Below are 288,358 nucleotides of genomic sequence, written 5' to 3'. Positions count from 1 at the left end.
ATTTAAATATTCATAATTAACCTAAACCTAATATTTTTTTTGTACTCAATGTATGAAAAAAGTTTCCATCTTTGTCACTAACTTTTTGTATCGCTCTATCGAAGAGGTCTCTGCTTCACATTTTTCCTCCTGAGATGCATACTTCCGATCTAGTTCGGCCATTTCTTTTTCTAGTTCCCTCCGTCGGTCAACAATTTCATCCATTTGGCAGTTCATGTTAACCAACGTGGCCTCACTAGATCGGAAAGCATGTTCTGCTTCCCTGCACCTCTGTAGGAAAGTGTTCATCTTTTCACTCACCTCTCCGATAGGCTGTGGCACTAGCACTTGTGGCACCAACACTTGGGGATTCGCCGGTATTGCTAGCAGCGGTGAAAACGGCACCGCCGACGAGGTCAATACGACGCACTCCGGAGAAGGCGCCCTCGGTGTTTCCACTGCTGCTGCTGTGGGCAGCTTAGAGGGTCTTAAGCTCTTACAAGCGGTCGGCCAACTACCTGCATAAGAATAGTCCTATTGCAAGTAACTCGGTACTTTTCAATAGGACCAAGCCTTGCTGCAGGTTATCGACAGACCTTCTTCACAACCCTGTCCTCCTCCTCGAATAAGTCAGGGCTGAAAGATCGCCCCCTATCACTCGAAGTTGCTGCCTTCTCCTGATGTACCATCGGCATGATTAATGACACAGCATTGATCACCTCCTGAGTGTTGGATGCCATTCTGAAAATGTAAAATAATACAAAGTTAGTTGATATAAAAAAATAACATTGTTTACTTACTCAAAATTCTGGTTGTTCACTGGACTGGACTGGGCTGGACTGAAGTGAAGTGTTCTCGATGACTTGAGTCGTTGTACTGAATGTTGAGGAGTGCTCTCCTTGGGGTATAGGCATGCATGCGCGAGTGGTGGGAATGTGGTGGCGGCGCGCACGCGCAATGGGGGTGGGGGCGTGCATGCGCGAATGTTGGGAGTTGAGGGTGGGGCGGTGGGTGGGGTCCCCCCCGGGGGAGCGCTGCGTGCTCCGTGCGACTGTCGTGCTGCGCGCTTCGCGCGCGCGGCTTCACGAAGTCACCATGTTCGTTCAATCAATACGTCATCTGTTGGTTTTGGTTCTATTATTCTAACATTTGGAATAATGTCCAGTCCTGGATACCGTAGTCCACCTGATGATTTGAGTTTATGTTTTTTCTCCAAAACTACAACTCTCTAATCCAAAGCGTCATATTTTTTCATTGTAGAGGCTGTTATGTCAGAAATTTTTATTTCTACATCACTTTTAAGATTATCATATTTACGAGTAAAAGTTATCCGAGCCTCTGCAATTTTATCGTCGAATGCTTGACGTGCATGGCGAGCAACATTACCTATTGTGGATTGTATTGCAGCTTGTAGGGCTAGAAGTATGACCACCTTTGTTCCATTAATTTCCCCCTCAAGATATGATACAGTTACACAATCACTCTTGTCAATTGGTTCGCTTGTATTTTTCAATATTTTCATTTGCATGTCATAATGACCATCTTTTGTTAATTTGAATCCATTCCCGGGAGGACCTCGTATGACATTACCACCCCATTTCCTTTTTCTACCAAACTCATCGATTGTTTTAGACACTGTGCACTCTACGATGATTATTTTCAAACTGATATTTATTTCATTTACATTATGCTATATACTTTGCAGTAATTGGTTAGGAAAATGGAAATAATACAAATGAATTTTTTTATCATTTTTATATTCATCAAAGTAATACATATACATACACAATACATTGATATCACATTACAGTTTGCTATACATTGTTATGTTGCTATGTTGTTATTTATTTATGAATATATACATGAACATCAATATTGAATTTTCCGGTTTTAAAGACATTGAATGGAATTTCAATTATTGATCTCGGCAGACAATACATTGATTAGTTGATCAAGTGGACTCTCCTGAGTTTGTGATTGTTGAATAATATTAGTTATCCACCGAATGTTATCATTCGGATCGTTTTGATAAAATTCAATATCATTATGACCCCAAGGAAGAGTGTGGGTAGTATTCGGAATGATAAATCGTTTATCGTCGTGGTATAATAATGCAACTTTATTTTTCAATTCAGTATACATATCATGCAACACGCTTCTAAACGAATTTAACTTTCTGAATATCATACCACCATGTTCCACGATTTTTTGGTAATCTTCATGCCAATTCATTTTTTATAACCGATCGTTTCACCTCTTTAGCTTTCTTAAATTCACCATCAACAGATTTCACATAATACGCTTTTGCACCTGTACCATAAAAGCTCATGATTGGATCATTCGGAAATTCGTCTTTGAAGTTACCCAAGATTGAACTTGTTACTGGAATATTGAATTGGTTAACTGTACTGTAATTGGATGTTTCAAACCTACTTATGTTAGTTTTCATAAATTCATAAAAAATTTCTGTATTTACTTTCAGAATAAGCGAATCAGTATCTGTGTAAAGTAAAGAGACATTTTCACCAAAGTGTTGTTTGATACATCCATAGAAAAAGTCGTACATGATTGTTTTAGATAATTCTAATATATAAAATTCCAAATATAATGGAGTGAAGGTGCTGCACCGGTTCTGGCTCATTCCTTATGGAGATTAACATGGGAAAACAGCTAAGGTTCATTCTGTAATTTTTGATTCCTTTCAAGGTCACGCGTACGGCAGAGAATCGAGCAGCGTTATCGCGGTTTGGAAGATAACAATTCGAGCGCGTTTGAAATGAGAACAAATACAGGGTATTAAAAAAACATGGCGGCAATGTAACGGGCATTGAGTGGAGTATACAGGGGTGCGTCAAAATATATAATTTAAGGAACATGACAGTTTAACGGGACTGTTATAGTTCAATGCGCGATCCCTCGATGTGTGTACAGGGTGTCTCAAAATACATCATTTGAGAAAAAAAAACAAAGTGGCGGACATTGAGCGAAATATACAGGGAGCGCCAAAATACATCATTTAAAAAACATGGCAATTTAACGGGGCTCTATCGTTTAAACGTATAATTCCTCAATGTATACAGGGTGTCTCATTCAAGAAAGAAACATGCCAGGGGGCGTTTTAATGTGCGATCCCTATGAAAAAAGTTTGAAAATGGGGCAATGGGGGGGTATTCAGCAATGACATTTCAAAATATGTCACATGCGTTTTTCGTTTTTGTGTTAGTGACGTCAATGTATTGCCAACGTAATAGAAAAAAACATGACTATCATATAGGGTGTCTCATCGTTCAAGAAAAAACATGTACGGGGTGTCTCGAATACGTCAGCGTGGAAAATAACGGTGTAATAATGAATCGGATTGAAAAAAAAACATGGCCACGGGCGTTGAAGAAAACAACATCGTTTAGGAAAAAAACATGTACGTACGTCGGCGTGAAAAATAATGGTATAATAATAATAATGAATGAAAAATCGAATTCAAGAAAAAAACATGACGTCAATGTGTATAGGGTGTCTCAAAATACGTCATTTAAAAAACATGACGGTTTAACGAGGCTCTATGGTTTTGACGTGTGATTTTTCAATGTATAGAGGGTGTCTCATTTTGGAAAAAAACATGCCAGATGGAGGTGGCCTAACGTTTTAGTGTGCGATCCCAATGGGAAACGTTTGAAAATGGGGCAATGGGAGGTATTCAGCAATGACATTTCAAAATACGTCAGATGCGTTTTTTCGTGTTAGTTGGGAAATGGGGGAGTGGGCGTTAAAGAAAAAAACATCGCTGCCATACAGGGCGTCTCATCGTTTAGGGAAAAAACATGTCCAGGGTGTCCCAAATATGTCAGCGTGGAAAATAATGGCATAATAATAATAATGAACGAAAAATCGGATTGAAGAAATAAAAAAAACATGGCCACGGGCATTAAAGAAAAAAACATAACTGCCAACGTAATAGAAAAAACATGGCTGTCATACAGGGTGGGCTCATCGAAAATAGGCTATAGGAGTTCTAAAACTTTTCTTATGGAGATTTACATGGGAAAACGGCTAAGGTTCATTCTGGCGTTTTTGGTCCCTTTCAAGGTCACGCGTACGGCAGAGAATCGAGCAGCGTTATAGCGGTTTGAAAGATAACTTGGAATGAGAACAAATAGGTATACAGGGTATTGAAGAAAAAACATGTACAAGGTGTCTCAATACGTCAGCGTGAAAAATGATGATATAATAATAATAATGATTGAAAAATTGGATTAAAGAAAAAAACATGGCCACGGGCGTTAAAGAAAAAAACATGGTTGTCAACGTAATAGAAAAAAACACGGCTGTCATACAGGGTGTCTCATCGTTTGAGAAAAAAAAAACAAGTACAGGGTGTCTCAAATACGTCAGCGTGAAAAATAATGGTATAATAATAATAAAGAACGTAAAATCGGATTGAAGAGAAAAAAACATCGCAGAGGGGCTTTCAGTGCAGCGTTGAAGAAAAAAAAACATTAGAACAATGTGTACAGGGTGTCTCATTTAAGAAAAAACATGGCAGTTTGAGGGGGACTTTATCGTTTTGACGTGTGATTCTTCAATGTGTACAGGATGTCTCATTTAAGAAAAAACATGTTGAATTAATGGGGCTCTATCGTTTTAGCGTGCGATCCCAATGGGAAACGTTTGAAAATGGGAGGCAATGAGGGTATTTTTCAAATACATTTCAAAATACGTCACATGCGTTTTTTCGTTTTTGTGTTAGTGACATCAATGTATACAGGGTGTCTCAAATTACGTCGGTGTTGTTGAATTATAAAAATAATGGTATAATAATAATAATGAATGAAGAATCGGATTGAAAAAAAAATAGTTACCAGCGTTGAAGAAAAAACATGGTTGCCATCGAGACAAACAGGGTGTCTCATCGTTTAAGAAAATAAAAAACATGACATCAATGTGTACACGATGTCCCAAAATGCGTCATTGGAAAACATTACAGTTTAACGATGCTCTATTGTTCTAGCATGCGATTCTTCAATGTCTACAGGGTGTCTCAAAATACGTCATTTGAGGAACAGGACAGTTAAACGAGGCTCTATCGTTTTGACGTGTGATTCTTTAATGTTTACAGAGTGTCTTATTCAAGAAAAAACATAGCAATTCAGCGGGGCTTTATTGTTTTAACGTGTGATTCTTCAGTGTGTACAGGATGTCTCAAATACGTCATTTAAGGAAACATGACAGTTCAACGGGGTTCAATCGTTTTGACGTGCGATTCTTCAATATGTACAGGATGTCTCAAAATACGCCATTTAATTAAAAAACCTCGTTTCTGGCTCAAAATCCAATGCTTCTCCTCATGGAGCTTAAGTTTAGTCATTTTAAGACCTCGTCGAACCTTGTGGAATACCCAACTCGAGGTAGATGTGACGTGTGTAAGAGTTATATGATGCAATATATATTTCGATCATCACGCACGCTAAATGAAAGGAGAAGAAATGTAGAATTTATCGACAGAGAAAAAACAAAGATTGCGGTCAGATGGGCTCTAAGCCACATTTTTGTTAACCAAGTTAGCATCATCAGGAGGAGTTAACCAGATAAAGGTAAACATAACAGAAAAATTCATATAGGGTGTCGTTTGAGAAAGAAATGTGGTAACGAGGATCTAGGAGGATATAATGCGATAAAATGTTCAGTTTTGTCTCGAAAAATGCATTGAAAATTTTGCAAAATTTCGATGCGTTAAAATAGACAGTTTTGTCATTTGAATTGCATCGAAAAAAATGCATTTTTAAAATCCTCATTTCTTCTAAGAGCCCATATGATTTGCACTGTATCGCGCCACGGAAAATGAGGCAAAAATTACATGGGAATCGCTTCAAAAAAATGTCAAAAATTTAGCGCGATAAAACGTTCATTTATGCCGCGATTATCGCATAAAATATTTAGAAAATTTCGATGCGTTGAAACAGTCAATTCAGGAACTCCAATCGTTTCGAAAAAACGTTATTTTTGCCACACATTTTCCAAACAAATAACGCATGACAGAAAGATTGAAAATCGTGTATGGTATGAACTAGAACCGATTTTTCGGTTCCAATCAATTTTCGTCTGAAAATACAGACTATCAGCCAATAAAATTCACCTCAAAACTACTATGCAAATTTAGTATTCGAAATTTCGAAATCATTTCCTTCATATCATTATTTAGGATGTTTCGCTAATCAAAATTTTATGCACATCAACTGCTTTCAAATAACGCATTTTTTATTGTTACATTTTTTCAAAAAATAGGAAACAGAACCTGAATTTCTGTGGACGTGTTATTAAGAGAAAAGGTTCTTATGATATAGAGCAAGGAATTCATGTCAAGTTCATTGCGTTGAAAATACTTTTGTGACAATACCTGATAGTGACTAAAACAATGCATAATACGTGTATACAGAGTGGCTTAGTGCTTCAAAATACGTCTCAAACAAATAACGCATAACAGAAAGATCAAAAATCGTTTATGATATGAACTAGAACCGATTTTTCTGATAGAATAAAATATTATTTATTTTTTGTTGATAGAAGATCAAATCGATGATGTATTTTTCGTCAACACTATGACATTATATTTCCATTTTTACTTTACTTTTATATTCAAACCATCGATTGATAGCATATTATTTGTAATGAAATCGTATTTCATCATTCGACGACTTGGAAAATTGAAATATTGAGTGGTACGTCTTTTTATAGGTTTCGTCTGAAAATTGATTGGAAATCAGATCGTTATTTAGGATGTTTCTAATCAAAATTTTATGCACATCAACTGCTTCCAAAAAATGCTACATATTTTCAAAAAATAGGAATATCGTCTGACAGAAAGGTAGTATACTGTTTGTAGTAGAAACAGAACTTGAATTTTTTTGGACGTGCTATTAAGAGAAAAAAGGAAGGAATTAATTTATGTCAAGTTCATTACGTTGAAAATACTTTTGTGACAATACCTGATATTGAATAAAACAATGCATAATACGCGTATACAGAGTGACTTAGTGTTTCAAAATACGATGATATAATAAATGCGATATTATTATTAATATTACAAAGTAGAAACAATTTTCCTGAAAAATTTGAAAATGAAAACTTACCTTGTATCGCAATGTTCATTCATTATTATAAACTCTCGTATAAGGTTGATGAAAAACAACTCATATACATAAAATATATTCGAAATAAAGAAATATGTTTGTATGTCAATTAATATTGAATAGGAGTGCCTAACGTGGGATCCAACATGTCAGAATGACACTTGTCTTTGTTAACGAAGTTACTATTATCAGGAGAAGTCAACTAGGTGTAGATAAAAAGAGCAGAAAAATTCATGTAGGATGTCGTTAAAGAAAAAAATAAATGATGATCACCTGACATTTGTAATTTATTTTGTAATAGAAATGTCTTTAAAAGTAGGGAAAAATGAAATATTTCGAACCATTCAAATTTAAATCGGTAGAAGAAGGCTTCATGATATAGAGCGAGGAATATAGATCAAATTCATCATTAAACGGCTTGGAAAAAAGAAATATTGAGTTGTAGATATTTTGATAGTATCTTGATAGGTTATCAATCAATATTTGAAAGTTAATGAAAAAATAATCACTTACGAAGAATTATTTGTGTTTTCCATAATCTGCAATAAAAAAGAATACAATGTTAAAATACGTATGATATTAGTGAAAAAGTAGCATTCTCAAATAAAAATCTTTCATCAAGATTTTAAAAATGAAGATTCGAAGGATAGAAGGTATATAAAATCTAAGGTTACCACATGTCGCTTTTTTTAGTGAGAAGTTTACCATTTAAGGGGTGTCTTAACTACATAAAATTGTATAGATTTGTGGGGTGACTCATTTTCATCAGACAACACAAAGATCGCCTTCCAAACTAATGGAAACTTTGTCAAATGAATTTTTTTTCATTAGAATAGATTGATGATTGTTGATGTATTCGACATATACAACCAATTCGTTAGAAAGCTATGTGTGTGTGTGTGTGTGTGGGCGCGCGCGTGCGCGCGTACGTGCGTGCGTGCATGTGCGTGCGCGTGCGTGTGTGTGTGCGTATGTGTGTGCGTGTGTGTGCGTGTGTGTGTGTGTGTGTGTGTGTGTGTGTGTGTGTGTGTGTGTGTGTGTGGGTGGGTGGGTGTGCGTGTGCGTAAAAACAGCTGATTTTTTCATTTTGAATCATGAAAATAGTTGATTTATAAAAATCGTATTGTATGGAGACGTTGTCACGCTGAAATTGACGATTTACTCAAAATGTCATATTTTTCCGATATCAATACATTTGAGTGATCGTTCAAATCAAAACTCGAATCTTTTACAGATAATACTTTTGTGAAAGCCGAATTGACCTTGTAGGGTTCGATTCCAACAATTTCGAAAGCAAAAGATATCGAAACGTTTCAACTAAGTTGCGGCCGAGTGCTTCATGTTTTTTCTGTAACCCCATGCTGGCGTCATTACCATCTCGCCCACACATACTCACAACTACCATACATAAAAATGAAAAATGACTTGGGAATTCAGTATTGTTTCAAAATGTTGTGGTGGGCACTCATATTTTTTCCGTAGCTCACTACTTGTGAAAATGTGACGAATAAAGAAGAAATGTTGCAGTATCTATTTCGATTACGACTATGACTAGTTTTCAAGAGAAATATAATCTTCCCATAGATGGTACATTGAATTCAGATACTCTGAATTTGATTCAAAGACCGAGATGTGTAGTCGCTGAAAACGCTTTCACGATTCAAGGTAAACATATATCACAAAACATATATCAAATGGTCTTTTCCTCAAACATCTACCAAAATGTGGCTTGATGCTGAAAAAGCATTCAGTTTATGGGAGGATATTTCTAATTCAAAATTCAAGTATGTTCGTTTGACGAATACCGAAAAACCTGATATAACTATATCAGTGGTAAAAAGAAGACATTTATTTCGCCGAGACTGCATGGGTAATGGAATGTGTCAATCTGAATTTGATGGTCCCGGGAGAATTTTAGCTCATGTTACCCACCTTCGAATGATGCATGTTCAGAAATTCATTTAGACAAGGACGAATCGTGGAATGTTGATGGGAACGGAGGTACGAATTTTCTCATGACCCTAACTCACGAAATTGGGCATGTACTTGGATTGGGGCAAAGCAGTCAAGAAACTTCCATTATGTTTCCTTGGAACCAACAAAAAACAATTCAATTAGGAAGAGATGACGAATTATATGGTCGACGTTATACCACTACAGTAAAAACAACTCAGCGTTCTACTTTAAGAAAAAAAACTTTAACGACGAATACTCCCCAAATAACGAAAAAAACATCAACGACAAATACTCCCCAAATAACGAAGAAAACATCCAACACCCTTGAGACTGAAATAAAAAACCTTTGGAAGATAACGATTCGAGCGCGTTTGGAATGAGAACAAATACAGGGTATTAAAGAAAAAACATGGTTGCCAGCGTTAAAGAAAAAAAAACATGGCGGCAATGTAACGGGCATTGAGTCGAGTATACAAGGGTTCGTCAAAATATATAATTTAAGGAACATGATAGTTTAACGGGACTGTTATATTTCAATGCGCGATCCCTCGATGTGTGTACAGGGTGTATCAAAATACATCAATTAAGAAAAAAAAAACATGGTGGCGGACATTGAGCGGAATATACAGGGTGCGCCAAAATACATAATTTAAGGAACATGGCAGTTTAACGGGGCTCTATCGTTTTATCGTATGATTCTTCAATGTATACAGGGTGTCTCATTCGAAAAAGAAACATGCCAGGGGGCGATCCCAATGAGAAACGTTGGAAAATGGGATAATACGGGTATTTTGCAATGACATTTTAAAATACGTCACAAGCGTTTTTTCGTGTTAGTTGGGAAATGGGGGGGGGGGGGGAGTGAGGGTAAAGAAAATACGTGGGAAGGCAATATTTGTCATCTTAATCGATAAAAACATGGCTGCCATACCGGATGTCTCATCGTTTAAGAAAAAAAAAACATGTACAGGGTGTCTCAAATACGTCAGCGTGGAAAATAACGGTATAATAGTAATGATGAATGAAAAAATCGGATTGAAGAAAAAACATGACCACAGACATTAAAGAAAAAAACATGGTTGTCATACAGGGCGTCTCATCATTTAAGAAAAAAAACATGTACGGGGTGTTTCAAATACGTCAGCGTGAAAAATAATAGTATAATAATAATAATAATAATGAATGTAAAATCGTTTTACAGAAAAAAAAATGGCCACGGGCGTTAAAGAAAACAGCATGGTTGTCAACGTAACAAAAAAAAAACATGACTGCCATACAGGGTGTCTCATCGTTTAGAAAAAAACATGTACGTTGGCGCGAAAAATAATGGTATAATAATAATAATGAATGAAAAATCGGATTGAAGAAAAAAACATGACGTCACTATGTACAGGGTGTCTCAAAATACGTCATTTGAAAAAAAAGTTCAACGAGGCTCTATGGTTTTGACGTGTGATTCTTCAATATGTACAGGGTGTCTCATTTAGGAAAAAAAAGCATGCCTGGTGGGGGGGTCTAACGTTTTAGCGTGCGATCCCAATGGGAAACGTTGGAAAATGGGGGCAATGGGGGTATTCAGCAATGACATTTCAAAATACGTCAGATGTGTTTTTTCGTGTTAGTTGGGAAATGGGGGAAAACATGTACGGGGTGACTAAAATACGTCAGCGTGGAAAATAATGATATAATAATAATAATGAACGAAAAATTGGATCAAAGAAAAAAACATGACGGCAATGTGTACAGGGTGTCTCAAAATGTGTCATTAAAAACATGATAGTTAAACGATGCTCTATCGTTTTGGCTTGTGATTCTTCAATGTGCACAGGGTGTCTCATCGTTTGAGAAAAAAACATGTACGGGGTGTCTCAAAATACATCAACGTGAAAAATAATGGTATAATAATGATAATGAATAAAAAATCGGATTAAAGAAAAGAACATGAGGTCAATGTGTACAGGGTGTCTCAAAATGCGTCATTAAATACATGACAGTTTAACGAGGTTCTATCGTTTTGGCGTGTGATTCTTCAATGTGTACAGGATGTTTCATCGTTTGAGAAAAAAACATGTACGAGGTGTCTCAAATACGTCAGCGTGGAAAACAACGGTATAATATTAATAATGAACGAAAAATTGGAAAAAAGAAAAAAACATGGCTGCCATACACGGTGTTTCATCGTTTAGGAAAAAAACATGTGTCTCAAAATACGTCGGCGTGAAAAATAATGGTATAATAATAATGAATGAAAAAATTGAATGATAAATTACACGTACCTACTGAAATATGATAAAGAAAATAAAAGATCTAGTAATTCGAGTATCATTCAGAATTTTCCCACTTGACATTGTCAGCCAAAATTTTTATCAACTGTCATTTATTAATGTTTTTCTATCTGTTTTTGAACCATTTTATATTTTATTCTCACGTTAGTAAGTTCTCCATATTTATATATTTTTTACAAGATACAGTGTGACCCATTTAAAATGGAACCACCCCTGTAGAATGTGCATTTTTCAATCAATCTCAATTTTTTTTTATTGATATATTAAGCATGAAAAACTGTATCTTGACACTAACTTTCACAATTTTACTTTCATTTCCAAGGCACTCTATGGTTTTTTTTGTTTGTCAAAAACGGCAAAAGTTTATTAGGCAATTTTTGTTTTCAAATTTGACTACACCACTGGATTCGTAGTCGTTATAAATCAAAACTGTCAAATTTTCATTAAAAAATATTTGTTAACAACGAAGTTACAACAACTTCAATTTTGTAAACAAAGTATTTGTTTGTAATTTTTATTCAGATTATAGACATATTTGAGATCTGACAACACTGTCATCACCAAGTAGAACACCAGTAAATTTGTACAGTGGAAATCCGAAATCAACAGCTCAATGCGTTCTACAGTTATAACTCCTGAAAATATGGTAATGTGAGAGATTTGTGGTGCAAGCGTTTTGTAATAAAAATCTGACTACGCCACTGGATTTGTGGATAATATTCCCTTAAAATCATTCATTTGAGTGTAGGTTACGAGAAGTGAAAATTAAAATAAAAATTGAATAATTGAATAACAGAAAATTAAAAGTTCATTTTCAAGTTACGCAGTAGTAGACCAAGTTCAGAATCTCATGTCATGGGATCTCCCAATTGCGCTTTTACCAAATCTTGATAGAATCTTGAAGTATTAATGGTCATACTTGTAAGCTTTTTGGAAGTTTCCCAATAATAAATAATAGTACTTTTGTAACAGCGCACCTGGAAAATCACATTTTATGAGATTCTGAACTTACTCTACCTTCTTCTATAGCTGATGAAAACAAAATGTATACAAACAAGTTTCAAAGTATTTATTCAACAATTAATTGCCATTAAGAAAAAACTGATACTAAAATAAACATTGATTTAAAACTAAACATTCAAATTTTTGTGGCTTCTACCAAACCTCCATTAAGTTCAATACATTTATCGTATCTCTTCCGAATATTGTTTACACTATTTCTTATTTGTTGAACTGTAATTTCGGCACAAGCTTGTCGTATCCTTTGCATGAGTTCAGCTCGATTCGTTGGTCTTCTTCTGTATACTTTTTGTGTCAGAATACCCCACAGAAAAAAGTCTAATATTGTTAGATCAGGCGATCTAGGTGGCCATTCAATTGAGTCACTACCTCGTCCTATCCAATGATTTGGAAACTGGTTATTTAGCCACTCTTTAACAATCCTCGAATTGTGCACGGAACAGCCGTCGAGCTGAAAATATAAATTTACTTGTTCCGCAAGAGGCATTTCATCTATTTCGTCCGATAATTGGTTATTTAGAAATTCCAAAAAATTTTGCCCGTTTATGTTTCCATCAAAAAAATATGGACCTATTATTCTATTTTGTACTATACCACACCAAACGTTAACTTTTTCGGAATATTGACTTTTACAATTTATGATCCAGTGCGGATTTTCCGTAGCCCAATACCGAGCATTTTGCGATGAAACTACCCCATTGGTGCTGAAAGAAGCTTCATCACTAAACATTATGCAGTTCAAAAAATTTCTTGTATTCAGGTACTCGCCTTGTGCCCACAAACAAAATTCCATACGTTTCACTTCATCACCTGCCTTTAAAGAGTGAAGAAATTTAGGTTTAAATGCTCTCATTTTGTTTTGTTTAAGACATCGTCGAATAGTCTCTCTCGGTAAGTTTAAATCCAAACTGGCGACTCGTAAACTTCTGTTTGGGTGGTTTCTAAAATAATCTAAAACAGCACCTTCGTTTAAATTTCTTCTTCGGTGATTATTTTTTAAAGTATGTTTGCTGACTGCACCGGTCTTTAAATGTTTTGTTAATTTTACTGACGGTGCTTCTGTCAATGGGAAGTCGATTTGGATGTCTGTGATTAAATATCCTAGCTGCTTCTCTTTAACTATGATAATTGTCTCCAGAAATTCTCACAATTTCAATTCTTTCTTCTAATGATAATTGCAAAGCCATTATTAAATGCACGTAACTAACAACTATTATTTTATTTATGATTAACTGTCAAAATCACAGCCTACTGTTGATTTATTATAAAACCTTTGCATAATGAGTTCAGCTTCCTCAAATTATTGATATCTCCTCTAAAAGATTGTTTTAGCTGAGTTATGAAGAATTTCCAAGAAAAAATTTTTGTCCTGCTCTCTGTTTTATTATTGAATAAATGATTTCCATGCTTCAAATCAATTTGATTTTAGCGGCTATGCGGAAGAATGTACTAAGTACTGCATAACTTGAAAATGAATTTTTAATTTTCTGTTATTCTAGAATACACTTCTCGTAACCTACATTCAAATGAATGATTTTAAGGGAATATTATCCACAAATCCAGTGGCGTAGTCAGATTTTTATTACAAAACGCTTGCACCACAAATCTCTCACATTACCATATTTTCAGGAGTTATAACTGTAGAACGCATTGAGCTGTTGATTTCGGATTTCCACTGTACAAATTTACTGGTGTTCTACTTGGTGATGACAGTGTTGTCAGATCTCAAATATGTCTATAATCTGAATAAAGATTACAAACAAATACTTTGTTTCCAAAATTGAAGTTGTTGTAACTTCGTTGTTAACAAATATTTTTCAATGAAAATTTGACAGTTTTGATTTATAACGACTACGAATCCAGTGGTGTAGTCAAATTTGAAAACAAAAATTGCCTAATAAACTTTTGCCGTTTTTGACAAACAAAAAAAACCATAGAGTGCCTTGGAAATGAAACTAAAATTGTGAAAGTTAGTGTCAAGATACAGTTTTTCATGCTTAATATTTCAATAAAAAAAAATTGAGATTGATTGAAAAATGCACATTCTACAGGGGTGGTTCCATTTTAAATGGGTCACACTGTATATAATCTTATTATTGTAGTTGTCCTGACGAAGGTGTGAAATATACCGAAAGCTTGACATATAACAAAGAGTGTTCTTTGTAACAGCCCAGCTATTGACTGCAACCTCACGAATTAAATCGATTTATATATATATATATATATATATATATATATATATATATATATATATATATATATATATATATATATATATATATACATGCTAGAAAGATACAAAATCGTTTATGATATGAACTAGAATCGAATACGTTCATTTATGCCGCGATTATCGCATGAAAAATTTCAAATTTCAATCGCTTTGAAAAAACGCTATATTTGCTACATATTTTCTGAATAAAAAAAATATATGAACGCGTATACGTCTCGAACAAATAACGCATGACAGAAAGATCAAAAATCGTTTATGATATGAACTGAAACCGATTTTTCTGATAGAATAAGTATAGAATAACGAATGCGCTGGTAGGTCAGTCATATAAAAATCAATTTCAATTTCGTCATCGCTTCCTAATTGAATTGGTTTTTGTTGATACCAAGGAAACATAATGGAAGATTTTTCGCCGCTATGTCTCAATCTAAGCAAAATTTCGAAATTGGAATTTGAAATTGGAAACTTTCGAAGCAGTTGCATAATTTACATATTCAAAACAGAGTGCTCGATCGAAACGTGCCTCAAACGGAATATCCGCTGCGAAGAATTCAACCTCACAGCGTAGATTATGTCGCTACCAATGCTGATAATAAATTTCATGCTTTTAACTGAAATAATAAATAACGTTTTGTATGTGAATGTACCAAAGGGCGCAAAATTCATGGCAATATGTGTGAAGCCCAATAATTTAGATCATGGATGCAATAGAATACAATGAAAATTAATAAGTGCAACATTCGTCAATGACGAACAGTGGGACAGTTTTTGCAATCAAAATTTCAAAGAATTCTTACTGCCTTCAAATATAAACTGAGGCTGATATTCCAAGATATATTCCAAGATCTTCGAGAAGTGGAAACAGAAAGTGTTGAATATGTTCCAGAACTCGCAAGGATAACGAAAAAAAAGTCACAAATGGAATTTGGCCTTTATAGAATTTTCATTATAGTATCTAGAATATTAGCATGCATTTGAGTAGCACTGTATAATTATGAAATTTATTGAATATTCACGATGTGTTAACGAGGCTCTATCGTTTCAACGTGCGATCCCCTTCGTTTAAAGTGTGACTTATATGAAGCGTACAATCATTTTGTCATTAATGGTGTATCGGTAATCGAGGTGCCTTTGATCATCGATTCAACTTCAGAAAATACAAGGACAGCCTGTCGTTTGTCATTTATGATGTTTCAACGCCTGTTTGAAAGTCACATTATTAAATTTCACAAAAATTTAATGCGTTGAACCGATTATTTTCATTATAACATTTTAGACGCGTGACAGAAAGACATTGAACCGTTTAAGATAGTCGGTTGATCGTAGGGATTTGTGATTTTATTTCCCTGTAAAATATAGTAACCCAGAATCGAAATTTTTTCAAACAATAAGACATTGGTGAAATCAACGGTAATGTTTTTGTGTTCTTTTAAATGTTTTTCTTTATTGAATCGAAATTTATCAACTGTGGGACATCGTAGTTTATGCATATGCTTCTTTTTATCCTGCAAAGAATACAAAAATCTCGTTCTCCAGTATATCCATTATGTTTGGATATTTGATAAGCTCAAAATAGCGCCTTTGGTCAGTTAGCAATCTCAGGAGATGCCTAATATCAAAAAATCTCGAATGTGTGTAAACATAACAGAGAAAATTTACAGGATGAACAACCGTTTCAACGTACGATTTCAATCAGGAATGTATACCAACTGTGTGCTATCCCAATGAGAAACGTATACACGATGCCTCAAAATACATCGTTCACGAAAAACATTAGGGACGTCATTGGACTGAGGAAACTTTGTTATTTTTTAGAGATACAGAGATGTGTGTGAGTACTGTCACCTCACAATTTCACTGGAGAACATGAAAATATATTCAACGAATTTGAAGAAGTCAACATTATTTGAGTAATGAATGATTCAATATGAAGTGTATTTTATTTGATAATATAATGAACATCAATATTTTCCCAAGAATATAACGCGCCCATTTTGAACACTTCAATAACCCATATATTTCCATATGTGCCAAATTATCACATTAATCACTCAAAAAATACATGAAAATATAACTCGATGAGAAGTACATTTTTCTACGTAATTGAAAAACAAAAATAATACTTGACGGAAAAGCAATAAGCCGTTAATAATAGTCGGTTGATCGTAGGGAAATTGTGATGTCATTCGACGTCAGCGAGTGATAGAGAGAAACAAACATAGCGGCTTCGTTAATAATTGTTGAATTGTGAGAGATGCTCAATTTATTGAGAAAGAAAACAAAACCAAGATTATGATGTGCCAAGATAGCGTCTTCAATAATAATTTATTGGAATTGTCATACAGCGCGTACTGAGACGAAGGAATTTTGAAATCATTTCAGCAATATGATGCCACACAAAGTTCGGCAAATTTCACGCGTTAACGTTATGTGAAGATTTGTTTTCATTCAGATCGATTTTCATTAATTTTCAGTTTTCTTTTTTATTCTAATGAATTTTTCAACATTATATAATCAAATTTACGTCATGTGAATGATCTGAAATGAAACATGGTCCCTTTTCCGATTGCATAATGATATAATTTTTTGTGTTGTTACATAAGTATTCATTGATTACATTATGTACAATATTATTGCGAAATAGTAATTCATTCATAAATAGATTTATTTTCAATCAGGAGTTCTTTGAGCTGGTGCAAAAGTCCAGGGCTGGAACACCAATTAAATTCCAATTGAATTGTCCAGCTTCCACTATTTTTCGAGTGAACTAAGTCATTGTATTTATAGTAGGAGTAACTGAAGGCGAATTTTGTGCAGTGCGTGAGTAACTTTTTTTCATATTCCTACAAACATATACGTATCTTTCGTTCCTGCTTGTTTTGTTTGATTGCTTGCGATGGCTTCGTCATCATCATCAACATCATCAAGTTTTACACCGGTACTGTTGCGTACAGTCAGTAAGTCTGTCTATTCACCAAGAGAGAAGACTATTGTTTTGAACGTTCACGATGCTCTGGTTTCTCAGAATCCCACAAACACTGTTCAGAACATAATCAAGAGTTGTGCCAACATGACGGGCGTAGGGGAGTCAACAATATATAGGTTCCTATCAGAAAGAAAAAAAAAAGGTATAGCTAACCCAAATACAAACGAATACTTAAAGAGGGGGAGAAAACCTATTGAAATTGATGAATTTGCCAAAAATGGTATTCGAAGGAAAATTCACGAATTTTTATACAAAAAAGAAATACCCAACTTAAACAAAATTTTACAAGAAGTTAGAGACGACCCGGATTTGCCTCATGTCGGACGAACCAAATTGTGGCAAGTTTTAAAAGAATTAAATTTCCGGTGGGAGAAATCAGACCGAAAATCACTTTTGATTGACCGGGAAGAGATAATATGTTGGAGAAGAAAGTATCTAAGATCTATACGAAAATTTCGGGCTGAAGGAAGGCCAATTTACTATCAGGACGAAACGTGGGTAAACGCAGGTCATACTCTCACAAAAATTTGGACAGCTCCAGGCAAGCCTTTATGTAAGGTTGGTCTACTGGTATTTCCCCACCCTCTGGTAAAGGCAGTAGATTAATAGTTTCTCACATTGGCAGTGAAAAAGGATTTGCTAAGCATGGTTTGTTGGAATTTGAATCCAAAAGCACAAAAGACTATCACGAGGAGATGACAGCTGATGTTTTCGAAGAGTATTTTGAGCAGATGATTGAACATATACCACCACACTCAATTATAGTATTAGATAATGCACCTTATCATTCACGACTAGTTGAAAGACTTCCAACGACTGCGTGGAAGAAACAGGATATCATTGACTGGCTGCGGAATAAGTCCCTGCCTTACGAAGATGGAATGGTTAAAGCAGAACTTTTAAAAATTGCCCGGCAACACAAATCTAAGTTCAAGAAATACGTAGTTGACAAAATGGCGGAAAGACGAAATATCACAGTCCTTAGATTTCCACCCTACTACTGCGAATTAAATCCAATTGAACTCATTGGGCACAAATGAAAAGCTATGTGGCTAGAAAAAATACGTCATATAAAATACATGCTGTACGTGAATTGTTATATGAGCCTTTACAACATATTACAGAACAGAGAAAATTTACAGGATGAACAACCGTTTCAACGTACGATTTCAATCAGGAATGTATACCAACTGTGTGCTATCCCAATGAGAAACGTATACACGATGCCTCAAAATACATCGTTCACGAAAAACATTAGGGACGTCATTGGACTGAGGAAACTTTGTTATTTTTTAGAGATACAGAGATGTGTGTGAGTACTGTCACCTCACAATTTCACTGGAGAACATGAAAATATATTCAACGAATTTGAAGAAGTCAACATTATTTGAGTAATGAATGATTCAATATGAAGTGTATTTTATTTGATAATATAATGAACATCAATATTTTCCCAAGAATATAACGCGCCCATTTTGAACACTTCAATAACCCATATATTTCCATATGTGCCAAATTATCACATTAATCACTCAAAAAATACATGAAAATATAACTCGATGAGAAGTACATTTTTCTACGTAATTGAAAAACAAAAATAATACTTGACGGAAAAGCAATAAGCCGTTAATAATAGTCGGTTGATCGTAGGGAAATTGTGATGTCATTCGACGTCAGCGAGTGATAGAGAGAAACAAACATAGCGGCTTCGTTAATAATTGTTGAATTGTGAGAGATGCTCAATTTATTGAGAAAGAAAACAAAACCAAGATTATGATGTGCCAAGATAGCGTCTTCAATAATAATTTATTGGAATTGTCATACAGCGCGTACTGAGACGAAGGAATTTTGAAATCATTTCAGCAATATGATGCCACACAAAGTTCGGCAAATTTCACGCGTTAACGTTATGTGAAGATTTGTTTTCATTCAGATCGATTTTCATTAATTTTCAGTTTTCTTTTTTATTCTAATGAATTTTTCAACATTATATAATCAAATTTACGTCATGTGAATGATCTGAAATGAAACATGGTCCCTTTTCCGATTGCATAATGATATAATTTTTTGTGTTGTTACATAAGTATTCATTGATTACATTATGTACAATATTATTGCGAAATAGTAATTTATTCATAAATAGATTTATTTTCAATCAGGAGTTCTTTGAGCTGGTGCAAAAGTCCAGGGCTGGAACACCAATTAAATTCCAATTGAATTGTCCAGCTTCCACTATTTTCGAGTGAACTAAGTCATTGTATTTATAGTAGGATTAACTGAAGGCTTTTTCAGCATGAAGCAACATTTTGGCAGATGCTTGCGGAAAAGACCATTTATATTTTTTTTGTTCCATTTATCCCGAATCGTGAAAGCATTTTCAGCGATTACACATCTTGGTCTTTGAATCAAACTCAGAGTATCTGAATTCAGTGTACCATCCACGGAAATATTATATTTCTCTTGAAAACTATACATAGTCGATTCAAAATCTACGAGAGAATTATTGTTATGGATGTGCCCATATCGAAATATATTCTACATTGTTTCTTCTTTGGTTACATTTTCACAAGTAGTGAGGTAAGAAAAAATATGAGTACTCACCACAACATTTTGAAAAAATACTGAATTCACAAGTCATTCTTCATTTTCATATATATGATCCTTGTGAGTATGTCGGTATTAGGTAGCCGGGCGGTTCGACGTGGGTGTTTTGTTCACTCAGTCAATCGGCCGATGTGTGAGTCGTTGGTTCAAACCGCAGGCTGAACGCTCGATTTTCACTTGCTATCGTCCAACCCGTGTTAGGAATCACACGTTAAAAGGTAAGTCCTCGTTAATCCTTAGCTCGCACAACCTCTGAGGGGTGTCGTTCGTAGGGTTAGCTTCGTAGCTGGTTAACGAAAAAAAAACATATTTCAAGCATGTTAAAACATGTGTGGGCAAGATGGTAATGACGCCAGCATGGGCGTAACAGAAAAAAAATTACGACCTCAACTGCAACTTAGTTAATAATGATCTGCAAACGGAATAATATTGAAATAATAATGACTAGGGGTCAAAAAATCATTTACACCAAACTGTACTGTATCATAGGACTAAATCTCCATGGTTTCGAGAATACAATATCCCAACTCTACGACTTTTTCAATCTCCTCAATCACCCAGGTCCCGGTTAATGCCCGTTCATCATCAGAATGTTGATACTTATGAGAGCTGAAGTTTTCACCCTGTTATGCCACCGAAAATGAACAATTAATACATTAATTGTTCTTTGTCGAACATAACAGGAATCACACGTTAGGAATCACACGTTAGTGTGATTCCTAACACGGGTTGGACGACAGCAAGTGAAAATCGAGCGTTCAGCCTGCGGCTTGAACCAACGACTCACACATCGGCCGATTGACTGAGTGAACAAAACACCCACGTCGAACCGCCCGGCTACCTAATACCGACATACTCACAAGGATCATATATATGAAAATGAAGAATGACTTGTGAATTCAGTATTTTTTCAAAATGTTGTGGTGAGTACTCATATTTTTTCTTACCTCACTACTTGTGAAAATGTAACCAAAGAAGAAACAATGTAGAATATATTTCGATATGGGCACATCCATAACAATAATTCTCTCGTAGATTTTGAATCGACTATGTATAGTTTTCAAGAGAAATATAATATTTCCGTGGATGGTACACTGAATTCAGATACTCTGAGTTTGATTCAAAGACCAAGATGTGTAATCGCTGAAAATGCTTTCACGATTCGGGATGAATGGTCTTTTCCGCAAGCATCTGCCAAAATGTTGCTTCATGCTGAAAAAACCTTCAGTTACTCCTACTATAAATACAATGACTTAGTTCACTCGAAAAATAGTGGAAGCTGGACAATTCAATTGGAATTTAATTGGTGTTCCAGCCCTGGACTTTTGCACCAGCTCAAAGAACTCCTGATTGAAAATAAATCTATTTATGAATAAATTACTATTTCGCAATAATATTGTACATAATGTAATCAATGAATACTTATGTAACAACACAAAAAATTATATCATTATGCAATCGGAAAAGGGACCATGTTTCATTTCAGATCATTCACATGACGTAAATTTGATTATATAATGTTGAAAAATTCATTAGAATAAAAAAGAAAACTGAAAATTAATGAAAATCGATCTGAATGAAAACAAATCTTCACATAACGTTAACGCGTGAAATTTGCCGAACTTTGTGTGGCATCATATTGCTGAAATGATTTCAAAATTCCTTCGTCTCAGTACGCGCTGTATGACAATTCCAATAAATTATTATTGAAGACGCTATCTTGGCACATCATAATCTTGGTTTTGTTTTCTTTCTCAATAAATTGAGCATCTCTCACAATTCAACAATTATTAACGAAGCCGCTATGTTTGTTTCTCTCTATCACTCGCTGACGTCGAATGACATCACAATTTCCCTACGATCAACCGACTATCATTAACGGCTTATTGCTTTTCCGTCAAGTATTATTTTTGTTTTTCAATTACATAGAAAAATGTACTTCTCATCGAGTTATATTTTTATGTATTTTTTGAGTGATTAATGTGATAATTTGGCACATATGGAAATATATGGGTTATTGAAGTGTTCAAAATGGGCGCGTTATATTCTTGGGAAAATATTGATGTTCATTATATTATCAAATAAAATACACTTCATATTGAATCATTCATTACTCAAATAATGTTGACTTCTTCAAATTCGTTGAATATATTTTCATGTTCTCCAGTGAAATTGTGAGGTGACAGTACTCACACACATCTCTGTATCTCTAAAAAATAACAAAGTTTCCTCAGTCCAATGACGTCCCTAATGTTTTTCGTGAACGATGTATTTTGAGGCATCGTGTATACGTTTCTCATTGGGATAGCACACAGTTGGTATACATTCCTGATTGAAATCGTACGTTGAAACGGTTGTTCATCCTGTAAATTTTCTCTGTTATGTTTACACACATTCGAGATTTTTTGATATTAGGCATCTCCTGAGATTGCTAACTGACCAAAGGCGCTATCTTGAGCTTATCAAATATCCAAACATAATGGATATACTGGAGAACGAGATTTTTGAATTCTTTGCAGGATAAAAAGAAGCATATGCATAAACTACGATGTCCCACAGTTGATAAATTTCGATTCAATAAAGAAAAACATTTAAAAGAACACAAAAACATTACCGTTGATTTCACCAATGTCTTATTGTTTGAAAAAATTTCGATTCTGGATTACTATATTTTACATGGAAATAAAATCACAAATCCCTACGATCAACCGACTATCTTAAACGGTTTAATGTCTTTCTGTCACGCAAGATTTTTTGATATTGGGCATCTCCTGAGATTGCTAACTGACCAAAGGCGCTATTTTGAGCTTATCAAATATCCAAACATAATGGATATACTGGAGAACGAGATTTTTGAATTCTTTGCAGGATAAAAAGAAGCATATGCGTAAACTACGATGTCCCACAGTTGATAAATTTCGATTCAATAAAGGAAAACATTTCAAAGAACACAAAAACATTACCGTTGATTTCACCAATGTCTTATTGTTTGAAAAAATTTCGATTCTGGGTTACTATATTTTACAGGGAAATAAAATCACAAATCCCTACGATTAACCGACTATCTTAAACGGTTTAATGTCTTTCTGTCACGCGTCTAAAATGTTATAATGAAAATAATCGGTTCAACGCATTAAATTTTTGTGAAATTCATTAATGTGACTTTCAAACACGCGTTGAGACATCATAAATGACAAACGACAGGCTGTCCTTGTATTTTCTCAAGTTGAATCGATGATCAAAGCCACCTCGATTACCGATACACCATTAATGACAAAATGATTGTATGCTTCATATAAGTCACACTTTTAACGAAGGGGATCGCACGTTGAAACGATAGAGCCTCGTTAACACATCGTGAATATTCAATAAATTTCATAATTATACAGTGCTACTCAAATGCATGCTAATATTCTAGATACTATAATGAAAATTCTATAAAGGCCAAATTCCATTTGTGACTTCTTTTTCGTTATCCTTGCGAGTTCTGGAACATATTCAACACTTTCTGTTTCCACTTCTCGAAGATCTTGGAATATATCTTGGAATATCAGTCTCAGTTTATATTTGAAGGCAGTAAGTATTCTTTGAAATTTTGATTGCAAAAACTGTCCCACTGTTCGTCATTGACGAATGTTGCACTTATTAATTTTCATTGTATTCTATTGCATCCATGATCTAAATTATTGGGCTTCACACATATTGCCATGAATTTTGCGCCCTTTGGTACGTTCACATACAAAACGTTATTTATTATTTCAGTTAAAAGCATGAAATTTATTATCAGCATTGGTAGCGACATAATCTACGCTGTGAGGTTGAATTCTTCGCAGCGGATATCTCGTTTGAGGCACGTTTCGATCGAGCACTCTGTTTTGAATATGTAAATTATGCAACTGCTTCGGAAGTTTCCAATTTCAAATTCCAATTTCGAAATTTTGCTTAGATCGAGACATAGCGGCGAAAAATCTTCCATTATGTTTCCTTGGTATCAACAAAAACCAATTCAATTAGGAAGCGATGACGAAATTGCAATTGATTTTTATATGACTGACGTACCAGCGCATTCGTTATTCTATACTTATTCTATCAGAAAAATCGGTTTTAGTTCATATCATAAACGATTTTTGATCTTTCTGTCATGCGTTATTTGTTCGAGACGTATACGCGTTCATATATTTTTTTTTATTCGGAAAATATGTAGCAAATATAGCGTTTTTTCAAAGCGATTGGAGTGCCTGAACGCATTGAAATGTGAAATTTTTCATGCAATAATCGCGACATAAATGAACGTATTCGATTCTAGTTCATATCATAAACGATTTTGTATCTTTCTAGCATGCGTTATTTGTTTGATACTCATTTTGAATCATTAAGTTACTGTGTATATATATATATATATATATATATATATATATATATATATGCGTTCACAATTTTTTTGTTTGGAAAATGTGTGGCAGAAATAACGTTTTTTCGAGGCGATTGGAGTGCATACAATTTTGATTAGCGAAACATCCTGAATAATTATTTGAAGGAAATGATTTCGATATTTTTAATACTAAATTTGCATAGAAATTTTGAGATGAATTTTATTGGCTGATAGTCTGTATTTTCAGACGAAAATTGATTGGAACCGAAAAATCGGTTCTAGTTCATATCATAAACGATATTCGATCTTTCTGTCATGCGTTATTTGTTTGAGACGTATTTTGAAGCACTTAGTCTTTCTGTATACGCGTTTATATATATTTTTTTGTTCAGAAAATATGTAGCAAATATAGCGTTTTTTCAAAGCGATTGGAGTGCCTGAACGCATTGAAATGTGAAATTTTTCATGCGATAATCGCGGCATAAATGAATGTATTCGGTTCTACAGTCCGTTCATAATTTGTCGATAGCACAAAATGAGGGCCCAAGTCATAAAACGGTCGTAAAACTCGTAAAATCATAGGCGGAGGTTCCTGAGGTGTTTATTCATTAAATATAAAGCTTCAGTTTATATTCGAAACTTGCTTGAAAGGGTGAAGTTGTTACGAACGAAAATAATTTTTGGTTCAGTACATTTTTTCATCGCATTTACTTTACGGCTCGTTGGTGTTTCGGCGTCTACGGCAGTAATTAACGTCTCTAATATTTATTTTGCGAATTTTGTGCAGTGCGTGAGTAACTTTTTTTCATATTCCTACAAACATATACGTATCTTTCGTTCCTGCTTGTTTTGTTTGATTGCTTGCGATGGCTTCGTCATCATCATCAACATCATCAAGTTTTACACCGGTACTGTTGCGTACAGTCAGTAAGTCTGTCTATTCACCAAGAGAGAAGACTATTGTTTTGAACGTTCACGATGCTCTGGTTTCTCAGAATCCCACAAACACTGTTCAGAACATAATCAAGAGTTGTGCCAACATGACGGGCGTAGGGGAGTCAACAATATATAGGTTCCTATCAGAAAGAAAAAAAAAAGGTATAGCTAACCCAAATACAAACGAATACTTAAAGAGGGGGAGAAAACCTATTGAAATTGATGAATTTGCCAAAAATGGTATTCGAAGGAAAATTCACGAATTTTTATACAAAAAAGAAATACCCAACTTAAACAAAATTTTACAAGAAGTTAGAGACGACCCGGATTTGCCTCATGTCGGACGAACCAAATTGTGGCAAGTTTTAAAAGAATTAAATTTCCGGTGGGAGAAATCAGACCGAAAATCACTTTTGATTGACCGGGAAGAGATAATATGTTGGAGAAGAAAGTATCTAAGATCTATACGAAAATTTCGGGCTGAAGGAAGGCCAATTTACTATCAGGACGAAACGTGGGTAAACGCAGGTCATACTCTCACAAAAATTTGGACAGCTCCAGGCAAGCCTTTATGTAAGGTTGGTCTACTGGTATTTCCCCACCCTCTGGTAAAGGCAGTAGATTAATAGTTTCTCACATTGGCAGTGAAAAAGGATTTGCTAAGCATGGTTTGTTGGAATTTGAATCCAAAAGCACAAAAGACTATCACGAGGAGATGACAGCTGATGTTTTCGAAGAGTATTTTGAGCAGATGATTGAACATATACCACCACACTCAATTATAGTATTAGATAATGCACCTTATCATTCACGACTAGTTGAAAGACTTCCAACGACTGCGTGGAAGAAACAGGATATCATTGACTGGCTGCGGAATAAGTCCCTGCCTTACGAAGATGGAATGGTTAAAGCAGAACTTTTAAAAATTGCCCGGCAACACAAATCTAAGTTCAAGAAATACGTAGTTGACAAAATGGCGGAAAGACGAAATATCACAGTCCTTAGATTTCCACCCTACTACTGCGAATTAAATCCAATTGAACTCATTTGGGCACAAATGAAAAGCTATGTGGCTAGAAAAAATACGTCATATAAAATACATGCTGTACGTGAATTGTTATATGAGCCTTTACAACATATTACAGAACAAAATTGGCGAGATGCAGTAAGATATGCAATAGAAGAAGAACAAAAAATGTGGGATCTTGACAATATAATTGATGCGACTGTAGAGACACAACCGCTAATTATTAACCTGCAAGACGACTCGGATTCCGAAGATGATCCTGTTTATTTTGAATTTTAATAGTTTTGTAAGTAATCGTAGTTTATATCATTTAAAAATAGGTATTAATTAAATAAATGTATCTTTTACAAATTGCAAGTAACTTATTATTTTTGAATGAAATAAAGAAATTTTTTTAAAATAAAAATACAGTTTACAGTACCTACAGTTTAAGAATGTTAATATATTTATTTATTTAAAGTAACTAATGTTTTAATCATATACTCTACGACACTGGTCACTCATTTCCACTCAAAATACCTACATAATCGGATTAAAAGTTTTATAGCTGTATTGTATTCCTTCAGATACAAGGTGGGTTAGTCGAAAACATCTTAAACTGCCAGTTTTAGTTTGGTTTTTGTTATTATATCATATTAGCTGTCCTCTCTGTATTTCAGTTCTCTAATGAGGGTGAAACTTGCAGTGAGCTATCAATAAATTATGAACGGACTATAGTTAATATCATAAACGATTTTGTATCTTTCTATCATGCGTTATTTGTTTGATACTTATTTTGAAGCATTAAGTTACTGTGTATATGCGTTTACAATTTTTTTGTTTGGAAAATGTGTGGCAGAAATAACATTTTTTCGAAGCGATTGGAGTGCCTGAATTGATTGTTTCAACGCATTGAAATTTTGCGAAATATTTCATGCGATAATCACGACATAAATGAACGTTTTATCGCGCTGAATTTTTGACATTTTTTTGAAGCGATTCTCATGTCATTTTTGCATCATTATCCGTGACGCGATACAATGCAAATCATATGGGTTTTTCGAAGAAATGAGGGTTTTGAAAATGCATTTTTTTCGATGCGATTCAAATGACAAAACTGTCTCATTTATTGCATCGAAATTTTGCGAAATTTTCAATGCGTTTTCGAGACAAAACTGAACGTTTTATCGCATTATATCCTCCTAGATCCTCGTTACCACATTCCTTTCTCAAACGACATCCTATATACATTTTTCTGTTATGTTTACGTTTATCTGGTTAACTCCTCCTGAATCTTTGTTTTTTCTCTGTCGATGTATTCTGCATTTCTTCTTTTTCCATTTGACGCGCTGTACATGACGCTGCTACTATTATTAACGAAAATTTGGTTTAGTGCCCTTTTGACTGCAATCTTTGTTTTTTCTCTACTCCACGCTGACTTCATATACACTTCTTCCTCATATAAACATATATATTGCGTCGTATAACTCTCACACACGTCACATCTACCTCGAGTTGGGTATTCCACAAGGTTTCGCTACGAGGTCTGAAAATGACTAAACTCAAGCTCCATAAGAAACAGCATTGGATTTTGAGCCAGAAACGAATTTTTTTATTAAATGACGTATTTTGAGGCATTCTGTTGAACTGTCATGTTTTCCTAAATGACGTATTTGAGACACACTGAAGAATCACACGGTAAAACAATAGAGCCCCGTTGAACTATCCTGTTCCTTGAATGACGCATTTTGGGGCATCCCGTACACATTGAAGAATCGCATGCTGAAACAATAGAGACCCGTTAAACTGTCATAATTTTTCTTGAATGAGACATCCTGTACATATTGAAGAATCGCACGTCAAAATGATAGAACCCCGTTGAACCGTCATGTTCCTTAAATGATATATTTTGAGACACTCTGTACACTTTTGAGAATCACACGTTAAAGCGATAGAGCCCCGTTAAACTGTCATGTTTTTCAATGACGCATTTTGGGACATCCTGTACACATGGACGTCATGTTTTTTTAAACGATGAGACACCCTGTATATTTCGATGGCAACCATGTTTTCTCTTTGACGCTGGTAGTAATGTTTTTTTCTTCAATCCGATTTTTCATTCATTATTTTTATAATTCAACAACGCCGATGTATTTTGAGACACCCTGTATACATTGACGTCACTAACACAAAAAAAAAAAAAAAAAAAAAAAAAAAAACGCCTGTGACGTATTTTGAAATGTCATTACTGAATACCCCCATTGCCCCATTTTCTAACGTTACCCATTGGGATCGCACGCTAAAACGTTAGGCCCCTTTGACTTGTTTTTTCCTGAATGAGACACCCTGTACACATTGAAGAATCACACGTTGAAACGATAGAGCCCTGTTAAACTGTCATGTTTATTTAATGACACATTTTGACACACCCTGTACACATTGACGTCATGTTTTTTTTTTTCTTGAATCCGATTTTTCATTCATTATTATTATTATATCATAATTTTTCACGTCGACGTACACCCTACCCTGTACATGTTTTTTCCTAAACAATGAAACACCCTGTATGGCAGCCATGTATTTTTCTTCAATCCGATTTTTTGTTCATTATTATTATTATACCGTTATTCTCCACGCTGACGTATTTGAGACACCTCGTACATGTTTTTTTTTCAAACGATGAGACACCCTGTACACATTGAAGAATCACACGCCAAAACGATAGAGCCTCGTTAAACTGTCATGTTTTTAATGACGCATTTTGAGACACCCTGTACATGTTTTTTTATCCCAAACGATGAGACACCCTGTATGGCAGCCATGTTTTTTTCTTTAATCCAATTTTTAGTTCATTATTAATATTATACCGTTATTTTCTACGCCGACGTATTTGAGACACCTCGTACATGTTTATTTCTCAAACGATGAAACATCCTGTACACATTGAAGAATCACACGCCAAAACGATAGAACCTCGTTAAACTGTCATGTTTTCAATGACGCATTTTGAGACATCCTGTAAACATTGACGTCATGTTTCTTCTTTAATCCGATTTTTCATTCATTATTATTATACCATTATTTTTCACGCCGACGTATTTTGAGACATCTGTACATGTTTTTTTCCTAAACGATGAAACACCGTGTATGGCAGCCATGTTTTTTTCTTTAATCCAATTTTTCGTTCATTATTAATATTATACCGTTATTTTCCACGCTGACGTATTTGAGACACCTCGTACATGTTTTTTTCTCAAACGATGAAACATCCTGTACACATTGAAGAATCACACGCCAAAACGATAGAACCTCGTTAAACTGTCATGTATTTAATGACGCATTTTGAGACACCCTGTACACATTGACGTCATGTTCTTTTCTTTAATCCGATTTTTTATTCATTATCATTATTATACCATTATTTTTCACGTCGATGTATTTTGAGACACCCCGTACATGTTTTTTTCTCAAATGATGAGACACCCTGTACACATTGAAGAATCACAAGCCAAAACGATAGAGCATCGTTAAACTGTCATGTTTTCAATGACACATTTTGAGACACCCTGTACACATTGCCGTCATGTTTTTTTCTTTGATCCAATTTTTCGTTCATTATTATTATTATATCATTATTTTCCACATCCAATTCGAGTAACATCCGATATAAATGTGATATTCCAAACTAATAGTGGAAAAGGTTACATACTGTATGACAATAAATCATACGTTGAATTTTTTGAAACACCTGGTGTAATAACAACCAGAGGACGGATTTCCGATATATTTCCGGGAATTCCAGGAGATATCACAGGTGCTTTTCGATACATTCATGGACACATGTATTTTTTTAGAAAGTACACCTATTATAAATACAATGAATTCACTCGAAAAATAAGTGAAGCTGGACAATTCAATTGGAATTTATTCGGTGTTCCATGCCCTGCAGAAGGACTTTTGCACCAGCTAAAAGAACTCCTGAAGAAAATTAAATCTATTGATCAATAAATGACTATTTCGCAATAATATTTTACTTAATGTAATCAATAAATACTTATGCAAAATACCAACATGTGAAATTATCGTTATCACTAATTAATTGAAAGTCTGAAACGGGAAATTCAATTTGATGGGAGGCGAAAATTACGGAAAACGATATATTTCGTATTGAAACAAAATGAAATTTTTCGTTTGCACGCACAATTTTGACTAAAAGTTTTTACGGTAAACGAGATATTTCGTATTGAAAGAAAATCACTTCGAAAATTTCGTGAATAAAACAAGACAAATTTCCTACTTACATTTGATTATTGAAAATGTTGCACACACACAAACGCAACAGGAACACAATTAATACTGCTATGGTAATCGCCTCCCCCAACTTGTTTAAATAATCTAGCGTGATAACAAAAAAAACATTCGAGAACAAAAATCAGCTGTTTTTACGCTCACACATACAGCTTTCTAACGAATTGGTTATATATTTCGAATACATCAACAATCATCTATTCTAATGAAAAAAAAACCATTTGACAAAGTAATAAAGTGTTTCCATTAGTTTGGAAGGCGATATTTGTGTTGTCTAATGAAAATGAGTCATCCCACAAATCTATACAATTTTATGTAGTTAAGACACCCCTTAAATGGTAAACTTTTCACTAAAAAAAGCAACATGTGGTAACCTTAGATTTTATATACCTTCTATCCTTCGAATCTTAATTTTCAAAATCTTGATAAAAGATTTTTATTTAAGAATGCTACTTTTTCACTAATATCATACAAATTTTAACATTGTATTATTTTTTATTGCAGATTATGGAAAACACGAATAATTCTTCGTTAGTGATAATTTTTTCATTAACTTTCAGATATTGATCAATCATTGCTTTTCAGAAATGAGAAGGTGTATTATTCGCTGGGGGAAGAAGAAGAATATCATTCATCTACGTCATTAATGACGTAATGGTGTAATTAAGGTGACCTTGAGGGTAGGTGTGTGAATGCACGGGTCAGGGTTTATCATGTGAGTGTCTGTGTACAAACATACGTCTGCATACTTCAAAGATCCTCCAAGTAATGAATGTTCCATCGGTGTGAGCCCACCAAGTTAGTAGTGGTGTGACGTCACAGCAGCAGCAACCGTTCAATGGCAGGAGAGCGAGATGTGCACTCCACGGCGTGTGGCTGTGTAATGCATATTCATCAGTGTGTCCTTACCTCTCTCGATGCCGTCCACCACCACTGGACACCACACCCTTCAACCCCCACCACTGGACACCCCCACCACTGGACCATGATCTCACATGACGTCACGTAGGGTGAATTAGGGTGACCTTGAACGACATGTCCGACTCATGCCTCCCCCACCACTATGACGTCATTAATGACGTAATGGTGTAATTAGGGTGACCTTGAATGACATGTCCAACTCATGCCTCCCCATACCACTATGACGTCACGTGGGGTGAATGACCTAGACCGACTCATGCCTCCCCCCACCACTATGACGTCATTAACGACGTAATGGTGTAATTGCATATTCATCGGTGTGCCCTCTCTCTGATCGAATTCACTCGAACAAAAATATGTTCACTACTATCAATTTTAATCTTGAAATAGTTAGGTAGGTATTTATCTATCCAAAGACACGAACACAAATGCGGCCTTGACCTTTGAAGTGATTCACTACTTAAATAAAAACTAACGCAGTTTCAATTTTGCGTTAGTCCCAAAAATATTGAATTGAATTGTATGATTCAGAGGGCAAATATAATGCTCATGAAATGTGTCTTTTTTAAAACATTGAAATGGGCACTGAAAGATTGACATATGCTGAACTCTCAAGATACTACATGGTAATGTTACATGTAATTTTTTCCAACTTCACAATATTATATTTTAAAAGTTGTATTCTTGATAATTTAAAAAATGATAGCACGAGCTTTAATTGAGTCGGATTCATTTCCCACGTTACTCAAAATATTTTCTTAATAAGGGTTGAAATGGTTATTTTATCAAAAAAATATATACAATTTGAAAGAATATGCTACCCATGATTGTGATTATACCAATTTTCGCACTCTAAAATTCAATCAAGACACGTTTCAGTACACGGTAACTTCATCAGTTTTACTGGTAACTGTAACGATCAGTATACTCATAATTTGAAAGAATTCAATATAATTTCATTATAAAGTATCAATATTTAACTGTATTGAAAAACTACGCTATTTAAATTTTTCAAACATTTTTGGATGTTTCATATTCTGGACTTCGATGTTTAAAGAAGATAACTGTTTACAGAGAAAAAATAATTCTACTAGTAAATAATAATGTCACTTATTCGATTTTTCAAGGACAAAACGCGAGCACTATAGGAAAATCTCTAAGGCGCTCTAAGAGCGGTGCCTGTGCGAAAGTAGCGATTCACATTGTATTTGAATCGCTGGAGATTAAATCCATTTGAAAAGACGTTCCAAGGAAGTGTATTCCACGTAGACGCTGTTCTTCAAATAAAAAAGTTATTGCGTGAAGTTCGAGTTATGCTGAGTTGAACTTAACAACGATAAGCAGCCACAGTCCGTCGCGTATTTCTGATACGTACCGGTCTTGGTGGAATCGAATGTGCCAAGTCATTCGAACACCTTCCGCGAAAGTTTCTGTAAAAGGGAAACAAATCTCCAACCTTTCTTCGATGTTCCAGACTATCAAGGCTGCGAGTGATGTTCATGTCTCCAATCAGGTGGAGCTCCATACATGAGAATATTACTTCAAAGAAAGTCTGATCTGAGCATTATAAAGCATTAAAAGTTGATGAGGTGTGTACAGTTTTCTGGTTCGGAACAGTGTTCCAAGCCTTTGAGAAGCAGCCTTTGCAATTCCAGCAATATGATTCTGCCAAGACATGTTGGTGTCCATTTTAACCCCCAACAATGTCATCGAAACAGAAAGCGGAATTGACTGTCCTGATATTATTATATCCGGCTCGAAAACATGTATCTTTTTGGAGAAAACCGATGCCTGAGATTTCATGGCATTGAATTGAACCTGGTTACTTTTACTCCAATTCAATTCCACCTCTAGATTCACATCAAGATTTGCAACCCCTTGCTGCCGATGAAGATATGTTTTCGCAGCCGATGTTTTGGAATCCAAATGAAATTACGAGACAAGTATGCTGTCGTCAGTGAAGCAATATATTGGATTCTTGTTTTTTTTTCGATAAGTTGTTGATAAACAATAAAAATAGGGTTGGAGACAATACGCATCCCTGGTGAAGGAAGTATTCAGAGGTATCCATCGGCGGCCACTTGCAGAGAAGCTGGAGAGCCATACACAAAAATGACCTTCTATTTATTTTGTGAAAATTCATATTGAATATAGGATGTATCCTACATTGAATAATAATTGAAATAATTATGGAAAAAAATATAACTGAATACCAAAAATATTTGGGTTAATTTCTATTCATATGAAAAAAATATCATGAAAAGACAAAGACTATCGGCAACTGTTCAACATCTCCTTCTATCATATTGATTTCTGATCTTCATTCATGAAAATATCTATTCTGATCTATTTCATTCTCTTTCGTTCAACACGTCTATCAGAAATCCATGATGACAATAATTTGAATAAGTCTGCTAGCCTCTGATCCCTTTTGGCTTTATCGAGTGCCAGGCAAAGTCAGCATTTTGGTTGTTAGAAACACAAGGGAATATTTAGCCAGCGGTGTTACCAAAAATATATTTTCGGGAATTAAACATCTGAATTTCAAAAGGAATCGGGTGATAGTTTTTGTTGTACTTTTGGGTATGGAGAAGAAGTAGTTCGGTTTCAGAAAAAGAAAGTCAACGATGTAATTAATCTAATTCGTAACGGAAGGTAGACCTTCAACAATATAAAATGGTCATTGATTGGTCTTGTTCGGAAAAAAATTGTAAAGGATTATGTGGAGAAAGATAACATTCGACAGAAAAATATAAGTTGGGTGGAGGAGAGAAAAGTTATAGAAGACGTGTGAACATGATCTTCAATCGTCGATTTTGATACGTCAACTATCAGTTTTAATGCGTCACTTGTTAGTTCTGGTGCTTGAATTCTTCCTCAAAATGTAACAAAATGGGAAAAACGTGATGTTGCGGGTCAAAAATTCACAACGAACTTTCTCATGAATTGTAGCAAACTCACCCTGTATTTCGGATAGGTAGTACCTCTCTCTCTCGATGCGGCGATTTCTATGACGTAACGCATGGCCCTACCATCGATCTCGATGGTGACGCGCAGGCGGCGAGGACTGTGGTATTTAAGAAGCGGACGAGTGTTGGTTATGTCAGTTTACACAAAGTGAGTTAGTGAGAACATATCATAGAAAATGTAAATCTTTTACTCGTAGTGATAACCTTCGTCGTCATCTGCTCCAGAGTTGCCAAGGATGTCCATCGGTGAATCGAGTGAGATTAGATGACATTGCAACACCTATGTACACATGTGATTGTTGTAAGTCTGCAACATAAGAATAATGCATGTGTACAATTGAGTGATGGTGTTCAAATTATAAAGAGTGCCTTCAAGCTTTGGATTGCTACATACAGGGTGCAGAGTTCCATTGTTTCCACCGATTACATGTTATTCTTTAATGAAATCAGGCAGAAAGTTATTGAATTATTGGATTCAGCCATCAGGGTTCACAAAATCATCAAAGTGAATATGGAAGTATTTGGGAGTTATATTTTGCAAACGCAAGACCTAAAGGAAACCAAATCATTCAACTCTCAGAATAGAATAGTTGACCAATCTACTGATTTGAATTCCTCATTTGATGGATTTCGAAATGGAATTATCGCTCAAACTACAGAATTCCAGGAACGTGATTCAGGTAAGCATTTCTACCAAGTCAAATGAATGTATCAGTAATTTTGATTTGTATTTAAGATTGGACTTTTGAAAAAATCATGTTCCTGGAGGTGAATATCAATAAATACAGCCCGCTCAGTGGATGTTCATATGTGAAGCTACCTGAATGTATCTAGCGTAGGAAGGCCGTGGTTAATGTCAGAAGTTTCATCATATCCACATTCCAATACTGTCATAGATGTAACAGGTATGAATTTTCCGGTAAATTTGAAGGATATTGTGAAATTTGAGAACAAGAATGATATTTCAGTTAATGTGTACGGTTCAGAAAGTAAATTCGGGAAGGGTAAAATAATGTATGAAATAATTGGACCATCACGTTACTCCCAGAGAAGACTTAGGAGACATGTCAATTTGTTATTTATCACAGATGATTTCGGTAATAGTCATTATTGTTGGATCAAAGATCTTTCAAGATTAGTTTCAAGTCAACTATCGGCCCATGAACATAAGAAATATTTTTGTGATGGATGTTTATTATATTTTTCTAATGAGCAATTACTATTACGTCATAAAATAAATGATTGTAATTACTTGAGTACTACAACACCATCAACCAATTTCAAAGTCAATAAGTATGGGAAAATGGTTCCTGAAAATAAACTAACGTTTGAAAACTTTGAGAAACAAATGAAGGTACCATTTGTAGTGTATGCCGATTTTGAATCAGTACTCAAGCCGATTCAAACCACTGAGCCAGATCCTGAATACTCGTACTCGATCAAGACATTCAAACATGAGCCTTATTTATTTGCTTATTTGATTAAATGTTCATACAATGATGTTTTGTCAAAATTTGTATCGTATAGAGGTGTGGATACAGCCCAGACATTTGTCAGCAAAATTGAAGATGATTTGAAAAATATTTATGAAAATCATCTCAGGTTCCCTATTCCTATGGAAACACAAACTCCTGAGGAAGAGGAACAGTTTGCTTCTGCCACAAATTGTGGCGTTTGCTCTAAACAATTCAATGATGGTGAAGTTAAAGTGAGGGATCATTGTCATCTCACAGGAAAAAAAGGTCCCCTGCTGCTCATTCATCATGTAATTTGAATTTTAAATTACCAAATTTCATTCCTATAATTTTTCACAATCTGAGTGGATATGATTGTCACTTATTCATAAAGGAATTGTATAAAAACAAAGATCAAGTGGATGTCATCCCACAAACTAATGAGAAATATATATCTTTCACCAAACATCTCTTTACACACTCCTATACGGATAAAGATGGTAGGGTGAAGAAGAATTATTTGAAAATGAGATTCATTGATAGTTTCAGATTCATGCCTAGTTCTTTGGAGAATTTAGGTGCAAATTTAACATCTGATTAGTGTATCGAGATGCGCAAACATTTCCCACAAATTGAAAATTTCAATTTAATGAGAAAGAAAGGTGTATTTCGCTATAGTTTTGTTGATGACATCGACAAACTGAATCATCCGAGACTTCCAAACAAAAATCAATTTTATGATAAACTCAATTGTGAACATATATCAGATAATGATTATGGGAGAGCCCAACTTGTATGGAATTTGTTCAAATGTCAGAATTTGGGTGAATACTCTGATTTATATTTGAAATCAGATGTGTTACTATTATGTGACATTTTTTGAAAACTCTAGAAATATATCTGTTGATAAATATAAATTGGATCCGGCACAATACTTCACCGCACCCGGATTATCGTGGGATGCCATGTTGAAATAAACGAATATTGAATTGGAATTACTAACTGACATTGATATGGTTCACTTCTTCCAAAAAGGTATTCGTGGTGGAATCAGTCAATGTAGTGAAAGGAAACATAAAGCAAAAAATAAATTTTTACCAAATTATAATCCAAATGAACCATCTTCATTCATTTCATACTTGGATGCAACAAATCTATATGGTCACAGCATGTTACAACCATTACCAACAGGTGAATTTTCATGGTTAACACCTCATGAAATTCTCAATCTTGATATAATGAATCTGGATGTTGATAGTCCTTATGGATATGTATTGGAAGTGGTTATACATCATCCCCAAGAACTTCACGATAAACATTCCGATTTTCCATTCTTAGTTGAACGTTTGATACCACCATATGCAAAATCTAAAGTTCCCAAATTAATTCCAAATTTAAACGATAAAATCTGTTTAAAATCTGTTGTTCACTATAGAAACTTACAGCAAGCTGTCAATCATGGTTTGATAGTGATGAACACACAAAGAGTATTGAGGTTCAAGCAATCATGTTGGATGAAGCCCTATATAGATTTGAATACTGAAATGCGTAATCGGTCTGATAACAAATCTGAAAAAGATTTCTATAAATCATTGAATAATGCAGTCTATGGAAAAACAATGGAAAACGTAGACAATAGAATTGATGTTAGACTCATTACACATTGGGAAAATATAAAAAGAACTATAGGTGCAGTTGTCTCATTTCGCGACCAAATTTTAAAAAATGTTCAATTTTTACAGAAAATTTTGTTGCCATTCAATTGACTAGAGTAAAAGTTCATTATGATAAACCACTGTATTTAGGATTTTCCATTCTGGAATTATCCAAAACAGGTATGTATGATTTTTTCTATAGAGTTATCAAACAACAGTTTGGAGAAGATGCGTCCTTACTATACACTGATACCGGCTCCCTTATTCTAAAAGTAAATACAGACAATTTCTATGAATTTATCAAAAATAATATAAATAAGTTCGATACATCTAATTATAAAATAGAAAACCAATTCAATATTCCAGTGACAAAGTCAGTTCTAGGTAATTTCAAGGATGAATTTCCAAATGATCCAATAATCAGCTTTTACGGTACAGGTGCTAAAGCGTATTATGTGAAATCTGTTGATGGTGAAATGAAGAAGGCCAAAGGCATCAAACGATCTGTTATAAAGAATAAATTGACATGTGAAGACTATGAAAAAATTATCGAAGAGGGAGGTATGATATTCAGGAAGATGAACTCATTCAGAAGCGTATTGCATGATATTTACACTGAATTGAAAAATAAAGTCCCATTATCATATCACGACGACAAAAGATTCATCATTCCGAATACCACTCGAACTCTTCCATGGGGTCAAAGCGATATAGAGTTTTATCGAAATGATCCTAATGACAACATTCGTTGGGTGTCTGAAATCGTTCATTCTTTTTCTCAAGAGAGCGCCTTAGACCAACTAATTAATTTGTTGACTGTTGAGATGAATAACTGAATCATCGTTCGAAGTGTTGTTGCTTTTTCCTTCAAACCGGAACATTCATTATTTGTGGTTATTGCATATATATTATATATATATATATATATATATATATATATCTTCAGATATTGTGGCCTCATCTCAAAACGCATCCCTAAGGCCGCACCTAGAAATGCATGATCTAGCATAAGTTCACTTCGTATATATTGATTTATGTATTATTTCATGAGGTGTGGTCACTTTGTTTATCCTGTGAACAAACATTCATTTATACATTTCTTGTTCACTTTCTCTACATTAGGGATTCATTTCACAATACTATTATTAGTGCCTCGAATTTATACATATTATGCGAAATGCCCACCTTAAGGACTCATACTGGACATTATAGCTTCGGACAGTGTTGCCACTGTTTTTCACTTTATCGAACTTCGTAGTTTTAGGGTTTTCTTTGAAGTGAATCGTTCAGTTATTTGTAACAAAGTTTAAAATAGCAGAAAAGTTCTCCAGAGGCTACAAAATTATGATGAAAGCCAGAGTTTCTGATGGTGAGTTAATTTGGAATGTTAATAATTAGAATGTTGATAAACTTTATAACCTCACTCAATTTGAATGCCTAACACATAGGGGACAAATGAAAACGTAATAGCTATTACCAGGACGTGCGCTAAAATTTTATAAAAACGCAGAAATCCGTCATATTTGCATCAAAGCGGAACATTCTTGTTTTTCTATATGAGAGTCAAGTATACACCTAAATATTTCACAATTCTTGCGGCATATTGTCTGAAGACCCATGTTATGTTCCAGATACTTTACTCAGGTAGAGAAGTAGATATTTCAGAAGGTATAGTCAGGAAAAACTTTCAATGTGAAAATGATATTAATTACAGTTCTATTATAGATTTAGAGTCTACATGAAATTCTCTAGATCTGCGTTATATTGAAAACTGGCTATCGTGTTTCGGAAATTTTTAAAATCTAATATGAAAAACGCATTTGAAGATAATTTTTCAAATTAATATATTTCTCATTTGTATTATTATTATTTTGTTTCTGTTATGGGACTTATATTGAACGATTAATGGTTCCAATTCATAAATTTTTCATAGTGTGTTCCCCTTTTTTAAATGGATTTCATATCTTTTCATGATTATATCGCAATCAATATTTCAAATGATGATCACTGTTGATTATACTTCCTGACCTAAAATTCATAGTTTTCATAGAAATGAATGTTTTAATATTTCAATTCTATAGCATTGGATAATGTGATTTGAATTGCTGAACATAACGCAAAAAAAATTAAGTGAATTTTCAACAGAAAAATTCCTGGTTTAGTACTTAAATAAACAAAATATGTTAAAAAAATATGTTTGAAATATGTTTTTTCCGTTAACCAGCTATCGCACCCCTATGAGCGACAACCCTCAAAAGTCGAAATTTTTGCGAGCTAGGAGTAATGAAGTGTGATTCCTAACACAAACTTATTAAAAAACTAATGAAAATGTAGTACTTTCAATTTGAGACATTTAAGGCACCCCAAAAAAAACTTCTCGTGTCTTGCTGCTCGTATGGGATCAGCTTTTAACTATTGAAAGCATTTCGCAACCGTTCCGTATGATCCTCTCTCATTTCTCCTTGCCATGAAATTGAATTGTTGAAACATTTATATGAAATCTATGCATATTTATTCATTTGAGGTAGGTATGGGAAATATAATCGAAAGTTACTATCATTTCGAATGATGATTTTGATATAATAATAAAAAGGTATGAGTTGCATAATGTTTGAATATCAATTTGGATTTATATTCGTTCGGTATAAAACCTTTCCTGGAAGACAGAAACAAAACATAACATAATTTTTTATATTTAGTATTTCCTAAACTGTGTGAGATAAGTGTTAAAATTGAAAAGTGTATGACAGAACCCAATTTTGTGATGAAACGTAGTTTATTCTATTAGGAATCACACGTTAAAAGGTAAGACCCCGTTAATTCTTAGCTCGCATGAGTTTCGACTTCTGAGGGTTGTCGTTTGTAGGGGTGCGACAGCTTATTAACGGAAAACCAGATTCCAAACAGAGATACTCAAAGTTCGCATCTATTTTGAATAAAATAGCGAAATTTCACTCAAAATCATTTCCATACTACAAAATTTTCGCATATATCGACGCCTGACACGTGACATGTGTTTCGCTATACAATGTACTATACAATGCTTGAGAAAGTTATAGTGAAAATCGTACAATATTAATTAGTTTTAATATGGATTTTCATCAAATATCGGCTAGTTCTATCCAATTAATAATTAATAATACTAATACAATTTTCCTAAATCATAAAATTTATGTAAAAAAATAAATAATTGACGGCAATCGAGAATTTCTAACAATCGACTGAACAAATTACAGTAACTTCGATAATCGAATGAAAATTCTATTTTTACCTGAAATATCACGGTTGAGATAGAATCTTTCTTTTAGTTCCTTCAGATTGAATTTTCATTCATATAATTTCTCATATACCAACCACGTAATAGATTCCTAGAGTGAAAATATTTTAAATTTAGCAAATTACCTAATACCAGGTCTGAAAAAGTTCAATGACTTTTGATGCGATACGAAAAGAGTCGTGGAACCCAAAAAGCATATCGTAATGTATTCGAATGTGAAGATGCGTTAAAAAAGTATTTTACTGTTAACCCTCACGAACGATAACCCTCAGAAGTTGAAACTTATGCAAGCTATAGATCAACAGGGTCTTACCTTTAACGTGCGATTCCTGACACGGAAAAATTAAACAAAAAAATTAAATGGAAATATGACGAAGTTACAAATGGTCTCCCATTTCATCAAAAAATCAGCGGGGCCCTGCGCTTTTTTAAAATTTTGACACATTTCTTAATGAAGGCTCCTTTATGTTTTTATTTGGCTAATCTGCATTTAAAATTTTGGTTTTGTTGCAGATGAAAAACATTCTGTAGAACCACAAAGATATGGAAAAGTAGGTATAATATTTAGTTCATAGAATCACTTATGTAATGAGAAGGGGCATTATGAAGAATTTGAGAGTATAATCACTGTGTCAGAACGCCTGTTATTGAAAAAATTGAAGCGTGTAGTCATAAAGGGAAAAAGAGGTAGAGGAGTCCCTGTACTTTTTAGTGATGATGTACAAAAATATATTCAGTTGATGGTTGAAATTCGACCCACTGTGGTTCCACAAGAGAATGTATTTCTGTTTACTGAGGCAAACATCAAAACTGAAACCAGCGGTTATAAAGTCATAAAGAAACATGCCCGATTAAGTGGAGCAAAAAATCCGAATTCAATAACTGCGACACGTCTCAGAAAACATTTGACCACACTAATGCAGATCTTCAACATGACAGATGGTGATATTGAACAGTTAGCTACATTCATGGGACACACATCTGGAAGTCACAGGGGCTCATATAGACTTCCTGATGACATCTATCGAACAGCAAAACTTTCTAAACTTCTTTTGTTGATAGATAAACTTCTTTTGTTGAGGTGAGATCAAAAAATATGAAGGTAAAAGCTTAGACGAGATCGACTTGGATATGAAAGAAAATTTAATTAATGAAAATGATGACAGCAAAATGTTGTCTGAAGGAAAGCTTGGCAATGATGATTTTCAAAAAAGTTTTGAAAAAGATCAAGTTGTAAAGGACGGTGCTAGTTCAAAGAGAGCATCAGAGAAGAAAACAGTTACAAATAGGAGAAAAAGAATCCTAATTCCTTGGACTGAAACACAGAGAATATTGGCAAAACAATTTTTTAGAAACCATATCGAAAATTCAAAACCTCCATAGCGATATGAGTGTGAGGAACTAATTGAAAAACACCCCAAAACTTTTGAAGACAAAACTTGGGTAAAAATAAAAGTATTTATTCAAAATGACTATATGAAGAAGAAACGATGTTTAAAATTCAAATATCTTGCATCTTTTTGTTTTTGAATGAAATAATTATATTTTGTACGTTCTCCATAAGTGATTTTATTTTGTACCTTCTCTATAATAAATGAGTTTGAATAATCACAAGTGTATCTTTTCTTCTAAGAATACCCTTATCATATTATGTCCTCTGTAGATTACTGATTGGAAACTTCTTCGTCTAATGGGTACTAAAAATTGTTTTTGAGATTTAATTATTCCACATGGCAATTATAAATCATTACTGTTCTTCAGCTTAACAGAATCAATGCTACTTATTGAATAATAACTACAGTGAGAGGTAAAATTATGGAATAAATTAATTTTTTTTAAAACAGGTGAATTTGGAGACAAACTCCGAAACAGGTCGATTTTTAATTTCAAATCATGACATTTTGGCATATATATAGTGACGTTGTCGATGATTTCTTCAATAAGAATAGGGGTGGTATGACAGCTCATGTGAAAAGTTATATAATTCTCTATTCAGTGACCTAAACATCAACAGAGTGGAAAAAAATTATTTAATTCCTGAATTAAATTAATTTACACAAGAAGTAAATATGAAGGATTAATTTATTGCATGAAATAAATAAATAATGACTCCATTAACTGAAACACAAATAATCAAAATATTAGTTATGGTCAGTAGATAAGGAACAATAGAGTTATCCGCAAGATTTACAGATCTTAGACCACTCACTTTTTCCTATGAGTTTACTTGAAATCGAAAGTTTACATCGATTGCCCACAAAATTCACAAGATTTAAAAATATAATTACAATAAAACTCCAATGTTCAAGATGAATATCGTTATCGGTTCAATTACCTACTGCCAAAAGGCAGGTGAGTGACAATTTTAATATTCAATTTAGGGACAAAGCAATTTTTATTAATCGAATAAACTTTTTTTTGTTTTCTCACAGTAGTAATATGTATTTTATATTAAATGCATCACATACATAAATTGTGTAAATTAATTGAATTCAAAAAACATATTAGTTTTGGCCTACCTAAATATGTAACGATGTACCTATCACTGAATCGAGATTTGCATGACCTTTCATTTGAGCTATCACACGAACTCTCTTCTTATTTATAAAAAATCGTCATCACGCCCAGGTGGATAACGTCACTGGTATGATATGTATGCCAAAAAATCATGATTTTAAACTAAAAATCGACGTGGTCCGAGATTTGTTTCCAAAATCGTTTATTTCCGAAATCATTATTCCATTATTATGCCCCTAGTATATTTTATTTGAAAATATTCCTGAAATTAAAATCCCACAAATCTCAGATTTCACTCTTGGTTATCAATGATTTTATCAACATACACCTACAAATTTTACAGGTATTATAAGAAAAACAAGAGAAAAATAGAAGTTGGATCCTATGTTATACAGATAAGGTATTCAAAATGTGCTTTTCTGAGGAACATTTCTAGATTATTCTCAAAAACATTGCAAGGTATTGTGGATAGAAATTCTTTAATTAATTTTTTTTCCAAAATCTGAAACATGATTTTACCAGATTTTATTATTTTCATTTCAGTTACTGATGCACAAAACCCTACATATGAACAAACCAGTTTTATGAATGTCTAATGTAGAAAGAACAAACCTATATTAAAATCAATTCAAACGCACACTATTACAATTTCTCGTGCTGAATCCAGTGAATAAATATTCTGCAACGTTGCCAATTCATTGAGCCGTTAATGTGCTCAAAATGAATAAAATATACACTCGATGTATATGATAGGTACGCCACGAGCGGCAGAACGCTAAACTAAAATATATACATTTGATTAAGAAACTAATATTATGGACTCAGTTACAGTTTTCTTCTTCGCTCATTTACAGGCGTAAGAGATGAAATCTTGTAGATGTCTGTACTTGAATATCATCAGAACTCACAAGAGGGAAGAAAGGTCGGGTATGACATTGAATAGTCAAGGTGTTCCGATATATATATATATATATATATATATATATATATATATATATATATATATATATATATGCATTACTTTTACCAAGTTTCACTTCTTCGATTGACGACTTGTTTATTTTGTGGAAATTCATGTTCACTGAGGATACACTAAAAACACACTTTTGTCTATTTTCCACTATATTTCTTTGTTGACCGGTTTCGGCTATTACACCATTTTCAAAACTGATTACATTTGAATCTGAGTAATTTATACCTATGTTGCTTATTCTATCATAAATGATTTGATATACCTGATTATCGGTACCTGCGTTTCATATACCTGTAAAATCCATGAACATAACAAAGCTTTTGACTGTGTAAATCATGGAATACTGCTAAAAAAGCTTCACCGCTATGGGATAAGAGACAAGGGTTTGTCGTGGTTCCAGTCGTACCTTATCGATCGACAACAATATGTGAAAACCAGCTCTGTTTCTAGTATACAGGGAGTGAAAACAGGAGTACCCCAAGGCTCAGTCTTGGGGCCATTACTATTCCTGATATACATAAATGACTTGACCAGCCTTAACATAGCTGGCTCTTTCACGCTTTTCGCAGATGACACCACAGTATTATGGCACAACAAAAACGAGAGAGATCTTCATAACTCTATTTCTAGTGATCTCGAGCAAATAAAAAATTGGTTTGGAGCAAATCTTCTGTCTTTGAATTTGAAAAAAACAAACATCCTGACTTTTAAGTGCTCTCTACCGGAATTGAGGCTGGGAAACGATGCTATTGTCAAAAACTACACAAAATTCTTAGGCATGAACATCGATCAGGAGCTAAGATTTGAGGAACATGTAAGAGCACTAAACAACAAACTCTCCTCTGGTTGCTATGCGTTAAGAATAATCTCAAATGAGCTAGGTTACCACGCAGCTAAAAATGCTTATTATTCCATGATTGACTCTCATTTGAGGTATGGAATATCATTCTGGGGTGTATGCTGCAAACAGCTTATGAACTCGGTGTTTGTATTGCAAAAACGAGCAATCAGAAATATGTGCGGTAAGAAATGGAATGAACCGTGCAGACCCCTTTTCATAAAAAACGAAATTTTAACTGTATTTTCCTTATTAATTCTATAAACGTCTTATCTGGTACATAAAAATAAAAGTTCCTTCCAAAATGAAAAAAGTCACTGTACTAGACAAGCACATCATCTCAAGTTGCCCATTCCAACATCCACCCTAGTTAAAGATTCTATTGCGTTCACGGGAATAAAAATATATAATAAGCTGCCAGCTACCCTGACTAATAGTGTGAATCAAGCGAAATTCAGGAGGGACTTGAAGGTTATCCTAGCAAGGAAAGGGTATTACTCGGTTGAAGAGTTTTTTGAGGATCGTCTAGAGTTTTGAGGAGTGTTTTTTTTTATTGCCTCATTCATCGTTTTTTTATATTATTATATACATTCCCAACTAACTGCTATATTTTAACTTTTATTTATCATATGATAATTTCACAAAAAACCGTTTTCAATTAACAGTCTCACTCTATGTGAAGTTATTTTAGTTGTATAAATCTTAGATTTTAAGCCCTAATTTGTTTATCTACAAGATTGTTCAATCTTTCAGATAATAAATGTATATCTCTCTCTAATATCATGTAGGTTCTGGGATCTGGATTATAGGTTCAGGAGAGGACTATTATTTAAATCAAGTTGTTCGTTGAGAACAATAGAATTGGGATTTTTCTTTGACCTGTTTATTTCCATAGATTCCAACAGATTCATCATTTTCCCTACACATCCTACACACATGCGAAAAAGGAAAATGATGAATCTGTTGGAATCTATGGAAATAAACAGGTCGAAGAAAAATCCCAATTCTATTGTCCTCAACGAAAAACTTGATTTAAATAATAGTTCTCTCCTGAACCTATAATCCAGATCCCAAAACCTACATTATATTGAAAGCTTTGTTATGTTCATGGATTTTACAGGTATATGAAACGCAGGTACCGGGTATCAGGTATATCAGGTATATCAAATCATTCATGATAGAATAAGCAACATAGGTATAAATTACTCAGATTTAAATGTAATCAGTTAGTTTTGAAAATGGTGTAATAGCCGAAACCGGTCAACAATAAAGAAATATAGTGGAAAATAGACAAAAGTGTATTTTTTAGTGTATCATCAGTTTTACCACGTTACTTTGATGAATATAAAAATGATAAAAATTTTATTTGTTTTATTTCTATTTTCCTAACTAATTACTGTAAAGTATATAACAGAATGTGAATGAACGAAATATCAGTTTGAAAAGAATCATCGTAGAGTGCACAATATCTAAAACAATAGATAAGTTTGGTAGAAAAAGAAAATGGTTTGGTAATGTCATTCGAGGTCCTCCCGGGAATGGATTTAAATTAACAAAAGATGGTCATTATGACATGCAAAGAAAAATATTGAAAAATACAAGCGAACCAATTGACAAGAGTGATTGTGTGACTGTATCATATCTTGAGGGGGAAATTAATGGAACAAAAAAGGTCATACTTCTAGCCCTACAAGCTGCAATACAATCCACAATTGGTAATGTTGCTCGCGATGCACGTCAAGCATTCGACGATAAAATTGCAGAGGCTCGGATAACTTTGGGTCGTAAATATGATAATCTTAAAAGTGAAGTAGAAATAAAAATGTCTGACATAACAGCAGTGTACAATGAAAAAATATGACGCTTTGGAACAGAGAGTTGTAGTTTTGGAGAAAAAACATAAACTCAGGTCATCAGGTGGACTCGGGTATCCAGAACTGGACATTAATCCAAATGTTAGAATAATAGAACCAAAACCAACAGATGACGTATTAATTGAACGAACATGGTGAAGGTGCAGGGAAGTTGAACTTGCTTCCCGATCTAGTGTAGTCGAGTTGACTATCATTTCCCGCCAACAGGCTGAAATTGCTAGCCAACGAAGCAAACTAGAAAAACAAATGGCCGAACTAGATCGGAAGCAAACATCTTTGGAGGAAAGGCGAAAAGTAGTGACCTCTCCGATAGAGCGATTTAAAAAATTAAAAACAATATCGGAAACATTTTTTGTAGATGAATTGTAATTGTAAATAAAAGATTAGTTTTAGGTCAGTTAGGAATATTTAATTATGGTAGTTTTGGGTTTATATTTGTAATTTTAGGAAAAAAATTAAAAAAAGAAGTGAAATGGAGGGTGAACGTGTACATTGTTTTGGTACACATTGAACAATGCGATGGTTGGGGCATTGTTCTTCACTTCGTCTCATTATTATTATTTTTTATTTCAATTCCAAGCTCTTCTAGACAAATACATCAAAACAATTTTTGTTTTCTCTAATCACTTGCAAATAATCTCTTGAGAAGAAAATAAAAAAAAGACATGTTTCATAATGAAATCAACAAGTATAATTTCATATAATTCATATTGTATTTTATCCATTCAATTATCTCTTTCATTGAATATAGCTTATATCATTTTGCAATTCATCCCCACTTCATTCCCACTCCTCCCCCACTCCCTTTCGAAAAGTATAAAGTAGGAATTATCTGATGGAATATTCAGTTGATCAGCTACCTTCAAGATGGAACCAGATTCAACTACTGAGCCATATTGTGTCCCGGAGCCTCAGACACCTTACTATATGTCCATCCAACAACTTTTCGTTCACTCCACGACGGCATCTCACTGGAGTGAGTATGATGACATACCGCATGATTATCGACTGCAGGTGCACCATGTTACCAGAACAGACGAAGCGGACCTTTCTGATGGTGACTATCCGGATCCTAACGATTGGCGGGATCCCGATTGGGATGACCCACTGCCCGGAGACACTGATGACAATGACGATGAGTCCGAGGAAGTCGAGAATAGACCTCTACCATCCCCAATCCTCATCGAGGATAGTCCTCCACCATCCTCCATCCTGATTGATGAAATTCTCAATTTAGATGACGATAAGTAATCGTTTCCTCTTTTCTCCCACCCTTTCCTTTCCTTTCCTTCCACGGAGTACACACTTTTCGGTTGGTGTACACGAGGCACTGCGAGGCTGGGGCAGTGTCTTCCTCCCTCTCCCTTATTAGTTTTTTTTATAATAATCACTCAGAGTTTCTCATAATAATCACTCAGAGTTTCATGAAGATTGTCATTCTTGGTGCTTTCGAATTTCAAACACTGAATTGTTCTACAATTACACTTCACCCCCCCCATTTAATTTTCCCAATATAAATATAGCATCAATCCCAGTTCTACATCATTCTTCCACAATGTCGAGTGCTGATTCCACCACCGAACCGATGAGTGTACCAGAGTATTCTATGTCGAGTACAGGACCCATCCAGGTACATGAAATAGATTCAACGTCCGATCATTTCAGTGCAACTTTCGCACAATCTCTGCAACGCATCTATGATCTTCCTGATGATTTCCCGGGACGTATAGAAGAAGGTATGCAAGAGGAAATAGATGCAGAGTTAGAGATGGGTGTTGACTACTTAGACGATCTAGATGATTATACGGACGATGTCATTAGTATATCATCTGATTCAGATGATTATGAGGACGACATCATTAGTATATCATCAGATACAGATGATTCAGATGACGACACCATCATCATTGTTTCTGATGATGAGGAGCGTTAGTCCATACCATTGCATGGATTAATAAAAAAAACAGCCCTTTTCAGGGCTACAATTGAAGACTGAAACAAAAACAGCTCTTTTCAGAGCTATCATTATACTTTCAAACAGAAACAGGTTCATACCATTGTTAACATCAGGTTAACATTATAGTCTCAAACATTATAACCCTCTTCAGAACTACAATTGAAGACTGAAACAAAAACAGCTCTTTTCAGAGCTATCATTATACTTTCAGATAGAAACAGGTTCATACCATTGTTAACATTAGGTTAACATAATAGTCTCAAACAAAATGTACGTGAAAGTACTATCATCCCACTCTGTAGTACTCATCATATATATATATATATATATATATATATATATATATATATATATATATATATATATATATATATATATTCAATGATTGACAAATTGCCAACTTCAACTTTCAGTTGAAGTAGTACTCAACATATGCACAGATATTCAATGACTAACAAATTCCCAACTTCGACTTTTTTTAGTCAATGTCACATAATCTGTGAATTCTACTACTACTGTTTGTGTGAATAATGTTTTTTTGACCAATAGGTCCACGGTTAATCTGTCACAGGTTTGACATTATTGCATATTATGCATGTCGACACTCGGGTGAAGTTTGCCTCTCGCAAGCATCGCAAAAATTCTGTCTTAATTCCATCATAGAAATGTTGTTGTGTATGTTGATATGATACCACCCTCCATTGTTGTTTCTAATGGAGTAAAAATGAAAACAACACCAACATAACTTTTTGATGTTGTCATCAATCGTTCGGATCTGCACAAGCGCGTCCATCACGCAGTATAAATCCATGGGATCTTCTAATGTGTCGGTGATGTTGAGCAATCGGATACCAATTCTCAAAGCACCATCACCTTCAGATGAATCAGCTACAACCCCTTCATCATCGCTTTCACCATACACGACCATCTCAAGCTCCAGCATGTCACCATCTTCGTCGCTTTCGTTAGCCTCGTTATCATGTTCATCGCTTTCGTACCCTCATTTTCATCTTCGTTGACTCGGTGAGGGTGATGAACAATTCAGAGGAAACCTCAACGCAGAATAAAAAAATCAGGTTGTTCGTAATAAAAGTGCCTGACGAAGTGACAGAAAAAAACATTACAACTTATATGAGTAAATACACCAATTGCACGGACATCTATATCAAAAAACTCAATACATCGCCCGTTAGGATCAATAACCAAGCTTTCATGACTGGTGTAGACCCCAATTTAGAACAACAAGTTTATGAACCAAGCTTTTGGCCGAAAAACATACACTTCAACCGTTTTGACTTCAGAAAGGGTCAACGCTTTCTGGACAGCCATCAAGCATCCAAGCCACATCCAAAACCATGCCTCATTTCTGAATCCAAAACATTGAAACATAATTTCCAGTTAATGCATATAAACACAATAAACAAACAACAATAAAAATCAATTGGCGCCTCGGGGCGACTTCATTGATTCCAGTGGCGCATTTGCTTTTTCAGCTGCAGGAAAACCTGGAAAAACATGCAGCACCACATCATCTGAAGATCTTGATCTAACAATGTCCTCTCTCTTATAAAACAAAATGTAGGGTGTCTCCAGAGGCTCCAATAAATTCAATGCATCGCCAGAACACTTCGTGACACGACTATCGCCAAACTTAAACCAGTCCGTTTCTTCATTGACCTAGGCGTAATAATGACCAAATTCAACGCCAGAACCACAGTGAACAATGACTGCATGCATATTATAATAATGGTCTGCTAGGTTGAAATGTTCTATTTCGAACCTTCCAAAGAGTTTCTTGCTTTCGTTAGAGGTTGAGTTTTGTTTAAAAATCATCAGTGTTATTATTAGATCGACTGGAGCCTCAGCTATACTTGTTTCCTTATAACAGTCAGTTAGTTTGGCGCATGTTTCACAATACAGTCGATCATCACCTGTTAAAAATTCCATTTTCAGATGATTTAACAATGAGCTTTGCACGGACTGGTTATTAGTCGTATTAGGAAAAGCTAGATGAAGTTTCAGGAATTCACATCAGTTTTCGGAGCTTTTTGAATATTTACCACCAAGTAAACAAGTGAGTATTTTTTCAGCAAAAGATTCACAAACACAAGACGAGATGGGCTGTACGAAATCATTCAGTCCAGAGCGGTCAGGAGTATTGATTTTGCTATTGTTTTGCTCACGATGAGTATTCAACAAGAACCCCAAGAATTCGGAACAATCCTCTTGTTGTCCTAACGAGTATCTAGTGGACTTCAAAGACTCCAGGAAATCGGTTGGAGGAAAAGATGATACCTTCTTACGAAACTGCAGCAGCATGAACAGGTGTTTGAGTTTGATGAATAAGTAGGAAACATGCCCGTTCTCGTTCATCATTAAAACTTCGTTCTTGAAATTCTTCGTCATGAACAACACTTGTAAAATGCTATTCATGTAGCAAGTGTTTCCTGAATCATCCAATCCAATTTTCTTCTCTAGATTTTCAGGACAACTATCTACTGATTCGTAGGGAAGAACATGTTCCACAGAATCTCCATAAGAACCATTTCTCAAGTTGCGATCGATCCTTCCAAATGAAGAAGGGTTTCGTAGAGGGATCGATTCGGCTCTTGCTTCATGAAGCTCTTCCACTGAAAGGGAACCAGTTCTACGAGGACTGCAACTCATTTTTTGGGGGCAAGAATGACCTAAGTCCACTGACCTCTTGAATTATTTTTTTCTCCTAATAAACCAAGTTTTATTTGTGTAACTGAACACTGGATGTGTGACAAAAAGAATAGCGGGTTATGAACTATTTTCCAGCTTCAGTTGGTCTCAGCTTGAACAATCTCAGTGCCACAAACATTGTAAGAACTTATCGTACTTGATGGATGTATCCATAGAAGTCAATTTCGAGTGTACTCTCCTAGAAGTGAACAAAGAATTGTGCGTTTGTTTGAAGGTAGTTGACAATGTATGGTGGTGCATTTCACTAGTTCGGACTTCCATTGTCTAATATGATATAAATTGATTTGAAATACCTGACTGGTATTTCAAATCACCTGACCCAGTTATCACCTGAAGACGATTGTAGATACTAACAATCGAAACGTCGTGAGGTAACTTGGTTTGTAATCTTTTGATTTTTAATTTTCATTTTTTGTTAATAATTTTCTATTTTCATCTTGTGTTGATAGTTTATTTTTTTGATTTTTTGGTTGTTGCTTGTATTTTATTTCATTGTAATTTGAGTTTTTTTGCTTAATATAATTGTTATTTTTTCAGCTGATCTTTTTTAATTTTTTACAGATTCTTTCAGTTATTTCAAATCAATTTATATCATACTAGTTGTTGCCCGCGGCTTCGCCCGCGTAGAATTTGATAGTTGTAGTACTGATTAGTACTAAGTTGCTGTATCGCTAATGTTTTGACAGAATCAGAATCAACGAACCTAGGCATGCGCGGAGTTATAGAACAGTGCTTTCAAAAAATTGTTCTACAGCACGATCTAGTGTTGAGTTACAGAAAAATTGATAGCCTAAAAACCTTCTTTATGGAAAATTATTTATACATGTCAAGTTTCATCACGCCATCTCAATGTAGTAATAAGGTCCAGTTAGCTCGCAAAAAGAATGTTTTCATTGTATAAATAAATTCTTTTTTATATGTTATTGTATAAACAACAACATACAAAATTATGATTATAAAATCATAATTTAAGGTGTGTACATGTGGAAAATTTGTCAGTCATGTCTATGATATTAACTCTAACAAGTCGTTCTTCGATGCTTTCCATCGATTTCCATCCGCCCATTCGATTGGATTCTGTTTCAGAATACACTTTAGCTTTGCTCAGTTTCTATTCGTACAACAGTATAACAAATACTGAAGGCACAAAATTCTATTATTATGAAAACGGTGAAACAACTAAGAAGAAATTTATCGATATTCTATTGGAATATACGAAATTGGTGAGTGAATAGAACTGGTCGATACGTGATGAAAATCCATATTAAGAAGTAATAAATATAGTTTATTGTATGATTTTCACTATAAAATGGTTTTATAAAAACCGCGACACGTGTTTCGCTATACAATAGCTTCTTTAAGCATAAACTGAGAGTTACTTCTAAATTACATCCATTTTATACTCTAACATACTCTATATACTCTAAAATTACTTAGGTAGATGATTAGGTACTAGGTTAGAGTATAAAATGGTTGTAATTTAGAAGTAACTCTCAGTTTATGCTTGAAGAAGCTATTGTATAGCGAAACACGTGTCGCGGTTTTTGTAAAATCCTTTTTTAGTGAAAATCATACAATAAACTATATTGATTAGTTTTTGAAATTGGTGATATCGAAGCTTTAATAAGCCAATATATTTTGCTTAAAGCATACAAGAAAATCCCAAGGAATGTTTCTATTTGAATTCAAATAATGATACTCTGAAAAGCGAAACATTTTGCAAATAGGGTTTCAGTCTTCTCTCCTCAAACCCAACGTAAATTATGCATCCGATTTACCTGTGGATATCATTTAAGTACTTTCCAAACACATAGATAGCATTACGTTTAGAATCTTCTATAACGACACCGTCTCGTACGATATACGAATTTGCTATTAATGTTGATCCCGTTTAAGCGATTGACGAAAAGCCAAATCATCCTATTTATCTACCCATTACTCATACAAACGAAATAAACAAAACGTTACACTGCGAGTGCTCGACCAACATTCTAGGCTCATTGATTTCATAAATGAAAAAATAATTATTCGTTTGGAATTAAAGCGAAAGTATGGTGTTTACTATCTATTAGAATAACTCATTACCATACTCACCATCAGTCTTCACCAAGATCTCAATTAATGCCAACAACTACTGTCAGCGAAAAATAAATTATTTTTGCAATATGTGGGTTATCGTGTTGTCCAATCAAGTGTTAAGAGGTAAACCTCGTTGGTCCTTAGCTCGCACAAGTTTCGACTTCTGAGGGTTGTTGTTCGTAGGGGTGCGACAGCTGGTTAACGAAAAACATATTTCAAACAGAATTGGATGCCTATGATGCTTCATGTTAGACATATTAGACAATGAAAGTCCGAACTAGTGAAATGCAAAGAATTGTGTATTGTCAAAATCTATCGAAGCTCATCCAATGATGCAGATCCAGAGTTACTCATTGATAACCTAAATCACATCTTAAACTTTATATTAGATAAGTATGCAAACTCTGTAATCTGTATGGATTTCAATATAGATTTTATGGGAGATAGTTACTATAAAAACCTTTTTTTGATGTATTCGAAATGTTCAACTTGAATTTACTCTATTACGAACCAACAATTATAAGTAGAAATGGAAAACATTTAACCGTCAGTGGGCTTGATTACGTTATAAGTAACATAGAAAATTCATCCTGTGAATTCTTTGACTTAGGAATATCCGACCACTCTACCCAAATATTGAGTTGGTTCGTTACGAACGGAAATAAATTGAAAATTCTGCTCAAGCTCAATGCATGAATTCAAAACGTTATATACAAAAAAGAAACAAAGATATTACACGATGGTAATGTTGAAATCGTATTAGATAACTTTTCATCTCACTTCAACCGGTGTTTTGAGATAGCTTTCCCAAAGCAAGAAATTTAATTAGAAAAAAAATACATCAATTCCATTTTCAGTAGTCCTTAAAAACACTTGAACAACATGAAGTTCAACTTGAGCCACACTGATATTTTAGCATCAGAAGCACAAAATTCCTTGGTATGGAGCTGGACTACAAATTAACCTTCAACAACCAAACTGATAATATTGAAAGGGTTATATTTTTAGGAGTGACTAATTTTTTGGGAAAGGAAGTTTTTGGCTTTCTACTACTACTACTCATGAGATAGAATTGATACTAGTTAACAATATTTCGCATAGACGAAGATTTCATACGTGCAGTTGAGCCGTGTTGACATTAATGTAAGTACAGTTTCAATAATTTAAGCACGTGTGTCCAAATGTTAATTATTTTTTAAAGATGTATCTCTCTAAAGTAAATGAATGCAGTTTTTCAAAAATGAGGAAAACCATTAAATTAGTGGATTTACCGAAGGACCAGCTACAAGTGATACACAACATTGAAATTATACTTTACGGACTTGTTTTCAAATAATTTAGTGACAGAAAAATGCTTTTCGAAATAAGTCAAATTTAAAGGTTAGTAAATGTTGAATTTTAGTAATATTTGTACCACCATGGCTGAAGATATGGGTGTAGTCAGCAATGATATAATCACTATTTTTCAAACAGCACTTTTGGAAATTTTCAAATCATCTAGAGAACGTGAACATTGGTTGGCAATCAGACATAGAGTGACTAATAGGATAATTTTGAATACCACAATTACTATTATAAGAAGTGTATGAAAATAAATGTTATCATGGTTTCTAATAACAGAAAAAAATGGATTAAGACCACATCGAATTTCATAAGATGGTATGGGAAAAATCAACAGCAATTGGTGTCCATTCCAAGCAGCCATTTCTTATTGCTCCAACGCTCTATCTCTCTCTCTATGGCATTTAGAGTTTCATTATAATCTTCACTGTCGATATTTACACATTACTTCAATTTCACTACCGTAACCACAATCACGAGGCATTTTCAAACTGAATATCTGTCTGTTTCTGCATATGCCTTTATAGTTTCAAACCACGTGGTTAGTTCTGAATGGCGTTTGTTGACTGAAAAAAATATTTGTAATACCCCAATAGACTTTCGGACTGTGCTTGTTTTCCCCAAGATACTATACAAAATCAAAGTTTTCGATCCACGAGTTGTGTTTGTTATCCAACCCCAGCCATTTCATGAACATTTCCTTTCCCTTTCGTCTTAGTACCTTTTCGACGAGATAAATCTTAGGTTCACAGTTTTTTGTAATTCTTCTTCATAGAAAGCTCCTTCAATAGGTGTACCACGCATATCTTACAGCATGAAGATGACAGGGTCGGTAATGTTGACTTTGATCATTTTGAATAATTTCGTAGTCCGTAATCCAATAGGGTGTGAAGGGTGAATATATGTTTCAATTTTAAAATTCGTACAATATTCAATTTTCGCGGTCCAACAATCTTCAAGTACGAGGCAACAATACGAGGCATTGAGAATTTTCTTTTCATTGGACTTGTAGATTTGGGAGGGTTTGTAGCCCGTCTTGCTGTGACGTATATCATTGTAGGATCTAGTGATTAGGGGTAGTACGTCTATCCATTTGTATATACCATCTGAACTGAAATATTTGTGGAGCTTCTTTTTCAATGTTCCAATTACACGTTCGGCTATGGCAGCTTTCTTGACACTGTTAATTTAATGGTTTCCCTCATATATGAAAAACTCCATTCATTTACTTCAGAGAGTAGAAAATATTTGGACACACGTCCTTGAATAATTCAAACTGTACTGTACATTAATTTCCACACGGCTCGACTGCACGTATGAAATCTTCGTCTAGGTGGAATATTGTTAACTAGTGTCAACTCTAGCTCGTGAACAAAGCCCCAAGCAGGGAAGAAATGGAATTTCTAATCATTCACCTTTCCCAACGTAACTACACTACATATAGTAGGTTCTGGTAATTGTCTTCTATAAAACAACTACGCCCCCGCTTGTGGTTTTATCATGTGTTTGATCTCATTGTTTTGCTGAATAACAAAGTTCTCGTTAAAATATGGAATTTTAGAAATGTATACATAAAATTTTGAGGTATTGTGGCATAACTATTGATAATCGAAGCAATTGCATATTTGAGCATGATTTTTAATTTGGATCCACTTTTTTTATCAATTTAATATTGTCAAAAGTGAAGGTATTCTACTTCCTGTCAAAATTTATAATTTTTAACAATCCTACTATATATCTGAAAAAAATGTAAAAATCGATTCCTGCAATTCTGGAACCCTTAGTTACCAGATGGTATGTCTCTCATACCATGGAAATACGGCAAACCTGTGGTATGGGACTTTATTTGCGTTGACACGGTCGTGGCTTCCCATCTAGCCGAAAGTCTGCTGGAAGTGCAGCATTGTCTGGCGAAAAATCAAAAAAAAAAATACCAAAATCTTGGTAACACGTATCTGTTCCATACAGTAGCGGTTGAAACTTTTGGTGTTCATGGCTCGAAGTCTCTGTTATTTGTTCATGAACTCAAAAGGAGAATAGGCCAAGCAATGAAAGATTACCGTTTTATCTCTTTTTTGATAGAAATAATTAGTATTGCTAATCAACGTAGTAATGCTGCTTCGGTCCTTGGAACTATTCCTCCTTCACATAATTTTGATGAGATTATGCATTGCCTTCATCAAGTGATTGATCCACCTTCTTTTTTTTTTCGGTGCGGTCAATGGACTTAGGTCATTCTTGCCTCCCAAATATGAGCTGCAGTCCTCGTGGTTCTTTCTGGTTCCTTTTCAGTGGAAGAGCTTCATGAAGCAAGAGCCGAATCGATCTTTCTACGAAACCCTTCATCACTTGGAAGGATCGATTGCAGCTTGAGAAATGGTTCTTATGAAGATTATGTGTAACATGTTCTTCCTTACGAATCAGTAGAGAGTTGATCTGAAGAAAAAATCTGAGTAAAAATTAATTCAAGCCTTACAGACTTAGAGAAAGCGAAATAATTCAACAGAAAATGATATTTATAGGATTGCAACTACAAGGATGTTGGAATGAAATTTGTAATAACAATTTCTGCTTTTTAGAGTCGAATTTACAAATAATGATACAACATTATTTGTACATTTGCATCAGCTGTAGCTGATGCTGTCAACTTGTGTTCAATTGATTGCACAACATCGTTGCAAATCCTTCAACTTTTAATACAATCAAATCAAACATTTTTGGATTATCTAGGCAGATATAGCCAAGGATCAGTATCGTTCAATTATATCAATACTATCTATATACCTAAATGTCAATATTGTTTCCTAGAAGTAATATTGTATTATAACTAATTATTTATTCAAAATCTACCTGTTATACCAGATTCAATCATTCATCTATTGTTATTTGAAATATGTTGTAGAGTACTTTGATGTACCAGTAACCGTACCGTATAGCAAAACGCGTTTCAAATAAAATTAATTGTAAAAATTCTATAATTATTATCATGGATAGTAACGGGTCAGAGTATTCATAATTATATCAATTGAATAATCCTCTTATTCTTTGTGTGAACGGTGAAGGTTTAGAAACATTTACATTTTTTATTGAAAGAAATTAGGATTCTAATAAACACCCAGATATATATTTGAATGCAAAATTGGCAATGTCTGCGTCTCTGATTTGTCACATGAAAATAACTGTTAGTTATTTATTAGTTGTGGGCAGAAATATGCAAATTTTTTCGTCCACCCATTCATAAGATTTGTCGTTTAATTTTAGCTTGAAACACTGAAGGTGGACGATATGAATTTTCAATAATTTGAAAGGATGTATCGCGTGGTCTGAACTCCAAAAGCAGCTATCATGATATTCAATAGGTGTTCGATGTACCATACAGATGATAGTTAAAAATGCGAATGAAGAAGTCAGTTGTATATTACGAGTATACCAAGCGCATCCCAAAATACCATAACCTTGTCAACCGACTGTTGCGTCTTTGCACGCTTTGAAGTTGGTTCACCACGTGTAGTCCACTCAGATGACGATCGTTACGATTCTGATGTGAAATGATGGAGCCATGTTTCATCCATCGTCACATATCGTCGCAAAAATTCGTGTTTTTTAGACACTACTCAGAATCATCAATTCGTTGTTGTTTTTGTTCGATTGTAAGCTCCCGCGGCACCCACTTTGAACAGAACTTTCGCATACCCAAATATTCATGCACGATATACCCAACACGTTTTCTCGATGTCTTTAGAGCCTCAACTATCTCGGTCAACTTCACTTCGCGGTCATTCAAAATTATTTTGTGGATCCTTTTTGATATTTTCGTCATCGCCTTTATAGAGCGCCCACTGTGTGCATCATTCTTGGTGCTTATTTCACCTCATTTGAACTTAACAAACCATTTCTCAACGGTGATTTTTCTGGTACAAAGTCCGAATAAGGTTTATCAAGCCAAACCGTAGCTTCAACAATATTTTTCTGGTCGAAAAACAATGCTTCAATAACACACGAAATTCTTTTTTTATCCATTTTCTTCAAACTAACAAAATAGCTGTGAAATTCGTACATGTGTCTTTTGAAGGTAAGGGTTAGCTGAAAATCATATAGATTGAATACTAGTAGCGTCATTTGTGTGTTAGCCTACGAACTTTTCAACAATCTAGTACATGTGATGCATTGTTTGGAACCTTTAGTGTAGAAATGAATATTACTGGAGTTTTATCCCAACACCAAACAGTTATTTTAAACACATCGACACGTGGTTCGATTACCAAGTGATCACATTCAAGAGGAAGATGACTTCCTGTTGAAGATGGTCACTGGATGATCGAAACACCTATAGTTTGGTGTTGGGATAATAATCCAGTAATATATATATATATATATATATATATATATATATATATATATATATATATTACACCAAACTATAGGTGTTTCGATCATCCAGTGACCATCTTCAACAGGAAGTCATCTTCCTCTTGAATGTGATCACTTGGTAATCGAACCACGTGTCGATGTGTTTAAAATAACTGTTTGGTGTTGGGATAAAACTCCAGTAATATTCATTTCTACACTAAAGGTTCCAAACAATGCATCACATGTACTAGATTGTTGAAAAGTTCGTAGGCTAACACACAAATGACGCTACTAGTATTCAATCTATATGATTTTCAGCTAACCCTTACCTTCAAAAGACACATGTACGAATTTCACAGCTATTTTGTTAGTTTGAAGAAAATGGATAAAAAAAGAATTTCGTGTGTTATTGAAGCATTGTTTTTCGACCAGAAAAATATTGTTGAAGCTACGGTTTGGCTTGATAAACCTTATTCGGACTTTGTACCAGAAAAATCACCGTTGAGAAATGGTTTGTTAAGTTCAAATGAGGTGAAATAAGCACCAAGAATGATGCACACAGTGGGCGCTCTATAAAGGCGATGACGAAAATATCAAAAAGGATCCACAAAATAATTTTGAATGACCGCGAAGTGAAGTTGACCGAGATAGTTGAGGCTCTAAAGACATCGAGAAAACGTGTTGGGTATATCGTGCATGAATATTTGGGTATGCGAAAGTTCTGTTCAAAGTGGGTGCCGCGGGAGCTTACAATCGAACAAAAACAACAACGAATTGATGATTCTGAGTAGTGTCTAAAAAACACGAATTTTTGCGACGATATGTGACGATGGATGAAACATGGCTCCATCATTTCACATCAGAATCGTAACGATCGTCATCTGAGTAGACTACACGTGGTGAACCAACTTCAAAGCGTGCAAAGACGCAACAGTCGGTTGACAAGGTTATGGTATTTTGGGATGCGCTTGGTATACTCGTAATATACAACTGACTTCTTCATTCGCATTTTTAACTATCATCTGTATGGTACATCGAACACCTATTGAATATCATGATAGCTGCTTTTGGACTTCAGACCACGCGATACATCCTTTCAAATTATTGAAAATTCATATCGTCCACCTTCAGTGTTTCAAGCTAAAATTAAACGACAAATCTTATGAATGGGTGGACGAAAAAATTTGCATATTTCTGCCCACAACTAATAAATAACTAACAGTTATTTTCATGTGACAAATCAGAGACGCAGACATTGCCAATTTTGCATTCAAATATATATCTGGGTGTTTATTAGAATCCTAATTTCTTTCAATAAAAAATGTAAATGTTTCTAAACCTTCACCGTTCACACAAAGAATAAGAAGATTATTCAATTGATATAATTATGAATACTCTGACCCGTTACTATCCATGATAATAATTATAGAATTTTTACAATTAATTTTATTTGAAACGCGTTTTGCTATACGGTACCTTCATCGGTTACTGGTACATCAAAGTACTCTACAACATATTTCATATAACAATAGATGAATGATTGAATCTGGTATAACAGGTAGATTTTGAATAAATAATTAGTTATAATACAATATTACTTCTAGGAAACAATATTGACATTTAGGTATATAGATAGTATTGATATAATTGAACGATACTGATCCTTGGCTATATCTGCCTAGATAATCCAAAAATGTTTGATTTGATTGTATTAAAAGTTGAAGGATTTGCAACGATGTTGTGCAATCAATTGAACACAAGTTGACAGCATCAGCTACAGCTGATGCAAATGTACAAATAATGTTGTATCATTATTTGTAAATTCGACTCTAAAAAGCAGAAATTGTTATTACAAATTTCATTCCAACATCCTTGTAGTTGCAATCCTATAAATATCATTTTCTGTTGAATTATTTCGCTTTCTCTAAGTCTGTAAGGCTTGAATTAATTTTTACTCAGATTTTTTCTTCAGATCAACTCTCTACTGATTCGTAAGGAAGAACATGTTACACATAATCTTCATAAGAACCATTTCTCAAGCTGCAATCGATCCTTCCAAGTGATGAAGGGTTTCGTAGAAAGATCGATTCGGCTCTTGCTTCATGGAGCTCTTCCACTGAAAAGGAACTAGAAAGAACCACGAGGACTGCAGCTCATATTTGGGAGGCAAGAATGACCTAAGTCCATTGACCGCACCGAAAAAAAAAAGAAGGTGGATCAATCACTTGATGAAGGCAATGCATAATCTCATCAAAATTATGTGAAGGAGGAATAGTTCCAAGGACCGAAGCAGCATTACTACGTTGATTAGCAATACTAATTATTTCTATCAAAAAAGAGATAAAACGGTAATCTTTCATTGCTTGGCCTATTCTCCTTTTGAGTTCATGAACAAATAACAGAGACTTCGAGCCATGAACACCAAAAGTTTCAACCGCTACTGTATGGAACAGATACGTGTTACCAAGATTTTGGTATTTTTTTTTTTGATTTTTCGCCAGACAATGCTGCACTTCCAGCAGACTTTCGGCTAGATGGGAAGCCACGACCGTGTCAACGCAAATAAAGTCCCATACCACAGGTTTGCCGTATTTCCATGGTATGAGAGACATACCATCTGGTAACTAAGGGTTCCAGAATTGCAGGAATCGATTTTTACATTTTTTTCAGATATATAGTAGGATTGTTAAAAATTATAAATTTTGACAGGAAGTAGAATACCTTCACTTTTGACAATATTAAATTGATAAAAAAAGTGGATCCAAATTAAAAATCATGCTCAAATATGCAATTGCTTCGATTATCAATAGTTATGCCACAATACCTCAAAATTTTATGTATACATTTCCAAAATTCCATATTTTAACGAGAACTTTGTTATTCAGCAAAACAATGAGATCAAACACATGATAAAACCACGAGTCTGTAGGATAAATTTTAATATTTTCTTGGAAAAGATTCTGATGAATTTTCATAATTTGAAACTCGTCAATCTGTGCTCCAGTAGAACAGAAATTGTCTTCGAAAACCCTACTGTAAGAACTGGAATTTTTCGAGAAAAAAAGTATCCTCTTGGCTTATGGTTAATTGAATACAACATTCCTTGTGTTGAGAAGATCGCGAGTCTAATAACAAACAATTTCTTTTTGCTCAATAACTTTTGAGTAATTTAGAGTAGTCATTTCGGAAGTGAGATTGCAAAATGTTTTCATTTTGCTGAAATATTCATATTTTAGCTTGATAACAAGATAAAATCACAAATGGAATTCAGTGGAGGTTAATGTTGAAGTCATCAGATAGATAAAAAAATATTTTTTTTTGTAATGAGAGTTTTAATTAATATGTTGCTTGTGTTTAAATGATAATTCTTATTAACGATGTTATGGGGCTGCAAGCGAGTAAGCAACCATCCATGCTATCAGTTCTCATACCGGCTCTTCTGTGTAAGAATTTTTACAGATACTTATCTTGATGTTACCAAAGAGTGGCATTGGCAGCTAATATTTGGGCATCTAAATGGAAAGCGGAGGCAAGTATGCTGTGGTGAGTTAAGCAAAATATTGGATTTCTGGTCTTTTATGATGGTTTGTTGAAGAATATTGAATGGAAACACGTTTTACGAAATTTATCTAAGTCAGGTACAGGTGTTAGCACACCAAACTATCTGAGGGGTAAGCAAAAATACGTGTTATGTAGCTGTAATAACCAGTCATCGGAAATATTAATTCAAGATGTATAAACCTAGCCACTCGCGCCAGTGAAACGTCAGGAACAAATTCTAAAAATCCATGGCCTTCATACCCGAAGAATATTCATCTGGGACCATAACTCAGATGATATCAACGTTTTCATGAATTATTTGAACTCAAGAGAACCTACGATAACATCTACATTAGGAATGGAAGTTCATAATTAACTTCCTTTTCTTGATGTTATGATGAAAAAATCGATGAATACCCTTGATACGGGTGTTTAGCGAAAGAAAAATTATTCTAATATCTTCACTATGAATCTAATCACCACTCTAGCATCAATAAAGGTATAGTTAAATGTTTGTATGATAGAGCAAAGCCAGTCTGAAATTCATTTCATATAATGAAAGAGGAAATACTATCATCAAAACAGTTTTGAGGCAAAACGTATATTCGGAGCAGTTTGTGAGAAGAGCTCGCAATGAAATTAGTAAAAACAAAACACATCATATACAGATCCCACAATAACCACAAATTCAACAACGATAAATATACCTCACAATTAACGTCATACCTAATATTCCCGTGTGTGAGGAATTGAGATACATCCGTTGTAGGTATAATATAAGAACAACTTTTAGAACAACCAACACATTGAAATCTCTTTTTCAACGTATTCAGCCAAGCTAGCGTAAAAATACTCAATATATGGAAACTCATCATCAAGCGAAAAATGGCCAACTCCTGCCAAACGGTCATCTCCCACTAAACCAGTGAAGCGGAGAAAGTGAAAGTACTCGAATGACCTATAAATAGTCATTTCTCGGAGGAATCAGTCCAGTCATCACCCAAAGACACTTGTGGATACCAATAATCTAAATGTCTTGAAGTAACTTGGCTTGGAATCTCTTACTTTTTCGTCTTCGGCCAGTCATCACCCGAAGACGATTGTAGATACCAACAATCGAAACGTCGTGAACTAACGTGACTTGGAATCTCTACACTTTTTTTATTTTTATTATTTTCTTTTTTCATTCCTTTAATTTTTATTTATTCAATTATTATATTTTTACTTGTAGGTTATTTCACTATCATTTCATTTCAGGTTTATTGTTGCTTAATATAATTGTTATTTTCAACTATTCTTTTTTAATTATTCTTTTTAACTTGTTTCAGGGATTTAAAATCATTTTATATAGTAGACAATGGAAGTCCGAACTAGTGAAATTGTTATTCGACTAGTTCTCTGGAAATGGAAACGAAAGTTTTATAATGATTTTCAGGTTTGGAAAACAGAAAAAGAATGTTTTCCGAAACGTCGACCACTAAAGAAAGCTAACTAAGATGTGATTTTGATGCGCATTCAAAACCAAATAACACATAAGCGAAATATGACTTAAGTGGCCAAAGTCTTTTAACACGGAACGATTTTATGTTACTGACTCATCTTAGTTGGCGCGTACTATACCTATAAAATTTATGCAGTGAATTTTCGGATTGAACTTTTTAGTTTGACCTTTATTATACATCAGCAGATTCTCTATTTTTTTATCTTTGTTTATTTCTCAGATTGTGAAAGGTTATACACCCAAAAAACAGTAAGACGTACAGTAAGTAAGTAAGTAAGACAGTAAGACATATCTTCTGAAATTCATTTAGTTCTTTTCTCAGTTCTTAGACTACACGAATCATGCAGTTTTTCGCATGATTCAGTTAGTTTCTGTAGAAGGAGATAAGTTTGGATTCAAATTCGAATAGTAATTTATCATTCTAAGGAATTTTCAAAACCTTTTAAAATAACTAATAATGCGTAACAAAATATTTGATCTTGCATTAAAACACGAAACAATAAGCATATAATTTTATACTAATGGAGTTCCGCGCTCAGAATTTTATTTTTTTTCATACCCTACAACTGGCAAGTTTCCCATCGACAACAAACACCTTTATAATGAAATGTGAGGTTTAGATTTATGAGAAATAGAGGTATTTGTTTTGTTTTTAAACCAATCGGTTTCAACAACATGTTCAAATATACAAGGAGTTTCCTATTTCCAGGGTGGCAACAAAGATATAAATTGCATGATGTCGTTTTCAAAATCAAAAGTTTCCGGAGGTAAAATAGCTGTATCAGTTAATTTCCCAAGGACTTACCGACAAATCAGTTGTAGTCCAACATACACTCACTCATGCACCTACATCTTCGCGTTTGAAATGTCCCAAGTACTCAATGCAACTCCAAACTACTTGTCAAGATTATATAGGAAGGCGATAAACTTTCAAAATACAAAGAGAATTTCAACCGAGAGGAAGAGAAAATTACCATGAATAAAATTTGGCTATTTTGTCCCATTCAAAGTAGTCCCCCTCAGATATAATACACTTGAGTCAGCGTTTTTCCCAATCCTCGAAGCAGTTCTGATATGCACTTTTAGGTATGTCTTTGACCTTCTCAGCAATTCGGTTTTCATCTCCTCAATCGTCGCAAAAAGCCGTCCTTTCGTCGTCCTTCGAATTTGGGAACAGGGAAAAATTGCAGGGGGCCAAGTCTGGTGAATAAGTGATGACTGAGGTGTTGTTTTTGGTCTAAAAATTACGAGCAAGCAATGAAAAGTGCATTATCATGATGCAAAAGCCATGAATTATTTTTCTACAATACCGACGTTTTCTCCGTATTGTTTTCCGCAAGTGGCGCATAACTTCAAGATAATAATCTTTGTTGCCCATACACCCATGTGGCAAGAACTTCTGAGGTACTACGCAACGGTAATCGAAGAAAACAGTCAGCAAAACCCCGACATTTGATTGAACTTGGCGTGCTTTTTTGGTCTTGGCTCTCCTAGGCTCTTCCATTAGGACGATTGGACTTTGGTTTCGATGTTATAACAATACACTCATGATTTGTCACAAGATATGACTCTTTAAAATAAATCTCGATCTCCATTGACGTTATTCAACGATTCCTGAGCGATGCCCATGCGACGATTTTTTTGGTCAAAATTCAGCAACTTTGGGACGAATTTCACTGCCACATGCTCCTTACCACAAGCTCCTTCCGAAAGAATTCGACGATTCTCCAAAACAATTTTTTTCACTTTCTTAATATTTTCATCGGTTTTTGATGTGCTAGGGCGTTTAGGGCGAGCGTAGTCATTTACATATTATTTACCTTCTCTGAAAAGCTTGTAGCTACTACCATTTGTAAACATTTTTCTGACGCAGAGTAAAATCATCGTGTGTCACTGTCAACATTTCGAGTACTTTTGAGAAATTAATTCCATTTTTTAAATGAAATTTGATGCAAATTCATTGATTAATTTATATCGAAAACAGAAAATCGCTAAAAATCCTCTGACATGTGTCGAAGAAGTTGAGAAATAAATAATCTAGGAAATAAATGCTATAGGAATTACTGCAAATATCTTTGAATTTTTGTCAAGACGAAGGCAGATTTTGGCCTCCGAAACGTTTAGATTGTGGAAGGTAAAAAAACGTATTTTCTTTAAATGAAATGAATGAAAACACGCGCATCGAGAAAAATGTTACATTTTGGTTATTTGAGAGGGTTGTTTTTAGTTTGACTCATTAATCCCTAGTACAAATAACGGAATGGAACGGAATACGTTTTTTTTATGTAATTGATGACTTGTTTTTTGTGAAAATTCATGATCATTTTAATGGAATGAATGAACACACTTTTGTCTTATGTCCACTAGTTATTTTATTTTTACGACCGGTTTCGGGTTTTATCCCATTATTAAGTAAAAAAAAAACTAAAGTTAGATTAGTTAGTTATTTTATTTTCACGACCGGTTTCGGGTTTTATCCCATTATCAAGTAAAAAACCTAATGTTAGATTAGTTAGTTTTAATACTTGATAAAGGGATGAAACCTGAAACCGGTCCTAAAAATAAAATAACTAGTGGAAATTAGTAATCATGAATTTCCACAAAATAAACAACTCATCAATTATACAAAAAAAAAGGATTTCTATTTGTACTAGGGATGATTGAATTAAACTGAAAACACTCCTCTCAAATAACCAAAATGCAATCGATGCGCGTTTCATCATCCTAGATTTCGTCATCAGAAGACGATCTGAAATAGGGATAGTTATATATTTTTTTGGTTTTCACTTTCCCATCTTTATACGAAAAATTGTAAGAAACTTCCGGAGGAAGGAAAAAATCGAAATTAACTCTTTATTAAGATGTGTAGATTATGCATAGAAGTTACTTTTAGAAGCCCCTTGCATAAGGATGGAGAAGTGACAGCCAGAAAGCGTATTTTCTAAAAACTAATCTCTTCTTAAAATATACCCCTTTCAATGTTCTCTATGAAGATTCGTGTTTTTTTGACGGAAACTTGAATCGAAGTCTATCCTGTTTTGTGTTCACTTGTTTCGCAAAGTTTATTTGTTCTCTTTTCGAATACAAAATGAGACATTTCTAGTGTTCATATTCAAAGCAATGTATCCGGCATTGACCCATAACCATATAAGTCTTCGTATTTTAAACGGTTTATTCAAGTCAGCGACGTCTGACTTCTCTCACGTTGGCCCTGGCACAATGCACTTATTACATACATCAAATCAACAACTCCATAACGATCGTAAAAGCTAATCATTACATTTGTTGATTTCTTTGCAAGATGTTATCCCTGCGACTTATTATTACCAACTATTTCAAAACCATATTCATTATTAGTTGAAAGTATAGTAACTCTGCATCATGGCCGATCGTACAATCAGAAAGTTTATCACATTGCTAATATTTTTTTCAAAAAGATGTTGGTGACTATTACCCTAATATAAATGTATATATACAGATCAGAAAGAAATATTTTCCAGCCGGATAATAAACTGCGTTAAATTCTGCATTTCTGTAGAAGAGTTGAATACAAACAAGGAACAGTATTTTATGAAGAGTATCCATACAATATCTGTAAGCAATTTTTACAAATAACTGATATAGAATCTTATAACGGTTTTCTCTTAGCCCAAAAAAAGCCATTTCAGTTCAATTTAGTAAAGTAAGTAAATTTTTTGTGAAAAAGGCAAATCAAGAAATATTAACATACAGTTGAATAGTCGTCAGTGGATCGGAATACCAAAACATCTGTAGGGTAGGGAGAGTGAGTGTGAGCCCACAGCACTTAGGCCACATGTGACCCATTGTACATTCTCCCAAGGAGTTATCCTCTTATGTCATGGACGATGACCTAGGAGGACAGGATGGAAAGGAAAGGATGGATTCTGTCCTTTCCAGGAAGGTGGACAGGTCTCTGGGAGACATCTTTATATCGGCAGATGTAGGCAAAGATTTGCCGAACACACACTCTCTAATTGGCGATAACTCCGGACACTTGCATAGGACATGTCTGACAGTCCCATATTCCTGTTCACACATCCTGCATAAAGGTGTGTCCACTAGCCCCATATTATGGAGGTGTTTATTTAGTTGACAGTAGCCAGTCAGAAATCCTGGTCATCAAATATTTCTTCGACGCCAGCTTCTCGGGATCGCTCAGGGTGATCCTGGCAAGATTGCATCCTTTGATTCCATCTTATCTCTTCAGGAATTCAGCATGACTAAAGAGTCGGCAGTGCGACTACCTTTACTCCTGTCGTGCCGTGCCCTTTAACCCACCTCCGGATAACCGAGGCCTTGGCTAAATCTTAGTGGCACTCTAGTACTAGCCCTGAGGTAACACGTTGTCTGTTCAAGGCTAAGAGAGTTTGTCTTCTATCAGTGCAGATTGTTATGTTTTTGCCAGAAATTCCTTTCCTGGTTATTTCTTTTGTGACGATTGAGATACCATCCAGTTCTGTTTGGACCACGCTAGTATTGTTTCCCATTCACCAATTAATCCTTAGGCTTAGTGATCTGGAGTACACTCCACATCCTGAGCCTTATTCGGTTTTTGAGCCGTCTGTATATATGCGTATTGCATTAGTAGCATCTCACTCTGAGTTCTGATTTATTTGTATTTTGTAGGGTTTATTGAATACAAACCTGGGTTCAATTGCATCACTGGTTGCCTGCAGCAGAGGTTGCGCAGTAAGCGCTTCTCATCATAGGCCCGGGTCAATTGACCCATTCCTACTTCGAGGTTCACACCAGCCGTGCGCAATCGTAACATGGCCATTAGAGCAACCTCCTTAACGTACAGGTCAGACCCGTGGTTGCTGGGTAATTGTTGGAAAGGTTGTTTCATCAAACGTTCCCTCGATATCAATGATCTCTCGATTCTGCCAACCACATGGTGAAGAGCCGAATCAGTAGACCTTCCCGGAGTATATGCATGCTGATTTAGCCTCTCCATAGTTTTTAAGAAGAACGATGTGAGACTAATTGGTCGGAATGCTTTTGGTAAGGTGTAGTCCATCCCACCTGGTTTGGGTATAAATACTACTCGTACTTCTCTCCACCTGCTGAGACACAACCAGGTGCGGCATGAGAATATCCAGTCCCCATTGAAGTGGGGCTGGTCTTATACCGTCAGGTCCTGGTGATTTGAAGGGGGAAAAGCCCGATATGGCCCATCTTATCTTGTCCTCGTCGATTACTGCACTAGCAGATTGCCAGTCGCATTGTGAGGGTGTTGTTGGTACTTCTGAATATCAACATATAGTTGAACAGTCTTCAGTGAAGTGAAATACCAAAACATTGGCCATCGCAACTGAACTTTTATAACTCGCTGGATATACCCCAGATATACACAAAACAGCAACTAGGACTCTTCAAGATGATGCCATTGAGTTCATGCGAAGTTGACTTGGCAACTGACCACCATTGGGACCCTTATTGTCTTTTATATTGTGACTCGATCTTACATGATTTGAAAATCAATAACTATAATGGGATTACCCAAAAAGCAGGCAGCTTTGCAACGTTTGTACGAGGGTGGTCTGAAAAGTTTCTGACCTAACGAAGATACCTACAAGACATTTTTTCAGTTTTTTTTTTTCAACATAGTCTCCTATTTATTCCACACACTTCTTTCAGCGATGTTTCCATATCTGTAACCAAATTGTACTGAGCGTTTTTCTCTTTCTCTTCTCTTCATTTGACAAAAATCTCTGTTTTCGAGCGCAATTTTCAAATAAGGGAAAAAAAAGAAGTCGTTTGGGGCTAGATCTGGTGAGTGAAGCAGATGGTCAAGCAGTTCAAACCGTAATTCGCGAATTTTCGCTATGGCAACCGTAAGTTCTGCATCCAACTTTTTGAGTAATGATGCGTAGTATGCTCCTGTGATGGTTTTTTCTTTTTGAAAATAATCGATTGAAATAACTCCATGAGCATTCAAAAAAACCGTCCATTTTCCCAGCCGAAAAAACGGTTTTTGCTTTTTGATGGAGCCGGTTCTCCCTTTGCAGTCCACTGTTTGGACTGTATTTTTGTTTCGGATGTATAATGATGTATCCAAGTTTCATCTACAGTTATTAATCGGCACCAAAACTCAGATTTCGCCTGAACTACGCCAACAGAGCGTTGAAAATGTTCATTCGAACACGTTTTTGGTCTAACGTGAGTAAACGCGGCACCCAACAAACGGACAGCTTTCCCATGCCTGAATGTTGATTTAATTGTGACAAACATGTTCTTTTGATTTATTCATAACCTCTGAAAGTTTGGTGAGGAACTGTCAACAAATGAACAACGAAATTGACTAGCTTCAATTTACGAGTGCTGCTATCTTCATGTTGAGATCGGAAATTTTTATCCTCGTATACTGGATTTTGATGCACCCAATCTCAACCAATTGAGCTGGAATTTTGCATGTTTAATTTGGATGAGAAGGTTTGATTAGCTGGGTGATGCACGAGGTATCAAAAAATATTTGACATGTGCGTCGGATATATACGCTATAGCGTAAACTTTAGTATATTCGGTTTTGTCTGAAAGTAAAAGAATGCCAAGAATGCAAACATGCCGGTACATTGTCGTCTCAAGCGAGTGGCACTGCAATTCATACACAAAGTCACTAAGATATTTCTACACGCTATGCCGCTTGAGGACGCCGCTAACGAGCCACTAAAATAGTGAGTTCCCACAAACGACTTTAAAAAAGGTGGCTGACGCTGTTAATCATATTCGTTAAAGACAGTATTAATAGGCGTCGGACTGGGGATAATGTATTCAAATAATTCAATATTATTAAAAACAAACATATTTGAAGATTTTAATCGAATGCATAACCTAATGTTTATAACCCTAATAATGTCAACCAGTTTTTGAACTCAACGCGAAGATTCTGATGAATTGCTCGAACTGCAACTGTTGAAAACGAGAAAAAAATTTGAATGGGTCAATAAATGAACCAATTGCATCAATTATTCGGTTTATTCTCACCCTATTTGTCTTTTTGCATTTGAACTTACAATTACAAATCGGCAACAGAGAAATTGGGAAGTGAAGTATTGGTCAATTGGTCAATTGTAGTGTAGCGCGCGACAGTCGAAGATCTGTGAAAGCGGCTGGCCCTTAACGCTTGGCAGCTTTGTGGTGAAATCAACATTGTATTTAACATGGCGGTTGACATGGCAAGTTCACGTGTGTATGCATGGTGTATTGGTGTTATTATCAAAGTATAATTCTCTCATGTTTAGTTTACCATTTATAGTTCAGGGTTGTCCAATTTACAATACAGCGAATAGTTTACTTTTGCATCTTCAAACAGTAGAGTTGCATATTCAGTCCTTAAGAAAAGTAAGTAAAAGGCAATAGTATCGATAGTAAAGGCATGGTGCTCAACCTACTATACCTCATTTTAGGCCCGAGGAGAGTTGGTGTGTGGGATTTGTTGGTTTGACTAAGTACATGTTTAAACTAGAATGATTTCAGTTGTGTATCTTCAGTAAAGAAAAGTAAGTGAATGACATATCTTTTGTATCATTTGTTTTGATAATTTTCATAGCCCTTTTTCAAGATTGTATCAATATGCCAAAAAGGAAATGGAGTGGTACCTGGTACAGGAAGGTGCGCCACCTGAAAACGTAATGAGTATTTTTCAACGAGGGAATGCAAGTTGCTCACCAAGTCATAAAAAGTTGTAAATGTTCATGAGGAAGCTATGAAAAAAATATCTATTTGATTTTTATTTCAATTTTATTGTACCTCTTTCAAATAGTGATAATGAACAATAATATAGGTACATTTTGTTCCATTTATCAATATTGCTTGATGCATTGATGGACAAATATCATGAAAACTCCTCTGGTGAGCAAAGTTTGGATAACTTCAAGTAAGTGAAATCCATTGAAGATTCCATCATACCACTCATTTGAAATACTTCATCCGTGGGTTTATTTTTTGAAGGGAGAAAAACCTATACCTCCCTCATTTCTTCATGTAATACATTTTTTTCTTTTTCAATGAAATGTTATATTTATTATTTTTTAATTAGTGCTGATGAATTCACAGAGTTATTATTTTAGTATATTTTTCAGTATACATTTTTTTGAGAGTAGGAACATCCTAATTCAAATACATTTTTAATATTTGTAACATGACAATTTTCAGGAATATTTTGTTCAGTGAATTATTATTTCGAATTAGATTTTTAATATTGATAGAAACGTCAAATATCTCAGTCTGTATTGTTTTTGGAATATATTTGTTTATCAATATTATGTGTTTTATTACTTGTGTGGATCTTGCATCCAAATGCAATTATATATATATATATATATATATATATATATATATATATATATATATATATATATATGTTGCTCATCTTTACACTTGGCTGCACCGCACTGATGAGGCCAATAGCCAGAAACACGTGTCCGCGGTTTGCCCCCCTTTTTGGAGTGTTATGTCCACTATTTGTTACATTTTTTATTTGTGTCATACACACTCGATAAAATTTCTCTCTGTATTTATATCCTGGACCCGGATGTCACGCAGGTAGCTATAGCTGCCTACGTGGTCATGTTAGATGTAGCCTGGGAATTCTAGGTCTTTTAACTGGAACCACAAATGTGTGGTTGGCTCCTGTTGTTGACTCCGTGCGTATGTGCTGTATCTTGCTTTCGGCAAACAAGTGTTGCCCATCTTTACACTTGGCTGCACCGCGCTGAAGAGGTCAATAGCCAGAAACACGTGTCCGCGGTTTGCCTCCCTTTTTGGAGTGTAATGTCCACTATTTGTTACATTTTTGATTTGTATCATACACACTCGATAAAATCTCTCTCTGTATATACCGGGTGTCCCACATTTTATGTGACAGGCAATATCTGGTTTGTTGAAGGAGATACACAAAAATGTTTCATACAAAAGTTTTAGGAGTTTATGGGAGCTATATTTTGATATGATTTTTAAATATACAGGGTGTTTGGTGTAGGTGCTACAGATCAAAATTCCATTTTTTAAAATAGAACGCCCTGTATATCATTACATATTCAGATGCTACGTTAAATTCTGATATCACTTCATGTTTGGTTTTTGAAATTCGGTTACGGCGTTGTTGAGTTATTGCACTTTTCCTTAAATATAAAGTTTCAAAAAAACGTATTTACTCGTACACGAATCCAGTCTATATCTTTTATTAAATTGAACTAGACTACTACTGAATACAAACCATTATTCTCACCTCTACGATACGATATCGATATCAGTTGAATATAATATTGAAATTCTTGAGAATGTGACTAACTTGAGGGTGAATTGCTTTATATTGCACAATTTCATCAAGTAGCTTATGCTTGTTGATGCCATAGTAACAAATGTTGTTGAATTGTATCTACTTGTCAGTTCGATTCAGTGATTCTTTGCAAAACAGTAACTGTGTTCTTTGTGCGAAAACTCCAGTATGCCTTTCGCGTTTTGTCCAAGTGATTGCATTGATATGTTATTAATTTTTGGGGAATGTCAGAAAAACTGCCGTCAAGCACAACGTCTATACCAAGAACGTTTTCCAGACAGACCCATTCCGTCACGAATGACTTTTTCGAGAGTTGTAGAAAAATTGCGCACTGGGTCATTTCCTTCTACTATAAAGCATCGTCATCATACGAGATCTGTTTGAACTGAAGATTTAGAGATCAATGTGTTGGCTTATATTATTATTCATCCACATGTTTCTATCCGTACTCTTGCAGAAGAAGTCGGTGTGAGTAAATCTAATGTACAGAGAATTCTGAAAGAAAATAAATACCACCCATTCAAAATTCAGTTGGTACAAGGTTTGAAACCCACGGACTTTGAACGACGACTTGAATTCATTGCTTGTATTCAGGTAATATTACATGAAAGTCCTAACATATTCAGTCAAATTTTGTGGAGCGATGAATCGCGATTCCACAATAATGGAGTTGTGAATCGACATAACAGTCACTATTGGGGTATTAATGTATGGTGTGGATTGTTCAATGGCCGCATCATAGGACCTTACTTTTTCAATGAAAATCTCAATGGATTGCGATATTTACATTTTCTAGAAAATGATTTGATCCAGTTGATGGAAGATATTCCCATAGCAGAACGACAAGGAATTTGGTGGCAACAAGATGGTGCTCCTCCTCACAATTCACAGGTTGTTACTGAATATCTGGATAGAACGTACCCAAATAGATGGATTGGTAATAAGGGTCCAATTCGGTGGCCGGCTCGTTCCCCATATTTATCACCGCTTGATTTTTTCCTATGGGGTTATTTAAAAGATATTGTTTTCACTACTCCCCCTTTGAATGTGGATGATCTGAAACTGAAAATTCGACTCGCTAGTCGAATTTTCATTTTCAGTGCAGTGCAGTGCAGTGCAGTGCAGTGATATTACGCCTGATATTATAAGAGCGACTTGTACGAGAGAAGTGATTCGACGTTTCGAAGCCTGTATAATATCTAATGGGCATCACTTTGAACAATTTTTATGACTTATTTCTAGGTAACTACCATTCTTATGAAATGATTTATCAAGTTATATTATTTACATTATTATTAATTGAAGATTTGTTTTCGAATACACCTCTTTCAATTTCGCAATTGTTTCATATTCAAAATGATTCCTGACTGAATTCCACAACTCAAAATTGAAACCATTACTTCGAACACCCAAAATTTTGACTAATTTTCATGTGATCTGATGCAGAGAGAATAATTGTATGAGATATTTTTAAAAATAATAGTCGTTCTCAAGACTTTACATTTTAAGCAATAACTCAACAACGCCGTAACCGAATTTCAAAAACCAAACATGAAATGATATCAGAATTTAACGTAGCATCTGAATATGTAATGATATACAGGGCGTTCTATTTTACAAAATGGAATTTTGGTCTGTAGCACCTGCACCAACCACCCTGTATATTTAAAAATCATATCAAAATATAGCTCTCATGAACTCCTCAAACTTTTGTATGAAACATTTTTGTGTATCTCCTTCAACAAACCAGATATTGCCTGTCACATAAAATGTGGGACACCCGGTATAGTAGGTAATCTTAGCGACTGTAGAAATGTACAATAATTCAGGAAGATATATCAATTACTATTTCTTTCATAAAAATTCAGTTGAAATTAATTCAATATTCTGTTTGAAAAAAGAATAGAAAAATTAGTACACCCTTCCCTCAAGCAAAAAAATCTCAGACTTCTTAGAGACATATTGATTGGAAATTCTTATCCCAGAAAACTTCTCAATAAAATAATTTTCAATACTGGCAGTAATACAAATTCCGATGTAATCAACAGAAATGTATGTAATGATAGTGCACCTATCAATATTTCTCATAAATCTAGACCTAACCTTGGAAATTCATCTTCAAATATCATAAAAATTTTTCATAATGAAGGAAATATCAAAATCTACTAAAAAAATAATAAAATTATAAAGAATTCGAATACTAAATTGAAAGATAGAACGTATACTACACGTATAGGCTGAAACAACTGTCTACCGGTGGCTCATAAATTAAAATCCATATGGAAATGATCAAAATAGTACTTACTTATTCATCTTTTGATTTTCATGGAATTATTTCCCAGCAGCTTGACTGAATTAACCTTTCTCGATTTCATATCAATTCAAGAAACATGTGGATTCGTTTTCCGATGGTATTTCAAGTTAGCTTCCCAAATTTCTGCTACCGCAGTTGTCGGTTGATTGGTCGAACCACCAACACTGACATAAAAACTTGGCAAGTTGACTTGGGTGTCACATAAATAGGTGGTTCCACTTATGTCTCGCTTGCGTTTACGCAGTTATTTTTATTAAGTACTTTTCTTGGTTGTTCACATTTTGTCTTCAATCGAGGACTGCCTGCCCGGTACTGACGATGCCCAATAGGCTGAAACAGCTGTCTACCGGTGGCTCTTAAATTGAAATCAATACGGGAATGATAAAAAAAGTACTTATCTATTCATCTTTTGATTTTTATGGAATTATTTCCCAGCAGCTTGACTGCATTAACCTTTCTTGATTTCATATCAATTCAAAAAACATGTGGATTCATTTTCCGATGGCATTTCAGGTTAGCTTCCCAAATTTCTGCCACCGCATTTGTCGGTTGATTGGTCAAACCACCAACACAAACATAAAAACTTGGCAAGTTGACTTGGGTGTCACACCAATAGGTGGTTCCACTTACGTCTCGCTTGCGTTTACACAGTTATTTTCATTGAGTACTTTTCTTGGTTGTTCACATTTTGTATTCAATCGAGGACCGCCTGCCCGGTACTGACTATGCCCAATAGGCTGGAAATTACTCTGTTAGGTGTTCGAAAGTCGGTCGACCCTAATCGATCCGCTACCTACTATACTGGTAAAATGATGTTCGTTACCTGTTCGGAAGTAGAATGTCCTTACCCACTCACTACCTACTTTGAATATTGTTGTTGGATTTTACCTGAGTTCTTTTTCTCAGTTAACCTCTTCTTACCGTTAAGGTTTGAAATGTTAAATCTGAAGTTCTCACGGATATTTCTATCTTGTTCAATACTCACGAGTATTCAACAAGAACCCCAAGAATTCGGAACAATCCTCTTGTTGTCCTAACGAGTATCTAGTGGACTTCAAAGACTCCAGGAAATCGGTTGGAAGAAAAGATGATACATTCTTACGAAACTGCAGCTGCATGAACAGGTGTTTGAGTATGATGAATAAGTAGGAAACATTCCCGTTCTCGTTCATCATTAAAACCTCGTTCTTGAAATTCTTCGTCATGAACAACACTTGTAAAATGCTATTCATGTAGCAAGTGTTCCTAAATTATTAAATCCAATTTTCTCCTCTAGATTTTCAGAACAACTCTCTACTGATTCGTAAGGAAGAACATGTTACACATAATCTCCATAAGAACCATTTCTCAAGCTGCGATCGATCCTTCCAAGTGAAGAAGGGTTTCGTAGAGGGATCGATTCGACTCTTGCTTCATGAAGCTCTTCCACTGAAAGGGAACCTGAACTACGAGGACTGCAACTCATATTTTGGGGGGCAAGAATGACACCAAAGTCCATTGACCGCACTGAAAAAAAAGAAGGTGAATCAATCACTTGTGGATTAACCTTGATAGGTGACTGATGAATATCCAGCATTGCTTGGCCTATTCTCCTTTCGAGTTCATGGACGAATAACAGAGACTCCGGGCCATAAACACCAAAAGTTTTAACCGCTACTGGATGGAACAGATAGTTGTTACCAAGATTTTGGTATTTTTTCTTTTCAATTTCTCGCCAGACAATGCTGCAGTTCCAGCAGACTCGAACTTCCGGCTAGATGGGAAGCCGCGACCATGTCAACCCAAGTGAAGTCCCATACCACAGGTTTACCGTATTTTCATGGTATGAGAGACATACCATCTTGTCGTTTACCATCATCTCGAGTGGTACCTAAGGATTCCAGAATTGCAGGAACATCAGCTGACAACATAGCTCTTTTCAATATGTCGTTCACTTGGTGATGTCGAGATGTACGCCTTGCACTTCTCCTACAACTCAAACTATGTGTACCTTTCTCATCAACTATACTACCGCAAACACAAGTATGATGAACACAAATAGATGAACCCATCCTAAGTCCTACTGCTATTCTGAAAGATTCATCGTCTAATAGTGTTGCAAGAGATGCAACAGGTGGAGCATTCAGGCAAACACCCGATTCCTTGATCATTGCTGCTTCCAGTCGAGCTTTATCATATACACTTGTAGATTTCAGAAGTTTATCAGTTGTTATAGATTTATCATTGTTATGTGATTACACCCTGTATATCGTTTTTAGTTGACATTTGTTAGTAGTGATCAAGGTTGATGTGAAAATATGAGTTGTTGAAAAAAAAAGTAAAGTTTTTGAAAGACGTCTGACTTTTCTAAAAGAATATAAAATTTCGTTCTTCGACCCGGAATAAATAATAATTTGTAATTCAAAAACATATGGTCCTTCGAGCCGGATTAAATAATAATTTGTTATTCAAAAACATATGGTCCTTCGAGATATGCAAAGAAACAACACCATGGATAGCATGAATGCAAGCAAATCTGTTCAAAACCTGAGGTACAGTCAAAGATTGAAAGAAAAGAAAGAGAAGCTAGAGGCTAAATCTGATGTAGTCGTGACAGCAGTTGAAGGTCAAGGAGCAACCAGAAAATCTCCTTCCAAACTAAAAGGAAGCAGTAGGAGTAATCAAGCTTCAAGACTGAAGAAATTGGAAATCGAAACGGCAATAAAGAAGAAAACATTAGAAAAAGAGCTTATAGATCTAGAACTAGCCCTGAAAGTAGCAGAAATTGAAGAGAATAGTGATGAAAGTGAGTCAATGTCAATGCATCAGTCCCAAAAGCCTAACGTGGAAGATTGGATCGACGGTAAAACTCCATGGACAAACGGGCATGACGGTGATGATAAGCATTCGATATTTATGGTAAAAGAAGATGAATTGGTAAGAGATTCTCATTCTAAAAATAGTCCGGAAAAGTATTCTACCCCTTTCTTTCATAACAATATGTATCAAATGACTCTTCCTCAGATGACAAAAATATTAACAAGGCAATCTCTGCCACGAGAACTTCCCATTTTTGACGGAAATCCAAGTGAATGGCCCAATTTTATTTATCATTATAATAATTCTAACGCTATTTGTGGATTTTCAAACGAGGAAAATCAATCTAGACTACAGAAGTGCCTAAAAGGAAATGCCAAAAAAATTGTTCAATCCCTTTTAATAATGCCACAAAATGTTGACAAAGTTATTGATTTACTGAAAAATCGTTTTGGTCGGCCAGATCATATAATAATGATGTTGTTAGAGAAAATAAAGAAATTTCCACCCGTGAGAGAAGAAAAGCTTGAGTTATTCATAGAGTTTTGTGATGAAATCAAAAATTTTGTAGCTACTATAGAATCGCTCAATGAGGAAGAACATTTACATAATTCAATTCTAGTGAATGAAATAATGAGTAAATTACCAACCTCATATCAGCTATCATGGGTAGAACACCTTTCTAAGTTAGAAAAACCACGATTCAAACTAGTAGAATTAGGAAAGTGGCTTGATGAAAAGGCAAATGCGGCTAGTCAAATTCAAATTACAAAATATGACATTCAGGAAAATACGTCAAAATCAAAATATGTCAAAAAAGGAGTTACTTTAGCAACGAGCAAAAAATCTTGTATTTGCTGTAAGAAAAATGTACATCATCTTACAGAGTGTTCTGAATTCAAGTCAATGCCAGTAGATGGTAGGTGGTCAATAATAACGGAAAATAAGATATGCTTTTCTTGTTTGAGTTTTTATCATAATCTAAAGCAATGCAGAAAACGAAAGGTATGTGGAGTCCAACAATGTCCAAAGTTTCATCATAAGTGTAATAAATGTAATAAATGTATGTAATAACATAAAGACGTTCCTCAGACTATTAATGAAGCCAATAATGTTGATGACTCTGCCATTGTTGGAACAAATTCTCACGTTTTCAATAATAAATCCGTTCTACTGAAAATTTTACCGGTAGTTGTCACTTGTCGAAACAAAACAGCCGAAACTTATGCACTTTTGGATGACGCATCAACAATTTCTTTAATAGATGAAGAATTTGCAAATTATCTTGGTCTTGACGGTCCCATACAAAGTCTTTCTCTACAATGGACTAATGACGATTTGTTTCATCAACAAAATGATTCTAAAGTTGTTTCATTTACTATTAGTTCCAAAGACAATGGTCCCAATTTTCAGATGCGCCATGTACGAACAACGAAACTTTCTCTTCCCTCGCAGATAGTAGATTTCGATAAAATCAGGATGAAGTATCCATACATCCAGGACAAGATTTCACCGTTGAAAGATGCTCAACCCAGGATACTCATCGGACAAGATAATTGGCCACTTCTAGTCAACAGAAAACTCATTTCTGGACCATGGAATGGACCCGCCCTGAGCAAAACATTATTGGAATGGGTAATTCATGGAAATTTGGATGTCTCCAGTAGAAATGAACATATCGTCTGTCATATCAGTACCCACGATCTTCGAAATGAGAAGGATGATTTGGATATTCTACACGAAATGGTTAAAGAAAATTGGAAATTGGAAACTGTTCAAAGTATGTCTGATAAAGTTTTGTCGATTGAAGATAAGAGAGCACAGCATATTTTGGACACAACAATGAAACGAAGTGGAGAGAGATTTGAAACAGGACTTCTATGGAAAAAAGATAACATTGTTCTTCCTGAAAGCAGAACAAATGCGCTAAAAAGACTGAACTATATTGAACGAAAAATGGATAGAGATGAGAAGTACGGTGAAATATATTGCGAAAAAATTCAAGACATGGAGAAGAAAGGTTATATCAAGAAGTTGACAAAAAAAGAAGCAAATAATGTGAATGAGAAAACATGGTATTTGCCACATTTCGGGGTAACAAATGTAAACAAACCAAATAAATTAAGAATTGTCTTTGATGCTTCAGTCAGAAGTCACGGTGTGAGCCTCAATGATAATTTATTGACAGGTCCCGATTTGTATAACTCCATGAATGATATTCTGTTGAATTTTAGAATTAAAAAATATGCATTCACTGCTGATATAAAAGAAATGTTTTTGCAAGTTAAAGTAAGACCGGAAGATTGCTCTGCACAACGAATATTATGGCGAGGTAAAGATCGACGAATTGAACCTGATACATATGAAATTGTTGTCGTATTTTTTGGATCGACCTGTGGACCTTGCTTAGCCCAGAAGGCTAAAAACAGAAATGCCGAAGACTTCAGAGAAGAATTTCCAGAAGCAGCAACTGCCATCATACAACAACACTATATGGATGATTATTTGGGATCGGCAGACACACTCGAAGAGTCAATAAGTCTTATTAAGGATGTGATTCATGTACACAAAGCAGGAGGTTTTGTCATTTGTAACTGGATCACGAATCATGAAAAAATCAGCCAAAGTATTGATGTTTCACTCTTAGCTTCAGGTGGAAAGAATATGGAAAAGAATGGAGAATTCGTATTGGAAAGAATTTTAGGAGTTTTTTGGAATCCTCATGACGACACGTTCAGCTTTCAAACAAAATTTCAGAAAATTGACAGCGATATTTTGGAACACCTAAGACGACCTGTTGGAAAATCTTGAAAGTTTTGATGTCCATCTTTGATCCATTAGGATTTCTGGCAATTTTTTTAATTCAAGGGAAGATTTTACTACAGGACATCTGGAGAAGTCAAATTGGCTGGGATGATGAAATTTCAGATTGTATGGATGAAAAGTGGCAACTGTGGATTGCAGATTTGAAAACTATCCACGATTTCAAGATTCACAGACAATACTTCACTTTGGCTAGACAAAAAAGTGAGGATCAACTCCACATATTCTGCGATGCCTCTGAAAAATGTTACGCAGCTGTAGCCTACTTAAGAATTCAACAAGGAGAGAAAGTTGAGACAAGTTTTATCACTGCTAAGACACGAGTGGCACCTTTAAAACCCCTTTCCATTCCTAGGTTAGAGTTACAAGCTGCACTGATGGGAGCGCGCCTAGGACATTTCTTGAAGAAAACCTTAGACATGGAAATTTCAGCTATTTGGTACTGGAGCGACTCGAAAACGGTTTTGTATTGGATACGGTCTGAAGCTAGAAGATTCAAAGTTTTTGTTGCCCAGAGACTAGGAGAAATACAGGACTTGACGAATTCTTCAGAATGGAAATACATCAATTCCAAAGAAAATGTGGCTGATGAAGCTACGAAGAGATTGGAAAAAATTACGTTTAACGATAATAACCGGAGATGGATTACTGGAACAGATTTCTTAATATTATCACCAGATCAGTGGCCAAAAGAAAAAATGGAAAGGGAAGTAAATATTGATCATCTGGAAGAAAGACCTTGCGAATTTGTATTCTATCATTTCATTCAAGATAATCTCATAGTGCCTGTCCCGAATAGGTTCTCTGAATGGAAGAGATTGTTACGTGCTACAGCCTATGTCATTAGGTTTTATGAAATTATTAAGAATCACAGTAAATTCAAGTCCGAATTAACTGCAGAGGAAATTTGCAAAGCTGAAGTTCATCTTTTCAGTAAAATTCAGTTGGATTCATTCAATGAAGAGATGACATTTCTTAGAAATTAAATGCCCATCAGAAGTAAAAGTCGACTTTACACTCTTTCTTGTAGTTATTCTGAGGATGATGGACTCATACGGCTCAGTGGAAGACTGGACCAGTCAATTCAGTTGACCGACTCTGCAAAACGTCCTATAGTTTTAGATCATAACCACAGAATAACTAAACTTCTGATCCAACATTATCATGAAATGGTTCACCACCATGGTCAAGAAATGGTAGTGAATAATCTGCGAATGGGATTTTGGATATTAAGAATGAGGCAAGCGGTAAGAAGTGCTTGGAACAGCTGTCAACATTGTAAAAATCAAAGAGCTTTACCAAGAATCCCAATGATGGGACAACTACCCCCTTGCAGAATTGAACCCACAATCAGGGCCTTCATTAAAACAGGCGTTGACTATTTCGGACCTTTAGAAGTATCAGTCAAGAGGAGCCGAGAAAAAAGATATGGTGTTATTTTCACCTGTATGATCACTCGAGCTATTCATCTTGAAATAGCACATGATTTGAGTACGAATTCATTTATCAATGTACTTCGTCAGTTTGGATGTCGGAGAGGATTTCCTGAGGAATTATATAGTGATAATGGTGAAAACTTTATAGGAGCTGAAAAGGAAATATCTCAAGAACTGAAGAAGTTGAACCAGGATGAAATACTACGATTTTGTGCAATGAAAAAAATTAAATGGGTTTTAAATCCTCCTCTAGGACCTCACATGGAAGGATGTTGGGAACGACTTATTCAAAGTATAAAAAAGGTTTTAAAAGAAATTTTAAAATCAAAGTACTATCCAGAACATATTCTGAGAACTTTTTTGATTGAATGCGAAAATATTTTAAATTCTAGGCCTTTAACATATGTTTCGTTGGACTCTGAAGATACAGAGGCATTGACTCCTAATCACTTTCTCATCGGTCCGTCGTATGCTGCACTCTCCTGTACCGAAACCAGCGATAGGGATATGAATTTGATGTCCAGTTGGCGTGCTGCACAGAAATTATCTGATTTATTCTGGTTCAGATGGACAAAGGAGTATTTGCCAAGTTTGATCAGGAGATCAAAATGGCATGGTGATTCAAAATCTGTCAGTGTAGGAGATGTTGTTTTAATGGTAGATCCAAATGGACCCAGAAATATTTGGCAGAGAGGTATTATCAACGAAGTTTATTCTGCCAAAGATGGTAAAATCAGGATCGTCGATATGAAGAATAGTAGTGGCACGATTTTTCGACGACCAGTTTCAAGACTCATCGTTTTAGATGTTATAAAATAGTAGTAATTTGTTATTCAATTACTAAGGGGGAGAATGTTATAGATTTATCATTGTTATGTGATTACACCCTGTATATCGTTTTTAGTTGACATTTGTTAGTAGTGATCAAGGTTGATGTGAAAATATGAGTTGTTGAAAAAAAAAGTAAAGTTTTTGAAAGACGTCTGACTTTTCTAAAAGAATATAAAATTTCGTTCTTCGACCCGGAATAAATAGAATAAATAATAATTTGTAATTCAAAAACATCAGTTATAATATATTAGTTGCGGCATGCCAAAGTGATTCACCTTCAGTATGAAAAAAACGTCTTGGCTATTGAAAAATATGGAAGGAAGGATGGAATCGATAAGATCAGAAACACTATTGACTGATGACAGAAAAGCTGGTAAAGCTACGGAAGAAGCCGAACGTAGCCCTAGTCCGCCGAGGTTTACAGAAAGCGTTGCTTGAAGCCATGAATCATTATTGAAATGATTGTTTGTAACATATTCCGTCGTGTTGCGGAGTAAATTATCAAATTCGTCAAGCTCTAACTGACTTGACCAAGTGGAGGAACATCTGAGGGCGTACATGAGTTTTGGAATCGCCAAACAATTTTTCAAAAGAAAAATGCAATGTGTTTTGGAAGTTCATTCAATCTGGTGGTCAGCAATTTGAGTAATTCCCGTTTATCTCGAAGATGTTCTGAAAGTGAATCTTTAGAAAGAGGAGCACCCAGAAGACTCCATTTAGACTTTTCCAAAATTCTTATGCCAGGAGCCAATTTCAAAATGGTAGATTCGGAAATATTATTCGCAGTTGAAAGAGTAATCAACTCGCATTTTTCAAAATTTAGTTCAAGTCCAACATGTTTTGAATAATCAATGATTTTTTCTAAATCCTTTGAAACACTGTTTTCATCACCAGCGATTGAGCCATCGTCCAAATACCAACAATTAAATTCGGATGATAAGCTTCTAGTGAGTTTGTTGATGGTCAGACAAAAAAAGCAGGTCCTAAGGGATCACCTTGTTTAACACCTCTCTCAGACATAATCAAATGTTCACCAAAACTCAAATAAGAAGCTGATCTATAACACTGACTTGAGAAGGGATATAATCCTGGAAACGAATCTTCAACCTTACGAAGCATGATGTTTCTGTCAATCATGTTGAAGGCATTTTTGAAGTCTATTTTCAGGAAAATTTTTGAATCGGGATTTGGATGAAGATCAATATATCTACGAGCAGCATGAGCAGCAGCTTCACATCCACCTGCAGTACCGAAACCAAACTGTAGTGGACGTAACATCGATCCTAGTTCGTCTTTAATCCTCATACAACCAAGTTTAGCTACCAATCGACGATAAAAAGTACCGACGGCAATCGGTCTTACTCCTTCATATTTTTTCCGAAGAGCACACACTGAAGCGCCAAAAAGTATAGGACAAATTTCTGGAGAAACCCTTCCAGTAAAAATGAAGTTACATAATTTTATTGCAGAAGAAAGAAGTTTCTGTTCTGAATTTCTAGAGCTGTGACTAATGAGGTCTTGCATATGGCTAGGGCGGAAAGAATCTAAACTACCAACAGAACCAGAGTGGAAAGATTGAATTGCCACCGATACTTCATGTTCTGAAAATTGTAACACCGGAAACTCTGAAAAATCGTGTGGTGGTTGCGAATCCAGAGAATGTGTGAAGGAATCTGATCGAGGGTGTTTTGATCGGAGAACTGAAAGTGTGGATTCATCGTATTCGACTAACGTATATCACTCGAGCTCAAGATTCTGATAGCTGACCTAATGTCACATAATTAGATATATATATATATATATATATATATATATATATATATATATATATATATATATATATATATTATGTCCTTTTGTATATTACAGATATATTAATATATGTTACAAAAAGGATTTGAAGCTTCATAACTCTTGTTTATTATATGCGAGCGCTTTCGACAGCTGGTCGTGCTATCATCATCAAGGCTCTACTCAGCCTTGAGTAGAGTATAAATGAAGAATCTTAAACATTCATAATAATTGTTTTTTCATTTATATTTATTGCTGACACTTTCGGACGCTTCACGGATCCCGAACAACTAGCTTCCATGGTCCGTACCGGGTATTCAACGTTTGTTTGAAGGTGATTGACAATGTTTCGTGAGCAAGTGAAATTCATCACGAAACATTGTCAATCACCTTCAAACTAGCTTCCATGTTGTATAGCTTTTTATTCAACGTGCTCTCGAAGTGAACTGAAGAATATCACTAAGACTGAGACTTATCCATCTAGCATGGCCTTTAAACTCCTACAAAAAAATAATGTAATATTTTCTTGCTATGGAAAAAGTCAAAACGGTCCTATTGATGGGTGCAGTGTGTCTGTTGACGGTATGATTCAAAAGAATATCTATAACACCTTGAAAATACAATGTTTTTTCAATCCCCTTCAACTAAATACTTATTCGTTGGAGAATGTTTTGGTAACTACTAGATATATTTCCACATTTGTCGTAAATGATTTGTTATTTTGTTTGTCATGAATGAGATTTTTCAAGAATACATTTTGTATATGCATTTATTCAATTCGTTGAGCGTAAATGATTTGAATGAAGTACGCCTATGTCACTAATATAAATAGATATACTGCTGTAGTCTTTCTAATTTCAGAACAGACTATAGTTTGCGATAAAAAACATACAATCCAAAATGAAATTTCTAAATTTTCTTATGTTTCCATATTTATGGAATGAAATTTATAGATTTTGTTAGTATTACTCGAAAGTACTCTTCAATTTGTCACAATCCAACCGATTCTCTATCTCTTATGGTGAACAAGCAAACAATTCTTGAATAGCACTCTTTATAACATTCGAAACTTTAAATCATATAATTTAATACTGATATTAAATAATAAGAAAGAATTCGAAATGTTTCCATTTCTGTTTCATTATATTTTAATGCGTCATTTAAAATGTTAAAATAGATTTTTCGATAAAAATCCGTTTTATTGTTTGTTCTAATTCAATATTATCGTTTTAAGTTTCATTTTATACTCACAGTTTTTATCCTACCTATATTTATAATCGATTTTCAATATCACCAGGCAGTAGGAATTTGAATGTCAGCAATTTAAATCTCCAGCTACTTTTAAATATATTTCAGTAACAAATGTGTATTATTCATAATAAATATATGCCTACGAAGTAACACAAAACCTTCTATTATGAAAACATCAATAAGGTACGAGAAAATGTAGGAGTTTAGAAATATGTTTTACATATTTTATGATAATAAAAAAATCATTGATTAACAGCAACAAGCCATAAATAGTTCTATTTATTAGTAATTAGTTCTATTTATGCTTCTTCTCGATAGAATCAGCTTTAACTGCACTGAACTGGATGACGTGTATTTTTGCATTCAAAAGCGGGGTACCGTTGGTACATACATGTGGAGGTGTCTGGTCTACTACGACGGGATACCCACGAAGCTTCCCACCTTCATGGTCAATCGCAGACCGTCCAGTCGACCACCGGCGTTCGTGTAAATTGCACCTTATACGTGCTGCAAAAAAGTGAAACAACTAGGACCCTTGTTGTTATTTGTGTTGCTCGCGATACACTGAACCTTCCGTGAAGTTATCAGGTAATTAACATTTCTGATATAATAATGTTTTATAAATATTTCCTACCTCAACTAACGTCTTGAACCTTACCAAAAATTCTCATTATACGTATATTGTATTTTAAAATTTGAGCAAAGAAATGACCAACAGAAAAATCACGAATCTTTGTGAATTGGCTACCGCATAGAACAATAAACGGCTTCTCTATACATGTTTTTTAATATCTTGAGAGGCATAATGTTGTATAATCGAAAGATGAACGAGATGAATGAGCGAATAAACGTAGATTACTAAAAAAATAGTTGGTACAATAACACTTTGTCCTCTGTTACATTTTATTACCAACTATGTATGAAGAAGACACATACACAAAATAACCCTTTATTATAATGATACAGCATAGATCAGTATAATATCGGTATAGAATCAGCTGGAGATATATTCAAAAAATACTCAAATGGTTTATGCTAATAAACAAAAAATAAATTTTTTTGATACACGAGAAAAAATGTATGGTACAAGGAAGTGGAACTGATGATTTTATATTTGATCTATGTACAGGCCGGTATTTGAGCTCATCCCACTATTGCTATCTGGGAAACTGTAAGACCTGCAAGGTCAGTTAAATTGGACAAAAGTTTCCGATTTTGAGGAACTAGAATAATATCTTTTCAGGTCGCGAATATCCGTGGTTGTTTTTGAAATAGCTCTACCGCCTCCAATTCGCACGATATAAAAAAAGGCACAGGAACTTTCAATACTGTTCCATATTTGTTATAATCTGATATTCAATCTACAATGCGACGATTCGTTCATTAGATTTCATCATCAACTTTTTTTTTTTTAATACAGACTTTTCATCGATTTTGGTAGCTATGTACCTAATTCAATACATGTGTTACCGGACGTTTTCCTCATCATTATATGACCATACAATTCCTGATCAGCGTTACCTCTCAAATGAGAGGTACGTTACCTCTCAAAACTAGGAACTAATATTTTCTTGGTATAGAATTCAAAGCTATATATAAACTCTACTTATCGGAAGAACATGTGATATACTAAGTAAGGAAAAAAATATGTAAAATTACTCCTGACCATTTACGTCGTTTACGATATCTCTTCAAATATTTATCTATCGTTTTTCCCAACACATTATGTCAATTTTCCAACATTTGTGGAAAATTCGACAATATCACATTTGTCATCATCTGGCGATTATTTGTAAAGTGTTCGGAAGTCGTCTGACCCTACTTAGATGACTTCTTACTGTGCAGGTACAATGATGTACATGACTTCAAATCTAGATGTATTTTTCAATGCTGAACAACTATTCCAAATAACGTTTGTTTGAAGGTGATTGACAATGTTTCGTGATGAATTTCACTAGTTCGGACTTCCATTGTCTACTATGTAAAATGATTTGAAATCCCTGAAACAAGTAAAAAAGAATAATTAAAAAAGAATAGTTGAAAATAACAATTATATTAAGCAACAATAAACCTGAAATGAAATGATAGTGAAATAACCTACAAGTAGAAATATAATAATTGAATAAATAAAAATTAAAGGAATGAAAAAAGAAAATAATAAAAAAAATTAAAAAATGTAGAGATTCCAAGTCACGTTAGTTCACGACGTTTCGATTGTTGGTATCTACAATCGTCTTCGGGTGATGACTGGACTGATTCCTCCGAGAGATGACTATTTTATAGGTCGTTGAAATACTTTCACTTTCTCTACTTTCCATCATCATTGATGATGACGAAAAAATGACCAACTTCCGCCAAAACGGTCATCTCTCACGGAATCAGTGAAGCGGAAAAGGGAAAGTAGAGAAAGTGAAAGTATTTCAACGACCTATAAAATAGTCATCTCTCGGAGGAATCAGTCCAGTCATCACCCGAAGACGATTGTAGATACCAACAATCGAAACGTCGTGAACTAACGTGACTTGGAATCTCTACATTTTTTAATTTTTTTATTATTTTCTTTTTTCATTCCTTCAATTTTTATTTATTCAGTTATTATATTTCTACTTGTAGGTTATTTCACTATCATTTCATTTCAGGTTTATTGTTGCTTAATATAATTGTTATTTTCAACTATTCTTTTTTAATTATTCTTTTTTACTTGTTTCAGGGATTTCAAATCATTTTACATAGTAGACAATGGAAGTCCGAACTAGTGAAATTTATTCCAAATAACGTATCCGAGATTTTTCAAAATGAGAGTACTTTACTCTTGTCCCAAAATCAAATATTTGAAGGCTTCTCGTATATTACGTGTGTTTCACTGTATTTTCTTAGTGCATGTTTAGTTTTAAAGAATGCACAAAATTTTATCAAGAATAAATTTTTGTCGAAAAACCCTTAATAAATGAGTTCCCCATATGGTGCATATTCTGGTATTTTGGAGATGACACTATATATATATATATATATATATATATATATATATATATATATATATATATATATATATATATATATATATATGAAGGACAGTCTTTGCTGACTAGTTAAGAACAAAACTTGGGAATTATCTTTGGGTGATCAGTAGAAGTTATTCCAATATTTCGATAAAACGATAAAATTTATTATCATCTTCAGGGAAAAGCTACAAAATGTTTTTATGGTGGTGATACAATATGAAAATTATTGATATGAAAGGTCACAACTTACTGTTAGTGAGGTTGGCCGTGTCGAAAAGAAACAATTGAAACATGTCAATACAATAAACAAGTTATTAAATTAAAACAGGTAGACACCTCACTGGATACAAAGAATAATATTGAATTAAAATTTACTAAAAATCGTTATTGGTTTTAAAATTATGGAATTACCGGTAAAAGCCATGTGGTCTAAGAACAAAGAGAGAGGCACAAAACAACTGACAATGTCAGCTGTCATGTAATTCTATTTAAAAGGGGTGTTTGTTTGTAGATGATAAACTATGGAACATAAAGGGAACTATTCTGGTGCAAGTGTGATCAGAGACATCTGCTGTTCTGTAAGTTACTCAATGGAAAAACCCAAAAAATCAAATATGTTGATTGAATGACAAAATCCTCATTAGTCTTGAGGAAAACAAGTGAAGAAATTATTTAATGGAAGTAAAACCCTGCCATAGGGAGGTTGGAGTTTGTTAAGAGAAAATGTCAAAATGTTATGAAATTATATTAATGAAAAACCAGAATTATTGTTGGTTTGGAAATTATGTGGATTTTTATCAATGTCTAATAAAAAGGCATAGATTTCACTGAGGTGATCAATGTCTGATCTTTTATTAAGGCAATTATTGGATTGTAATATAAATGACATTTCCAAAAACAATCTTTTAGATGTGTTTCTTTCAGTTGATAAAATTTTAGTTGAATTATAGTCCATTTTATGACCTTCTTTGGTGACATGATTACTGAGAGCACATCTCTCAGGATATAATCTAGATACTATCACTTTTATGTGAACTGATTCCGTCTTTGAGTAATCTTGACGTTTGACCAATATATTCACTACCACAATTTGAACATGGAATGGAATAGATTAATTAAGATTGAAGGTTAATTGGAGTTTTATCTTTAAGTTCAGAAAATAATTTATTAATGGTGAAAATGGTTCTGAAAGCTATTCTTACGTTTGAATCTTTGAATATTCTGCATAACTTGGGTGTCATATCACTTATGTATGGTAAAGAAGAGAAAAGTATAGGAACTGGAGGCGGATCCTATATACAGAAAAGTATAAGTTTAAAGTTTAAAGTGGATATTGGACAGACCTCAAGACTTCTGAAAGGTCGAATTACCTCTCATAAAAGTGACTTCAGAAGAAAAGTTTTATCATGTGCATTATCAGAACATGTAAATTCATTGGACCACCAAATGAACAAAATTCCTACAAACGTTCTTTTCGAGAAATGATACATATAAATAAATAATCAAAATCTATGAATAAAAAAACTGACTTAAATAATCTCAGTCCAATTTATACTTATTTATTCAAATTAGATAATGATAGTCGAAGAAGATATAGTTATGCTGATTCATCCAGTATGTAACTGACTGATTGTAAAACATATTATTATTTTTATGTTATCAAAAAATAATTGTCATTTATTGATTCATATCAAAATTAACATTATTTTTCGTTCGATTTGCTGCTAATTTTTTATATTAATCTCATGTTGAGTAAGTTATATCTGTAACGTTTTGTACAAATATTTTTACAATCATCTTTTCAGTTGTCCTGAAGAAGGAAATGAACATTTCCGAAAGCTTGACAAACTAGCAAAGAGTTTTCATCCTTGACCTTGACTGCAACCTCATATATATATATATATATATATATATATGAAGGACAGTCTTTGTCCTTCATATATATATATATATATATATATAAGGTTAATGCAGTTAACTTACGCAGCTATATATATATATATATATATATATATATATATATATATATATATATATATAAAGGGTAATGCAGTTAACTTTTACGCAGCTATTTTCATCAAGTACTTTCTTGGTTTTTCTCATTTTGTCTTCAATCGAGGACCGCCTGCCCGGTACTGACGATGCCCAATAGGCTGAAACAGCTGTCTACCGGTGGCTCTTAAATTGAAATCAATATGGGAATGATCAAAAAGTACTTATCTATTTATATATATATATATATATATATATATATATATATATATATATATATATATATATATATATGTAGTGTCACCACTAAAGTGCGCACCATATGGAAAACTTTTTTTTCGAAAAGTTTCAATGAAGTTCAACTTCGGCACTTGTTTGTGCTTTAAATTTAACTTAAAATGATGCGGCCAACTGCAACCCACTGACGTTCAGTGTTTGTCATATTCAACTTTTTTTTTTTTTAAGTTTAATTTCTAGATCGAATTTAACAAAAAGTTACTTGAAAAAGTTGTGTCTGCCGCAATTTTATATCCATATGCCAAATTTTATGCAACTAGGATAACGTTAACGTTTTGCTTATTTTAAGAAACAAGTTCGGTTAATTGTCATCAATTCATGTATACATAACAAACTCATCATGGAGTTTAACTTTTCTGATACATTTTTACTTATACGGACATTTTTAGAGAGAAATTAAAAATGTGCTATGAAAATTTTAACATGACTGGTGCAAAGTTTCAATCACTTGGCTATTTTCTTAAACAAACGTCAGTACTTTCATTTTTGAAAAAGCAGACACAACTCAAAAACTGCAATAAGTATTAATGAAATTACTAGAGTTGAAATTACATTAAAATTTCAATATTCAGTATTTACAGATTATTTATAAACACTAACTAGGGCGGTAAGGATGCTTAATCACGTTGAATAAAATTTTTAAGTAGGTCTTGACAAACAAACTGCATGCTATGGTAGTGTCAAGTTGTTTATTTACTTGTCAAATTTTTAACACTTATTGTTGCAATAATGTTGTCTCTTCAGGAAAGAATAGAAATAGTTTCAGTATGTGGTGAGAATACACCATACCGGCAAGTAGCTAACATTTTTAACGAACGGCATCCAGGAAAAAATGTTCAACATACTACTGTGTCAAGGATGACGTCGAAATTCAGAGAAACAGGATCCGTAGCAATCAATTTAAGAAAAAGCACACTCCAAGTGAATATGATGAGGAGGCCCAACTTAACATTTGTTTAAAAGTTATTGAACACGGGCAAATGAGCATAACCGATATTATAAAAAATACCGATTACAAGAGAGAAAGTATTAGAAAAATTTTATTAAAGAATAAATTTTGGCTTACAAGCCAACATTTATCAACACATTAAAAGAACGAGATTTTGATGTCCGTTTGGGGTTTTCATTCTGGTTTCAAGGAGAGAGAGAAGGAAATGTAAAGTTTCCGTATAAAATTTTATGGACAGATGAGGCAACCTTCTCTTCAAATGGAACGGTAAGTTCTCAAAATTGCCGATGGTGGGCCCAAGAAAATCCCAATTTCACAGTTGAATGTGGTGATCAGTATTCCTTTAAAACTAATGTATGGTGTGGGATAGATCACCCGACTTGACGCCTTTAGACTTTTTCTTTTGGGGTTACCTGAAACAAAAAGTGTACCGAAGTAGACCATTTACTGACATACAATATCTGGAAAATACCATTCGCAAGTGCTGTGCAAATATAAATCCCCGATTTATTAAAAATGCAGTTACAGGTGTCAGTAGAAGTACCATAATTTGTGTTGAACGTGGAGGACGACATACTGAAATGTAGGCTATAAGTGTTTGACAACCTCATTTAGATCAATAAGTAATTTTTTGTACCCATTTATATTTTCTATAATAGGTATTATTGTTGTTTAAAATTTATAATGATAATAATAGTTCTATCGAAATTATTTGCATTTTTTTAGTCGCCTCTGCTTTTTCGAAATCAAAGGTTTGTTTAAGAAAATAGCCAAGTGATTGAAACTTTGCACCAGTCATATTAAAATTTTTATAGCAAATTTTTAATTTCTCTCTAAAAATGTCCGTATAAGTAAAAATGTATCAGAAAAGTTGAACTCCATGATGAGTTTATTATGTATACATGAATTGATGACAATTAACCGAACTTGTTTTTTAAAATAAAGGGGATATCTGTCAAAAATAAGCAAAACGTTAACTTTATCCCAGTTGTATAAAATTTGGCATATGGATATAAAATTGCCGTAGACACAACTTTTTCAAGTAACTTTTTGTTGAATTCGATCTAGAAATGCACTTTTTCAATTTTTTTCAAAAAAAAAAGTTGAATTTGACAAACACTGAACGTCAGTGGGTCGCAGTTGGCCGCATCATTTTAAGTTAAATTTAAAGCACAAACAAGTGCCGAAGTTAAACTTCATTGAGACTTTTCGAAAAAATAGTTTCCCATATGGTGCGCACTTTAATGGTGACACTATATATATATATATATATATATATATATATATATATATATATATATATATATATATATATATATATATATATATATAAGTGATTTTTGACTGTTAAATTTATGGATGTTTAAGTTTTCCCAAATGTCCATGCGGTTTCCCTTATTGACTTGTTTTGTGAGTTTTATGTACTCTGGTGGGGGAAAGTTATGTTTGTTTTGTATGGCGTGTGTTGCGAGGTTTGATTTATATACTATTGGGTTCATGTATGCCTTTTTGTGTGCATCGTACCTCTGGATCAGTTTTTTCTTGGTTTGGCCGATATAGAATTTGTTGCAGTCCGAGCATTGTATACTGTATATCCCGTTTTGGTTTTTGTCTTCTTCTTTTTCATAGCTGTTTATTTTTTGTGTTATTTTCGTGTTTGGCTTGTATGTGATGTTGATGTTCAATGGTTTGAAGATGTTTGTTAGTTTTTTGGTTTGGTGTCCTACGTACGTAAATGTTGTCCATCGTTGTGTTGTTTTGTCTGTTGGGTTGGCTGTCTAATTTATCTATTGTCTTTTCAGCGTATCCGTTTTCGTTCGCTATTTGGTAAATGATTTTCTGTTCTTTGTTCTGGGCTTCCTTGCTGAGTGGTATGATTTATATGATGTATATGATGTATATGATTTAACAATGTTTATTTTTTTCTTCATTTGAAGTCTCGTCCAATCTGTTAATGTTAACAGGAAAGAGACTCAATAAAATTTGAATTTGAATTTGATATAATATATAGGGTGTTCCATTCGAAATTTCCAAGTTGATGTCTGTTTCATGTAGATGTGGCAACATTTTGGTGACGAAAATATTTTCAAACCGTAGATCACAACCATTTACATCGGTAAGCGAAATTAAAAACTAATCTTTTTTGTTCTCTAGATACGTCTAATAGACCATCGAATATGGAATACCCTGTATATATTATTATATCATCAGGATTTGAAAAATATCACATATATGCAGCCTTATTAGTCAGATTTACCGAAAAATATGAAACGTGGTATTGGTTTGGACAGTCATCTTGAATTTATAAATACTTAATATAATTGGTGAGCAAATTACCTTATTACCAAATTACATTATATAAATATATCAGAATATTGAATATACCAGGGTTTATAATTAATTGAGTTTATAAAAGTTTAGTAAAATCTTAATTATTATCGAATCGAATTAGACGATAATATGTTGAAAGTCCAATTACTCAATATTGCAAGGAACACATACCTTACTTGAAGAAATATGTTGTCAATGGAATGACTCGAGAGAGGAACATAATTGTAGTCTCCTCCCTCCCTACCATTGAGAGCTAAACCCGATCGAGCTAATATGGGCTCAAATAAAAAACCAAGTGTCGAGGGAAAACGAGACTTTAAAAATGGATGAAAATAGGTGGCAATTCACCTAGATACTGCGATAGAAAATGTCACACACTAGTCATGGAAAAGGGGCATCAGACATACGATAAAAGAAGAAGATAACATGTGGGATCTCGACACTAGAATGGACATTGCAATTGAATCATTGATTATTACCTTGAACAATAGCGATCGCGATCGTTGCTTATAATTCGATGAGTTTTCTTCAGACGATAATAAATAATACAATACTGTAAGTAATTTTAAACTCTTTGCGGTGGTAGTGGTTTATGTGATTATTTTTTTACCATTATTTATGGAATTTCACAAAAAATCTCATGATAGACTTAGGGTCCATTTTATATAATTTAGATGCAAACTTTCGATAATCGACTCTTTTAATACTTTGGTGAAGTGCTGCAAATAATCGCATAAAATATATGACTGATCTAATTGTAAAAATTGTAATTTTGGTCTGAAAATTTGAATTCAAACCTTATTTTAGATTATAAACATCATTTATCATTTTACAAATCTTTGTGTAATAATGAAACTTTTCACGTTTTATTTCTTCACTTACACCTTGTACATCCGATCTCATAAGTATTTTTTTTATGTCAATCTCATTTCCAAAAGTTGCAATTTTTTTATAAGAATGACTTCTTGTCATAAAATTAAAAATAAAGATTTTTCTCCTCTTAGCAACTCCATCCGTGGACACATTGTATATATTTTTATATAATTGAAATAATTCAATTGTTATTTGTTAATATAGTTCACAAATACTACCAATAGGTACACTTGAAATTAATTTTTTCTTATCTGTTTTAGTATCATTTCCGTACGCCTCTGCAAGAGACAGATAGAGGCAAAAACGTCAAGTCATTTCTGAGAATTCAGTTTGTACTGTCTTGGAATTATAATAGATGTAGCTAAATTCATCATTAAGATAATCAATGATTTCCGAACATTATGAGCTTTTTTCCCACATTAGTGAAATGATAACTTGTTTTTTCGCTTCTCCAAATTGTTAACAAGGTAAAACATTTCTAACTAATATTTATTGAATTAAATATTCCCATTGGAAAGCTTGTAAAAAAATTCGCTTACTGCGTTCTTTACAAATTCGTGGAATAAGAAATAATTACTTTATTTAGTAATGAAACATTGAGCGCATGCAGCAGTAAACTGTAACGGAAACTGATTTAACATTATCTCAACAAGATCAAAATGAATTGAAGTGAATTCCGTGAAAGTATGTAATGCAAGGAATGCATTCAGTATTCAAATCCACAGGATGATGAACCGATCTGAAATATTAGTAACTGGAAAGAGACAAAAAAACAGAAACCGAATCACACATACAAACTTCAATTTCTATATTTCGGATGAATTGTATGACAGACTAATTACACAATTCTAAGATAGTTAAATTTGGAAGGTCGAACATTTCATGTATAAGTTGATGAAGTTTTATTCAAAACATTCCTCACATTTCAGATATGATATGAAGAATTCACAAATTTTTTGGGGGTCACATTGCCTTTCAATATTTGTCGGATAAAAGATTAGTGACTTTTAGTACTCAATGAATTTTGTGACAATTAGGAAGAAAGGCACCTGAAGCCACATAAATATGTGAAGTATTGAGTATTTCAAAAAAACAAAACTATATCTAGTAATAGCCACATTGATTTCACAAAAACGTTATTTGAAATTGAATCTCTGGAGAAACTGCAGCATCCGCCAAACATAATGAACTATGTTTGAAAAACTATCGACTTTTCCATATCACGCCTAATATTATTTTCGTCATTATATGAACAATATCAGAACCTGTTTTGAAACTTTTTGTCATATATTCGCGAGTTTCGTGGGTGTTATTTTGACATTTCGAATGATTAGGTTTCTTTCAAGATTTATACACTTTTGACAGCCCGACTGGAACCAAATCTGAGATAAATTGAACGCAAGGTAAAGAGGATTGGCTAATCAGGTTCCAATTGAGTTCCATAATCTTATAGGAATTCTGGGAACAGATACCTTCCATATACTTTTAGATTGATTTTTACTGTGGTTTTAGTGTCGATTCAAAATAATTATTGGTGAAATTTTCTTTCTAATAGGATTGAGCCGGTTACTAATCAGTTTCCTTTCGGATAGATCTTTTCACATCGTGGTTTTCGTAACTGACATGAATGACCTTATTCTACGTTTTTCCTTATATAGAGATTTTCATATGACATTTACGCTGCATACGCTTACTAAATACTAAACGAACAATCATATACTACACGTAGGAGAAAATCGTCCAATACGAATCCATCAGCGAGTGTAACGCTATTAAACATCACCCAAAAGTCTGCAAGTGATGTGGGAATGTCTGGTGTTACTTTCTCATCCGTTACATCAACTTTCGGATCTCTCATAATGAAACAATTTATCAGAGATAAGATAAATAAATGAAACAAAATACAAGTGGGAATACGTAAGAAGATGTTGGGACGAAGGTTCTTTTTCAGTGAATATCTAAAGTTTGTGAAAATATCTTACCTCGACTTCCCAAGTTCAATTTATCATAACTCACCATTATTGGAAGAAAAGCATTGGCTTTCTACTTTTCCATGTGGGAATCTTCCAAAGAACGGAAGGAAACGATCAATTAAAAAAAATGTGTAGATCATGCAAAAAAATAACTTTCAGATTCAAACTGGAAGAAAAGTCCTTTCGAAACAGCTACTTTCATATAAATATCCGATGTTTCGGATGTCCACCAACGAGGCCTCTTCAGCACCAAATCCGGATAACAATTTAATGAGTTTGATCTACTCATGTCATTATAACAGTACGTCATTACGTACTGAAAGGGGTATTGTATTTGCAACATGTTGGTTTACCAAAGTTGAATATGCTACGTGGTGATTTCGAGCTCTGGATGTAGGGCATGTCGCTAGAGGATATCATCCACCTGCTGCCAGTATGCTTACCACTTACTCTGACCATGATCAGTATATGAGATCACAGCACCTATCTATATTGATACCACGATCCTAAGAATGTTACAGTATCACCAACAACATTCCTACCAACATTACTACCGCTACCCTAACCAAAATTGAATAAATGCTGCCTTGCACCATACAAATCACCTCTCTAGAAAGCATTGAAGCAGTTGCTCGGAACTTGCTTTGGAAAACAACTGATTATATTAATTCTGAACTGTTCATTTCGAATTGTTCAATAAGTATCCCAGATAATGTTAATGAAGATAATATACGATAGAACGTGATTCGAAACAAAATAAGAACAAACAAAACAATAACGTACGTGATTCATTGTTAAAATTCATTTACATTTCCCACGTGAGTCGAGTCAGATAAAGAATATTCCTTTGTGTATTTGGGAGTTCTGGTATCGAAATAATTGGTTTTCATCAAACTTTCACTGCAACCTAAGAAATACAGATTTCTCAAATAATATTTGAAAATGAAACAAGCACTATTTTCACTTCCCATATAGTGTTTTTAGTCTATAGTGGAAAAATGTTCACTATGAATATATTTCAAAATATATAGTGATATGGATGTATCTTAAAGAAAGACAAAGATTAAAGCTATTTTCCTGTTTCATATGAAGTATATTGCCGACAAGATGGGGAGATTTCTAGAGAAACACACCGTGAAATCGATATTCAGTACAACAAAAACTATCATAGAGTCTAAGGTCAGCTTAAAACCCCAGAGGGCCCTCAGTAACACCTGAGGGTTACCGGAGCAATTGTAAGTGTGGATCAGTCTACATGGGAGCCACAAAGAGATATGGAAATACCCGGCCCTCTGAACACAAATTATCACCTGGGGCATACCGATAAATCAGCTGTAGCAGTATATGTACTTAGAGTAGGTACCCACGTTATTCCGTTTAAAGGGAGCCAAGTCCTCGATAAAACTCAGAGTTACTGTCCTAGATTATATAGGGAGGCGATAGAAATTCAGAAGCATATAAATAAGTTCAACCTAAAGGAAAAGAAAATCAATATTAATAAAATTTTGCTACGTGCACTTTGTTGCTCTCGTATCGATTCAACCAATAGGACTGAAACCACGCCCACCTTCAATGGAAACCCAAATCACAGTCTAGCAGAAGTCAATATTATGTATCTGCTTTGAGGCCAACCAGAATACTTCGTCCGTTTTCTCATCGCCTCACCGCAGTCATAGACCAAACGTCAGGCATAAAAACCTGCATACCACAGCTGACACGAACCTTGAAAATGTTGCATTTCAAATGAAGAAGAAATAAAAATATATCAGTTAATTTTACATCATTTCAATAGTCGTTGGGATGGGACTGGACCTTTCGGCCATCCAGCAACCTAACGAAATTGATCTATCCGTTTTTAATGAACGGTTATGTGTGGAATCTAACTTATCGGAATCCGAAAATAAATGTGCTTTCATTTAAAGTATTGAGACATAAGAAAAATTTTCATTTCAGAATAATAATGTTGTGACACAGAGGACGCTACAGGTAATTGTTTCAGCAGTCACCTGTGGTATTCCTCGCTAAATACGTACGATTCCGATAAACTTGTAGCTTCAGCTTCGAATTAACCTTACGCCTCACTGCGACGCTGAGGAACAGAAACGGAGGCTATAAGTCTTATTCACGCCTCTTGTTCGGTTCAACTAGATAGTATAATCCAGTCTCGAGCTGACATTATTATCATAATGGTCCAGTGGGAGCTGATATCTGATGGCGGGAGGTCACTACTTGCATACTTCAATATTCAATTCTGAAATGTTGAATTTGTCAGAAAAATGTTTACGCTGCGCTGGAGCTTGGCAGTTTTCACAATTCATGTTTCCTTTGTGAGAGTGTCTTGCACCGGAGTTCTTAATTCTAGCTTCAATATGACCCACATTTGACAAATGACATTTTAAACCAATGATTAGGCTATAATTAGATATCCCGGATCAGTCCGAAAAGATTTCACTAATATGCCAGATTTCACTGAAATTTTTTAGTTTCACACATTTATGAAAGAAAACTGTGACGTCGAATAGACTCTCATTTTTTGAAGTTTTAAGTGCTGTAATTCATATATAAAACAATTATGAGATATAACCTGTGAATAACCTGTGTTTGGGGAAAATTCCGAATTGGATGAGCGTTTATTTGGATCTTTAGTAACAGTGACACAGCATTTGAATAATATTTGATTTTAATTTGCTTTTAAGGAGCCTTGTTTTTTGGAGCATCCAGAGGAAAATGATATTTAACAAAATTGCCGTGTTGAATGAAGTCATTTCCACAACCTTAACTAGTAAAACTACTTATATAACCAGTTAAAAAATCACCATAGAAGAAGAGAATTAAAAATATTATTTTGCAACTCAATACTACTTTCAAAAATGTTTCACTCTATAATGGCGATCTCGAAAAATACAGCTTGTCTAGTCTAGGAAGAGACTTGCAAATTCTCACAACTTACGCTTTCCTTGACAATGTACGCAATAGACGATACATACCATGTAACCAAGCGCTCTCACTGTTTGGTAGGTAGGATGATCCTACCCACATCCAGTGGGTAGGATCATCCAAAATTCATAAAGTTTTTTCTATACTTGGCAAGCTGTATCTCAATTTTCATAAATATATTTGAAAAATATTGGAGAGTTACTTCTTAGAAAAATCGCAAAGAAACGTTATCATTAATGGTAGAAGGCAATTGATAACAATACAATATTTTCAATAAATTTTCTACATTACATATTGATTCAGTCCATTGAAAAACTAGAAAGTTATTTCTTTTTTGAAGACATTGCTTCATGTGATGAAGACTCTTAAATAGCAAAGCTGTTCAATTATATGTTTTTTTAGGCTGGACATTTCAGTAACTCTTAAGTTATCCCCAGCGAGAAAATTATTTAATAACAGTTTGTTTTATTGGTACCAGCCAGAGTTGTCAGGTTCTCGCCGCACGTTTATATGCGGCCATTTTTTACTATATATTTTCTGTTATTATAGGGTGGTAGTACTTCTTCAAATTATTATTGAAGACCACCATCAGCGAGGCCATCAGAGGGCGCTGGAGGGCGAGATGTCAAGATGATAACTCAACATTTAACAGCTATTAGAGTACTTATGATGCACTGTTTGGGACCTTCGGTGTAGTAATGAATATTACTGGAGTTTTTTCCCAACACCAAATCGTTATTTTTAACACCTCGAAACGTGTTTCGATCACCAAGTGATCATCTTCAAGCGGAAGATTAAACTCGGCTATTAGAGTGCCTGAAAGATGCGGTGATATTTGATTTTGGCTTGTTTTCGGAATTGTAAGTTCGTTTTGCGAGGTTTTGGCATATGAATTGGGGGTTAATAACATGTTTCCTTATTGCTCAGGACGTCTTTGATCAGTGAGTAGCTCGGATCACAAATTTCCAAATGAAAAACATATCCTTGCCAAATGGCTTTTCGGGTGCAACAAACACTTCACTCCGAATGATTACGATTTGATAAGACAATCATCTGAAAATTTAAAAAAATCAATGAAAACTTTAGTTAATGAAGTATGAAAAATAGGATCAGATGAAAAAGGAAACGTCATCGCAATATATCGGTTCTGGTGTTTTTGATATTTTCAACCTTCCATTGAAAAATTTTTGATTTTTAGTTCTCATAAATTTCAAAAATTGTAACACCTAAACTTTTTGCAATTTTTGGTTCAAACAGGAGTGGGGGAAACGTGTGACGTCATCAACACAGGATGGAATGAGTATCTTAGCAATTCAAGCGTGGAACTTGGCCCCCTTAGTACTCCGCCTCACCTATCGTCCCCCTTAGTACTCTGCCCATCGGCCCTTTGAGACTCTGCTCTTCAGGCCCCCTTGTCACGTGATCCTAATTGAAAAAAGTTTATAGTTATGAGAATCGAACCCAGGACGTCCGCGTGGTAAGCATTGTCCTTAGCATCTACACCATCGTAAGATAATGAGAGTAACTGCGAATGATGGGTGTTTACAGCGTAAGTTTTGTCGGGACCGAAATTACCTCATTTTATATACTTGACCACATTTTTTTGATTTCCGTAGAATGTCAGGGGAGTTGTAATCGTCATTATCATGTTGAAAATAGGACAATATACTTAGATTTGGAAGAGAAATAATATTTCATATAAAGATGTGTATATGTGTGTGAGAGAGAGAGAGAGAGAGAGAGAGAGAGAGAGAGAGAGACGCGTGTGACGTAATCGAGGCAAAGAGAGATGGAGATGGTATCGAGGTTTTACGTTTCTAGCACAGCAGGTGTTGTCGGTTGTAAAATAATTCGTTGTTCATGGGGCAATGTAGCATTGCCGGTTTTAAAATTAAGCGTGAACGACTCGATGAAAATTGAAAGCGCAAAAGTGATATATTTATAATAATGAATCAGATTTAAGAAAAATATAACAACCCAACAGTTCAACATGCGATCCCTCAATGTGTACGAGGTGTTTCAAAATACATAATTGAAAACAAACATGGCTTCGAAGTGTACATGGTGCGTCAAAATACATCATTTAAAAAAAACAATACATTTCCACGAGGCTGTGAGTTTTCAATGTGCGATATCTCAATGTATACAAGGTATCTCTAAATACATCATTGAAAACAAACATGCGTCGAAGTGTACAGGGTGCGTCAAAATACATCATTCAAAAAAAACATGTCGGTTTGAAATATGATGTCAATGTATAAACAGGGCGTTTCAAAATACATCATTAAAAAAACATGCCAGTTAACAGAAGTCTAGCGTTCCAACATGTCGGAAGAATACTAAGTCTCGTATCTTTATTAACCAAGTTAGCATCATCAGGAGAAGGAGGAGATGGCACCAAAGTTGTCGAGGAGTTATGTATTGTGGAGTTAACATTCGAAAATTGGGGAAGTGACCGTTTTACAAGCGTTTCGACCGTTTTGCGTGCGTTTTCGATCAGTTTGCGTGCGTCTTCGATCGTTTTGTGTGCATTTTCGACCGTTTTGCGTGCGTTTTCGACCGTTTTGCGTGCGTTTACTCGTTATCGTTTCATCGTTATTGTCGTAACCGTTTTTCGTGTTTCGTTATGATAGTCATTTATCACTTAACGCGTTTCGCTAACGAAGTAAGCATCGCCAGGAAATCACTAAAGTCCATGCTTTGTCGTATGAAAATTCATTTTGCGGATTTTCAGACTCCCAAACAGAACCTTGTGGAACACTCAGCGCCTAACTCCTGTTACAGAGTGGTGTCGGTCAGCCAATCAGAATGGATGAATCAAATATCGGTCGATTGATTGTGTTACATGAAATTGTGGTAAATAGTAATAAAACATTATAACTTTGGAAGTGACGTAGTCAGCGTGGGAGGTGGTGGCGTGGTAGAAAATGTGTGATGATTTGTGGAAATGAATGAGTTAATAAAATAAAATGGCGCAACTGTCAGGAAAGGCACTAAGTTATATATTCACTAATAATGATCGGATCGTCACGTACAGCACGTCAAATGAAAGGATAAGAAATGCAGAATTCATCGGAAATGAAAAAACAATGATGGCACAACATGTCAGAAGGGGACTAAGCCACATCTTCGTTAGTGATAGTTGAATCTCAACGTGCACCACATCAAATGAAAGAGAAACGAATGCAGAATTCATCGACAGAAAAAAAACAAAGACGACGTAACATGTCAGAAGTGCACTAACCTGCTTCTTCGTTAATAATATTTGGATCGTCATGTATAGCAAGTCAAATGGAAGGAAACGAATGCAGAACTCATCGATGAAGAAAAAACAAAGATGGCGCCATATGTCAGAAATGCACTAACCCGCGTCTTCGTTAATAATAGTCGCATCGTCACGTGCGGAATATCAAATGAAAGAAGATATCTTGAATTTATCAGAAAAGAAAAAACAAAGATTCAACCAAAAGGGCATCGAACCGTATCTTCGTTAATAATAGTCGGATCGTCGCTTTTGGCATGATTAATTCACTCAAGACTAAAATGGTTAGAAGATACCAACGGAGATCTTACGGTGACTATAAGTTCTGGTATGCCTTGTTAGGTATCGAATGATGCGTGCAATTTCGTTAATTCCAGCGACATGATTGTTCCAAGACATATTGGTGTTCATTCGAACCCCAACAAACTTATCGAAGCAGAAGGTGGAACTCCAAAAAATAGGAGACATAGTACACCAAGTCAGCGAAGAGCAGCATTTTTCTGCAGAAAAAGGTTTGAATTTCTTCAAATTTTCCAAATATCTGTAACAGAAAGACAAAACTCAGCAGCGGAATGCTTTTATCTACTAATGTTAAGTATATGTCGGTAGTGTGTAACGAAGTTTTCCAGTAAATTCACTGGTTGCGCCCTCTGGAGAATGTTCGTTACCATACACCTTGGATGGCAATATTTATTGTTTATCATTTCAAATCCGTTGAACAAAAGGGGTTTGGAAATAAAAAAAACAACGTTTTAACGCTTTGTAGACGTGTTTGATGCTCTATGGGTGATTTTTAACCAACATACATTATCCATATTTTCAATATGCATAGAGCATCAAACACGTCTACAAAGCGTTAAAACGTAGTTTTCTTTCTATTTCCAAACCCCTTGTATTCAACGGATTCGAAATGATAAACAATAAATGTTGCTATCTAAGGTGTATCGCAAAAAACATCCTCCAGAGGGCGCAATCAGTGAATTTAATGGTAAACTTCGTTACACACTACCGACACTTACTCAACATTAGTAGATAAACGCGTTCCGCAGCTGAGTTTTGTCTTTCTGTTACAGATATTTGAAAAATTTGAAGAAATTCAAACATTTCTTTGCAGAAAAATGCCGCTCTTCGCTGACTTGGTGTACTATATCTCCTATTTTTTGGGGTTTCACCTTCTGCTTCGATAAGTTTGTTGGAGTTCAAATGGACACCAGTATGTCAGTAGTTACCGTGAGATCTCCGTTGGTATCTTCTAACCATTTCAGTCTTGAGCGAATGAATCATGTCAAATGCAACGATCCGACTATTATTAACGAAGATTTCGTTCAGTACCCTTTTGGTTGCCTCTTTGTTTTCTCTTTGTTGATAAATTCAAGATATCTCCTTCCATTTGATATGCTGCACGTGACGATGCGACTATTATTAACGAAGACGCGGCTTAGTGCCTTCTGACATATGGCACCATATTTGTTTTTTCTTTGTCGATGAATCATGCAATTCTTTTTTTTTTCATTTGATATGCTGTACGTGACAATCCGAAGTTTTTTCATTGATTTTCTTTGCAATTCTTCCTATGCTGTTTCACATTAGGCGCTCGATATTATATTTTTTATAGTCTACAAATTATATCATTTGAAATGAGTAGGTACTCACATCGACCTGTTGTGACAAGTATAGCAAAAATAGGTTATGAGGTTCTTTTGGCTTCGTAAAATGATTAACTATGTTTTTTGATATCCAACCGAATCCATTGATGTCAAAATCATCGGAATCGGACGACCGGAAGTGGCCTGTTTTTCACGGATTCGAAACCTTCTCAACCTAATGAATCCAAAAATACCATATGTTTCAGTATACGATGATTTTTTCATCTTTTCGTCAACAAATTCTGCGTTTTGAATCAAACTTCTGCAATTGGATTACACTCGTAGTTGTTCATAACCCAAAAACTTTTTATTTCAAGTTTGTTCAATGATTTCCTTTGAATGTGCAATTCTTTCTATGCTATTTCACATTAGACGCTGTATATTATACTTTTCATAATCTACAAATGAAATCATTTGAAATGAGTACCCACATCGGTCTGTTGCGGCTAGTATAATGAAAATAGGTTATAAAGCCCTTTTGGCTTCGAAAAATAATCAATTATGTTTCATAACATGTAAACGAATTTCCACAAATCATCACACATTAGGTTTGTTCCAACACATCAAGAAACCGTTCTTGGAACGGTGACGCGCATGTGCAACAGCAAAAATGCGTTCCAAGCACGAGAGAACCGTTTAGTGAACGATAATTGTTTTGTTCCAACCCGATGTGGTATCGTTGTGGAACCAGTTCAAGAACGATGATTTCGGTACCTGACTGAAAGCAGGAATCAAGAGAACTGACTTGCGCAGTACATAAATATATCCATATCTAGATCTGTGTTAGTTGGCTTGATTTGTTGTTTATATTTGTTTTTAATTTTGTGAAAGCGAAATTATCTATATTTGTGCTATCTGTTCATATTATAAAAAAGGAGTGATAAGGAGATGGAGGACATTGTTGACTCTGATGAAACCAGTGGTAGTGACTTGGAACAGGAAATTATGATAAATGAAGAAAGAAATAAAAATGAAAATTATTTAGGTGAAAAATTGAATTTTTTCAACATCCCTTGTGCCACACGAGTAAAAATTAAAATTTATTTCAGAAGAGACAGTACATCAATACTCCCATGAAACCAGTCCCTATTATCACAGACAGATGGGTCAGTATGGAAATATATCGGCTTTACATCAGGTTTGTACGTCATATAGTTGATTAATACCTGTATAAAGAGATTTAATTTGGTTTTGTAAGTAACCTAAGTGAAGTTCTGTACGTTGTTCATTTTCAGGTGTTAATTTATTTATGGTATATAGGGCATCAAACCGCAAGTTTTCGAGATGTAGGTGATAAAATGGCCAAATGAAAACGAGAAACGTATTGCAGAAGAACATTTTAGAGATAATGGATATCCCAATGTAATAGGTGCTATAGATGGATGCCACATTAAAATAGATAGGCCTGCAACTGATCCAGACTCATATATAAACCGAAAGGGGTTTTATTCTCTACAGGTACTTACAGTTTATCTGTTTGTTCTTTAGGTAGAAATAAAAAATTTTAATGAGTTGTTTTTCAGCTACAGGCTGTTTGCGACCACCAAAGAAAAATAATAGACATATTTCTTGGATATCCTGGATCTGTACATGATAGTCGGGTATTCAGGAATTCCCCATTAAGTAGAAACTTGGAAGAAAAATGTGGCAGGTATTTTATATTAGGGGACAGTGGCTATCCCTTGCAAAATAACCTATTGACACCATACAAAGATAGAGGAAACTTGACCCGAAGGCAAATTAATTATAATGTCAAACTAGCAAAAAACAGATATGTTATTGAACATTGTTTTGGTATTTTAAAACAAAAGTTTCGACAACTGTATCATGTCAAATTGAGAAGTATACGGTTCATTACTCACTTCATAAGGGCAGCTTGTGTATTGCATAATATAGCAAGAGATGATGAGTTTCTTGTTAATGTTGATCCAGAAATGCCAAATATTAATGTTCATGTAGAAGAAGATCTAGTTGAAGATGATAAATTTGAAGTTGATGTGGGTGTTGCTGTAATTCGAGATAGGGTAGCTAATTCATTACTAATGTAATGTATACATGTTGTGTAAATGATATAATTTCCCATATAGGTAAAAAAAAATATATTTCTGACACAAACTATACAGTAATTTTTTTAATAAATATTGTAATTTCTAAAACAAAAATAAAACATATTCTTGAAACAAACAGTCTTTTTTTAACAGCTGACTAGTAAATAGGTAAACAAAACAAAAACAAATTCTATCACATGAAATAAATAAAGAAAATACATATAAAATTTAACTTGTATTAGTTATCAACAATGTTGCACTGGCATTTACATCTCCAATTTCTAAGGATTTCATTTCTCTCTGCAATTAACTTAAGTTTTTCCCTTTCAATCTCTAATTTTTGTTCATAATACATTTTCCTGTCCAGTCTTAAATTTTCTATATTTGTTAATCTTCTATTTTTTCTATGTTTGGTGTTTGTAACTGATGTTGTGGTTGGTTGTGGTAAAGGTACTTTAGGTGGTGTTTCACAAAGTTCAATACTATTTTCTATTTTTCTTTTGTGACTATTGTTTTCTTTTATTTCTTCTTCAGTATTGATTTTTTCATTTTCTTCTAAGGAATAATCCACTGTCTCACTGGATAATAGAACTTCTGGATTGATATTCTTTTTTTTTACCAAATATTTCTTCCATTTCAACTTGGTATTCAAAATATTTGCGACCTCTACCTAAATAGAAAAGAAAATGCATTTATATATGTATATACCGAGTAGAGGTATTGAGAAATCACATGTTGCAACACATTGTTATCAACTTAAATGGTTTATGTACAGAAAAACAACTATTGCTTACCAGTTTTATTCTGGTTGTCGACAAATTTTTTATAATTCCTTTCTAGGACTTTCCATCTGTTGTGACAATTGCTTGCTGTTACATTTATATTCAAATTATGCAGTTCATCAGCTATTCTCTGCCACATCATTTTTACATTTTTTATATCAAATGTACCTACTCGTTTTCTACATTTGGCATAGGAATCAATTAATAATTTAGTATTATTCACACTCCACTTGTACTCCGCAGTTGAATTGTGAATGGGGGTAGTGTCTGCTGCATTGGAAGTAGGTATATTTATGTTCGTCATACTTGGGACTAACACGTATTCTTGTAATTCTGAAAAAAATTCTTCAGTTTATCAACCTTTTTAGTAATAATACCAAAAAATACACCTATTGGTGTATTCTGTGATAATACAATATAATTTACCTCCTAATACAGTATTCATTGTTTCAGCTTAACCTTTTGGCTTTACCTTACAAACGTAAAAGTATGGTTATGTTTAATATGTTCCGTGATAATCATGATTGATTCCAATCAGTAACCAAACCGTTCCAACCATGATTTATTTTGGAACCGTTATTAGAACGGTAATAACTTGACGCCTGCGTAACAAATTTTGAGAACGATTTTGATAACGATTCTAGAACGATTACAATTTGTGTGTTGGAACAAACCTATTTTCTACCACGCTACCACCTCCCACGCTGACTACGTCACTTCCAAAGTTTTAATGTTTTATCACTATTATTATTATTATTATTATTCGATCCTCATTTTCTAGTTCAATTTCATCTAACACAATCAATCGAGCGATATTTGATTCCTCAATTCTGATTGGCTGACCGACACCACTCTAACAGAAGTTAGTCGCTGAGTATTCCACAAGGTTCTGTTCAGGAGTCTGAAAATTCGTAAAATGAATCTTCATATGACAAAGCATTGACTTCAGTCATTTCCTAATGATGCTTACTTGCTTAGCGGAATGCGTTAAATGATAAATGACTATCATATCGAAACACGAAAAACGGTTACGAAAATAACGATTTTTTTAGATTTTTCAAAACGGTCACCTTCCCCATTTTCGAATGTTAACTCCACAATACATAACTCCTTGACAACTTTGGTGTCATCTCCACCTTCTGCTGATGATGCTAACTTGGTTACCAAAGATAGGAGACTGAGTATCCTTTCGACATGTTGAAAACTTACAGTCTCGTGAAACTGTAATGTTTTTTCTTAAATGATGTATTTTGACGCACCCTGTACACTTCGACGCCATATTTGTTTTCAATGAAGTATTTTGAGAGTACACATTGAGGATCGCAGGTTGAACTGTTGGGTTTTTATATTTTTTCTTAAATCTGTTTAATTATTATAAACTGGCAACGCTACATTGCCCCATGAACAACGATTTCTTTTACAACCAACAACACCTGCTACGCTAGAAACGTAAAACTTCGATACCATCTCCATCAATCTTTGCCTCGATTACGTCACACGCGTGTCTCGCTCTTACACACACATACACATCTTTATATGAAATATTAATTCTTTCCCAAATCTAAGTATATTTTCCGGAGTCTCAAGGGGGCCGATGGGCAGAGTACTAAGGGGGCCGATAGGTGAGACGGAGTACTGAGGGGCCGAGTTCCACGCTTGAATCGCTACGATATTCATTCCATTCCATCCGTCACACGTTTCCCCCACTCCTGTTTGAACCAAAAATGGCAAAAAGTTCAGCTCATAAGAAAATACATAGGATTTTCAGCTCGGACCAAGCCTGCTCATCTACTGAAATTAGCTCTGACTAGGCTACAGTACTTGTCATATTACTTTCCGCCCTAGTATCGCTGATTTCAAACATCCCTTCTTTAAAAGATGCCTCAACTCCTCGTCAAATTTGAATAAATTTGTTTTATCCATAGTAAATAACGAAAAAAAACCACAAGAACTGACCTCACGCCCCTAGGTGCCCTCTCGCGGCAAAAATTTTTGTGGTTTCCGTTATTGACATATTTCTTTAAATTGCCCGTCAAAATCAAAAGTGACATACCTAAAATAGAATATTTTTCAAAATATAATGAAATCAACCAGAAAGAAACGAAAAATAATACCAAATAAACGTAAAATGAAGAAACCTAAGTATATTAAAGAAAAATCTCCATCACTGGACCCAATGAATTCGAAACACCCTTCAGTAACAAAAAATAGATACACCGTGAGAAGTTATGAGCAATGTCATGATAAATTTCTGACCTATGACCAAATAAAAGAATTTCTCATTAAAATGGCCACGAAATACCCATCTAAAATCGAATTACAAGTGATAGGTAACTCCACAGAAGGAAGACCTATTTATTTGGTTATCATTTCCGATGATTCATCCGATGATACTAAACTGGCAACACTTATTGAAGCGGGGTCTAATGGATGCGATTGGATGGCTATCTCAACTGCACTCTTTCTGATCGATTTCCTCACAAAAAATAACAGTTTGTCTAAAATTATGGATTATTTCATTTTACCATGTTCCAATCCAGACGCATATCATAAAACCATGAATATTACTAACTCTTCCAATCCAAATATACTGATGAATATAGCAAATAATTTTCCAGTCACTCTCGGATTATTCAGTACAAAGTTCATACAAACGGACGACTTTCTCAAAGCAATCAAGCTTTGGAAAGAAAATTTCCAATACAAGTTACCCGAGACTATGGCTCTCCTCAAGGTTATATCCAATTACCAATTTGCAGTCAAGTTACTCATTTCTTTACAAGAAAATGGCGAACAAATTGTATATCCATTTGGTATTTGCAGGGAAGAGGTTTTCGATGCAGAGGATTTGAAAAAAATTGCCAAATCAGGACAGATGATGATTAAAAGACGGTGTTTTCAAGTAGGATCTATTTATCAGTTGTGTGGTTTAACTTTTGGATCACTTGTGGATTATCTTAAGATTAGGCAGACGTCAATTAAATTCACTTACATTTTGCATCTCGGCAACAAAAAAGGTGACGCGGACCCCAAAAATATTTTGAGCTGTGGTGAAGATATACTGAACTGTATTAAAATAATGGCAAAAAATGTTTATATGTTTTACCATAAATCAGATAAAATGAACACAAATAATGAATAAATAAATTGTTTTGAATCCATCCTCCATCGTAAAGAGTATTTTTTTAAGAACAACAAGATATCACTTTTTCTTTGTGGGTTTGTTGAGTTTTCTCAATGGTTTTCTTGATTTGTTTTTCCAGTAGAATTCATTAAAACACTAACCCTAAAATATTTGCAAAATATCTTTTCGAAAGAACAAAGGGCTGTCTTTGAATATTGAAAGGAAATGAAATAAAAAATTAATTTTCTTCGATAGTCGTGGTTTGATTTTTATGTCTATTAAATAGATTACGTCTTCGTAAGAAAAATTGTCATTGCCATCACCTACTCAGAGTTTTTCTTATTTTTTTGTATCTTCGGCATCAACAACAATGGTCATTAGCTTCGTATTCTGGATAAGTTTGTATTAATAACTCCTCAAGCCACCTAGGGAGCATTGTGTCTATTCCCTGTTTTGTCAACCATGAATCTATCTTCAACTAGATTGGATACTGAAGGCTACGCTTTTGGACTTTGTTAAAATCCAAAATAAGAACGTTTTACGAACGAAGGGGTTGTTGGAGTTCATTTCAATAATATTTGCCAATAGAGGTTTTGTAAAATGGTCATTAGAATCAAGGGCCATGTAGCATGTATAGACACCGTGAACCAAGAGTGAATCATCATTTGGTATTTGTCTATATTTGTTCTGATATTTTTCGGCAAATGTGTATAATATTGACGTCCAGATTGGAATAGGCATGCAAAAAATTTATTTATAGAAAGTGAGATAAGATCAACTAGAAATAAAAATTGTTCCAGTAAATTTGTATTGAGTAGGCATAAACTATGTAATGGAAGTGAGGATACCACACTATGTCTATGAACACACTATGTCACATACTATTTCTATAAACTATATAATCTATGATCATTCTCTAATGACTGTTGTTGATTTCAAAATTCGGCAATGTGAATTTTGAAAAGTAAATATGTGTCTGTTTCTATGCTTATTTTTCAAAAGATCATATACACTAGTCGTTAGTCTTATGAAAGAATTCTCAACCATGATGTCTGGGAAAAATGACGGATCAGATATCTCACAAGGACAATCAAAAGACATTTGATAAAAAACCTTTGAAAGAGAAAGAAAAACAGCTGACAATGAATACGATAAGTTGCTGTTCTGAAATAAGTACCTTTGGCATGATGCCTTCTATGAGTTTTTGAAAAATATTTACAAAAACTGAAAATAGAAGAAACTCAATTTGCCCAATTTCTCCATTTCATCTATTTTGATTATTGACGGGTCCGAAAAACGCAGTGGAGTCCGTTAAAAATGTGTCAGATACATATTTGTATTTATAACTTCTAGGAACGCTCTTTTGTGTCGTCGAATTATGCGTCGGCGTAATACAAATTTCCCCGACACCTAAAAAACCACTGCAGCGTTGTGCGATCGCTTGACTACGGCTTAACGATTGGCTTACAAAAAAAATGTGAATTTGGAGAAAAGGGATGATGAAGGTACTGAAAATAAAAATGCTCTACGTCTAAGTAGGGTCTGTAGATTGTGTAATGCAAAAACTTGATGAATCATGATTTGCGTCCTTAGCAATAAATGATTCACCATTGAATTTTCAACTAGACATCGAATTATGAACTTTAATCCGTAATTGAATGGAATTAATCCAAAATCATGTAAAAATAATAATTCGTTTGAATTGCTAGTACAAAAACAGATTAAATATATTGCAATTTCTGTAGTTTATCATATTATCGATACATTCTTGGATTAGAAACATTGCCAGCCCTACCATAGGGCGAACGGAGCGGCCATTCAAGGCGCCAAGTCCAAGATGGCGCCTCAGTGGACAAGAAAGTTCACTTGTTATTAAATCATCATACCCTATTTACTTCGGACATCAAGGTTAGATCTGAAGATTGTCATCTGTAAGAGTCCAATTATTAAAGACAATTAATTATTCTTTCATTAGGAAGCTGTAGCATAACTCTAAACTATTTTTTTAAATCAGCACTGTGACATTAATTCTGATACAAATATCATAACAAGTAGTAGTTCCAAAGTTGATTATGGTTTTTATTCTCACAATGAATATCGACCTTTTTTTATTACATAATTCAGTTAATTACTTCATTATTGTTATTATTAGAAACGTGTAAGTTAACCCTAAAGAGTTTTGTTTGAAAGTGGTTGACAATGTTTCAAGGTGAATTTAACTAGTTCGTACTTCCAATTGTAAAACCACTACAAGAATAAATTTCACCTATCCTGAAGGATTCAAAACATTTTGTCGAATTACTAGAGGTAATCCAACTCACAGAACAAAATCAAATAATCAATTTCGACGTGGAAAGCCTTTTCACCAACGTTTCTGTCGAAAAAAGAATTCATATCATACAGAGAAACGTATCCGAAGACGAGGACCTGGAGATAGAAAGAAGTCACCTATAGAAGTGATCATGAAAATACTAGGATACTGTGTACCGATCTGCTATTTCCAACTGATGGACGAATTCTTTACGTAAGATGAGGGACTGCCAATGCAGCCGATGGGATCGTCACTTTCACCAGTTATAGCCAACATATAATATGTAAAGTGATTTGAAACTCTGGCCATTCAAAAAGTACACGAGAAGCCTCGAGTCTGGTTGAGATACGTTGGCGACACCTCCATAACATGGAACCATGGGAATTCAGAACTAAATAACATTCTGAAGCACATCAACAGCGTAAAACTTCGCACCACCTTCACAATAGATCAGGAGGTCCAAAACGAACTGCCATTTCAAGACGTGTTGGTGAAAAAAACCGGCACTAAGTGGAAAACATCTGTATACCGAAAACCCACTCACACGGGACAGTATCTGAATCACGAATCCAACCACCATATGTAATACAAAGGAAGATATGTGTGATTGATGACTTGTTTATTTTGTGATAATTCATGATCACTTTACTGAAATGAATAAACACACTTTTCTCTAATTTCCACTAGTTGATGATGGGGTTAAACCCGAAACCGTTGTCCAACGACGCCTTCAGCTGAGCTAACACAGAAATACGCAACATATAGAAACCTGCAATCAGGCGAAAAACGATCAACTTTCGCTAAACCGGTGAAGTGGAGAAAGGAAAGAGAGGATAGGTGAAAGCGCTGAAATTACCTATAAATAGTCATTACTTGGAGAAATAGCCCAGTCATCACCCAATGAAAACTGAAGTAACTTTGTTTGAAATCTTTTTTATTCCTTTTATTGTTTTTTTCATTATTTGCAAATTTTAATTTTCAATTGTTTCATCTCTTCCTAAACTGCGGTCATTTTCATCGCGATCATTTTATTTTATTTCATTTCACGTTTTTTTGCTAATATACAAGGTCCTGCAACAGTGGCGCGGTGTTCCATATCTCTATTTAGGAAACAGATAGGAATCTAAATTTCTGTAATATTACCTTATTACTCGAGTTCGACAAAATAAAAATATTGGCGGTCACACAGGGTGTTCAATTTATTCTGGGCGGATCCCAACTGTGTTTTCAAATGGTAACCTATATTTTTATCGTTTTTTTCAGTTTCTACATAGAAAATAAAAGACACTTTATGAATATCTTCACTTCGAAAATATTGACGGTTTTCGAGATATCTAGCATGACAGATTTTTTTTCCAATATTCGTCACTCATAAAATTTGAAATTATAAAGTTGTGCAAAGTCCTATTGAATTTTTTTTGGTCAGATATTCTACATTGGTAACTCTCTCAACCGATATATCTGAAATCTACCTGTGATATACAGGGTATGAAAAACCGCTTGCCACATATTGTAAATAAAAATTTGCAGAATCTTCCTTATTTCAAATGGAACATCCTGTATATTATTGATCCATAAGGAGCGCCAACGAAACCTCTACCAATTTCTTCGCCATAAACTCGATGAAAGTCTTTTCTCAAAGCGAAATCCATTTGACGACTGATAAGAATGTACGTAAGATATCTTGTTTCAATTTTGTAGGTACATTTTAGCGTGTCCTATAGTTTTTTTTTGTTTTTCTAAAACTGACAACTCTCTATTGTATCGCCATAATATCAATGATTTTTTTACTGTGAAATCCATATGTAACGGCTGTGATCGAGATATATGTTATGTTTATAACACATTTATTCTCTAAATAGAACACCGTGCAATTTCTTCATTTGATGCATAGTTTTTGTCCAAGCCTTTTCTTAAAATATCGGCCCATGCCTAAAATTACCTGTTGCTAGATAAACAAATTTTGAATTACACCGCAAAATGTACGTTCTTGAATAATTACAATAATTTCAATAATCTCGACATTTGTGCCATATTTTTTCGGTCTAAAACAATCTTCAACGAATAAAATAAAATTGAACGATTTGTTGAAACTGGATGTATCAATTATTCTAAACATGAGCGCATCAAGCCAGCTACTAATGAAGATAATGAATTGCGAGCTCTTATTGCTGTTGAAGAAGATCCTAGTAGGAGTCATCGAAAAATTGGTGAAATAATGGATATTAGTGAGAGATCAGTGCAACGCGTTTTGAAGAAACATCGCTTTCATCTATCACTATTGTATGCCGATTTTGAGAAAAGAATGAACTTTTGCAATTGGGCTATGGGAAAAATTCGTCGAAACGAATATTTTTTCAATAACATTTTATGGTCGGATGAATCGACATTTCATAAAAATGGATTTGTGAATCGACATAATTACCATTATTATTCGACAGAAAATCCCCACTTATTGAGACAGGTGGACTATCAACATAGGTGGTCGATAAATGTCTGGAAAGGCATCATTGGAGGATATGTAATTGGCCCATACTTTTTTCAGGGACATATGAATGGAACAATGTATGTGCACCTGCTCACTATTCGGCAGAAATGAGAGATCATCTAAATGAAGTATTCCCAATAAATGTATAGGACGGAATGGGCCTGTACGGTGGCCCGCTGGATCACCAGATTTAACAAAACTGGATTTTTTCTTATGGGGATACGTAAAAAATATGGTTGACGTCGAGCCACCGAGCCACCAGCTTCTTCCGAAAATATGCGACTTGGAATAACGAATACTTTTGAGAGCATTACATCAGCTGTCTTGCGCAGGATAGAACAGTCTTTCAAACATAGACTTCAGCTCTGCATTCAAGAAAATGGAAGACATGTTGAACATATTTCATAAAACTCTTCCTTTATTAGTTTTGTAGTTTGTCAGTTGACAAATTTAAATATCTAGAACTTAAGCCTTGAATTCATGAATATATACGATAATATGAAAAAAAAAATAGTAATATTCATAATGTTTTTTAATTTAATCTTGTTTGGTTTGGGATTTATGGGAAAAATTCTGCATCCAAGGAAAAAAATAATTTTCCATTTAGAAAAATGTGATAGGTACATACATTCATTTCGTAAAAAAATATTTGTTTGGACACGCTATAATGTACCAAATTGAAACTTTTGTATATTCTTATCAGTAGTCAGATGGACATCGAGTTTATGACGTAGAAATAGAAAGAACGACCATTTCCCGAAAAAAATGCTTTTTTAAGAAAAAATATTGAACCTAGCCATGGAGAATACTCAATAAAATTTGTAGAGGTTTTGTTGCCGCTCCTAATGGATCAATAATATACAGGATGTTCCATTTGAAATAAGGAAGATTCTGCAAATTTTTATTTACAATATGTGGCAAGCGGTTTTTCATACCCTGTATATCACAGATAGATTTCAGATATATCGTTTGAGAGAGTTACCAATGCAAAATATTTTACCAAAAAAACAATTCAATCGGACTTGGCACAACTTTATAATTTCAAATATTCTGAGTGACGAATATTGGAAAAAAAACCTGTCAATATTTTCGAAGTGAAGATATACATAAAGTGTCTTTTTTTTTCTATGTAGAAACCGAAAAAGCAATAAAAAATATAGGTTGCTATTAAAAAAATCACAGTTGGGATCCGCCCAGGAAAAATTGAACACCCTGTGTGACTGCCAATATTTTTATTTTGTCGAGCTCGTGTAATGAGGTAATATTATAGAAATTTTGTTTCCTATCTGTTTCCTAAATAGAGATATGGAACACCGCGCCACTGTTGCAGGACCCTGTATGTAAATGATATTTTAGCTATTAATTCTAATTTTATTCATTATTCCATAGAATTCGAATCATATTAGACAATGAATGTTAGGAATCACACGTTAAAAGGTAAGACCTCGTTAGTAAAAACCTAAAGAGTTTGTTTTTAGTTTGTATTACGTATTACTATAAGTATTGATTCCAAAATTGGTCATGCTTATTTCTCTCAATAATGAATAAATGTACCCTAAATCCTAAATAATTTTGGTTTTTCATCATATAATATATCAACTGTTCCTATATGTACGGTAAATGCAGTGCCACGAGGATGGCTGTTTTCACTTAACAAATTAAACATATACTCAGATCTTCTCAGTTCCGTGGACTATATTTGTATGTGCACGCACAACTGGTATAATGGGCATTGGGCAAGAAAGGGAGAAGCCCTTTAGATTAGATTAGAAACATGTTCGTGTGAAAATGAATAAGTTGAAACAAATTGATGTTTTCAATAATCACGATCGTATATACTCGTATATGAACAAAATCGAAATACTATTGTTTTGAATAAAAAAGATAGATACACGTTTAAAGATGAAACTGGAACAACTGGTGTAGAATACGAGTAAATCTAAAACAAGCACTGTTCGCAATTACCAGAACTACAATATTCCGTATCACTCATCCAGTTGGCGTTTTCAGAAGAAGTCTAGTTAGTGCTTGTTTGAGACAGATTCACTTGCTTAGGCTGTCTTGAAGAAAAATATCACATTGAATTAATCCCGATTCGCAAAGAATTTGAGTGAACCTTAGTTGATTCAGAAAAACGAAACATATTTTATTTGAAAAATTGGACTGGATTAATTAAATCTTCATTGTAAGAAAAAAATATGGTTCGTTACTTATCTACCTACATGAATCCAACTGATTTAAACCGTGCTATAAAGTATATTTTCAACTGCCTACTATCCATTGAACAGTCTCAGAAATGTTTGGTTCTTGTATTTTTCATTGTATTAAATGCCACAAATGGTTTGCGGAAAAATAAGATGGGTGAAACAAATGCAAAGTTTTGTACCTTTAGTAAACCATTCGAAATATTCTGTTTTTCTTTTAAGATTCCTTACTGGACTCGATTCCATTAGTGTTTCATATACGTTTTTAAAATATTTTTACTCAAAAGGATGACGATTTATTCGTAGATGATATAGTTGTGAGTTCGAAACCAGAATGAACACGATGAAGAGATGATCTCCTCAAGAAGGGTATGATATTTGATGGATGGTCAGACATACATACGAAAATTATTCAATGATTTGAAATTAAATAAAAATTTGTTGAGTTGCCAGTGTTGCAATTTTATGATAATAAACCAGTAGTAATCTCATTTGATGTAAAAGTCGCGCAAAAAATTGTTTTTAATTGGACAGAAATGTGTAAAAATTCAAATAATGTTGTTCAGAATTACAGAATGTATACAAATTCTAATGCATCATGAAAAACCAACAAAAATATATTTTATAATCGGGTGTGACTGGAGCAAGTCACAGAAATGATAAATTAATTCATTTTGGAATGTTTGTTTGAAAGTTTTACATGATTGAAATTTATAATTATTTTCTTCCACTGTTAGGTTTGCAGGGTTTTTTTTTATTTATGCACTAGTGATCTAGTGATGCCAGAATTCAATTCGTCCCAATTTCGAATAGTTTCCGTTTCGAAAGCGGATCATTTAAATGTGCTCTTTCCTTTGATTATATTTCAATTTATAATGTTGACTGACCTAATAGTAATTATTCCCAAAATTATTAAATACAAGTCTCATTATTCACTAAATGCCATTTTTCAAGTTTCAAATATTACAGAATTAGTTCTCTCAGAATAATATCAATTTTAGTATATATGTAAAAATATCAGATGGGAAATGAATATTATTGATATTATCTTTTATTAGTCATCATTAATCACTTGTGGTTAGTTTCTGTTTGTAAATAATGCTCTTAAATGGAAGAGATATGAATTGCAATACAAGAATGATGTCATGCGAACGTAGGTGTGATCGTCTGCAATGAACAAATTTATCGTGAAGGTGACAATGAGACTTTACGAATCAAAATAAATTATTTCAAGGATTTCTACTTATTAGCCTAAATTGTTAATTATAGCTTCATATTGAGATTTTGATTCAACTGAGCTTTTGTCTGTTATAGGATGTGACGTTAAAATTAAGTACTTAATATTCGGTCACCACTGAATTAAGTATCAATCAACAAGAGATCATAATCCGGTCAATAATTTCAAGAAGTATACTTATATAATTGAATAGAACTGGCCGATACTTGATGAAAATCCATATTTTGAAAAACTAATGAATAGAGTTAATTTATTCTATGATTTTCACTATAAGGGTTTTACAAAAACCGTGACACGTGTTTCAAGCATGCTTGAAGAAGCTATTGTATAGCGAAACACGTGTCGCGGTTTTTGTAAAACCCTTCAAGCATGCTTGAAGAAGCTATTATATAGCGAAACACGTGTCGCGGTTTTTGTAAAACCCTTATAGTGAAAATCATAGAATGAACTCTATTTATTAGTTTTTTAAAGTATACTTATTTCAAGAAGTATACTTAATACAATATCAATACAAATCTAATGTCAAAAATCCTCGCCAGATGTATAAATGAATAGTGTATTTTCAAGAGAACTTCTGTTTGGCACTAGCCAGATCAGTAACCCGGCGCGGATGAAGTTTTTTTGATGGAGCGCACCAGGAGAATGAGTCTACGATAATGATTCATTTTATGAAAGAGCTGAAAAGTGAAACGAATAAATACCTAGGTATTTGAACAATATAGAAATAAGGCGAAATCATTTCGTGTGGAATGAAAATCTATTTTCCAAACGAAAATTCGGAAGAATTTTCTGAACTGGTTTCTAAGTTTGGAATGGTGTTTTCAAATCAATTCACACAACCATTTGAAGAAATGCTATTCATACATTCACTGCTTTGAATTTTGCAGAAATTCTGTCCAATCTCATATAATTAAATCAACATTTTTCTCAGTATGAAGCTACTGAAGTGTAAATAGCACAGCTTCATTCATTTAAAAAAGCATGGCAATTAGTTCTTATTAGTTAGTTCTGAATAAATTTTCAAAATAGGTATTTTTCATTTTTCACAACTGATAAAAATATTAATTTCACTAGAACAAATTTTAAAAAAACGTGTGCGTCTCGGTACGCCTGACAGAAGTGATAACTTAAACTAATCTGAGTTGAACTATTTAATATTGAAATTGTTTTACCTGAGAAAAGCTTAGGTTATTACTCAAATTCTATGTTTATTGATACGACAATGTAAGGAAAGGTTATTTATCAATAAAATATTTTATTGATGATTTTGTATATGTACATGTATTATAGCTACCATAAGCCAATAGCCTTTGTAGGAGGATTAAATAATAATACTAATAATGGATTGAAGGGGTTATATTTTCAGGAGTGATTAATTTTATATGAAAGTAGCTGTTTCAGGAGGACTTTGTTTCAGTTTGTGTCTGAAAGTTACTTTTTTGCATGATCTACACATCCATGTATAGAGTTGCCTATTTTCGAATTGATTACTTCCTTCTTTTCTTTGGAAGATTCCCTCATCCCCTTTTTTTGTATCAAGATGGAGCAGTAGAAAGCCTAAAACTTTCTTTCCCGAAATTACTAATAATGTACACAAAATTAGTATCATCATTTCTAAAATAATATAACGTGCTTGCTGGTTAGAGGAAGTTTCGTGTAGGACCCTTTTAAACAAATAGTTACAATTTTTTTATCGACCCAAAACTTCAGGTTTCCAACTTCAAAACTAACAAAATTCAATACAATCTTTGAACCCTTATTTTTTCCCCATTGGGGGTGGACATTCCTGATTTACTTTCTTGATGCTTATTTACGCTGTACAAAGAACCTACCTGCATATTTCAATATTCTAGGTTCAGTAGTTCCGGCTGTACGTTAGCGGGCAATAGCTAGTAATTTATACAGGGTGTTCCTTAAACACATGCTAATATTTAAGGAGGTAATTCTTAGACCCATTTTAAGAAAAAAACTTCCTATGGACGTATGTCCTAAACGCCTTAACTTTTGAGATACAGGGTGGCAAAGTTTTCAAAAATAATCAGTTTTTTAATAATAACTGAGATAATTTTGTAGACATCTTTGGCATATTTGATACATATGTTCCATGCCTCAAGACGCATTTTCTGATGTACACAAATTTGTATTTTTTCAAACAGTGGCATCCCTACGGGTTTCGCATTGAATATTTTTGGGGAAAAAGTACTACGCCAATGCTTTCTTTTCAAAATAAAATCAGTTTTAAAATCCTCATTTATTTTTGAGAAAATTTGGTCTCCTGGTATTTCTTTGTCCGACGCATGATTTTCACTCAAAAAAATAAAAATCGACAGAAAGCAAATTAAGAAATTAGATCAATTCTAAAATGAATGAGAATCTGAAAATTGCTTCATAACGCATTACCAATTCCCTAATAATATTTGAAAACATAATCTGCAAAAAAATAAATTTTTCACAAAAACGAGTTTTATTTTATTTTGTGACAGTAAGTCTAAACGAATAGCATAAATTTGTTAATTAGTAATAATACCAAAACTGATTATAAAAATTGTTGGAAGTGGCCACCTGCACTTAGTATGCATGCTTCCGCCCTTCTACGCATGGAATTACGCACCCGTTCAAATATTCCCGGCGTATTTCGGATAGTTGCACACGAGGCAACTATTCGCTCTCTTAAATCTTCTGAAGTATTAACGGGAGTTTTAGACACAAGAGTTTTAAGGTGACCCCATAAAAAAAAATCTAAACTGTTGAGATCGGGGGATCTTGCTGGCCATTGCTGAGGTCCTCCGCGACCTATCCAACGATTAGGATAAACTGTATCTAAATGGTTTCGGACAATTACACTGAAATGAGCAGGGGCGCCATCGTGCATATTCGATTCCTTAACGTAAGTGGCATATCTTCCAATAACCCAGGTAAGTCTTCTTCGAGAAAGTGTAAATAAGAACGACCATCAAGGCGTCCTGGTAGAAAAAATGGGCCTATTAGATGATCACCTATAATTTCTGCCCATACATTAACCGAAAATTGGTGTTGGAAATGGGTTTCGGTTATTGCATGGGGATTTTCTTCAGCCCACACATGATTGTTATGGAAATTTTGAATGGCATTCCGAGAAAAATTTGCTTCGTCTGTGAACAAAATTTGTGTCTCAAACTGCGGATTTAGTGCAATACCACTGACTGAAGTTCACACGCTGTGGAAAATCTCTGGGGAGTAATGCCTGCACTCTTGAAATATGGTATGGGTATTACAAAAAATCAACCAAAATACGCCAAACGATTTGATGACAAATATCCAGAGTTCTAGCGATCTTCCTCGTACTCGTCTCAGGATGTACCTCAATTTCTTGCAGCACCGCTTTCTCAATTTCAGGAGTTCTTACTACACGAGGTCTACCTTCCGGAGTCCCTTTCTTGAAACTACCAGTTTTCCCAAGTCGACGATGAATATTTGAAAAGGTTCGGCTATCTGGTAAGGCACGATTAGGATATCTTTCCTGATAAATGCGCCTGGCTTCTGTTGCATTACCATCGGCAAGGCCATATACGTAATGCATTTCCGCCATTTCCGCATTCGTATAATTTACCATATTTACTGATATTCAGAAAAACAGCGGACTACCAAAATAACTTCAATAACACTTCAAAATCAATCAAAACGCGCTGTGACAGTTTTTAACACCAACACCTTACTTTAAACCAACATCAATATTAGCTACTGACGTTTGTACATACAGAGAATTCGTTTTTTATTGCTATGGTGGGTACGCTGTTTTTTCTGCTTTCAATCTTTAAAAGAAATCACATATCGACAAACTCCATATTTCCAAGAGGTGCAGTAAATAAATTCTGCTACACGTCATTTATTCCAGGATAACTAAATTTATGTTTTCAAAAATTATTAAGCGGTGCTGCGTTATGACGTAATTTTAATTGAGAACAGTGCATCTGACAACAAACAAATACCTTTTAGATACTCAATTATTTTGCAACAAATCTGATCTCTTAGTTTGCTTTCAGTCGATGCACCATACCGCATCAGATTTTTAAGGAATTTATCCTTAAGTAAAGCGATTTTTAATTTTTTGAGCGAAAACCATGCGTCGGACAAAGAAAACCCAGCAAATCAAATGTGCTCAAAAATGTATGGAGATTTTAAAAATAATTTTTTATTCAAGATAAAGCAGTGGCGTAGTATTTTTTTCGCCAAAAATATATATTTCAAAACTCGTACGTACGCCACTGGCAGAGAAAATTAAGAAAATTGTACATCAGAAAATGCACCTTGAGGCATGGAACATATGTACCAAATATGCCAAAGATGTCTACAAAATTATCTCAGTTATTATTAAAAAACTGATTATTTTTGAAAACTTTGCCACCCTGTATCTCAAAAGTTAAGGCGTTTAGGACATACGTCCATAGAACGTTTTTTCCTCAAAATGGGACTGAGAATTGCCTCCTTAAATATAAGCATGTGTTTAAGGAACACCCTGTATTTTCATTTTGAAAATACAGTAACTGGAAAAATATGCCAACTGCACTAAGTAATTAATATCTTCGAAAATCGAATTATGTTACCTATGAAAAAATCGTAAAACTAACATAACCGTCAACGACATCTGCCCTCATGCGTCTGCCCGCGTTCTCGGCGATGGCGCCTCATTGCTTATACCTCTACTCCCTCGCATCATCCCCCGTCTTCTTACCGTAGACGCGATGTGTAATGGCTTACTGCGTTGTGTCCAAATTACAAAGTTACAATGAATTCTCAAAACGACAATTGTATCCATTATTATAAGAATTCGACAAATACTCTGAAATGTGCATTGTAGAAACGTATGCAATTTAATTGTATTTATGGCTCAGTATTTTGCATATTGTGGCTACCACATAAGAAGTAGATATATGCTGTCGCAGACTTTTATTTAGAACTATTTAAGATAAACAATCTTACGGTACTTTATCTTCATGTAACTACAACGGTATGGGCAGCACGAATTTTTCTGACTTGATTAATACTTATCGTTATATAATGACCATAATTACACAAAACTTTTGTAAATTAAAACCTATATGTCATTCTGATGTATAAGCTGTATTTATGTGAAGTTTCATCTAAATCCGTTCAGTCGTTTAGGCGTGAAAGAGCCACAAACATTCATAATTCGTCCACTCATCCATATCAGCATAAGGTAGCAACTTTCAACAGTATGATCCACATACCGATAAATGTGCCCTTGTCAGAGGCGAATTTCAATAAAGAACTGAATATAATAAAGCAAATACCGTCAACAATGATTACGATAGCGTTGTGATACATTCTTTATTATCAAAAAAGTTATACAGTCAAGCTTTGAAAGAAGTTTATCCAATTCGAAAAGAAGATAAAAGTTATATAACCTTAACCTACTTAGACCAACCCACTAGAAATATTTCAGATTTTCTGCACAGCAAAGGTGTAAGTACTGCTTTCAAAACCAACAACAACCTAGGCATGCACATTAAAAATAACAAAGATAAAAGTTCAGTTTCAGAAAAATCAGGAGTGTATAAATTATCGTGTGGGTCATTTCCGATATTTTATATAGGTCAAACTGGAAAAACGTTCGAAGCCCGCATAAAGATGCACAAATATAGTTAGTCAGAATGGAAAAATAAACTACACATATGCCAGTCATTTAATCTCAGAGGGACATGAGTTCAACCATGAATACAAACTCCTCCATTTCCAGAAGAAAGGTTTGAAACTTAACATGTTGGAGAGTATGGAAATAAACAAATTCAAAAACTCTCAACATCTTATGTACGATCAAACTGAATTGAATAATACGCCATTATTGAATCTGTTCATTTGCAGGTGAAAATAGTTAGGTATATTTAAAGGTATACTTTCGAAAAAAAATGTATTGATATTGTTAATTAATTCATACCTGACCTGTCCATGTAGATTCATTATTCAGGTAGACGAGTAGGTACTAGGTTAGAGTATAAAATGGTTGTAATTCAGAAGTCACTGTCAGTTTATGCTTGAGGAAGCTATTGTATAGCGAAACACGTGTCGCGGTTTTCGTAAAACTCTTTTATAGTGAAAATCATACAATTAACTGTATTGATTAGTTTTTTTTGTAATTGCTAACCCTAATAAAGGGTTGGAACGGTAAGAATATTTCTTACCATTTTTGGTCATACCATGCATCTCAGTATAGGCGTACTAATATTTCTGAAAATGCTCCTCAAAAAATAAAGAGTCAGGTTACCATTGTAGCAGAATTAAAATTCGGAGGCGGCGTAAGGCGTGGACGATGTGGGCAAACGACCACGGCCTCGCGCCTCAAAGTCAAAAATAAATTCAAAAAAAGTATGGAAAATCCAAAAATACTTTCAGCTTTATTTCATTTTTTTTTCATTCTTAGCTCCTGACGCAAAAAGGGTGTTGAGTTTGATTTGTGTATCTGTTTATACAAATATTACTGGAGTTTTTCCCAACACCAAACCGTTATTTTAACACCTTGACACGTGTTTCGATCACCAAATAATCTTCTTCAAGAGGAAGATCAGTTTGGTCTTCCTCTCTAGTAATATTCATTACTACACCAAAGGTTCCAAATAGTGCATCACAAGTATCTGTTATACATCTGTGTGTCTGTCTGTGGAACTGTAGCTCCTATACTAGTAGACCAATTTCGATGCGATTTTTCATTTAATAGCTTATTTTGTTCTTAGATATGTTTCATGAAAATCGCTACAGCCGTTTAAAAGTTTCCAGCCCGTTTCCATTATGGTTTATAATCATTTTTCTAATTATGGTTAACAATACATCAACTTGACTGATCGAAATAAAAATTCGATATTCTTAGGAGAATGCACAATAATATTTTTTCTTTGACTTGTTGCCGTAACCTGAACAGTCTGCAAAGGACCAACTCTTTGGCAACATACAGCAGACGTGACGTGTTTGGGCTCATTTTGAAGGTATCAGTGAGTAAATAGCCGCAATGACTTTCATACGGCGATCTACACATGATGTTTTTTCATTACTTTCAAGTCGGGTTTTGTGTTTTAATTTTGTTTTTTAATGTTCCGAAAAAGTACATCAGTGAACATTTTGGTGTTTCTTAATGAATGAAATATTTTCCAGTTTTAAATGTTTTTTTTTTTTTCATTTTATAAACCTATCTTCTTGCATCATCAGAGCAGTGACGGCTCGTGCATTGGAGAACAGGGGAGGCTAAAGTCATAAAGACTTCTTGTCTTTGAGTTATTTAATATAAATCATTTTTAATTTTTCATTTTCAAACATAAAATTCAATAAACCTGTAGGAGACTTGCAATTGTGAGAAATTTGAGGGTCGCTATACATTACGATTAATTCACTTTTCATATTGTTAACATCGAAAAATGGATACTGAGCTATTGAGTCGTTATAAAGTTTTTGGAGAAAATCTCTGGTATAGGACGAAAAATTTTCAAACAACAACAAATCAAAGTAGTTTAATTTGAGTAAATTTTCTAATCCATTAAAAAGATGTCCAATATTTCATTATGAATCTGTTTATAATTTTGTCTAAAATCGGGTAAGTCTAAATTGGTTTTTCTATTTTTCGGCGCCGGAGGTTCGAGAGTTAAATCAATTGATTCGAAAATATTATTAAAAAATGTATCGTTATTTCTAAAATTCATTAAAATTTCTGTTAAATTGTTCAACCGTTGTTTTGAGTAATTATTATCTGTTGATTTATTTTGAAGAATAGAAAAAAACAACTTCGGTATGTTCAAATATTAATTCAAATATTTCTAACATTTGTGATCATTTAAAACATATTTGAAACCTTTCGCCTCCCTAAGACTTTGGTCGTCGGTTTTAAAATCGTCACTGTTAAGGATAAAATCAAAGACATCAATCAATTTGTCTTTTTATTTATTTATATATTCGGGATACAAACAGAAAAAAATCCACTACAGTATCCACATAATTAAATTAATATTAAATTAGAGTAATATCTATACTACACATGTACACATTGTCTAAAGTAAGGGATGAATTAAAATCAAATACAATAACAATAAAAACTGATTAATAGTTATTGACGAAATGTGTTAATTATAATTTATGAAAATAATCTTTCAATATTTTTTTGGCAGTAAGCAAAGAAGTATTAAAAATATCGAAGTAGTTTGCGAGAGAATTACCCCATTTAACGCATCGACATAGAGGAGAGTTCTGCGAACAGTTTGTTCTCTTGAAAGGTAAATTAAATAATTCATGTGCTCTCATTGTTCTATTTAGAACATTTAAGTAAATGATTGATAATAACGATGGACAATTTATTTTGTTTGTTATTATTTTTTGAATGCACTGAAATTACTGCTCTAGATGTATAATTCCAACGCGTAGCAGCAAAAGTTGGCATTCGGCTATCACATCATTTAAAACATGGCTTCTTTTGGTGAATTTTGAAAAGAATGCTGAAAATCCAGACAAACTTGAAAAAAATACACGGCAATCTTTTATGTTGTTGCATACTTTGCTCAATACTAAATTTAGGACATGGGCATGACAATGCGTAAAAAATGAATGAGGAGCTATGGACTTTATTTTAGTTTGTAAATCGCAGCCCCATCATAGGTTTGCGCAATTAAATTTTGCCTGAAATTATTGGTGTCACACGTACGAAATAAAAAATTGAACAAATCATCAGCTGTGCGTCCAGATAAAACATCATGAAAACCCATAAAACGTTCTACCACATTACCATCTTTGACATATCTAAAAACGATTGAAAGTTGTGATGTACAGGTAATATCGGTAGTTTCATCAATTTCCCATGCAAAAAAAGAAATACTTTCAATATCCTTGCTTATATTTTCCTCAATAATATATGCCATACTATCTATAGGCTCATTTTGGATGGTTTTTGAGGTGCCCGAAAAAACGCTACCGTTTAAAAAAGTGCCAAATTGTGAATCATTTCTGCCCCATAACATTAAAAGTTCCTTGTAATTGCCGCGATTAATCGAATCTTCGGTTTCATCGTGTCCGCGAAAAGCTAATTCTTGGGAACCCAAATAAATCGTAATATCAATAAGTCTTTTCAAATTGGACCGATTTTCCTAACCTGATTATTAACAGAAATTATGGCCTCTTTTTGAGCTGTATCCAAAGCTGTTGCTATATTTTGTTTGCTGAACAATTTTAATTTACAAAAAGAAAATATATGCTCCTTAGATTTAAAATGTCTTTCTGTAGAACGAGGTAAATTTTTCACCTAATTAGGAGTATGCTATTTTAGACCACGTTTGGTATTCGGTTTGTACGGAAAATAAAACACAGGGCTAACAAAAAAGTTTTTCTCGTTTAATGGAGCCAGTTACCCAATTTATCGCATTTATCGTACCAACTAATATTAAATCCTCGATTTTGTCGATTATCTGACGCTTTAATTGAAATCAAATTTGGTTGAGGCCTTCCCAGAGTTTTAATAATGTAAAATTTATTATCATAAGATGAAGACTTAAAATTATTTGTCAGCAACCAATCGACTATATCGTCAGATTTTTTAATTTCGTCCAACTTATCCATAATAAATGGAAAAAACTTACCGAAAAGTGAAAACCTGAAAACACCTTGAAATTGAAAGAAAACATTTTAAAAACACATTAAAATATTACCAAAAATCACTGCTATAATACAATAGTGCCTGTTTTATACACAAATAACAAATATTATCAAGAAACACGAAAACGATTTACCGAAATATTTTTCCGTCCCGGTCCGTCACGGCATCCCGTCTGAATAATATCAAAAACAAACGCAGTCGTACACTAACAGAGACCAGCTGGAGGCTAGCCTTCTCTAACGCTATAATTTCTGCAACTAAAATTAAAAAATCGGGACGTATGTCGCTGGCTGGATCGGTCTTGCGGAGCTTGTGTTTTTTCAAGCGGTCGGAGGCTGGGCTCCCTTGCAACGTATCAACGTATGGCATGTATTATTTCAGGTTGATGGTTTCTTCGTTATTCATTCGTGGGCGGTGCGTTTGAGGTTTTTTGGTGCAGGATACAGTGTGGTACGTATTACGTAGTGAGTGATAGTGTTTTTTCGGGCATATTATGTATTTATATTAAAAATTAATGGTGAAGTAATGGTACCCAAGCATTTTTAGATAAAAATAATCATAGTTATTTATCAATATCTTCCAATTTGTTGGGATGAATAGCCTCAAATTTTATGGGGAGGCTAATCCTTCCTTGCCTCATCTGACGAGCCGTCCCCACACAGTACTAGATATTCATGGAATATTCCCTCTATATCATAAAACGAACATATATATTCCAAATATTCATAGAATATACTTGAATGAATATGGCAGTATTATTCCTGAAAGAATGTGCATAGAATGTCTATAAATGGATTATTCTCCCGTGAATATTCTATATATATATATATATATATATATATATATATATATATATATATATATATATATATATATGAAAAGACTGGAAATACAACAGTGTATGGGAATTTTGAAAACATCACGAAGGAATTCAGATACAAAAATACATATATTGAAACCCACAGCTTTGACCGGAAACAAGAAAATAAGAGTGAGAAATTCAAATTTTGACATTCTTACATCAAAACACATCGAAATACGAAAAACTGATAACCGATATAGGTTAGAAAGAAATGTCAGATAAAATTAAATTAACATCTGTGATGAAAAAAAGAAAAAGGCATAATAAACTAGATGGTAATTAGGGGAACGAGATAAATTTTCATACTTTTCATCAACAACGGAATTCTTCTTGAGGCAACGAAAGAGACGTCACGCAAAATTTTTCTCTCCTTAAAAATTTGAAATATATAGTATATAAATTAAGAAGTAAACAGAATAGTAGTCAATACTGATTTGTAATAATAAATTCAGTGAAAAAACCTACCTGTCCAGCCAAGTCTAGTAAGATATCCATGAGTTCTAGCTTTGCAGAAATATCACACCACACACACACACACCAGCGTTGAAGGAAAGTAAAGTATTTACCTATACCATTTCTGAATAATATATGCATATATTAATGAAAGTATCCAAGAACTGAACAAGACCCTAAAAATTAAATTCTGAATCAAAAACTCGAGTCTGCAGAAATACAGTGACCTGCAATAGTAAATGGACATTTGCCAAATATGTTCGTGTATACACTTTGAATAGTTCATTGTAGATTTAGGACATTCTTAGATTTAAGGAATTTTCTATTTTGGCAATTGATATATATATATATATATATATATATATAATATATATATATATATATATATATATATATATATATATATAATTTTTGAATTCAACATATTTTTACTCTGATAATTAAAACTGTTCTACATTTTCTAATATCAATTGTGTCTTTTGCCAAATTTATTCGTAGGAAAATCTACGAGAAAAGTCAAGTTTGGGTAAGTATTTGTTGTGTTTGTGCCTGAATCCACCTGAGAGGTTGAGAAAAATCTCTATACACTGTGGTATAGGATTTGAACTCAACATAAGAGTCGAATCGAATAAAATTTTCATCACAACTAATAATAATAACAATTAAAAATTTAGATTTTTCAAAACCCAAATCAAACTTTTAAATCATTTAACAACATCATTTCATCATATATATATATATATATATATATATATATATATATATATATATATATATATATATATATATAGGGCTATTCAAATTCGTTTCTGTACATGGGGATCTCGTAAACGATAAGAGCTAGAGTGTCGGTTAAACTGTGGCAAAGTGGCGTATTTTAGAGACATATTCAATGATGTAAAAAAACGAATATAGCTTATTTGGTTCTGGAGATATACAGCAAAAACAAAAAATCCCAAATAATTTTTTTGCCTATATCTTCTTTATTCGCAGATATATTGAAAATCTGTCAACATTTTGCTATTGGCACTCAATGTGAGCTATCAGAATATGTCCATGAATCTTTTATATAGGGTGTCATCTGACTTGGGCCACCTGCATCTTTGAATTTTTAAATACGGACCTGTATTTTTTGTTGCAGTTTTTGGATCATAAACGTTCACTTCATACTGAGAAATTGAATATTTCGGTTATATTTCATTATAATTTTGTGAATTATTTCCTTTCAAATGACGGCCCTGGAAATTGGTTGACACTAGCAACTTTCACGTCTCCCTATGTACCATAGAGTTTCAAAAAAGTTTTTTTTTTTTCATTCTCAGATACCTATTCATATTTTTTCATATTTCCATTGCTCTGAGGGTTTTCTATGATGAACTTCGAATAAGAAAACCTTTTATGATTATCTGTAACATATCTACAACCAAAATATATTATATGTGTTTTGATAAGCAGAAAAAGAAATGATAGCAATAATAACATAAAAAACCAACACTACAATTGTGATGAAAATTGAAGTGAAGTAATTTATATACACAAAAAAATTAATGGCGCAATTAATGTTCGAATTGGAGTCCTTCCATTTCGAGACAAATACTGGGCCAATATAGGTAATAGCCTGCAAGATCACCAGATCTTACCATTTTGGACTATTTTCTATAGGGGACATTGAAAAATAGGATTACGCTGGCAGAGAGATAGAAAATGTGGAAGACTCAAGATTGAGGATTTTGAATGATTTCGCAACAATGCAGCAAATAAGTGTGTTAAGGGCAATCAATCATTTGAAATGGAAGGATAGAGTCCTTCCATTTCCAATGTTTATTACGTCATTAATTTTTTTGTGTACATAAATTACTTCATTCCAATTTTCATTACAATTATAATGTTCGTTTCGGATGTTATTCTTGCTATCATTTCTTTTTCTGCTTATTAAAACACATATACTATATTTTTGATGTAGATATGTTTCAGATAATCATAAAAGGTTTTCCTATTCGAAGTTCACTGTAGAAAACGCTCAGTGAAATAAAAAAAAATATCAATAGGTACCTGAAAATGAAAAAAAAACTCTCGACAAACTCTACGGTACATAGGGAGGTGTGAAAGTTGCTGTAGTGATTTTATTCAACTCAGTCAACCAATTTCCAGGTCCGTAATTGAAAAGGGAATAATTCACACAATTATAATCAAATATTACCCAAACATCTCGAAATATAAAATTCAATTCAATTTCTCAGTATGGAGTGAGCTTCGACGATACAAAAAATATAACAAAAAAGTACAGGTCCGTATTTAAAAATTCAAAGATAGGGGTGGCCCAAGTCAGATAACACCCTGTATGAAAAATTCATGGACATATTCTGTTAGCCCACATCAAGTGCCAATAGCAAAAAGTAGACAGATTGTCAATATGGCTGTGAATAAAGAAGATATAGGCAAATAAATTATTTGGGATTTTGATTTGATTTGATTTTTTGGTTATTTGGGGTTTTTTGGTTTTTCTCCAGAACCGGAAGAACTATATTTGATACATGTACATCATTGAATAGGTCTCTAAAATACGCAATTCTGCCATATTTCAACCGACACTCTATCTCTTATCGTTTACGAGATCCCCATGTACAGAAACGAATTTGAATAGCCCTGTATATATATTCTTGGAATATATCCCCACGGTATATTTTGGAATATTCTATATGATGTATTACTAGAATTTTGAATTATCTTATGATAACGTATTTAAATAATTCAATATTATTAGAAACAAAAATAGTTGAAGATTTTAATAGAATGCATAACCTAATGTATATAACCCTGATAGTATAACCAGTTTTTGAACTCAACGCGAAGATTCTGGAGAATTGCTCTAGCAACTGTTGGAAACGACAAAAAATTTGAATGGGCCAATAAATCAACCAATTGCATCAATAAATCGGTTTATTCTCATCCTATTTGTCTTTTAAATTATTTAATTACAAAGCGACAAATCCTGGCAACAGAGAAATGGGGAAGTGAAGTATTGGAGTGAACGTTTCTCATTGGTCAATTGAAGTGTAGCGTGCGACAGTCGAAGAAGCTCTGTGAAAGCGGCTGCCCCTTAACGCTTGGCACCTTTGCGTTGAAATCGACATTTGATTTAACATGGCGGTTGACATGGCAGGTTCGTATGTGTAATGCATGGTGCATTGGTGTTATTATCGAAGTATACTTCTGTCATGTTTAGTGTACCATTTATAGTTTGGGAATAGTTTGCTTTTGCATCTTCAAACAGTTGAGTTACATATTAAGAAAAGTAAGTAATGGATAAGAGCGCTGCTACGCCAGCAACGCAAAGTATGGAAATTGCCTTTAGAAAATGACAAAATTAGGTACTTTTTAGGTACCGAAGTCAAAAATTAGGTGCTCTGTAACTTACACCGCAACTCATTACTCAAAGTTGCGTTGCTATGTTGCTATGCATTATGTGATGCTATCAACGCAATGAAAATAATAATAAAATAATGAATGTAAAGGGAACACTATTAGGTGCTAATTAAGTGCTGAACGGTGAGGAAAGTGAAATTTTCTAATTAATGAACAAAAGCTTCCATTTTCGCTAAACAACAAATTTAAGAATCAGGTCTCTCGAAAACGAGGACGAATGCTCTATCAGGTATAAACTAAGCGTGGTAATGAAGTGCTAATTAGGTGCTACAATATACTATGAATACACAGTGTAGCTCATCAAAAGTGAAAGCACCCTCATAAAACATATATTTTTCAACTAATTATTTTTTTTATATACTATAACATCAAATTTATTGAATGAGTCTGACCTCCACACTGAACCACCCCATTGTCCAGAATTTTGTCGAAATCAAATTCAAATTACAATTATTAATAAATTTTTTTTTTTTGCTTAGAACTTTTTTTAGTGTTGAATAGATTTTGATTCGATGAAATTTTGGACAGTTATTTTTTCAATAAGAAACACATTTCAACGTAATTTCGATGCGAACAATTCCAAAACTACGTGAATTTAGTGATGTGGTCAGTAAAAAAAATTGCTAATATTTTTTTTTCGATATTTGACATTGAAAAATAGGGCTCTGAAAACCAATACTCATTCATAAAAATTGGTTTTAGTACTTTTCAAATATCTGCTTAATAAAAAAATCCATATGTTTTATAGGGTAATTATATCCATTTCAAATGGGTCTCAAATCTATTAATGGATGGAATACGGAATGGTTGTTATATGCGAATAATGTGTGAATATGTCGGAAGGATTCTGAATTAGATAAAATGAATATTTCAATATTTGTTTTGAAAATATCCGTTAACATGATTTAATTTGAGATGCAACGTTTATTTCTCGTCATTGATAATATCGAGATCAATAACATTATATAATTAAATATAGGCCACCCAGTAAGAATACAGGTCGCTTACCTTGTGCTGATATGACCGCCAGAGGAATTATTTTCGTATGGCCTTAAGATTACCGTATTTGCAGAATTACAAAATTATTCCTTATTTGGAGAGACAACTCTTGAACTAAAATGTTATTGAACATATGTTACACCTTGAGTAATTTTACGAAGAAATCACTTTCAAAATTGTATTCTAATCTGTTAATGATGTCGGGTTTCATCTGAATTGGTAATCACAAATGAAACATGTAGATTGGATGAATCACATAGGTGAAAGATAGCTTGAAAAAACGCTAGTAGGATTGCCCAAAATTGGCAATGGCCAAATTGGGATAAATTCCGAAATTTACAATATGTCCCTTCTATGACTTTTCTATGAAAATTTACCATTTGAATAAATACCAGTGATTCAAATTTATGGAAATTTTTAGCTACATAAACAAGCATTTAAACAACTGTTTTAATGGAACATACAGAATATAGAATATACAAACATCATCTTTGTAGATGAGAAAAAAATGAATATTGTTCTGACTGATTAGTAGGGATGAACTTCATTCAATCTTCAAATCTGAAGCAGAATATTTAACAAACGGTTATTTCTAGATGATTTTTTTCAAGATCATACAATTCATAAGGAATTTCAGAACTTAGTCTCTTCGATGGATAGAAAGAAACGATCTTGAAGTATACATATATTTTTTCGACTTGTAGTACCAGAGAGGTGAAATTGTGACAGTCAATCCAATTTTGTCTGTCGTTTTTTAAGTAATACAATAGCAATTCAGTTATATTGGATCTTCTATCAGAATTTTATATCGCCCCTTTTTTGTTTTTTTACCTTCGATATATAAAAATTGTAATGTGGAACTTTATACATGTGTAGAGAGGGTAAACTTTTTAGTTCGTTCCGATATGTTACTACGTAAATTCGAAGTAAAGCCTGCAGTTTTTTCTTTGGTTCATTTTAATCTCGAAATATCCTCGACATATTTTTTTCAGATTGTGGAAGGTGGAGAAATACCAAAAAAAGTCGAAAACAATTGCGTTCCTACACGAAAAATTTACTTTCGTTCAATATCCCATCAGAACTTCGGGTATTTGTTATTAGCCAGATTCACAATGTATTTGAATTATGTATGTAGTTATTTTCAATGTTGATTTCGTTTTTAACATTCTGAGTTTTTACACAGAGTATGGGTCCAGAAGTTATCTATCAACATGTTTCACCTAGATAAGGTGTTAGACCCACTTAGCAATTTATCGCTTCTGGTAGGAGTAAACCTAATTAACTATCTGTGGCTTAGTTTACTATGTCGACAAGAAATACCGGCTGATACATCTTTTGATTCTTTTCACCAAAAATCATAGTACTTACTTTATTTTCCAAGGACAACCAACATTTTTATTCATCATCGTTATTCGTCATAACTTCAAATCGTTCAAAATCGTTTAACCGTTTAAAAGTTCGTCAACTTTTAAATTTATGAAACAAAGAACCCCTAATTGATATAGTTATGCATCATATTATACGCTCTTCAGGAAAATACATTCACAATATTTTTTTTTCCAGAAATAGGTAGAAGGCCATGTCGGCCGACTTTTCGAACGATGTATCCCGAATACAGGATGAAGATGTTCTTCGTAAAATGGTAATAATACTCAGAGTGAAAGGTAGAAATAATCCACATAAAATACAATTTTCAGTGGCAAGAAACAGAAGACTTTGGACTAAAAAAGGAAATAAGGTCGCACATGTACAAACTTAGGGAACAACGACTACGAGAATTTTATAACAACGGTGACATCACTTCCGAAATAAGGACTACAGTTGAAACTAATGGTAAACCAAGCAATACACAAACGCATACGGACTCTTTAGTTGATTACAGTTTCATGAGCTTGAAAGATAAAGAAACCAGAGATTCAGAATCACCAACGAGGGATATGAGTTACAAGGATACAGGTAATAGAAAGATTTAAGTCCTGAGTTAATTAATTACCTTGTATTTATTTCAAAGTTGTTTATTCATTAGTAAACATTTCTGTCTTTTATAGACAGATTTGATAGAAAATAGCAACATTTTATAGTTAGTTTTTTGTCGAGTTAGTTTCAATTGTTTGAAAAATCTGAATTATTTCATAGGTTCATTACGCATCAAAATGGAAGGCCTATATATAAATTATGAAACATAAATTATAAGAATAATTGAATGATTTTTATACGAAACACTTCACAAAATCACAACACATATTTTACTAAACAATATATTCTGCACACGTTTCAGTATTCAATGATTATTTGCTATCAGACACATCTGGAGAATCAATTGTATAGTGAAACACGTTTTTTGGTATTGGTACCTGTTTTGAACAACTCATAATGAAGTGTTACTAATATGAAATGAAATAAAAGATAATATATTTTATCTAGAAATTCACATTACGCAGTAAAACATATTGACATCACACAAATTTATCAGATTAATAAGAAATAAGGCGTTTACCGTCAAGTATCCGATCACTTCCAGCATATATGCTCAGCATTTTTGAAATTGAACTCTTGCGAATCAATATACTTTGAATTTAGCTGTACTGTTATGAATATTATTCATCATATGAGATGAAACCAGATACCAAAAACGTTGGATTCATAATTCAATGCAAGACGGTGCTGTTTCAATCTTCCATAGTGGTACTCGGCTGGATCAAGCTGTAATATTTTGAACCATCTATCCTTAAAAGTGGGAAAGAAAGAAATAAAAAATGCATGTGATAAAGGATATGGAGGATTGAAATATCGTTGTCTGCTATCGCTTATTCATCTCAGAATATTTTATTCTTTTGTCCAAGCGGTCTGTTGTTGGTTATGAGCTCGTCTTTTATCTAATCAGCTCCTAGCACAGCAGTTGAAATGTCCATAATAGTGAGTAGTATCAGTAGTATGTTTTCAATGGTAAAAAAACAAGTTTTTTTTTCACTAATTACGTTGTTTCGAAAGTTTTGCCCGTTTCTTTGAGTCTACTTTAAACTGTAATATATCAGTGAATATTCCGTCAGCATAAAAATTGTGTGCTCGTAATTCGATGAAGTCGTCGTAGGCCGTTTTTGCCTAGTCCTGATTGGTGAAGATCCTACCGGTGATAAAGTTATCGAAGTGCTTGAAAAGATGGTAGTCGGTTGGCGAGAAGTTGGAGAGTTGATTTCCTCACAATAGGACTCTGCTGTGATGGCTTGGCACGGTTGCAGAAAGTTATATTGAATCATACCAGCCGCTGACTACCATACAGTAACCATGTCTTTTTCTGAAGTAAAACTTCTTTACGCATGCTTGTCTTGGGAAGTTAGCTGGTGAATGTGTGAAGTGAGCGTTACGAAGTGTGTGATCGGGCGAGGCAATCGGAAGTTGAGAGGGGGGTATAATTTAGTGAAGATAGAAAAGGGGAGAGTTACGTTTCGTATATTACTGTAGGAGCAAGAGAGAGAGAGAGAGAGAGAAAGAGAGGTGTGAACACACATTAGAATTAGAAGAAAAGTATCATTTGTTGCCACTAATTTTAACAGGAGATTTCAATGTTAATTTCGCGTCAGATGAATCAGAACTACAAATGAGCAATAACCGAAGTGAGCTTACCACAAGACATGGAACAAAAATCGATGCAGTTTTCTCTAGATTCCTTTCTAATTTTCATTCGAAAACATAGGTATCTTATTTCTCATAATATAAGCCCTTGGTCTCACAATCAACCACAGTAGTTACTGATGTATCCGATAATGAAAATAATAAATAAAAATGAAAAATCTTTTCAAAAATGTTAATTTATCAATGGAAATCCATAATAAGTTCAAATATTTGTAGGAAATTACTATATGTATATACATATGGATGTGATACATATAGGTTGAGTGGAAGAACAGTTTAGCAGTTATTTGCATAGCTGCGAAAATTGAACTTCGCTATAACTCCATATAAGTAGTTGAAACTCAATACTGTAAAAAATGGTGGTTGAAGTAATAAAGACGTTCATTATTATTATTATTATACATAAACATATAGGGTGACAATTTGAAAACTTACAATAGCTTTGTCTGATCAACCAAATAAAATATAAGAATCTCTAAAAAAAACTTCCATAATAGAGATTAGGAAACGAAATGATGTAACAGATAACTTGTTTTCACTTACTGGTAGTGTCACAAATGAAAAAAGGCATCAACCAAGATTACTAGACGGAGCAACGCAACTTTTGCAATGAATCATACATTATCGACTCGTCAGACAGCTACAGCAACCGGATTATCCCGTGAATATGCAAGGAAGGAACTCAAATTACATGAATTTCATCTATATAAACTGCAAATCCTTCAAGAACTTGATGACGATGACCCCGACAGAAGAATTGAATTTCGTGAAATTTTGACAGCTACAATTATCGCAGAACCTCGGCTTATCAAAAATATTTGCTTTAGAGACGAGTGCACTTTTTATTTAAATGAACACGCAAATAAACGAAATTTTCGTCACTGGAGTAACGATAACTCATGACTATTTAGATAAGAGCATACGCAATTCCCCCAAAAAGTTAATGCTTGGGCTGGTATATTAACAGATGCAATTATTGGTTCATTTTTTATAGAAGAAAATTCAATTGGTAAAATGTATGCTCTCATGCTAGAAAGATCTATAAAACGTCGGATAGTTCATTAATCAGAGAGACATAGACGCAATTTATCTTTAGAAGAAAATGTATTTATTATATTTTCAACAGGATGAGGCACCTCCTCATTATGTAGTTTCAGTTAGACAATGGTTAGATAATAATTATGCTAATCAATGAATTGAAAGGAGAGATTCTATTTAATCGTCTCCTAGATCCCAGGACCTATGTCCTCTTGATTTCTTTTTCTGGGGTCACCTGAAATCTGTTGATTTCCAGATGCAACCTGACTCAATAGAGCAACTGAAGGAAAGAATAATCCAAGAATGCCGAGATATTTCCAGAGAAATATTTGCCAATGTACGTCAAGAGTTTGAAAATAGACTCTTTTATTGTCTTGAAAAGAATGAGAATCATTTTAAACATTTCTTGAATCAATAATAGACGATAAAATTTTAATTTAAAATAATATTGTATTATTCAATAAACCAAAACTTACTATATCGAATGTACCTTTGTAGGGTACTATTGAGGAGCATTTCTTAATAGGTTTAAGATAAAGTATCACAAGTGGGGGTTTGCCATTTATGAATATAAAATTGGGATGGCTAGGGGCGAGGGGGTAAGTGAAAACAAATCAGCTATTATATAATTTTGTTTCCGCCTCTCTATTACGGTAGTTGTTTTCAGCGATAATTTATTTGGATGCTCAGATAAAGCCATTGTATGTTTTCAAATTGTCATTCTGTATATATTTTATATACTAAAGAAGGTTTACTTCAGTGGTGTGGTCTGGAGCACACTCGCTTTATTAAGTTTGCGTCTTTGGGTTCCACTTTTCATCACACGTGACGATCCGATCCAAAAAAAATATCCTTTTAGTTACGCAAAAGCGATCGGTCAAATAGTTTTTTTTAACCTTACCAATAAGATTTCAACCATTAAAAACCGCATGGGAACTGACGCTCAGTTTTTCCGCCATCCCACACACCGTTTGTGACGGGTTAGTCTCCACCATGGTGGCAAATACTCGTCCTGGTTAACTGAAGATTGACCACTTCGGGGCTCATCCTCGGAACTAAAATCTCCGCAACGAAATTTTGCAAACTAACGTCGAACAGTGCGTTCATTAACACCATCATTGGCAAATGCCTTGTTGAATTTTCGGAATGTTTCGGCAGCGCTTTGGTTCAATTTGAACTTGTAGAGAAAAATTCGCCGAAAATAGCTCAACGACATCATATTGTAATAAGCTGAAAAGGGGCAAAAAATGAAAAGGTAGAAAAAAATTAACTACATTAATGAATAGAGTACTAAATTCTCTATCGATCAATATGTACCATGATACAGTAGAATAAATATTTATTGAGATATAGAGCTGAAAAACACATGACATTAAAACGGACAAAACTGAAGTAATCGTTTGCTGCACAATTTAAATATAATTTACAGATTTCACTATAGCTTTGGCTCATATCACTCGATACCAAAAGTGTGGATAGAGAAAAAGTGTGTGTAGTCACTTAATATAATAGAGTCAGATATATACAATGGACAAATCTAATTTTATCATTATTCTGGGAAGTATAGAAAACGGTATTTCGTCTGAAGAAGTTATGAAAACTGGTGGACTGCCTACTTCCATATTGAGATTTTTAATGACCCATAAAAATCCGGATGTGTTATAGTTCATCTGGAATAATTAAGATTATTTGATTGAGCACTTTCTTCGCATTCACATTTCACAATTTGATTGTCAGGATTCATATATGATGGAACATGATGAAAAAACCATTTAAACATATTCAAGAAATGCTTTATTGTGAGGTTTTCAAAATCGGGACACATATTTCACTATACACACCGTATAGAAGTAAACACTCCGCCATATTTGGGTCAAGATTCCCCACCTCAAATTTTATGCTCAGTCGACCTACGGTGCAACCGACTGAATTTGAAGCATTCACCAAGCGAGCCAAGTTGAGGCATTTGTGAAAAATTAGTGTCTAGTTTCAAAATGAACAAGTGTCGAGTTGTGGGTTGCTGTAATTTGCAGGGTGATGTCGGTATTAATTTTTTTCGATTTCCAATTGACGAAAAGAGGTATGTTTTTCTAGTATTTATTATGTAAGATTGAAGGAATGAACATATAACGAAAATCATAAGATAAATTGTTATAGACCATAATACTGGGGGTAATTAATATTAAATTTTTTTTATGAAACTAATTTGATGAAATTGAACTATACGAATAGTATATGCCTCACAAGTAATGATATAAAATGACAAAACAATCGGAGTTCCAGTGGAAATCCACGAAGCAAAATAATTGGTTCATCAAGTTTTTGATTTGGCTAGTATACAGGGTCCTGCAACAGTGGCGCGGTGTTCCATATCTCTATATAGGAAGCAGATAGGAATCTAATTTTCTATAATATTACCTTATTGCTCGAGCTCGACAAAATAAAAATATTGGCGGTCACACAGGGTGTTCGATTTTTTCTGGGCGGATCCCAACTGTGTCTTTTTAAATGGCAACCTATATTTTTTATCGCTTTTTCGGTTTCTTCATAGAAAATAAAATAAACTTTATGTATATCTGCACTTCGAAAATATTGACGGTTTTCGAGATATCTAGCATGACAGGTTTTTTTTTCCAATATTCGTCACTCAGAATATTTGAAATTATAAAGTGGTGCCAAGTCCAGTTGAAATTTTTTTTTGGTCGAATATTCTACATTGGTAACTCTCTCAAACGATATATCTGAAATCGACCTGTGATATACAGGGTATGAAAAACCGCTTGCCAAATATTGTAAATGAAAATTTGCAAAATCTTCCTTAGATTAAATGGAACACCCTGTATATTATTGATCCATAAGAAGCGCCAACGAAACCTCTACAAATTTCATTAAGTATTCCCTATGGCTAAGTTCAATAGTTTTTCTTAAATGAGCATTTCTTTCGAAAAATGGTCATTTTTTCAAAGCGAAATCCATTTGACGACTGATAAAAATATACGAAAGATATCTTGTTTCAATTTTGTACATTAGAAGGTGTCCAAACAAATATTTTTTAACGAAATAAATGTATGTACCTATCACTTTTTGCTAAATGGAAAATTATTTTTTCATTGGATGCAGAATTTCACTCATAAATCGTGCAATATCAAACCAAACAAGTTAAAAGAAAGAAACATTATAAATAACTATTTTTTTCATGTTATTATATTCATTCAGAGCTTGAGTTCTAGATATTCAAATTTGTCAACTGGCAAATTACAAAACTACAAAAGGGAGAGTTTAATTAAGGTTGATAATGAAACTTTTATAAAATATGTTCAACATGTCTTCATTTTCTTGAATGCAGAGCTGAAGTCTATGTTTGAAAGACTGTTCTACCCTGCGCAAGACAGCTGGTGTAATGCTGCGAAAAGCATTCGTTATTCTAAGTCGCATATTTTCGGGAGAAGTTGGTGGCTCAACGTAAACCATATTTTTTATGTATCCCCATAAGAAAAAATCTAGTTTCGTCAAATCTAGTGATCTAGCGGGCCACCGTACAGGCCCATTCCGTCCTATCCATTTATTGGGAAATACTCCATTTAGATGATCTCTCACTTCTGCCGAATAGTGAGCAGGTGCACCATCATGTTGTAACCACATTCTATTGCGGAGGTCAAGAGGAATATCATCTAACAAACCTGGTAAATCATTTCGTAAGAAATTGAGATACATTGCACCATTCATATGTCCCTCAAAAAAGTATGGACCAATTACATATTCTCCAATGATGCCTCCCCAGACATTTATCGACCACCTATGTTGATAATCCACCTGTCTCAATAAGTGAGGATTTTCTGTCGCATAATAATGGTAATTATGTCGATTTACAAATCCATTTTTATGGAATGTCGATTCATCCGACCATAAAATATTATTGAAAAAATATTCGTTTCGACGAATTTTGTTCATGGCCCAATTGCAAAATCTCACTCTTTTCTCGAAATCAGCATACAGTAGTTCTTGATGTAACTGAACGTGGTATGGATGCAAGCGATGTTTCTTCAATACTCGTTGCACTGATCTCTCACTTATATCCACTATTTCCCCAATTTGTCGTTGACTCCTACTAGGATCTTCTTCAACAGCAAGAAGAACTTGCAATTCATTATCTTCATTAGTAGCTGGCTTGATGCGCTCATGTTTGGAATAATTAATAGATCCAGTTTCAACGAATCGTCCCAAGACCTTTCGGAAAGATCTTTCATCTGGATACCGTTGAGAATAAATTCTACTTGCCAATAAACAATTCCTGTCTGATTCACCTAATATGAAAATCATATCAATCAAATCACTTTTTGATAACAACATTCTGATGAAATTATACCGACAGTTCAACTTCACGATTGAATAAAAATTTCAATATTCATTTGCAGCCAAATATTTTGTTCTGTCATTTGCCAGACTACTTGATTTCCAATAAATATTTCATTCGCTGAAAGGTTGTTTTAGACCGAAAGAATATGGCACAAATTCCGAGATTTTTGAAATTATTGTAACTATTCAAGAACGTCCATTTTGTGGTGTAATTCGCAACTTGTTTATCTAGCAACAGGTAATTTTAGGAATGGGCGATATTTTAAGGAAAGGGTATTTTTTGTATATTCTTATCAGTCGTCAAATGGATTTCGCTTTGAAAAAATGACCATTTTTCGAAAGAAATGCTCATTTAAGAAAAACTATTGAACTTAGCCATAGGGAATACTTAATGAAATTTGTAGAGGTTTCGTTGGCGCTTCTTATGGATCAATAATATACAGGGTGTTCCATTTAATCTAAGGAAGATTTTGCAAATTTTCATTTACAATATTTGGCAAGCGGTTTTTCATACCCTGTATATCACAGGTCGATTTCAGATATATCGTTTGAGAGAGTTACCAATGTAGAATATTCGACCAAAAAAAAATTTCAACTGGACTTGGCACCACTTTATAATTTCAAATATTCTGAGTGACGAATATTGGAAAAAAAAACCTGTCATGCTAGATATCTCGAAAACCATCAATATTTTCGAAGTGCAGATATACATAAAGTTTATTTTATTTTCTATGAAGAAACCGAAAAAAGCGATAAAAAATATAGGTTGCCATTTAAAAAGACACAGTTGGGATCCGCCCAGAAAAAATCGAACACCCTGTGTGACCGCCAATATTTTTATTTTGTCGAGCTCGAGCAATAAGGTAATATTATAGAAAATTAGATTCCTATCTGCTTCCTATATAGAGATATGGAACACCGCGCCACTGTTGCAGGACCCTGTATATCTGTAGGAAAAAAATTACTTCCACTGAAATCTCTGCAAAACAAAAGTATCAGATTTATATTCAAAAAATCTTTTTTGGAGTCTACTTTCCATTTATATGTTCCAAATAATCTACTATAAATAGCAAATATGTCTATTCTTACATTCTGTCAACAATAACAAAAAAGGAAATTCATTCGATTGACATACTTCGCACACAATTAGCAAACAAGGCAACCCAAAACTAAGAAATCTGTGTTTTATAATAAAGTTTTGATTTACAACAACCAAACCAATAACATAAAAAAGTTATTTCAGAAAAACGATTCAAAACCAAACTAAATAAACATTTGCTAAACTACATCTTTTTTGTCACTCATCAAATTCTGATTTAATCTATTCAATACCATTTCTTTCGATGAAATGAGCATCAAGTCACATTTATTCTACAATATAGGAACGGATAGAATGGTTGGTTTTGAGGAATTATTTAACAAGAAAACGGCTTCTATAGCAGAATATGCCTTGGTAGTCAAGGCAAAAGGCATACATTCGAACTGGAAACAGCCTGTTGCATGCTTTTTTTTAACAATTCATTCACATCAATTCTGGATATAAAAAGTATTGTGATTGAAGCTGTTAGGAATTATCAAAAATTGGATTAGGAGTTAGGGGTATCATTTCAGATTTAGATTCTAATTTTTATAAACTTGCCAGAAAAGGTCTCGAAGTGACTGTAGAGCAGCCTAATCTCTTTGTCGATGAGATGTAGTCGAAACCATTTTTTCGATGACTTTTTGAAATTTGATGAATATACAACGAACAAAAGTCATCTTGAACAACTTTACAACTTGTATAAGGAAAAACAATATAGACTAGCACCCAAACTTACTGATTCTCATTTATTTTCAACTAACTTTCAAAGGATGAAGGTTAAACTAGCCAGTCAAGTTTTCAGTCATTCGGTATCTCAGCGGTGAATACTCATGCCAGTTTCAATCAGATGCCATCAGCAGCAATAGGAACGGCTACATTCATTGAAAAAATGGATACAGTGTTTGATATTTTGAATTCAAATCGATTTGATCAAAACAAATTGATTTTCTGAAAGAAATGAAAAAATTTTTCAGTAAATTATCTGTAAAATCAAAAAAAAGAAACAACACGACTGAACAAATGAGATTCATTGAGGGGTAGCAGATAACAATTTCGGGGTTTCTGCAACTTTGGGAAAATCTACATAGTGAAGGACACTCCTACATATTGACGAGGAATATAAGTCAGGACTGTGAGGAAAATTATTTTGGTCAACTGAGAAATAATTGTGGAAATGCCAGAAACCCAACCCCTATTCAAATTACCAGAGCTTTCAAAAACATATTTACTCTTCAGTTTACTCACACAGGCAGAAGGAACTAACTACCTAGAAGATACCAGTAAGATTCTATCTAGTATTACAGATGCTGACATAAATAGAATGAAGATCCTTGTGGAAGTTCCAAAAAATCCCTATAAACCTTTGAGAGTAGAGACAAATCATTATAGAACTCTAGCTACTCCCGAAGACAACAGCTTGGGCTATGTTTGTGGATATAGAAAATGTACAAATTTTGCCACGGCGACTAGTACCATACTAAATTAAACAAATGTGTTTAGTCATTTCAAGGCATACAGTAATACAGAAGCAAAATAGTTTGGAAGTTTATATATGCCTCCAGATTCATTTTTAAAAAGTATCATTCATCTAGAGACAGAATTTCTTAATCATTTTAACATTTTATGTGCCACTGATTGCATAGGCAACTAGCTCAAAACAACGTTTTTAAAAATCAACCTTCCTCATCCTTGTTGTAATTTTTCTTTGGATTATTTATTTTCTCTTTTCACAAGGGTAAGAATTTAATATACTTTGAAAGTTGACAATAGAAATTTGAAAACCAATGTTAAAAAAAATCAAAAAGTCATTCATTCTGAATAACCGTTAGAATAGATTTGCATAAGTTTTTAACCTAAATTGTATAATCTTACTTTACAAAATATACGTTTATTTCACTATCTTGTCTTATTTTTATCAATTGCTAAACAGTTCACAATCATATGAGATATTTATTGTGAGCTCCTCGTAGCAATGATGAAATCAGATCATGGTCATATATTTTTTGATCGAAACTCGTGCAGAGGTGCACAATAGCTCTAGCCGACACCCTCCTGCCACGCCATATGAGCAAAAAATAAAATCTTGACCCGATACACCTAAGATGCCGATCGGAAGTAAATTTACTTTTGTTTACTTCTATATGGTGCTATACATTAGTATTTAAAAGAGTTTGGAATAAATAATAAAGTGTTATTTGAATAAGTTCAAATTCATAATTTCTTTTTAGTTCCATGTCATACAAAAAATAGGGGCTCTACATGCAGCTCACTTCCGCCGTAATGCGCAGGAAATTGGGCAGGGCAGTGGGCAGCGCGAGTATGTAAACGCGTCGCTCGCGCTGCCATTGCTCATGCCACTGCCGCTGCTTTACGCTCCCTTTAGTGGCGGTTTTCTGAACGGAAGTGAAAGAACTGGCAGCACGAGCGGCAGCGACTGTTTAATGCGGCCCGCTCTTCTGTTGTTTCAGTTGCATATCGAATACACGAGGTGAAATTTATTTCCATTTCATCAGTTCGGACTTCCATTGTCTAATATGATATAGATTGATTTGAAATCCCTGAACGAATCTGTAAAAAATTTTAAAAAATTGCTAAAAAATATACTTTATTGAGCAGAAAACTGAAATTACAATGAAATAACATACAAACAACAACCAAAAAACAAATATCGAAAACCCACTCAAACGGTACCTGACAGTAACTGAACCAGGAATTTTACCACCATCAATCGACTAAGAAAGAAATCATCAAGACTCTACTAGACGTGCTTTCGGGCTCTGCAATACAAAGGAAGGTCTCGAAAAGGAACTGGGCATTATGAAAAATAACCTTCAATGGTTACTCCAAAGTGATGGTGGATGCAGTTCTGAGAATTGCATTTACTGGATACCCTGCAAGTGCGGAAAATCATACATCGGTGAAAAGCATGGCATTGAAGAAAAAAACATGGCTACCATCGTGATATACAGGGTGTGCAGCGTTGCATGAAATCTCTTCATAACCTCCAATGCCGCGTGTTTTCGTCCCCACACTCCCCCTCATTTACCACCTAACATTTGACAACGTTGCACAACCGAGTCAAATATAATTACAACATCCAAAATGCAGATATTCGATACAAAAGACTTTGTAATTAACTACCTAAATGATGGAAAATCCATGCTACATACTTATAATTTTCATTTTCGTATTCCCAGTAAAAATTGTGACGTTAGACTACCCGCAACCCCCTGCCATATTCAATAATAACAAAGTAAGCCTATGCTTTCAACACCACTTCTGCAAATGCTCAATTATGTTTCTTGACATCGAGTTTGTCTCGATGTCGAAATGATGTCGAAATTATCGAAATCGGACGACCGGAAGTGCTACACGATATGGCCATTTCGAATTCACCATTACTTTGCTTCTATCTCAATTTTTATAAACCGAAAGTGTTTATTTTTCGATGAATCGTACAGATCTGAAATTCATATATTTGACACATTCATCAATGACAAATAATGCTGTCCATCCGGCATGTTGGATCCCACAAAAAAATATTAGACCCTCTAACCTTTCATATTGCGATCGCCATCTATGCTTTTTCTTCGTCATCTCCTGATAATGCCAACTTGGATGTTTCTTTCTTGCATGTTGGCAGCCATGTTTTTTTCTTTAACACTGTATATTCCGCTCAATGTCCGCTGCCAAGTTTTTCTTTGAACGCTGCACACCCTGTATATCACGATGGTATCCATGTTTTTTTCTTTAATGCTGGACGCCATGGTTTTTTTCCTTGAACGCTTCACACCCTGTACACCTCCATGGCAGTCATGTTTTTTTTTCTTCAACGCAGGCAGCCATATTTTTTTCTTTATTGCTGCACACACCGTTTACAGCATTTGATTGATGTGTTTTGAAACAACACCCTCTATTCCCTATGATTTCTCGACAAGCAACCGCCATCTTGTTTTCTTTTACGTTAGCAGCCATCTTTTTTTCTTTAACGCTGCACATACCCTGTATACCTCGATGGCAGCCATGTTTTTTCTTGAACTCTGCGCAACCCATATAACTTCCATTTCTACGTAGGCCGTTCAGAGGTTCACGTTCTTCATTGCTTCTGTTAGTTGAATTTCCGGTGTCACAGAAATCTCTTTGGTGATCTACTTTATCGCCTCCTATTTTCTGTTGTAGTTTTCTGCATGTTTATAGATTTCTATTGCTTTCCGTACAAGCCGACTGTGGCATTCATTATCGGGTGCAAGTAGTTTCACATCTTCAAACAGTATCGTATCCTTCACTAAACGCGTGTTCCACTACTGCCGATTTTTCTATTTGACCTAATCTACAGTTTCTCCGATGTTCATTCAGCTGTACCCATGGATCTTCAAGTGGTACCGATATAAATTTTTCCGCAGGTGCATGGTATACGGTATACCCCCGCAGCTGATAGTGGATATCTTCTTTCTCAGATCTCAGGCTTTCATCTATTTTCCTGGTGGGCTTGAACACTGTTTTTATGTTATGCTTCCTAAGGAAGTTTTTATGTTATGCTTCCTAAGCCTTTATCAATTTATTACTCGTGATAATATAATCATGATCGAGTGGAATAATGACCAAGAAAGTTTGTCATACTTTCTCTGTGAAAAAACATGTTTTAATCAATTTTCAGTTTATTAACGAAATAACAATCTCAAAATGTTCTGTTGCGATGGATCGCTGTCATCCAACATCGTCTCTTTCGATGTTGACGTTCTTTTTTCGTCACATTTTTTTTTAAAACATTAATATAATTTTGCAAACTCAAAACACAAAGCGCTGTCGCCACAGAAAATTTTAAATCCTCCATTATTGCTGGAGATTGGAGAATAATCCGGTCGGTGCGGTAGCTGTATGTAAACAGTCACTTGCTCCAAAGGCTGCTGTGGATTTTTTATGGACAGGACAACGGGCAGTGCGAGTAGCAGCGGCAGTGGCTGCATGTAAAGGCTGCAAAAATATGTAGGACACTTCCAACGAAAGGAATAAAGCAAAAACACAAGTTGCCTTTTATTTTGAACTAGTCATTCACTATTTTCGTTAGTGATGCAGGAGATGAAGCTCATATACGCGATGAACAGCTTAATGAAATGCAAATTCTCTGAAAATTAATTAGGTGATACTAGAAAATGAATATTTCGAAATAAAATCTCAAAATATTCATCTCTCCCAACTACTCACACCGTAGGTTCTGGTAAATGCCTGCCGTAAAACAACTACAACCCGGCTAATACCATTTCAACCATTTTCCAAAATAGCTTCCTACATACAAAGAAGGCAGGCAGTTGTGTGTACTTTCTGTCTATAAGAATGTGTATGTATTTATCCAGTTTTTGTGTTTTGGTCCCCGAACAATTAAGCTGTTGGTTTACTCTTCTGCTCCTTCGGGTAAAATTATATTTGGAGAGATAATTTTACGAATGTAATCGAAGATGGATAAGCATTGAAAATGATTCATAATTCGACGCCAGCTTTCTCACTCGACACCACCAAACTGTGGAATGTTTTTATAAAAAAGAGGGCACGTGGTAAAGAAGTCAAGAAAATGAACTCTCCAGAAGAAAATGAACTCTCCAGTAAAGTATCTAAGCTATTTATTAGAGCTAAAAGTTGAATTCAATGAAATTTGAACGTTCATTGATCCACGTGATTCAAAAACCATTAAATACGCAACCGGATATCAATAATTCAATGATATACTGTAGGTATTCCGTACTCTGCGACAAGAGTTTAAATTCAGCCAATCATAACATTGAATCTAATTCTTAAGTGAATTATATTGTAGCTATGAATGTATAGTCGAAGTAACCGATATAGTAATTCTTAAAGCTTCGGCGAACTCAAAGTCCAAAAAAAACAATACAAAGAACTAATGCCGCTACGAATTGGTCCAAGTGGACTGAAGAATTGGCGGTTCGTATTAGATAATTTTCACTAACCGAGTTTTATGATTGGCTGAAGAGTCATAAAATTAAATTTGAAGTCATGTTACGGTGATCAATAGAATGTGAGGATGGTTAGAAGAGTCGTGTTGTCAATGTTCAGTTAGCAACTGATCGCGATTTGAGTGTTGAAATTTGATATTGGTAAAGTTATAATTATTTAAATTTTTTGTTATTTGTTTAAAATGTGGCGTCCTTGGACAAGTGCTAATAGTAATGACGAGTGTGATAACAACGCAGACTTTTTCCTGTGTAGTGATTCCAATAGCGCTGGTGAACAATGCGAAAAAGAGATACCAGTGAATAAGATTCGGAAAACGCGATTTGATGCGGGATTACCAAAATCTTCAGATATTCATCTAATTAAATCATTAAAAAAACAATATACGACTGTTACAAAAGCAATGATATTCCTACAATTGAAATCATAAGGAAGAAATTGAATACTTCCGGCCATAATGTGAGCTGCTGTGACAAAACTCTTCAGAATTGGATAAACAAACTAAGATTTACATTCAAAATAATAAACAAACGTCAAGCAGTTATGGAAAGCAGAAGAATAGTGGAATTGCGTAACAAATACTCAGAACAAATAACTAAATATGGACAAGAACAACGGCAAATTTTCTATTTGGACGAAACTTGGTATGACACTGACGGCACAGTTACGAAAGGGTGGACTGATGGTTCGATAATGTGTACGCCTAACATGCCTCCAAACAAAGGATCGCGACTAATCATTGTGCTTTGCGGAGGAAGTGAAGGATTGGTTCCGAATTCTTTGAAATTATGTTGAAAAAACTCGAGGACTGCAATGTTGACTATCATGAGAACATAGAAGCTAATATTTTTGAGGAATAGTTTGAAAACACATTGATCCCAAATTTGGATGCGAATAGTGTAATAGTTCTTGACAACGCTTCCTATCATTCGTGACAGCTGATCAAAGTACCAAATAAAAACTCGAGGAAAGATGAAATACAAAGTTTTTTAATGGATAAAAATTTGTATTTTGAAGATAACTATACCAAAAACCAACTATTTGAAATTTTACAGACAAAAACATTTGAAAAAGTCCTTGAGAGTATTGCTGAAAAGTATGGACATGCCATATTGAGACGTCCCCCCTATTTTTGTGTTTTCAATCCCATCCAGTTGATTTGGGGAAAATTGAAACAAACCATCAGGCGTAAAAATAATTTTCCAAAATTTGATGAGAAGGTGATAGAGCTAGTTGGAGAAGAAGTATTTAATATTACCGAAGAAGACTAGCAGAAAAGGATTAAAAAAGTAATTTTAGTTGAAAAAGACTATATGGAGATTGGACACTTCCACATCAATGGTGGAAATAAATTCATTATTGATTTAAATGACGACAGTGATAGTGAAACGGAGAATATGGAAGAGGAATTATCAGAAGGTTTCGAAGCAAGTTAGCGATGTGTTTTTGAAGCGATCAATTGTGTATACATATATATATATATATATATATATATATATATATATATATATATATATATATATATATATATATATATATATATATATACAGGGTCCTGCAACAGTGGCGCGGTGTTCCATATCTCTATATAGGAAGCAGATAGGAATCTAATTTTCTATAATATTACCTTATTGCTCGAGCTCGACAAAATAAAAATATTGGCGGTCACACAGGGTGTTCGATTTTTTCTGGGCGGATCCCAACTGTGTCTTTTTAAATGGCAACCTATATTTTTTATCGCTTTTTCGGTTTCTTCATAGAAAATAAAATAAACTTTATGTATATCTGCACTTCGAAAATATTGATGGTTTTCGAGATATCTAGCATGACAGGTTTTTTTTCCAATATTCGTCACTCAGAATATTTGAAATTATAAAGTGGTGCCAAGTCCAGTTGAAATTTTTTTTTGGTCGAATATTCTACATTGGTAACTCTCTCAAACGATATATCTGAAATCGACCTGTGATATACAGGGTATGAAAAACCGCCTGCCAAATATTGTAAATGAAAATTTGCAAAATCTTCCTTATATTAAATGGAACACCCTGTATATTATTGATCCATAAGAAGCGCCAACGAAACCTCTACAAATTTCATTAAGTATTCCCTATGGCTAAGTTCAATAGTTTTTCTTAAATGAGCATTTCTTTCGAAAAATGGTCATTTTTTCAAAGCGAAATCCATTTGACGACTGATAAGAATATACAAAAAATACCCTTTCCTTAAAATATCGCCCATTCCTAAAATTACCTGTTGCTAGATAAACAAGTTGCGAATTACACCACAAAATGGACGTTCTTGAATAGTTACAATAATTTCAAAAATCTCGGAATTTGTGCCATATTCTTTCGGTCTAAAACAACCTTTCAGCGAATGAAATATTTATTGGAAATCAAGTAGTCTGGCAAATGACAGAACAAAATATTTGGCTGCAAATGAATATTGAAATTTTTAGTCAATCGTGAAGTTGAACTGTCGGTATAATTTCATCAGAATGTTGTTATCAAAAAGTGATTTGATTGATATGATTTTCATATTAGGTGAATCAGACAGGAATTGTTTATTGGCAAGTAGAATTTATTCTCAACGGTATCCAGATAGAAGGCATCCAGATGAAAGATCTTTCCGAAAGGTCTTGGGACGATTCGTTGAAACTGGAACTATTAATTATTCCAAACATGAGCGCATCAAGCCAGCTACTAATGCTGTTGCTGTTGTTGAAGATCCTAGTAGGAGTCAACGACAAATTGGGGAAATAGTGGATATAAGTGAGAGATCAGTGCAACGAGTATTGAAGAAACATCGCTTGCATCCATACCACGTTCAGTTACATCAAGAACTACTGTATGCTGATTTCGAGAAAAGAGTGAGATTTTGCAATTGGGCCATGAACAAAATTCGTCGAAACGAATATTTTTTCAATAATATTTTATGGTCGGATGAATCGACATTCCATAAAAATGGATTTGTAAATCGACATAATTACCATTATTATGCGACAGAAAATCCTCACTTATTGAGACAGGTGGATTATCAACATAGGTGGTCGATAAATGTCTGGGGAGGCATCATTGGAGAATATGTAATTGGTCCATACTTTTTTGAGGGACATATGAATGGTGCAATGTATCTCAATTTCTTACGAAATGATTTACCAGGTTTGTTAGATGATATTCCTCTTGACCTCCGCAATAGAATGTGGTTACAACATGATGGTGCACCTGCTCACTATTCGGCAGAAGTGAGAGATCATCTAAATGAAGTATTTCCCAATAAATGGATAGGACGGAATGGGCCTGTACGGTGGCCCGCTAGATCACCAGATTTGACGAAACTAGATTTTTTCTTATGGGGATACATAAAAAATATGGTTTACGTTGAGCCACCAACTTCTCCCGAAAATATGCGACTTGGAATAACGAATGCTTTTCGCAGCATTACACCAGCTGTCTTGCGCAGGGTAGAACAGTCTTTCAAACATAGACTTCAGCTCTGCATTCAAGAAAATGAAAGACATGTTGAACATATTTTATAAAAGTTTCATTATCAACCTTAATTAAACTCTCCCTTTTGTAGTTTTGTAATTTGCCAGTTGACAAATTTGAATATCTAGAACTCAAGCTCTGAATGAATATAATAACATGGAAAAAATAGTTATTTATAATGTTTCTTTCTTTTAACTTGTTTGGTTTGATATTGCACGATTTATGAGTGAAATTCTGCATCCAATGAAAAAATAATTTTCCATTTAGCAAAAAGTGATAGGTACATACATTTATTTCGTTAAAAAATATTTGTTTGGACACCTTCTAATGTACAAAATTGAAACAAGATATCTTTCGTATATTTTTATCAGTCGTCAAATGGATTTCGCTTTGAAAAAATGACCATTTTTCGAAAGAAATGCTCATTTAAGAAAAACTATTGAACTTAGCCATAGGGAATACTTAATGAAATTTGTAGAGGTTTCGTTGGCGCTTCTTATGGATCAATAATATACAGGGTGTTCCATTTAATCTAAGGAAGATTTTGCAAATTTTCATTTACAATATTTGGCAAGCGGTTTTTCATACCCTGTATATCACAGGTCGATTTCAGATATATCGTTTGAGAGAGTTACCAATGTAGAATATTCGACCAAAAAAAAATTTCAACTGGACTTGGCACCACTTTATAATTTCAAATATTCTGAGTGACGAATATTGGAAAAAAAAACCTGTCATGCTAGATATCTCGAAAACCGTCAATATTTTCGAAGTGCAGATATACATAAAGTTTATTTTATTTTCTATGAAGAAACCGAAAAAGCGATAAAAAATATAGGTTGCCATTTAAAAAGACACAGTTGGGATCCGCCCAGAAAAAATCGAACACCCTGTGTGACCGCCAATATTTTTATTTTGTCGAGCTCGAGCAATAAGGTAATATTATAGAAAATTAGATTCCTATCTGCTTCCTATATAGAGATATGGAACACCGCGCCACTGTTGCAGGACCCTGTATATATATATATATATATATATATATATATATATATATATATATATATATATATATATATATATATATATGTATATAAATATATATACATATATATATATATATATATATATATATACACATATATATATATATATTTTTATATATATATATATATATATATTTATATTTATATATATTTTTATATATATGTATATATATATATATATATATATATATATATATATATATATATATATATATATTTATATATATATATATATATATGAGTAAGTAGTTAGGTTAGGTTAAGTCACAAGTGAGTGGGTCTATCCGACCCTTCACTGCAACCCGCAAGGGTTTATTGTGTTACACACAAGTATTTTCAATCATTACTCTGTTATTTGAATCCCTATTTTCCCAATCATCCATATAAAAGAAATATTTATGTATATATATATATATATATATATATATATATATATAATATAGTTATTGTGATTCTTATATATATCAGAAATTATTATTGAATAAGAAAATTAATTAGCTCCCTAACTGCTGGAAGGTAAGGGACACTATATCGTTTAGTTGAACTATACTAATGAAGTTATTCTATGAGGTTGGACGTCACTAATACGTTTTATATTATTAGTAGATAATATTTCCATTGATTTTAACTTTAATTTTTGTTTAAGAGAATATTGGACTATTACTCTAATCGAAGCAAAAAACTATATTGGAAAAAAGTTATTGTATGTACTGAAGTGTGTTCTTGATATTAACATTTCAAGATAAATTTATTTTAATATTATGATTAAAATTGAAATAAGTCATACTACGAAAGTTATATGATTAATACCCAACAAAAAACCTTGAAATGCATACCTGCTTATTCAACTATATCCGCAATACCACGGTGGATATTGAGTTGTATCCGACAGACATTTATGCAAGATATCTCACAGAGGTTAGTCTCGCAGATGTGTCTTGTCCATCCAGCAGCAGAACCATTCTGAAATCCTTCGAGTAGATCACCTACAGACCAATTTCGAGTTATTACCTCTCATCAGTGCAGGAAAGATCCCATCCAAACAGCAAAGTGCCTGGTACTCTATTAGTTTCAACGCGGCTCAACTGCATGTATGAAACTTTCGTCACAAACAAAAGCCCGAGCGTAGTATTACCCAGGGAAGTAGTTGTTTAAGGAAAGGCATTCACCAAAACCTACAGAACGTACTAGAAATTTAATATTTCGAAATATTCATCTCTCCCAACTACCTACACAATAGGTTCTGGTAAATGCCTGTCTAACAACAACTACTTTCCCTGCTAATACCACGCAGGGCATATGATTCAATATCCAGAACCTTCCATGTTCCGTGTTCCATATTTCGAAGATTTCATTTCGATATATTTCTTTGTTGAAATTAATCGAGTCCCAGCACTTTGCTGTTTGGGTCGGATTTTTTCTGTTTTTTGTTGAGAGGTAATACCTCGAAAAAAGCCTGTAGATAGTTTCAGCATGGTCCTGTTGCTGGATGAACGACAAACATCTGCGAGACAAACCTCTTTCATAAATGTCTGTCGGATTTATCTCAATAAACAGCGTGGTATTAGCCGGAAAAGTAGTTGTTTCCCAGCAGGCATTTACCAAAACCTACGGTGTAGCTGGTTGGGAGATATGACTATTTCGAGATTTTATTTCGAAATATTACGCATGTATTTATCTTCGATACAGTCTTCAGAAACGGTTTAATCTTTGTTAGAGTATTGGTACATGAAATGTTTCTTCCCGCTTGGGGTTTTGTTTACGAGATGGAGGTGTAACTAATATTTAACTTAGACAAAGTTGAGCTGTGTTGAAATTAATCAAGTCCCAGGCAGTTTAATGTTTGGGTCGGATCTTTCATGCATTGATGAGTGTTAATACATCGAAAGTGGTCTGCAGGTGATCTTCTCGAATAATTTCAGCATGGTCCTGCTACTGAATGTATGAGAAACCTCTGCGAGACTAAACTCAGTGAGGTATCTTTTATAAATGTCTGTCGGATGTAACTAAATATACAGCGTGATATTAACTGGAAAAGTAGTTTTGTTTTCTGGCAGGCATTAACCAGAACCTACGGTGTAAGTAGTTGGAAGAGATAAAATTTCGAGTTTTTTTGTGCGTATGTATCTTTCCTCAATGAAGTCTTCAAACACGGTTTGATATTAATTTTAGGTAATGTTAGGCATGAATGAAATACATAATTAGACTGTATAAGCTTACTCATTTCTATTTTAATTCATTTATCTTCAGGAGAAACTTACTCATTAAGTTATTATGATTTTCAGACAAACAAACTGATTACGGATGGCAAATTATTTCTTCTGAGGAAACGAGCGGTGATGGTAAAACTAGAACCAGTTCAGTACTCGCAACAACAGCTGGAGTTGAGAAAATAGATGGTGGTAAAATTGACTTCGCAGCAAAAAATGAACAAATTGATGAGGTATATCAAGATGGCGATGATAAGAATTTTATCAAGTCTGTAGGCACACAATCCAACACATTAGTCAAACAAGAGGCGGTGGGAGGTGATGAAAATAGTAATTTCCAAACAAGTTCCACTAAAATGTCATCTGCATCTCGTGTAGTTAGTAAACAAAAGTCTTCATTTCAAGACATCCCAAGTAACATTGATGATATAAAAACGACTGTCACAAAAAAAAAATATAAAAATGATGTTCCAAGTGATCTGAAAAAGCATCCGGACTTCGTTGAAGGAAAAACGAAAGTAACCAAAGAAACGAAGACTCTCCCTGATGGTACAGTCGTAACTACTACAAGATATGAAATCAAAGGAGAAAATAGGAATCAATCAATACAAAACTATTCCTCAAATATAAGCAATTCGATAGAGCAAACTTCGTCGTCTGTAATATCTTCAGAAACACATTCAACCAAATCCACTAATGATCAAATAGTGGAAGAGAAAATACTCGCTATCAAAGACAGACATGAAAATGAAGATATAAAATCTTCACACCAGAATAAAAAGAGTTCTGATCAACTAACAAAATCAATAAAGAGTCATACTGATACTCAGAGAGCATTCAGCAAGAATCGTGAAAATAACCTTGTCAAACCCAATGATGATGCGCGAGATTTACCTAACCAAAAACCTGAACTTCCAGATTATCAGATTCTGAAAAACATCAGCAACATGAAAAATAACCAAGAATACGTGAGAGAGAGCAATAATATTTCACATGAAACCATAATAACAGAAAGCGAACGCGAACAGAAAAATCATGTCGAAAGTCTTAAAAAGCAATATGTTCCTTCAAAAATTACTGATACAAATGTGAAAAAAAACGAAAAATCTTCAAAGACCATTTCTCATGAACTATCTTCACAATCTGGCGAGATAACACATGAAAAAATGATATCGAATCAGTTCTTAAATTTGGAATGTGATGATGAAATGAAAACTGTAGATGAGAAATGCGAAGGGAAAAGTACAACAAAACCCATCAAAGAAACAACCATCAAAAAATATCCTTCAAATAATTATAGTGAAACGGAAACTCAAGATCGTCCAAAAATAGAACAAAACAAAATTATAAAAACACAATCAAGTGAGACTACCGAAACTAATGATTTATATTACGAAACCACATATAAACGTGAATATATGAACAGAAAAATAAGTGTTGAAGTAAGTCCAACTCATGACACATTCGCTCGTTCATTGAGATCTGTATCCCCTGAAAGAATGACTAGTCGAGAAAGTCGTGTGTCAAGCAATTCCTCTCTAAAGAGTAGTACTAGTCTAGGAAATCCCCTGAGATATTCTCCAGAACGTCAACCGAGAGACAGAAGTTGCAGTCCTAAAAAGTCTATGGATCGTTTATCTAATACCGAATCTGTTACCTGTTCCAAAACATGTCCTGAAAGGAAACCACTCAGAAAATCATCACCTACCAAGGAAACTGTAACAAACGGAAATTCAACAATAAGACATACAAAGGAGAACACATATGGACGTAATATGAGTGAACCAATATCTGTGAAAAAAAAATCTACCCATGATATCAATACAAAGAATGATATAGATTCCAGGACACTTACTAGAAAAAAAAACAACTTGAGATCTAGATCTCCATCACCTGCTTTTACCATTGCAAGTGAAATAGAATATTTCAAGAATGCTGATGATGTTATTACAGATTTGGACGAGGAAACAATAACTCAAGTCACTAATATTGTGAATGAGCACCAAATTCATAATTTCGATAAAAGACCAACAACTTTGGAAATAACAAAGAAAACAATAAAAATTACTGACAGATCGCCTACGTCGCCACTCACAGATATTATTTCACCGAAAAAATCACCCAATAAAGAAGTTGTTCGAAGAAATAGTCTGAGATCTCCAACTAAAGAAGCTTCAGATGACAAAACTTCAAAATACTCTCCTTCAGAATACCGTCCACTAGTGAGAACTGATACATATGAAGAGAGATGTCGCCAAATACTTGGTATTACTGAAAATACAGAAAAGAGAAAAATCAGTTTAGAGAAATCTAAACGAGACGCATTAACTAAAACCGAACACATACAATCAATTGAAATAGGAAATTCTAGAAAAATCAGTAGGTCTTCTGAGAAGTCTCCTGTAAAACCAGATGATACATGGGGAAAAAAGAGCCCAACAAAACCAAAAGCTACAGAAAAATTTATTGTAAATCGTCCAAGAAGTGTAAGTCCAAGTAAAACTACTACGAATGTATCGTCAGACATTATTCCGCAGACAAAGCAATACTCTATGAAATCTCCCAAAAAAACAACAATGAAGCCATACTCTAGAGAAAACAGCCCAACAAGAGTATTAGAAACTTTTTCCAGAGACTCTACCAAACCAGATTACCAGAAAAGATATGAAAAAGAACATCGTGAAAAATCTCTTCTGAAAAACAATGTAGAAGTCATGTTAAAACCCACGGAACAGGTGAACAAATTTGAAAAATCTCTGGAAGAGCAACCTAAAAAGCATCATTCTGAAAAGGATTGTAAAACCGCTAGTACAACTGAAAAATCTCCTTTAAAAGAATCCCTTTCCAGTGAAGAAGGAAAAAAAATATCCCAAATAACAAAATATCCATCTCAAATTGAAAAAAATCCACATAAACCATCATTGAACCCTTCTCCAGTTGAAGATATTCAGTCGAGAGGAGCACCTGAACTTTCAGAATATCCATCTCAAATTGAAAAAATTATTATCAAGGAGCCTTCAGAATCATATACCCGTGCAGACAAGAGGATTCCGGACAAAGATACCCAAAAAAATAATATTTCAGATCTACCCGAAATTGAAAAATTCACAGTAAATGGATCTTCAGAAATGATTGAAAATCCATCTCAAATAGAAACATTTTTATTGAAGGAACATCTTCAGTCATTTCCAATAAAGAAACCTCGCGAATCATCTCCAGGCAAAAAGATTTCAAAAAAAGAAACGTCTGAAATTCAGGAATACAGATCACAAGTTAAGAAACCATCGGAAGGTGAACGAGATAAATTTTACCACCCCTCCCGAAATCCAATGAATGAAGTTTCCAAAATTACAGAATATTCACAACGAATCCCTGTGAAAGATAAATCTAAAAAAAAAGCAACTGAAAATACAGCATCAGTATCCCAAGTAAACATATCCTCAATCAAAAAAACATATACAAAAAAAGAAACGATTGATTTACCTGAAAAAAAATATTCAAAAACGGGACACTATGTAGAACAAGAACCCAAATCAACAAATGTTTCTTCACTATTCAAAGATGAACCCAAGGGATATAAAAAAACTAAAACAAAGAATCAACCAGAAACAATTGAATATGATAATCAAGACAATACCATAGAAAACATAAGCAAGGTCAAAGAACAAGCTACAGTCGAACCAATTTCCTATCTGGACGAACAAATAAAACAAAATAAATTGGCACACCCAACGAATTTTTCTTCCAAAAACGCCGAAGAACTAGAAACACTTTTCACGAAACAGAATATTCCTTATTTGGGAAATGGGATTGCGGTAGAGGAACCCTTGGTTACTAAAAAGTTTTTGAATCAACTTTGCCATGATGATGGAATTGAAAGAAATAATATAACCCAAAATATTATTCTAAATGTTAACGAAAATATTCAAAATCCCTATACGCAGAAACCACGTGATAAAAAAGTGACAACAAAAAAAATCATTGAAAAGGAACGTAACCTCCCAGTTGCAAATAATAATCATAAAAGCCCTCAAATGAAGATATCCTCAAATGAAAAACCAAGCACCAGGTCGGTGGATGAAAATAAAATCAGAATAGAAAAACATAAAACTGATCGAACCAATAAAACATATTTAGAGAAATCAATAGATTACACTGATAAATATTTTAAACCTCATGTGAAAGAAACTACCAAACCAAGATTGGATAAGCATTCAAAACCAACTGCTTCACCTGATTCCAAAATACCTAAAGACGCCCTCCATGTACAAAAGACATCTACTAAAACCAATACTGTCACCACAAAAACCATCAAGGTGAAACCAGAAATAAATGGAGAAGTAGGAAAAAAAATCAAAACCAAAGACTTTGTGAAGCCACTTACTGGAAAAACAAAATCAACAATTATTGTGCAGCCAAGTAACAAAATACCTAGTTCACAAAAGCCAGATCAGCATCCGAACACTTCCAATTCAAAATATATTACAACTGTGAAAAAAACTATTAACACACCAGAACAAAATGTGAGATCTAAGCCTAAATCATTCACCAAATCTGTTGTTGATATCAAAAAAACCCGTGACACTCCAATTGTTAAACACCAATATGACGAATTTGCAACTGAGAGGAATGTAGTAACAACTACAATCACCTTAACAACACAAACAAAACCCAATAGTGCAAAATCACATATTGAAAATACAATGATTACTCAAAAGAAAATCATAAAACCGTCAAAATCAGTACATTCAAGATCTGAGAAACAATCTGACGTGAATAATATTTCTGACTCAGAAGAACACTCTGTCATCGATAGCATGGAAGGTTCAATTATTGATGTTTCGAAAAAAATTGAAGAAAATGAAACAGACCATATTATAGATATGCTATCAACAAACAACAGTAACACTGAAGTAGTTTATCCAGAAGTTAATAGAGTTGGAAGAAAATATGAAAAAAAATGTATAACTACAAAGACGGTAATAATTAATAACAACGAATCTCAGGATAGAGAAATTATTGTTGATTTACAACGATCCAAATCATCACGTGAACCAACTCCAGACAGACTGTGTCCCGTTCCACTATCTTCCGATGAAGAACCCATTGATATTCCTAGATATCCCGATGAAGTTATTGAACCTGACGATGGCATTTTCGAAAGAAAACCAAAGAAACTTTCAGATATTCCGATTATTGAGTCGGAGGGTACTAAAGAATTCTCTCGATTCATTGAGGTAACTGATACTAAATTAATTACTGATATTGATAAAGTTGAAGAGACGGATGATAGTTTATTGAGCGTTAACAAAAAGATCAGTAAATTTTCCGATAATGTTGAAAAAACTGAAAAGGAATATAAAAAGTTAGGTCCAGCACCCAAAGTCGAAAGACAAAAATTAGAAATCACTGAAGATTTAGAATCCGATGATTGTCTTCTTAGTGTTTCAGACAAAGTAACCAAGTTCATTTTAACTGCCGAAGACCTTATCACTTATAAGAAACCTCAGATTCGCCCAAAAAGTCCAAAGTATAGAAATAATCCAGACGACAAAATTGAATCGAATAGTGATCTTTTCCAAAATTCACCACATTCAAATCAGTCGACCAAAAATAGGCATGAATCAGTACCCAAAACACCAAAAAAAGCTGACAGCAATAGAGAGATTTGTTCAAAGGATGATTATACATTGAGTGGTACAGATAAAGTTTCTAAATTAATTTCTACTGCAGAAAAAATGGCAAGTAAAAATGACGCTCCAGTTAGTTTAGACAGGATAGAAATTCAACCAAAACGTGACCCGGATGAAAAATTTCCTGAACGAAAAATGCCACTACGAGGTGTTCCCGATTCTGTTGATACGAGATTTATGGAGAAAACCACCATTGTCATTCTTAAAAACTTACCAACTGAAAAGCAAACTAAACAAGAAGCAAAAATGCCAAATATAGATAAAAAATGTCAAAACGCTGAAGGAAGAACCTCACCAACGAAAAAAAATCCATCTGATTGTGTTAACAAGACGCTTAGTCCTACCCGAAAACCTTCAACAGAGTGTCGGTCACCAATGAAGTATATTTCGAAAGATCACGTCGAAGTTTTCCCTACAAAAAACGAAGAGAAGGATTCTTCACCCGATACAATTGAAAGTACACCGACCAGACGCCCTTCAAATGAATACTCTAGCATCAAACAATCTAAGAACCAAGATGTCAAATTCTCTCGAAAGGAGGACGAACCAGCTGATAGTACCCCAAAATCAATTAGAAAACCATCGCGTGAGGAAGTTAAACCGATTCTGAGTACAACAGGTCGTATGAGGAGTACAGAAAGTATCAAGAAAGCTAAAGCTGTGTTCGAAAATATATCCACTAGTGAACAAGTCTTTAAACGAACTGGCGGTTCTACAAAGCCAATGGTATCCGACAAACGAAATATTAATACACCAGTTGGTAACACTGTCATGAATAATACAAGACGATTGTCCCGAAAAAAACTGAATTATGATGACAACGATGAAGATGTACCCACTGAAACGAAATTAGTACTGATCAAAACCTCTTCTAGATCTGACTCTCCTGAAAAAGAATTATCTAGATCTGCCTCTTCTGAGAAACCTGAAGATCGCGATACTTTGCCTGATCGTCGTGATCTCCCTCATTATATGTTTCCTTTAGATAGGAAGCTCAGTTTGCATGAGGAAGATAACAATGCAGTTATATTACACTCCTCTCCAACTCCGACATCAGTTGAAAATAAATCAAAAATGACATTTGGGGTGACCTTGAGAAACACCGAGCCGTGTAGAGTTGTTACCACCACGACCAGTACTGCAACTTCTCGTCAAAGAGAAAGTTCTAGATCGAACTCACCTGAAAAAACAAGAAATCGCGGATCATCTCCCGATCTCGGTGATACTCCTCATTATATGTCACCCTTAGACAGGAATCTTAGACTGCAAAGTCCACATGAAGAAAAGTATTCTTCAGTTGAAACGTCAACACCTACGCTAGATGAAGAATCAAAAATTACAACATTTGGAGTAACCTTAAAAAGGACCGAACCTAGTAGGTCAATAACCACTACAACTAGTACTGTAACATTTCCTCGGAAGGAAACTTCGAGATCACAAAAAAAAAACGAAAAATCGTGAATCATCCCCGATCATGATGATATTCCCCATTATATGCTGCCGTTAGAAAGGAATCTCATACCTCAGAGTCCACACGAAGAAATAACAACAGACGGAGAAACGAAGAAATCCCAAACTGGTACAACAGAAACTACTACAATTAACACCTCTTCTCGAAAAGATATTTCTAGATCTACCTCTCCCGATAAACCAAAAAACTTCGTACCACCCGCCGATCTTGATATTCCCCATTATATGCTTCCTTTGGACAGAACTATTAGGCCACATAGTCCACAGAGAGAAGGTAATGATACAACTACATTTCCAACCTCGCCAACGCCTATCGAAAACGAGTCAAAAACTACAAAATTTGGAGTTACCCTCAAAAGAACCGATTCTGGAAGAGTAGTCACTAATAAAACCAATACTACAACTACCTCCCAGGAACAGAAAAAAATTGCAATCACTTCAGATAAACATATTACCGAAGAGGACATCGAAGATATATTTGAGCTTTTTGTGCTAGATGAACTGGTAAGTGATGTTCACATTTCAAGTTAATTTCCAAGTGGTCAAAAAGTTGCACCCGATGTACACTCCAGTAAAGGTTAATATCATCGGTTTATAAACCGAATCTAACTCAGTCTTATTAAATCACACTACATTTAGCAATTAGAAATCACTTGATTATTCAATCGTGAAGCTTGTTTTAGACAAAACTCTGAAGATTGTTCTAGCTTTCTTGATTATGCTGTGGGTTCCTAAAGCCAGATCGGTGATTAACATACTTTGTTTAATTTTTTCTACGTTTTTTCTGTACGTTTTGGTTATCATTTTTGAATTAGCCGAAGTTGTTACAGATCGTAGGTGGATTCATATGCTTACATATTCATTCATTAATTTCATGTTGAAACCGTACATTTTGATTTTTTCATGAAGTATTTTGGCAACGATTGTTACTATACTACAAATTACTCTGACACTTGAATATTTTCCTCTTTTAGGATATCAATCTCTGCAAACAATGGAAAATTTGAAGCATTTCATCAGTTCGGATTTCCATTGTCTACTATGATATAAATTGATTTGAAATACCCGAAAAAATCTATAAAAAATAAAAAAAAAGATTAGCTGAAAAATAACAATTATATTAAGCAGAAAAAACTGAAATTACAATGTAATTTCAGTAATTTTAATTATATTCGCCTAATCACAATGAATTTTTCAACCCAATAAACCCGGATGACGTTCGATTATCTTCGATTTTCCGTTGTGGTAAACGAGAAGTGTCGAAATTATTGATATTATTTATTTTCCGCCATCAGGCTGACATTCGTAGAGAAGTTTTCAGCCCCGAGTGAGACGAATATCATCCAAGAAGAGGAAATTATGTTTCTGGTTACTGTAGTTATTAGTGGAGTGATGCCCTCTTTAATTCCATTCTGTTAGAGAGTTATCTTTTTCTTGGATTCCAAAACCACCAGCATTTTTTCACTCCTACCTCGTGTAAAAGAATAGTTATCTACAGATGTTCTAATAAATGGTACACTCATCGAAAAATGTATTTCAATTCACTAAAGTCTCTAAAACATACATGGGGAGACCAGTGTTGGTTATTACAGATTCGAAACAAAACAGAAAATGTTTCTTGGGAATATATTTTAAAGTCAAACAAACTTTCGATAGTTTTTTCACTTATGAAAATACTGGAATGCAACTCAGACAATATCTACTTTAGTGAAATGAATCAAAATATGCGCTTTTGACAAATGTAACAACCGTTTGCGGGTTGGCGATGGTTGTTACATATCCGGCGTAAGTAGTTACAATTTTATGCTTTAATCGCAGGTGTCATCACACTGTATCCATTTTTCATGTGGTTTGGATTTTGAATAGAAATCACAACCAAATGCATGTTATGTGAGCAGTGTGGTGGCAGTAAACCTTTCTCTGCATAAACTTATACCTTGCAATGCGAGCTGTGATTATCCAAAATCATGAGAATATGATTTTCTTCAAAATATCTTGTGTATTCAACAAACAGTAAAACAAACATAAAACTCGTTTTCTGTCATTCAAGTTGAGGGATTTGTGGTCCATCGTTCTGAAGATCCCCTTTCTGCTGACATCATCAAACTCACTCGTTTGGCGCTCTCTCTGGATATTATTATGTTTGAACACTGCACAGATATGATGCCAGTTTCAGGAATATTATAATATTCTGATATTCAATTTTATATCTTAATAAAACGTCCCGCAGAAGATCCAAATTTTTTTTTAATATCTGTTAACAATTGGTTTCACGGCCAAAACCGAATTGCTACCTCTGAATGACGTTTGAAAAATCCACTAAGCCAATTTTGGAGAGCCATAGTGTTCGTCTTCCATATTGGCTTGTTTTATTGAACATTTTGTGAGCTCTTCTTTCATCCTTTCAGAAAAAAAATGTTCCTGTTCCTAATATAATCAATATGAAAAACAGAGAAAAATGTATCTGCTATTGCAAATGCGTTGTTCATGAGATAATTCAAAAATTGTTTCAGAAACATAATCTTTGATGTAAATTATGATTTAAAAAAAGTCGTTTCTTAATAATTTTTTTTTCTTACAAACACATGTTATTCAACAAATTTTTTTTACCACTTGTAATTAATTTCGAGAAACCATGTTTTCAATCATAATTCATCTTGCTATTTGACAACAAAAAAAATTGTTTTTATTTAAATTTTCATTATTTATTCAGTAAACAATTTGTTACTAACAATTGAATTTTTTCTATTTATTAGTTTTCTCTTTCTGCACGATGTTAACAAAAAAAACATGTATTGTTTCTTGAGAATTTTAACAATTTTGTTCTCCTTCACTCCATTTAAATTTTCAATCCATAAATTCAGGACCTATTTATTCTACATTAATCAAGAACAAATTAAGACCAAAATTCAAACTTTCATTCAATCATTTACCCATTTATAGCATTCGTTTATAAATAAAAATTTCAGGATGTTTTTCCAATTTTCAAGTTCAAATAATTATATGACTGTATCACTCATATAACTTTTTTTCGCTCATCGATTTTACTATGAATCTTTTATTTTATGGGTTATGAATGAAAAGATGTTGACAAGAAAATTTTTTTTCAAGTTTATCAGCCTAAGCATCTTACAAACTGAAAATGAACAAGAAATTGTGTTAGTTTCAATTTAAGTTTTTGTTTTATTAATAATTGTTTACATTCATCAAAAGTTTTCTTGATACCCTTTTAGATAACTATTTTATGAGAACGTTTTTTAGATGATGGCTCATAATCTTCAGTATTATATTGCCTTCTTCATTTATTTTAACGTTTTCCCGCGAAGCTTCAACGGGTTCTGTAACAAACAGTGAATCCTCAATTCCAGCAGTATGGTCTCCATTCTCATTTTTAAATTTGTCATCTTCGATTTGTTACCTCTTTGCCATTTTCACAAATATAACCTTTGCAATGTTTGCAAAGAGACGAACATGGGCTTTCTGGCCTTTTGCCATTCACATCTGCTGGAACAGTTTTTAATGCAATTGCAGAGGACTTATTTCAACAGATTTTCAGGGGATAATTGTCCTCCGTACTGGTAAAAGGGTTCCGCCCCCGCCGGTCGCTTTTTACCCTACTTCGCAGTAACGGCCGGCTGGCCTCCCAGATCTGAGTCCCAGGGATTTTGGGATCCATTTCGGACCTGAGTACGGCGTGACGTTGTAGTACCTCGGCTAGCTCTTCTGTCGGTCGTGGTTGGTATACATTGTTGTTTATGGACTGGTCCCGTCATGAAGCCACCCCCAAGTCTCCCTCGACTTCAGGGTGACCCCCTGACCTACCTCCACCCCTTTGTTTTTCCACTAGGGCGTCAGTTCCAAGTTCGTTCTGGGCAAACGGCGCGCCTGTGCACTGAATGTGGACTTCCCAGGGACCGCTAAGCGTTTCCCGCTGGGAACATCGCGACGCCTAGCGTCGGACGACCTGTCCTGCTGCTGCTGCATCGACTCTTAGTTGGGTTTGATAATGGCCTTGTCATTTCGCTACTTATTAATGACACAGGATGACTGTACATCCTATGAATATTAACCCTTGGTGAGTCTGCTACATAAGTGGCAACACATCCTGAATGTTTTCTCTCGAAACATTGCAATCGGGGAGAATTCTCAAATCTAGAGGCAGACATCCCTCCGGTTGTCACCGCCGATAAAAATCCTCGATTTCTGCGTTTTACTCCGCATACGATGCAAAACGCTGTTATCTCGTTGTCGGAGACAATCTCATCATAGTAGATCGCGCTCGCATTTGGTGAAGGTTCACCTGGATTTCGCTTCGAGTTCTGGAGTTCACTACGTCCTGTAGATGATGTCCAGCTTTTTGACTTCGTAGTAACGTCTCCTGACGTTCCCTCGCGAAAGTTTCCTGGTCCAGTCTTCTGGTGTTCGGAGTGTTTAAAGTCTTGAAACGGTTTAGCACAATTAAGCTATTTCGCGGTGTGTTTTTGCGACTTCAGGACTCTGTTCTTTGTGACATGTCGAGTTCTCTAGCTACTCGACTTGCTGGAAAACCACCAATGCCCAGAGTTTATCGCTCTGCAACCAAGGGAGCGGTACTGATGTCCTCGTACGCAAGATAGCTACGCTGAATAGAATCTGGCCTCAGACTGGCTGATTCTACTGGAGTTCTCGGAATACTGTTTCCCATGAAAACAGATTTCTGGTGGATTTCGCGTCGAATCGTCGGAATCGCACTCAGGCGGCTAAACGTGTCTGACGGGAAGTTTGTTTGACCGAAGCTTGTGATTTCACTGGTGTATTTTCTGCAAGCTGCGCTCGCGTGTGTTTTACCCTAGTCTGCATTTCGATTTCAAGTTTTCCCTAATATGGCTCTGACGAAGAAATAGTCCGAGGGAAGGATTTACGGAAATCTAATATTTTAAGTTCACTCTTGGATCACGAAACTACTTTCCTATCCCAGGCCTACAGGGTGAACTGAGCTAGTTGTTTGGGAACAAGGAAACTAACAGTGGAACTGCACCCTAAGATGAAGGCAATCTCAGGATAAGGTGGAAAGGTATCGAAGCACAGTAGATGGTCCTAACGGTTAGGTTGAGTCGTTCGCCCGAAGGACGAACCCTCTCAACCCTCTCAAATTCAAGCCCGATATACCTCTGCTTCGTTGACACCGTTTGGTTTTCACAGGGTACCTGAGCCTGAGCAACTTTAGTAGGGACCTGCTCTTCTTTTGCACGGTTTGGTATACTGCTGTCCTGATAGTGGAGTGCCAAAAGGAACCTGAACAGTCCAAAGTATGATTAGCAACAGGGTATACCGCTTCCTGGCACAGAATCCTCTCGCTGAAGCCTCGACTGCGTCCTACTCTCGGCTTATCACGTCTTTGGAATTCGCTTTCGACCCGCCTTCTCGGTAATACGTTCCTTGGCGTCTTGACGAAACTAGTTCCTGATAATAAAGCTTCGACTCACAGTAGCAACCAGATCGCAATAAAATTTCAGACGGCAAGTCTGTTGTTGGAAAATCTTCACTTAGTTCGCGCAAGCACTCCAATACTCAGCGAAACAATATATTCCAATGTATAACTGCCACCGCAGTTCTCTTCAAAGGTTATCTATTTAAAAAATTTCTGAATTTAGAATATTTCGAAGTTATCTTCAAATTTTCAGGATCGACCAGTACTAGTTGACGTTCAAAAAGCAAGTAACTAACTATTTTTTTTCCAAAAGTCACCTTGGTTTAAACAGGTTGGAGCCTGGCTCCCTTACCCTTTCGACTGGCCAACTAACATTTCTCGGACGTTCGCATTTCCTAACATCACCTCAACTAATCAACGGTCGCTAAAATCGTACAAATCGTGTACACCAAATTCCGATGTCTGCAATCGAAAAAAACTAATTTAATATGGATTTGTCAACGTTTGCGACCATGTTTTTATGCAGACGCTGGTCTTCAAATTACACTCACTGCTCTCCTTAATTTCTTTGATGTCCACTTGCCGCTGTTTGCATCTCTTTTCGTTCATGCGTCGTCTTGCTCCTTCGATGTGCGTCGTACGATGAACGGACACAAACGGGCTTCGGCCTTGCTTGGCTATCTTCGGAAAATCGCGAAAATTCAAAATTTTCGTTTTCCTCGATTTCATTTAAAACTCGATGTCCTGAGACAAATTTTCAGAATCAAAATTCTGAGAACCACGTGATAAATAACATGTTCAAGCACGTTTCACAAAATAGATATTACCTATCATCATCCCATTTTTCATGAACATCTATCTAATTAAGTTTAAAGGCCGTCGTACCCAAATGAAGATAGTAACACTGAAAATCTCGGCCGCGAAAGCCTTAACCAATTCATCTAATTAAATTTTATCAATGAGATATCTCCTTGTGATGCACTGTTTGGAACCTTCGGTGTAGTAATGAATATTACTGGAGTTTTATCTCAACACCAAACCGTTATTTCAACACTTCGACAATTGTTACGATCAAGGGAAAGATTAATTTTCTTCTTGAAAATGAACACTGGGTGATCGAAACACGTGTCGAGGTGTTACATAAGATATCTCCCCTTATCATCTTTGAAACTTGCTTAGGCCGATAAACTTAAGGAAACATTTTATTGTTAACTTATTTTTATTCATAGTTCATAAATTTTTTTTATTTATACACAGTAAAATTGATAAGCTGACATTGTTGATGAATAGACGTCGGATAAAAAGTTATGAGTGAAATAGTCATATTTATTATAGTTTATGAAATATTTTATAATAAAAATTGAAAAAAAATCCAAATTTTTTTCATTAACGAATGCTATAAATGGAATAAATAATTGGGTACGAGTTTGAATTTTGGGCGGGATTTCCTTTTTTTTGGGAAGTTTCTGAGATATTTACAAAAAAACAAACCCCATTGTTTTCAGTTAATTGTTTATAAGTTTTACAATTTTTGCAAGCAGTACTTGTTTTTTATAATCTTTTACATTCGAATGACCCCTGAGTTTTAAGCTGAAAAGCATTCGTAAACTAAACTAATGAGTATGGGTAATGGACAGGCGCGAAACTCACCGGACTTGAAATGCTGCTGCCAGATATTTCTTAGAAATAGAAAGCTTGAAACAACCTACCCCTGTAACAGCCAGCCTCAGCCTCTGTTCTTCTTTTTTATTATTTCATGGATATCGAAATATAATAAAAAAAAGTTGTGTAATAGTGCTAATATGAATTATTTACCAATTTTCAGCACGAAAAAGTTGAGGGCTATGAACTTCGCAGAAAAATACGTGCTCAAATACGTTTGGTGAAAAAGTTGATATCAGAAAACAGTTTGACTATTCATATAGCGAGAAGAAAGGCCGCAAATAATAATACTGAACGAAAAACAAGTCCCATCAAACCAAACCATCCGGTCGAATCAAGAGGAACCGATATATATAAGATTTCAGATCATGAGACAAAAAATGTTAGGAGAGCCAGTCTAGACAGAAAACCGAGTCCAAACAGAAAACACAAAGATATAAAACTGCTTACCAGTAGTACACTGGATAGCAAACATGTTGAAGAAACATCTCAATCCTCAGATACATACAACGAACGACGTGTATCAGCAGATTATACGACAAAAGTTCAGAGAAGTGAAAGTCCGGAAATGAAATCACGAAAATTCAGTCCAAAAAGAAAATTATCTGATAAAAAGCTACCTCATACCGAGATTGTAGACAAAAAACAAATGGAAAGTTCGTTATATTCATATAGTGAGGAACGTACTTCCACAGAGGACTACACGACGAAAGTTCAAAGGATTAAAAGTCCGGAAACAAAACCACGAAATATCGAAATGGATATTTCGAGTTTAGATGAAAAAATGAATAATAAAGCTACACCAGTGGATCAAAAACCACAGGTTAGGAAACCTGAACAGACTGTTACAAAACCCTCAGATGATAAGCCGGAATGGGTTAGACAAAGAAATTTGAAAAAAGTTAACGGAACGACTCCCTCGACCGTCACAAAACAGGCTACAACGATAAAAACAACTAGGAAAGAGAAAATTACTACTTCGCCTGTTAAGGAAGTTGAAGTTACGGATCTGATAACTTCCAGCTATGGAGTGGGACCAACGGATGAAAATGGAACACCATTGTTTGGCTTGCGGGCTTTGAGAGCGCAGAACAAAACTGAAACAACGAAAGGTAAACAAATTTTTTTTTTACTTTATGAACCAAATTTCAAATTTGCGCTTGGTAGCAATAACAGGCAGATTTTGATCAGATCTGCTCTAGAAAAGTGAGTTATCTGATTTTTTCGATTTAATTAAATTCTATAACTGAATTTGACAATCCAACGTAACTATTTTATTCTAACTTGAAATATAAAGGCTTGTCAAAATTGTCGCCTCATTTTCTGTAACAAATAAAGAAGTGTCAGGTAAAAAATACATTTTTAAATGAGAAACGTTAGGAAAAGTCATTTTGTGGAAATTATTTGTTGAGTTTCCCTTCATAAACAGTTAAAAAGAAAGATTATATCTGAAACAACTACAGATGATGTGGTGCTGCAGGTTTTTCCGGGTTGTCCTGCAGCCGAAAAAGCAAATGCGCCACTGGAATCAATGAAGTCGCCCCGAAGCGCCAATTAATTTTTATTGTTGTTTTTATTTTTATCGTTGTTTTAGTAAATGTTATGTTAGCTTTCTCCTACGTAAATTGTACACCATTTCTAATGAAAACAGTTTCAAACATTTATGAAAGACGCTACAGCGACCATAAGGGACCTTGATAGTTTTCCTCGATAAAGCAGCTGCCTAGGAGGCAGATTTACTCAGTTTAGTTTTCGACACTGAACGAGTTAATCAAAACTCTGTCACCGAGTTGGAACCCGATCACCAAGTGCAGTTGATGCGAGGCGCCTGAGAGCCTGATGTACTTGTTGTCGACATGTCCAGAATATGCAGTCTCAGCCTATATCCATCGACATAATGTAGTCCTAAACGTGCTTCATTTTCATCTACGACACTGCTACGGTATTGACAAGACACTGGAATTGCTCTACGCTTCTTGGGATATCGAATCCGTTGTGGGAAATGAGAAGTGCCGAATTTATCGGAACTTTCATTCCTGTTTGTTTGAAGGTGGTTGACAATGTTTCGTGGTGTATTTCATCAGTTCGGACTTCCATTGTCTGATATAATATTAATTGATTTGAAATCTCTGAAAAAAAATTAAAAAGATTAACCGAAAATAAAAATTTTATTAAACAAAAAAAACTGAAATTACAAAAAAATAACAAACAACCAACAACCAAAAAATAAAGAAACATCATGACGTAACTTGGTTTGGAACCTTTCAATTTTTATTTTTCATTTTTTGTTAATAATATTTTTTAATTTTCAGTTTTTATTAATATTTCAATTCTTCATTTTTTTTGTTGTTGCTTGTATTTTATTTCTTTGTAATTTCACTTTCTTTGTTTAATGAAATTGTTATTTTCGGTTAATCTTTTTAATTTTTTTCAGGGATTTCAAATCAATTTATATTATATTAGACAATGGAAGTACGAACTGATGAAATACTTTCATTCCTCATCATACAGGCTAATAAGCCTGATTAGTTATTTCCAAACAACAGAGCAAGACGATATTCGTCGTGGAGTTTTAAGATTCAGATGAGACGAATATCGTACAAAAATAAGAGGAAAATGGATGAAATATAGATATTTTTTTCTTCGAACTCCGAAGACTATCCAGAGCACTATATAAAGAAATTAGTTCTGATTTTTGGAGTCCTTTGTGGAAAGATGCCCTTTTTACTTTCAAATCTACAGATCTTGCCGCACTACGGAAGAAATCTTGACTGCCGCATCTGTTGTTACATATTTCCCCTCTGTTCAATTCTCATATCAATATGACTACTCATTTTTGCAAAATATATACTCTGAAAGCCGCGCTGCCGAGTAATACCTCAAAATCAATTCAAGAAATTTATATTTCTGCCCAGAAAATGATATATGGGTAAGAATTTTCGATTTTTCTCCGGAACTCCAAAATAATAAGTCAATATGGAAAATTGAAATCAATTAGGAATGACGTGATCGGAATATCATAATATTGAAAGCGGGGTCGGAGCCATGTTAATTTAAAAATAAAAGGAAATACTTTCTTTTTTTAATTGAATGAATACCTTTCTTGGTCACATATAAACATCAAGGAAAAACTTGTGTGATATCGGACAAACCAGGCCATAAATGAGGGGAATATCCCTCGAAATCTAACGGAAGAAGTTTGAAAGTTAGGAGACCTGACGCTCCAAAAATTTTAATAACCCACGAGTATCACCTATAAATGTGAGTAGTAAAGAGGTGGATAAAGTGCAAGAAAATCAGTGCCAAATTTTGGAGTTGACAGATATTTGATAGGTAGAATTGGAATCTTTGGCGTTAAATGAACTGAAGAAAATACTTTTCCCACCTCTTGGAAACTATGATCTCAATTTCAGGTAATTTTAAATGAGGTATAGAAATAATATATAGAAATGATTATGATGTGCTTTATTCTTTTGAGAAGATTAGATCAATCATCTCAAAAGAACAAAGCACATTGGTTAACTATTGAAAAGATTCATTAAGTCAACATGTATGCACCATCAAGAGAACAAAATTACAGATTGAGAGATTGAGTTTTTTCAGAAAGATTTGCTATTTCCATTTTAACTAGCCCATTATATAAGTAGGGTATTTCAATTAGAAACCTAATTTATTAAGGGGTTTTCGATAAAAATCAGCCTCTAAAAGTAAACAATGAAATATGGTAAAACATACGTAACATACGAGTAGCTTTCAAAAACTTAATTAGCCAAGATTAAAGTAGGTACCCTTATCTCAGAAAATGAAAAAGAGTTGATTAGAAAAGTTGTTCAGCATTAAAAAATGCATCTCGATTTGAAGTCATGTCCATCCAAGTGAAGTTTGATTCTTTAACAATTTTTCCAAATAAAAAGTTTGCTAAAACGGTAAATAGACAACATCCTGTTCACAACGGTTTTTTCGAAAAGCCTGTAATTGACAAATTGCACAACTATTTTGTTCACCATGGTCAATTTTTTGTAGAGTGAAATAATTTTCAAAGTTTTCGATGCAAATCATTTTTATTTTTTGTTAACACTGAAAATTGCTCAAACTAATATAGTATTTGTGTATGTACTAGCAAATAATGTTAAAAGTTTGAACAAACATAAGTAAATCTAATACATGAAGATTTTTTTCTCGTTCAAGACGAGAGTATCGTCGAAACCCCATATTTTCAGCAGCTTGCTTTGTGAAATTTTGTATGTTGTTGATATTTATAAACAGCGATACATAACATAATTTGCTACTTGAACATCGTTAACATATATTATGTAAAACAGGAACCTTAGTAACTCCTGTGCTTCTGTACGATAAATGAAAGAGTATTCATATCAAATATTTTGGATGAAAGCAATCATTTTGAAAGAAGAATAATTCACTGAAAATTTTTTATGCTTTCAGAATATTTGAATTTGTCAGAAACACACCTGGTCACTCAATGTCTTTAAAAAATATGTCATTTGTATTACTTTAAAATTGATCTAGTTACCTCAGTAAAAAATATTTTAGGTGAAATTTTATATCAACTCTTCATTCATCACGATATTTAGGAAACGTGAGTTTTTATTTCTCTATTGTATATGGAAGGTAAATCTGTGATTAAGCTAGAACATTTTTCATTCACATTTTTTTAAATTATTTTCATTGATATTCGTTGATTTTTTCTTATTTTGGAAGTTTCAATTTTTTTTCATTAACTGGAGGAAAATAACAATAATCTTTTCAGAAAATCCTTTGTTCATAAGCATGTTTTATTTTCAAAATCATAGAAGTGTTCTGTGGAAATAAATTTAAACTATACTTCAAACAAACTATATTTCAAACTCTGTCCAGAATTCATCTAAACCCTTCTGTATGTGGTAAAAGAATCTACCCTTCTCATTAGAAACATTAGAAACAGTTTCAACATGCTCCTGGAAAATTGGCATTGCATCCCTTTTACTTCCAAGGTACAGACTGAAAAATGACTTCAGACAAAGTTTTCTGTTAGTTCAAGGTACCCTGATCAGAAGTGAATTCTACTCCAAAAATGGTAATGAACCAATTGGAGAAGTAAGTGTTACAAAATATTCTACCGATCCAAGAGATTTAGTACCAGACGAGGAAAGTGTAAATAACAAGGGAATAACAAGTATCACCACTACACAAAAATTTGGTTATAAGGATACCCCTTCATTGAGATCGATTACTAATACAAAAAAGGTATTTATTATTTTCAAATATGATTCTGTTAAACAATATGATTGTTTTCAGGAGATAACAAGGGATGATTCGCAAGTCTCTAGTAAATCAAAAGTTACAAGAAAAAATTCGGTTAAAGAGCTTTCGCAAAGGTTTATTGACAATGCAGGTTGGTATCGCTTGTTTGTGTTATTTGTTTTTATATATAATATAATTGTAACATTTCTAGTGGAAACTTTGAAGAGTGAAAGGCAAACATCCTACCCAAAGGCAGGACTGATTTTGCGAACTTCCAGCTTCAAAGATAGAAACAGTGAATCAGATGACGAAGAAACTTCATCAGGTATGTGATTGAGTTCAGATAATATTTTTCTACTTTATCACTCAGTTTCAGTTTGTATTAAAGGCAATGAAAAATGCATGCTACTCTCTGACTTTATAAAATTTTGTAGTTCTCTGATATACCGGGTGTCCCAGAGCTTTTAGGCCAGCAGATATCTCAGTTACCTGCAGAACAAAAATTAAAACAAAAATATGTATCATAGGAGAACACAAGCACTTTCATGCAGCATAGCAAAATCCACCCCCTGGTAAACAACCCCCAAGAAACCACCCCTAACTTTTGTTTTTCAAATGGCACGCCCATGTTTGTTTTGGTTCAACTTACAGTCTTTTTCATTTCTCGGTCAATGATGTATCATGGTAGGTAGAATGACATGCAGAATCATAGAAAATAAAAACACAAATGAAATATTAATGTTTATGGTCATCTGTATTTTGATACATGATACTACAGAAAATGTTCAAAATGTTGGCCAGCACTTGCCACACATGCTTCAAGTCGCCGAATCAGCGCGCGAGTACAGGAAGCCCTAATCATTTCCGGAGTAACGGTATGACAAGCCTCTAAAATTTTTTGGGTTAAATCGTCAATATTCATTGGTTGTGTTTCGAAGGCAACTCGTTTCAGAAATCCCCACAGGAAAAAGTCCAGTGGCGTGAGATCTGGAGAACGTGCAGGCCATCGCACAGGTCCACTATTTCCAATCCAACGGTCCCGAAAAGTATCATTGAGGAATGTAGTAACTACATTATGGTTATGTGCAGGAGCACCATCTTGTTGCCACCACATTTGTTGTCGTTCTTCAAGTGGAATATCTTCCAGGAGGGCAGGTAAACAATTTTCCAAGAAATGTAAATATCGGTGGCCCGTCAAAGTCTTGGAAAAAATGGGGCCCGATGAGTCGTCCATTATGTAAACCACACCACACGTTCACACCCCACATTATTTGGAAATTGGTTTCTCTAATCCAGTGAGGGTTGTCCTGTGACCAATAGTGCATATTATGTCGATTAACAGTACCATTATTATAGAAGCGAGATTCGTCACTCCACAAGATTTGATTGAGGATGTTTGGATTGTCATGGACTAAAATGAATGCCGTTCGTCTTTCGAAATCGGTAGGTCTGAGTCCTTGGTGAAAATGAATTTTGAAGGGATGATACTTGTACTGTTTGAAAATTCTTTGCACAGATGACTTACTGATCCCAATCTCTACCGCCAATGCACGAACCGAAATATGAGGATGTGCTTCGGCGTAGGCCAACACATTTATGCAATTTTCCTCAGTTCGCACGGGAGTAGGATGTACTTGATCTGTTTTTCCTGGAAATGATCCCGTTCGCATGGTATTTTCTACATACGAAAACGTATTACGACCTGGTTGTCGACGATCAGGAAAGCGCTGCCCATACAGCCTCTCCGCAGCACGTTTATTCTTTCGGCATTCACCAAAAATTAAAAGCATATCAACGTATTCGTTGAGCACAAAAAGTTCTAACATTTTATCGCCTCTTTTTCTGCGTAGCGTCCACTTTTTCTGGTGTCTACAATGCAGAACAATTCGATCAGTCCAGTTAATAGTACCCACTAACGTATTCAATTTTCTCGAACAATTATGATATATCGTTGGTTGAGAAATAACAAGAGCTGTCAGTTGAACGACAAACAACATGGGGTTGCCATTTGAAAAACAAAAGTTAGGGGTGGTTTCGCAGGGGTTGCTCGCGAGGGGGTGGATTTTGATCTGCTACATGAAAGTGCTGGTGGTCTTCTATGATATACATATTTTTTTTCAATTTTTTTCTGCAGGTGACTGAGATATCTGTTGGCCTAAAAGCTCTGGGACACCCGGTATAATTTCAAAATTATTATCTGAACTAATATAATGCAAATATAATCATTTGTTTGTTATCGATAATTAGTAATGAATGTTTACAAGTAAGGTACACGATACACTGATAATTCTTTTACTATCAGCTATATTATTCAAAAGTAACGTAGGCTAGTTTTTATCCAAATGTATCTCCTTGATCGGAGTCTACGCGTGTGAATTAGATGTATTCTGTAGTTCAAGCAGACGAAGTCGCAGGCAAAATCTATTGTTAATGAAGAGATTTCGTAATTATTTTGATTACACTGACCCGTTACTTGGTGAAAATTAATAACACATTGTAATATTTACAAAAATCTCCAATATACACTTCATTAGATACGCGTTCTACTACATAGGAGTTCCCTCAGTTGGAGACGTTCCGGAAATAAAGTGTATGTTGTTAAAATCGGTAATTATTATCATGAATTCATAATTATTGCAGTAAACTCTATGAACGTGCACTTTTCAGCACCAGGGTAGAGTGTATTAGTGTATAGTGATAGTATTATTGAAAATGAAATTTTGAAATTTCATTAGTTTCGTATTTTGTTTAGAGTTTCTTTTGAAATTGATTGCTTTCTTCCTGTCTTTAGAAGATTCCTACAATTTTTGAATTCTAAGACATGTAATTTTTTTGTGGATTATGATCTCCGATAATTTGAAACGAAGTTGATACAAAATCTATATAATTATAAATAGGAAAGACCATGCAGTTTCCTCGAGTATTATGTCTAGTAATAAAAAACATCAAATTGATCAGAAACTTATTCTAAATTTGCATACAACAATACAGTTACAGAAATAACAATGTATTCATTGTCGTTTTGGAAGGAGGAGCGTAAGCATTAGTCATTCACCGACTTCCTGATCTGATAGCCGTGCGCAAGGTGTTTTTATGTCCAAAATAACTGTTCCGTTCATCACATTCATTTACTGTTCAAAATGACAGAAAGAACAGATTAACGAATTTGCATCAAATTTTGCTTCAATTTCGGCACAAGTTATATGGAGACGACTGAAATGATACAATTCTGAACAACAATCTTCACAGTCATCGTCCACTGCCGAAAAAAACACGTCAGTGTCATAAACATGTCATACCAATGCTGATAAATGTTTTCGATTGTAAGGGTCTTGTCCACTACCTACTAATTTGCTTCAAGAGGTCAGACGCACAACAAGGAATATTACGTAGAAGTTCTGAAAAAATTCCGTGACGTCGCGCCGTGAAAAGAAAACGACTGTGTTTCTGATCAAGCGGTGACTGACTGACTTTATCCACGATCACGCGCCAACTCATTCATCGAATCTTGTTCAGCAATTTCTGGCGATACATATAGATTGTACAACTTCACCAGCCTCTGTACAAAATTGATAGCTTCCTGCGATATTCGGATGTTCCCAAAATTAAAAATGGCACTCAAGAGAAAACGGTTCGACGACTTCGAGACGATCTAGAGTAATGCGACGCGCATTCCAAAATATACGCTCAGACTGCTTCAAGATGTGGAAGCACCTATAGAAGCGTGTGGTTGAATCAAATGGGACTACTTTAAAGGATGCCACGGCCCGAATAGCGAAGAATACTCGTAGCAACAATGCGGAGATATGAAACGCATGTCGGATACTTTTCGGAGAATATGCCAACGATTCAACAATAGACCTATATAGGTTAGTACAAGAAATATAATTGTTCGAATGGTTTTCATGAAAAGAAGGAAGGAAAACGCAACCAGTCCAGAAGGATGCAAACATTTGAAAAATAAATGAATCACATTATTATCGAATTATTATCGAATCATTTATTCTCAAAAATACGTACTCCTGTCGAAGTCATCTTCAATGAGCTTCTGTTGGTATCATTTGATACGAATTGAATTCAGTGTCAGAATAATCGATGGATGACTAACATCAAACATTGGGGCTGCTTTTACATTAGAAGGAAATGGGTTTTCCTGAAACTCGAGCAGAATATGCAATTTGGTATCAGCATTTACTGCATTAGCAGCTGCTTTTCACAAGCTTTTATTTTACTTGCTTGCTTACACATATGTATATATGTATATAGTCTCAGTCAAATCTCGCAAACTCAATTTTGATATAGTGAACCATCCAATATGGCGATCAGTTTTTCATGCACTTCCGGGATATTTCCAAATGAAAATATTTGCTGATAACCAAAAATAATTATGACGCCACTCTAAATCTAATATGGCAGACCATCCAAGATGGTGCACTAGTTTTTTTCATCTCATGCCAAGTCACTGTCAATGTTTATGCACCCCATGCCATGGGCATCAAATGAAACGCTTTTCTGAAAATAATAATCCAAATCCAATATGGCTGTCTACTAAAGATGTTTTTTCATGCAAGCCCATGATATGAATGTCAAATGGAAAGGGTCTAGGGAAAAAATCAATATGGCGGAATATACCTGGGTGAAGGTTGGGAATAGTATGGCTGTGCTCGAACAAATGTCATAGGGACCAATCATGCAACAATGACGCCACTAAATAAAAGAACAATGCAAAAACAAGACAAAGAGAAAAAATAATTCTCAAGATACATCAAAACCATCAGTTTGTTACATTACACAATTTATATGATATAAAAGCTTGCCGCGAGATTTATCTGTGAAAAAACAAGTATACAATAAATAACTTGCTCTTGACATAAATATTTCTGAGGAGTAACTGAATTACATGGTTTTTTCATTCAATAGGTATATCTCTCGACAAGCTTTCATATCATATTAATTGTGTAATATAATAAAGGGATGGGTTGAATTTACTCTAAATTTTATTTTATGTTAATAGAAGCTTGTTTTCAAATATATTTTTACTATCGATTTGGCTTTCATTCGAGCTCACGAAACTGCTTTTCAATTTTTATTTGTAATACAAGCGATACATTTGTAAATTTCTCATTGAATAAGCGAGCAACTTTCATTTGTATCCCTGTATTCTCTCCAATCATCTGTATAATTATTATTTTTTGTGCATTTTTTTTAATGTACCACCTTTGTGATACAAGTTACTCAGATTAGGCGTTTCAGCATTAAAAACTGAAGAAAACAAAATTGTTACCATCATGACCTAAACGGGAAATAATTATTGAGCGTGTTCTTAGGAATCAGGTATAGTTATGCATATAGGACGTGAAATATTTCAAGAATGTTCTGAATAGTCCACAAATTGAATAATATAAGGGGTGATGCATTCAAAATGTGAAAGTTGGTAATCGGTCACTGTTACATGAAAGAGGAATTTATTCTAGGTGACTTAGACACACTGTATACATTTTCAGTATCTTGTAGTAAACTCGTCCATATGTTTTCCTTTGTCTTGCATTATTCGATTTGATTTACGAGTATATTCAATACTACCTAATAAGTATTTTACAGCCGTCATGAACAATTTCTAGTGATTGTATGATGTTATAGACAGAAATGTACTCATATTCGAAAATATTGTCATTTTTTGGCGATAAACTATAATAAAATTTCATATTATCAGCTTTCACAGAAAGCGAAAGTATTACGAGAACAAGACCTGTATCAGGAAATACATTCCTCACTAACAAAACTCATGTGTCGGGAGTCAAAGATGTTATAAATAGAATGAAGACTGAAGACTATCAGGATGATGATACGGAAGAAGATATCAAAGCAAGAGGCTTGTTGAACAGGTTCATAGGATCTCAAGTAATTCTTTCAGGAATGGAATCCAGAGAAGGAACCCCAAAAACTACTGATGCAATCAAGAGAACCTTCAAAGTAACAACAACTACTGTGGTAAGAATTTTCAGTTTATATTTATTTAAAATCACTTTTTTTTTCTTCATCTCTTTTTTTATGGTCTTTGCTTCCCTTTGGCGCAGTAGACCAACTTTTTTCTTTTATATTTCAAGAACTGATAAAATCTTCTGTTGATCTGACTATTGTTGGAAATTAGTGTTGGCCCATTTTTGTATGGTTAATGACTTCCAGAAAATGTACTACAAATAGGAAGAAAACAATTTAATTGAATTATTCGTTTATTCATTCATCAAGCCCTGGATGAAAATAAATAATTTGTATCTGCTACAAATACACCTCTTGAGTACATTTGAAAATATGAGTACAAAATATTACATTTTCAACTCATTGATTCCCTTATCTTTAAAAATTGGTCACGAACTAAGGAATGCTGAAATCGTTATTTGCCATCCCTTTGCAAACTTCATCCTGCATTTTATTAGTTCGGACTTTCATTGTCTAATATGATATAAATTAAATCTGTAAAAAATTAAAAAGATTTGTTGAGAAATTACAATTATATCAAGCAATAAAACTGAAATTACAATGAAATAAAATACAATACAATAAAATACAAGCAACAACCAAAAAATCAAAAAATTGAACTATCAACACGAGATGAAAAGTTTTAAAAATTATTTACAAGAAATGAAAATTAAAAATTAAGACTCCAAACCAAGTTACTTCACTTAGTGAAGTATTTGACATCTTTTAATTTTTAATTTTCATTTCTTGTTAATAATTTTCAATATTTCACGTAGTGAAGTTACTGCACTTAGTGAAGAAAATTGGTTTGGAATCTTTTAATTTTCAATTTTCATCTCTCATTGATTATTTTTTAAATTTTTCATCTCGTGTTAATAGTTCAATTTTTTTTATTTTTTTGGTTGGTAATTTCAGTTTTCTCACTCTAGATAATTATCTTTCTACTAATCTTTTAATTTTCAATTTTTTATAGATTCTTTCGGGGATTTCAAATCAATTTATATCATATTAGGCAATGAAAGGAATTCCGAACTAATGAAATGCATCACGAAATATTGTCAACCACCTTCAAACAAACTTTATCCAATTGGTAACATCTTCGTTGTTCCTTTCAAACACTCATTTCTCAAACTATGTTTTTATATCTTTTTAAATACGAATACAATATGAAATAAATCATTGTTATATTTTACCTGAAATATCTAAGTTCAATCCGGTCTCGAAAAACGAAATATTGAAATCCAATATCAACCAAAAAGTTTTTTTATTGTTTATGTTACAACAACTAAACATCAAACTGAATATTACGATATTCAGCGTAAATCCCATGAAAAATTTCAGACATGAGAACATTGCCGATTATATCGAGGCAATTCCTGGCGCATCCAAAAACTATCTTCTACAATTCGATCATGCGCGATGCGATTTGAAAGCAAACTAAAAAGTTTTTCGCACGTTGCTGTCTACCCTCGATCCATTCTGTCCGCACGCTATTCAACATTTTATAAATGCACGTCGGGCCGAATTCAGTGCCCGTGTTGATAATAACTGGTTTTGGTCATTCTTGGAACTTTTACCCACTCTCATGTCTTTCGTCCCAATATTGGAAGGTGAGTAGTCATACAAAACGAAACGTAACCGGGGTGGACTCCCTTCTCACGTTCGAACAGATATTTTTGCTCAGGCTGTGCAGCAAATTATAAGGTGGTGGACATTCGATCAGGGCTTGCAAAATCGAGTTGATGCAGTAATTGCTTCGATTAAATAGACCTTTCGGCGGCAATTTCACTGCCCTACTGTAGATTGTGTATGTAGAAAGAAACTCGCCCATTCTGTAATAGTCGTGTTCTACGAATTGGTCGAATCTTCTGGAGTACTTAAAGGGTCACATGGGAAGATTGTTAATGTACTCGTTTTCAGCGGCCTAGTCAGAAGCGACTTTGTCGAAACTACTGACGGATTCAGACGAAACATCGGCTTTATCGGATTTGTACAGACTTGTCCTCGATTTTGCGACTGGGATTGGGTTCGTTATTCCAATTCTGTTGAGAATTAGTTCTTTTGAGGACTGTGCGGGCTCAGCCAGAAAACTCAATACAGCCTCCTCCTCTTTTGTCAAAGCTTGATCGTTTTGCTACTAGTCTTCCATCACACTGCACATCTCCAGTTCTCTCACTGTCTGTGCGATACATAACGTTCGATTGGGGATGAGGCTAGTATAGGATTGGCCGTACCATTATATATGGATGCTGATATATTTTTTTATGGGAAACATGAATAATTCACTTCGTGTTTTTAAATGATGAATAGTACCTCAACATGAAGCTGCATTTCTCATTTGAATTAGAATGCAAGTTTTTTGAATCAAGATTGTCGATTTCATGAATGAACTCAAATTCAAATGCTTGGGGGCCAACGGTAGATACAAATGTTTCGATTCCTATTGCATAGAAAATGAAATTATTTTCCAAACAATTGTATCTTCGTTTTTTTGTCAGTTTCGCTGATGAACCGCTAGATACGGAAGTCGAAGGAACATGACAAGGAGCCAGAGTATCGACGTAGGTAAAATCTTAGACGACCGGTGTGCCTCTCCGTCAAGAAATAAGAGTCATGCAATCTGGTCGTTCCCCATCATCGCTGCAAGTATCTGGAGGTTTTGAGATGGACGCCATATTTTAAACAGATAACAAAAATTTAAAGTAATTATAACTGCCCCAATATCGAATTTCAACACTCAAATCGCGATCAGTTCCTGAACTGAACATTGACAAAACGACGGCTTGCATTCTATTCGTCACCGTAACATGACTTTGAAATTTAATTTTATGACTCTTCAGCCAATCATAAAACAGTAAAAATCATCCAATACGAACCGCCAATTCTTCAGTCCACGTGGACTAGCTAACAGCGGCATTATCTCTTTGTATTGGTTTTTTTGGCCTTTGAGGGTGGCGATAGCTTGTGTTCACAATAAAGATTACTTCGACTATACCTAGTCAAAGACCTACAGCAACTCTGAGAGATTCATTGTCTAATAATGTACCAAGGAATGAAACTCATAAAGCATTCAACAAACGCCTCCATATTTTGACGACACTGCTTTTATACGTGCCTTTTCTATAAGAGATTTGACCGAATCTAACAAATTATTTAAGACATTTTTCCCCACAGGAATATCCCAAGTTTGTTGAAATTTTTTTTGGTACTTGGTACTGCTAGATCAGTTTGTGAGATATATAGTTGTTCGGCCTCCCTCAAAGTGTTTTCCAATGAAAAGGAGGGTGAATCTATCATATAGGCCATACTATAACTTGAAGAGAGGAAGGCAGCTAGTGAAAGATTGGTGATTGTGCGAATAATTGAATCTTAATGAGAGTCCGGAAGTATAGCCTGAAGCCATGCGTTAATCTCCAATTGATCATTTGATACAAGTCGAAGAGTGTTACGAATTTCTTCATCAAACTTGGTCAGATACGTTTGTGATGCCTGGTTGGATAACATCTTATGAGATGAATAAGCTTTGGAATAGTCGAACAGTTCCTGAGTAGATGGAAAGGTACATGTCTTGGAAGTACATAAAGACGAGAAGACAAGATATTTCTGAAGTTATGCAATTTTTCCTCGAAAGATATAATGAATGATTCATCTGTGACAGGGAAACCAAGAAGAATTAAATCATTTCTGTCGATTATTTTGATTTCAGGAGCAATATCATTGAATTTTATCGAAATATTCAAATCAGGTTCACTTAAAAAATGAAGTTCACATTTCTGGAAGTTAAGTTCAAGCCCAATATCCTTTGATTTTTTAATAACAGCCGAGAGGGCATTGGAAACTTCTTTATTGCCTTTCACGAAGGAACAGTCATCTAAATACCAAGTATTGAACTCTGTTTTTAAATTTTTAATTATGTTGTGTATAGACACGCTCCGACGATATTGTATTTTCATCAAATGTCAGTATGAAAAGATGGTAGGAGCATTGAAATACAAAATGATATAACTCTGGAACACTATTTCGAACTGATTTCAGAATAGTCTCGATTCAGCATATTGGAAGCATTCCTATAATCCAATGTAAGAAAAAATTTTCCGTCCTTGGACTCGTGTTCATTAATATGGGCAGCGTGGGAGACGGTTTCACAACTACTTAGAGATTCAAAACCATTCTGAAATGGACGGAAAACACTTTCAATTTTTTTTCAACTTGAATAAAGCCAGTTTCGCAACAAAATAGCGAAAAACATTGCCGATGGCAATTGGTCTAATTCCACCATTTTTTTTTCAAACATAATTAAGCATCAAATAAAGTAAGATAAATTTTATTGTTCACAGTACCTGATAGCCCAATAGCTAAATATTACAAATGGTATTAGTGATGTGAAATCTTCGTGTCTTGTTGATAAGATGGCCTCAAAGAATCCAAATCTCCAGATGAACTAGTACGAAAGGAAATATTTGCTTGATGAACTTCATTCTTATTTACAACTAAAGAACTAGTTGAAGAGATGTTAATTTGATAACAAATTTGAGTTTTGGACTGAGGATGAGGATTCGTCAGTTCGTCATTAGAACATAGAATATTTACAGCTCCTGAAAGATCTTCATCTGATACTTTATCAATCGTTATCTTAATTAGAATAAACTCAGGGTTTTCAAACTCCTGGATAAATTCAGTTTCAGTAGGTTTGATTGAAGTTTTTTCTTAAATACAAATGCAAATGGCATTTGCCATTTGCATTTGTAACCAAATGAAAGAAATTTCTCCCAGGATTCGATGAAATTGTGTTTCAGACATTCATCTATTGTATTCGAAAGGCGTCAAGCAGAAAGAAATCGACAGCCTTCGGTATTCTCATTGAAACGATACAATTACGTTTCAAAGCAGCCAGTCTCTTGTGGAAGGGTATTCGAGCTTTTTCAGTTTCTGAGACATTTCAGTGACAGGAATATTGGTACAATTTTTTTAATTTTGATATATTTTCGCATTTTGTATCTTCAAACCAACATGATTCTTGAAAGATTTGCAACAAGAATCACAAAAAATGACATTGACAGTGATATTGACATTGACTATATGAATATTGAATAAACTGACATCACTATCCGTGCGTTCCACTAATAGTCTGGGCTTTAAGTTCAGATTCGTGTTAAATGGACATCCTTTAGTAAAATTGAGTGGTTAGGCTCATTCGATCCGGAATATTGTCTAAATCATTGTGGGAAAAAAAAAGTGAATTAGTTCATAAAAAATTCTAAAAGTTATAAACAATTTAAAGACCCTAAAAAGAAGTATTCGGTTTTGTTGTTTATAGTTCGTAAACTATAAATATTTTTGAATTTTGAAAAAAAGATCCTTGAAGAGGAGGAAATTTACTAAAAAAAGTTCCAACTCCCGAAACGGTATTACACTTTAAAATATTTATGATATAATCTAAACATCATAGAGAACTAATTCTTGTTGGAATTTTCCATTGGAGGTAATTTTTCAATAATCTAGACAATTGTTAATTAACAAAATTCTAAAACTTCCTTTATCGTCCAAAGTAAAATAAATATTTAAATAATTACCGTAAAATTTTTTCGCTTCGTGGAGCCCTTCTTAGATACATACAAAAGAAGATTGCATGATGAAAGTTCTGAAAATGTTAATACTTTATAATAACTTTTTGAAATAAACAAAGAAAGGAAAAAGCCAATAATTTTGTAAAAAAATTATATTCCTGGTATAAGAAAGTTTTGTTCGAAATTATTTTGGTTACATGTGTGGTGAACTCCTGAGTCATTTATAAATTAGGAAATTTCAAAAAAAATTAAGAGGGCTTTTAATACAGAAAATTTTAACTTCTGAAAACATAACAGAATTTTAATAGAAACAGCTGGGAAAATTTCCCGACCAACTGATTAAAAATATTTGATAGTCATGCTAGTGGCAAAGAATGCAAAAATCTCCCCCTAATTACCACACCAATTGAAACGAATAATTTGCACTTAACAGTTTACTTTATTTGAGTACTTGTGAAATGCACTAGAAGTTCTACCTGTTGAAAGTGAAAAGAGCATTTTTCTCTACACGGTGCCATCATTAGTTGGGCTGTAATATTGCAAAAAATTGCTTTCTATCAAATAGTTTTTAAGTTATTCTGAAGAAAAACACTTTTTACCACACTTCAAGCTTCAAACTGGTCAAACGCATAGAATCTATTACAAGTACATGAATAAAGTGAATTGTGAAGTGGTAACGATTATTTTCAATTGGGTTGGTGATTAGGGGGTAGTTTTGACATTTTTTGTACTCAGAAAATGATATATAAGCTGAAACTTTCAATTTTGTCGTTTGACGAATAAGGACTAACCTTCAACAAGTTAGTACTCTGTTCGACCAGACAGTTTAACCCCAATATTCTTTTCGGTTTTTTGTAAGCTACATTCAAAATAATAATGATTTTTTCGATGAAAGATTTACTTTTGAGTTATTTGCGAAAAACCATTCTGAAATTGTGAATTTATTTTTTGAAAAATTTCTAGGTTCACTCGCGAATAAGTTACACATTATTAAATTTCAAGAACATTCCTGTATGAAGAAAAGAGAAATGAAATTTTCTATGTTCTTACCACTTTTATTTTTGACTAAGGTTAGTACAGTTTCGTCCTATACGGACATTTTCAAACTTATACAAGTTTGAAAACTTATACAAGTTTGAAAATGTCCGTATAGGACGAAACTGCAGTAACGTTAGTTACTAATAAAAGTGGTAGAAAACATAGAAAGTTCCATTTCTCTTTTCTTCATTATGATTTCCTACCACGTAGTAACGGCTACATCCATCAATTTACATTTCTATATAACAAAAATTGCTATGAGTTAGTCAATCTACCTATTTTCAATGACACCTTTTCACCCCGAGAGGTATGGTATCCACCCCCAGGGAAAAAACACCCCCCCCTCCCCAGTAATCAACTTTAATGTAGAGGGTACGTAGGACCAAACTCTAAATATTCATGAACGTGGGTGCGGAAAAAAGGTCATTGACTGGACCGTGTGTATTCCAAATCATGTATGGTTTCAATGAAATCAAAAATTGTGTCTTTATTACGGTGGAATATGATTGAAAAATTAATTTTCAGTTCATTCTAAGATATAACTTGCCAACTTCATTAGAAATCACAAATGAGTCAATTATAATCAACCTGAAACAATTGTATGCTACTACATTCTTTGGAAATTTTATTGTTAAAATAAAAACATGTAAAGTAACTTCCAATATATTTGAGGTCTAGTCGTTTAATATAGAAGTTAGTAAACTACCCATATGGCTACGTTCAACCGCAAGGTTGCCGCTCGACAAAATTGTAAACGAAAGAAAACTAATTTTGGACGCCGTGACGTAAAACGAAGACGCCGAAAGCAGTCAGAATCGCTTTAGTGGCTGTGTTCTCTAAATTTCTGTGAAGTGAACACCGCAATTCCTTATAGCCGACGAATTACTTTTCTTGGATAAAATTTTCTATTGGTGAGTTCAGTGTGCATTTTCTCATCAATATTAATTTCAAATACATTTTTCTATTCATTATTTTCAATAACACCATAGCGTTGGAAATCAAAATTACATAAATTTGAATCATCTAAAACTGGCTGTTAGCTCAATGAAAAATCGGAAATTATCAAATTTATTTGTAAATAAAATGCAATGTTTTTATTGTCAATAATTTTTGTTGTGAGGTGATTCAGTGCAAATCAAATTATTTCACTTGAAAATATTCACTTTTTCACTTCGTAAAGAATTCTGACAAAAAATAGATAATTGGAATAAAATACTAATTTTGAAACTATATTATTGCTATATTATTGCTTTCATTAGAAATATTTGCCTGACATTCAGAAAATGGGCGAAACAAAGTGAATAAGAAATTTGAAGATGTGGCTTGGGATTTTCTCTAATACTTTGTGTGCTTAACGTGAAACTTATTATTCTGTACTATAAATAAAAGTATATTTTTAGAATATGGGTAGGTATTGTCTCTAATTTTTCACCTCAATGTAAGTGATAGCTTCATTTATATCCAGGAAAGAATCGCACCATCACAATTATTCTATATTTGGAATAACTTCATTTAGATTAGATTTTTTTTACTGATGTTTCAGTAAACGTCAGAAACTTGGAACCATTTTGTGCTGTTAAGTTGCATGTAGTATATGTAAAATACGGTCAGACTGAGATATTTTCGGCCACAGTTTCTTTATGTATGGTGTTACTCTCAATTAAATTGCAAGTAAGCATCGGAATTAACGAATAAATATAGAATCTACACAGGCAAATGTCAAATGTGAGTAGCTTGGAAAAAATACTATCAAATACAAAAAAATTTCAAATCAAAGTGATGAGAATATTCGAGCTTTCTTATTCGATAATATTGATGGAAATTTTATGGAATAATGTCACAGTTTCTTTTTATTTTATTTCATATCATTAGTGATACAAGAGTACCTACGTAAAAACGATTGTTACTACTTGACAAACACCATCAAAGGAGGGTGCGAATATGGGAAGAACGCATGTTTCTCACTCAGTAATATTCATCAGTGCAAGGATAGGCAACAATGGATCGCATACACTTACAGGAACATTAAGTCAGAAATACGTGTTTGTGGTTTACTCTGTTTACGAAATCCGTCTTTATTCATTTACATCATAATGCATTAATTTTCATCCTTATTGTTTATTTTGAGAACAATATGTGTGACGCTCATATGTTTATAAAATGTGTTTATATTTATTTTTATAAGGTTTTTTTCACTTTGTGTGCAGATGGAGATCGTATTCCTGAAGACGAATCAATAAGTAATTATTGATCCTTGTTTTGGATAAAGTAAACGTTTATAACACAAGTTTCTTCAATATTTCCATTAACAAGGTTTGGATTGTGTAATTATAATTGAAACCAACTACAAACAATAGATTTTTTGATGAGTCATGACTAACATCTATTAATCCACATAGTTTGATCTGTCTGTCTATTTTTTCAATATTCATACAAAAATTTTACTATTCGATGGAAATCTGCACTTTAGGTAACGATAAAAAATATGTTTGAGTTTTTATTCCAATATATATATATATATATATATATATATATATATATATATATATATATATATATATATATATATATATATATATATATTTATTTCAATAATAAATTCTACAAAAAGGATTTGAAGCTTTATATCTTCTATTAATTATCTGCAAACGCTTTCGACAGTTGGTAGTACTGTCATCTTCTGGCACTCCTCAAACTCAGGAGTTTGGATATATATATATATATATATATATATATATATATATATATATATATATATATATATATATTTGATTTCGTGGCAGTCAAATAATGTGAAAAAACTTTCGATAAAACGGTTTTTATTCACAATATTTGCCAAGCTTTCGCTTTGTTTGGAAGCTTCTTCAGGGCTATCTAAAATACAATTTGGTTCAATTTTAACAGAAAAACTTCAATATTAATGATTACAGTAAATATAAAAAAATATATAAGAACACTGTATAAAGTTTATAAGAAAATTTTTTGTCAAGAGATTGAATTTAAATTGGCATAAAAGCTGTCAAAATTGATTTAACTTTGTTTAATAATTTTGAAAAACAAATAGTGGATGTTCATGGAAATATATAGTTATGTTTGATTTATAACAAAATGTTAGAGGAAATTCGTGTTTGACTCAACAAATTGAAAAAAGAAATAAATGATGGAAAATTCCCAATGATGTCACTTACTTTTATTTATATCTAAATGTAATAAATAAGTATATACTGTACTAAGATGATTGATATCTATTCGTTTGTTTATAGTATTGGACTGTTTCACAATTTCTACCATTTAAAGAAAAAGTCTTTTTTTGTAATTGTTTTCAATTTGTAAAATCATACTTTGTTCGTAATTTGGAAAATGATTTTTTGTATTACAATGCTCAGCCAAAGCACAAGATTTTTTATTGAGTCTTATGTCACTTTTATGGGAAACAATTCGATCTCTAAATGATCTTGAAGAAGTTCCAATGTACTGTATCACACATTAAAAGGTAAGACCTCGTTAGTCCTTAGCTCGCACAAGTTTCTCAACTTCTGAGAGTTGTCGTTCGTATGGGGGCGGCAGCTGATTAACGGAAAAACAGACTTTAAACAGACTGTAAATCACTATCATTGCAAGGTATGTTATATACTATATTAGTTTGCTTCATTGGTTCTGTTTTATCTTTCAGTTTAGTATATAGATTTCCAACGGTTTTGATATTTTTGTTTGTAATTTTAATATTGACATTTCGATTCAATTTTGAGAATATGCTTTTAATTTGTTTTGATGAAATGGGAATATGAATCAATGAAGAATATTTAGTTGTTTCATTTTGTGCTAACATATCCGATGATTGAGATTGATTGTTTGTATTTTTATTGGAATTTTGTATTCCATAGTTAGGATTATTAATTCTTCTGGATGCAGTATTATAGATTAGTTTTTTTAATAATTCAGATGAATAAGAATTATCAATGAGAATATTATATCAAATTTTGAAATTTTTTATTTTTAAAGTGGGATGTACCAATTTTTCAATCCTATTTTTTAATCCTAATACTGAATTGATTTTTGTTTTTTGATTATGAAAAGAATGATAATTTAAATATCTCCCAGAATTGGTGGGTTTTATATACCAATCAGTTATTAATTTGTTAGTTTCTGTTCAGATAACTCTCACGTCAAGAAAAGTTATATTGTTATTGTTTTTTTCTTCTAGAGTGAATTGTAATTTTTCGTTGTAATTATTAAATATCAGTAAAATATCATTTGATTTATCATGAGGAATATGATACACAAATGATATCGTCAACATATTTTTTTATAAAAGCTACTTGAATATCTAGTTTAGATAAACAATCCATCAAAAGATCATCCATAACATACTGTGCAATAAAAGGTGATATTGTGGCACCCATTGGGGTTCCGAGAATTTGTTTGTAAAATTTACCATTGAATGAAAAATAGCATTGTAATACAAAAAATCATTTTCCAAATTACGAACAAAGTATGATTTTACAAATTGAAAACAATTACAAAAAATACTTTTTCTTGAAATGGTAGAAATTGTGAAACAGCCCAATACTATGAACAAACGAACAGATATCAATCATCTTAGTACAATATATACTTATTTATCACGATTAGACATAAATAAAAGTAAGTGACATCATTGGGAATTTTCCATCATGTATTTCTTTTTTCAATTTGTTAAGTCAAACACGAATTTTCTCTGACATTTTGTTATAAATCAAACATAACTATATATTTCCATGAACATCAACTATTTGTTTTTCAAAATTGTTAAACAAAGTTATATCAATTTTGACAACTATTATGTCAATTTAAATTCAATCTCTTGACAAAAATTTTCCTTATAAACTTTCTACAATTATTTTATACAGTGTTCTTATATATTTTTTTATATTTACTGTAAGTATTAATATTAGCCTTTTCCTGTTAAAATTAAACCAAAATGTATTTTAGATAGCCCTGGAGAAGCTTTAAAATAAAGCGAAAGCTTGGCAAATATTATAAATAAAAACCGTTTTTTCGAAAGTTTTTTCACATTATTTGACTGCTGAACCCACGAAACCAAAGAAAAACATAACTACTCAGAGTCGCTGAGATTCATTTCTACTATATATATATATATATATATATATATATATATATATATATATATATATATATATATATATATATATGTATATATATAGTAGGAATATATATAACTCGACGAAAAAAGTTAAACATTAATGCAGTAGGGGAGAAGCGGGTAGGTTCGGACATAGGGCACTTCCGGACATTTCAAATTTACCGCCCAGCAATGACACAAAATTCACCGATCAGAGACAAATGCTTCTGTTAACAGTTTGGCTTGACGCGTTGACGCCGGATTGTGTTTCTTGAATTTAATTAAAAATTGGATATTTATTCGAAATTTCCCAAAAGGGATTAGTGATACAAGGTTGAGGTATCTACTAGTAACGTCTTACATCTCAAGGAGTGAATTTCAGGTAAGAAATGATGAGTCTATCAGGAAGAACGCATATTTTCATTCATCTAACCTCAGAAAAGTATGATGATTGTTTAGTGTTTGAGCAAATTGTGACGATAAAACTCAACTATATACTGCTGGGGCAGGTTCGGACTGTCCGGGGCTGCCCCTGCTTCATTTTCGTGTTGGTCCAGATATGCCCCATCTTTCAGTAACTTCTTACTGTTTGTAGGATGATGAGAACATACAAAAGAAAACGTCCTATTCAGCCAGAAATTCCTAGAGAAATCTTGAAAAACGCTGTGAAGAATGTTATCAGCAAGAGTATGTCATTAAGAGCTGCTGCAATGAGATTCAATATACCGAAATCAACTTTATTCGACAGAGTTGTCAGAGCTGAAAAGCGTTCCAATAATAATATTGAAGACTCTGGAAATGAAGGTGGTGAATCAGAGGAAGAGTTTGCATCATCAAAATATGCAACACGGCAAGTGTTTTCAAGAAATGAAGAAATCGAGCTGGAGATATATCCCAAAAAGTCTTCAAAAATATGCTACGGCTTGACATATGAACTCTGTCGTGGACTGGCTTTCCAATATGCTTCAAAACTGAATAAGAAAATTGCGAGAAATTGGGAAATCAACAAGAAAGCAGGAATCGACTGGATGCAATGTTTCATGAAACGCCATCCAAGGCTTTCCAATCGTAAACATGAGAATTCTAGTATAGCTAGAGCTTCAGCTTTCAATAGAGCCAATGTGGAGGAATTTTTCAATAATTATGCCTCAGTGCAGGCCACATGTAATTTCTCACCAGATCGTAGGTATATGGAATACTGATGAAACCGGTATAACCACAGTCTCTCAAGCATCGAGAGTGATAGCAGAAACAGGATCAAAAGCTGTAGGACAATGCGTATCTGCTGAACGAGGATCTCTTGTAATGATGTGTGGAATAATATCGGCTGTTAGAGCTTCAATTCCACCTCTTTATATATTTCCCGCTTATTGTTTTTCCCGCCACATTGCACACATAAAATGCAGCCATTAGATAAAAGAGTATTTTGTCCATTGAAATCCAAATGCAAGATTTCTTTCAATGATTTCATTCTGTCAATTCCTGGTAAACCAATAACTATTTATGATGTTGCCAAGTTGTCAGCACAACCATATCTGCAAACATTTACTCCCTGTAACATTATAAGTAGTTTCAACAGTACTGGGTTATGGCCTATTAATTCTCTGGTTTATAAAGACGAGGATTTCTGTCCCTCATTCGGAACAGACCGTTCTCTTGAAAACAAGACTGGGGAGCCCTCTGCAGAAATTGTCGATAAAAGTATTGTTGTTCAGCCTCATTCCAATGATCAAATTCAATGCTCATCTAAAAGTCACGAAGTAGAAGATATAGTAAGGGATATGTTGAACAATGTTGAACATAATGATACATGAAGCTACCAAACCAAAAACTAAAATACTTTCTGTTGTATCTATTGGCAAACCGTCAGATGTGAAACCTCTACCGAAGGCTGGTCCCAGAAATACAAGCAGAAAATCGAGAAAGGGAAAATCAAGAATTTACACCAGTACTCCGGAAAAACAAAGAATAGAAGAATTGGAGAAAGCCAAACTGATGAATGTGAAAAAAACAAACACTTGGAGAAAATTGGTGTCTGAATGTAAACCAAAGAAAATGCAAAGTAGTAAGCAATCAAAGAAGAGGAAAGAGAATAAAACAGTTTCAGATGACATATCGCAACAAAAAAAAGATCCTTGCATTATGTTGGGAAAGTGATCAATGTGATGAGAATGAGGAATTCGAAGTAACATTTTTGAAGAAGTGTATACAAGGATTTGTTTATCCAGAAGTTGAGGATATCTCATTTATTGAGAGGAAAGACATCGTATCAAAGTTACCTAAGTCTATGACCATACCGGGTACTTCAAGAATGGCATCTTTTCTTCAATTTAATGTAAAATTTTTTGGTTACGATGTTAATTAATGTTTCATAGTATTTTGTCAATATCTTTATATGGAAAGTAAAGCAACGTTAAAAAAATGCATATTCGTTCGAACCTACCCCAATCATATCCGAAAGTGCCCCACCTTGGGGCACTTCCGAACAATTCCCCAAATTCACTAATATTACATTTTCTGGAAAACTATTCGAAATTCACATGTATATGATAATGAAAAGTCATATAACAAGAAGGTTCTATTTTACAAAATTCCAACAACATGATAATGTTAACAACCGATGGAGATATGATAATTTGTAAAACGATGTCCGAACCTGCCCCCTTCTCCCCTATTTTGGTTTGACAAATGTCATACCTTCACATAAATGTTATTTTTTTTTAAATGACCTTTATGTGAAGGTATGACATTTGTCAAACCAAAATACTCCATTAATATATACATATATATATATATATATATATATATATATATATATATATATATATATATATATATATATATATATATATATATATATATATATATATATAAACAGAAGTTAATATCGGACATAGCACTCATGAAAGTGGCAAACCATAGACACGTGTTTCGGGCTTTTGGCCCATCATCAGTATGGTGCAGCCAAGTGTAAGGATGGGCAACACTTGGTTACCAAAAGATAGAAATACAAATGCACGGAGCCACCAACAGGAGCCAACCGCACATTTGTGGTTTCAGTTGATAGATCTCGTGTTCACTTTCATGAGTGCTATGTCCGATATTAACTTCTGTTTATATATCAAGACACTCAATAACTTTCATATTTGTATAATTTCCTGGACCCGGATGTCACGCAGGTAGCTATAGCTGCCTCCGTGGTGATTTTGATAGTTTTCTTGTGAACACGAGATCTATCAACTGAAACCACAAATGTGCGGTTGGCTCCTGTTGGTGGCTCCGTGCATTTGTATTTCTATCTTTTGGTAACCAAGTGTTGCCCATCCTTACACTTGGCTGCACCATACTGATGATGGGCCAAAAGCCCGAAACACGTGTCTATGGTTTGCCACTTTCATGAGTGCTATGTCCGATATTAACTTCTGTTTATATATCAAGACACTCAATAACTTTCATATTTGTATATATATATATATATATATATATATATATATATATATATATATATATATAAATCGATTTATTCTGTTATATATATATATATATATATATATATATATATATATATATATATATATATATATATATATATACAAAGAGAGATTTTATCGAGTGGGTATGATATAAAAATCAAAAATGAAACAATTAGTGGACACAACACTCCAAAAGTGGGGCAAACCGCGGACACGTGTTTCTGGCGATTGGCCTCATCAGCGCGGTGCAGCCAAGTGTAAAGATGGGCAACACTTGTTTGCCGAAAGCATATATATATATATATATATATATATATATATATATATATATATATATATATATATATATATTAATTGGATAATGTTAGCGACTGGAGAAATGTATGGTAAAATGGATTAACAGGGTCTCTCAGTCAAAAAATCAAAAATCAAACTCTGCTTTACTTTGCCAAGCTTTCGCTTCTAGTGGGAAGCTTCTTCAGGGCCTATAATTTAATGATTTTTGAATATTTTCGCCTTTGAATAACATTACAAATCATACTTACAGTAAAAATTAGTGAAAAACAATAAATTGAACATATAAATTGACGTAAAATTTAACATGTATACGATTTTTTTGTGGGTTTGATAAATGTCATACCTTCACATAAATGTCATTTTTCAATGGGTATGATGATTTGATAATTTTTTACTGTAATGAAAGAGTTATTGATTGATACATCTTTCATTATTATTATGTTTTTGATGTAGTTCTAGTAAATTACTATATATACTGCTGAGATAATCAATGTCAGTTTTCTTATTCATACAATCAGAACTTATCAATTTCAACCATTTCAAGAAAAAGCCGTTTGGAAATATTTTTTTCTGTATGTAAAACTTTGATATTAGAGTAATTTGGTTTATGACCTGTTTCTATAGAGTGTTGTGCTAATGCACATGATTTTTATTGAGTTTTATATCACTTTTATGAGAAGAATTCTAGATGTTGTTCCAATATAATTCAAGTTACAATTGTTACAAGGAATGTTATAAATCACATTTGACTTTTTTGTTGTATGAGTTTTATCTTTCAATTTAGTATTCAAATTCTTTATAGTTTCAACAATTTTTTGGCATATTTTGATATTTTGTTCATTATGAAAAAGTTTTATGATATTTGAAGATAAATTTCCAAGGTTAAGTATAGATTTATAAGAAATATTGATAGGTGAACTATCATTACATACATTCCTGTTGATTACATCAGAATTTGTATTACTGCAAGTATTGAAGTATTGAAGTTTTCTGGGATAAGAATTATCGATCAATATGTCTCTAAGAAGTCTGAGATTTTTTTGTTGAGGGAAGGGTGTACTAATTTTTCTATTCTTTTTTTCAAATAGAGTATTAAATTAATTTTAACTGATTTTTTGTGAAAGGAATAGTAATTGATATATCTTCCTGAATTAGTAGGTTTGACATACCAATCTGTAATCAAGGAATTATTAGTTTTACGAATAACTCTTGTATCAAGAAAAGGAAGGGTCTGATTATTTTCTATTTCGATAGTGAATTGTAACTTCTTATCATATCTATTGACAACATCAAGAATTTCATTAGATTTATCATAAGGTATTGCACAGATGACATCGTCAACATATTTCTTTAAAAAAGGAATTTTAAAACTCAATTTGGGAAGTATGTTTTCGAAAAGATCGTCCATTACGTATTGAGTTATAATAGGAGTAATAGTAGCTCCCATTGGTGTACCAAGAATTTGTTTATAGTATTTACCTTCGAAAGAGAAATAACTTGTGTTGAAGATGAAACCAATTATTTCAATAATTTTTTTTTTGATTTATTGAACATTTTTTATTTATATCATTCCATCTTTTGATAATACTTTTCTCCACTAGATTCATAGGTATATTGCTAAAAAGTGAAATCACATCAAGGCTGATCAGAATATAACCAGGAGGTAGTGATTTTTCATTTATGAAATTGGAAAAATCGTAAGAATCCTTAATATAGAATTCATTTTCATAATTATAAGCATCAGTGAGAATTTTAGTGACCATTTGAGCAATTTTGCTATTTGGAGCATCAATGGAGGAAATAATGGGTCTCAGTTTCAAATCAGGTTTATGTATTTTAGGGAGTCCATAATATTCGGGTGATATGGAATTATAAATCATGTAAATTTTTGCTTCATCTCCTGATATCATTTTAGATTTTTTCAAATCCGTAATGATTTTATTCGCTTTTTGTTGTTGAAACGGGATCTCTATTAAGTTCAACATAAGATTTACTATCATTGATAATCTCAAGAGATTTCTCAATATAATCAGATTTCTTCTTAATAACTGTCACGTTACCTTTATCAGATCTTGTAAGAATCAATTCTGGATGATTCTTCAAAAATGTTTTTGTCAAGATAATTTTTATTATCATGAGGTTTTTAGAAAAAGTTAGTTACGATATTTGTTATCTTCGCTCTGAAAAGATTCTTTTTGCTATCACAAAACCCAGTTATCAAGTTTTCAATATCTGAGAGTGAATTTGGTATATTCACCTCTGTGGTAGTTGGTGGCAAGCTGAAATTGAATCCTAAGGCGAGAAAATGTTTTATATCTTCTGGTATAATGATATCTGATAAATTTTTTATCCAATTTTCTTTAGTTTTGATAACTGATTTTGAATTAATTTTGAGTATATTGAGTTTATCGATATTTTTCTTTTTTATGTCATTGAAAATTTTATTGTATTTAATAGTTTGTCTCTTTTCAAATTCTAGCCAAATATTGATAGGAATTGATTCTGTAACAAATTTTGTTTGTTTGTTCGAAATGTTCTCTAAATATTTTAAATCATTATGGGTAATTTTAATTTCAAGATTCCATATTTTTTCTTCAAGTTGTCATTGAAATTAAGAATGTCATAAGAATTTTTCCCATTTGTAGAGTTGAAAAGGATATTTAAATTTTTGGTATTATTTTCTATATGTAAAGGTACCACATTGTTTTTTCTGCATTGAAGGAGGAAAATTCTTCTGTTCCGATAAGATGCTATAGTCTATTTCAAAAGAGTGTAGAGTAATAAATCATGAAGTGTCATAAAATTTGCCTGAATTTCGTTTTCGTCCATGGGCGTAGGCAAATCTTAGGATTATTAAACTTAATAATTAAAGTAAATTAAAAATTACAGACATAGATAATAATAAAAGGCCATTTTTGGGAAGTAATTTGGTCTAAAACTAAGTACCTACATGTATTTAGGTAAGTAAAATTTCTTAAAAAAAGATTAAGATTAATTTTAGTGGTTCTTGTAAACTTATTTAATATGCAATTTGGGTTCATATACTTGAGCATGATTTCTCAAAAAAGGGTTAACACTTAGTTCCGAGGTGCCATGTCATTATAATAATCCCTTTTTGACCCTGCCCACCAATCATGCAATACCTATTAAACCCAGGTAATTAAGAAAAAGGATTCAAATATATTGTAATGGTGTCTTAAACATTCGAGTTATAATAGTAATTGTTACTACACCAATTAAACGTACAGTGATATTGTGATATAGAAATAGTGAAAAAGTTATAAAATGGGGACATTTACTCCAAAGAAAAGAAGTGTAAAAAATTCTCCGCTATCTGTTTGCGAAAAAGTTATAATTTTAAATGTATATGATTGCATAAAACACGATCACCCTAGTTTGTCTGTGCAAGAAAGTGTTGAGCGATGTGCCCGAATGACTGGAATTGGACAGTCCACGATTTTTAAATTATTGCGAGAAAGAAAGATATCAGGCCAGGTAAGTCCATGCAAGAGAAAATCAGGAAGACCAATAAAAATCTTAGATGAAGACACCAAATGTGACATTCGAAGAAAAGTTCATTCGTTTTATTTTAAAAAGGAAATACCCACTCTTGAAAAAATATTTATCGAGATAAGCCAAGATAACGATATTCCTTTGATATCCAGAAAACTTTTATGGAAAACTTTAAAAAGTATGAATTTTGCCTGGGAAAAGCACAATCGAAAGGCACTATTACTGGAAAGTGATGAAATTGTTTGCTGGAGACGAAAATATTTGACAACTATAAAGCAGTACCGCAGAGAGCAAAAGAAAATTTTTTATCTTGATGAGACGTGGATAAACGAAGGTTATATAGTCAAAAAAATGTGGCAAGATAAAAATATAACAAGTTCTCGCCAAGCTTTCATAGAAGGCCTTTCGACGGGTATTAAAGTGCCTTCGGGAAAAGGGAAGAGGCTTATAATTGCTCACATTGGAAGCGAAGACGGATTTTTAAAAGAAGGTTTGTTAAGCTTTGAGTCGTGCCGGACGGGAGATTATCATGAGGACATGAATTCGGATGTCTTCGAAGACTACTTCGGGGAAATGTTAAAATTTCTTTCAGCTGATTCGGTCGTGGTTATGGATAATGCAAGCTACCATTCAAGGCGCTTAGAGAAGGTACCAACTTCAGCTTGGAGAAAGCAAGAAATTATTAACTGGCTGTCAAAAAAAGGTATTCAGTTTGAGACGAATTCAGTAAAGAAGGAACTACTAGCCATAGTAAAACAACATAAATCTCGCTTCATGAAATATGCCGTAGAAGATGTAGCAGAAAAGTATAAAGTAACTGTGCTGCGCCTACCGCCATATCATTGCGAATTAAATCCTATAGAACTTATATGGGCACAAGTTAAAGGATATGTTGCAAGGCACAATACCACATTTAAAATGAAAGATGTCAAGGTATTGTTTGATCAAGCCATTATGGAAATCACATCAGAAAACTGGCAAAAAGCAATCCAGCGTGTTTTAAAAGAGGAAGATAAAATGTGGGAACTGGACAACTTGGTCGATCAGGTGGTTGACCCTATAATTATAACACCAGGGGATGATGACAGTTCTTCGGATGAAGACTATACTGATGTAGAATAATTTAATTGAATTGTAAATATACTGTAGCGGGATAAGCAATCTGGACAGAGACCAGTGTATCAGTGACAGTGACACTTTTGCTTAGGTTAGGGTTTAGAATTAAGGGTAGTCTGAATAATTATTTTCTCGGAAGGTTCTCGAAAATTGTACCTAGTAATCTCTAGAACATTCAATTAGGGTATAAATAGAGTGTTGTTAAACGTTAAGGGAAGTTCACAGTTTTAGTATTGTTCAAGTGTCAAATTGTAATAACGTATCCAGTAAAGTTCTTGTCGTTTTTGTGAATAAATTGATTTAAAGTCCCCACAAGTGTTTCAATACGTAAAGTTCGTTCGTGTGTGTTTGTGAGTATTTCCCGATTTCGGTTCGTATATATTTTATTGTTACATTTTATATTTTTTTAATAACACTGTTCTGCTGTATTAAATTTTTATTTCCTTTAATATAATTTTTATGAATGCATATTCTTTTGGCAATTATCCCACTAGCGCGCCTCTGGCTCAGTATTTATCCGTCGATAACAATGGACAAATCCCTTAAAACAGGGTGATACCTACCTGCTCTTTATGAAACGACATAATTTTGCAATGCGGACTAGGGAAGTGACAGAATTTATTGACGGATCACCCTGTAGCGCTTTTGAATACTTAATGAGATTTTATTACTCTACACTCTTTTGAAATAGACTATAGTTTCTTGTTTGTATTACTCCATTCCTTCATTGCTCTGCTGATCTGGACACCGTAGTTGTGTTCGATCTCTTATATCTATTATAACAGTATATATAGTAATTTACTAGAACTACATCAAAAACATAATAATAAAGAAAGATGTATCAATCAATAACTCTTTCATTACAGTAAAAAAATTATCAAATCATCATACCCATTGAAAAATGATATTTATGTGAAGGTATGACATTTGTCAAACCCACAAAAAAATCGTATACATATTAACTTTTACGTCAATTTATATCTTCAATTTATTGTTTTCCACTCATTTTTACTGTAAGTATGATTTGTATTGTTATTCAAAGGCGAAAATATTCAAAAATCATTAAATTATAGGCCCTGAAGAAGCTTCCCACTAGAAGCGAAAGCTTGGCAAAGTAAAGCAGAGTTCGTTTCAGTAGCTAATATATAATCGATGTATATAAACATTTTTCCGAAATCTTTTTCCAATCAATATGTATACATTCTGTACTGGCATTTTTGAGGACACTTGCACGTATACATATTTGGATTACTCATTTGAACTTGAAAGAAATACCGTCTCTTTGATTCAGGTGTTTTTGCCTAATATAAAGATGAGCTTTCTTCACTTCATTCACTTTTTTCAATTTTGACGTACCAATCACTTTCACGAATGCACTCGTGAGGTAGAATCTCTTATTTCATACGTACATATTCCCGAAAAAATAATTTTTGGGGATGCATTATCTCTTTTAGCTGTGGAGACTACCCTTCGTTATTAACGAATGTCGAAGATTATAAGTAGTTTTGAATTTTATACTTTCAATTTGTTTAAAATTTCTTGAATTCAAACCAGTTTCGTTATTATTAAGACGGAACTCAGACTAGATAGTAGTTTCAACTGAATTCATCATGAAGTGTTTTCTATTATGAAAATCCATGACTATGTTGAGAAACCATTGGACTATTTTCTAGTATTTTGCAAGCAATTCCTGAACTATTAATTAAATTAGAATATGCATCAACCTACAGAACATATTTGGAGAAAACTCAATATTTTCGGAATTTATCCCTCAGTTCCAGTTTATGAGAAACGTTTCAGTTTTATTTGTAGTACTTGTCACTGTTATGAATACTTATTGAGTTATTTGTGATATCTGAGCTGGCAGTTGATGGAAAAATGTATCGGATATAAGACAGAGAATAATAAATATTTGTAGAAATATCGACGTTAGTGTTCGAAAAAGTTCGGCGTGAGATATAGGATAGGATTATGTCAAGAAGTTCGAAGCAACCATTTGGAACATCTTCTGACCTAAAATCAGCTTATTTCCTCAAATTATAAAGTTAAACATCGATGTATTCAGGTAAATATTCAATGTTCCGCCATTTTGGAGTAGGTGAAGATATTGACTTTATATTCTGGGATTGTCAGGTATTCGTCAGTAGCTTCAAAAAAATGTGTCACAGATGGCGTCCTGTCACCATCTTGAAATTTTCATCTGTCAATTTTAATCCAAAATATAGTATTCATGCATCAATTTCATTATCCCAAGATTCGATTTTTTTAGTTGACCAGCTCAAAAAAAAACAAAAGGTGGAGAAACATTGAAGAAAAGTACCGTATATTGTTTTTCCGAAAATTGTTTCTCAAAATATGTATTTCATCATTGTGAAATTCGTAAATAGTTGAACCCTTTCAATGAGAATAAATATATATTGCTCTCGATATCTTTAATATTTTATGAATATATAATATATAATATATAATGAACATTAATTCCCGTAATATTAAATTGATTAAGAAAATTATTGAAAAGTTTTGTGAGATTTTCAATTTATAATACAATTTTTTAGTTATCGTCAATAGTTTAAGAATTATACTTGAATTTCTAACGCAATGGTTACGTTGTTGATGACCTTTTTACGCCACTTTTTTTGATAATCAATTCTTAAAACTGAATTAAAAGCTTGAGGTATATTATTGTATGCAGGTAATTTACTTGTTTTTGAGAGATTTCGCTGTGCAGCACAATATTTGAAACAGAAGGAGTTCAAATTTCGCATGCCTTCTACAAATGGTAACAGAAAAAATAGATATAAATACATTCGAGTGAAATCCTGTTGTTCTAAGTGAAATTAATTATCTAGGTATTAATAGCTATACACCACGTGAAAGGTCGAATATACAAGGACGTTAAAGGTGAAAGGAGGCAAAGAAAAGGAAATTAGAAAAGTTGTTCTAGGAAATTCTATGATTTTCCAAAAAACCGTATATAACTTGAGAATTACATCAAACTATATGTATGCTACATTCATTACAGACCTATAGCATTAAAAAGTGTTGTGGCAAATAAAAAAATGTGAAATTCATTTTGGAATTATCCTAGAAGTGAGACTGTTATTCAAATATTTTATTTATATATATATATATATATATATATATATATATATATATATATATATATATATAAATAATATATATATATATATATATATATAAAACATATATATATATATATATATATATATATATATATATATATATATAGTATATATATATATATATATATATATATATATATATATATATATACATATATATATATACGTATATATCATATATATACAGTGTCACACATAAAGTCCGCATCAAATGGGATTTTTTTTGTTCATCTCTTCAAGCAACTTTTGATATCTCCATTAGGTTGTGCTTTGAAAATGATGCTAAATGACATGTATATGACCGATCAAGTGATTTTTCTTTCCTGTCAAATTTGACATTTTTTCTAAAAAATGTTCAGAAAAGCAGTTATTGCTCGAAATTTCGAAAATCGGTAAAGAGAAAAGATGATTTTTTTTTCATTTTTCACTCATCTAAAACATCTTTAACTGCATTCTTTATACTACGGGGTTTCGTGCTTACAACACATTCTCGAATAACTGCCTCTAAATGGTTTATATCTCGAAAAGGTCTTTGCTTATTCACCTTTTGTTTTAAGTAACCCCACAAGAAGAAATCTAGTGGGGTTATATCAGGAGATCTAGGCGGCCAAAAGTGTTCCATATTGCGACTGATTACTTATTTGCCCCTAAATATTTTCAAAAGACGCTCTTTAACCACCCTTATAGTATGAATAGGTACACCATCACACTGATACCACACAACATTTCTTACTTGAAGGGGCATATTATCCAAAACTTCAGATAGTTCGGTATTCACAAAGTGTAGGTAGTCCGCAGAATTTAAATTATGTCTTAAAAAGTATGGTCCTATAATTTGATCGTTTAATATGCCACACCATACATTCGTCTTAAACGAATATTGATCTCGACATTCGATTACGAAATGTGGGTTTTCTTTTGCCCACCACCTGCAGTTTTGCGAGCTCACAACGCCATTTGAAGAGAAGGTCGCTTCATCTGTCCATAAAATTTGATAAGGAAAATGATAATTTTCTTCTTTTTCCTCTTGAAACCAAAAAGAAAGATACAAGCGCATATCGAAGTCCCTTTCTTTTAATGTATTGATAAATTTCGGTTTATAAGGCGTAAATTTATTTTTGTGTAAAATACGTCGTACACTCTCTCGGTTAACATCTGTTCTATCTGCAATATCTTCAATACTTGTTTTTTCATGTTCTACGACATCCAAACATATTTCAAATTCCACTTCTTCAGTATGTCTAGAAGGCTGATGTGCTTTTCTAAAATTACTCTCAACCGAGCCAGTAGATTTAAACTTAGCTATTATCCTACTAACTGTTGACTGATGAATATTTCTTGCAGGATGTCTGGCATTGAAAATATCAGCTACTTGTCGGTGACCGGTATTCTCGCCGCATATTAAAACGATTTCAATTTTCTCTTGAAGATTCAGCATTTTTAACAACACACTAGACAACGAATAAACTATTTTAAATATAAAACTGATAAACACTATTTTGAGTTATTCAACAAATGTCATATGACAATAAAATATTTTGCTTATTCAGTTCAGTTCAATTGTTTCCACAGTACCCTTAGTTTAATTTCGCCTTAGTTTAATTTCGTTGTAATTTTTCGTAATTAGTAAATCAAAGTTTAACTGTTTGAAAAGTGCAGTAAAGAATAAATTATTGACTTTTCATTGATATTGTTTTTTAATTATGCTTATGTATCAAGCTATTTCGCAAAAAGTAGAAATAAAGTGAAATATTTATCTGTTTTTAAAAACTGTATCAACTTTGCATCATTTTTGGCATTATTTTTTCTGCTGTTTTAAATTTTTGCAAAGTAAGTTGTATTTAGAATTGCAATTGGTAATAAAAATGCGTTGGAAAGATAAGTTAGGCATAAATCACTAATTTTGTTAAGGTTTGGCTAAATTTGAGAAATCGGCAAATCGTCAGTACCGGGCAGGCGGTCCTCGATTGAAGACAAAATGAGAAAAACCAAGAAAGTACTTGATGAAAATAGCTGCATAATCGCAAGCGAAACATAAGTGGAACCACCTATTGGTGTGACACCCAAGTCAACTTGCCAAGTTTTTATGTCAGTGTTGGTGGTTTCAACATTTTCAAGCAAAGAATGTCCCGAAAAGAGCCATTCCATCTGATAGATGATATCATAGTTCTCAGAACTATTAACTACATATCAATATGCACAATTTTTTTGAGATCTGTCTTCCAGTTCCATAGACAAATGTGAATACGCTTGCTCAGACCTGATGAATTCAGAATGAACAAAGGAATAAGGAAAAAATCCACAAACAGACATAATATTTTTATTCAAAGGTGTGTGATAAGAGTGAGTGGAATGTTAAAATTTCAATTTATGACAAATAGGAGGGGTTAGTTCAATAATGCCAAAGTTACATTTTCAAAGTTACTATTAAGAGGATACAACTTTTATGATATATCATATTTCCTTTAGTATTTGATCTTATTGACTCCACTTCCATAAAAATGTTTACTTTTTAATGCCAGTACTTTTCTTTGGTTTCAGCAGAATAAATGTGGTACTCACAAAATAATTTTCAAGATTATATATATATATATATATATATATATATATATATATATATATATATATATATATATATATATATCATATATATTAAACGAGTAAATATATGTGTACAGAAATATGTTTATACTCACGTGACATATTCATCCGAATGTTTAAAGTTTTCCGATTTTATTGTAAATGAAATTGGAATTTTTTAGGTAATTTCTTGAGAAAAAACTTTTTGGCTTTCTAATTCTCCATCAAAATTTAAGGAAACATCTGACAAAGTAATTAACTCATTACACAAATGTGTAGATCTTGCACAGCAGTTTCTTTCGGATACAAAGTGAAATAAGAAGTTCCTTATTAACAACTGATTTCAAGGATATGTACATTCAATCACATAGAAATCTTCATGTATCATTCACTTAGTTCTTCAAATAATCCTCATGGTACGAAGGAACGCTGTACAATGCTACATGAAGAGTAGTTTTGTACTTTGAAGATCCAGCTAAGATACTTGCCTTCATCTCCTCATCAAAATTAACTAACCGTATGAGAGTTTTGATGGAAGCTTCCTCCTGATTTCGATGTGAGTATTCATAAAACGGATAAAATGGAATGGCATGTCATTCCTGTTATGCTTTCAATTTCCTCCACAAATATTCTCAAATAACTCAGGTTGTCGACGCAAAATTTTAAGGACGCATCTCAAAGTGATATAATTTACCAGGCTATAAAACAAACAGATTTTTTTTACCCTCTAACAAGTTCAGCCATACCACTGCCACTGACCTTGTTAAAGTGCTTTTATACAGATCAGGACAACATGAGTACAAAAAACATTTCCAATGTAGTTTCAATTGATTTTTATTGTGAAGTTTCGATTTTCGTTGGGACCAGCAAAAAAGTGCTTTTTGCATATATTCCCGAAAAGGTGAAAAAAACTACGGACACATTATTTCATATTGAAAAATTAAAATAGCTATTTCATCTATCCTTAAGGGGTTGTTATAGTAATTGATTATCAACCCTTCAAACCTTTACATGGAAAAATATTTTGTTGAAATTCATCATTCGGTTTTATCAATGCCACCCACCATTCTGGCAATGCTTCTTAATCCTTGATGAAAATAAATTGATATCTACAAATAGTAAACTTGCAACAAAACATTAGTTTCCGCGTATTTTGATATACACGAGTTTCGCACAACGTTTTTAACAAAAATACTCTCATGCCAAAATAGGCTACTCAAATCGTATGTAGGACTTGCGCGATGTGATCTATTTATAGAATGTCTCGTTATCAGCTCCTCTACCATACACAAGTATGATTTATAATTTCACATAAGTTTCTTCCGCAATTTTACGAATTAATGAAATTGAATTGAAAATTACTGATAACCTTGTATACCCATACAAGATGTGAAAATAGTAAAAATCATTTCATGAAGCTCACTTATGCTAACAAGCAGAGACAGGCACAGATGCAATAAATAAATTATAAATTGAAGTCCCTTGTCGTTTCTGTATGTTGTTAACAACAATGGATGAGAGGGAGGTTTATAGGTATGATTCATTGATGTTTTGTTTGAATTGGTTAAAATGTGAGGTTATCCGTGAAAATTCAGGGGGGTGGTGGTACTCCGGTGGTGATACTCATTCTTTATATATAATGTAGTAATAGGAAAGCAATTAGACGAATACGATATCAATTCTTATCAAATAAATGTGTTAATTGTCTTGAGCATTTCATGAACTCTATAATTGTCCTTTAAACCATGCAATTCAAACCAATATGAAGTTATCGCAAAATTAAAACTATCGCGCGAGAAAACAAATTTTGTTTTATGTTTTGATTAGCATTCCCTTGTTTAAAATTAAAATTAATATTTGGGAAAGAAAGTTTTTGGCTTTCTACTACTCCATCTGATACAAAAAAATGGATGAGAGAATCTTCCAAATAAAGGAAGGAAGTAATCAATTTGCAAATAAGTAACTCTATACATGGATGTGTAGATCATGCAAAGAAGTAACTTCAGACACAAACTGAAAGAAAGTCCTCCTGAAACAGCTACTTTCATATAAACATTGAATTACACGAAAAAAAAAATCTTTCGAAACAAATACAATTTGATTTGAAAGGGTTATATTTTTAGGAGTGATTAATTTTTTGGGAGTTCCATGTGAGTACAATTTATTACCATTCATTCAAAGTAGAACTCATGTGAATGATATCTGATTCTTATTCCTCCACGAATGTTCGATATACAAACTGAAAAGAGAAAAGTGTCTTCTGTATAATTCAGTGTTCATATAGAAGTATTTGTTTCGAAAGAATTTTTTCTTTCGTGTAATTCAATGTTTATATGAAAGTAGCTGTTTCAGGAGGACTTTCTTTCAGTTTGTGTCTGAAAGTTACTTCTTTGCATGATCTACACATCCATGTATAGAGTTACTTATTTTCAAATTGATTAATCCTTTCTTTCTTTGGAAGATTCTCTCATCCATTTTTTTGTATCAGATGGAGTAATAGAAAGCCAAAAACTTTCTTTCCCAAAAAATACAATTTATTACCATTCATTCAAAGTAGAACTCTTGTGAATGATATCTGATTCTCATTCCTCAATAAATGTTCGATATACAAACTGAATAGAGAAAAGTATCTTCTGTATAATTCAGTGTTCATATAGAAGTATTTGTTTCGAAAGAATTTTTTCTTTTGTGTAATTCAATGTTTATATGAAAGTAGCTGTTTCAGGAGGACTTTCTTTCAGTTTGTGTCTGAAAGTTACTTCTCTGCATGATCTACACATCCATGTATAGAGTTACTTATTTGCAAATTGATTACTTCCTTCCTTTCTTTGGAAGATTCTCTCATCCATTTTTTTTGTATCAGATGGAGTAGTAGAAAGCCAAAAACTTTCTTTCCCAAAAATTAATCACTTCTAAAAATATAACCCTTCCAAATCAAATAAAATTAATAGTTATGAGAGTTTGTTTGAGTGAATAATTTTATCCAAGGGTATTATTATCAGTTACTAAATTATGTGGTAGGTAGTTGGAATAGACGAATAAACTTCAAATTATAAAAGGTCAACGGATCTTAGTTTATACGCCCCTCTCAATGAAATTCTCTCTTATACTGGACTGTTCTAGGAATTCCTATACGGTGAAATTATTAACCGTCACATCTTCAAAAGCAAACAGGAAAATTCTTCTTGGATGGGACAGAGGGGCACCACACCATGTAACACCTTCGATAATTTTCCAATGTTGTGGAATATTTCAAAAAATGTTCAGTTGAGTCCAAGTTATGGTAAAATCACGGAATGATACTCGTCTTGGAAAATTAGTTACTTATAGATGTAATAGGTACCTACTGTGGAAAAATTGTACCAATGCAATTTATTTTTGATAAATATTCTATGACCCAGTGATTAGGTCAATTCTAACTGATACAACTTAAACAGACGAAACAGAAAGTGCTGAAAGCTTCTGTTAAATATCGAATGAAAAAGGTATCCCGGAATTTTAATGTTACATCATCAAATTCTTCATAAGTAATAAATAAGCTTGAATTATTGTTTGAATTATTCACCCTAGCATAACTATCAAGTGGCTACAGCTTCATACAATCATTATTTAGCTATTGATCATTATTAAACGCCGTCACAGCCAATTAAGATTATAATGAACTTCAATACGCAGGAAAATCTATGAAAATATTTTTTTAAATGGATATACACAACTTCATAGAAACTCTCACTCAATACGCAGGAAAATCTATGAAAATATTTTTTTTAAATGGATTTACACAACTTTATAGAAACTCACACTTAATATGAATTCTAAATAAATACAGTGTATTCGTAAAAAATAATAAATTTTGTCTGTTTTTTCTACTGATATTCGATATTGAAGCATGTTTTAACAACCTCGTTTATCTTCGATGAGTGAAGTTTGTATGTTCTATCCATAGATAGATAAGATAAGATGAGATAGATAGAAGATAAGATAGATAAGATAAGAAGAGTCTACACGCATAGTTTAATTATGTTATTTTGTGTCTTACCGGTGTCCAATGAATAAAATAACCATAAGTACTTATAACGAAGAAACACTAAGAATACATTGACAGTGTTAGTAATTTTGACAAACTATTCGACACACAATCTTTGATTTCGCATTCCTCAGTTACTCCATTCAAAAGATTCTGTCGATTGAGATGAATAGAAAGTAGTAATGATAATATTTATGTATCGGAATCGTAGCAGGAATACACCTTTTGAAATTAAATGATGAAGGCTTATACATAGAAAAACTTGAATATTACTGGAGTTTTTTCCAACACCAAATCGTTATTTTTACACCTCGACACGTGTTTCGATCACCAAGTGATCATCTTCAAGAGGAAGATAAAACTAATAACTCCTCAAAACTAAAGCTACTTATACTAATCAGGTACATCATACAGGTAGGTAATCAGTAATACCACCCATACAAGTGTACCACCCTAAATTAATTTTACAATTGGCCTTTCTATTATTTACAATATGTCCTTATGTATGTTTAAATGTTACAGCTATATATAGAACAATTTTCAGCTATATAAAATTAGTTTCACAATATTGCCTATCTAAATATATTTACAATGTGTCTTTTTATAGTAATCAGTAAACCCAACAATATTATTTCAACAAGCTATATAGTATGCTATTTGGTATTGGTCCGTTGTCGTTATTCATAATATTATGATTATTTCCACACTCTCATAGGCATCTAGTTGCCTGTTGTTATTAACTTGTCTAACTAATCTTAAAGAACTGAAGTCTATGGAATGGTTTTGTTGCAAAATATGATGGGCGACTGCTGATTTTTCAAATCTTCCATATTTTAAGTGTGCTGTGTGTTCCTTATATCTCACTTTAATAGATCTTTTTGTCTCTCCATAATATTTTGCATCGCAGTCCTTACATTCAATTTCGTGAATTCCAGACTTTTCCGAATTTACGAAATTGAATGTAAGGACTGCGATGCAAAATATTATGGACAGACAAAAAGATCTATTAAAGTGAGATATAAGGAACACACAGCACACTTAAAATATGGAAGATTTGAAAAATCAGCAGTCGCCCATCATATTTTGCAACAAAACCATTCCATAGACTTCAGTTCTTTAAGATTAGTTAGACAATCTAATAACAACAGGCAACTAGATGCCTATGAGAGTGTGGAAATAATCATAATATTATGAATAACGACAACGGACCAATACCAAATAGCATACTATATAGCTTGTTGAAATAATATTGTTGGGTTAACTGATTACTACAAAAAGACACATTGTAAATATATTTAGATAGGCAATATTGTGAAACTAATTTTATATACCTGAAAATTGTTCTATATATAGCTGTAACATTTAAACATACATAAGGACATATTGTAAATAATAGAAAGGCCAATTGTAAAATTAATTTAGGGTGGTACACTTGTATGGGTGGTATTACTGATTACCTACCTGTATGATGTACCTGATTAGTATAAATAGCTTTAGTTTTGAGGAGATATTAGTTTTATCTTCCTCTTGAAGATGATCACTTGGTGATCGAAACACGTGTCGAGGTGTAAAAATAACGATTTGGTGTTGGAAAAAACTCCAGCAATATTCATTACTACACCAAAGGTTCCAAACAGTATATCACAAATAGAAAAACTTGATGATTATTTTAGGACTTGTAAATGTCATTCTTGTGAAAAAATTTTGAATACACTTAGAAAAAGGCTTAGATTTTGATGATTCTCGAAATCCATCTAGAATCCAAAGTAAAATGAAAACGTTTGAAATAAGCAAGTTGTAACATCAAATAAGTACTTGAAAATGTTCTGGACTGATTGCCCTCATTCACATCAGTTCACCGTGATATTTAAAAAAAAACTGTTTCATTTTTTTTCCATATAATCTATAACTTTCCTAGTGAGATCCCCTGTATATATCCCCAATATATACCTAAATCTACATGCCCCACCTTCCACGACGTGCCAGCTTTATTTTTAATTGAATAAATAAGGTGTTTGCACTTTCTGGATGGCGCTCGAGTATGCGGAACAACATTGTCAAAACTCTTTCAGGTTAATCTGCTCTATTAATAACCTTATTTTTCTGGGAGATCTCTAATAAACTACAAACACGAATTTGTTTGCATTCCTTTTTCAGTAACCACTATATTTTACTTATGTCGTTTCTGAAAAACTGAATCGAATAATTCATTCACCCCAAAGGGAATAATATTGATTGTTTCACAAGTTTTGTCCGTTTTTATGTGTCTACTTTAAACCGTAATATCTCAGTGAATACTCATTCAATTCGATCGAAATAAGCGCCATTTGAATCAGTGCACTTTTGCCAACGTAACACAAGTCGATTAATTCAGTCAGCATGGAAATTGAGTGCCTGATCCTGATTGGCGAAGTTTCTACCGGTAAAAGTTTTCATAGTGCTTGGAAAGATAAAATGCGCTTGGCGAGAGGTCTGGAGAATATATTGGGTGTATCAGAACTTTGATGCTCAACCACTGTCCTGAACGTCTCCTTTATCCACTTTTCATCACACGTGACGAACCGATCCAAAAAAGGATATTTGGTTGCGTAAAAGCAAAGGACAGACCACGAAACGTGACCGTTTCTACCGATCGTTCAAATCGTGAAGCACCCACTTTTCGAGTTTTCTGATATTTCCAGTTAGTTTTAAATTATCAAACGCCGCATGGGAGCTGATGCCTGGTTCTTATACCATCCCACTCACCGTTTCTGATGGGTCAGTCTCTACCAGGGTCCTCAAATCCTCGTGCTGAATTAATGTAGCATCTAAGCATCTTCGAGGCTAAAATCTCCGGAACGAAATTTCGCAAACCAACGTTGAACAATGCGTTCATAAACACTATCATTGCCAAATGTCTGGTTTATTTTTTTGACTGTTTCGACAGCGCTTTGGTTCAATTCGAAGAAATCGAGAATTCGAGAAAATTAGCCGAAAATCGCTGAACTTACAGTAATAAGCTGAAAAGAGGCAAAAATTGAAATTTGGAAACCACAGCATCAGTGTATACAATAAAAAATTATCTGTCGATCAGTATATATATACCTACCATTGAAATATGGAGCTACAAAAACACATGATAATAAAATGGACAAAAATTTTGAAACAACCAATAAATACATACTCGAATGATTAATCTGTGAGGTGAGCTTTCACTATAGGTAGGTAGATACAAAGTGAGTAGGTCTAGTATTTCTTCCACTGCATCACGCGAGGGTTTACTGTGTCACACCAAACTACTAAATAAATCCGGTTTCTTATTGAAGCCGATTACTTTATTTGGTGAGTGATCTTTAAGGTCAGCTGGCAAGGTTAGGATCCGTTTCATGGCGGGACAGGCACAGAGTATATGCTTTTTTACCAGGGCCTGAATCTCCTTATGACCTGATCGATGGGCGGCATGTGACTCCCTTCGTCGGTAAGCAACACAAATGTGTGGCTTGGGAAGTAGGTCTCCTGTAATGCATTTTGGCTGCAGAGTAAGAGATACTCTCCTAGTTTTCCAGGTTACCTAGAGCCATCGAGGCTGAATGTGCAGCTCTGGAATCGTACCTGTGAATTATCTTCTGAAATATCATCTACGGCAGCTATAATGGCATACTGAAGGGGATTATCGGATGTACAAGGTGAAAGATTGCCACGTAAATCATCGCAGCAACCTTCCCATACGAGGGCATCTGTCCATCAGCTGTAGGGCAATACTTTAGATTTAGTCTTGCAGGGTTTTTTCGTATCTGGTTGTTGTGACCCATCGTTTGCGCATACGCGTTTGCTGGTTCGATCAGGAGGAGTTTGTTTTCTCTCCTTACACTGCTTCTGCTGGTCACAAATTTAGTGCACCTCTTGAGGAGGTAATAAGTCGCTTCCTGGGAGCAAGAGCTGAGAAACTCTTGCTCTTGAGTCGATGTTACAGGGAGGACAATTGTAGACTATAAACACAGGTTAGGATTCTTTGTTTCGCTCCTTTTGGCATGGTTTCATACACCTTATGTATCAATTAAGAGGACTCTTACCTCCACGGGTGACGCCTGACCCGGCAAAACAGAACCAACAGCAGTAGTTTCATTTTATTACAGAATTCTTATATTCAAGATTCAAGTATTAAAACCATCATGATCAAAGCAGTTATCAAGCTCTGAAGGGCAACGCTCAGGTATCCGCAAGTGAGGATGACAGTGTTCTATGTAAGTGAAATTTTATCTCTTCCATACACTATATTGTGTAGCAGGCCTGTTATGATATCTGATTCAATTTCATATCGAATGTTTGGGGAACAAATTGAATAGGAAACATGTTTTTTGTATAATTCAATGTTCATATAAAAGTAGTTGTTTCGAAAGTATTTCTTCTTTCATGTAATTCAATGTTTATATGGAAGTAGTTGTTTCGAGAGGGCTTTTTCTTCCAGTTTTTGTCTGAAAGTTACTTCTTTACATGATCTACACATCTTTGTAAATAGTTCTGTTTGAAATCATTTGCTTTCTTTCTTCCTTTAAAAAATTCCTACATTTTTTGTATAAAAATGGAGAAGTAGAGAGCCAAAACCTTTCGTTCCCATTTTTATCAGACTTGTAACTTTTCATTCAGTATATGCATTGTGAAAAATTCAATTCCATATATTTTTACTACCTTATTCTTCCGCTGATAAATTAGAAATATATTCTATTAAAATGTGCCTTCAATCGGTTATTCATCTTAAGGTAAAACTCGTAATCGATAATTTAAGTCTGAATAAGATTTACCATTCGATGTGTGTCCGTATGAAATAGTTGTGGACGACATGTCCAAGAATATACTCATTCGAAACTCATCGAAATATTATGTAAATGGACCATTTCGGTACACTGATATTTTCAAGAATTGCAGCCCTGGTACCTACCTAATTATTTTTCAACTTTCACTACAATATCTGTACCTCATCTTATTTCAAGTTTTTAGTTTATATTTACCTAGTTAATTAATATTTCTCATTCTACTTAGATAATTGAGTGCCTTATTATTACTAGGTTGCATTTCTATCAACTTGTTGCATTCTAACTTTTCAATACATAATGCCTTCAAAGACTTAGTGTTACGTAAGCTTGTCCTTCTTCAAACAATTTCAAGCTTAGGTTCACGACTGCCTAGTGCTTCCCTGCATTTTGTAAATAGTGAGGCCCATGATAAAGTTAAGAGCAACATCCCTTTGTTGACTGATGATTGAATCACGCTTCTAACTTGACATCATCCTGTGTTTGGGTTAGACACCCAGATTTGTTTTAATGTATAGTCGAAGTAACCGGTATTGTGCATAGTTAAAGCTGTCGGCGATCTCAAAGGCCAAAAAAACAATACAGAGGAATAAAGCCGCTGCAAACTAGTCCACGTGTACTGTAGACTTAGCGGTTCGTATTGGATGATTTTTACCAACCTAGTTTTATGATTGGCTTAAAAGTCACAAAATTAAATTTTGAGTCATGTTACGGTGACGAATAGAATGCGAGGATGTTTATACCCCGCGTGTTTTCAATGTTCAATTCAGGAACCGATTTGAGTGTTGAAATTCGATATTGGTGCAGTTATGATAATTTAAAATTTTTGTTATCTGTTTAATATGTGGCGTCATTGGGCAAGTGATAACAACGCAGACTTTTTCCTGTGAAGTGATTCCATTTGCAATGGTGAACAATGCGAAAAAGAGATACCAGTGAATAAGATTCGGATGCATTTGAATATTGAAACACAGAGAGAGAGTATGTTTCAATGTGTATAAGAATCTACATCTCGAGTTTGGTTTCGAGGAAAACAAACTATTATAAGTAACATCAGATTTGACCGAAATTCCTTTCCTATCTGTATGTAAAATACTCGACAACAGGATGTGATACAGAATTACCAAAACCTTTATATGTTCATCTAATAAAATCATTGAAGAAAACAATATACGACTGTTACAAAAGCAATGAGATACCTACAATTGAAATCATAAATAAGAACTTGAATACTTCCGGTCATAACGTGAGCTAGCTGCTGTGACAAAATTCTTCAGAATTGAATAAAGAAACTATGATTTGGATTTAAAAGAATAAACGAACGTCAAGCAGTTATGGAAAGCAGAAGAATAGTGGAATTACGTAACAAATACTAAGAACAAATAACTAAATATAGACAAGAACAACATCAAATTTTCTATTTGAACTAAACTTGATATGACACTCACGACACAGTTACAAAAGGATGGACTGATGGTTCAAGAATGTGTACGCCCAACATGCTTGCAAACAAAGGATCGCGACTAATAATTGTGCATTGCGGAGGAAGTAAAGGATAGGTTCCGAATTTTTTGAAATTAAGAGGAAACAACTTGAGGACTGCAATGTTGACTATCATTAGAACATGGAAGCTAATATTTTTGAGGAATGAAAATACATTAATCCCAAATTCAGATGCGGAAAGTATAATAGTTCTTGATAACGCTTCCTATCATTCGCGACAGCTCATCAAAGTACCGAATAAAAATTCGAGGAAAGATGAAATACAAAGTTTTTCAGTGGATAACAATTTGTATTTTGAAGATAAGTATACCAAAAACCAACTACTTGACGTTTTACAGACAACAACATTTGAAAAAGTGTATGACCTAGATAGCATTGCTGAAATGTATGGACACACCATACTGAGACTTCCCTATTTTTGTGTTTTCAAACTTATACATTCTCAAACTTATACATTTTGTATAAGTTTGAGAATGTCCATATAGGACGAAACTGCAGTAATGTTAATTACAATCAAAAGTGGTAAAAAACAGGGAAATTAATTCATTATTGATTTAAATGACGACAGTGATAGTGGAACAGAGAATATGGAATAGGAATTATCAGAAGCTTTCATCAGCGCGGTGCAACCAAGTGTAAAGATGGACAAAACTTGTTTGCCGAAAGTAGAAAACGACACATACTCACGGAGTCAACAACAGGAGCCAGCCGCACATTTGTGGTTCCAATTAGAAGACCTAGAATTCCCAGGCTACATCTAACATGACCATCAAACAGGCAGGCATCAAAAGCTACCTGCGTGAAATCCGGGTCCAGGATATACATACAGATATAAATGTTATTGAGTGTGTATGATATGAATCAAAAATGAAACGATTTGTGGACACAACACTGACAAAACGGGGCAAACCACGGACACGTGTTTCTGACTATTGATCTCATCAGCGCGGTGCAGCCAAATGTAAAGATGCGCAATACTTGTTTGCCGAAAGCAGGAAAGCGAACAACACATACACGTGTCCGCGGTTTGCCCCCTTTTTGGAGTGTTGTTTCCACAAATCGTTTTATTTTTTACTCATATCATACACACTCGATAACATTTATATCCTGGACCCTGATTGATTGTCGAATTACATGACAGCTGTCATTGTCAATTGTTTTTTGTCTTTCTCTTTGTTCTTCAACCACATGGCTTTTACCAGTAATGCATAATTTTAAAACAAATAACGATTATTTAGTAAATTTTAATTCAATATTCTTCTTTGTATCCAGTGAGGAGTCAATCTCTCTCAATGTAGTGACTTGTTTATTGTATTGACATGTTTCAATAGTTTAAATGTAACATTATTTTCGACACGGCCGAGACCTTTCATAACAATTTTTATATTGTATCATCATCATACGAATTTTGTAGCTTTTCCTTGATGATGATGATAATTAATTTTATCGAAATATTGGAATAACTTGTGTTATGAGTACACTTCCGTTGTTCCGTTTTGTTCTTAACTAGTCAGCAAACTAGTCAATATATATATATATGTATATCAGGGTGTCCCTGGACTTCCTCTTTTCCTCTCGGGAATGTATAGATGGGGTCAAAATATCACCAGTACTTCATATAACTTTTTTTCCTAAAATCCTTCGTTACCAAGTAACGGGCCCTCGAAGTTACAAAATGAAAAATGTTTTTCTTTGATAACTTTTCAAGTGAATATTCAAAATCATCCAAATTTTGGTAATTGACTAAACAAATGAATTCCTTCGATGAGCTTTCATGCAGGAGTCAGTTGTTTTGCTACAAAGTCAGGAACGGACTACCCCCGATGGTCCACACCCCAAAACTTTGAAATGACAGATATTTTTCAATATTTTTCAACAAATTAAGGTTACTTGGACAATTTTATGAATAAAAGTACTCGTGTGGAAAGTCGATCGGAGCAACGAGTCTTGATAAAAATGTAGTTTCACTCGACGACATCAAACCCGCTCGTCCACCATTATTTGAAATGAATAATTATCAAAGCAGAAATAATAATGATAACGTTAATTCAACAACATTTATCCTGAGATGTCTACCATTATTCGAAAATATTAGTTTTTAAGGAAAATGGAAATGATAGGTAAAATGTTCATAACGAATTTTTATAATGCAAACACGTTTAACTAACGAAACTCAAGAGCCTCAAGAGCAAACAGAAATGAAAAATCCGCTACAGAAACTGCTCGATATGACCACCTTCTCTCTCTATACATTTTCTTAGTCTGCGAAGACACCCTCTCTGTACTTGAAATAGCATTCCAGGGTCGTTTCGTATGGCTTCACAATGTAATGTTATTCTATTCAACAATGCATCTCTTGTGTGAATAGGTGTAGCGTAAACAAGGCTTTTTAGATGCCCCCACAGAAAGAAATCCAATGGATTTAAATCCGGAGACCGCGATGGCCATGAATATGGCCCACCTCTACCAATCCATCTATTGTGGAAAATATGGTTCAGATGGTCACGCACAATCAAACTAAAATGAGGAGGAGCGCCATCATGCATAAACCACATATCTCTTCGGGTTTGCAATGGAACATGTTCCAAAAGTCCATTCAAATCGTTCTGAATGAACTCCAAATAACTTTCTCCATTCAATCGGTCCTGTAGAACGAATGGTCCTATAAGATGGTTTCCTATGATACCAGCCCAAACATTCACGTTGAATTTCCGTTGGTGTTTGGTTTGCAATATCCCATGGGGATTTTCTTCGGCCCATATATGGAGATTATGAGAGTTGATAACTCTATCTCTACTGAAACCTGCTTCATCAGTGAATAAAACTCGATTAATAAAAGCCATATCCTCTCTTTGCCTATCCATGAACCAATTGGCATATTCCAGTCGTGCTGGAAAATCTTGAGGTGTCATGGCATGTACCTTCTGGATGTGAAATTGGTGGAGCAGTTGTTCCCTAATTATTCTATGAATAGTGGATTCGGATGTATGGAACTGTTCTGATAGATTTCTGATGCTCATTGAAGGATCATCAGCGACGGCTTCCAAAATATTTTCCTCCAATACAACGGTACGTACAGTCCTAAGAGCGCCCTCACCACCTCGTTTTGGCAAAACTGTACCTACAATAATATCGAAATAAAACAACGTGCTCAAATTAATTATCAATTATTACATACCTGTCTCCCTCAAGCTGCGATCGACACGCTCGAATGTTTCTCTTGACGGTACCGTTCGATTGGGAAAATGCTCGGAATACAGACGACGAGCTTCTGCAGCATTACAAAATGCTCGTCCATAAAATACATGCATATCTGCATATTCATTGAATGTAAACTGTTCGGCCATATCAAAAAAAATCAAAATATCCTATAGACTATTGACAATACAATGATAGTCATATGACAACGCACCACTCAACAAAACAAAATCGCATTCCAGTTTCTCATTTTTTATCAAAACTTCTAAAAGGTTTCTAAAAGGTTTTTTTGTCAACATCTGTGAAAGAAATATTATTCCCTGGATATTTTTCACCTGATCATGTGCAGCCGTTTCTGTAGTTCATTCGTTTGCTTTTTATTAGTATAGTAAATATTTTTTCCGATGTGCGTTTTTTCAGCTAAATTTAGATTCGTGTTCAAGAATTTCTCCCATAAAATTATAATTATCAGTGAAACTCCTCAACAGTTTAGCTGTGAATAAGAATTTGAAACATTCGAATGTTGAGTTTCATGAGATTCAGATAACTGTTCAACACGAAACGTGATTATTCCACACGTATTATGTACATACAAAATATGGAATGAATTCGATATTTCATAGTAGAGTAGCTTGTTAGTTTAAAAACACCACGAATCTACAGAACTTGATATTTCTTTTGAAAAAATATCTGCTATCACAATTGTGACTTAAACTTCCATATAGGTACTGTACTTTTTGTTTACGACTTCATTTTAGCATACTTTGTATTATTCCTGTTATAAATGTTGTTGAATTAACGTTATCATTATTAATTCTGCTTTGATAATTATTCATTTCAAATAATGGTGGACGAGCAGGTTTGATGTCGTTGAGTAGAACTACATTTTTATCAAGACTCGTTGCTCCGATCGACTTTCCACACGAGTACTTTTATTCATAAAATTGTCCAAGTAACCTTATTTTGTTGAAAAATATTGAAAAATATCTGTCATTTCAAAGTTTTGGGGTGTGGACCGTTACTTGGTAACGAAGGATTTTAGGAAAAAAAGTTATATGAAGTACTGGTGATATTTTGACCCCATCTATACATTCCCGAGAGGAAAAGAGGAAGTCCAGGGACACCCTGTATATATATAAATCAAGAATAAAACAATTCGTGGACATAACACTCCAAAAAAGGGGGGCAAACCGCGGACACGTGTTTCTGGCTACTGGCATCATCACCGCGGTGCAGCTAAGTGTAAAGATGGGCAACACTTGTTTGCCGAAAGCAGGAAACAACACATACGCACGGAGTCAACAACAGAAGCCAACCGCACATTTGTGGTTTCAGTTAGAAGACCTAGAATTCCTAGGCTACATCTAACATGACCACGTAGGCAGCTATAGCTACCTGCGTGACATCCGGGTCCAGGATATAAATACAGATAGAGATTTTATCGAGTGTGTATGATACAAATCAAGAATGAAATAATTCGTGGACACAACACTCAAAAAATAGGGGCAAACCGCGGACACGTATTTCTGGCTATTGGTCTCATCAGCGCGGTGCAGCCAAGTTTGAAGATGGGCAACACTTGTTTGCCGAAAGCAGGAAACAACACATATCCACGGAGTCAACAACAGAAGCCAACCGCACATTTGTGGTTTCAGTTAGAAGACCTACAATTCCTAGGCTACATCTAACATGACCACGTAGGCAGCTATAGCTACCTGCGTGACATCCGGGTCCAGGATATAAATACAGATAGAGATTTTATCGAGTGTGTATGATACAAATCAAGAATGAAATAATTCGTGGACACAACACTCAAAAAATAGGGGCAAACCGCGGACACGTGTTTCTGGCTATTGGCCTCATCAGCGCGGTGCAGCCAAGTGTGAAGATGGGCAACACTTGTTTGCCGAAAGCAGGAAACAACACAACGCACGGAGTCAACAACAGAAGCCAACCGCACATTTGTGGTTTCAGTTAGAAGACCTAGAATTCCTAGGCTACATCTAACATGACCACGTAGGCAGCTATAGCTACCTGCGTGATATCCGGGTCCAGGATATAAATACAGATAGAGATTTCATCGAGTGTGCATGATACAAATCAAGAATGAAATAATTCGTGGACACAACACTCAAAAAATAGGGGCAAACCGCGGACACGTGTTTCTGGCTATTGGCCTCATCAGAGCGGTGCAGCCAAGTGTGAAGATGGGCAACACTTGTTTGCCGAAAGCAGGAAACAACACAACGCACGGAGTCAACAACAGAAGCCAACCGCACATTTGTGGTTTCAGTTAGAAGACCTAGAATTCCTAGGCTACATCAAACATGACCACGTAGGCAGCTAAAGCTACCTGCGTGACATCCGGGTCCAGGATGTCACTCCTCAAAGAGTTTGAGGAGTGCCAGAAGATGACAGTACTACCAACTGTCGAAAGCGCTCGCAGATAATTAATAGAAGATATAAAGCTTCAAATCCTTTTTGTAGAATTTAATATTGAAATACTCAAAATAAAGGAAAATTAGTTGCATCAATATATATATATATATATATATATATATATATATATATATATATATATATATATATATATATATATATATATGTATATATATATATATATATATATGTATATATATATATATATATATATATATATATATATATATATATATATATATAATAGTTATTGTGATTCTTATGTAATCAGAAATGATTATTGAATAACAAAATTAGTTAGCTCCCTAATTATATTATTAAAGGGGAGCTGTTGGAAGGTAGGTTGCACTATATCGTTTACTTGAACTATACATATTGACTGTCTAATTTCTATGATCCGGGCGCCATTTGGTATAAGGAAATTTTTTAGGAAGTTTACGGTTTTCATTTAATATATTGGGTTTGAAAACAATACATAACCCGTCATTTGTGGTAGCGGCCATATTAGATTTATATTTTTTATAGTGTACTTACTATATTCTACCAGTTCCACCCTTCCATTTGATATCTAAATTGAAGGTGTCTAAATTGAAATATGTAATCCGCCATGTTGTGGCGACGGCCGTCTTAGGTTTATAATAATACTGAATATTCATAATTATATTGTTATCTAAACTCAAGAGTTGTACCTAGTTTCAAATGAGTCGGTCATCAGAAAAAGGGAAAATTTTCAATTATTACATTTCACCTACTCAAGACAAAAACTAGACAAATCACCTAAATAAAAACCGTTCAGTTCAATCAATTCCATAATCTTTCGCCGAAGTTTATTTAATTTTTTTTAGGGAAAGTTGGTCAGAATGTGTGTTCAACATGACTCATATGAAAAATACAATTTATGGACTTTTTCTGAAGATTCAAGACTTCCAATTCCGTTTCCAATTTTTCTTGTTACTTTCTTATGAACTCTTTCCTTCGTTTGATTTGCTTTTTTATGAATACGTCAGTTATTGGTTATTCATGGTCCGCTATTGATCAATTCAGAATATATATCAGATCTATTAAGGATCACTGGTTATTGATTTCTCCAACACAGATTTCCTCTTTTTTCTATCTGAAATCTCTCGATTGTATATGTCCATCAATGAAAATGCAGTAAGGAATTTAATGAAATCTGAGTTCGAACAGGAACTCAAATGCTATGCTACTTATCATTTTGTCAATTCTTCATATAATGAATATTATGTCCATGATAATAATTAGAGAATTTTCACAGTAAATTTTATTTAAGATGATTCGACATTTCAGGTCAAAACTTAAATAGATAAATGATTAATTCTGACAAAGCATCCAATGAAAATACAGACACATGCTCATTAGCTGGCCAACCATTAAAAGAAACTTTGAATTCCAGGAAGGTGGTAGGCCGATAACGAGAACTCTAACGTTCCAGAGTCCTATTACAGAAGAAGAATTAGAAAATATTTGGGACGAGCAGACCCTTCGTCTTTTGGTAAGAGATCCATAAGTTGCGAATTTGAACCGGTAATATTGAAATTTGTTAATTTCAGCTCGAACAAAGTACTGATTACGAGGAACGTCGCATTATCAGAACTAGGCTCCGTCAAATTATGGCCGAACAAGAAGGTAAGAAAACGTTAACGAGTATATTTTTAGAGTTTTAATCAAACGATTTTTTAGATTGTATGATTAGGTTCAAAACTGAAAATAAGTAAAAAATAAATTCGAAATAATTGGTTGAATGGAATTTCATGTAGATCATTTACTTACAACGAACGATATATTCACAAGCAAGTAGATTCATTGAAAAAGTAAGGATATAGAGCTGATTTAGAGTGAAGTGAAAACTTTGTAAAAATGAAAAAAAATATAACTTGATAATTCATTCATGAAAATGTTTGCACATAACAGGATTGTGTTACTGATGTCGATATCCGTTAGAATTAACAATCATTGTTTTTTTTCATTTCAGCTTGTACAGAACTGGTAGAAAAGGCAAGTCAGGAACAGTCCAGTGGATTAATAGAGGGTGAGTCACTTCTTCTTCCTCTTCTTCAGGGCTTACTTGATACTCCAGAAAAAGAGCATACTGCCGACTCAGGCATCGAATCGGGTGAAGATCAACGGAATGGTCTCATTCTCGAAGTTCAGAGTGCATTAGAAAAACTTTCTGCCAGCTTACGTAATGATGCAACAGACATTGCACCAGAAAGGCGCGATTCTTTGCTACAGCTGGTCACAAGATTGCAAGCTGGCCTTTCTTCTACTTCACCTAAACTAGAACGTCGACTTTCGAGCGGACCGGGAAGATTCAATAAGAGGAAAAATAGGCAAAATAGGCACACTGTGGGAGTTAGTAGTGAGGAACTAGCCGATGCAAGACGTCTAATAGAGGAAATATCAATTCACGAAATCACCCCTTCTGATTCTACAAATAAAATAACACTGTTGCAAAAACAAAATTCAGAAAGCAGTGTCACGAGTAATTCCTCTGTATCGAAGTTTGTGAATAAAACTGTAGTTAAAAATGCAACTGCCAAACCATTCAGCTCCAGTAACAGCATTTCAAATGCTTCTTCATTGGTACAAACTCCTACAGACCCCTTGGAACATTTAGAATCTATTTTTGGGATCGAAGGAAGTCATTATGAAGTACCCACGAATTATGGAGAAGAAAATCCTACAACTCAACTGTCACATCCAATATATAATTTGGGAGAAAACGCATTAAATCCATCTATTTCAACTGGAGCTTCTTCAAATATCGAAACAATACATGGAGTTGTAAAGCAGGCTGATACAATAAAAAAACTGCAATCAGAGAGTAGAGAATCTGAAACGGAAGACTCGGCAACCATCGTCGCGGAGTCGTCGGGGGGGAATGAAAAAGAAGAAATTTCTGTGTTCTCACAACTAAATCCGACCTATGTAAAACCTGACGAAGTTTCCATTCATTCTGTTTTGTCCCACGATCATAAAGTTAATAGATTCAATACAAACAATAAAAAGTTGAAAATGAAGCGAGCCAATACTATTGACATACCAAAAGCATTACAATTCTACGAAGATGAGAATGATTCTGAGGTTTCTGATGAGGAAGAGGGGGCAAGGCAACGTAGAAATAATTACTATGCTCTGCGAGGACCAATAAGATTGGGAAATGTAACAAACAGAAATAGCGTACCTGTTTTCGAGCCTAAAACGGAATCTGATCAAAAGTTTTTAGCTTTCATCAATAAAAATAGTACGAATGCCGACAATAACAATAAAGTATCTCTCTGGTCTGGTCAATGTGATAAATCAACAGTGTGGAGTAATAAATTTGGAAATATCAAAAATAACTTCGAGAAAGCATCTTTGAAGACCCCCAACAATTCGGCAAGAAATTTTTGGAAAACACAAGATGATTCTTCAACAGTAGGTAGTTTGTCTCAATTTGGTCCGAAAATCAGTAGAAAGAGTGCTAGAAATCTTCAACAAATGTTCGAAGAGAAACAGCGGCATTCTCAAGAGAGGCTGTTCAAAGACAAGAACGTAGTAACAGGATCATTGACTGTAAAAATTGAGCCTGAAAAAACTTCAAAATTTTCCCCTCAACCAAAACCCATGAATAAATTTTCACATGCCCCACAGTCCGCATTCAAACCGATCTCAAAAAAACTGAGTACAAACCAAAATTCAAATATTGTACCAGGAAAGGAGATTGTGAAAACTGAATATATGGAAAATGAAAATGATAATTCTCTTTTTTTATACAGCCCAAAACCTCTGATAGATTCAAGAAATATTTTCAGTGATGCATCTAAACCTTGGGTTTCAAATCAAAGTGAGCACGGTAGAAAAGTTTTGAATATAGCAGCTAGAAAATTTGAAAGCTCTCCACAGCCTGAAAACGTCCCAATAAAACCTAGAAATCTTATTAAAGAGTTAAATAAAGGTTTTCTCTCACAACAATCTCCAGCAGAAAAGTTAAGTGCTCCTTATCTTGTTAATAGTGTAGAGCAACGAAATAGCATCGTAAGAAAACTTAGCGATCAGTATGATAATATGAGTAACAACATCCAAGATATTTGTAGTCACGTCAGAGTAAAATACCAACCAATAGTAACGCTAGAAAACACATCATATTATCCCATCCATAAAATTCCTTCAGACGTAAATACAAATAAGCCAGTACTAAAACATCATACACATCAGGTCAGCTCACAGTTTCATCAGAGTAAGCCTACTGGTACTCCTCAGTTTAGTTATCTTCAAAAGGAAAATAATTTGGTAATCAACAAAATGGATAATCCTCTATCTGAGCTTGATCAACAGTATTTGTCTGCTGCCATTGCACCTGAAGCACTAGCAATTTATCAGCACGTTCCTGGGAGAGAAGTTCCGCAACAGACTCGAGATAAATATTACACGTCTTCATTTCCAGTAAATAATGTTCCAAAACTTAAAAATCCAATTCTGCCTGTACAAAAAATTGAGCCGGTGGTACAACCCCCAAAACTTCAATCTCAAATATCCACTGAAAGTCTACATGAGTACAATGCTATCAATAGTAAAGTAATGACAGGTCCAGTAAGTCAAAACGCAGTCACTGTTCGACAAAAGTCTCCTATGACTCGTGATGAACATGACATGAATGCTGCTTTCGACTTGAAAAATGTTCTTCAAAAAGTTAGTAAGAGCGACCTAAGCCCTCCAAAATCTCCTACAAATATGAAGAAGCAAAATAATGTATGTAGAACTAATATTGTAACCGAAAGTCATCCATCCAATACATCAACGCTTTATAGCCCCAAGTCTGATAATTTCAACGTACATAACGTATTTAAGAAAGTTGATGACGCCAATGTAAAGAATACTTTCATTAAGAACACTATTCGGAATATTCCGAATCCGGCTGAACCTCAAGGTAGCTTCAAATACAAAAAGTTGGAAGATATAAAACGAATTAGTCAAATGTATCCACAAAATGAGAATAAAACTTTTGGCGTTGTAAAGCCTATGCAACAGAAACCTGTTTCGGTGACGCCAATTTATAACAATGTCAGTGAAATCAAAATTTCTCAGCCACAAAAGGAACCAACATTCGCAGAAAAACAACGAAAGTTCAATATTCAGTCAAGTATCAATGCTCCTAGTCAAGCTCAAATGCTGAAAAAATCTGATTCTTGGAACCAAATATGCTTAACCAACCAAATGTCCGACAGAAAATCATCTTCTAGGACATCTACTGCAATTGGAAATATTATGAGATCAAAATCGAGTCACGCCTTAGCTGTCCCTCAGAAACAATATGAAGCAGGTATATCGAAAGATGATCTATCGCGAAAGAAGCAAACAATGGAAAATTATTTCTCAGGTGGCAGTAAATCTCCCCGACCTTCTGATTCTAAGGCAGATAGTAAAATTGTAAAGAGAAGCATCAACAGGATAAAAACCTCAGATAAAGTGTCTGCGTACCATCAGACTTCAGGGTTATCAAGAAGTAGAACTTTACCAGATATAGTTTGTCCAACACTTCTAGATGAAAGCAATGTGGACCAAGCATTCGAAGACTTGTTCAAATCCAGTTCGTAACAATGACAAGCTGAAGATGATTGGTTGCCAGTTCATTCCATTTTAATGTATGTGAAAGTGTTTTCGTGTCATTTAGAAGTTAAGTTTTTAACAAGTTTAGCCAAATGGAACCTGTGTGAATAGTTGGATTTTCTTAAGCTAGATTTGGAGCCACCAGTTATGAGATGTCCACGATAACAGATTGGTGTGTCGAAGGTGCGCACACCAATCGCAAATTGAGGACAAGTGTTGGTGAAATAACCATCGATAAAGAGGGTGAGAATGTGTTGGTGTGCGCACCCCTTAACAAAACCCTCCCACTCGCACTCGAACAACACAGAAACGAATGAAAATAATGAACCATCAGTATCTTATAAATAGCAGAAATTTGTTTTCCATCGGTTATTCATACACAATTAACTTCAATATCATTTATCTCATTTATTATTTATTTTTTTAATATATTTCTGAAAAAGCACCATTATGGCGTGTAACTAACCCTATGAGCACTTCAAAAGATAGACTTGACGTCTATATGAGATTTTTTTTCATAAATTGAAATATAAACCAATACTCTGCCTACTAATTTTCTCCCTCAATATTAATTCAATGTTTTTGCACTTTGATTTGATTTTCACTAACCCGTTTCATTATTATTCTCAAATGAAACTTACTTCCTTCCTTTCTTTTCAGAAAATATTATTTCCACTCAGAACGTACTTTCTGAAGGGCCTCATACTACCACCACGCAAGGTAACCACTCAAATAAATCAGGTTCGAAATTGATTATTATTATGTAATTTATGTTTTAGTAACAAAATTGACCACTAAACAAGAAATAAGTAAAAAGCCATTATCACCATTCACCAAATTTCGTCAACTGGACAAACAAAACAGTAACAATACACCACCAAGGTAAAGTACCTAATATATTTCATAATTTTTATCAAAACCTAATTTATTCATATGCATGCACCGTAGATTTTTGAACATATGAACGAAAAAATTCTGAATTCTGAATACACTTCCCAAATATTGTATTTTGTCATATGTACCAAAATGAGTTTGATTTCTGTATCGAGGAGGAATACATACATATAAGAAAATTAATATTTTGAAATGGAATCTTGAAACATTCATCTCTCCTACCTACATCGTAGATTATGGTAAGTGCCTGCCAGAAAATAACTAATTTCCCGGCTAATGCCACGCTGGAATTGAATTATATTCGACAGACATTTATTCAAGATACCTCACAGAGGTTAGTCTTGCAGATGAATCTCGTTCAAGCAGCAGCAGAACCATGGTGAAATCAGTCGATTAGACCACCTACAGACCAGTTTCAAGGTATTAGCTCTCATCTCCGTGTTAGGAATCACATGTTAAAAGGTAAGACCTCGTTAGTCCTTAGCTCGCAAAAGTTTCTCAATTTCTGAGAGTTGTCGTTCGTATGGGGGCGACAGCTGATTAACGGAAAAACAGAACAGATCAGTGCAGGAAGTATCCGACCCAAGAGGTAATACCTCGAAACCGGTCTGTAGGTGATCATACGACTGATTCCAGCATGATCCTACTGTTCGGTGAACGAAGAACATCTGCAAGAGTAACCTCTGTGAGGTTACATAAAAGTCTTGCATAAAAGTCTATCGAATAATTCAATGTTCAGCATGGTGTTAGCCGGGGAAGTTTTTGTTTCACGGCAGGCATTTACTCACTAAGTACCCACTAAGGAGTGGATACTTTGTGAGATAATCATGTTTCGAGATTTCATTTCGAAATATTCATTTTGAAAAATGAGAAATTAAACTTCCTATGTTCTCATCTTCTCATCGTTTTTTATGTCTCAATTTACATGATGAATAACTCCTTACCCCTTGCCTCTGATGTGGACCTACAATTTTGAAGGTACGTGTGTCAGATACCCGACGAAAAGAGAACAACTAACCCAGCTAATACCGCGCAGAAAACTGAAGTAAAACTATCAGGCACCTGTGCAACGACTTCCATCTGGAAGATTTGTCGCATGTTCTTCCTGCAAATGAAAAGCAAAGATTAATTTCACTTGGTTGGTACGACCAATCAATAGACTCATCATCAGTACCGGCAGATCACTTCAGATAAGTACTATTTTGATCATTCCCATATTGATTTCAATTTAATAGCCACCGGTTTACAGCTGTTTCAGCCTATCGGGAATCGTCAGTACCGGGCAAGCGGTCTTTGATTGAAAACAAAATGTGACGACGTAATCCATCTTGAGTTCATTCAGGTTGAAGCCTGGCTCCCTTCCCCTTTTAACTGATGTTTGTCAGAAAGACAAACGAGTCAACAAAATGTGAACAACCAAGAAAAGTACTTAATGAAAATAACTGCATAAACGCAAGCGAGACATAAGTGGAACCACCTATTGGTGTGACACCTAAGTCAACCTGCCAAGTTTTTATGTCAGTGTTGGTGGTTTGACCAATCAGCCGACAACTGCGGTTGCAGAAATTTGGGAAACTAACCTGACGGTACTGACGATGTTCGATATATGAAAAGCAGAAATTAAATTCGTTTGGTCGATCCGACCATCCGATAGACCGGTTTTGGGGTGTTTGCCCCATCATCGGTACCGGGCATGGTCTCTTCAGATTGGTGTGAACCGTCTGAGTGTACGACCAAACAAATATAATTCCAGCTAGTCATGGAATCTCTCTGCAGTTGATTCAGTGGGATGTCCACTGCGCCAACTGCAGACAGAGCCAGGAAACAACTGCACAAGCATACTCCGGGGTGGGAGTCGTCTGAGTATCACGATACCTTTGGGTATCTGCCACAAGTACCTACAAAGTCGTAGATCTGCATGAGAGGAAAGGGGCAACATTTAGCATGTCATATTGCACCTCTCCCGAATATTAATCTGCGGGCTATGGAAACACAATTTTTTATTATTCAAGCTTTCGGAAATATATTGTTTTCCTTTATCAAGAATATCTACAAAATAAAGATCATGTGAATATTATACAGTAATAGATATGTTACAGTAACAAATATATAGTATTCCATGTTCTTCTTGTAATTCAATTTACATTGATGAGACCAATCGTAATCTATCTGGAAGAATCACTTCACATAAAAGTGACTGCAGACTAAACAAACGTTCCTGTGGACTAGCTGTGGACATGTTATCTCTTCAGATCATGTTATGGATTATCAAAATACTAAAATTTTAACAGTTGAAAATAATAAATTCAAAAGTCTTTTTCTAGAAATGGTTCACATAAGTAAACATAATAATAATTCAAACAAAAAATCAAAAATACAAAATTCAAGTCAAATTTACAATTATATTTTAACTTTTGATAAATAAAATTGAACAAATAATTTCAATATCATATTACTAATAATTTTTCAATTACACTTACATTTAAATCTCACTGTATGTGTAATAATCACATTTTCTCTGGTGCTGTAACAAAATTTTCAACGTCAAATATTGCATTTGACTTTTCGTTTTTATGTTTGGATGTATATGCCTTTTTTTATATTTTATACTAACTTTGGTGAGTTTTTGTAACATATCTATTACTGTATAATATTCACATGATCTTTATTTTGTAGATATTCTTAATAAAGGAAAAAAATATATTTCCGAAAGCTTGAATAACAAAAAAGAGTGTTTCCATATCCCGCAGATATTGACTGAAATACCCTACTCAAAAATAATTTATAGTTATATAATAACCAGTCAACTAAATTTGACCTTTCAATATATATATATATATATATATATATATATATAAATATATATATATATATATATATATATATATATATATATATATATATATATATATATATATATATATATATATATATATATATATATATATATATATATTTATATATATATATATATATATATATTTATATTTCGACAGTTGGTAGTACTGTCATCTTCTAGGCACTCCTCAAACTGAACTGGCCTTTTTGTGCTGATTGTACCTTTGGATCAGTTTTTTCTTGGTTTGGCCGATATAGAAATTGTTGCAGTCCGAGCATTGTATACTGTATATCCCGTTTTGGTCTTTGTCTTCTTCTTTTTCATAGTTGTTTATTTTTTGTGTTATCTTCGTGTTCGGCTTGTATGTGATGTTGATGTTCAGTGGTTTGAAGATGTTTGTTAGTTTGGTGTCCTACGTACGTAAATGCTGTCCATCGTTGTGTTGTTTTGTCTGTTGGGGTGGCTTGAACCTTGTTCTGTATTTTTTGTTTGATTCTGTTTTCTAGTTTATCTATTGTCTATTGGGTGTATCCGTTTTCGTTCGCTATTTGGTATATGATTTTCCGTTCCGGGCTTCATTGCTGAGTGGTATCCTTAACATTCTATATATGAATGCGTTATAGGCAGCCATTTTGTGTGATGATGGATGGTTTGAACTTGCGGGTATGGTGGAGCTTGTTTGTGTAGGTTTCCTGTATATTGCCATTTGAAATTGTGTTTTGTTGTGGTTATATCCTATGGTTATGTCCAGGTAGTTAGGTTTTGAGTTGTGTTCTTCCTCAATGCTGAAACATAGTTTTTGATTCATTTCTTTAATTTTTTTTCTATCTGTTCTATTCTTATTCCATTGTTTTGTGATATGTACGGTCCATCGTCAACGTATCTGAACCATTCTCCTTTTTCATCATGTGTTTTTATTATCGTTAAGATTTTCTCATCTATGGTTTGCAGGTATATTTCGGATATAATGCTAGATAGTGGGGATCCCATCGCTAGTCCATCTGTTTGTTTATAAATTTTCTCTTCAGATTCAAAATAATTTTGATTAAGTATTGTATTTAGACTGTGTTCCATTTGGTTAATGTAGGTTTTGTCTATGTTTTGGTGTTTTAGGTTCTCAGATATGCACACGCCACACAAAACAAACATAATTTCCCCCCACCAGAGAACATAAAACTCATAAAACAAGTCAGCAAGGGAAACCGCATGGACATTTGGGAACACTTGAACATCCATATTCAATATATTAAACAAAACCATACACATTCCTAGAGAATATCTAACACAAAGAAGAGTACCTGATGCAGAACAAATACAGGCAAATTTACCCAAAGTACCTGAAATACCTGAGTTAAGACGCTCTGACCGTATAAAGAAGCAGACAACAGGATGACCAGTTCAGTTTGAGGAGTGCCTAGACGATGACAGTACTGCCAACTGTCGAAAGCGCTCGCAGATAATTAATAGAAGATATAAAGCTTCAAATCCTTTTTGTAGAATTTAATATTGAAATACTCAAAATAAAGGAAAATTAGTTGCATCAATCAAAATAAATATATATATATATATATATATATATATATATATATATATATATATATATATATATATATATATATATATATATATATATATATATATATTCAGTTAAATAAATAAACGGTGTCTCTCAGTCAAAAAATCAAAACTCTGCTTTACTTTGCCAAGCTTTTGCTTCTAATGCGAAGCTTCTTCAGGGCAATAAAAATGAGTAAAAAAACAATGAATTGAACATATAAATCGACGAAAGAAAGTTAAACATTAATGGATTTTTTTTGGTTTGACAAATTTTATAGATGTCATTTTTCAATGCATTTGTCGTTTGGAAAATGTTATGTTTACAAAGTAAAAGAGATTACTATCCCCACTTTCGTAAGTGTCACATATTTCCCAATTTGTTAAATAAATATTAAAATCAATTATAAATATTTCAAAAATATAATACAAGTTATCAGTTCGGCAAATAGTGGCGAGAAAAGAGGAAAAACCCAGTTTTCCAAACTCAACGAAAAGTGAACCCTATTTACCAACCTTATTCACTTTTATACCTAGGTTGCAGCGCATTAGTCCCAATTTGTTAATATTTTCAAATAATTTGTTACATTATTATTATGAATAAGTTTACCACATTTTGAAGAATTGAAAAGAAATATGAAAGGTGATCAATTATATTTGCAAGTGCTTGAAACAAAATTTTTACATTTATTTGAAAGTTTTGTAGTAGGTCCATAATTTTATGATTTGTATTACTTTCTTCTACTGTGTAGTCAAATTTCAAATCTTATAACTCTCAAACCCATATAAACAAAGTGTTTTTGACAAAAAAAAGCTAAGAGAATGAAAGATTATTTTTGAAACGGTAGAATTATTGAAGTTATGCTGAAACAAAGCCATTTTGAATGAACAAAAATTAAAGCAGTGTATGAAAATATCCACTTCCTGCAAAAATGTTTGACTCTGCTCTTTTTCTTGTAGACTCACACATTCTTTGGAAAATGTCGGTGGTGTTTCTGATAGTTTCACAAAAAACTATGGCGTGATTTCTTAACTTCTCGTCACTATAAATTGATATGATAAAAACCTCAAGAAATAGCCTAAACTCATTTCTTGTTGTCCTTTTGAACCTATACAGCAATTGTTGTTTAATTAAAATTCCATCAAAAATATATTCACGTAAAATATTGGCAAAATGAGTTCATATTGCTCGCATTACAAAAAAAGTTATCAGGTCTCATGCTGAGCCCAACTCCTTGCGATAGAGCGTATATATACATATACCATATACATATATCTTAACTCTACAAACCCTTCCATGGGCTCATGAATACAATATTCACTATGCGTTAATTTGTAACAATATTTCCTGCAGTAAAGAAACGGCCGTGCCACGTATCCTAACTACAAGATAAAGTTTGTAGAATTAGGGCGTGTCTACACGCAGATCGTTAGTTTTCCATTTCACGTGCTCTTCTTAAAAACGATAACTTCTTTGGGAACAATACTTCAAAACTCCTGTTTTCAAACTAGATAGATGCGAACTGATGGCTGTGTCATAACAAACTAATGGTGAGAATCGCATATGGATATCTATCACCGTTTCTGAGTTACAGCATGTTGCTGTAACTTTTTTCCTCTCAAACATTTCTTGTTCCTATAAAAACATTTCCAAAGCACTTTTTAGGTAAACTTCAATAGCGTGAAAAACTTATTTTTTCAAAACACAACCTTGATAAAATACACTCTCCGTAGGCTTACTGAAATATTTCAGAAGTTTCTTTGATACTCTGCACAAGTCTGAATCAAAAACTGATACCAAGTTGACTTTTTTTGGATGGAAGTTATTTCCAACAGACGAATGTCTTCCCTTCGTGAAATACATATTAGATAATACATGTCTGAAACAAAATTCCTCCGAATATACGAATAATTTTCATCTGCAAATCTCAGGTCACCCTATGGGCTCACCATTAAAATCCCATTCTGGCAGATATTTTCATGGACACACTAGAAAATACCCACATCCTTAATAACCCCCTTTCCCAGAAACATATTGTGTTTTGGTTCAGATATGTTGATGACGTTCTGGTTGGTTTTGGTTGTTCAAACAGACAAATTAATACATTTTTCTCAATAGTCTGCATACCAAAATTAAGTTCACAGTAGAAATCGAACAAAACAAAGAGCTTAATTTCTTAGATTTTGAATATTTCGAAAGTCAATAATGGATTTCAATTCAATATCTAGCGGAAAAACACGTTCACAGACTACAATTCACTTTGACTCTTTCAGTCTATTCTCACATAAGTTATCCGCGTTCAAGTCGATGGTACACAGAGCTTTCGCAATCCCTTTATCTGAAAATAATTTCTAAGACGGACTAAAAATAATTAAGCAAATTGCAGTGAACAATCAGGTTCCAATTTTTTTAATAGAAAAGATTAATACCAGGTAAAACTAACAAAACACTTTTGAGTAAATTATACCCAAACTGCCGAGAACATAATATAGTCAAGTATAGTAGCATCAACTTCTCAGGTAAACTTTCAAAAAATATTCAAAATAACTTCTCTAAATGCAAAATATTAGTATCTTTCATAAATAATAATAATTTAGGTAGAACCCTGTTTAGTGCAAAACCCAAACGTGATAGAATGAAAAAATCGAAATATATAGAATAGAGTGTGGCAAATGCTCTGCAGTATATACAGGCCAAACCGGTAGAAATTTTGACATAAGGCTGCGTGAACACGTCTGTTTGGACAAAAAATCTACAATGTACGACCATCTTCAAGAATCGAAACACAAAATAAATCAAGATAACCTCAAAATCTTACACATATGTAATAAAGGGAAAAAAATTGTTGGTAGTCATGGAAATTAACAAATAAATTAAAAACCAGAAATATATACCCCCAAACGGGCAACTCGATTTATGTAGGTCTTCTCTCATGAATTTATGAGTTTAACAACCCCTAGAATTTTCAGTGTTGAATTTTAAAGTTGGCATCCTGGTTCACCCAGGCCTTACATCTTACCTGAAGACTCCCGATATAACCAAGTTTCAACTTCACATTTCAGTCTTATACTTGATAATGGGTTGAACCTGAACCCGATCTTTGTTTCCGAAAGCTATCAATATGGCTTCCGGAATCAAATATCAACAGGCGACCTTCTGTCGTACGTAGCCCATATTTGGAATAGCGCAATCGAGAACATGGAGAATCAAGAGCTGTTGCGCTTGATATTTCTAAGGTCTTTGACCGTGTGTGGCATGAGGGTTTGCCGGCCAAACTTCGATGCTATGGCTTGTCGGATCATTTTCGTGTATGGCTCTTCAGCTTCCTGAAAGAACGTTCCCTGCAAGTGGCCTTCGATCGACATCTCTCGAATACTTTCACCATCAACACTGATGTTCCACAGGGATTCATATTGTCTTCAAACCTGTTTTTATTGTATATCGACTTATTGGAAAAAACGAAGAATCCGACGACAGCACACTTGTCTCGTCATTCCATTTGAATTACAAGACATCGGCTACAGAGGCACATCTTCATCTAGAAGTAATATCGAATTGGGGGAAAAGTAACCAGGCACCACAAAAATCTGGGCAATGGTTTTCTCCAAGAAGATAAATGTCTCCGAACCGGATATAACAATGTCAGGTCAGACAATTCCGCTTTCTGCTTTTTTGGGGGTTGAAATGAACACCAATATGTTTTGGCACAATCATGTCGCTGGAATTACAAAGGCTGCTTCTCAAAATCTTGAAACACAGTTCCGAACCAGAAAACTGTACAAACCTCAGCAACTTTTGATGCTTTATAAAGCTCACATCAGATCATCTTTGGAGTATTGTTCTCATGTATGGAGCTGCCCACAAACATACCCTGAAGTTGCTGGATTCCATCCAAAAAAGAGCCATCCGCATGATTGGTGACTCGAACATAACTTGCAACCTTGATAGCCTGGAACATCGAAGAAAGGTTGGAGACTTGTCTCTCTTCTTTAGATACTTTCAAGGGACGTGTTCAAGTGACTTGGCACAGTTGATTCCACCAAGAGCGGTACATATCAGAAATACGCGACGGACTGTGGCTGCTCATCGTTTTGGGGTTCAACTCAGTTTAGGTGGAATAAACTTCCTGACAACGGTTTTTCAGCAATTCCTATGTGAATCGTTACTTTGGCACAGACACCGCTCTGAGAGCGCCTCAAGGATTTTCCTGTTGTGCTTGTATTTTGTATCTAGAAAAATGAGATATCAATAACTATTGATGGATTTTTTTCAATGAGACACCTTGTATATTCCTACACATTTCAATAGAGCTTGAAATTACTCAGTTTAGGTGGAATAAACTTCCTGACAACGGTTTTTCAGCAGTTCCTATGTGAATCGCTACTTTGGCACAGACACCGCTCTGAGAGCGCCTCAAGGATTTTCCTGTTGTGCTTGTGTTTTGTACCTAGAAAAATGAGATATCAATAACTATTGATGGATTTTTTTAGTGAGACACCTTGTATATTCCTACACATTTCGATAGAGCTTGAAATTACCTTTCCAAAAATGTAGCACACTTGATGTTTTGCTGAAGTCATCTTTGGAATACAGAGCTTTTAGGTTTTTTCATGTGGGCTTTGAAACGCACATTTTGATCAAGTAGGCTTTTGACGACGCGGCGATAAAGAAATTGTTCAGTAGTAGCTATCAAATGTTGAGAAATCTTTTTACAGCAGTAATCAAAACGCATAGTTTCAGTAAAACTAAATAACAATTTATACTATATTTACTACTAATAAATCAAACTTCAACAATAATTATAATAATGATAAAGAACAAAAAATGGAATATATTTCTTCAGAGAAGGTGATCGAAATGTCTACTAGTTTCCCCTACAAACAGGCGACACCTTTTCTGAACTTTTTTTTTCCGAATTAATCAGTTCAAAATTTTTTTTAATAGAAGTGAGATCACTACCACTTCCTATTCGTATCTAGAATTGGTCGGCAAGATCTTTCAACCTTCCCCAGAAGTAAATGTCCATAAGCTTCATCTGTCCAAATACAATTTAACAAAAAATCACGCCCTTAGTGAAAAACGTTTTTTTAAGACAAAACAGAAAAATCCTCAAGGCGCTCTAAGAGTGGTGTCTATGCAAAACTACCGATTCACTTTGGATTTGAATCGCTGGAGATTGAATTCATTTGGAAAAACGTTATCATGAAGTTTATTCCACAGTTCTCCAAATGGAAGAGTTCTCAAACAGTGAATTTCGAGGTGTGCCAGGAACCACTGGCACACCTCGAACAACTCCTGGTCTGAGTTGATGAACTCTTCTGGTCCTGTATGGTTTGAATTTGTGTTCTTTCAAAATCCTCGTAACGTTAGTTCTCGGTAGGCTTGTTGATATTTTCAAATTTCGCGTTGACGTCAACAGCTCCTACAACGACTATTTCTTTCTACTTCTTATTTCTATTTGATTCATATAATTTTAGCCTTTTCTTTTCAAATTGACCACCATCTAAAAGGTTGTCTTGTCTCAGGATACCTCTCGTGATACAAATTGCTTGCTGCTTCTGCATTTTCCCCCATGAAACAAATTATCATATCCCATTTCTCAAACCACTAATTGAAGAGCGTCTTCATTGCTTAAATCAAAAATTTGAAACCTTCCAGTAAAGATTTGCATTCTGTGTTAACGACACATTGTCCAAAGCCTACTTGAACAAAATGTGCGTTCTAAAGTCTACATGAAAAAACCTAAAAGCTCTGAATTTCAAAGATGATTCTAGCAAAACATCAAGTGTGCTGAATTTTTGAAAGGTAATTTTAAGCTCAATCGAAATATGCAGGAAAATACAGGGTGTCTCATTGAAAAAATAGTTTTCCATCAATAACTTTTGATATCTCATTCACACCATTGATATTACGTAAAAAGTGCTTTCATGTTTTCATAGAAACAAGATTTTTCTGACTGGAAAGAAGTTACAGCAACTTTTCAAAAATTCACATTTTCGAAAAACATGCTGTAACTCAGAAACGATGATAGATATCGATATGCGGTTTTCACAATTGAGTTTGTCATAAAATTTGACACTCAGACACAGCCCAACTACAAACTATTGAAAAAGTTGGTGGTAATGGTTCATAAATGGTTGCAATTGCTACTCCGACACGTTAGAAATAATTCAGTAGTGAAAAATAATATAAGCCACTCTCGTTTAGCTCAGCTCGCTGAAAACGGATCAAAACTGACAATAGTACGGTCGATGAAGTGTATGTTTAAGGTATGGCCCATTACGCTCAAGAATATACAGACAAAATAATCGCGGTCAAATGATGTCGGTTCTCTTTTAGGTCTGAAACTTGAAAAGAATTTGTCGAACTCCTAATATTTTGTTGAAAATCAATATACCCGGAAGATGAACACTTCGTTATAGATTGTACGTTACTTCGAATTTCGAAAATAAAATTTTCAAATGCCGTCAACGACTTCATGAACAGAATTGTAAATAGGAAAACAATATTTCTAAACAATTTTTGTAACATCGTTATTGGATAGGAACTATTCTCTGAATTATTCCCAGTTTGAAGCAGATATATCTGTGACATTTTCCTCTCATTTTTTAAATTGACTCTGAAATACTGCAATAATAAGAAACCTCTGAAAGCTGTTATTCTAAAATCAGAAAATCATGTATTCAGTTCAATTTCAACAAAATAATTTCATAATAATAAAAAATGATAGTTCTTTTCAATTCAAATAACTCATCAAGTATCTATTCAAATCAACAAAAGATGTAAATTTCGATATGATATCGCATGCAATAAAAAAGCATTTATGTAAGATACCGTCTTAGGGTTAATTGATTTTCATCCCAAAGTAACACAACAATACCTAACATGTGCACCATCCACTCTATGCTTTTCCCTTTCCTACACACTTTAATACTCACTCTCAGATATTGCTTCCCAAAATGTAGGTTCCAACCATAAATGTATATATTTTGCTTGTTGCTTGATGAACGACTTCCTGCTAATTCTTGCTTGGCTTGGTCAACAGTACCCCAGGTACCCCAAAGACCCCCTTCGGCAGTGGCCCCCTTTTTAAATTCACTGATCCGGCCGTGAGCCAATCCGCGAGCACCATCAAAGATCGCCTCTTGTATTGGTGTAAAATGAAGACTAAGGAGTACGAGGTATGAGGTTTTGGTGTTGTTTTTGAATTTGCTTCTTGATTTATTATGTAAATAACCACTAAAAATTACACTGAAAATGTTATTGTTTTGTTGATATTCATTAACCCTACGCCACTTTAACCAAAATACCTATCATTTTGAAATTGGATTAATTAATATTTTTAATTTATTTTTAATTTATTCATTCCACTGACTAATGGCTGGTTCATGCACCAAATATGAATCTGAAGACTTTATCGAGGAGAGATAGATATGAATAAGAAAATAAATATTTCGAAATAGAATTTCGAAATATCAATCTCTCCCAACGTACCTACACAGTACGTTCTGGTAAATGCCTGCCGGAAAACACATACTTACCCGGCTAATACTACGCTGTATGTTGAATTATATCCGATAGACATATTGGCAAGATATCTCTTAGAGGTGAATCTTTCAGATGTTTCTTATTTATACATCGGCAGGAATCACACGTTAAAAGGTTAGACCTCGTTAGTCCTTAGCTCGCACAAGTTTCGACTTCTGAGGGTTGTCGTTCATAGGGGTGCGACAGCTGGTTAACGTACAAACAGATTTTGAAACAGATTTTTTACTACTTTCACTTTAAGAAAGTTGTCAGAATATAAATAAATGAAAGCATTCATACAACACCGTATAATGAAAGTAGGTGTATGATTGCTTCCATAGATTTACAATGACAACTTTTTCGAAATAAAAAGACAAAGTTTGGTGTATAAACTAGCCAATAATGTTTTTGGAATAAAAAACTTGTATTTAGATAATAATTAGTTTGTTTTTATTATTAAAATGGAAACTTTCAGAAGTGAAATCAATAATAGGAATATTCAAATGATAGTGATTTGTGAATATTTTTGATATAGCAGATTGAAAATGTTTGTTCTTAGTTCGGACATATACCTAAAGTATTGAATGCTACAAACTGAAAAAATTCAAAGCTACATTTTTTTTCAATATTTGAAATCATTGTTGATGAAAAATGTACCTACATGAAAGGTACGGTTCTGTCAATGAGTAAATTGTATGAATACAAATAATCGAAACCTGGTGAAATATTTCTGAAAACCTTACCTGTGTTTTTATGTCTTTGTTCATTCCCTTTCCTATATTTTTATCAATTTCGCTCCTGCCAATAACTAATTCATTAGGAGTGTAATTTAAAAAATACATATGCTTTCATATTCACATATTCTATAAAATACAGTCAGAACTTGAAGCAGGCTTTCGTGATCAAGGTCTACTGTACAATTATTATCGGGACTGTTAACAGTTGACTGAGTATTTTCTAAAGTTTCTTATACACGAGTGATTGGTTTCTTGCCTGCAGTTATCGTGTTATTGCTATCAGTTGGCTGAGTACTTTGTTAACATTCAAAATTGTATTGCCCTATATTTATTCTAATCAACGAGTGCCAAATCACTGTAATAAATAGTGAAGAAGCGAAAATTGATACAGGTGTAAGTAAAAGTAACATACCAAAAGTTTTGGTGATTAGGGATGTTTCTACGAGGAGGAAGATGTCGCCAAAAGTATCTCACATCATTTGCAAATAACTCGAAAACTATGGCATCTAGCGAAAGCATGTCCATACACTTTTTGCTAAGACCAGTACTCGATGAGATATTGGGGAGGAAAATGGGAAAGAGCTTAAAAATCGAGTTTTATCTGAACAAAATAAAAATTTCTCAAAATAACTCAGTATGAATACTTGACGACGTCGCGAAAATACCTGCTTTTCGACTGCCGCACCATACATCACACCTAGTTGTGTAGTGGCAAAATGTCAAGAGTGTCGTCCAATGCCACAGGATCATTAGTGGTGCTGGGAATAGGTAATATTTCATCTTTTCCTATTGCCCAGCCACATTGTGTTTGTGGTAGGGGGTTGCTCAGTCACTGTTGTATCTGTTTAAAAAAAAACTGTTTAAAATCTGTTTTTCCGTTAATCAGCTGTCGCCCCCATAGGAACAACAACTCTCAGAAGTTGAGAAACTTGTACGAGCTAAGGACTACCTTTTAACGTGTGATTCTCAACACGGTGATTAGAAGTATTAAAAAAGTATTGAGATCACCAGCATTGATTATTCGAAATGTTAAGTAACCGGCATTTTATTATGTACTTTGGCCTAAGCATGGTACTGAGAGATCACTCCCAGAGGAGTGCTCTCCAGCGGCTTCTCGGAGTCAGACTTTGGCTTCACCGAAGGCATTGTACCTCAGATTGTTAATATCTGTTGTGCCTCGAAGCGCTTGAAAATTGGCCAAGAAAAATGTTTTTTGAGGCATTATAATCTCCTTGGTAACAATACGGCATTCAAGAATTTCTGGACGATTCCTCTCTTGAGGCTAGAGTCCACAGTCAATAGTTTGACCATTCCGCATTTACTCTTCCCAAAAATTGCGAAGGTGGTTTCGCGTCCAAAAAAAGGAGGGTCAGCAAAGGAAAACTGTTAAAAGCTGTACACAGAGAACCATTTGGTGCCAAAACATCAACTATCATTGAAAGCTACTTCAGGATACAGAAGTGCTTTCTCCAATACATTCCTTGCGATGCAAATCCGCATCCCCTGCAATAGCGAAGGTTTTCAGCTCTGCTCTATTATTTTTTTGGTTAGGAAGTCGATAAGTCTCATTTTATCTTTTCATTTGCGAAAAAATGTTTCTACTGAACTGATGATTTTTTGGTGAAAGTTGATGTCCACATTACTTCAACCAACTAACTAACTAAAATCACAGCACAACTGTCACTATAGTGTCTTGGCTTGTAGGCAATATACTACTCGCAAAGAGATTAAGTAGAGGAGCATGGTTTCAGGAGAAGGAAACCACCGTCTATGACATTGTGACGTCAAAAGTTGAGTTATCCTCTGATGACAAATTATATATCATAGCTGCCAAACTAAGTTCTAGTAAAATCTGCTCAAGAGTTAATGATTATCACATAGTGAATATTCAATGAGAAACTAAGTATGAATAACTGGTGAAAGCAAGCTCAAATCAATTCGATTGTTCATGAGATATTGAAAATTTTTGTGATTTATTAATTTTCATATTTTCAGACCTTTCTTCTGTAAATGAATGATTCCGAACTCATGATTGGACTCATGTCCCTCCCTCCCATGCTTTAGTATTGAGTATTGACCCCAGCGAAAAAATGTATAGTAAAAAACTGTGTGTAGAATAATTCATTTTATGGATATTTTTTTGCTACATAGTTTCCAAGTTATTTTCAAAAAATATAAAAGTGGGAATTTTGACGACCTCCCTTTCTGAAACTATCCCTCTAACCCTGCTATCAAGAAAATAATCACCTCAGAATTTCATTTAAATAAATCTATGGTACGAAAGTACAGTTTGTACAGGATTATCAAAATTATCTGTCTCATGGAGCACGCTAGCGTATGGGACAAATATTTTATCTCGGTCTTTAAAACGCCTTTTTTTGTTGATGAACTCTTGTTTCGCGAATATAGATCAAATTGGCAGAGAATATTTTAATCAAGCTTTACCCAATTGTAAACGCCAGTTTCAATTCCTCGTTTGCAGTAATTTGATGTGAGTTAAAAATGTTTACAAATCTTTCTTTAGAAATATAGTAACATGAAAATCTTGAAATAGCTTATTCACAGTTTATCGAACACTATATCGTATGTTCCGAAGAATTTGTTTATACATAAATAAATATATAGTCGTGAATGATAAAAACTTTCCTATTTCTTTGTTCGATTTGAGGGCGTTTTTGTTCATAAACTGTCTTTTGAATGTATCCTAATCCACCCAAATTTATGCGGAAATTATTGAAATTTGCATCTTTAGTTTCAATAACTATTGAATTAAGTAGCTAAAGTGAAAAAAATTATGTTTTACATTTTTCAATGTATCCAAAATAAGCAACTCCTGAAGACTCCAACTTGGTTGGTAAAACTCGTGTCGAGAAGAATAATGCAATTGTGGTGATTGAGAAAAGTGCTTGTTTTGGATTTATTCACCGCCAGAGGTTCCAGTTTCACCTTTTCTTTCTCAAGAAATCATGAGTCTTTTACGAAAAAAATTTTACTGCAAATATTCATTCATACCCACCTGAATTTTTCTAACGGTAATTTCAGTTTCATACTCACAATAAATTATTATTATTAAAAATTGATTATAACAAGATAAACAAATCGATAAAAGGAAATATAACCAAAACTTTTCTAAGCTTGTTTTGAGTAAAATAGCTAATGGTGACATTAGGTCAGCTATCAGAATCTTGAGCTCAAGTGATACGTTGGCCGAATACGATGAATTCACACTTTCAGTTCTCCGATCAAAACACCCTCGATCAGATTCCTCCACACATTCTCTGGATTCGCAACTACCACACGATTTTTCAGAGTTTCCGATGTTCCAATTTTCAGAACATGAAGTATCGGAGGCAATTAAATCTTTTCGTTCTGGTTCTGCTGGTGGTTTGGATTCTTTCCGCCCTAGTCATATGCAAGACCTCATTAGTCACACAGCTCTGGAAATTCAGGACAGAAACTTCTTTCTTCTGTTACAAAATTATGTAACTTCATTTTTACTGGTAGGGTTTCTCCAGAAATTTGTCCTATACTTTTTGGCGCTTCACTGTGTGCTCTTCGGAAAAAGGATGGAGGAGTAAGACCGATTGCCGTCGGTACCTTTTATCGTCGATTGGTAGCTAAACTTGGTTGTATGAGGATTAAAGACGAACTAGGATCACTACAGTTTGGTTTCGGTACTGCAGGTGGATGTGAAGCTGTTGCTCATGCTGCTCGTTGATATATTAATCTTCATCCAAATTCCGATTCAAAAATTTTCCTGAAAATAGACTTCAAAAATGCATTCAACATGATTGATAGAAACATCATGCTTCGTAAGGTTAAAGATTCGTTTCCAGGATTATATCCCTTCTCAAGTCAATGTTATAAATCAGCTTCCTATTTGGGTTTTGGTGAACATCTGATTCTGTCTGAGAGAGGTGTTCAACAAGGTGATCCCTTAGGACCTGCTCTTTTTTGTCTGACCATCAACGAACTCACTAGAAGCTTATCATCCGAATTTAATTGTTGGTATTTGGACAATGGCTCAATCATTGGCGATGAAAACAGTGTTTCAAAGGATTTAGAAAAAATCATTGATTATTCAAAACATCTTGGACTTGAACTAAATTTTGAAAAATGCGAGTTGATTACTATTTCAACTCCGAATAATATTTCCGAATCCATTTCGAAATTGGCTCCTGGCATAAGAATTTTGGAAAAGTCTAAATGGAGTCTTCTGGGTGCTCCTCTCTCTAAAGATTCATTTTCAGAACATCTTCTAGAAAAACGGGAATCACTCAAATAGCTGACCACCAGATTGAATGAACTTCCAAAACACGTTGCATTTTTTCTTTTGAAAAATTGTTTGGCGATTCCAAAACTCATGTACGCCCTCAGATGTTCCCCCACTTGGTCAAGTCAGTTAGAGCTTGACGAATTTGATAATTTACTCCGCCACACGACGGAATATGTTACAAACAATCATTTCAATAATGATTCATGGCTCCAAGCAACTCTTCCTGTAAACCTTGGCAGATTAGGGCTACGTTCGGCTTCTTCCTTAGCTTTACCAGCGTTTCTGTCATCAGTCAATAGTGTTTCCGATCTTATCGATTCCATCCTTCCTTCCATATTTATCAATATCAAAGACGTTTTTTATTCTGAAGGTGAATCACTTTGGCATGCTGCAACTAATATTGCTCCTCCTACAGATAAAAAGATAATACAAAGTGTATGGGACCGACCTCTTCTGAACATTATAACTGATAAATTTCTGAAATCTACAAGTATATACGATGAGGCTCGTCTGAAAGCAGCAATGATCAAGGAATCGGGTGCTTGGCTGAATGCTTTACCTATTGCATCTCTTGGAACACTATTAGACGAAGAATCTTTCAGAATAGCAGTAGGACTTAGGATGGGTTCATCTATTTGTGTTTCTCATAGTTGTGTTTGTGGTAGTATAGTTGATGAGAAAGGTACACATGGTTTGACTAGCAGGAGAAGTGCAAGGCGTACATCTCGACATCACCAAGTGAACGACATATTGAAACGAGCTATGTTGTCAGCGGATATTCCGGCAATTCTGGAACCCTTAGGTACCAGTCGAGATGATGGTAAACGACCAGATGGTATGTCTCTCATACCATGGAAATACGGTAAACCTGTGGTATGGGACTTTACTTGTGTTGACACGGTCGCGGCTTCCCATCTAGCCGAAAGTTCCAAGTCTGCTGGAACTGCAGCATTGTCTGGCGAGAAATTGAAAAGAAAAAAATACCAAAATCTTGGAAACAACTATCTGTTTCATCCAGTAGCGCTTGAAACTTTTGGTGTTTATGGCCCGGAGTCTCTGTTATTCGTTCATGAACTCGGAAGGAGAATAGGCCAAGCAACGAAAGATCACCGTTCTACCTCTTTTTTGATAGAAAGAATTAGTATTGCTATTCAACGTGGCAATGCTGCTTCAGTACTTGGAACTATTCCTCCTGCACATAATTTTGATGAGATCATGCATTGCCCTAATTTCAGTACGGAACTGAAACCTCTTCGAAACAAGCCGAGATATGTGGATATTCATCAGTCTCCTATCAAGGTCAATTCTTCTTTTTCAGTGCGGTCAGTGGACTCAGGTCATTCTTTCCCCCAAAAAATGAGTTGCAGTCCTCGTAGAACTGGTTCCCTTACAGTGGAAGAGCTTCATGAAGCAAGAGCCGAATCGATCCCTCTACGAAACCCTTCTTCACTTGGAAGGATCGATCGCAGCTTGAGAAATGGTTCTTATGGAGATTATGTGAAACATGTTCTTCCTTACGAATCAGTAGATAGTTGTCCTGAAAATCTAGAGAAGAAAATTGGATTGGATAATTTAGGAAACACTTGTTACATGAATAGCATTTTACAAGTGTTGTTCATGACGAAGAATTTCAAGAATGAAGTTTTAATGACGAACGAGAACGGGAATGTTTCCTACTTATTCATCAAACTCAAACACCTGTTCATGCAGCTGCAGTTTCGTAAGAAGGTATCATCTTTCCCTCCAAACGATTTCCTGGAGTCTTTGAAGTCCACTAGATACTCGTTAGGACAACAAGAGGATTGTTCCGAATTCTTGGGGTTCTTGTTGAATACTCTTCGTGAGCAAAACAATAGCAAAATCAATACTCCTGACCGCTCTGGACTGATTCCGTACAGCCCATCTCGTCTTGTGTTTGTAAATCTTTTGCTGGAAAAATCCTTACTTGTTTACTTTGTGGTAAATGTTCAAGAAGTACCGAAAACTTATTTGAATTTCTGGAACTTCATCTAGCTTTTCCTAATACGAGTAATAACCAGTCCGTGCAAAGCTTATTATTAAATCATCTGAAAATGGAATTTTTAACAGGTGTTGATCGACTGTATAGTCAAACATGCGCCAAACTAACTGACTGTTATAAGGAAACAAGTATAGCTGAGGCTCCAGCCAATCTATTAATAACACTGATGATTTTGAAACAAGACTCAACCTCTAACGGAAGCAAGAAACTCTTTGGAAGGTTCGAAATAGATGAACATTTCAACCTAGCAGACCACTATTATAATATTCATGCAGTCATTGTTCACTGTGGTTCTGGCGTTGAATTTGATCATTATTACGCCTTGGTCAAAGAAGAAACGGACTGGTTTAAGTTTGACGATAGTCGTGTCACGAAGTGTTCTGGCGATGTATTGAATTTATTGGAGCCTCTGGAGACACCCTACATTTTGTTACATAAGAGAGAGGACATTGTTAGATCAAGATCTTCAGATGATGTGGTGCTGCAGGTTTTTCCGGGTTTTTCTGCAGCTGAAAAAGCAAATACGCCACTGGAATCAATGAAGTCGCCCCGGAGCGCTAATTAATTTTTATTGTTGTTTTTATTTCATTATGGAAGTGTATATGAACCCGTTAACAAGAAAATACTTTTTATAATCGTTCAATCTCAATATCGTTTCAGAAAATACTACTTTTTCTCTGAATAGTTTTTCAAAAATATCATTTCATGAAATACAGAATAAAAAATGCGTATAGCGACGCTTTTGTCATGATATGTAAAGGGAATAAATTATTTTTCTGTAATTATTTGTTATGAATCTATAAGTTTGGCATAAATTTTGGACAAGTTCAACGAATATACTGTTATAAATCATGCCCACGAGAAAAAACGGAACAATACAATTAAATTTTGTTCATTTCGCTATCTAGCATGCTCACAATAAATTAATATTATTCAATGGTAATTATACTATTATTTTTCACATATAGTCATTGGGCATAATTGAAGACTGACTATAAATCAAATCATCTAAAAGAACAATTCGTTCAGGCCAGTCTCAACTCCCTACACTGTAGGTTAATGGACTGACACCTTTCAGAAAACAACTACTCCCCTGGCTAATACCACGAAGGGCGTTAAATTATATTCGACAGGTGTCAGTGCAGGATTCTTCACAAAAGTTATTTCTGCATATGCTGTTGGCGATACAACTGCCCCAATATATTTTCAACTATTGAAACACACTTGCAGACTGGTTTCGGGCTGTTTGGCCACTCGTCAGTGAAAGGTAGTGTATTACATCAACATAAAGTCGATGATTTCCGATAATTGAAAATCAAATTCCTTCAGAGTATCATTCCTCGAACTAACCTGAAGCATACAACAAACAACAGGTTTGTCGTCGCCCAATCTGCCTGTTAGAAATTATTACGAGAAATAAAGTTTCTACTTTATCTCTGACTGAATAAATCTTGTGAAACTTGAACCTTTGACGTAGAATAAATGCAGAACAATTACATGTGTTTAATATTATTGTGAGAAATGCAGTTTCTACTTTGTCTTTGGCTAAATAATCCTGTGAAACTTGAACCTCTGGCGTAGAGTAAATCCAAAACATGCACATTTTCCAATCACCAGAGCTGTTATACCCTTCGCGACGCGCGTTCCACCAACCTAGTTGGCATCTTGAGGAGATCTAGATAAAATCCAATTCAATTAGTTTTCGATAGATCGAAAACTAATTCAATTAGTTTTATTCATTCCTATCTTGGTTGGAGAAACGTGCGTCGAAATGAGTTCTGGTATTTGAGAAAAGTGATAGTTTTGGATTTATGCTACGCCAGAAATTCCAGTTTCACCTTATAAAATGACCGAATATTTTTTTCAATATCATTTGATGAATTGTGGTTGGTAATAAAGATGAGGCCAATAGCTAGGAACGTACCTACTGCAGCTTGCAAAAAAGCAAAAAAAAATTATTTGAGTCATAGTCCGTGATTTTTATTTTTGTCGTATTCATCACTCGTTATATTTAATTCCAGGACTCGGATGTCACGCAGATAGCTATAGCTGTCTGGATATGTTATTTGTCTCCTTATAAACACAAAGTCTTCTGGTTAAAGCCATATGTGGTGGTTGGCACCTGGAAGTGAATCCGCTTGAATTTTATCGATTGAAAAAGGCCTGTAAATATGAAATTTGTAAATTCATGTATGTTTTTTTAGAACGTACAACTAGACAACTTCTCGACCAGCTGGGCGGACGGATTGGCATTTTGTGCTCTCATCCACCATTTTCTGCCAGACGCTTTCGACTATCATACATTAACGCCAAAAGATCGAAGACATAATTTTGAACTTGCCTTCAAGGTTGCCGAGTAAGTTTAATTTTTAAGTGTATGATTTCATGCTGAATATTAATATTTTGTATTGAATCCAAAAGTAATTGTTCAACTAGTCTAATGTTCTCAATCTTTTTCGTAATTTTAGTTCATCTATGTTTCAGTGAAAAGGCGGATATTTTCCCTCTGCTTGACGTGGATGACATGATGGAAACTAGAAAGCCTGACTGGAAATGTGTTTTCACTTATGTACAGTCCATTTACCGACGTTTCAAGGATGAAGAAATATAGGTATTAATAATAGGAACTATTGTACCTACTCAGGATAAAAGATACATTTCTGAACAAATTTATAAATAATGTTACAAATATTTTTAAGCAAATCTCATACTGGGTACAAACATTATTTCTTGAATTATATAGAGTAAATGTAAATTTATTTTGTTTTTGTCTAATTATTTAGGTAGTTTTTATTGAATATCATAGGTAGATACACTGTGGTGCTTAAAATATTTATGGATTTGTTAATTTTCCACTGTGATTAGAAAATGTAATGGTCTAGCATCTAGAGAAAAAAAACTCTAAGTTAATCGTTATAAAAAGAGATATTTCTATACATTTTTTATCTTTCGTCTGTCCAGCTGTTTTTAAGTAGTTTTTGTATGAGTTTATATTGCATTATTTTATCTCCGCTTATTTATTTACTCACCTATATATTTAAGATGGGTTGTTGCTTTTGCCATGTTGTCGCTAATAATTACCAAATAATTCTTTGATTTATCTGATATTAATTGTCTAATTAATCCGTTTCCCATGTGCTCTAAATCACATATATTATATGAATAATTTATGAAAGAATCATAATAAAGAAATAATATTGATAACTTTTTTTTAATTGGAGCAAATACAAAATTCATCATGAGATAGATTTCTAAATTTGGTAAGCAATAGTCCAAAATCGCAGAACCGCCGTACCTATATCATTTTAACTAAGCTAATATGATGGAATCTATTCTTGTTGAAAACTAGAACCCAAACACAACGCATTTATGATCTAACACCAGACAGCGCTGTATTGATCCGCCGTTGGTCTCATCAGTGGTGTAACTCTGAACCACAAATGCTTTGCAGGCCTCAAGAGTTCTTGAAGAACAAATCTGACAGTGGTTGATTTATACCAATCCAAAGACCTCCCCCACCACTTGAACTGCGACCACTTCATACGACCTTGACTAAGTAACTTTCAGATTACATATGACTGAAACTGCGCCATGTGAACTTGATAAGCTATGTTGAAGGAATTCAAGGTCACACTTTTCATTCAAGCTTGATTTTCATCAAGGTCATTCAAGATCAAATCCCTTCTCAACCTTGAAAATCGCCCTCAAGTGACCTTGTGAAGTTTGAGCTTAAATATTGAGCACATCATGATGGGCAGTAGAGCGGCAGCAGCGCTATATCCTTCGTCTATGATATAATTCAACATTCCCCCACACCAACACGATTTTTAAATTAGCTTATGACACACCACCACTACTCGTAATGTCACATGAATTTGAATCGTGTACCTTCCTTTCTTGTGCTCGAAGTTCGGCGGTTAGGCATTCAACTTGTGTAGGTCGAATAGAATACTACTCGTTAAAAGTATACTCTTATTCACCGCTGTTGTATTATTGAAATTTGGGCAGCTTTTACGAGCAACTAGAAAATTGACTGCCTCCGTAAAATTCGTTGCTTCCCGAAAATTAACCTTCCCATCTATCAGAGGTAGCATTCCATCAACTACATTCCACCAACCACCGACCTTGAGATGATTTTGAATGATCAGGTGGGACTCCCCATAGGCTCAAGGTTAGATGGTTACTCCCTTTCGACTCTTTGTCTATGACATTGCAAGCCCACAACTCATTTCGACGTTTAATGATTTGACTTTGAAGGCCGATAACATTCCTTCGGCTTTGATATTCCAACCGATGGGCCTCTTTCACGCAGCACTCGACACACTTGTAACATGAGTGGGGAATATGATGTATAAATAATTTGTATCAGGAATAAAACCATATTCGGATGATCAATAATTATAATAGGACACAACAATTATTGATTATTTTATTCATTAATAGAGCATTTACATGTTAATATTATCAACACAATTTGAATAGAATTATTGTTTTATTTATTATTATCAAACATTCACATGGCAATCTTATCATAGTCAAACAGAGCCATTATGGGCTTTATAAGACAAAACAGCATCGTGAAGGATGAGTGTATATACTTTAGTGTGTGCTGGGAACTTGACTCTATTTTGATTTCGACAGTGATGACTTCATAGCAGGTTGGTTCATGCATAATAAGCTGATGAGTAAATTTCTTCTCGAAATCCAGAATCCAACGCTCATATGGGTATACTTCAGAGTTCAAATTCAAATGAACATTATGCATGTATGAATTTTGTTACATCCTTTGATACACTCTCGGATTGGTCGGTGTTTTGGGAGCTGACAATGATGTATCAAGGTCTTTCCAGACTATTGGTTATCTCCAGGCTTCATATATCTGAGGCTGTATCACGAAGTGTGGGTAATTTATAAAGATCCCACATACGATAGGCCACCTTCACATTAGCATTATTACCTACCACTTTTATATGCGGTTCAGTTGTTATAGTTTCTAGCGGTGTTCCGGCACAATATGTCTAATTCTTTATTCTATTTTACTGATTTCCAATTCTGCATTGGCTGATGAATGCATTTTTGAAGAAATTTTCTTTCCTTGAAGGTTGATACCATTCCTTCGGCTCTGATATTCCAACCGCTAGACCTCTTTCACACTTCGCTCACCACTCTACCGCTTGGTCGATACACTTGTAACATGGGTGGGACTAGATAATATTTACACACTATTTTAGATAAGTCCCAGAATTAATATTTACAACCTACTCTTGTAATAGATTTTATAAAGAAACTATTTTTCATTGATTGAATAGAACTGGCCGATACTTGATGAAAATCTATATTAAAACTCATTATTACAGTTTATTGTATGATTTTCACTATAAAGGGTCCAGTCATCACCCGAAGAGAATTATGGATACTAACAATCGAAACGTCGTGAAGTAACTTGGCTTGAAATTAATCAATTTTTATTCCATTTGAATTATTCAACTGTTAATTTTTTTGTTCAATTTTTATTTTATTGTAATTTAATTTCGGTATTTTTTGCTTATTCTAATTGTTATTTTAAACTGTTCATTTCATTTCTCAATTTCATTTGTTCTTTCAGGAATTTCAAATCATATTATATCATATTAGACAATGGAAGTCAGAACTAATGAAATTCACCTTGAAACATTGTCAACCAACTTCAAACAAATGTTGAACACTGGGTACGGACCCGGTACCATCGACTTGTTCCAAGGATATGAGAAGACTATGGTCAAGCTTAGCAAGGAAGAAACTCACCCCAGTTTCTTGTGCAGAGCAAGGGACAATATCCTCCCCAAAGGGAGGACAGAGCACTGATAAGGTCTCAAATTAATTACCACCGTTGGAAGAGGTCAACGATGATGTAGGATGCCACACAACGATTCGAAAATATTTGTCAAGATTGAAAGCATGTGCTTGAAGATTTGTCAAGGCATGGAGAATACCCACGACAGGAAGTGGGGAATGTTTTTTGAGGAAACTATGCCCAAATGCAGACCGGAAACTGGACAACTACGAAGCCACCAACGTCATCAATTCCTGCCCACGGATGTAGAGAAATCCTTTTTGTGGAAAGGTCTGAAATTTGCCATTGCTCCAACATCTGTGCCCACTTTGGAGAAAATTACTTCGGTGAAATCCACCAGTTCCCTTATTGATCAGACCGAGGCAGAAGAATTCAGATGGAATATCAGAGAACACCATCAAGATCCTATCTACAGATAACTACTGTTGTGATGAATACTGACCTCTACGAAGAGAAGATCGAAGATGTTCTTCACGAAGATTGTACGGGACCCTACTATCAATTGAAAGGAAGTTGTACCAGACTTTAAAACACCAAATCTATTTTTCGTAAAAGGAGAGATCATCGCTAACACCGCATCACAGTAACTTGTATGGACTATCCAAAATCCGCTCAGACCGACTATTAGCTCCAGAGATTCACCTGCTCAAAACTGGTCTAGATTTTCCAATGATTACAACCACTATGAAGAAAAATAACATCTTTTGTGAAGCATTCGAGCCATTTCGTTGAATAACTAGGGGCAATCGAAGTCACAGAGCAAGATCTAATAATTGTTTCGACGTAGAAAGCCTTCACACCAACGTTTCTGTCGAAGAAGCACTTCAAATCATACAGTGGAAGCTATATGAAGACGAGGACCTGGAAGATACAACAAATTTACCTATAAAAGTGATCATGGAATTACTAGGATGGTGTGTACAGAACTGTTATTTCCAACTGAAGGACGATTTCTTTATGCAAGATGAGGGACTGCCAATGGGATCGCCACTTTCACTGGTTATAGCCACCATATATATGGAGAGGTTCGAAACTCTGGCCATTGAAGAAGCTCATAAGCCCCGAGTCAGAACTAGACATTTCTCTGAAGCACATCAATAGCGTTACACCTTTCATCACCTTCACAATGAAGAAGGAGGCCCACAACGAATTTTCATTCTTAGACGTATTGGTGATAAGGACCGACACTAAGTGGGAAACATCTGTATACCGAAATGCCATCCACACGGACGGTATCTGAATTACGAATACAACCACCATCAAATATTTTGAGGTTATCTTTACTAATTTTGTGTTTTGAATCTTGAAGATGTGCGTACATTGTAGATTTTTTGTCCAAACAGACATGTTCACGCAGCCTTACGTCAGAATTTCTACACTTATCTCGTGATTCGTCGGGGTGGGCCAGCACATTGATAAAAGAAGGAAACACACTTAGATAGGGATGTTTCTATTGAAACATAAATGCAATATATACACCACTTATGAACTTTATAAAGATATTATTACAGATAATAATAAAGATATTATATTAAAACAGACATTTACTAACAAAAAACACATCAGTCACTGTCGCTGACTAGCGAACAACTGCCCTTCGTCCTAATCGCATCAATCTATCTTCGACCGAGCAGGATTGCCACTTTCCATTACTGTCCGAAATCCTCGATAGATTTCCGGGCGCACTACACTACTCCCCTATTCAATTTGAACTTGATAAAGCGATAATTAAATATACATATCAATAAACTACTTCTAACAAATATTACTGGAGTTTTTTCCCAACACCAAATCGCTATTTTTAACACCTCGGCACGTGTTTCGATCATCAAGTGATCATCTTCAAGAGGAAGATTAAACTAGAAACTATCGCGAAGCTAACGCTATTTATGCTATATAGATATACCCTAAAGGTAAACCCTACAGGTGTACCACCCATACAGGTATACCACCCTAATTAATTTTACAATTTTGCTTCTCCATTATTTTACAATATATGTTTAAATGTTATAGCTGTATATAAAACAATTTTCAGCTATATAAAAATTAATTTCACAATATTGCCTATCTGAATTTATTTTTGCAATGTGTCCTTCTGTAGTAATCAGTAAACCCAACAATATTATTTTAACAAGCTATATAGTATGCTATTTGGTATTGGTCCGTCATCGTTATTCATAATATTATTGTGTTTACTCATTTCCACACTCTCATAGGCATATAGTTGCCTGTTGTTGTTAACTTGTCTAACTAATCTTAGTGAACTGAAGTCTATGGAATGGTTTTGTTGCAAAATATGATGGGCGACTGCTGATTTTTCAGGTCTTCCATATTTTAAGTGTGCTATGTGTTCCTTATATCTTACTTTGATAGATCTTTTTGTCTGTCCATAATATTTTGCATCGCAGTCCTTACATTCAATTTCGTAAATTCCAGACTTTTCCGAATTCTCGACTTCGTCTTTTGGACTTCCGAAAAGGCTCTGTAGTGTATGACGAGTTTAAAAAATCACCTTCATAACTAGTTCCTTGGAAATATTTCCAAAGTTCTTCGTATATTGGTGGTATGGAACTGAGATGTATTTATCTTGGTTTTTGTCCTTTCTGAAAGTCGAGTTTTCTTTCATTCTTAACCTAAACTTTTTCTTTCTTATTGTCATCTACAATACCCCTCGAGAAACCGTTAGTGGCTGCTATTTCCTGCATTGTACGTCTTTCTTTTGTGAACCTAAGTAGATGAACAAACGTGTTCCGAGCACAAAATCCCAGTATTTTTTATGGAGCTAAACTTTTTGCAATTTTTGGTTCAAACAGGAGTGGGGTAAACGTGTGACGTCATCGACGCAGTATGGAACAAGTATCGTAGCGATTCAAGCATGGAACTCGGCCCCCTTAGTACTCAACATCATCGATCGGCACCTCTTGCGACTCCGCCTCACCCCTCGGCCTCCCTTGTCACGTTCCAGTCACGTGATTCTAATTAAAAAAAGTTTATAGTTATAAGAATCGAACCCAGGTAGACATTGTCCTTAACCTCTACACCAACGTAAGATATTGAAAGTAACTGCGAATGTTGGGTACTTATAGCTTAAGTTTTGTCGAAACCGAAATTGACTCATTCATTATACTTGACAGGATTTTTTTGATTTCCGTAGACTGTCATCATCATTATCATGTTGAAGATAGAAAAATATACTTAGATTTGGGAAATAATTAATATTTCATGTTAAGATGTGTATGTGTGTGTTAGAGCGAGAGACGCGTGTGCGTTATCGATGCAAAGAGAGATGGAGGTGGTATCGAGGATTTACCGGAGTAGGATAGCTATGTTCCTTCTGCCTCATTCACTTCCGGTGTAGTCGGATGGTGAGTCGGATGGCGATGGTCAGTTGGATGGAGGGTCGGTGGTGGTAGGAAGAGCAAGAACAACCCCAGCGAGGTTTATTAGGGTGCGGCGGCGCAAAGAGCAATTCTTGCGTATGTGTGGAGGGTTGTTGGTGGTGTAGGTGTGGAAAAGAATGACAAGTGACAGGGGCGCTGTGACAGGAGTTTGGTTGGGGTGCAGGTTATCGGTATGGGTCCTTCATTTGGAGGTGGGTCCTTGATTTGGGTCCTCGATTTGTGTCCTCGATTTGGGCCCTCGATTTGGGCCCTTGATTTGGACCTCGATTTGGACCTCGATTTGGACCTCGATTTGAGCCCTCCATTTGGACCTCGATTTGGGTCCTCGATTGAGGCATAAGAACAATTGAGTGTACAAGGTGTTGTTTCAAAACACATCAAATACAGGGTATGTACAGCGTTAAAGAAAAAACATGGCAGTCAAGCAAAAAACATGGCGGCGGGTATTCAGTGCAGCGTGAGGAAAAAACAAGGTCACGGACGTTGATGAAAAAAAAAACATGGCTGCCAACGTAATAGAAGGAAAAGATATGAAATACAGAGTGTGTACAGCGTCAAAGAAAAAAAAAGTTACTGATATCAACGTATACAGCGTGCAGCGTTAAAGAAAAAAAACATGACGTTTCGGTAAATACGACGAATTCATTTTAAACGAGGTGTGGTCACATCAAAAAAACTTACAACAAATCAGTTGGGGGGATCGTTTGGAATTGAAAAAACTCACGTTTCATTGAATGTTGAAGGCTGCATGGACCTCGATTTGACACACACATACATTTTCGTTTCATTTCAACTCAGTGAAAATATATCAAACAGTTTATTCGCATATTCACAAGTGTTATCACGTATCATTGATAAAGCCGTAGTAAACACGAAATGCGATAAGCCACATTGAAATACATCATTTAACGACATAAGACTATAATATATTTTCGATGATTTGGTCAGTCATATGAGTGTGAGAGAGATGGAGATAGCTTCGAACTGATCTATTTCAAAGATAGTAGTAGCGTTAACAGTTCGGTGCTGTCGGTTGTAGAGCTAAAGCATTGGCGACGTTGACTTATGAGACGTTGCCGGTTTTTGAAATCAAGCAAACATGAAAGGTTAGGAGGGTATGACGTTTCAACGTGCGATCCCCAACATGTCAGAAGCGTTGAAGGGATTTCGTGCAACGTTTCGTGCATCATCAGATGTGGTGAAGAATTGACTAAAAGAAAGGAACAAAACATTTTAAATATTTATTATACATTTTCATTCCGGTAATATATCATAAATCCATGTGTATAGAATATCTGCGTTTCGGAGGCTGCAATTATATTTGGTTCAACTGTGAATGTGATGCATACAGGGTGAGACACCTCCATTGTCGAATGTGGGAACCATCCACGATGTATTGTCATACTCCTCTAAATTCACAGCGTGTGTAGGTATATCCAACTCGTGAAATTTTGCAATTAGATAGTCACGTTTTTGATGTCCTCGCACATAAACGATATCGACATTTCGTAGATTTTCCATGAGGATGGCATCCAATTGATTATATTCCACATAGCCGGAGGAATACCTCAATCCATGAACGTTTCGCTTCAGGTAACAGACGGTACGACGATCTTCTTTACTCAACAGAAAAATGGTTTGTTTGGCAGCAATAAAAAGTTACTACACTGATTTCCAATCCTAATGGCTATCTCCTTAGGATGGAATTGTTGCTCGATGATGAAACCTTGAATATCTACAACAGCTATTCTCATGTTGACTCTGTGATTGATACTGAAACAAAATCACATCCTCAGTTCCATTTCTTGATAATTTCGCTGAGTGGGAGTTGCTCGATGACAGTGTCATGCACAATGATGCAATAGGCTCATGTATTTTGTGGAAATCCCTCAGATGATTCGATTTCAAGTTTTACATCAACACTGAAACTTTTGATGCTCTCATCCCGTCTGGAACAATCGATGACGAAGAGAGTTTTTTGTATGAAGTCGGCGGTATTGATGAGAGGGTTATGTTGATTAGTCATTTTGTAGCTCAGACCAAATCGTGCATAGTTGAAATTGGCTTGCAAAAAATTCATTTTCCCAAAATTCAGATGCATATTTCCTTTGGGGTGATTTTCACCGTTCAGAGTCAACGTTATATTGATGATATTTATATGGTTGAATTGCGTTGGATCATTGTTGACTTTGGTGTAATCACGATCTTTTTGGAAACATACAATAACATAGCGAGGGCTTTTGATAAACGAAGAAGTCTTGACGGCCCATATTTCATTTTTTGCACCTTGTGTGAGAGCAGGCAGCACATAGAGTACCCATTTTCTGAACGGTATGAGAATAGGAGTGTCGGCTTGGATATCTTTTAAAAGTTGCAATTTGATTTGATCATGAGGGAAGATTCGTTTAACTTTCAGTTCGATATTTTCAATTTCCAGCTTAACTTCAGTCTTTGATGCTACGGTACCAGCAGTCTCATCTATTTTGAAACAGTTGCTATCATCTCTAGCTCGTTCTAATCGGATGGTGTGTTTACCATAGGAAACACATTGATAATCATTGAAAATATTCAAGAAATGCTTGATAGGTATAAGTATGTTGAACGTTAAAGATGTAGTTTGAATGATGCCGAAACTCTTGGGATATGTCCATCCTGAGATTGCCAAGTGTTTGATATCTTCATCGGTGTAGGTGAGGAAGCCTCTGACAATACCAACAATTCCAACTTCACAAACCGCTTTACCATTTTGCTCATAGGTGGCAGACTGAAACATGAAACCACCAGCATTGTTCACGAAGGTCACTCGACCATCGCCCTTGGTCCTCTCAACTTTTCCGCTGATGAATAGCAGGCTATCGTACAAAGCATCATAGGCATCGGATTGATTAATGTTGATTTTAATGACGTCATTATTGCGAAAAGCTTTGACATATTGATAGTAGGTCCGCCATTCTACCTTTTATATGGACTCATCGTTTTGCGGTTTTCGGAAAATGTTGAACACTTGATTGGACAACATGATAGCCAAGAGATTCCAGGAATAATTTATTATCCGTTGACAGGTGATGATGTTTGAAGGTCTTGGTGAAGACTGACGTGGCGGTTGGTGATGAGTTATTCTTATAGATAGCCAGTACCATACTTTCGCTTCAATTCCAAGCAAATTATCATTTCTTCTTTTCGAAAATCAATGAGTCTGGAATGTTGGTCGAGCACTCGCAGCATAATGTTGTTTATCTCATCTCTATATGCAATAGGTAGATAAATGAGATAATTGGGTGTTTCGTCGATTGCGTAACCAGGATCAACATCAACAGCAAATTCGTATATCGTATGAGACGGTGTGTCGTTGTAGAAGGCTCCAAACGTAATGTTGCTATCTATATGTTTGGTACGTACTTTAATGATATCCACAGGTAGATCGGATACGTAATGCAAGTTAGGCTTGAGAAGGGTGGACGAAAAACCCAAAATGTGAGCCAAGCTATTTGCAGATCTGAAATCAATAGAGTGTTTCAGACAGAATATTTCACTCTTCAGCGTATTATTGTTCGGTTTGAGATAGAAAAATTCCTGAGGATTTTCCTTGTACGTTTTAGGTACAATATATTTGCTGACTAAAGCTTCAATATCACCAATTTCGTAAGATCCAGCAGGAATATCGATACTTTTCCGTTTAGTTTTGTCACCATTTTCGTAATGATAGAATTTCGTATCTTCTTCAATGTTCGGTATACTGTTGTACGAATGGAAACTGAGCAAAGATAAACTGTATTCGGAATCGGAATCCGATCGAATGGGTGGATTGAAATCGATGGAAAGTGTCGAAGAACGACTCGTTAGAGTAATATCATAGACATGACTGATACATTTCCCACATGTACACACCTTAAATAATGATTGAAACAACAATATTTCAAATCATTTATTCCTACAATAATAACAATCTCTTTGTGAGACCATGATACATTGCATTTTGTAGCGATTATGACGCAGCTTCATGTCGATAATGGATGAAACATGGTAAACAAATCTGCAAAGCGAATCGATGTTGGTAATCCTTTGGTAATTTGTGCCAGACATCCAATAATTCCCAAGGTTCGGCATTCCCAATTAAAAAGTCAATCGATAGAGTTTTCAGTTCAGCGTCGGGTAAATCCCGCAAATATTTATGTCTTGGCATTATGAAGTAGAAATTGTAGGCACGAATGTCCGCAATTACTCTGATCAAGCTACCCAATGAGTGCCTGCATTCAATTGAGAATCCGAGTTCAAAACAGCACATTCTCACAGCCGAGGACTACAAGTTGGCAACGTATCACGCATAAAGACTCCACGAAAATGTGATATTTTCAATTGACGGGCACATTTTTCAATTTCCGAATCATATAATGCTCTATGGGGTAGTTTCAACCGGAGTTTTTTTTTCTTTCTCAAGTAAAGACCTCGTCCTTTGCGTTGATGTTGTTTTTTTAGAAACAAACCATATCCTCGCGGTGTTTTGCGCAGGTACAAACCGGAACCCAAATGTTCCATAGCTTTATTGTGACGTTGATCTTCTTCGAGTTTCTTTTTGGCATTTTTTGCATCCATTACGGATTTTGCGATGGCGCTCGCTCCCCCTACCAAAAAACCAAAAGCTGAGAGGCCTGCAAATATGGATATGAGTGGAAGGATTCCTCCAGATTTTGCTTCGAATGGAGTTATCCTAGGTATACGTATCTTCTTACGTCCTCCAGCTTTATGAATAGACATTTTTGCCGCCTTGAGAGCGGATGCCGCGGATTTCTTTACGTCATTCGTCGTAGGCTTCCAATTTTCGATTATATTTTGCAAAATGCTGCGTTGAAATGATTTCATGCTTCCCATTCCTAATTTGCGTTTGGACTTCATGACTCCGGTGACGAAGAGAGCGCTCGCTTTCTCGCCAAGTGATGCCTCCTTAGATTTCACTCGTTGCCACGCCTTTCCTTCCAGATCTTTATCGGCTCGATGTCGAGCTTCAAGAGACGTATCTTGCGAATATGCCAAGTCGTGCTGTTTACAAACCGAGTCTAACGGATAATACCAGGACCACCTCGTGCAAGACGTTCTTGTAGTTTCGTACCAGGACCACAATACTGATAACCAGGTAAGTGTAATTCGAATGGCATAAGGACATTGATGGCATCTATTTGTGTCAGACATATTCTAAGATACCCAAACAACTTATACGTGACAACTATTGTTCAAGCAAGACAAAATGAATTCGAAACATGTATTCGATGAACACGTCTCCCCCGACATGTCTTTCGATGGATTCAAGAGAATGTGTGCCGAATGTTGGCGTGACAAGTATGGAACTTTTATCATTGTCAAGGAATATGATTTGAATAAGGGGCGATATCGAAAAGCTTCGACAAGTACATAAGTGTGTGTGAATAGAGATGGAAACGTTATTCGTCAATATGAAACCACTCAGTAAAGAAGTCGATGTTGTGCGCAAGAACAAAATTAATGAAATTTCAAAAAGTATAAGAAAAAAGTATCTAGCTCTGAAATTGGGAAAGTCTGAAGAGGATGAATCTCTACAAAAGTAGAGTACAAAAGGATATTGCTGAAATATCCAAAAAATCGATAGGCCATTTGAGACATGTCAAAAAGGAGGTGAAGGAGGAAATGAAGACGGAACCATTCGATCAATCTCGAGCATTTGAAGAAACACAATTTTTACCAATCGAAGATGTTGCAGAGACGACAGGAAAGAATGATGAGGTATTCCACGAGTCGCCATCACCGCCACCACCACCATCAATAGAAAATATTTCAGAGGAGAGTATGATGGAGTATCTGGAGCAATATCCACCCATATCACACAAATATGTCATGAAACACTGGGCTAAAGACGAGTCAATCGATAAAATATACGGACCAGTTTATGACGAGTCCTCTTCGAAATGGATTCTCGGTAGAAACTACATTGACTTTGATAAACGTGGTAATATTACAACTGAAGGACTCGCATTCAAAGGAACTCCAGGGCTATATAATTTGATATTTCTCGATGAACCTGAAGACTTCAATAAGGAGGATGAAGCCTCCTATAAACGTTTGTTGGAAGTAACACAAGCCCACCTGAATGCCAGAGGATCCATGAAGGGAACTCAAAAATGGAAATGGTTCGGCATAATAAGGCTCATGTTTCGAACACTTGATAAAGGTTACGATAGCAATGATGTTGTTGGTTCCAGCATTCTACAAACGAACGCCATCGATACTCATCGTTGGATATATAATGAGAAGCCCTTCGAGTATGTGTATTGGGATGATCCGAACGAGTTATGCGATAGATTAAAGCTACTTATAGTTTCGAAAGGCGCTGGAAATACGTCACATGACAATGAAATTACAGCTATATTCAATGAACTCAGAGAAGCCGACATTATTCAGTAATAAATCATTCAAAATGACATGTATTTTATTCCAAAGAATATAATGCGATAAATAATGCACTATTGACGTGAACATCGCAACAAAAAACTGTCAAAAATTTAATGCGTTTAAATGTACAGTTTTGTCAAAGCAATCGCATCGAAAAAAAAACGTATTTTTCAAACCATCATTTCGTGCAAAAACCCATATAATTCGCATTGTAACATGCTACGAAAAATAATGCAAAAAAGACATGAAAATCGTGTCAAAAAAATGCCAAAAATTTGATGCGATAAAACGTTCATTTTCGTCACAAAAAACGTATCAAAAAAATTCTAAAAGTTCAATGCGTTGAAACAACCATTTTTTGAACACCTTAATCGCGTTGAAAAAACGCATATTATTGGAATCATATCGATGTGTGTACATTTGCATCATGACTATTGACAAGTTTGGACGCAGCTCCAATAGGAAGCGAAAGTATTCTGCAACATCAGCAGTAGGCAGTGGTGGAGGTTTGCTACATACACCCGATGGCAACATCGATTTCGATAATTTGAAATTGTGTAATGTGAAGAGACCTACGAACGCATCAGATGCAGTCAACAAAGAGTACATGGATGAAGTTGAGAAAAACCTCACTACTTCCATAAGAAGAAGACTTTGACGAAAAAATGATTGAGTTTACGATGAAAGAACGCAATGATATGAAAAATTTTGAAGAATGATGTAAACGCACTAATCAACAATGAGGTTGATAAGTTAGATATTGAATTTGATAAAAAATTCAAACAGTTAACACCGACCTCTTTCAAACGACTCAACATGCTCAACATGTCACTACAATACATATAGCATCATGAAGGCATCAATGGCTTAACGTGTCATAAGAACGTTAAAAGAAACACTTTTCAAATATTTCAGTTTGAATGGCACTTACAAATGGTTGAATGTCTTGCCTGAAATTACAAAATCCTACAATGATACGAGACACTCAAAGACGGACATAGAACCATCGAAAATCAACAAAGCCAATGAAAAACAAATCCTCAAATCGACATACAACCATCTGAAAATAGCTGGACCGAGAAAATTCAAGGTCGGCGATGTTGTGCCAATCAGTAAGGCAAAACACGTTTTTGAAAAAGGTTACACGCCCAATTGGACTACGGAATTATTCAAAATTATCAAAGTCAACATTACCAATCCCGCTACCTTTATGCTAGAAGATATACAGGGTGCACCTATCAAGGGTGCTTTCTATGGGGAAGAATTGCAAAAAACTGCAAATCCAGATATATATTTCGTGGAAAAAGTGTTGAGGAAAAATGGCAAAGAATGTATGTTAAATGGCTGGGTTTGGATAACAAACACAACAGTTGGATCGAAAATGTTGATTTTGTATAGAATCTTATGGAAAACAAGCACACTGACATTGTATTTGGAGTGCCTTTAGTGAAGAAATGGTGTTCAACAAACTCAATATCTGAATTCGACCACCAGAAGGATATTCAGTTTGAAAAATATGTCTCTGTAGTGGTTATGGTAGTGAAGTCAAAGTAATATGTGATGCTGATGGTGAAGATTATAACGAAACTCTGGGTGCAATAGACAAAGCGTTGATGCAGTACGAAATGGCTGCTCGGAATGAACACCAGTTGCTATTGATGACATTCCCCATGTCATCTTATGAAATTCGATGTGGTCTAAGTCCATCCAGAGACTTTAGCCCATGCATCATATTGAAGCAACAATTCTCTATTCGTTCCATCGATTCCACAACTTATGAATGGGCAAGTCTCATTGACATTCTGCAACAAGTAAAGGAAAATTTCTTCGATTCACAAATCGATGGTTATGTAGATGAATATGATCCAATCACAACACGTTGCGGGGACTACATATACGTCACACAGTACATCGGAAGTGATACCAAACAAGTTTCCATTTCCAAGGATACAACAAACGTGGAGCTGTTTCAACAAGATGTAAGCGATGTCCTGAACTCTCATATGGGGGTGCTGTCTGATCGTATCGCTTTGCTGGATGCCATAAACTTTTGTGATTATTATCGAGGTGTTTTCAATATAATAAAATCATGGTTACGTGAAAATTATACTAATTTATCTTTGGAAGAAATTATAGAAGGTTTTTGTCAGTCCTCATCTTTAGATAGTCTGTATGCTAATGCTTTACGTGAATATTCATTTTATTATAAACAAAAACTAGTGTATGATTTATGTAATAGATGAGAAGATATTAACTTTTTTTGTCGCTCAACAATCCTTGCCGCGGCAATCCTCAATTGTACGCATACAATCACATACTTTATGAATAAAACACATAGAAAATATAATTGTTTTTTCTTTTATTCAAAAATCCTCGTTCAAAAAATACAACAATGAAAAGCTTGGTGTTGTAGCGATTGTAAAATAGAAAAAAACATTGAGCTGTTACATAAGTATTTATTGATTAAGTAAAATATTATTGATAAATAAATGTAATTTTCTCCAGGAGTTCTTTTAGCTGGTGCAAAAGATCTTCTGCAGGGCATGGAACACCGAATAAATTCCAATTAAATTGTCCAACTTCAACTATTTTTCGAATGAACTCATTGTATTTATAGTACGTGTATTTTCTAAAAAAATACATGTGTCCATCAATGTATCGAAAAGCACCTGTGATATCTCCTGGAATTTTCGGAAATATATCGGAAATCCGTCCTCTGGTTGTTATTACACCAGGTGTTTCAATAGTTTGGAATATCACATTTATATCGGATGTTACTCGAATTGGATGATTTTCTTTGATTTCTAGGCTAGGAAATACTGCCACATAATATTCACGTTTATTTTTATCGAGTGCAATTATGTCGCCTGCTGAATTTAAAAAAATTTGTTCAACAAAAACGTTTTCACTCATATAATCAGAAATTTTCTCTGGTTTCGCAGGTATCAACATCTCATTCAAATCCAGCTTCCATAAATATTTGTTGTAACCTACATATAGTCTGTGATTTGGAAATTCTGGAGCTTTTGCCAAAAACATAAAATCGGGGATTTTCACATTGCAAAGATTTTTTATTTCAGTCTCAGGGGTGTTGGATGTTTTCTTCGTTATTTGGGGAGTATTTGTCGTCGATGTTCTGTCCGTTATTTGTGGGGTATTTGTCGTTGAAGTAGAACGATGAGTTGTTTTTACTGTGGTGGTATTATATCGACCATATAAAGATTCAATGGCATATAAGTCATCTCTTCCTAATTGAATTTTTTTTTGTTGGTACCAAGGAAACATAATGGAAGTTTCTTGGTTGCTATGCCCCAATCCAAGTACATGCCCAATTTCATGAGTTAGGGTCATGAGAAAATTCGTACCTCCGTTTCCATCAAGATCCACGATTTGTCCCTGTCTAAATGAATTTCTGTGCATAAATCATCCGAAGGTGGATAAGCATGAGCTAAAACTCTCCCAGGCCCATCAAATTCAGATTCACACATTCCATTTCCCATGCAGCCTCGGCGTAATAAATGTCTTCTTTGCACCAGCGATATAGTTATATCAGGTTTATCGATTTTCGTCAAACGAACATACTTGAATTTGAAATCAGAAATATTCCCCCATAAACTGAAGGCTTTTTCAGCATTAAGCGTCATTTCGGGGTATGCTTGCGGAAAAGACCATTTGATATATGTTTTGTTCCATTTACCTTGAATCGTGAGAGCGTTTTCAGCGATTACACATCTCGGTCTTTAGAGCAAACTCAGAGTATCTGAATTCAATGTACCATCTATGGAAAGATTATATTTCTCTCGAAAACTAGTCATAGTCGATTCAAAATCTATGAGAGACTTATTGTTTTCGATGTAACCATATCGAAATAGATACTGCAACATTTCTTCTTTATTCGTCACATTTTCACAAGTAGTGAAGTACGGAAAAAATATGAGTGCCCACCACAACATTTTGAAACAATACTGAATTCCCAAGTCATTTTTCCACTTTTATGTATGGTAGTTGTGAGTATGTACGGGCGAGATGGTAATGACGCCAGCATAGGGTTACAGAAAAAACATGAAGCACTTAGCTGCAACTTAGTTGATGAATTTTGAGACACCCTGTACGCTTTGAAGTGATGTTCTTAAATGATGAGACACACTGTATATCTCGATGGCAAACATATTTTTGGTGCCTGGTGTCGACGGTGTCAAGTAGTTTATCGCATTTCCTGTTTACTACAGCTTTATCAATAATACGTGATAACAATGAGAATATGCCAAACTGTTCAATATATTTTCTTCGACTTGGAATAAAACGAAAATGTGAATATTCAAATGTTTATTATTTGAACAAAATCGACCATTTCTTATAAAATTCCATAATTATTTCTTGTGCAACTCTAATCATGCTAATATCGTACACACTATAATGAAAATTCTATAAAACTCAAATTCGATTTGCGACTTCTTCAGCGTTGCATGCTCTGGAACAAATTCCACCGTTTTCGTATCAATTTCCGAAGATCTTGGAATATCAGCCTCAGTTTATGCTTGAACGGGGTATTCTTTGGCACTTTGCTTACAAAAACTGCCAACTGGTTGTCATTGACAAATTTTGAACTCATCAATTTCCATTGCATCCATTACCGAAATTATTAGGCTTCAAACATATTGCCATGTATTTCACGCCCTTTGGTACGTTCACATACAAAACGTTATTTATTATTGCAGTTAAAAGCACAAAATTCATTTTCAGCATTGGCGGTGACATTATCTATGCTGCGAGGTTGAATTCTTCGCAATGGATATTTCGTTTGAGGTACTTTTCAATTGAACACTCTGTCTTGAAAATCTAAATCATTCAGCTGCTTCGAAACAATTTTCTTTTCTTCGACTTTCCGTTTGTATTCTTCAGATGACATTTTATCACTGATTATTTCAACTGTTGAACAATATTAACATACTTTCAAACAATGATATTACTCCCTTCCACGATACCGCGTGTTTTCATTTCCCCACTCCCCCCCATTTACCACCTAACATTTGGCAACGTTGCACAACCGAGTCAAATATAATTACAACATCCGAAATGCAGATGTTCCACACAAAAGACTACCTAAATGATGGAAAATGCATGCTAAGACTACTTAAATGATGGAAAATCCATGCTACATACTTATAATTTTCATTTTTTTTCATTTTCATGTTCTCCAATGAAAATTGTGGCGTTAGAGTACCCGCAACCCCCTGCCATCTTCAATAATAACAAAGTTAGCTCCCTATGCTTTCAACACTTTTGCAAATGGCTAATTATGTTTCTTGACATCGAAACGAATCCATTGATGTCGAAATTACCGGAATCGAACGACCGGAAGTGAAAACAGGAAGTGACCATTTTATTGTAGATTTGGACTCTACACGATATGGCCATTCCGAATTCATCATTACTTTGCTTCCATCTCAATTTTTATGAACCGGAAGTGTTTATTTTTCGATGAATCGTACAGATCAGAAACTTTGTTATTTCATATATTTGACACATTCATCAAAGACAAAATGCCTGACATATCGAATCCCACAAAAAATATTAGACCTTCCTAACCTTTCATGTTGGGGGCGCGCCATCTATGTTTTTTCTCTGTCATCTCCTGATGATGGATGTTTTTTCTTGCATATTGATAGCCATGTTTTTTTCTTTACCGTTGTATAATCCACTTAATTTCCCCCGCCATGTTTTTTCTTTGATGCTGGACGCCATGTTTTTTTCTTTAATGCTGGACGCCATCGTTTTTCTTTGAACGCTGCACACCCTGTACACATTGATGTCAGTCATGTTTTTTTTTAATGCTGGACGCGATGTTTTTTTCTTTAACGCTACACACTCTGTATATCACGATGGTAGTCATGTTTTTTTCTTTAACGCTGCAAAAATTCATACGTTCCTTGTTAGAAAAGCGACAACGCCTCATAAGTCAACGTCGCCAATGCTTTAGCTTTACAATCGACAACACCGAACTGTTTACACTACTACTATCTTTGAAATAGATCAGTTCGAAGCTATCTCCATCTGTCTCACACTAATATGACTAACCAAACCATCTCACTTACACACACTCTTGTGTTGTTAAATGATGTATTTCAGTGTGGCTTATCGCATTTCCTGTTTACTACGGCTTTATCAATAATACGTGATAACAATTGTGAATATGCGAATAAACTGTTTGATATATTTTCACTGAGTTGAAATAAAACGAAAATGTATGTGTGTGTCAAATCGAGGTCCATGCAGCCTTCAACATCCAATGAAACTTGAGTTTTTTTCAATTCCAAACGATCCTTCCAACTGATTTGTTGTAAGTTTTTTTGATGTGACCACACCTCGTGTAAAATGAATTCGTCGTATTTACCGAGACGTCATGTTTTATTTTCTTTAACGCTGCACGCTGTATACTTTGATATCAGCAACGTTTTTTTTCTTTAACGCTGTACACACTCTGTATTTCATATCTTTTCCTTCTATTACGTTGGCAGCCATGTTTTTTTTTCATCAACGTCCGTGACCTTGTTTTTTTCTCACGCTGCACTGAATACCCGCCGCCATGTTTTTTGCTCAACCGCCATGTTTTTTTCTTTAACGCTGTACACACCCTGTATTCGATGTGTTTTGCAACAACACCTTGTATACCTAATTGTTCTTATGCCACAATCGAGGACCCAAATCGGGGTCCAAATGGAGGGCTCAAATCGAGGTCCAAATCGAGGTCCAAATCGAGGTCCAAATCGAGGGCCCAAATCGAGGTCCAAATCGAGGACCCAAATCGAGGCCCCACCTCCAAATCAAGGACCCATACCGAAAACCTGCACCCCAACCAAACACCTGTCACAGCGCCCCTGTCACTTATCATTCTTTTCCACACCTACACCACCAACAACCTTCCACACACACGCAAGGGTTGCTTTTTGCGCCGCCGCACCCTAATAAACCTCGCTGGGGTTGTTCTTGCTCTTCCTACCACCACCAACCCTCCATCCAACTGACCATCGCCATCCAACTCACCATCCGACTACACCGGAAGTGAATGAGGCAGAAGGAATATAGCTATCCTACTTACCGGTTGCTAGCGCAAGCAAGTGTTGCCGGTTGTACAAATAAATCGTTGTGTATGGGGCAATGTAGCGTTGCCGGATACTTAGATTTGGGAAATAATTAATATTTCATGTAAAGATGTGTATGTGTGTGTGTTAGAGCAAGAGACGCGTGTGACGTAATCGATGCAAAGAGAGATGGAGATGGTATCGAGGTTTTACCGGTTGCTAGCGCAAGCAGGTGTTGCCGGTTGTACAAATAAATCGTTGTGTATGGGGCAATGTAGCGTTGCCGGATACTTAGATTTGGGAAATAATTAATATTTCAGTAAAGATGTGTATGTGTGTGTAAGAGCTTGAGACGCGTGTGACGTAATCGAGGCAGAGAGAGATGGAGATAGTATCGAGGTTATACGCTGCCAATGCCAGCATGGCAGGTTCGGCGTTGCCGGTTGTACAATAAATCATTGTTTATGGGGCAATATAGCGTTGCCGGTTTGAAAATGAAGGGTTAGGAATACGACTGTGTACGAGATGTCTCAAAATACGTCATTCAAAGAAAAACACATGACGTCGAAGTGTAAAGGGTGCGTCAAAATATACCATTTAAGAAAAAATATGTCAGTTTAACAGAATTCTAGCATTCCACCATGCCAAAAGGGTACTCGTATTTTTGTTAACCAAGTTAGTATCATAAGGAGAAAGATGACACCCAAAAGTGTCAAAGTCTACGTTGTGGACTCAACGTGAGGGCAATGGGGGAGCGAAGTAATCGACAATGACATGTCAAAATACGTTGTTTTGCATAAGTTTCGAAGGAAAACGATGTTCCTTTCGTCGTTGGTAAATAAAAATCAGTAATAAAATGGCATTCAGAGTATACAGATGTAAAGTAGAGGAATTTGAGAGACGTGTCCAACATTTACGTCAAGATATTCAATTATATGAGGAAAAGAAAGAGGTTCTTAAGCAGTTGAATAATTTAGACATTCAAGACAAAGTGTTCCAGCCTCAGAGTGTACAATATGTCGTCAACGATGCTGAAAAACAAATTTTGTACTTCCGACTACAATAATTTCTGTTCAATATGTAAACGTACCGAATGTGGGTGAAATTCCAAGGAAATATGCGTGAAGGCTGGTGTTTATACATGTAAACAATGGAAATCGATTCGTTCGACATCAGTCAATGAGGGTCAATTAGCAGTATTTGCGCAGGCGCAATTCCAAAGAATATACCATTCAAATGTGAATTGAAGTTGATATTTCAAGATCTTCGTCAGTTAGATACAAAAAAAACTGTTGAATTTGTTCCAGAACACGCAACAAGGCTAGAGAAAAAAAAGTCACAAATGGAATTTGTCGTTTATAGAGTTATCATAGAATCTACGATATCAGGATGTATTCTAATTAGACTTGTACAACAATTATGAAATTCAATTTTAAAAAATGGATATTTGGATTGAAACTGTAAAGTTTTTGTTTTATTTCAAGTTGGTAAAAATGTATAATATGGGTATGCAGAATTATCGCTATCACTTATCGATAAAGCCAGACACGTGGCTCAAACCGACGAAACGAAGGCTCTTCGTTTGATTTCATAATATGTCATCACCTATTTTCCTATTCTTACCCAAGGTGACATTGATCACTGTCAATGCTGAATTAGCACCCAGAGATATGCAGTTCTCAAAGCGACGGAACAAAGGCTCTTTGTTTGGTTTTGAAATATGTCATTATTTATTTTCCTATAAATACCTCCTGCGCGGCGAAATGATGAGTAAGTTGTATCAGTTGAAGGTGATACCAGTGACAAGTGCAACTATTTCATCTTAAAGTAAGTGTTTTTCATGCTCACTTTATGAATTTTTATTGAAAGAATTTTTTATACGTTTTTGACTTTTTCTCAAATGAATTTATACAAATGTAATTTAATTCAAAGGTGGTGAGAGTTGTTGTTGAATTATCATTAAACTTCCAAAATTTTACTCAAATTAATCTACTTGAATGTTTTTTATGATTTGAGGGTTATCGTTTTTGTTTCAATTAATTTGTTATACAAAACGGTTTAGAGGTAATTACTTATTCCTCAAGTCAACCCTGGACTACTATTTTCATCCTACATATATCAGAAGATAAGAAATGACAACTGCTAATGTTTCTCAATCTTTAATAATGAATAAAAGATAAGAACTGGTAATTGCTGACATCCATTTTTCTCGAATACTATCTCTTATAGTAATTATTGTATCGCACAATTTGTTTTGATGTTAGATGGCAGCCTCATAACCGAGAAAGCTGAATAAGAGTTTTTCTCATATTTTATCTATTTGCCTTTGACAATGCCATAGCTTGTCTATATACACATTCATAATGTAGTAAACAGAAGCTCATTTTGTGAGCAGCTAGATGAATAAAACGCATAGTAAGTTACGAATAACTTTCATTCATGTTGTCGTTTATTGAGAGAGTGTTCGTATAATTTGAAACATTGTTTTTTTATTTTTGGTTTCTCGCAGGTGGATTTCCTAAAATTCAAGTTCAGTCGTGGAGAGGGAACCAAATAACAACAACAACAATTTGTTACCACACCGAGTGACGGAGCAGTATCTTTGTTCAATATATGTATAGAGTTTGTGGTTGTATACAATATTTTTTGTTCGACTCAAAAATTTTTTCATTCATAAATATGATCCGCATAAAGAAGTGTTTTCAATATTTTTTGTTTGTCCAGAATATATGTTTTAAATTCGTTATTTTGAATGAAAGTTCATTTTTTCAATTATGACTGTAGCTCGCTCATTTTTCACAATCACTCCATGAAAGACATTAGCCCCACTCTTGAATTTTAGTTTTCTTTGGTGTATATTTGCAATGAAAATCAAATTTATTTCAGAACACTACATCAACGCTTCCAGCTTCCATAACCATCTCAACAGTGTCCACAGAACGAGATTCAATTCTCTGCAGCTTCCAAAACCGACCCACAATTTCATTTGTGAACAAAATATCGGTGAGTCATGTCAATAATTAAAATGTTGAATAATAAACGTATAGGCTCGGGTTTGAAACGACGAAGCACCAGGGTAAAGTGGCAAAATGTTAACAATGTTTTCAATAGTAGAGTAACAACGGGGGTAATCATCAATTTAATTCATAAAGATCCTAAAAAGTTTCTAGACGATGTTTTTTCATCATTCAAACGTGAGATTTCCAATATTTTGAAACAAATGTCATTCCTCAAAGTCAACTTTACATTATCAGGGGATTTTATTAAAAAATCGAATGATGGGAATATTGTTGATCGCAAATATTTCAGTACACCAAATAAAGTTATCGATTCAAGTACGGACTTGGCTGCTTGGTATAATGAAAACGCTGTTGATGTTATATTGAATAAATTAGGCGAATTTGAAGAACAACTGTCGTGTTGGCTTTGAGTAAAATTCTTTTCTTGGAAGTAGCAATTAATAAATATGTGATTGGTAACGGTTCTTCTTTCATTCCACTGCCGCAAGAAATCGCAAGGAAGCAGGAATGCATTAATGTACGAAACGATGACGAAATGTGCTTCTTTTGGAGTATTATTAGCGCCTTGTATCCTATAGCAATAAATCCACAAAAAGTGTCAAAATATCCAGACTATTCTACAGTTTTGAAAACTACAGGGCTGAATAATCCAATGGACTCACATCAAATTTCCAAATTTGAAAAACTTAATAATATTTCTGTTAATGTTTACACTTTGGAATTGAATCAAGTAAAGGAAAAATCATTTTATATAGTAGTACCTGCCAGACTCATGACAACAAAACGAGACAGACATGGTAATTTGTTATTAATTCAAGACATATATTTTTCAAAATTGAACGATTATGAGGCTCCACCTATTGATGACGATGACGAGACTGAAATTAAATTCCATGTCTCGATTATTAAGTAAACAATTGTACAAAAATGGAAAAAAAAATTATTTTGTGATAGATGCCTCAATTATTTTTCAAGCAAAAATTGAATGATTATACTGTTTTGTGTGAAAAAGTGAATGATTATAAAATTTCCTACATACGATTATGTGGTATTTCGAAATTATGTTTATAAACAAAAATGTCCGTTTATAATTTTTGCTAATTTCGAGTCACTCTTAGAAAAATGTAACGAAAGCATATCTAACAAAACTACAAAATACCAGAAACATATACCTTTCAGTGCAGGCTGCTACTTCAAGTGTTCCTTTGACGACAGTCTCTTTCATTTCAAAAGCTATCGAGGTGAAGACTGTATGAAATGGTTTGCCGATGAGTTGTCTGATATTGCAAAATTTGTTGAATCCAAAATTAAGAATATTGAGCCGATGACAGTGCCTTTAAATAATATCGGTGCTGCAACGACTTGTCATATTTGCGAAAAACCGTTCGCCCCCAAATATGTTATCGTGTACGATCACGATCACTATACGGGGGCGTTCTGCGGTTTTGCCCACCAAGCCCCCTGTAATGTCAACTTTCGAAAATTATTCGTGGTACCCATTACTTTTCATATTCTTTCAGGATACGACAGTCACTTCATTATCAGAGATATCGAAAAAAAAGGCTGTGTGAGCATACTTCCCTCAAATAAAGAAAAATACATTTCCTCTACACAGAAAGATGCTGAAACTAAAATTAAATTTCGATTTATAGATTCTTTACGATTCATGGGAACATCGTTAGATGAATTAGTATCCACATTGGATCAAAATGATTTGGAAATAAAAAAAAAGAATTTAGTCATTTAGATGATGAGAAATTCGCTCTTCTCACCAGGAAGGGGGTATTTTCATATGATTATATAGATAGCATGGAAAAATTGAACATCACCGAGTTACCATCACGAGAAGAATTCTATAATAAATTAAATGATGGATACATAACAGAAGAGAAATATGCTCACGCACAAAATGTTTGTGAATCATTCGAAATCACAAATTTGGGATCGTATGCGGACCTATATTTCAAAACAGATATTTTATTACTGGCAGATGTTTTTCAAAATTTTCGACAAAAAAGCATGGCAACTTACGGGTTGGACTCCGCATGGTATTATACTATGCCTGGGTTCACGTGAGATGCCATGTTGAAGTATACGAAGTGTAAATTACAAATTTTAAAAGACATTGACATTATTATGTCTGTATAAAAGGGGATAAGGGGCGGAATATCGGTTTGTTCAAATAGATATTCTGAAGCAAATAATAAATATATGGAAGCATACAATCCCGAAAAACCTTCAAAATATCTGTTATATTTAGACGTTAATAATTTATATGGGTGGGAATTGTCAGAATTTTTTCCTTACGACGGTTTTCAGTGGGTGAAAAATTTTGATAAAGATGTAACTGAAATTCCTGACAATGCTTCAGAAGGCTACATATTGGAAGTTGATTTGGAATACCCTGAGAGATTACATGATTCACATAAAGATTTTCCGTTTTGTCCAGAGTATCAAGCACCACCAAATTCCAAACAAAAAAATTAATGGGCAACTTGAAACAAGTATTGAAAAACGGTTTGATTCTAACCAAAATTCATCGAGTTGTGAAATTCTAACAATCTGCATGGCTGCGTCCCTACATCGAGTTGAATACTCGTCTAAGGGCTGCAGCCACCAGTTCTTTTGGCAAAAATCTATATAAAGTAAATGCCATTTTTGGGAAAACGATGGAAAACATTCGATTACACAGGGTGGTCAAACTTGTGAATTCCTGGAATGGTCGTTATGGCGCCAAACTTGTTTTCAATAAACCTCTGTACATCGAAATGGCAATTTAAGATATTTCAAAAACATGCATGTTTGATTTCCATTACGATTTCATGGTGCCCACTCTAGGTATAGAAAATTGCAAGTTAATGTATACAGATACAGATAGCTTCATCTACGAAATAACGTGTGAAGATGTCTATTCAGAACTCATCAAATCGGAAGTATCAAAATTTGATACTTCCGATTATTCTCCCGATAATAAGTTTCAAATTCCACTTGTGAATAAAAAAATTCCTGGGTTAATGAAAGATGTAGCAAATGGTAAAATCATCACGCACTTTGCAGGGTTACGTTCCAAAATGTACACCTACAAAGTGGAGGGTGGAAAAGTTATCAAAAAATCAAAGGGAATTCGATATAATGTAGTCAAAAATAAAATTGATTTTAAAGATTATATCGATTGTCTCAGAAATTTTAAAGAAAAAATATGTGAGCAGTTTACTATTCGATCATACGCTCACAACGTTTTCAGTATCAAGCAGGTGAAAATAGGCTTGAGTCCACACGACGATAAACGAAAATTAATCTCCAAATCATCTGACACTTTACCTTGGGGGCACTATAGCTTGAAATGAGGTTATCATTTGGATTTGATTTCTATTGATGTGATTCATTGATAAGTTCTTGTTTGAATATGACTGATAGGTGTGTGTTACCCTAAGAATTTTCAACAGCTGTAGGAGACCACCAACTTTTCAAGAATTGACTGCAAACAGAAATATGTTTGAGTATTTCAGTTTTGGTATACTATTTATTATAGTACACGTTGATATAATTTGAATGAAATATATTGAAATTTTGTATACTCATTTATTGTTGTACACACACGTTGATAAAATTTGAATAAAATATATTTCGAAATTTTGGTGTTTTATTACATCAAACAACTTTTTGAAGCTGAATTTTTTTCACCTTATACATTAAATAAAACAAATGTTACAACATTTTCCCATTTATTACATAAATCATAAACTATTTTTTGTTTATAATAAAATAAATATTCACGTAAAGCATTAGCATACAGACTATCTAAAGCTGAGGCTTGACAAAAACCTTCTATGATTTCTTCCAAAGTTAAATTAGTATATATGATGGAATCGGCCGATACTTGATGAAAATCCATAACTAACGTATTCCAAAAACACTTTATTGTGAGATTTTCACTAAATTGTTTTACAAAAACGCAACACGTGTTTCGCCATACAATGGCTTCATCTGGCGTGTCTTTCAACTAATTCTACACATTCAATACTAAATATATATATGGTTTATGGAGTACCTGAAATCAAAGTACCTGTAAACGAAGTACCTGAATTTCAAGTAGCTGATATTTTACCTGAGTTTCTAACGAATTAAATTACCTGCACTCATGTTCCATTTTCACATTTGAAAAAATATATTCAGTAACGGAGAGTTATTGAGTTCTAATTGATCATTCAGTAAATTACCCGAATTCCTGAATCTATTGATTTCTAAACATTCTAGAAGATTAAGTTTCAAACTCTTCTCTTCTGAATGTAACACCTCGTACTCATTATTGAACTCATGTCCTTCTGCTAAAAGATGGATTGCAAATGTGGAACTGGTCTTTCTATTTACAAAACTACTTCTATGTTCTTTAATTCGTTGGAAAAATGTTCTTCCTGTTTGGCCAATATACAGTTTTGGACAAGAGCCACAAGTCAGCTTATATACTCCTGATCTATCCGACACCAAAGTTTTGTCCTTATTGTTTTTAATAAATTTACTTAGGTTATTATTCGTTCTATAAGCTACGTTTACGCCTTCTTTCTTCAAAAAACGGGCAATATTCCTGTTTGGTTCCCCCCACATATGTCAATATCTTATAACTAACGTTATCGCATCTTGAATATGGGTAGACCAGATCCATGGCTTGCTTTTGTCGTTTTTTGGAAAGAATGGAGCTTACAATATCTACCTTATAACCGTTATTAATCGCGATTTGTTTGATCAAATTCAGCTCTTTCTGGAAATCCCTATCAGACAGTGGAATATTCAATAATCTGTGAAGCATACTATTGAATGCAGCAACTTTATGCTGGTACGGGTGTGTGGAGGAATTATGTATGATAATGTCCGTGTACGATGGTTTGTGGAAAATTGCAAACTCATGTTTATTGTTATTTTTCGTAATGGTTAAGTCCAGGTAATTTATTGAATTATTTACCTCCCTCTCAGTGGTGAATTTTATTGACGGGTGGATGGAATTGGCATATTCAATGAACTTGCCTAATTGCCTATCTGTACCAGTAAAACATACTAAGATATCATCTACGTATCTGTACCAGTACAAAAAATTGTTGGCTAACTGATTATTATGGATTTCATACTCTATGTTATCCATGAAAATTTCCGCCAGTAAGGGACTCAAAGGATTCCCCATTATTAGTCCTTCATTGCATGAAAAGAATTCTCCGTCAAACTGGAAATAATTTTGAGACACACAAAGGGTGAGTAAATCAACAATCTCCTGTTTTATCAGTGGATTCACGTGGTTTTTGTCTAAGAGACACTCCACTAGTCCAATTGTTTCAGTTGGCGGGATACTGGGAAATAAATTTTGGACATCGAACGATATTAATTTTGAGTTATCTGGGAGGATTACGTCTTTAATATTATCCACTAATTGATAAGAATTATTTATACTAAATTTAGGCTTGAAATTGGTATAGGTTTGAATCAATTTAATCAGGATTTCTGAGATTTTAACGGTAGGTGCCGTTACGAACGATACCACTGGTCTAATCGGGAGATTGGTTTTATGTAATTTAATAAGAGAATACAGTTTTGGTGGTTGTGGATTCATGATCAATGCTCTACATTTATCCTTTCCATTCATAACCAATTCTATTGTTTTGAGAGTTTCCTTAACTTTTTTCTGGTACATAGTTGTCGGATCCTTCCTCAGAATCTCGTAGCTTCCTGAATTAAGGAAATCTAGAGTTTTTCCTATGTAGTCCTTTTTATTTAATGCAATAACCGTTCGACCTTTATCTGCTCTTGTAAAAATCACTTCATTATCTTTAACTTTTTGCTTGATTGATTTTGCAATTTTACTTTCTCTATCAGACTGAATTTGATCAACCGGTTCAGATTTCAAAATGTTTGCCGCAACATGTTTATTATAACTACAGGTACCTCTCAGAGCCAGCTCTGTTTCTATAACTAAACATTCTATGGTCGTAGAATTAATATATGGTTTTATGTTATGACTGAGACCTTTTTCTAATAATCTCGTTTCCTTCAATGCAAATTTTGTTTCGGATAGATTTACAAATCTGTCGAAAAACTTATGATTAGAATAGTTTTCCAAACTTTGGGCCTGTTTCTCGGTAAGTCTAAACTGAATCAATCGTTGGAGTTTATTCTTTTGTATCAGATATTTTTTATGAATTATATTTTCACGAGCATCTGTGTCTAAAGTTTGGAATTCTATATAATGCAATCTGAATAATAATTCAGAATGTATTACTTTCAAATAAACATTAAATATATCTCTCTTACAATATAGGAATTCTCTTTCTACCTTCATCCATTTGTTTCTTCCATGATTGATTGCTTCTTGGGCTGCTATACTTCTATTGTTGGTCTTCAGGGCGGTAAATTTGGGATGTACTCTGTTTTTTATACATTGGTTGAAAAACCAAATGTTTTGTGTCGTTAACGCACATCTTAGAATTAGTTTAAAAAACCAAATGGCCAAAAAGCCCGTAGGGGCTTTCTTCAGATATATGATGGAATCGGCCGATACTTGATGAAAATCCATAAATAACGTATTCCAAAAACACTTTATTGTGAGATCTCACAGATTTGTAAATCTATCCGACACAAAATTTGCATTGAAGGAAACGAGATTATTAGAAAAAGGTCTCAGTCATAACATAAAACCATATATTAATTCTACGACCATAGAATGTTTAGGTATAGAAACAGAGCTGGCTCTGAGAGGTACCTGTAGTTATAATAAACATGTTGCGGCAAACATTTTGAAATCTGAACCGGTTGATCAAATTCAGTCTGATAGAGAAAGTAAAATTGCAAAATCAATCAAGCAAAAAGTTAAAGATAATGAAGTGATTTTTACAAGAGCAGATAAAGGTCGAACGGTTATTGCATTAAATAAAAAGGACTACATAGGAAAAACTCTAGATTTCCTTAATTCAGGAAGCTACGAGATTCTGAGGAAGGATCCGACAACTATGTACCAGAAAAAAGTTAAGGAAACTCTCAAAACAATAGAATTGGTTATGAATGGAAAGGATAAATGTAGAGCATTGATCATGAATCCACAACCACCAAAACTGTATTCTCTTATTAAATTACATAAAACCAATCTCCCGATTAGACCAGTGGTATCGTTCGTAACGGCATCTACCGTTAAAATCTCAGAAATCCTGATTAAATTGATTCAAACCTATACCAATTTCAAGCCTAAATTTAGTATAAATAATTCTTATCAATTAGTGGATAATATTAAAGACGTAATCCTCCCAGATAACTCAAAATTAATATCGTTCGATGTCCAAAATTTATTTCCCAGTATCCCGCCAACTGAAACAATTGGACTAGTGGAGTGTCTCTTAGACAAAAACCACGTGAATCCACTGATAAAACAGGAGATTGTTGATTTACTCACCATTTGTGTGTCTCAAAATTATTTCCAGTTTGACGGAGAATTCTATTCATGCAATGAAGGACTAATAATGGGGAATCCTTTGAGTCCCTTACTGGCGGAAATTTTCATGGATAACATAGAGTATGAAATCCATAATAATCAGTTAGCCAACAATTTTTTGTACTGGTACAGATACGTAGATGATATCTTAGTATGTTTTACTGGTACAGATAGGCAATTAGGCAAGTTCATTGAATATGCCAATTCCATCCACCCGTCAATAAAATTCACCACTGAGAGGGAGGTAAATAATTCAATAAATTACCTGGACTTAACCATTACGAAAAATAACAATAAACATGAGTTTGCAATTTTCCACAAACCATCGTACACGGACATTATCATACATAATTCCTCCACACACCCGTACCAGCATAAAGTTGCTGCATTCAATAGTATGCTTCACAGATTATTGAATATTCCACTGTCTGATAGGGATTTCCAGAAAGAGCTGAATTTGATCAAACAAATCGCGATTAATAACGGTTATAAGGTAGATATTGTAAGCTCCATTCTTTCCAAAAAACGACAAAAGCAAGCCATGGATCTGGTCTACCCATATTCAAGATGCGATAACGTTAGTTATAAGACATTGACATATGTGGGGGAACCAAACAGGAATATTGCCCGTTTTTTGAAGAAAGAAGGCGTAAACGTAGTTTATAGAACGAATAATAATCTAAGTAAATTTATTAAAAACAATAAGGACAAAACTTTGGTGTCGGATAGATCAGGAGTATATAAGCTGACTTGTGGCTCTTGTCCAAAACTGTATATTGGCCAGACAGGAAGAACATTTTTCCAACGAATTAAAGAACATAGAAGTAGTTTTGTAAATAGAAAGACCAATTCCACATTTGCAATCCATCTTTTAGCAGAAGGACATGAGTTCAATCATGAGTACGAGGTGTTACATTCAGAAGAGAAGAGTTTGAAACTTAATCTTCTAGAATGTTTAGAAATCAATAGATTCAGGAATTCGGATAATTTACTGAATGATCAATTAGAACTCAATAACTCTCCGTTACTGAATATATTTTTTCAAATGTGAAAATGGAATATAAGTGCAGGTAATTTAATTCGTTAGAAACTCAGGTAAAATATCAGCTACTTAAAATTCAGGTACTTCGTTTACAGGTACTTTGATTTCAGGTACTATATAAACCATATATATATTTAGTATTGAATGTGTAGAATTAGTTGAAAGACACGCCAGATGAAGCCATTGTATGGCGAAAAACACGTGTTGCGTTTTTGTAAAACAATTTAGTGAAAATCTCACAATAAAGTGTTTTTGGAATACGTTAAATTAGTATAATTTTCACGTAACCATGATTTTATTATATTGAAAACACCTCGATAATAATCACAAAGCATCCAGCATAGCGATACGGTCAGAGAGCACACCAAGGTGAGTATTCAGGGTCTCGTTTACATCTCGTCGAAACAGCTCCATGTTCGTGGTGTCCTTGGAAATGGAAACTTGTTTGGTATTACTTTCGATGTACTGTGTGACGTAAATGTAATCCCCGCAACGTGTTGTAAGTGGATCATATTCGTCTACACATTCATCGATTTGTGATTCAAAGAAATTTTCCTTTATTTGTTGCAGGATGTCAATGAGGGTCGCCCATTCATAACTTGTTAAATTGATGGAACGAATGGAGAACTGCTGTTTCAAAATTATGCATGGGCTGAATTGATGTTCGTTTCGAGCGGCCATTTCTTATTGCTCCAACGCTCTGTCTATTGCATTCAGAGTTCCATTGTAATCGTCACCATCACTGTCGAACATTACTTCAACTTCACTACCGTAACCACTATCGAGAAACATTTTCAAACTGAATATCCATCTGTGTTTGCATGCGCTCTTATAGTTTCAGATCACGTGGTCCATTTCAGATATTGTGCGTTTGTTAAACACACAAATATTTCTTCACAAAAGGCCCTCCCAATACATTGTCAGTTTGCTTGTTTTTCATAAGATTCTATACAAAATCGACATTTTTGATCCAACTGTTGTGTTTGTTATCCAAACCCAGCCATTAAACGTACATTTTTTAATATTTTTTCCTCAAGACTTTTTCCACGAGATATATATCAGGATTTGCAGTTTTTTGTAATTCTTAACCATAGAAAGCACCCCTAATAGGTGCACCCTGCATATCTTCTAGCATAAAGGTGGCGGGGTTGGTAATATTGACTTTGATAATTTTGAATAATTTCGTAGTCCAATTGGGCGTATAGCCTTTTTCGAAAACGTGTTACGCCTTACTGATTCGTACAACATCACCGACTTTGAATTTTCTAGGTCCAGCTATCTTCGGATGAGTGTATGTTGATTTGAGAATTTGTTTTTCGTTGGTTTTGGTGATTTTCGAAAGTTGTATCGAGTGTCGCGTATCATTGTAGGATTTTGTGATTTCAGGCAAGACATTCAACCATTTGTAGGTGCCATTCAGACTGAAATATTTGAAAAGTCTTTCTTTCAACGTTCTAGTGGTACGTTCAGCCATATAAGCCTTAGTGATGCTGTACGGATTGTAGTGATTTATTCTCCATGTTTTTCCATCAAAGTTTGAAACTTATTGTTATAAAATTCTTCACCTTGATCGGTTTGTAAATTTTTTGGACAACGTTTCGTATGTGTCAAGATGTCTGCAAACATTTTAGTAATTTCCTCTCCAGTTTTTGATTTCAGTGGTCTAGTCCACACGAATTTCGAAAAACAATCGATGACGACTAGAATGAGTTTGAAATTTCGATTTTGGTGAGCGAACGATCTCATCTCAGCCAAGTCCATCTGCCATAAGTCATCTATTCCTTTGATAACTGTACGGCGTCGAGGATATTTTTTTCTAATTGGTTTATGTAGTTCGTTGACTAGTTGAATCTTGTCTTTGGAAGTCATGACGACTGATGATACCATTCGAAGCAAAATCTGGAGGAATCCTTCCCCTCATACCTATATTCGATGCCCTTTCAGCTTTGGGTTCGTTGGCAGGTGGAGCAGGCGCTATCGCAAAAACCGTAATAGATGCTAAAAATGCCAAAAAAAACTAGAAGACGATCAACGTCACAATAAAGCTATGGAACATCTAGGTTCCGGTTTGTACCTACGCAAAACACCTCGAGGATTTGGTCTGTTCCTAAAGAAACAACAGCAACGCAAAGGGCGAGGTCTTTACTTGAAAAAGCAAAGAAACTCCTACTGAAGCTACCCCATAGAGCATTATACGATTCGGAAATTCGAAAATGTGCCCATCAACTGAGAATTCCACATTTTCGTGGAGTCTTTATGCGCGACCCGTTGCCAACTCGTGGTCCTCGGCTGCGAGAATGTGCTGTATTGAACTTGGATTCATCATTGCCGTTTTCATTAAAAACGGCAATGATGTAAAATATTTTGATAGTTTCGGTAATATCAAACCTCCAATAGAATTGGTATGATATTTTGGT

At 34.3% G+C, this 288,358-nt stretch overlaps 4 protein-coding genes across 4 annotated transcripts; all 4 read left to right on the top strand.

Annotated features, from left to right (window-relative positions):
• The first annotated feature begins 78,887 nt into the window (after positions 1–78,887).
• On the top strand, positions 78,888–84,271 carry LOC141486539 (uncharacterized). Its single transcript, XM_074184665.1, has 4 exons — positions 78,888–80,198; positions 80,286–81,819; positions 82,062–82,959; positions 83,047–84,271. Exons 1-4 carry the CDS (start codon positions 78,888–78,890, stop codon positions 84,269–84,271), a joined length of 4,968 nt encoding a protein of 1,655 aa, XP_074040766.1.
• Positions 84,272–87,754: 3,483 nt separating this feature from the next.
• Positions 87,755–254,879, top strand: LOC111508923 (uncharacterized). The gene is given in 17 exon segments (XM_074184679.1): positions 87,755–87,913; positions 137,707–137,785; positions 137,841–138,099; positions 159,032–166,623; positions 173,355–174,303; positions 178,224–178,435; positions 178,487–178,583; positions 178,644–178,757; positions 184,146–184,423; positions 227,632–227,730; positions 227,789–227,864; positions 228,211–228,267; positions 232,488–232,547; positions 232,607–232,709; positions 244,161–244,296; positions 253,880–254,031; positions 254,160–254,879. Coding segments are annotated over 16 exon segments (10,374 nt in total). The 5' UTR covers positions 87,755–87,913; positions 137,707–137,722; the 3' UTR covers positions 254,287–254,879.
• On the top strand, positions 111,420–112,578 carry LOC111508922 (carboxypeptidase B1-like). Its single transcript, XM_023164565.2, has one exon. The coding sequence runs from the start codon at positions 111,498–111,500 to the stop codon at positions 112,557–112,559; it is 1,062 nt and encodes a 353-aa protein (XP_023020333.2). The 5' UTR covers positions 111,420–111,497; the 3' UTR covers positions 112,560–112,578.
• On the top strand, positions 228,274–232,070 carry LOC141486546 (uncharacterized). Its single transcript, XM_074184678.1, has one exon. It carries the CDS (start codon positions 229,254–229,256, stop codon positions 231,813–231,815), a length of 2,562 nt encoding a protein of 853 aa, XP_074040779.1. The 5' UTR covers positions 228,274–229,253; the 3' UTR covers positions 231,816–232,070.
• Positions 254,880–288,358: the final 33,479 nt, after the last annotated feature.

This window comes from Leptinotarsa decemlineata, unplaced genomic scaffold, assembly GCF_025532065.1.
Source record: "Leptinotarsa decemlineata unplaced genomic scaffold, Ldec_3_MD MMD2_tig00026358_RagTag_RagTag, whole genome shotgun sequence".
NCBI classification, from domain to species: Eukaryota; Metazoa; Arthropoda; class Insecta; order Coleoptera; family Chrysomelidae; genus Leptinotarsa; species Leptinotarsa decemlineata.
This window is presented reverse-complemented; position numbering and strand designations above follow the sequence as displayed.

Coding starts and splice junctions, on each gene's coding strand:
- LOC141486539 (XM_074184665.1), top strand. CDS start 78,888: ATGGATAGCATGAATGCAAGCAAATCTGTTCAAAACCTGAGGTACAGT. Junction 80,199..80,285: donor AGCAATGCAGAAAACGAAAG/GTATGTGGAGTC, acceptor GACGTTCCTCAG/ACTATTAATGAAGCCAATAA. Junction 81,820..82,061: donor TCATGAAAAAATCAGCCAAA/GTATTGATGTTT, acceptor TTTTAATTCAAG/GGAAGATTTTACTACAGGAC.
- LOC111508922 (XM_023164565.2), top strand. CDS start 111,498: ATGAAATCAACCAGAAAGAAACGAAAAATAATACCAAATAAACGTAAA.
- LOC141486546 (XM_074184678.1), top strand. CDS start 229,254: ATGAAGCGAGCCAATACTATTGACATACCAAAAGCATTACAATTCTAC.